Source organism: Lagenorhynchus albirostris, chromosome 21 (assembly GCF_949774975.1).
Source record: "Lagenorhynchus albirostris chromosome 21, mLagAlb1.1, whole genome shotgun sequence".
NCBI lineage: Eukaryota > Metazoa > Chordata > Mammalia > Artiodactyla > Delphinidae > Lagenorhynchus > Lagenorhynchus albirostris.
In genome coordinates, this window is record NC_083115.1 from 22063457 (window position 1) to 22351466 (window position 288010).

The 288010-nt window shown below is 42.4% G+C and overlaps 4 protein-coding genes across 21 annotated transcripts; 3 read left to right on the plus strand and 1 right to left on the minus strand.

The window, feature by feature from the left end:
- Positions 1 to 30598: 30598 nt before the first annotated feature.
- ACSL1 (acyl-CoA synthetase long chain family member 1) lies at positions 30599 to 102841 on the plus strand. 6 transcript variants are annotated; one of them, XM_060136665.1, is made up of 22 exons: positions 30599 to 30747; positions 36833 to 36965; positions 51122 to 51348; positions 71366 to 71480; positions 72204 to 72268; positions 74817 to 74918; positions 77470 to 77569; positions 77780 to 77958; positions 81143 to 81175; positions 81333 to 81384; positions 81906 to 81979; positions 83373 to 83450; positions 85195 to 85329; positions 87027 to 87161; positions 88000 to 88095; positions 88976 to 89048; positions 90885 to 90973; positions 91840 to 91956; positions 99130 to 99273; positions 100352 to 100453; positions 100562 to 100633; positions 101010 to 102841. In XM_060136665.1, exons 2-22 carry the CDS (start codon positions 36908 to 36910, stop codon positions 101148 to 101150), a joined length of 2187 nt encoding a protein of 728 aa, XP_059992648.1. In that variant the 5' UTR covers positions 30599 to 30747; positions 36833 to 36907; the 3' UTR covers positions 101151 to 102841. The 6 variants fall into 6 exon arrangements, with proteins under 6 accessions (XP_059992648.1, XP_059992650.1, XP_059992649.1 ...); XM_060136666.1 differs by having other exon boundaries at positions 30602 to 30747; positions 36830 to 36965; XM_060136667.1 differs by lacking the exon at positions 36833 to 36965.
- A 12755-nt stretch (positions 102842 to 115596) lies between these two features.
- CENPU (centromere protein U) lies at positions 115597 to 148259 on the plus strand. Of its 2 annotated transcripts, none has more exons than XM_060136694.1 (13): positions 115597 to 115654; positions 118479 to 118527; positions 120355 to 120472; positions 124851 to 124956; positions 128947 to 129007; positions 129464 to 129697; positions 133164 to 133230; positions 134380 to 134488; positions 136788 to 136866; positions 137092 to 137139; positions 138165 to 138226; positions 140261 to 140417; positions 145121 to 148259. In XM_060136694.1, the coding sequence occupies exons 1-13, from the start codon at positions 115623 to 115625 to the stop codon at positions 145232 to 145234; spliced, it is 1236 nt and encodes a 411-aa protein (XP_059992677.1). In that variant the 5' UTR covers positions 115597 to 115622; the 3' UTR covers positions 145235 to 148259. The 2 variants fall into 2 exon arrangements, with proteins under 2 accessions (XP_059992677.1, XP_059992678.1); XM_060136695.1 differs by having other exon boundaries at positions 129464 to 129634.
- PRIMPOL (primase and DNA directed polymerase) lies at positions 127941 to 181541 on the minus strand. 6 transcript variants are annotated; one of them, XM_060136689.1, is made up of 15 exons: positions 181437 to 181541; positions 180069 to 180307; positions 178060 to 178157; positions 177040 to 177166; positions 170818 to 170965; positions 166220 to 166507; positions 157856 to 158018; positions 155991 to 156076; positions 154527 to 154601; positions 153913 to 154002; positions 153729 to 153837; positions 148756 to 148838; positions 148630 to 148676; positions 146027 to 146108; positions 127941 to 128310 (listed from the first exon to the last, which is right to left on the minus strand). In XM_060136689.1, exons 2-15 carry the CDS (start codon positions 180246 to 180248, stop codon positions 127946 to 127948), a joined length of 1941 nt encoding a protein of 646 aa, XP_059992672.1. In that variant the 5' UTR covers positions 180249 to 180307; positions 181437 to 181541; the 3' UTR covers positions 127941 to 127945. The 6 variants fall into 6 exon arrangements, with proteins under 6 accessions (XP_059992672.1, XP_059992671.1, XP_059992670.1 ...); XM_060136688.1 differs by having other exon boundaries at positions 153913 to 153999; positions 177040 to 177169; XM_060136687.1 differs by having other exon boundaries at positions 177040 to 177169.
- Positions 181542 to 186090: 4549 nt separating this feature from the next.
- Positions 186091 to 223020, plus strand: CASP3 (caspase 3). Of its 7 annotated transcripts, none has more exons than XM_060136696.1 (7): positions 186091 to 186212; positions 201318 to 201385; positions 203151 to 203275; positions 206716 to 206844; positions 207260 to 207435; positions 207772 to 207892; positions 220776 to 223020. In XM_060136696.1, exons 2-7 carry the CDS (start codon positions 201333 to 201335, stop codon positions 221009 to 221011), a joined length of 840 nt encoding a protein of 279 aa, XP_059992679.1. In that variant the 5' UTR covers positions 186091 to 186212; positions 201318 to 201332; the 3' UTR covers positions 221012 to 223020. The 7 variants fall into 7 exon arrangements, with proteins under 7 accessions (XP_059992679.1, XP_059992681.1, XP_059992683.1 ...); XM_060136698.1 differs by lacking the exon at positions 220776 to 223020 and adding an exon at positions 212373 to 212528; XM_060136700.1 differs by lacking the exon at positions 220776 to 223020 and adding an exon at positions 212281 to 212379.
- The last annotated feature ends 64990 nt before the right edge of the window (positions 223021 to 288010 follow it).

Below are 288010 nucleotides of genomic sequence, written 5' to 3' on the forward strand. Positions count from 1 at the left end.
GGAAAATCCAGAAGAATGGGTTTTGGCCCCAGGGGAGAGGTGACTGAGAAGGGTGACAGCTGCCACTTGTCCAGTGCCTTCCAGCTCTGGGAGCACTTCTGTGTGCCTCAGACCCCTTGATGCTCCAGCATCCCCGCCATTGGCACAAGCTCTCCGAGATTCGGTGACCCTCCTCGTCAGCTGTATGGTTCCTCCCTTAAAAGGAAGAAGCCACAACCTAGAGATACAAACCGTTTGCCTGGGGCACACAACCAATGAGTGGCAAAGCTGAGCTGAAGTTGCCGGTCTTCAGAGGACCAACCTAGGACCTTTTGGAGACAGCAGAGCTGCTGGGTCTGTTCTTAATGTCCACTTGATCCACCACATTTCCACGTAATCGACCCTGCTCTGGGGGCCTTGCCTTCCTAATCAACCCGCAGTTACATCCTTCCATCCCCCGCAGCCCTGGAGTCAGTCCTGGATGCCACAGATGCAAACCATGAGTGTCTCCACCCCTCCTCACATACCTAGGGGGCTTGAGGATGAGCCACCAGCCCAGACTGGGTCCTGTGGCCTGGCCGCAATTGCTGGGCTTAGGTGACTCTTGGAGGGACCTTGTGTGAGACCTGGCAGCTTCCAGAAGCATCCAGGGGGCTCACCTAGTCCCCAGCCCTCTCTCTCCCTGCGCCCATCTCTAGCTAAGCACTGCTTCCTTAAGTCTGGTCTGTTGCCCTAGCTAGTCTGTAGGCCATGGGGAGGCCAGCCTTATTCTGAATCCCGGTTCAGCTGTCAATGGACTTGGCACCCAGCGTGGCCCCGTCTCTGGGACTTGAACTGACCTATAGTGTCACTTCCTGCCATAAACAGATGTCTGGGAACCGTGCTTCATCCTCTCGGCTCCCGAGCACTAGAAGGCTGCCTGTGTCCCCCAGTCCCAGGCCTTGCCCACCTGCTTATAGACACTTTCTTTACCTACTGCTTCAGAAACGGGCCTCCCATCCCTCTGTTCCTCCCTCCTACCACCCATTTTGTCAAAGGACCCATGATATTTTGCATCCAAGTAACCTCAATTTCAACACAACCATAGGATTGCTAATACCTCTTTATGGAGTAGAATTAGACTATTCACTCCAACTGTGACATTGGGCAAGTTATTTTACTGCTTCAAGACTTTACTTCCTTTTAGTTTTATAGTGGACATTAAATTAGGTGACATCTTTCTGCTATAAAACTCTGTATTTAGAGCTGAAACATCTTTTCTGTTACCCGAGACCTCTAAGAGAGAAAACACGGTTATTGGTCTAATGACTTTAAGTAAGTCTGTCTGTCTTCCAGGGGGAGATTCTGCACATTTTCTCTGCCATAGACAAAGAACTCTAGTCTTTATTCCCAACTCATATCTCTCATGCTATTGTTTGAGAATGATCTTTTCTGTCTGTATAACCTCTATCATACTGGTCATTTTTTTAAATTTTCAAATCTACCTTTGACACTTCTATAAAATACCCTCAACTTGCTACATTAAGGTACTTGCATGAAAAGCATGATAATTTCCTTCAATCTGAAAGAGGTTTGGAGACCTCAAATAACCTTGGGAACGAAATAGCACCCTGATGCAAAACTGAAACATTGAAGTTCCTAGAGCTCAGCTATTTCAAAACTCTGTACTTTTGTCTCTTAATAAATGCTGTAATTCTTGGCTGAATGATTAATTTTCATAATTCTCATTTCTGTTTCTTAGACTTTTTTTTTTATTTCTATGTTTCTTGGTGGGGAAAAATTAGCTCCCACTATATCCCTATAGAAGCTTCATTAATTTAGTAACTCATTGATTCAACAAATAAACTTTTGCAATCTCCATTTACTCACATTCTTTTACCAAAAAGCACATGAGACCCATAGGCTTTTTGGGTCTTCACAACCCAAAACATCTGTTTGAAATGAAAAATTAAATCATTCCATGCTTATAGGCATGTTGATTGGTAGAAAAATTTGAATCATTATTTGGATTTTTAAAAATCCAACCCAATATTTTCCTCCATAGGGATTAACTCACCCCTCCTATTCCATAATCCTAGGAAAACAGTCAAATTAATTTCCCAGTCACCAGTGCATCTAGGTAGGGCCTTACAACTTGTTCTCATCAATGGAATGTAGAGGAAGTGATCCTGCCACTTAGGGACTAAGGAAGTTCTCTTCCCGCTTCCCCCATTCGCTGATGGATGATTCCAGGATGATCTTGGGTTGAAGACAGCAGAACTTCACTGAAGGAGCTGCTTCCCTGAATTACTATGTGGAAGGCCACCTGCCTAACACCTGATTGGACATTAGAGTTCTGGGATTGTCTGATATAGCAGTTTGCACACCTGGTGAACACATCCCTCTTATCCTTTAAGTCGAACAACTAGTGACTGCAGAGTCTTTGGAGTAAGTAGCCTTGCCTACTTGCCTTGGCCTGAGGCCAACAAGGCTGCTCTGCAGGTGATTTACAGCAAGCTGGCTACTTACTCTGCCTTCACGTCATATAATATAACCTACATCCCCTCTGCAGAATAATACAGGGCTTCAAAGCCATGAATACATGCTGTCCTTTCAATTCTCCTTGGCTGCTCGTCCATGGTGACCAGTCCCACCAGTCAGAGTTCATCAGCTTGTCAAGATCTCTCCCAATTTTGGCATCTTATGAATATAGCAGATGGGCTCCCTGGCATGACTCGATCTCAGAAACCAAAACAAAGCACCTGTATCTAGCCTTTTTCACTTCTTCCGGTTCACTCAATAAACATAATCTGGTTTCTTTCAAAATAATACGGTTATCTGATTTCCTTCCTTAGTGGCTAGTTAAGCAATGAATCTGTCTTTCCACGAATTTACTGGGTCCTTGAGTTCATTTAAGGCTTTTCCTCTTACTCTTTCATCAGTCACAATCTCACTTCTTTAATATTGCCTGGGTTTTTCTGTGTAAATGTGCTTCCTGGTTTTTTCTGTGTGGTTTACAAACGTGAATGTCTTGGACCCTCTCTTCAGTATTTCCAGCTCAGTGCATCTTCACACCATTCTGTCTCTTTCACTGCCTGAAGATGTGTCTCACAGCATTTCCTCCTGGGTTTATCTCTTCTTTAGGAGAAAGAATTTAAAAGTAAGAGATGAATAATACAGAGATCTACCATTTCTCTGTCCCTATACTACAGTTGATATCAACTCTTTTTCTGTATCTCCCCTACTGGTTCAGGCTTCTTACAGGATAATCTAAACACCATCATTGATTGCTAAATCAAATCAAACAAGAGAATATCCAATTTGCTCCTTTTTCCTCTCACATTTCTCCTAATGTTTAAATTTCCCCATCAATCAATTAACAAATCACTTTGGTACACTTTGCCAAGAGCTTTGAGATGAGAACAGAAGAAACACAAACAAGTTCACAAGTAACTTGTGAGGCTGATTTATGCAAAACCATTCAAGAATAAGACAGTATATGATACTAGTTGTCTAGTTATATAAAAAGTGCATTCAGAATTGTAGACGGGAGAGACCAATGTGTGTTGGAGTAAAGGAAAACTTTAATAAAGATGGGATTGGGGATTAAGACATACAAACTACCAGTTATAAAATAAATAATCCACAGGGATGTAATGTACAGCACAGAGAATATAGTCAATATTTTATAATAACATTGTAATCTATAAAAATATCAAATCTAACCTAATATCTACTGTCTAATATAATATCTGCTATAATATCATAAGTCAACTATACTCAATTTTAAAAATAAATAAATAATAAAAAATAAAAATGATTAAAAAATAAAAATGGGATTTGGCCTTCAGGAACTGTTAGGCTAGAGCAATATGAAGGACAAGCATTTCCTACGTGGGGAATATCATGAACATAGGCACAGAGGCAGGAATAATAGTAACAGCCACAGTGGGTCCTGTTTATTATGCACCTATTATGTTCCTTGTACCATGCCAGGCCCTTTACATTCATTGTATCGAGTCCTCACAGCCATCCTGGGATTATGAGGTAGGTATTTCACAAATAAGAGAACTCAGATGTAGGGAAGCGGTAGATGTCAGATTCATGATCCAATGTCTGTGCTCCACCCATTACATAGGAAGGTGGGGCCGTTAAGAAAGGTGCCACTCTGGAGAGCAGAAGGCAGTAAACTAGACAGATTGGTGAGGCTAGATTATGGAGACACTGGATGCTGGATTTGACCTGAAAAGCAACAGGAGACTGTTGTAGATTTTTTAGCACATATGTAGCATGACAAGACAGAAGTTCAAGGCCATATTCATGTTAGCTGTAGACTCTGGGAAACATGGTTAAACTTGCTGAGATTCAGTAAATGTAAAATGTGTTTAACAGTAGTATCAATTCATAGAGTTGAAAGGCTTAAATGTGGTAATGTATTTAAAGCTTCTACTAAAGTACTTGACATACAGTAAGTGTTTAGTTATGATACTACTATGATACTACTACCACTGCTACCGAAGCAGTGTTTAAGGAAGATAATTTAGAGAAAAACAACAAACATTCTACTCCCTGGAGAGATGTAACGAGATGGCTTGGGCTTCTTGGGATAAGGAGAGACAGGTATGAATTTGCCAACATGGCAAAGATGAGTCCACAGGACTTGGTGACTGATGTAAGGGACAAAGGAACACAAAAGCCCAAAGACACAAATTTAGAAGAATTTGGGTGTGAAGTGTGATAACATGGCCAGAAATTAGGAAGTGAGGGGGGGAGTTAGTTTTGGGAGATAGCTGAGGAGGTAAGTTTTGGATGTTTTGAGCTTGAAATGATAATAATACATAAAGGAGTATGTACTACAAGCTTTGACAAAAAGGTGGTCTGTGGAAATGCAGATTTGGAGATTATTATAAATGTATTTATTTGAAAAGTGAAAATGAACAAGAGTCCAGTATAAAGGGAGCAGACCAGAGGACTAGGATTGACACCTGGGGGTGCCCACAGTTGAGGAGCATGATGTGGGAAAGGAGTCACTGAAAGATGAAAGGAAGGGGCAGAGAGAGAGAGAGAGATAAGACACTAATGTAGGTCACGGAAGTCACAAATCAGGGAAGAGAGTTTCCAAAAGGAGAGAGCCCTACTGTGCCCAGGGCTCCTGTGGGGAGAAAAGACTGAGGGGATTAGGAAAAGACTTCTACCATGACAGCATGGAACCCAGATGGGGAGGAACCCAGTTAGCAGGCACTGCCCATTAATGTGAGACATAAATATACAGAGAGAATGAGGCTGTAGCTAGAGGTAGTAGCAAGACAAACAGAGGAGGTTATTTCTTGTTCCTGGAGAGGCCAACACCACCAATAATCCTCAGAGTGAGCTTCCGTTCATCTCCACCCCTTGCCACGGTCATCTCTTCACGGACATGCCGCCTTTTCCCATGGCTACTAAAACCGTCCTAGTCTGACCTCTATTAACTCTCATCTTCTCCTTTAGATCTCACTATTGCTACTGCACTCATCAACTTCATCCATTGGACCCCAAACCCACCATTTCTGATGATGTTGTGGACCCTATGATCTTTAACAAGCACAACTAAGATTGTTTCTCATTCAAAGGCATCATCAGGAAAGAAGATTATTTTACCTAATTTATTTTCTTCTGCTTAGACACAGGTATCTAAAAAACGATAGCAATTGTTATTCAGATCACTCATCTCAAGCATGCTCAAAGTTCCTTTACCTCTTACACTGTAATTGCATCATGAAATGTACCCAACAGTTATTTGGAGCATGCACTGGGAATAACCTCCCTGCCCAGCCAACTTTGTGATTCTTAGAATCCTATTTCCTCCACAAACCCTCTGCAGTTGGATTTCTCTGATTCCTGCCCTGTTTAAGCATAGGACTTCAATGATTATTTCCCATTTTTCTTCCTCCAAAACATGCTACCTGCATTCCATTTCAAGTTAACAAATATTGTGTGCCAATGAACAACGTAGATACAGTTATTGCATCACGTAAGTAGTGTCTTATTTTCCTTCTGTTGTTGGTTTTACCCAATGAGCTAGCCTGAGTTAGCTTCATTTTATGTTACCTTCCATCATACAGGTCAGAAACCATGTCTAATCCAGCATGTGTAATGAAAGGCCATCCTCTACACTCCAGTATCCCTGCACAGTGTAATGTGCGAAATGGTACTTTATTGGTGCTTTTTGTTGATGAGTTGATAATGATTGTGACCCCATTCCTATTCTCTACAAGTTCATCTTTCATGGTAACAGCCAGATAGCCTCATTTTTCTTCCACTTCCTGCAAACCCGCTGCAGGCATCGTAAACTTTCTTGGTTGCCAGCAGCTCTGAGTTCCAGTTCTTCCTTTCAGAGAGTTTCTCTCTTAATATTTGTATCATAATGTTTACCTGCTTTCCTTGCATTGTATTCTGACTTTGGGCAGGTACAACAATTACTTTCTGATTGGAAGAATTCTCCACAGACTAGCTTCCGGTTATATAAGTTTCACACTTTGTTTCTCCTCCACCGCTCATATGTTTTCATTCTAATTCCAGATACCATAGGACACAGTCAGATCACAGTACGAGCTCTGGCCTCGGACTTTAGTATCACATTCCTGGATGAGTGTCAGTAAGCCATAGGAGTGTTTCTGGAAGTCATTTCTGCTTTGGGAAGCCCAGTAATAACAACTATATGTTGAAGTTACTGAAATCCACATCTATAAATCCCACTCCACCAAAACTAAATGTATCCATAATTCACTTTCCCCTTAACAGGATCTCCAAAATGCTCATCATCATTCCAGTGACACCTGACACAAGGAGTAATGTGATGGAGAGGAGGTCAAAGTGGAAAAGTACAACGGATTTAACCAGTTGCAGTTAAGATATCTTACCTCAAAATTTACAAAACATATGACCCTGTGAACACAATTCTGGGATCCTCTTAGGGCCTTGGAAGAAGGTGTCAGTGCTAGTGAGGGGCTCTGAAACTAAAGCTTCATTAAATTCACGGCAAATCCACCTTTCTACTCTTGTCTCTCTCAGTTTTGTTTCCTCATCTGCAAAATAAGAATAATATTAGCTTTGCCTATTTGAAAGTTTGCCATGATATATATAATAAAATTATCTGTGTTTTTTAAAAGTGCTTTATATTACATTTAATGCATCATTAGAGATGGTTCTCACATATATTTTCTAAAATTGGCTATCACTTCTCCCTTCCCACCTTCTCTTCTTACAAAGAACTTTGATGCTCCTCGCATTGGGAGGCAGAGTCCCTGTTCCCTCTCTTTGCATCTGGGCTCCTGCTCACAGCCAAAGTGATACTCTGACTCCCTGAACTAGGTCATAAAGGCGACACGTCTTCCACCTGGCTCTCTGGGAATGCTTACTCTTGCAACCCAGCAGCTGTGGGGAAGCCCAAACTATAGAGGAGCCCACATAAAGAAGAAGAGACAGCCAACCCTCCAGCCGTGGGACGGGGTCCTCATGAAAGTGGATCCCCCAGCCCCAATTAAGCTGATGTTGAGTAGAACAAAGGCAAGCTATAGATTCATGAGCAAAATAAATGGCTGTTGTTGTTTTAAGCCTTTAGGTTTTGGAGTGGTTTGACTTGACGGGAACCAACCATCTTTCCAATGAAACCCCTCTCCACTCACTCCAGACTGAACTTCTCTGCATTCCCTGACCACACCTCACAATTCCCTACCCCTATGCCTTTCTCATACCATTTCCTCTACTGGAATGTCCCCTTCCCATTGAAATCTTACCTATCCTTGATGGGCTCACTCAGTTGCCACGTGTCCTATGAACCTCCCCTCACTGCCTCGGTTGGTTGTGATATCTTCCTCCTCTCAAACCTTGAAGAACTTTGTTTCCACTAGTCATATAGTACTTATTGCCACGATTGATGTTCAGCATATTTCACTACTGGCAAGGCCAAGTACCGACCAGTCAGAAGGGGGCCTCTTGAGTTATCTATCCTGTGATTTGGTGACCCTCCGCCTTGCAGCAAAGTTGGTTCCATGTAGTCTTAGCTCCTCCTGTGGCCTGTATGCACCTTCAGGGCAGGGCGCCTCATATATTTTTGTCAGTATTCCCGTCTCCCATGAAAACATAGGGTCGTGCATGTAATATACTATATACATTATGAATACTTTGTTGAGACTTAAAAAATAGATCCCTGACTGATAAAAGAGAAAGTCCAGAGAGTATATACAGGGAAAAAAGAGCTTAAAACTTTAAAACTGTAAATAACTGAAAAATAAGATAAATTTTCTCAAATCCGGATCATGAAGGTTTTTGATCTGAGAGCTTAGTGATCATCTAATTGCGTCTCACACTCTTGTGTGCAAAAGAATGGCTTGGGGAAAACTAGTGTGTGTTGGTGGGGAGAGAATGCAGATTCTGGATTCCACTCCCAGACATTCTGAATAAGTAGGTCTGGGTGGGGCTGCTGAAATCTCCTCCTTGGTGAGATATGCAGGGGACTCTGATACGGGTGGTCCATGGACCACACTTGCAGAAACCCTGGTTTGGTCAGACCCCCTCCATCGGTGTCTGTGTCCTGTGCCCTTTGAACTGGCTGTGGCTGCGGGCTGCCATGGACCGGAAGAGGTAGTGTGGCCAGAAAGAAAGAGAAGATGGGAAAGCTGTAACTCCAGGGCTGTCTTTGAAGGAGAAATCATTGCCTTTAATCTGTGGGTGGTGCTAAATGAAACAAAACACTTCACGGAGCTCAGCAGGGAAGCAAGTAGCCTGGTTGGGGAGTCTTCCGTCCGGGGGTGTCCTCAGGTGGGTTGACCTGTTTCCTCATAGTTGAGTAAATTGTTGATGGTGTGCATCACCTCGTGCAGTTCAGTCTCCACCCTTGGCTACCCGGTTGCTACCAGTCCAATGCCTAATTTCATTTACTCAGAGCTAACATTAGAAGCCTGGATTCTAACAGATTAGCTTCTTCAATGCCTTTTTTCTGGAATAAAATCTATGTGGTTCTGAGTCCTTCAACTATTTAAAAATAAACTCACAGGGTCTTTCCAGCTTTGTTCTTCCAGTTTCACTCTCACCATCTTCTAGAATCCTTTGCCCAGTGAGCGAGTCTGCCCTGGAATCTGAGTCTCTGGAAGAGGCCTCTGAGTCACTGCTTACTCCTGTGCTGTCACTCTGGGGTCTCTAAGAGGCAGGGCCCCAGCCATTCAAATCTCAATATTGCCCTGGAATAAAAACTGCCAGATGACCTGTAACTCAAACAGCTTTTTGTTCCCAGCATCTTCCTCACCTTAGAAGGCAGAAGAGGAAAGCAGGGAAGCAGTAGGCAGCTACCACTGACTCACCACGAATCATCCTCCACCATAAATTATTCAGGAACTGCAGAATAGCCATCTTCTATAAAATTTTAGGCCTTTCTGAAAACACTCTTCATCTTCCCCAATCTTTGTGCATTTTAAAATTTTCATAAATATCTGCCTGGAACATAGTCTAGCAACTGACATCCACTAAGTGATAGAGACCCTGTGGAACTTGCATACTGGGCTAGCGTGCCGTGTTCCACAAATGTAACCACAAAGATGGGGAAAGTCCCTCTCATTGCCACAGACCTTCCTTAGAGCAAGATTCCAGACTTTCTGTTGTTGGTCTTTAATAATTGTGCTTTGTTGATTTTGTTCAACTCGGGCATTCAGCATTTGTATCAACACTGTACAAAGCACTCTCTCCCACGTGAGCTCATTTCATTTTCCACAACACCGTGAGACAGGTATTGGTTTCAAATCAAGAAACCAAGGCTCTGAGAGGCTCGGTGACTCTTCTAAGGTCACAGAGCTAATAAGTGATGATCAGGAGCTTGACCTAGGACCTCAGTGTCAATTCCAGGGCACAGCCCCCCATGTCATGTGGCACTTGCTCTGTGTATGAACCATGCAGGGCCCACACAGCTTGTTCATGAGAGAAACTGGACATGGGCCTGAAAGCGGCCATGGGGGCGCACCTTCCAGACCTCCAGCTACCAGGGGCATCGCTGGTCCAGGGCACCAGCTGCCGCTCTGAAATCCATCTCTGCCTTGGCCAAGGTCTCGCTCCCCACAGGCAGCTCCCCACCGATGACTGAAGGTGGCAGGGGCGCTAGGAACGGCCCCTTCCTGGGGGACATGGAGCTCTTCTGGCTGGCTGGGGACTTTGTCTCAGGCTCCCTCTGGCTCTGCCCAACTTTACCACGACTGCGAGGAAGAGTCCATCCCAGCTTCCTTCCTCTCCTTCCCTCAAGTCCGCGGGCAGGCTCGCCTTCCTGCAGCTCCCTGATCAGTCCTTGTCTGCTGCTTTTCGAAGGCCCCGGGTTATCACAGCCTGTCTCATTCCTTCATTGCCAACGCCCCCGCAAGGCACATCTCTAGGCTCAGGAAGCCAGGGGAGGACCTAGTGTTCAGACTCTCGTGAAATAGCAGATGAACCAAAAAGGCAAAAGGTAGAAAGGCTGGGCAATTTTCAACATGCATGCCCACGCTGGGCTGAATCTGTCTTTAGACATGGAATCTTCAGGGAAAAAGTTAAGCAGGGAAACTGCCACAGGCATGTCTGCACGGGCAGCCTTCTTGAAGTGGTCGGGAAGAAGTACTTTTCCTAAGCAGCTTGCTCCCAATGAAGCCCCATCTCACTGTTGGAGCTTCTGCACCTCTCTTAGGTTTCAGAAGCCGCTGTCCTCAAGACCTCTTTTTACTGACCTTTGAACTGCACGTGATGGGGAAGAGGCAACCAGCTATGACGCATACTTGTTAAAGAAAGAAATACCCGTGTTGATTCTTCCTGGGAGGAAGATGTCAGAGAAGGCATTAGTCTTTGTCTATATCTGTCATTTGAAGAAGGAACCAAGTTCAGAAACATAATCCTACACACTTTCCTCCCCTGAGTCATGGAACAAGCATACCATTCCCGTGTTCACTTGCTGAGCACACAGTGAGCCCTACCATGGCCAGGTGCTGGGTATCAGAGGAGAAATACCACCAAGTGGAGTCACCAGCACGTGTCAGGGACACATGACAAGGGAGGTTGTCCACAGAGAATGCGGGATTGAGACAGCTTGATTTACAGAAAGCCAACTTTTTTTTTTAACCTTGCCAGTAAACATATTTACCATGGTGGCAATGCTGCCATTTTAAAAGCACACAGCAGTTATCCTCCAGTGGGTCACTAATTAATCTAGGTGTGGCTGGGGACAGCTGGATACTGATCTGTGGAATGATAACACCTGTGTCATCAGGTTGCCATTGCTGGCCCTTCAGGCAGCATGAACTGATGGTTTTGCTCTGGGGCCGTGATCCTCAGAGGTTCCACCTCGCTATTGTACAGCAACCTGGAGCCCCAGATGGTCCCCGATGTCCTGAGATAATCAGTGGGCAGAGGGAGGGGTTTGCATATCAAGGAGCAAAGTTATACAGCACACTCTAGGTCTGAGCTGTCCAATAGCCACGTATGGCTGCTCAGTGCTTGAAACGTGGTTAATCTGAGCTGAGATGTGCTGTACGTGTAAAATACACAATGGATTTTGAACACCTAATTTAAAAAAAGTAAAATATCTCATTAATAATTTTGATATTGATTACATGTTGTAATGATATTATTTGGGGACATATTGGGTTAAATAACATATATTATTAAAATTAATTTCATCTAATTCTTTTTAGCTTTTTAATGTGGCTACTAGAAAATTTAAATTTACATACGAAGCTCAGATTGTGTTGCATAGTGTTGCAACTATGACCTAGGTGTCAAGGTCGATGAGGGCAGTGATTGTATCTATTTTTACTCATCTTATTACCATTGTAACCACAGAATTCAACACACCATCTAGCACTGAAAAGCACTCAATAAATATCTGAGGAACAAATGAAAATATAAATTGACAAATAGACATCAGTTCCTCATTTCTCTGAAGCCGAGAAGGATTTCTTCCCCCTCCTTACCTTAGCCTAACACCTGAGAAGGAGGTTGGAGATTTGCAAACTCTATCTCCCAGATCTGAATCTCCATTGCCGGAGCTCCCCTGAGTGTACATCTGACAGCCTGCTCAGAAACTCTGCTTAGATGGGTAGTAGACCTCTCAAACTTAACATCTCCAAAGCAGAATTATTTATTTTTTTCTCTCAAACTTGTTTCTGCCAAAGTCCTTCTAATCTCAATAAATGGAACCACGATCCACCAGTTTTTCAGGGCAAAAACCTAATCATTTTAAGTACTCTATTTCCCCCATGAATAACACCACCCAACCCCATCCAATCAAGAAACAAGTCTTGTTGGTTCTACTGTAAAATATATTCCAGATATATCCACTTTCTCCACCACTGCTACCACTTTGGTACAAGCCGCCTTGGTCTTTCACTGGCACTACTGTTCCTAATTGGCCCACATGTTGCTGCCACTGCCCCCAGAAACTCTGTGAACCATTATTATCCTTCTGACAAAGACAAAGAAATGGATGCCCAATAAACTTGACCATAAGAACATTTTTATCTGTATTTAACAAACGTGCTTCAATCAGGCACACAAACTGCGGGATGGAAACAGCTGGGGCAGTCATCTAAATATACGCTTGCCTTCAAGCAAGTATTCAGTTAGGCTGGTCCAGACAGAAATTAACTCTATTTATAAAGCTCTCTGCAGATGTAGGATCCAGAGGCAGGCGGGTCGAGGCTTTGCCTATCTGTTTATTAACTGTTTGACCCCGGCCTTCCCCTGGTGGTGGGTACAGTAGCCATAGCAGCATCACTCTCCATCCCGGTGCTTTTGGGCACGTCACCAACGATGCTCCCTAGCTCAGAAGCAAGCAAAGCAGAGCCCTCGCCCCTCCACTTAGAACATACAAAACATACAAATAGCTTTCAACTGCTGGATCACAGATAAAATGAATGCTCACAGATAAAAGAAATCAAACATTCATGGGACTAAATCACAGGCACATTTTGCTGACTGGGTTATTTAATGAGCTTGTACTGCTGCAGAATTGCAAGGAAAATTAGCTTAAGGGAAGAGGGACATGCTGAGCAGGAAGCTTTCCCAGGGACCTCAGCCTGTTCCCTTCCATGACAGGAGAGCAGGCATCTTCCCTGCTCATCTCTGCGATTAGACTAAGGCTCTACATCTCCATGGCCTCCCTCCCCCAGCCCCTAAATTTCACCTTGTCCTGGGACGATCCTCCTTAAACATCCTCTTCCCGTACAAACCACGGCCATCCTCCTAGGCCCCCGATCCCTCATATCCATCGCCAACTCTTATGCAGTGCTTCAGACGTTTCTTAGACCTGTGGGCACTACCTGGAGCATCACGTTCTTCCCCGTGACTACACGTTTCCCAGGGGGTGAGCCGCTCTTCACTTTCCTCCCTACTCAGTCCTACTCATCATGTTCATTTCTACCAGGTTAATCTTCCAGAAGCACCATTTTTTCTAAGTCATTTTCCTGAATATGAATCTACGTAGCCCCCTATGGCCTATTCATTCATTTTAAAAAATCCATTCATCCCACAAATATTTATGTCAGGCCATATGCTAGGTGCTGGGGATGATGATGAGTGAAACAGTCTAGTGCTAACTCCCCGAGTCTGAATGAACTCTGCACTCTTCTGTGTGATTTGTAATACCTCACCATTTCTTAGACAGGCCTTTGCAGTCATTATTTCCCCAAATTGAAGTTCCACCTTTGCTCATTTTCATCCTGTGAATTTTGCTCATCATGAAAGGACTGATTCAAAGCCTCCCCCCACAATACTTCTCTGAATTTATATTATTTACTGATTTGCTTCCGATCCTTCACTGTCTCATTTCTTAAATGCAGTTATCTTTTCGTATGTGTAGGTCTTATCCCCACAGTTAAATATAAATATAAACACCCTGAGGGGGATTCTCCCACAGTGTCTAGTTGGTAGAGTGTTTTGCAATATTTTTTGATTAATTGATTGACTTCTATGGAAATTTATTATTTGAGAGATCTACTCCATTATCAGTGAAAGTCATATATAGATATTTTCATCATCATACTCAATTATCCAATTGAATTTCTATTGTTTGGACTTTATATTAAATCTTTAATAAGCAGATATTTAATATCTATTCTCTACACTGAAAAATTGTTTAAAAATTCTATTCGTAAAGCAGGAGACATGCTTAAAGTCAGGATTTCCTATTTTACTTTTTGTTACTTCTCGTGTTTAATATGGCATTGAGCATACAGCAAGTGCCTGATTAAAAAAACGACTGATGGTAATATTTCCCTGTATTTCAATGATTGATTTCTTGTTGAACTTTGCCGTTACATTCTGATGTTGTCAAAAGTAAGATTGTTTTTTGCCCACTGCTGCATCAGCAGTGCCCAGGACAGGCCTGCTACCTGTTAGAAAGAAAAAGAATCAATGAATGTGATAGATGGATGGATGGAACGGCAGCGATTTCTTCAAGCCTAGGGTATTAGAAATTTCCTGAAGGAACTGGCATTTGAGCTGTGCCATAAAGACTAAGGAAGCTTTACATGTGTGAGATGGTAATGAGGGCAAACCTGGGCAAAGCACACATCTTAAGCAAAAGCTTGATGGACTAGAAGAGTTCGACTGAAGTTGGCAAGATAGGAAGTGATGGAAAATAAGGTTGATGACTGAAAACGTGTTTGACATACTTGGGAGTCCATTGAAGGGACTTAAGCTCCTTGAGGGCAGGGCCAGTTCAGGGCTGTGTTCCCAGAGCTTAGCACAGTGCCTGCCACCCTGATATAAGGGAATAATAAAAAACTTGTGGACGAAGGTTGACCCTTGGCCACTTCTCTGAAGTCATCCCTGTCTGTTTTCCTGGCTCACTCTTATACTCTGTTGATAGCCTTGCCCTCTCTTCTTTTAAACATTTTTATTTTAATAAATTTATTTATTTATTTGTTTATTTATTTATTTTGGTTGTGTTGGGTCTTCATTGCTGCATGTGGGCTTTCTTTAGTTGCATCGAGTGGGAGCTACTCTTCGTTGCGGTGCGGTGGCTTCTCTTGTCGCAGAGCACAGGCTCTAGGTAGTTGTGGCACATGGGCTCAGTAGTTGTGGCTCGTGGGCTCTAGAACACAGGCTCAGTAGTTGTGGCTCACAGGCTCAGTAGTTGTGGCTCGTGGGCTCTAGAACACAGGCTCAGTAGTTGTGGTTCGTGGGCTCTAGAGCACAGGCTCTGTAGTTGTGGCGCATGGACTTAGTTGCTCCGTGGCATGTGGGATCTTCCCTGACCAGGGCTCAAACCCGTGTCCCCTGTGATTGGCAGGCGGATTCTTATCACTGTACCACCAGGGAAGCCCAGCCTTGTCCTTCTTAAACTTGACTCAGAGCTTTTGCACTTGCTGTCCCATTTCCTGAAACATCCCTTATTCCGTTCTGTCCTCTCTGACCTTCCTGCTCTTCCTTAAACACGCCAACCTGAGACCTTTGCACTCGCCCTTTATTTGATCACTCTTCTTGGAAAATTCTCCCCACCTGTTTTCATGGGATTCAATCCCTTCCTTCGTTTAAACCTCTGCTCAAAAAGCTCTTTCACTTCCTCTAGAAGCCTTCCCTCCCAGCCTGTGTAGGGAGTGCCTCTCTCCTTCTGTCACTCTCAATCCCAACTTTTATTTTTCTATCGTTTTAATTTTCTTAATAGCATGTATCGCCACCTTACATTGTTAGAGTTGTTTCTTTACTGTTGACCCCCTCCCTGTTAGAATGTAAGCTCTCATACGGTGGTGAGGACTTTTCTTGTTCACTGCTATTTCCCTGAAGCCTACCTTGAGCAGTGCCTGACACATAGAAAACACTTAATAAATATCTGTTGAATAAATAAATAAGTAGTTTAAGTACCTTTTTCCTAAAACAGAAGGATTTTTTTTTTAACTTTATTTTTTGGCTGCACGGCTCAGCACGTGGGATCTTAGTTCCCAGGACCAGGGATCAAGCCCGTGCCCCCTGCATTGGGAGCGCGGAGTCTTAACCACTGGACCACCAGGGAAGTCCCCTAAGGCCTTTTATGTGCATCCTCCAATGTACCTTTAAACTAAGTCCTAGAACTTTAAAGGTAGAATGGACCACATTAGAATTATGTTACCTGTTCAAAGCATTTTAAGATGACACCAACGAGGCCCAGACAGGTAAAGCCCAGGTTGGAAGCCAAATCACACAGTTAATTGGTGAAAAAGCCAGAACTGGAAACTTGGTCTCCCCAGGCCTACTCCAGGCTTACCTAACCCAGGCCAGTTCCTGCCATCTGCCTTCCTGAGTATAAGAGGAATGGAGATTTGAAATGCTGTTATTATTCATTTAACAGGTGTCTGTAGATAATTCACTGCTACCACCAGACTTGGTGCTATGAGCTCTGTGTCATATAAAGGTGAACAAGGCACAGTCTATATGTGTGCATGTTGCACAAACAAGTGATCACAATTGAATGTGACAAGTCCTATACCAGAAACATTATAAAGAGCTGTGGGAGCACCTCCAGAGGAAGGAAGGATTATACCCAAGGGAATGAGAAGCAGTTCTACCGGAGGTGACCTGTCAGCTCAGTTAAATAAACGCGTATCAAGTGCCAGGCACTGCATTGGCACGGGGCTGGAAGATGTCTAGACGCCGCGTATGCGCTGTCAAGGAGCTCAAAGCCAGGCCACAACAAAGGCCCTGCGTCTGAAGTGCAGGGTAGCACAGCTCTGGGAACAAGAAACGTGTGTGTGTGCACGTGTGCACGTGTCCTGGAGAAAGTGGTGCCTCAGTTAGGTTTTGGAGGATAAATAAAAATTTAAGGGGTTGTAGGTAGAAAGAGGAATAGATACAAAGGCTTTCCAAAGAGAAGCAAAAATACTAGTAATTATAGAGTATTCACTTGGTGCCAAGCACTCTGTGACATATGTCATGAGAGACACCCCTTTTTTAACGTAATGGTCCTTTCTTGGATAGAAGGTGACACACAGCCCCAAAAGAGCCTACCATACTCCAGACACATCTATCCACCCATCCATCCATCCATCTGTATCTATTTATCTATCAGCATCATCTACCTATCTATCCATATCTCTCCCAGTGTTTATTCAGGAATCAGATATAGGATTTTCTTTCCTTCAGAAATTATAGTTTTCTTCTAATAAGCAGAAAACACATTTTCAAAAATATTGGCTTAAGTATTCCTCTATTAGGTTGGCTGAGTGATTATTGAGCGAAAAGAGAGTACCATGTATGGAAGACAGGACTGTGATTCATACTTAAATACCTTGAAAGGAGCTCTCTTGGTGATATATTTCATCTCGTCACCCTAAACTGTTTAAAGTGACATTCCAGGAATTTGTGGTTTGTCAGAGCAGTAGTGGCTATGAATTGGGAGCTTTAATTCTATAAACTGTGCAGACTCAGTGAAGTTTATGTACAGCTGGAGGGCTCAAATGGTGGACCTGCCTTAGGGGAAGCTGTGTGTACCATTGTCTTCCGTTGAACTGGGCAGTCCTACATGCTTTCAGGTTGATCAAGGAACTATTTCCTTGGCAAAAACCCACAGAAGCATTATTTTTCCTGCAAGAGCATTATTTCTTCTGTGAAAACAAAAGGACTGCAGGATTGTAATCTCTGAAGGAAATGGGGGCTGAGGGGGAAGGCTTTGTAAGTATCTACTGTTTAGAATGGAGAATATTTGACTTACTTTAGTCATAAGAGTAAAGGGTGGGATTCCTTTCTCCTTCAACTCTAATATCTTCCAACTTTATCTGTATCCTCTTGTACTTCTTTCCCTCCAGTCCCAGAAAAAGGTCTTTTCCTCTGCTAGCAGCTTTACCTGTTTTCAAAAACATTTCCCTCCCATCTCTTCCAACATTGAGGTTGGACTCCACCAGTAATCCCTGTTCCCATTTTATTTTCAATCTCTTCCATTTTGCTGGCTTCTGACTCAAAGCTTGTAGGTTTACACATGCTCTAATTTCTCCCACCTTTATAAGTTAAAGCTACAGACAAAATAAATATTCTTAAACTCTATGTTCCCTTTAGCAAATATATTTCTTCTCTCCCTTATGTTCTTAAATTGAGACATAATTGACATATAACATTATATTGGTTTCAGATGTACAAGATAATTATTTGATATGTATATATTGCAAAATGATCACCATAATAAGTCTAGTTATCACCATAACAAGTCTAGTCCATCACTATTACTATATTTTGTGTATTCTTAGCTGCATAATTTTCCAGATTTTATTTTTTAATTTTTACATCTCTAGAATCAGGATGTGAGGTACATAGTTTGCAAAATGGCCACCACGGTTCCCCTCCTTGTATCCATGTCCTTGGGTAGTTCCTTCCCACATGGATTCTTGACGTGGTCATGTGGCTTGCTTTGGCCAATGGAAGAGCAGCAAACATGATGCAAGCAGCGGTTTGAAAAGCAATTGTACATTGGGGCTTGTCCCCTTTGCTGAGTTACAGCCTTGAGACCACCGATTGAACATGCTTGAACTAGCTAACTGAAGTGGCCGTGTGGAAGAAAACTAAAGGACCCCAGCAAATAGCCTGACAACCATCAAACATGTGAGCGAGGCCATCCCTGGACCATCTGGCCCCAGTTTATCCACCAGCTGACCAGCTGCAAGAGAGAGCCCAAGAGAGACTAACAGAGGAACTGACTAGCTGAACCTGGCCCAAGTGCCAGCCCACAGAATCATAAGCTAATAAACGATCATTGTTTTAAGCCACTTAGTTTTAAGGTGATTTGCTATAAAAGCTAATCAATATAGGATGCATCACCCAACAGATGATGTCTTGCAGTTATAATGCGCAACATTTTTTTTTCTTTTTCAGGGGTACATAAAGTAATGGTGCATCTTACAATTGATTTTGATTTAGATTGGACAAAATACAGTACTATACTCATTTGGCAGATGAGAAAGCTAGGGTCCAGAGGGGTTTTTGCCCTAGGTCTGCAACCGGCAAATTGTGGAATTTGAATTCAAATGGTCTGACTCCAAAACTTTAGCTCTTAACCTGCAAGTAGTTCCACGCAGCTGGAGAGGGGAGTGGCCAGAGAGCTGGCTGGTGAGAAAAGCAACCAGCATCTTATGAAGGGCGTCTCACAAGTTCTGATAAAGAGTTTGAATTTCATTGGTTGACAATGAGAAGCCAGTTGAATTGGAAGATTGGGGTTCTTACAATTTCTATTTGATGGACTAAAAAACAATCTTCATCCCACCTCAAGAAACAGAAAGTCTAGTGTTGTGGGAGTGCAGGATAGAGTCTGGAAGTCCTGTCCTCATCCAACAGCTCTGTGTTGGGGCAGCCCTGAAAAGCCAGGAGAGGGCCTGGAGAGCGCCTCTAGGAGAGCTGGTGGACCCTCACCCAGGAGGAAGAGGGGCAAACCCAGAGAAGTCACTGCCTGCGCAGCTGTGGTCTAGCTCTCCCTCATAAAGTTAACAGAGTCGGTGGTCCAAGTGCATTTAAAAAATAAAAGGGATGTGGGAGACGGGAGGACTATGGCTTCATTAGGGCAACTGAAGACCATGTGATAATCATCAGTAGCTCCAGAACAGTGTCAGTTTGGAGAAATATCCTCCCTCCCTATTGCTGGAAGCACAAGAGAGCTGCACTAGCAAATCTGACCAGTAGCACAGTAGCTCTGCAAAAAGTCCTGCCAACTGTGAAGCTAACGTAGCTTAATTTTCAGGTCCCTTCCTTACAGGAGCCCCTTGTAAGACCTGGAAAGGGCTCTAGCAACATGTTCACATAGTTCAATGTTTCTGCAAAATTTGCAAAAGTAAGATAATTTAACTGCAATCAGTTAACACTGTTGCCATTCTCTACTCCAAGTCCCCTCTGTCACCACCCCTCCCTTGGCAGTGCTGAAGTGGTCAGGTCGTTTTTGGCACCCAGCTAAGGGGAACTGGAGTTGGGCATATATTACTGTGGGTTTGGGGAGATATATATGGGATGTTCAGTCACTTGCACGCATATTCATAACCTCAAAGTGTAAGAAAGCCTTCAGGACTATTCTCTCTGCCAACTCACGCAGTATCCTGGCAGAAAATCTCAGGGCCAGTGCTCATATTTCCTTATCAACCTGTCCTAAGGCATCTGGAAGTATTTGGGCAATGAAAGAGAAACACAGGGTGAAAGGTACATAGCCAGAAGCTATACTACTGAAAATTCTTCTGATCAGCGTTTCTTTAAAATGGAAAGCACTGGATCTGGTTCTCATCAACAGCTAATCAAAGCTATCATTAAAAAAAAATTCCATCAACCATGCTGAAGGAAAAGAATGAACTTTCCTTCTATTCTCTCTGTAGAAAATTATATAATAAAAATATCATATGTGGTCTTCCTTCCCCAAAATCCATACTTATTGTGAGAAAAACCCCGGACAAATCCCAATAGAAGGACATTTTACAAAATAAAATAACCAGTATTTCTCAAAACTGTCAAGGTCAAAAACAAGGATCGTCTGAGAAACTGTCACAGCCAAGAGGAGTCTAAGGAGATACAACCACAAAATGTAGTATAGTGTCTGGTCAGGAACAGGAAAAGGACATTAGGTAAAAAATAAGGGAATCTGAATGAAGTATAAACTTTAGTTATAAAAAAGTATCAATGGTGGCTCATTAATGTTAACAAATGTACCATACTGGGGACTTCCCTAGTGGTCCAGTGGTTAAGACTCCACGCTCCCAATGCAGGGGGCCCAGGTTTGATCCTTGGTTGGGGAGCTAGATCTCACATGCTGCAAATAAAAGATCCCATGCGCCACAACTAAAGATCCTGCACCCCGCAACAAAGATCCTACGTGCTACAACTAAGACCTGGCATGGCCAAAAAAAAATTCATTAAAACAAACATCTTGTTTTAATTCATTAAAACAAGATGGCAGAGCAGAAGGACATGTGCTCACTCCCTCTTGCGAGAGCACCAGAATCACAACAAACTGCTGAACAATCATCAACAGGAAGACACTGGAACTCACCAAAAAAGATACCCCACATCCAAAGACAAAGGAGACGCCCCAATGAGAGGGTAGGAGGGGCACAATCACAATAAAATCAAATTCCATAACTGCTGGGTGGGTCACTCACAAACTGCAGAACACTTATACCACAGAAGTCCACCCAGTGGAGTGAAGGTTCTGAGCCCCACGTCAGGCATCCCAACCTGGGGGCCTGGCAACAGGAGGAGGAATTCCCAGAGAATCAGACATGGAAGGCTAGTGGGATTTGATTGCAGGACTTCGACAGGACTTGGGGAAACAGGGACTCTACTCTTGAAGGGCACACACAAAGTAGTGTGTGGATCGGGACCAAGGGGAAGGAGCAGTGACCCCAGGGGAGACTTAACCAGACCTACCTGCTAGTGTTGGAGGGTCTCCCAGAGAGGCAGGGGCCAGCTGTGGCTTACCATGAGGACAAGGACACTGGCAGCAGAAGTTCTGGGAAGTACTCCTTGGCATGAGCCTTCCCAGAGTCTGCCATTAGCTCCACAAAAGGGCCTGCAGGCTACAGTGCTGGGTCACCTCAGGCCAAACAACAAACAGGGAGGGAACTCAGCCCTACCCATCACTAGACAAGTGAATTAAAGTTTTACTAAGCTCTGCCCATCAGAGCTCTACCTACCAACAGTCCCTCCCATCAGGAAACTTACACAAGCCTCTTAGATAGCCTAATCCACCAGAGGGCAGACAGCAGAAGCAAGAAGAACTACAATCGGGCAGCCTGTGGAACAAAAACCACATTCACAGAAACATAGACAAAATGAAAAGGCAGAGGACGATGTACCAAATGAAGGAACAAGATAAAATCCCAGAAAAACAACTAAATGAAGTGGAGATAGGCAACCTTCCAGAAACAGAATTCAGAATAATGATAGTGAAGATGATCCAGGACCTCAGAAAAAGAATGGAGGCAAAGATCGAGAAGATGCAAGAATGTTTAACAAAGACCTAGAAGAATTAAAGAACAAACAAACAGAGATGAACAATACAATAACTGAAATGAAAACTACACTAGAAGGAATCAATAGCAGAATAACTGAGGCAGAAGAACAGATAAGTGACCTGGAAGACAGAATGGTGGAAATCACTGCCAAGGAATAGAATAAATAAAAGAGAATGAAAAGAAATGAAGGCAGCCTAAGAGACCTCTGGGACAACATTAAATGCACTAACATTCGCATTATAGGGGTCCCAGAAGGAAAAGAAAAAGAGAAAGAACCCGAGAAAATATTTGAAGAGATTATGGTCAAAAAATTCCCTAACATGGGAAAGGAAATAGCCACCCAAGTCCGGGAAGCGCAGAGGGTCCCAGGCAGGATAAACCCAAGGAGAAACACGCCAAGACACATAGTAATCAAACTGACAAAAATTAAAGACAAAGAAAAATTATTAAAAGCAACAAGGGAAAAATGACAAATAACATACAAGGGAACTCCCATAAGGTTAACAGCTGCTTTCTCAGCAGAAACTCTACAAGCCAGAAGGGAGTGGCACAATATATTTAAAGTGATGAAAGGGAAGAACCTATAACCAAGATTACCCAGCAAGGGTCTCATTCAGATTTGATGGAGAAATCAAAAGCTTTCCAAACAAGCAAAAGCTAAGAGAATTCAGCACCACCAAACTAGCTCTACAACAAATGCTAAAGGAACTTCTCTAAGTGGGAAACACAAGAGAAGAAAAGGACCTACAAAAACAAACCCAGAACAATTCAGAAAATGGTAATTCAGAACACACATATCAATAATTACCTAAATGTCAATGGATTAAATGCTTCAACCAAAAGACACAGGCTCACTGAATGGGTACAACAATAAGACCCATATATATGCTGTCTACAAGAGACCCACTTCAGACCTAGGGACACATACAGACTGAAAGTGGGGGATGCAAAAAGATATTCCATGCAAATGGAAGTCAAAAGAAAGCTGGAGTAGCAATACTCGTATCAGATAGAATAGACTTTAAAATAAAGGGTGTTACAAGAGACAAGGAAGGACACTACATAATGATCAAGGGATCAATCCAAGAAGAAGATATAACAATTGTAAATATATATGCACCCAACATAGGAGCACCTCAACACATAAGGCAAATGCTAACAGCTATAAAAGAGGAAATCGACAGTATCACAATAATTGTGGGGGATTTTAACACCTCGCTTACACCAATGGACAGATCATCCATACAGAAAATTAATAAGGAAACAAAAGCTTTAAATGACACAATAGACCAGATAGATTTAATTGATATTTATGCAACATTCCATCCCCAAACAGCAGATTACACTTTCTTCCCAAGTGCACATGGAACATTCTCCAGGATAGATCACATCTTGGGTCACAAATCAAGCCTTGGTAAATTTAAGAAAATTGAAATCATTTCAAGTATCTTTTCCAACCACAACGCTATGAGATTAGAAATAAATTACAGGGAAAAAAACGTAAAAAACACAAACACATGGAGGCTAAACAATACATTACTAAATAACCAAGAGATCACTAAAGAAATCAAAGAGGAAATCAAAAACTACCTAGAGACAAATGACAATGAAAACACGACCATCCAAAACCTATGAGATGCAGCAAAAGCAGTTCTAAGAGGGAAGTTTATAGCAATACAATCCTACCTCAAGAAACAAGAAAAACCTCAAGTAAACTATCTAATCTAACACCTAAAGGAACTAGAGAAAGAAGAACAAACAAAACCCAAAGTTAATAGAAGGAAAGAAATCACAAATATCGGAGCAGAAATAAATGAAATAGAAACAAAGAAAACAATAGCAAAGATCAATTAAACTAAAAGCTGGTTCTTTGAGAAGATAAAGTTGATAAAGCTTTAGCCAGACTCATCAGGAAGAGAGGGAGAGAACTCAAGTCAATAAATTTAGAAATGAAAAAGGAGAAGTTACAACGGACACCACAGAAATACAAAGCATCATAAGAGACTACTACAAGCAACACTATGCCAATAAAACTGACAGCCTGGAAGAAATTGACAAATTCTTAGAAAGGTAAAATCTTCCAAGACTGAAGTAGGAAGAAATAGAAAATATGAACAGACCACTCACAAGTGATGAAATTGAAACTGTGATTAAAAATCTTCCAACAAACAAAAATCCAGGACCAGATGGCTTCACAGGTGTATTCTGTCAAACATTTAGAGAAGAGCTGACACCCATCCTTCTCAAACTCTTCCAAAAAATTGAGGAGGAAGGAATACTCCCAAACTCATTCTATGAGGCCACCATCACCCTGATACCAAAACCAGACAAAGATACTACAAAAAAAGAAAATTACAGTCCAATGTCACTGATGAATATAGATGCAAAAATCCTCAACAAAATACTAGCAAACAGAATCCAACAACACATTAAAAGGATCATACACCTTGATCAAGTGGGATTTATCCAAGGGATGCAAGGGTTCTTCAATATACGCACCTATGGTCAACTAATCTATGACAAAGGAGCTAAGGGTATACAATGGAGAAAAGACAGTCTCTTCAATAAGTGGTGCCAGGAAAACTGGACAGCTACCTGTAAAAGAATGAAATTAGAACACTCCCTAACACCATACACAGAAATAAACTCAAAATGGATTCAAGACCTAAATGTAAGACCGGACAGTATAAAACTCTTAGAGGAAAACAGGAAGAACACTCTTTGACATAAATCACAGCAAGATCTTTTTTGACCCATCTCCTAGAGTAATGGAAGTAAAAACAAAAATAAACAAATGGGACCTAATGATACCTAAAAGCTTTTGCAAAGCAAAGGAAACTATAAGTAAGTCAAAAAGACAACCCTTAGAATGGGTGAAAATATTTGTAAATGAATCAACAAAGGATTAATCTCCAAAATATGTAAACAGCTCATACAGCTCAATATTAAAAAAACAAAAATCCCAATCAAAAAATGGGCAGAAGACCTAAATAGACATTTCTCCAAAGACATACAGATGGCCAAGAGGCACATGAAAAGCTGCTGAATATCACTAATTATTAGAGAAATGCAAATCAAAACTACAATTAGGTATCACCTCATGCCAGTTAGAATGGGCATCATCAGAAAATCTACAAACAACAAGTGCTGGAGAGGGTGTGGAGAAAAGGGAATCTTCCTGCACTGTTGGTGGGAACGTAAATTGATACAGCCACTGTGGAGAACAGCATGGAGGTTCCTTATAAAACTAAAAATAGAATTACCATATGACCCAGCAATCCCACTACTGGGCATATACCCAGAGAAAACGATAATTCAAAAAGACACATGCACCCCAGTGGTCATTGCAGCACTATTTACAATAGCCAGGTCATGGAAGCAACCTAAATGCCCATCGACAGATGAATGGATAAAGAAGATGTGGTGCATATATACAATGGAATATTACTCAGCCGTAAAAAGGAACGAAATTCGGTCATTTGTCGAGACGTGGATGGATCTAGAGACTGTCATACAGAGTGAAGTAAGTCAGAAAGAGAATAACAAATATCGTATATTAACACATATATGTGGAATCTAGAAAAATGGTACAGATGAACCAGTTCGCAGGGCAGAAACAGAGACACATGTAGAGAACAAATATATGGACACCAAGGGGGGAAACTGGCGGGGTGTGTGTGTGTGTGATGAATTGGGAGATTGGAATTGACATATTTACTCTAATATGTATAAAATGGATAACTAATGAGAACCTGCTGTATAAAAAGATAAATAAAATTCTAAAATTCAATAAATAAATAAATAAATAAATATTTTTTTTAAAAAATGAAGATAAAAACAGTAAAAAAGAAAAGAGAGATAACTAATAAGAACCTGCTGTATAAAAAAATAAATTAAATTAAATTTAAAAAAAAGAGACACATGCACCCCAATGTTCATTGCAGCAGTATTCACAATAGCCAGGTCATGGCAGCAACCTAAATGCCCATCAACAGACGAATGGATAAAGAAGATGTGGTACATATATACAATGGAATATTACTCAGCCATAAAAAGAACAAAACTGGGTCATTTGTAGAGAAGTGTATGGACCTAGAGACTGTCATACAGAGTAAAGTAAGTCAGAAGGAGAAAAACAAATATCGTATATTAACACATATATGTGGAATCTAGAAAAATGATACAGATGAACCGATTTGCAAGGCAGAAACAGAGGCACAGATGTAGAGAACAAACGTATGGACACCAAGGAGGAGAGCGGGGGGCGGGGTGGGATGAACTGGGAGATTGGGATGGACATATATACACTAATATGTATGAAATAGATAACTAATAAGAACCTGCTGCATAAAAAATAAAATTCAAGAATAAAAAAATTAAAGAAAAGAAAGCAAAAACTAAAAGCAAATATACCATACTAATGTTAGATATTAATAATAGCAGAAATTGGGTGTGGGGTTTATGGAAATTCTGCAATTTTTCTGTAAATCTAAAACTGTTCTAAAAAATAAATTTTAGGACTTCCCTGGTGGTGCAGTGGTTAAGAATCTGCCTGCCAATGCAGGGGACACAGATTTGAGCCCTGGTCCAGGAAGATCCCACATGCCACGGAGCAACTAAGCCCATGCGCCACAACTATTGAGCCTGTGCTCTAGAGTCCGCGAGCCACAACTACTGAGCCCATGTGCCACAACTACTGAAGTCTGTGTGCCTAGAGCCTGTGCTCTGCAACAAGAGAAGCCACCGCAATGAGAAGCCCACGCACCGCAATGAAGAGTAGCCCCCGCTCACCACAACTAGAAAAAGCCCGCGTGCAGCAACGAAGACCCAACGCAGACATAAATAAATAAGTATTTTTAAAAATAGAGATTATTTTAAATAAATAAATAAACTTTTAAAAAATCTCATATAAAGAAGCAATTAATGAGTATGCAGCCAAAATGGTAGGGGTAAAAACTTATTATAGAGGTCAGAAAAAATTGATAAAATGTTTAGATTTCTCCTAGTTTTTGTGAAGTGTATGGTGTTATAAAGTTTTAAAATTTGAAATTTATTTTTATTTCTTGTTTCAATCTATTGAAACTTTCTCTTTTGTATTCAACTTTGTAGTTTTCTTAATGAGGCCCCCTAAATTACATAAACTTCCAGTTCCACAAAACCTGGATCCATGCTTGTTTGATCATGTGTGAATAGTTAGAAAAGTATGTCCAGTTCAACAACTGAGTACGTACTGTGTGTAAATAGCATGCTAGGACTTGCATAGGCGTGTGGGGTGGTGGTGGTTTATGAAAATAGGATACAGTGCCTGCTCTCCAGACACTTACAGTTTCATGGGGGAGACGGTTATATGTCTAACGTAGATGTCTACTGATGCCAACCCTTTCTTTAACCATCCACCTCCCAAGGTCTGGAAGTAAAAGCACATTGGCCATTATTACTTACTTTATTTATTTTAGCTGTGCCGGGTCTTAGTTGCATCACGCAGGATCTTCATTGCGGCATGCGGGATTTTTTAGTTGCGGCATACAAACTCTTAGTTGTGGCATGCATGCGAGATGTAGTTCCCCGACCAGGGATCAATCCTGGGCCCCCTGCATTGGGAGCGCATAGTCTTACCCACTGGACCACCAGGGAAGTCCCAGCCATTTTTTTTTAATTGTTCATACATTTAAAAAAAATTTTTATTGGAATATAGTTGCTTTACAATCCAGCCATTATTAACTGATGTGGCTTAGTTCAGAGGACCATGCTCAAAAGCAACAGATGTAGACGATTAATAATCATCACAACTTCACAGGGGGCAACTGCAAGTGAGGGCTTTGGAGACAAGGCCATTGTCAACCTGCCCCTCAGCTTGTCTCCAAAGGATGACTTTGACTCACTTTAGCTTCTCTAGAAGATTGATGTAGATTTAGATCTAGCTGGAATTAGCCACAAAATTCTAATCAAGTCAAAATGTAATGGGGGTGAGAACAACTGAGAAGACTCAAGCTTCTGTTAGGAAATTCGTTGCACTGAAACATCCAGTTGGCTCTTGGTCGCTCAGGTAGAAAGTCTTTTGGAAGAAATAAAGTAGAAAAGAGGTTTGAGACTGGATTCCTACTTCTACGCGAGTCACAAAATGGAACCCCCAGCTGTGGAGTCTGGAACTTTCATTTAATGAGAAGACTGAGGCCAGAGGATGGCAGTCCTTGTGACACCCTTCTAAGGTCCGTACTCTTAATCTCGTTTTACAGAGGATGGAATGGGGCTTTATGCAGGTTGGCCCAATCCCAAAGCCTGTGTTCTCAACTTCTGTGCAATACTGCCACCCATCTTGTCTATATCTGATGGTCACAGGACAACCCCATAAACTGTGAAAGTTTTTGAAATGATTACAGAGCAAAGGCTTTTTAAAAAGTCTTTGTGACCACCTAGAAGAGTGGGATAGGGAGGGTGGGAGGGAGATGCAAGAGGGAGGGGATATGGGGATATATGTATATGTATAGCTGATTCACTTTGTTATACAGCAGAAACTAATACAACATTGTAAAGCAATTATACTCCAATCAAGATGTTAAAAAGAAGTGTTAGTGCCGAAAAGGACCTGAGAAATTATTTCTTCTAGCCCCCTTAATTCCTGAGGGGAAACCTGGACTTCTGGGGAGTGAAGTTGCTTCCCAGCGTCACAGAGTAGCTTCTGCCAGCGGGCTAGGAATCGAGATGCAATCCCCGGTTGTGTGCCGGTCCCGGTCTAGAGCCTGAATTAAGGGCTAGAACCCAGGGACAGGCATGCTCATTAGGAGAAAAGTGTCCCTGGAGAGGGAAGGGATAAGAGGAGGCAGCCAATGACAACTGTGACATGTTATGGGTGGAATTGAGGGGCCCCCCCATTTATACGTTGAAGTATTAACCCCTAGGACCTCAGAATGTGACCTTATCTGGAGATAGAGTCTTTACAGAGGTAATCATGTTAAAGTGGGGTCATTATTGTGGACCCTAATCCAGTTGGACTGGTGTCCTTATATGGAGAAATCTGGACACAGGCACATATGGAGGGAGAGCCACACAAAGAGACATAGGGAGAGGACGGCTCTAGAGAGAGGCCTGGAACAGAGTCTCCCCACACAGCCTTCAGAGGGAACCAACTCTGCTCTCACCTTGATTTTGAACATCTAGCCTCCAGAACTGTAAGACGATACTTTTCTGTTGCTTAAGACACCCAGTTTGTGGCACTTGGTTATGGTTGCCCCAGCAAAGTAATGCACCACAGACCTTGGGAAGCATCTGAGGAGGCACCGGGGCTGAAGGACCGGCAGGAGAAGTCAGGGGGCAAAGGAGGGGCTGAAATGATGAAATTATGGGTGCGGAGAAGGAGACACAGGCAGAGATCTAAATCCAGGATTAGCAAGTGGAAACCCATACAAACGAAAGTGGAGTCCATTTTTTTCTTTTAAGTGGAGAGTCAAGATCTAGCAGATCTAGATGAGAAGGGAGCCTAGGAGAAGTGAGCTGTTATAGAGGCCACCGGGGTGTGGGCTGCCTCACCATCAGCTTCTGGAGCAGTGAGAGAAGCCCAGGGGGAAGTCCTTAGGAGATTATCGTGGAGTCAGCTGCAGTCCGCTTTGAGGTCTCCGTGAGCACAAGTTCACCAGAATGTTAAGTACAAGTACACTTGCACGGCCTGACTATTATGGACGTGCTCTGGAGGCCGACTGCCTGAGTTCCCAGTGACTTTTGCCCTCACTAGCATTCAACCTCTCTGGGCCTCAGTTTCTGAATCTGAAAAGGGAATAATGACTGCACCCACCTCATAGGGTTATGATGAAGATTCAATAAAATAATGTGTGTGAAATGTTTCAGTAAAAGTTATCTGTCATTATTAGAGGTGTTTATTACAACAATAATTCTTCTCCTGCCTCCAATTCCAAGCAGTACTAGATAAGTGCCCTCCACGCACTGCGGGGCACAAGCGCCACTGTAACTGGGACCACTGGTATTAGAGGTTAAGGATACTGGCAGGCCACAGGTGCTAAGAGGAAACATAACATTTGGGCTCCGAGCCTGAAAAAAATTGCGTTGGCTTCTGAAAGCCCCAAATCGGCATCGCATGCTCGCAGACAGAAGTCCTCAAAATAGCACAGCCAGGACTGAGCAGTGGACAGGCCACAAGAATTGTCAGGCGAACACCGCCCTTGAGCGATGTCGAGCATGCGCTCTGCTCCACCTATACCTGGGCTCATCTGTCCGGGTTGCTTCATGTCCAGGGCTCTGCAGAAATCCAGACGAGAGCCTTCCCAGCCAGGGAGTGTGGCGAAACTCTATGTGGGGGCTGTAGTGAAATCAGGTTAAAAGGGGTTACGCACGTCGCTGCCAACGAAAATAGGAAAGGAAAGTTCTCGGGCCCCCAGGGCCCCTCCCTGCAAAAGCCCCCTCCCGCCAAGGAGTCAGCGGGGCACGCGGTTGCGGGTGGAAAACGCAAAACGGCGTTTCCCGGCCGCCGCAGCACCGCAGCCTTCCGGGCTGAGCCACCACAATTTACCCGTTGCCCTTCCTCGGACTCATTACGAAATCCACGGCAGTTCGGACGACTAGAGATACGTGTGCCCCGGGACACTCCGTGCCCTCCCGGCATGCGCGCGACCAGACGGGAAGGCGAGCACGCGGCGGGCGGGGCGGGGCGGGGCGGGGCCTGAGGGCGGGGCGGGCGCGGCACGAGCACCCGCCGCAGCCTGGCTCCAAGGCGGCGGGGCGTGGGGCGTAGCCAGCCACGCAGTGGCGGCGGCCCCCTTAAATAGGATCCGAAGTCGGCTCGCGGTCAGCAGTGGGCTGCGGTGACAGCCGGCGGTGCACGGCCGAGCCTGTGGAGGAGGTGAGTGCTCCTGCCGCGGGGAGCCGCATCCGTGCCCGCTGCGGCGCCGGCGTCTCGGCGGGGCGCGGGGCTGAGGCTGCCCTGCCGGCCCGAGCCCAGGAGGTTGCGGCCGCAGCGGAGGCACGCGAACAGGGCCTCGGCTCGCAGGGACGTTCCGCTTTTCCGGCCTCTGCCGCGCAGCTCCTCGGGTTCCCGCCGCAGCGGAGGCCTCCGGGCCGCCCTAGCCGCCGCCGCTTCCCGTGCCGGAGCCGGGGATGCCGGCCCGCAGCTCCCCTCGGGCGGCGCGGGTTTGGGGCTGGTGCACGGCGTGGTGCGTGTGACGCGCGCCGCCGGACCGGGTCCTTGTTGGTGTGGCGGCGGGGACCGGCCCGGCGGGAAGCCGGACCCGGAGCTGCAGATACCAGGCGATGATCCGGCGGGGCCGTGACGGTGCTCTCTGGGCCGCGGCCTCCTTCCTGCCCCCGTGGCGGGGTTTCAGGCGCTCTCGGACCGCGCGTGGAAGCATCGGAGCAGGCGGTCTCCCAGCCTCGGCGTGACGGTGGCCCCTGCGCGCAGCGCCCGCGGGAGGGTCAAAGGCAGCATCAAAAGTCTGTTGCCACCATGTGGAAATTCTCGCGGTGCTTGCAGAGGAGTGCCCATATCCGCTGCACATGGCCGTGATGGAGTCATTTAAAGAGCCTGGCATGTTTTGAAATTAGGAAGCAAAAATCATGTTATCTATTACCTTGTAGCCTAGACGGTGACTTGAATGAACACGTGCACGAGAACCGAGAGACCAGACTCCTTCCCCACCCCACTCACTTTCAAGGTTATGGAGCTTAACTAAGACCGTTATAAAAGTGCCCTTGCCTTTGAAAGTTCAGACTTTTAAGCTTCTTGTTGATGCAGGAATATACAGAGTGCCCTAACTGTTAATATTCTTACTTTTATTTTTGACCTTTGCTTAGCATAAGAGAAACTGGTTAAATTTCAGTTTCTGACACAGATTTCACCTGTGATTATCTCAATGTAAACAATTATTTGCTTAACACTTAACAAACAAAAAGCCAGTCAAAACCTCTGGTTTGATGCAGTTTTCAGATGGAGGTGGCAGGTTAGATTGGCTTAAAACTTAAAGTCTGAGTTGACAGTCTGGTTGGGTGGGCTTGAGAAGGTGGGACTTTCACCTTCGCTTGCCATCAGGGTAGAGCCAGTCCTGGGAGACTTTTTTTCTTATTCTGACTCAACTGGGAGAATCCCTTCCTAGTATGAAACTTGACTCCTCATTTGGAAAAGACTGCATTAGACCAAAGTCTTTCACAGCTAAAATTCTGTGACTAGAAAAAGCAAACCCTGAAGAGTAGCACACTTCATACCTCCCTCCCCCACTTAAAATAAGATAGACGCATCATAGACCATGTGTTACAGATTTTTGTTTTCTGCATTTGCTGTAGAATGAAAAGGCTTTTATTAAATCGCCCTTCTCTCACAATTATAAGCATGTTGACCTATTTCCTTCCCGTCTCTGTTATGCATAGTTTGGCAGTATTTTTATTATCGTTGTGAGCAGCCTGACTAAAAAGAATCTCTGGGCTTTTAAATTTGGGGCATTTAAGAGATAGATACTTGTGACAAAGGCAGGTAGAGACAGGTGTCTGTTTATATCACAAAGGTCAAGTGTTCATAACTGTCTCTGCTTCTGGTTGAGCTTTGGAATAGCTGACAGTGTACCGCATGCCACAGTGTCCTGCTTGATATCCAGGGCTGGTTACATCTTTGGTTTTTGATGTAGCTGTCTTGTGGAAGTTTGGAGGAGGGCCTGGGGAAAGATCATGTTTTGTCATTACAGCTGGGGATTTCTCCTCTCTCCCTTCAAGTTTCACTTTTCTGGAAAGAGGGAGACTGTAGGAATAGTAGTAATTTCTAGATGTGATACTCAGTAACCTTGGGGGAATAGATAATTTTTTAAGGTCGGTTGCTGAATTTATTGTGCAAATTTGCCACCTATGTCCATTATTCTTTTGCATTTACTATCTGTTATAACCAAATTCTGTCAGTGTTGACAGAATTAATCACGTTTTGTGAACAGTATTGTTTGGATGATGCAATGTGTTAGACTCCCTGTCTTAGAAAATACAAAAGAACATCCTTTAAGGCAGCTCAGAGCTGTAGTTATCCTAAGTCCTCTTCAAGCTCTGCTGTCTGACAGGCCGTGGCCAGTCAGGAGGGAGATCAAAGATGCCAGAGTTTTTATTGAAGGTTATCGGTCCAACTTGATGTGCAGACAAACACATTAGAGTCACTTTGCTTTGACACTCCTGCCTGGAGGCCAAGTCTCAGGGAACAGAGAAGGTGCCAGGGGTTGAGTTTGAGTTTCAACGTTCTAGTACTTAAAGGAGCTTTGGAGAGCTTTTAAACAAGCACAAGCCCCGAAGTCATAGCTGTACGTGATGAACTAGAAGGTAGAGGCAAACTTACCAGTGCTTGTGTCCACAACTCCATGCCATTTCCTCACCCTTTCCTCATCTAAAATGCTGAATGCCAGCTCTTAAGAAATCCTAGTTTGTGTAAGCTCGAGGTGATACATAATTTGTACCACAGTGACAAGAGAAAAGGGTCACATAATTTGAGTTCGGTTCATTTTTCTGCTTTCTCACATCCTAACATTTAGGATTTCTTAACTGTGTTGGAGGCAACACAGTTATTAGTCATAACTTTTGTGGAATCAAGAGGGAAGGAGAAATATGACAGAGCCTTCTCTGAAATTTGGCCGGCTTGGAGGGGTGGCACTTTCTTTGGCCAAAAACTTAGCTGGGGGTGAGGACTCTGTTTCCCTGCTGCAGAAGAATACATGTGGCTGGAGGCCAGCGTCTTGTCTCTAGAATCTAAGATTTCAGGCCTGGTGCCTCCATGTAGTTTTCAAGTTCTAAATAAAATTTGAAAGCTGTCTAATATCTAAGTCAAAACTATTTGCCTCAGAAAATCTGTATGTATAAATAAAATTATATGTTTATATAAATACAGTATACAATAAGACATCATTTTTATAATATATACATTTAATGTTGTAATAGGAATCTATGCTTGTTATAGAAAATTTGTGAACTATAAAAAATAAATCTGGGAGTTCCCTGGTGGCCTACTGGTTAGGATTCTGGGCTTTCACTGCTGTGGCCCGGGTTCAGTCCGTGGTGGGGGAACTGAGATCCTGCAAGCTGCATGGTATGGCCAAAAAAAACCCCCAAAAACAAAAACCTCTCTTCAAGAGATTGAATATTAGTAACATTTTCATGTATTTCCTTTTGGTATTTTTCCAGATTTTTTTAAGCTTAAGTGTATATTTTTAATAGAAGATAAAACTTTTGATCAATTTTAATCACCTAAGTTATATCGTGAACAATTTTTTTCATGTTACATACTATTGAAAAAAATGAGTTTTGAAGGTGACTGCCTTCTATGGTTTACGGGATGCGCCATAATTTATTCACCTTTCCCCTATCGTTGGATATTTAGGAACAGCTGTCTATTTCAGAGCAGTTCACCAAGCTTCTTATGTATTTCAGTATATCTTTTTTTTAAGTTTGGGCAAGTTCTGCTTTAAAATTGTTGAAATTGACAATGATTTGGAAATTATTTTTATTAGTGTATGGTTTTAATGGACTTTTGGGTTCATGTGTTCTAGTCAAAAGCTGTTCAAATAAGGATTTCATGCTTTGGAAAGGTAAGTGAAAAGAAGTTAGGGCATCACAGGAGGAAATGTGGGCTGCCTTTTGCACCATTTCCTCATTCTAGAGGGACTTCTGATAAATGTATTATCTGTCCATTTGCACACTTATTTGGCCGCTGTAGAAGTTGGCACTTTCCCCACAGGTTTGTTGTGGGAAAAATATCCATATACGTAAGGCCAAAATGCCCTGAGTACCATTTATTCTTTTGTTAACCAGAGTAAAGAGAAAGTTCCTGCAGGAGCTCGTTTCTCCCTCCAGGCTCAGCTGTCAACTGCAGAGCAAGGCAGTGTCAGCTGAGTGGACAGGATGGGGGGTGATGACAGCTCATAGAGCCAGGCACTGTTCTTGGTGCTTCAGATCTGTTAACACATTAATCCTCCCACCTACCCTGTAAGGTAGGTCCTACTTTTATCCATATTTTACGGAAGGTAAAGGAGCAGGTGCAGGGATTAAGTCTCCCAAACCAGGGTTTGAACCTCGGCAGTTTGGCTTCAGGGCCGGAGCGCCTAATGGCTTGGTTCTGCTTCTTGAACTTGAAGGGTTCTTAGTCCGGGGGGGCCTGGAAAGTTCTAGGTTATCCAGCAAGACTGAGGACAGAGCTGGTTCTTCTTCCGTATCATTGCTCCTTGGTCATCCCCTATCTCATTCACACGCTGTCTTTACTACCAGCGGGCTGAAACGACAACAGATTTTGATTCAGCTCCATTCGGCGAGTGATGAGATCACTTGTTACACAGCTGTGACGTTCTAGAAAATTAAAGAGTAAAAGGCTTTGCCTGCCCTGGAAGTTAGTCTTGTTCTAGATCGCGCTGGAAACTTTTAATAGACAAGAGAATAGAATTGTGGATTTGCAGGGTTTGAAGGCACAGAGGTATAGTCCAGTGGTTATGGCCTCCTTTCCCCAGGACAATTTTAGGCAGAACCCCAATATATGAAATAAATAAAAGCAGGGCTGCCATGGTTTAAGGAGGGAGGGGTGGGAATCCCAGATCACAGAGACTCGAGACGCGGCTGCTTCCTCACCTCTGAGACACTCCAGCGCACCCCAGGTTCCCTGGGTCCCTGAGCCTAACTCACTCATCGCCCGATGCAGTACCTGGTGCAGGAGAGGAGGTGACTTACCAAGGTTACACACACTGTGTTCCCCTCGGGCCGTGACACACATGGCGTTTGTCCCTGGGCCCTATGCCTGTTCGAGGAACGGCTGGACCTCGGGGTCATCCTTGACTTGTGCCCCAAGATCCTGCCAGTCAGCAGGTCCTGCTTATTCTGTACCGTGCTGCCCAGCACACACACATTTCTTCCTTTCATTGTCCATGTCACTGCCCTGATCCAGAGTCTGTCACCTCCAGTTTAGACAGCAAAAGTCCTTAGTTAAAAAAAGAAGGGGAGGATGATGACTCTTCCTAACACAGAGTTCGGATCGAATCCCTCCTCCGCCCGGAAGCCTTCCAGGGCCCCTCTGGAAGGCCCCAAGTCTTCACGTAGCTTGGCTCTCGGGGGCTTCTGGGGTCTGGTTCCAACCTGCTGTTTCCCATGAGTCTCCCAAACCACCACGAGCTGGGACTTTTTTTTGTTTGTTTTGTTTTGTTTTTTTTGCGGTACGCGGGCCTCTCACTGCTGTGGCCTCTCCCGTTGGCGGAGCACAGGCTCCGGACGCGCAGGCTCAGCAGCCACGGCTCATGGGCCCAGCCGCTCCGCGGCATGTGGGATCCTCCCGGACCGGGGCACGAACCCGTGTCCCCTGCATCGGCAGGCGGACTCCCAACCACTGCGCCACCAGGGAAGCCCAAGCTGGGACTTTTGGAAAGAGACTCTGGTGGCACAGGGTTGAACCAAGGCCTCTGCACCCATTACTCTGTCTTCCACCCAACTCACCGTCCCGTGCCCCGGACGAGCCTCCCGGGCCTGTGTGCCCACCGTCCCCCGTCTGCAGTGACGTTCTTCATCCCACCCTCGTTGCCCATCGCTCCACTCTTCAGAGGCACTTTCCCCAGAGGGACCGTCGCCGTCCTCAGACTCCACATCACTCACTGAAACCCTCGGCTGACAGCAACTTGTGGTTAAAATGATGAAACACTCCCATTCCGGTTAGAAGACAGCTGCTACCCCAAGAGCCCTCACCCCTAATTCAGAAACTGTAGAGTTAGCGCCTGGCCGGGGAGGCTCTCCTGAACCCTGTTCTGGTGGTTGGCCTCCTTCTTTTCCAGTTGCTTGGTGCCAGGCTGTACTGGTTACCCCGCGTTTTGAGCGCCCCCCACCGCCCTTCCTTTGCCTCTTTGTACGCGCATAGCTCACTTCCGCACTAGGTCCCCCAGCCACGCACTGAGCTCTGTGCATTTAGGAGACCTAGTCACTGTTGTTTCTGTTTTCAGCAGCGTTTAACACAGGGCCTCGCTGCTAGTAAGTGCTTAGTGTTATCTGATGATTGATTGAGACCAGGAGACATTCAGATGGACAGATGTCTCATAGACGGTGTCACTGACAAGAATGTACATTTCATCGTTCCAGGTTTGTATGTTATGATCCTGTGCAAGGCTTAGATCTTGTAGCTGAGATCAAGGCGTTGAAAATCTCCGGAGGCGCCCCAGACTGAGTAGCTGGCAGGGACCTTGCTGTCACACCATCCAACCAACCAGCTCACCGGGGAGGGACCCGCAATGCAGAGGGTATGCCCAGCAGCCCAAGCAGGGTAGATGCCGGAGGCGGTGCCGGGCTGTGTTTCCCCTCCTGGCATGAGTCAGAGAGCAGCACGTCAGACTCCAGGGCCTCTCTGCAGGGCACGCAGGGACTCTAGCTGAGGTCCCGGGACAGACCGCCTCCGATGAGCCAGGCCCTTAGCCTGCCGGGGCCCTTGCCTAGAGTCTCCTCCCTCCAGAGCAGCCCGCTCAGTCCGCTTGGCCTCGGCACTAGCCCGGGTGCCTGTGACGTGTGCTGTACTGCCCTCCCCGGCACGCTTCTTTCCATCACAGGGCAACGCGGAGTATTTTTGTCTCCCCCTCGATAGAAAGTCCGTGTGCAGCTTGGGCCGGCACTGTTACCCTGCGTCCTGGGCGCCGCGGGCTTTTGCAGGCGCTCCGGTTAGCAGTTGTATTTACCGCTGCCCGTAGTCGGGAACTGACAGAGACTCTAGCCAGGCAGGTGACAGAGAGGAGGTGGGGCGCTGGTCTCCAAGATGGGGTGCATGTGCCCCAGGTTGGGGAGACCATCTATAAGGGTGCAGGTGGATGTATTAGAACTTCTGTAGATATTTATTTTTTAGCTTTCTTTTTAAATTCATAATTGTATGTTTCATAATGTTCAGAAAATATTTGTACATGTATACAGTTTATAAATAAGTGCATCTACATATCAGGGATACATTTACTTATGATTTTTGATGCATTGTCAGAAGTTTAGAGAGCCAGAAAATTAACTCCTTCTCTGCCACCAGTAGGGCAAGACCCCTCCAAATGCCATTGTTAAAAGAAAGGAATTTGTTAGTTAAGGGAGGATAGACACTGCTTTGTGACACTGGGTTGTGATTCGTGTCAAATTAGCCTCTGACTTTAGGAGAGCCAGGTTAAATCTGGAAGATGTTTTGCCTTTGGCCAAAACTTGACAATGTAGAAAGAAGCATCTTTAGGACAAGGATTTCATTTTTTTCTGTTTTATTCATTCACTCCTGTGCGTCAGGCAGTGCTTGATGTAGAGTGGGTGCTGCCTAAATATTCTCAGTGTGTACATATGTACCTTTTTCTTGCAGGACAATTAAATATCATGCTGGGTTGGCCACTTCAAGTCAATATTTGAGTTGGCTGTCTTTGTTTAAACCTTTGGTCAGTGGCAGGTTACAGCATCTGTGCCCGTTTTACTCCTCTTAACTAAGTTCTCAAAGCTGTAGGATCGTAGAGCTAAAAGGATCGTAGAGCTAAAACGGGCCTCAGAAGTGTCACTTGAATGATAAGAAGTTTGGGATTTCCTTTTAAATTGTTTTTTAAGAATGAAACAATGCTGACAAGATGTTGATCATTATTGAAACTGAAGCTGGGGTTATTATGGGTACATGGTGGCTTCTTATACTACCCTGTATACTTTTGAATAGATTTGGAAATTTTCATAATAAAAATTTAAACAAAACATAAAGGGAAAATAAAGACCCCCAACTAGCGTCACCTGTTCCGAGGAGGTACGGCCAGATGGGACAATCTCTTTTTTTTCCCTTCCTTCTTTTAAACACTGGGTCATTATTCTATAATCCTCTGTAACTGGTTAGATTCGTTTTGTCTTTAGCTTCCCCAGGGCTAATCACCTCTTATAGTTACCTGAACTCTGGGTGTAACCCTCGCTCACCGAGGCCTCCCTCATCCCTTCTCACACAGTGAGCCAAATCCTGCTTGAACCTTTTCTCTGTTTCTCCTGTCGCTTTCCTGCCGCACCACTGACGGTGTCCCCAGAGCTGAGATCTGTCAACGCTCAAAAGTGGATTTCTTCCAAGTTTGGGAGTAGCTGGCCTTGCTCTCTCTCTGGGTAGAAATCTGCCTTTTATTCTGTGTTCCACTCACCCCTGCTTTGTTAGCCATTTCTCTGGTTTATCTGTCCCTTTGGAACCTTGGTCTGTTTTCAGAGGTGTAAGTATCTCTACCCAACCTTGTGTCCCCTCGGCCTGCTTATCCAGGTCACTGACATTTGCAACCTCTGGGAGCTGCAAGGGCTGGTCCTGCTTCCCTCTGGCTCCTGCACCAGCTTTGCTCAGACTGCCGCCAGGCTGCTCTCCTGGGAGAGAGGCGTGTCGGGGCCTCTGGTCTATGTCACTGTTGTCCTTAACCTACCCGCCACCCCGAGTGCTGCCAGCACAGGCCGGGCCTTGACGTTTCCCCACCCCCAGCTGCCTCTGCCTGTTCCTGTCTGGCTCTCGGCTCGCTGGACCGCCCTCCCTCTGTGCTCCAGCCCATACACAGTGCTTTCTCCCCTCTGGCTCCTGGAGCCCAGGGCCCTGCATAGTTTGGTTAACTCCTGCAGGTGCGTTAACTCCTGCAGGTGCATTAACTCCTGCAGGTGCGTTAACTCCTGCAGGTGCGTTAACTCCTGCAGGTGAGTTAACTCCTGCAGGTGTGTTAACTCTTACAGGTTAGGGCAGACGGTGAGAGCTTAGATATATATTTTCTGGGAGGGGCTTTCACCCCATCTGTCACTTTGCTGGAAGGACAGGTTACCACCCAGGGCCCTTTCTGGAGCAGGTGGGAAATACATAAATACAGGAGGAAATGAACTGACCTGACCTAGTTATAGCTTGTTTATCTTGAGAAACTAAAAAAAAAAAAAAAAAATACAGCAAAGTACAAAGAGTAATAAAACCATAAAACAAATACCCATAGAATTGATGGGGGCTTTTTTTCTTTTCTTTTCTTTTTTTTTTTTTTTGCGGTACGCGGGCCTCTCACTGTTGTGGCCTCTCCCGTTGCGGAGCACAGGCTCCGGACGCGCAGGCTCAGCGGCCATGGCTCACGGGCCCAGCCGCTCCGCGGCATGTGGGATCTTCCCGGACCGGGGCACGAATCCGTGTCCACTGCATCGGCAGGCGGACTCTCAACCACTGCGCCACCAGGGAAGCCCTGATGGTTTTTTTTTAACAATGGGCTGTTTTCTTTTTATGTCCTTCCATCACCCGGAGTTTCTGGGTGGGTGGGATCCTGTTATTTAGTCCCAAGTGCCAGGACTGCCTGGCCAGCTTTTGCCTCCTTGAGCATCACCTTGGAGATGCTCTGTGGTGTTGGAGACAGAAGGGGCGGAGCTTCCCTCTGTTCCCCCTCCCTTCCTTGTCCCCCGGGGGCCTGCGCAGGCAGCAGGGGGCTGGCTCAGGTTTTGCAGCTCACGGGGCACAGCCAGTACCTGGACAGAGAGCTCCGTGCCTGTGGGTCTAGCGTTCTTTCATGATTCTGTTCTGCCCCCTCCCATAGCCACTACCGGAAGTTGCTAGCTTTGGACAGAGCATCTGAAGGGACCCCAGGACTTCGGTGCCTTCTCTGTGTGCAGCTGCTCAAACAAATGGACCTCCTCCTGGTCCTGAGGCCCTTAGAGGAGGGCCCCTGCCAGCTGGGTCCAGCCCTGGTCATTGTGAAAGATGTGGGTCCTGTTTCCTGTTCGATTGTTGTCCCCTCCTCTCGGGGAGCCTTCTGCTTCGGGGTTTACTTTGTGGTTCATTACATGCCAGGAAGGTAGAGAATCTTTTCTTCTGGATTGTTTAGTGGCCACAGGAATTTTATTTCTTCTCCAGCTATTATCATAACAGGCTCTCCTTGTGTTGCCTGACTGCCCCATACCACGGTGTCATTCTCTGTGACATGCAGGCCCCCAGACGTAATCAGGACCCTCCGTGTGCCCAGATCAGCTGAAACAACATGCCTGTCAGACCCACTGATGAGCGGGAAGCCTCGCCTGCAGGAGCCTCTTCTGTCTTGGTTCTCGCAGAAGCCTGGGCCCAGCCTAACAAACAGCCACCCGGTCTCCAGCCGCTGAAGCAGAGCCGGCGGACTGTGGGTCTGCTCTGTCCAGGGCCGTTCCCTTCTCTGGCTCTTCCTGGGAAACGGCCCTGCCCCGTCGTGACTCGTATCTAGATACCACTTAACAGTAGTGAATCTCTGTTTGAAGACCAGTGGAAACATCTTGCTTCTCTTCGGAATGTTTTTTTTGAATGGAAACATTTCCTCTTAAATCCATGCCACTAAAATTTCACCCTGACAGAGAGGCTTTTATGTGACCTGCATATCTTCACCAGGCAGGGCCTGCCTATAATTATCGTTTTCCCAAGTGGATGTGCCTGACAGGTCTCTGTATCTGTGTTGAAGAGAGAAGGGAGGAGAGCTGTGCTTGGTGGTTTTTTTTCTCTCTGGGGAATGCTGGACAGGTCCTGCTTCGAGCATTCCTTGCATCCCAGATGGCCACCCACCCATCCACGCCCTGGGCCTTTCTAAGGGCTCCTCACGCCAGCCCGCCATTGTGTTCCAGCCCCTGGGCAGTTTCTGTGGTTGGGAGGATTTGCTTTCCTTTCAGAGATAAAACTCTCTTACAGAAGTTGGTGGCCAGCCCTGGGGTCAGGCTCTGGACTCAGCCCTTCCGCTGGCATTGGTTGTTCTATTTAAGAAAGGGGTTTGCTGTCTTGTCTTCCTCATGGGCAGCCTTGATTTGTTGTAAACTAACCTGCAATCACATGTCTGAATGGATTTCTACAAAGGAGAAGTGAGGACCCTTGCCCTTAGATGACCTTGGGGGTGACATCATACATAAGTGAAAGAGTTTGAGAAATAGGCAATGGGAAGATGGGAAAATGGACATTCTGAGGTAGCCTCTCAGTCAGTGGCTTACCATCCTGTCTGCTGGTTTCTTTCCCCTTCAGGTCCCCTGGAAGGTGCTGCTTCCTCCCAGCTCACTGCCTCATAGCAGCAGCGAGGGTGCCAAGGGAAGATGCTGAAGTTTGGAAATGGCCTGAATACCCGCTTTCTCTTTGGAGAATCACAGCTCTGTGTACACATCTTCCAGAGGCTTGCAGTAGAGAACTGGGCAGAATCACAGAGGGTCGTTCATGACTCAGGAGATGTTTAGGAAGCACCTGTTCTGGGCAGGGCACCATGTTAAGCACTGAGGGCATCTTGAGACGGTTGGGCCAGGGCTCTGGTCCATGAGGAGGGGTAGCCTCTCCCCAAGGGAAGCATACACTCGCCATAAGCGCAAAACAGGAGACGCTAAGGACCACACGAGGGCTACAACTAAAGCATTCCTGGAATTCAGAGGAAGGACTCCCGGCTTCTGACTGAGTGGGTCCTGTAAGAATTTATTCGGGAAGGCAGCCTCTGGCCTATTTGGGTAGGATTTGGACATCTTTTTTTTTTTTTTTCTGGCTGCGTTGGGTCTTCGCTGCTGTGCGCAGGGTCCCTCTAGCTGCGGCGAGCAGGGGACACTCTCCGCTGCAGTGCGCAGGCCTCTCATTGTGGTGGCCTCTCCTGCTGCAGAGCACGGGCTCTAGGCGCGTGGGCCCCAGTGGTTGTGGCTCGCAGGCTCAGTAGTTCTGGCTCGCAGGCTCTAGAGCGCAGGCTCAGTAGTTGTGGTGCACGGGCCCAGCTGCTCCGTGGCATGTGAGATCTTCCCGGACCAGGGCTCGAACCCACATCCCCTTCACTGGCAGGCGGACTCTCAGCCCGGAGGACAGGGGGAGAGGGGGGATCGCCCTTCCACTTGCGCCAGGACGAGGGCCTAGAGATGCCTCACGGCCACCTCCGCACTTCATGGCTCCACCACCATTCTCCAGACTCCAAAACTCACCTTCCAATTCCTTCTCTTTTTTCCATTTATATCCACTTAGTTACTGAATCCTGGTACATATTTTTTTTTCAGTGATTACATTTTTTTAAATTCTGGTAAAATATGAGTAATATAAAATTTACCATTTTAACCATTGCTAAGTGTGCAATTCCGTGACGCTAAGTGTGCAATTCCGTGGCGTTAAGTGTGCAATTCTGTGGCGTTAAGTGTGCCATTCCGTGGCGTTACGTACATTTCCAGCGTTGTATAACCATCACCACACTCTAGTCCAGAATTTCTCATCTTCCGAAGCAGAAACTGTACTGTGAAGCAGTAAACCTCCCACCCCCGTGTGTCTTTTTCTGTCTCCATGATTCACCTATTTTAGGCCCCTGGTATAAGCAGAATCGTATGGTATGCGTCCTTTTGTGTCTGGCTTCTCTCACTTGGCATAACGTTTTCAAGGTTCACCCACGTCATGGCGTGTATCAGAATTGCCGTCTTTTGTAAAGGCTGAAGAATATTCCATCGTGTGCATGCACCGCATTCTGTTTATCTCTTCACCTGTGGGTGGACATTGGGGGTCACATCCCAGCTTTTTAAAGCCCCATGTGTCCTCGCTTTTTGTCATCCTCTGCATTGTGTCCCACCTTTGTGTAGATGTGAATCACCGTGTGCCTGGGTGCCAGCACTTGCCTCTTAAGGTCCAGTGGCCTTGCCCTCAGCCCAGCCTCTAGTCCTGTTCTTGTGTGGCGCTGGGGAGGGACTTGACCTTCCCCGCACGGTTTCCTGGTCTTTGCATTGACAGTAACAACTCGGTGCAGTGAGGACTGTTAGTACACGTGCTCTCATGGGTGACTGCTTCGCACCGGCCTGACACGTGCTACGTGCTTCACTCACAGTGGCCTCACAGACATCGTAACCTCACGCTGATTTCCCCAAACATCTTCCTTCCCATCTCCCATGCAGCTTACCCTGTCATGCGTTCCAGATTAACTTGCTCCAGATCCTTGAGCTGAGGTGGGGAGCTGCTTCTCATCCCCGGAGCCTGAAGTTACGCTCGTTTTCTTAGGCCACACTCACCTCCTGCGTCCACACACAGCTCCCCCGAGACGGTGTGATGGTGTCCACGGTTTCTTTTGCACCTACTGGCACCTTGTTATTCTCTATTTTCTGTCTGTATTGTTGTTATGCAGTTTACTTCCAAGCCTCATGAATGGCGTCTGCAAGTTTTCGAAGTTTGTACCCCCAAGTGGATATTAAATCATGTACGTGTCCAATAGAAGGTGAGGTTTTCCCAAACCCTCTTTCAGTCCTCACGTTAAAGTCTTACCAAGCCTTTCACGCTACGGAGTGCTCTCTCGGGCACTTTATTTTGAACAACATCAGTAGAGGGGCACCCAGTCTTTTTTTTCATTTATTTATTTTATTTATTTATTTTTGTTTGCGTTGGGTCTTCGTTGCTGCACACGGGCTTTCTCTAGTTGCGGCGAGAGGGGGCTGCTGTTCGTTGTGGTGCGTGGGCTTCTCATTGCGGTGGCTTCTCTTGTTGTGGAGCACGGGCTCTAGGCACGCAGGCTTCAGTAGTTGTGGCTTTCGGGCTCTAGAGTGCAGGCTCAGTAGTTGTGGCGCACGGGCATAGTTGCTCCGTGGCATGTGGGATCTTCCCGGACCAGGGCTCGAACCCGTATTCCCTGCATTGGCAGGCAGATTCTCAACCACTGCGCCACCAGGGAAGCCTGGGCACCCTGTCTTGAAGCCACACCTGCCAATCCAAATCTTGGGTTCTTGTAAAAGTCTAAGGCAAAGAAATTGAATGCTGGCTGGGTAATTACTTCTGGGGGTTGGACTTTACAAAGGCAAGCGTTGGATATTATTATAAAAACCTTTTAAACATCAGTTTAAAAAGCAGTGAAGTATGTGGTTTAGTTATATGAATATGGACCCATAGGACAGATTTTTTTTTTTAACTGTCCTAACATTATACAGATGTGGTCCTGTGACCTGGGAGAATTTTTGCAGTGGTAACTGCAGATGGGAGTTCAAAAAATGCTTCCACTTAACCAGCTTAAATGGAAGAGAAAAATGTGAAGATAGGCCACAGAAAACTGTTAATCCTCAAAATGTGGCTTTGGAGATTCTGAAGACCCTGTTGGAAGAAGCATGTTCAAAGACTTTGAATAAAATATTAATGAAATGTGAATAGAAAACCAGTAAATATTTCTAAAGTAATGTATATTGTTGTGTGACTTAAATATATGTATAGCTTGGTGAATACAGAGACTGTAATAAGCAGGCATTTGACCAGTTTCATCTGATCCCTAAAAGTTGATCTGTTTCAGTTGGGCACGTTATATTTAGAATCTCTTTATTTTGGGATGTATGTGATAGTGGTGGCCGGTGGCCAGTGTGAACGGGTGAGGCCTGGCCCTAATCTTACTGGTAGAAAGTCAGTCTAGCCCTATACTTGCCTGTGAAAGCTTTGTGTCCCGCACTGGGACAGCTTTAAGGAGATGGGCAGGGAGTGCTTGAGTGTAGAATTACTCAGCTTGCCTCAACTATTTCAATAGAACAGTTTTCTAAAAACAAAGCATCTCCGCTCCCTTTGTCCTTTTAAAATCTTCTTGGAAATGGAACTGGGGATCCACACACAGAATCACTTAAATGAAAATTAGGCGGCTTTAAGGTTTACTATGCTTCCTTGGGGAGGAAAGCCCCAAGGCGGTGGACGGGGATAATTCCCTGTGGAACTACTTGCTCCTTGTGCCTGGGATCCCTGAGTGACCCAAGTGGTCCTTGTCCTTCTTGTGCTGAGGATGAGGAGATGGTCCAGGGGCAGCGACCGCCGTCAGGAATTCCCCCGTGGGATGGGGTTGGAACAGCAGGCCTGGGCACCTCTGTGGAGCTTCTGTAGCTCCCACTCTCTGCAGGGAGCCTGACTGCTCTTTCGGTTCCAGAGGGGATGGTTCAAGCAAATCTAGCTTTAGGTACTTTGCCAGCCAGGGTTAAGGAGCAAGAATCCAGCGGGTCTGGAGAGGCCCCGTTGAAAGAACAGCACACGGTCTGGCTGCTGCTCTCTTGTTGCTCTCGAGGCTGAGCTGTGCCCAGCTAGTGCCGGACACAGAGGGCACTTTCAGGCCTCTGTAAATAGCCTGTTGTGCAGGGGAGGAGGTGGATAAAGAATGGCAGCATCTCGCCAGCTTGGCTTTTTGCTACTTGAAGGCGAGACGTCAGGACTTCTTCATTTGCTGCTGCCGGGGCAAGGGTACTATTTGTGTGGGTTTGTTTGAGGGCTGCATTCCTGGTGAAATAGTCCATCAGACCGCTATTATTTAGCTGGATGAAAGCTCGAGGAACTTTAGAAGGAGAGAAACATCCAGCTCACCCATTTGGGGGATTTATAAATGACACGAAGAAAATAAAATGCTAATGTAAGTATCTGTTTGCAGAATCGCAGGAGCTGTGTGCGTGTGTGTGTGTGTGTGTGTGTGTGTGTGTGTGTCCATAGAGAATGATGCCCTTGTGAGTCACCTCTGGCCCTGAGCCACTTTTTTCCTGGTGCAAACGGAATGGTAAGAGGTGACCCTTTGTGTACAGTGGGCCTTGAACCCACATGCTCCCAGGCCAAGGTAAAGGGGTGAATGCTAGCGGTTCTGTAGGACATGGAGAGTAAGATGGATTTCAGATGGCGAGCTCTCCTAATACTGTGGCGTGTGAGTGCTGGAGGGACCTGTAGAGGCTGCTTGCTCTCATGGTTCCTAACCTGGGGTGTGGGCTGTGGGGGGCTTGTGAGCCCCAGGTGCAAACAAGCAAGTGCATGTTCTCAGTGGAGCGAGTCAGCGGCCCAGCACAGGGTAAGAATTGTTCCTGTAGAGGAAAAAGCATGAGTTTAGTTGGGTTGGTGTCCCGGTCTTGGGAGATACCTTCCGGAAGCCTTGTTAAGTGTCCAGCCTCTGTTTCCTCATCAGATTTTATATTTTGATGTTTAAGTGAGACACACGATGTGAAAGCCTTTCCAAAACACCACATTGATGCTAATTGTATCATTTAGCTCCTCTTCCCAAAGTTCGGGCAGATGGGTGCCAGGATTTCTGTTTTCTGACAGTCATGCAGTCCAGTTTCTATTCCCCTGCTCGTACATCTATTTCTACCCAGGTCTATTTAAAGGCGTCCTCTGCTCTGGTTCTTTGCAGTGAGCTTGTGTCAGGTTTCCCCCACCATTGGTACACTCCCCGTCATCCTGTGGTTTTAGACTCCAGCTTTATAGGAATTTCAAAAGACTCAACTGAGCGAGCTCACTTTCTGTCGGTGTGAGAGTAGCTATAGGGGAGGAGGAGCTGGCTGCCAGTAGCCTTGTGTGTGCAACAAATACTGGCCGCTTAAGCCGGCTTAAAAGCCGACTGAATCATGTTCTTAGCAAACAGCACCATGATTATATGCCTGGGCTATAAAAAACTGCCTGAGATGGTGATGTGGAAATTTAAGAATTAGGAAAAAGATTCCAACTAGAGCACCGTTGGAACAAGCATAAAATCTGGGTTTTAACCGCTTGTTGGCAAGTACGTGAGTCTTGATACTTCTTAGAGACCTGCTGGGACTGTCTTAAGACGTGGTGTTTGTGTTCAGCTGGAGCATTGAAAGGCTATTATTTATTGTGGCTAATTTTCTTTGAATGTAGGTCTGCCTCCATTTCTAAATAGCCCAAGTGCCGTTTCCTTAAGAGCAGTTAAATGGCAGGGAAAAGATTTATAACGCTCCCCGTTCACATCGAAGAGTTCTCCCTTACGTGGATCTGCGTGAGGCATTGCCTGCGTTCTTCCCTGTGTGGACTGTAGTTCTCCCATGGACAGCATTAGCCCATTTGTTCAGCAAAGTGGACTGGCAGCTCGCTACCTGGCTGCCAGCTAAAAGGCATGAATTAAACTGCGATAGCTTGTCATCATCACCCACGAAAGATAAGAATTTAGCTGGATTGAAATCCTTAGTGTTACGGATTAGTACCTAATAAAATGTTCTTGCATGGGTGCTACTGAATCAGCACTTTTCTGTTTTGTTTTGTTTTTTTTTAAGTTTTCTTTCCTAAACTTATTTCTAGAAACAGACTTATTTCTTTCTTAGTATAATGCTACCGAATCAGCAATTTTCTGGGTTTTGTTTTGTTTTTTTTTTAAGTTTTCTTTCCTAGACTTACTTCTAGAAGTAGACATTTCTTTCTTAGTACAATGCTGCCGAATCAGCCATTTTCTGGGTTTTGTTTTGTTTTAAGTTTCCTTTCCTAGACTTATTTCTAGAAATAGACATTTCTTTCTTAGTACAATGCTACTGAATCAGCAATTTTCTGGGTTTTGTTTTTTCTTTTTTTTAAGTTTTCTCTCCTAGACTTACTTCTAGAAATAGACTTATTTCTTTCTTAGTATAATGCTACCGAATCAGCAATTTTCTGGGTTTTGTTTTAAGTTTTCTTTCCTTATTTCTAGAAATAGACTTATTTCTTTCTTAGTATAATGCTACCGAATCAGCAATTTTCTGGGTTCTGTTTTGTTTTAAGTTTTCTTTCCTAGACCTATTTCTAGAAGTAGACGTTTCTTCCTTAGTACAACGCCGTCTACTTGTAGCTTGCCTATTGCTGATGCTGAATATAATAGAATATAAAAAATTAATCACTTGTTTATGACTGTGTTTGTTTCTGGGGGGATGATTTAATATTCTCACACAGGGATGTGAGTCTGTTGAACAACTCCTGTAAATTCGCACGATCTAGGTTTCATGGAAATGACTTCAGGGACTTTGGGGAGAGAGGAGGGAAGGGCAGGCTTGTGTGTAATAAATAGGGTGGGTACCTCCCATCCAGACTCGAAGTGCTGTGGGGTGATACAGACAGCCAGATGATTGGAGGGAAAGGCAGGTGTGCACACTGTATGCATAAGGTTTCTGCGCAACCGTGGGGTTGCAATACTGTTTGTGAAATCTGACCACTCGGGGCCAGTAAGACCTGGACTTGATTTGTCTGCTTATCCTCGAGGTCTCGGTGTAAACATCCCCTCCTCAGAGAGGTCTTCCCTGATCACTGGATCTTAACGGTGCTAACACTTACTCCACCTTGCAGACAGATACTGCTTGTTTATCTCCCCCACTAGCTGGTTAGCCCGTTGAGAGCCCAGACCAGCTCATCTGGCACTTTCTTCCCAGCTCCTAGCCCACACAAGATGCCCAGATTTGTTGAATGGCTGGGGTAGTTCAGTTCGAGTTGTGAATTCATCTAGAAGAAACCTGCTGTCAGTGTACCGATAATCAGTTACTTTCTTGATCTGTCTTATGTCCGTTTGACATGACCACCCAACATCTGATCGTTCATTTCAGTGGTTTTAAAAAAATATGCCCATTGTCTCTCCTTCTTGGGATGCTGAGCAGAAAGAAAACAGTGTCTGTCTTCGGAACTGGCACTGGCATTGACACTCACTGGTCCTGTCCCTGCCCAGTGGGGTGACTGCGCCCAGCTTCTCATTGGCCTATCCTCCACTGTCTGTTCTCTTGGGAAGTCAAGTACGGATTTTGTCTGCTAGTTACCTTTAGCCCAGTGGGCAGCAGCACAGGACTGCGCATGTGACAGATGCCCTGAGAGACCTTGGCAGGCTGGCTAAGCACCGGGTGAGCACGTCCACCCCCTACTCCGCCCCTACCCCGCGGCCTAGTCTGTTTCTGCAGTGGTGTGTCACCCAGCAGCCAGCTGTTGGTGGCACAGATGGTCAGTGGTTTTATAAGTGCTGGTGCTTTCTCTGCACAGTTATGACCTGCAGAAATGCACTTACCTGCTCCTTCTCCGTTGTCATGTTAAAGCTCAAAATTGTCTGTGTGTCTGTGTGTGTGTATGTATGCCTACACAGGGCTGTTGTAGCACAAGATTGCATTACATTGCCTCCTAGAGAACTGACGGCCAGTGAAAGCCCCTGATATTCTGCAGCTCTGTAAAAAGATATATACGGTGATGAAGATTTAAATTTGAAGAGGATTTCTATATTTGGAAAAAAAAAAACGATTTTCAGTCTTGGGACCTAGCTGTTTAAAAAACATAAAATAAGGAGCTCAAAAATACCGTCTGAATTAATGATAAAGGTTAACATGTCGCATTGCCAGGCAGTTTCTGAGAAAAGTCTTTCAGATCGTTTCCTAGGATTTCCTTCCCTGTACTGCCAAACATACTTTAGAGCAGTTATTCATCAATAATTTTCTAATTAGAATTATTCTTATTTGTTCTCTGTACTGCACATTAATTTTTACATTGATATATATATATATAAATTGTTTATAATATTCAATTTGAGGCTTTAATATATATATGGGGCTGTTCATCTGATTTTCTTCTGTGTGTTTTGGCTTCTTAATTTTGTATGTAAACTCCTCGTAGTTGTGTCATCTTTTGTTACCTCTGTCTCTTACTGTTCTCCATGCAGGACTAATCACAGAATGTCGATAGAGGAAATAATAATAATGCCCAACGTGGATTGAACACATTGTGGTGCCTCACACCATTCTAAGCTCTTTATGTGAACCATTTAGTCCTTATAAAAGCCCTATGAGATAGGTGCTGTTTTTATGGTTGAGGAAACTGAGGCACAGAAAGGGCAAGTGATTTGTCCCCAGTCATACAGCTGATGAGCTGGGGGGGTGGGATTTGGCTGTAGAATCTAGGATCTTAAATACTATTTTGTACTTTCTCTCAAATACTATGCTATAATCTCTCTAGATATTTGCTAGATAAATATCTCTAGATATTTATGCACACCCTTTTATTATTTATTTTAGCTATAATAGCTTGAGGAATATAAGTGACACTGTTTTGTTAGCATAGCCAACGCCAGTTTCCCCTGCGCTTATACGGCTGCTTTTGTGGGGAAGGTGAGGGGCCCACTCAAAACCCGGCTTGGTCTCTTTCACCAGCTGGGGAGCTTGTGCTGAGCTTTGTCAGAAGAAATGGAAACTGATGGCCTTCGGGTGGTTCGGGCTACTTTCTGCTCTCTGTTCTCCTCCCCATCAGCTGTGATAATGAGAGTTGAGTGTGTTTGATTAGGTGGAAGAGAACAAGAGAGAGAATATAAGGCAAGAAAATAGTAACTTATGCCCCTTGGAACATTATATGGCAGGAATTCTGAGTGACTAAATCTTTTTAATATGGTCAACGAAAACTTTACACAAGGTGATAGAAGTAAAACGAATTCCTAAAATGTTTTTAGAAAAATGAGATTTGACAGCCAGGAAAAGACCTGGACCATCAGCCTGTGGCTTTAATGCCCCCGATTGGTCAGCCAGCGTCGAGCTGATGATCGGCCCCGGGGAGTCTGGAGCAGCATCGCGCCACCCTGGAATGAACGTGACGTTTTTCTCTCTGGCAGATATCGGTGTAGGGTGCTACCAACCCAGGACGATGCAAGCCCACGAGCTGTCCCAGTTCTTTCGGATGCCAGAGATGGTTGACTTCCGGCAGTACGTGCGCACCCTTCCAACCAACACGCTCATGGGCTTCGGTGCGTTCGCGGCGCTCACCACCTTCTGGTATGCCACACGGCCGCGGGCCCTGAAGCCACCGTGCGACCTGGCCATGCAGTCGGTGCAGGTGGCGGTAAGTGGAGCCTGGCCGCCCCCGGGCCTCTGCCTCTCTCTCCACAGGTTCCAAGCCCCATCGAAGGCGGCGTCGGGCAAGATCCTAATCACAAGCAGATATTGGTGGGGCACTTTGTAAACTGAATGTGCTCCCCAAACAGAATTTCAGCAGTGATGAGAAGAGGAGGGCAAAAAAATAGGGCAGAGGGACACAGGCAGTGATGCTGCTTGGGTGTCTGGCCACATCACACGGAGCAGAGGCTCGTCCCGTAATCTCATGGGGCTTCTGCCCTGCGCTGGGCTCTGAGCTGTGCCCGGAGGATCCTGAGAGGGGAAAGGACAGGCACAGGGTCCCTGCCCTCAGCGGAGAAGACGGTAGTCAATTGTTAGAGAAAGAAGGATTTCACCTGTGGTTGTCTGATACCTGGAACACATTGCACAGGGGTTAAAAAGGACTCAGGTATTTGTTTCTTTTTTTGTTTTGGCTGCATACTCATTAATTGCTTCTTTATATCAAATTTTTTTTTAGTTGAGATTTTAGAACAGTTTTAGATTTACAGAAAAATTACAGAATTTCCTAAATCCCACATCTATTTCTGCTATTATTAACATCTAACATTAGTATGGTACATCTGTTTTTTGTTTTTTTAAGCTTTTTTTTAATTCTTGAATTTTATTTTATTTTTTTATACAGCAGCTTATTAGTTATCTATTTTATACATATTAGTGTATACATGTCAATCCCAGTCTCCCAATTCATACCACCACCACCACCCCACCCCCGCCGCTTTCCCTCCTTGGTATCCATACGTTTGTTCTCTACATCTGTGTCTCTGTTTCTGCCTTGCAAACAGGTCCATCTGTACTATTTTTCTAGATTCCACATATATGCATTAATATATGATACTTGTTTTTCTCTTTCTGACTTACTTCACTCTATATGACAGTCTCTAGATCCATCCACATCTCTACAAGTGACCCAATTTCATTCCTTTTTATAGCTGAGTAATATTCCATTGTATATATGTATCACATCTTCTTTATCCATTCATCTGTCGATGGGCATTTAGGTTGCTTCCATGACCTGGCTATTGTAAATAGTGCTGCAGTGAACATTAGGGTGCATGTGTCTTTTTGAATTATGGTTTCCTCTGGGTATATGCCCAGTAGTGGGATTGCTGGGTCATATGGTAATTCTATTTTTAGTTTTATAAGGAACCTCCAGTGGCTATATCAATTTACATTCCCACCAACAGTGCAAGAGGGTTCCCTTTTCTCCACACCCTCTCCAGCATTTGTTTGTAGATTTTCTGATGATGCCCATTCTAACCAGCATGAGGTGATACCTCATTGTAGTTTTGATTTGCATTTCTCTAATAATTAGTGATGTTGAGCAGCTTTTCATGTGCCTCTTGGCCATCTGCATGTCTTCTTTGGAGAAATGCCTATTTAGGTGTTCTGCCCATTTTTGGATTGGGTTGTTTGTTTTTTTGATATTGAGCTGAATGAGCTGCTTGTATATTTTGGAGATTAATCCGTCGTCCGTTGATTCATTTGCAGATATTTCTCCCATTCTGAGGGTTGTCTTTTCGACTTGTTTATAGTTTCCTTTGCTGTGCAAAAGCTTTTAAATTTCATTAGGTCCTATTTGTTTATATTTGTTTTTACTTCCATTACTCTAGGAGGTGGATCAAAAAAGATCTTGCTGTGATTTATGTCAAAGAGTGTTCTTCCTGTTTACATCTAAGAGTTTTATACTGTCCGGTCTTACATTTAGGTCTTGAATCCATTTTGAATTTTTTTCTGTATGGTGTTAGGGAGTGTTCTAATTTCATTCTTTTACATGTAGCTGTCCAGTTTTCCCAGCACCACTTATTGAAGAGACTGTCTTTTCTTCATTGTATATCCTTGGCTCCTTTGTCGTAGATTAGTTTGACCATAGGTGCTTGGGTTTATCTCTGGGTTTTCTATCCTGCTCCATTGATCTGTATTTCTGTTTTTATGCCATTACCATATTGTCTTGATTACTGTAGCTTTGTAGTGTAGTCTGAAGTCAGGGAGTCTGATTCCTCTAGCTCTGTTTTTTTCCCTCAAGATTGCTTTGGCTATTCAGGGTCTTTTTGCCTCCTTACACGTTTTAAGATTTTTTGTTCTAGTTCTGTAAAAAGTGCCATTGTTAATTTGATAGGGACTGCATTGAATCTGTAGATTGCTTTATGCAAAGCATTTGCATAGCATTGCTAAATTGCTAAAGCATTGCTAAATTTGCTAAAGCATTGCTAAATTTGCAAAGCATTGCAAATGCTTTGTATAGTCATTTTCACAATATTGATTCTTCCAGTCTAAGAACATGGTATATCTCTCCATCTGTTTGAGTCATCTTTAATTTCTTTCATCAGTGTCTTATAGTTTTCTGAGTACAGGACTTTTACCTCCTTAGGTAAACCTTAGATTTATTCCTAGGTATTTTATTCTTTTTGTTGCAGTGGTGAATGGGATTGTTTCCTTAATTTCTCTTTCTGATCTTTTGTTGTTAGTGTATAGGAATGCAAGAAGTTTCTGTGCATTAATTTTGTATCCTGCAACTTTACCAGATTCATTGATTAGCTCTAGTAGTTTTCTGGTGGCATCTTTAGGATTCTCTATGTATAGTATCATGTCATCTGCAAACAGTGACAGTTTTACTTCTTCTTTTCCAATTTGTATACCTTTTATTTCTTTTTCTTCTCTGATTGCTGTGGCTAGGACTTACAAAACTATATTGAATAATAGTTGTGAGAGTGGACATCCTTGTCTTGTTCCTGATCTCAGAGGAAATGCTTTCAGGTTTTCACCATTGAGAATGATGTTTGCTGTGGGTTTGTCATCTATGGCCTTTATTATGTTGAGGTAGGTTCCCTCTATGCCCACTTTCTGGAGACTTTTTATCATAAATGGGTGTTGAGTTTTGTCAAAAGCCTTTTCTGCATCTATTGAGATGATCATATGGTTTTAATTCTTCAATTTGTTAATATCACATTGATTGATTTGTGTATATTGAAGAATCCTTGCATCCCTGGGATAAATCTCACTTGATCATGGTGTATGATCTTTTTAACATGTTGTTGGATTCTGTTTGCTTGTATTTTGTTGTAGGTTTTTGCATCTATATTCATTAGTGATATTGGTCTGTAATTTTCTTTTTTTGTAGTATCTTTCTCTGATTTTGGTGTCAGGGTGATGGTGGCCTCATAGAATGAGTTTGGGAGTGTTCCTTCCTCTGCAATTTTTTGGAAGAGTTTGAGAAGGATAGGTGTTAACTCTTCTTTAAATGTTTGATAGAATTCACCTGTGAGGCCATCTGGTCCTGGGCTTTTGTTTGTTGGACAATTTTTAATCACAGTTTCAATTTCATTACTTGTGATTGGTCTGTTTTTATTTTCTATTTCTTCCTGGTTCAGTCTCGGAAGGTTGTGCTTTTCTAAGAATTTGTCCATTTCTTCCAGGTTGTCCATTTTATTGGCATAGAGTTGCTTGTAGTAGGATGCTTTGTAATTTCTGCAGTGTCTGTTGCAACTTCTCCTTTTTCATTTCCAATTTTATTAATTTGAGTCCTCTCCCTCTTTTTCTTGATGAGTCTGGCTAATGGTTTATCAATTTTGTTTATCTTCTCAAAGAACCAACTTTTAGTTTTATTGATCTTTGCTATTGTTTTCTTTGTTTCTATTTCATTTATTTCTGCTCTGATCTTTATGATTTCTTTCCATGTACTAACTTTGGGTTTTGTTTGTTCTTCTTTCTCTGGTTCCTTTAGGTGTAAGGTTAGATTGTTTATTTGAGGTTTTTCTTGTTTCTTGAGGTAGGATTGTATTGCTATAAACTTCCCTCTTAGAACTGCTTTTGCTGCATCCCATAGGTTTTGGATGGTCGTGTTTTCATTGTCTCTAGGTAGTTTTTGATTTCCTCTTTGATTTCTTCAGTGATCTCTTGGTTATTTAGTAATTATTGTTTAGCCTCCATGTGTTCGTGCTTTTTACGTTTTTCTCCTTGTAATTTACTTCTAATCTCAGTGTTGCGGTCGGAAAAAATGCTTGATATGATTTCAGTTTTCTTAAATTTACCGAGGCTTGACTTGTGACCCAAGATGTGATCTATCCTGGAGAGTGTTCTGTGTACACTTGGGAAGAAAGTGTAATCTGCTGTTTTCAGATGGAATGTTGCATAAATATCAATTAAATCTATCTGGTCTGTAGTGTCATTTAAAGCTTTTGTTTCCTTATTAATTTTCTGTATGGGTGATCTGTCCATTGGTGTAAGTGAGGTTTTAAAATCCCCCACTGTTGTTGTGTTACTGTCAATTTCCTCTTTTATAGCTGTTAGCATTTGCCTTATGTATTGAGGTGCTCCTATGTTGGGTGCATATATATTTATAATTGTTATTATATCTTCTTCTTGGATTGATCCCTTAATCATTATGTAGTGTCCTTCCTTGTCTCTTGTAACATCCTTTAGAGTCTATTCTATCTGATATGAGTATTGCTACTTCAGCTTTCTTTTGATTTCCATTTGCATGGAATATCTCTTTGCATCCCCTCACTTTCAATCTGTATGTGTCCCTAGGTCTGAAGAGCATCTCTGTAGACAGCATATATACGGGTCTTGTTTTTGTGTCCATTCAACGAGCCTGTGTCTTTTGGTTGGAGCATTTAATCCATTGACATTTAAGGTAATTATCGATATGTATGTTCTGAATTATCATTTTCTGAATGTTTTGGGTTTGTTTTTGCAGGTCCTTTTCTTCTCTTGTGTTTCCCACTTAGAGAAGTTCCTTTAGCATTTGTTGTAGAGCTGGTTTGGTGGTGCTGAATTCTCTTAGCTTTTGCTTGTCTGGAAAGCTTTTGATTTCTCCGTCAAATCTGAATGAGACCCTTGCTGGGTAATCTTGGTTATAGGTTCTTCCCTTTCATCACTTTAAATATATCATGCCACTCCCTTCTGGCTTGTGGAGTTTCTGCTGAGAAAGCAGCTGTTAACCTTATGGGAGTTCCCTTGTATGTTATTTGTCATTTTTCCCGTGTTGCTTTTAATAATTTTTTTTGTCTTTAATTTTTGCCAGTTTGATTACTATGTGTCTCGGCATGTTTCTCCTTGGTTTTATCCTGCCTGGGACCCTCTGCGCTTCCTGGACTTGGGTGGCTATTTCCTTTCCCATGTTAGGGAATTTTTTGACCGTAATCTCTGCAAATATTTTCTCAGGTTCTTTCTCTTTTTCTTCTCCTTCTGGGACCCCTATAATGCGAATGTTGTTGCGTTTAATGTCCAGAGGTCTCTTAGGCTGTCTTCATTTCTTTTCATTCTTTTTTCTTTATTCTGTTCCTCAGCAGTGAATTCCACCATTCTGTCTTCCAGGTCACTTATCCGTTCTTCTGCCTCAGTTATTCTGGTATTGATTCCTTCTAGTGTACTTTTCATTTTAGTTATTGTATCGTTCGCCTCTGTTTGTTTGTTCTTTAATTCTTCTACATCTTTGTGAAACATTTCTTGCATCTTCTCGATCTTTGCCTCCATTCTTTTTCTGAGGTCCTGGATCATCTCACTATCATTATTCTGAATTCTTTTTCTGGAAGATTGCCTATCTCCACTTCATTTAGTTGGTTTTCTGGGGTTTTATCTTGTTCCTTCATCTGATACATAGTCCTCTGCCTTTTCATTTTGTCTATCTTTCTATGAATGTGGTTTTTGTTCCACAGGCTGCCCGATTGTAGTTCTTGCTTCTGCTGTCTGCCCTCTGGTGGATGAGGCTATCTAAGAGGCTTGTGCAAGCTTCATGGTTGGTGGGACTGGTGGTGGGTAGAGGTGGGTGCTGCTCTGGTGGACAGAGCTCAGTAAAACTTTAATCTGCTTGTCTAGTGATGGGTGGGGCTGAGATCCCTCCCTGTTAGTTGTTTGGCCTGAGGCAACCCAGCACTGGAGCCTGCAGTGTCCTTGTCCCTGAGGTGAGCCACAGCCACCACCACCACCACCACCACCACCACCACCACCACCACCCCGCCTCTGCAGGAGACCCTCCAACACTAGCAGGTAGGTCTGTTTCAGTTTCCCCTGGGGTCACTGCTTCTTCCCCGGGTCCCAATGCGCACACTACTTTGTGTGTGCCCTTCAAGAGCGGAGTCTCTGTTTCCCCCAGTCCTTTCAAAGTCCTGCAATCAAATCCCACTAGCCTTCAAAGTCTGATTCTCTGGGAATTCCTCCTCCCATTGCCGGATCCCCAGGTGGGGAAGCCTGACGTGGGGCTCAGAGCCTTCACTGCAGTGGGTGGACTTCTGTGGTATAAGTGTTCTGCAGTTTGTGAGTCACCCACCCAGCGGTTATGGGATTGGATTTGATTGTGATTGCGCCCCTCCTACCGTCTCCCTGGGGCTTCTCGTTTGTCTTTGGATGTGGGGTGTCTTTTCTGGTGAGTTCCGGTGTCTTCCTGTTGACGATTGTTCAGCAGTTAGTTGTGATTCTGGTGCCTCTCGCGTGAGGGAGTTGGGGCTTGGGGAGTTCTAACAGGATGAGGCCGGACTGGGAGCCTGCAGGGTTCATGTGGCCACAGAATTTAGGATGGGTGTGAAGAATCAAGGACATTCAGGAGGTGTGTAAGGGGGGATAGGGAGGGTGGGAGGGAGGGAGGCGCAAGAGGGAGGAGGTATGGGAACATATGTATATGTATAACTGATTCACTTTGTTATACAGCAGAAACTAACACACCATTGTAAAGCAATTATACTCTAATAAAGATGTAAAAAAAAAAATCAGGAAAAAAAAAAAGAGATGTGTAAGGTAGAGTTGGGTGCCATGGTTGTGTTTAACTTGGCCAAACAAAAGGTCAGGCTCTCATCGCTCTAAGAACCAAGCAGAGAGTGATGTTCCGTAATTCGGGCTTACTGCGGGGGGAGGTGATCGGGAAGTCCAAAGGGAGGGTCTCAGCGCTCCTGCTCTACCTTCCTTACCTCGAGAATCTCTTTTTAAGGTTAATAGAAAAGATGAAGCAGCCAGGTGTTCACTGGTGCTTTGACTCTTTTTTTTTTAATTTTTTTTTTTTGCGGTACGTGGGCCTCTCACTGTTGTGGCCTCTCCCGTTGCGGAGCACAGGCTCCGGATGCGCAGGCTCAGCGGCCATGGCTCACGGGCCCAGCCACTCCGCGGCATGTGGGATCCTCCCGGACTGGGGCACGAACCCGTGTCCCCTGCATCAGCAGGCAGACTCCCAACCACTGCGCCACCAGGGAAGCCCTGGTGGTTTGACTCTTCACCTACTCTCTGTAGTTTCCTGCTTTCCCCTACCCAGGTCAGAATTCATTTTCAGGATTTATGACTTGCAAAAGAAAAGCATTGGGAAACAGAGAATCACCTCATGTACTTTTAGATGTAGCAGTGAATGGTCGCCCCCCACCCCCTCCCTGCCCTCCTCTGACCTGGACTGATGGTCACGAGCAGGAGAGTGTGTCCTTCCAAATGAAGCCCTGGCCTAATTAATACCTTTTTGTTATTTATAGGGTTTCAGTTCTTTGTTTCATTTCAGACAATTTCTTGGATTCATTAATGTGAAACTCTTAAAATATATAAAATGATATGTCAGTGTAATTCATGCCAAAATGTAAAAATAGAATGAACTACTGCTGAGGAAAGCTGGCTTTGTATTTTATTTCTAGTTAGAAGGTAAACTTAGTATTTCACAACAGCTAGTCATATACCAAACGTAAATAGAAGTTAATTTTTTCTAATATGTGTGAAGTTTTTGGCATCCCTTCTCTTCTGGCAGAGGACCTGGTGTCTCACCGTAGCATTGCCATCACTCTGAAAAGAGTACTTGGCCAGTATAGATTTAAGATATTTTTAATTAAGCAGTAACTGTAAAAATTTAAAAAGCCAAATTCTTATCGTATGAGAAATTGGAGAGGCACTTACAATGTGGTTTTTAAGTTCCAGTTTAGCATAAAGTCATTGAGCCTTATTAAAATAATCATACATGTTCTCTGTAGAACAATTTAAAACTGCAGGTAAGCAGAAAGAAAATTAAAATCTCTAATTCCATTACCTGGGGTATGGCTTCCTGATTTTTCTCCTTGCTTATAGGAATAGATTTAGCTCTGATTTTCAGAATTTGTAGGTCTTAGGAAGAGACACAAAATTTGCTTTGCATATCTAAAAAAGAACTTAAAATATTGAATTTGGGATTATGATACTTAGTAACATAGATACTTTTGTCTAGCTAGCATCGTCATATGGACTTGCATGGCAGAAACAGTAACTTAATTCATTAAGTGTTAATCAGGAGCCTGTCTGGCTGGCACTGTTGAAGGGGCTGATCGGCGGAATAAAGCATTGTTGCTTTGTTCCCACTTTGAAGCCAAGTAAGCACCATTTGCCCATCCCCACCTTCACACACCCCTCCCATTTTGCACAGGCAGTTTTTTCACCCTCCTCTTCCCGTAAACTCTTCATGGCTGTGAGAATGAGAGGAATCTGCCCTTTGGGTTTGGCTGCATCTCATCACTACCCACACGGGCTGCTTCCCAGTCACACTTTTCTTTTAAAGCAGCAGCACAGTGGGGACTTCCCTGGCAGTCCAGTGGTTAGGACTCCACGATTCCACTGCAGGGAGCGTGGGTTCCATCCCAGGTCACGGCAGTAAGATCCTGCATGACACACAGTGTGGCCAAAAAAAAAAAAAAAAAAAAAAAAGCAAGAAAATAAATAAATAAAGCAGCAGCACAGAGGTTCTGGATAAGTTAAAGCTTCTAAAATTTCCTTTTACAAATCAGGGTAATAAGGTGGATGTTAGCACCCGTGCTGTAGACCTGTGCAGGAAAGGTGATACAGACACACGCTGTAGAATAGGGCAGCAAAACTGGAGTTGGCAACGGAATCCCAAAAGTCTCTCATAAATTTTTGAGCCTGGTTTGATCAAGACCCTATTTAGAGAGCCGTTGCCCTCTGTCTGCAGGTACAGCTCCCAACCTGCAACAGTGCGTGTCCGGGAAGAATTCTGTCTTCCACAGCGTTTCTCTACTGTAGCTCCGTAACTTTGAGCAGGGGATGAAAGCAAGTTTTTGTGTGTATATCTGGGTTTTTTTGGTTTTTGTTTTTTAAATCACATTCACAAGTGATGTGCAAGTTTTCCAGTTTTAGCTGGTCTCAACCTGTTCTCTGGAATTGAGATCTCATGTCCCACTCATGAAGGTGATCTTTGCTGGAGTGACCAGAAACCCCTTGGGATTGGTCAGGGCCCAGGCCGTGGTAGTTGCAGTTACGGGGTGTAGGAGAGCATTTTGGAGCCGGAAGGGACTAGAGGGACAGGGGCAGCTGTGGCCGAGGCTGGACCTGACTGCTCTGCTTGAACCAGGCGGCCTTGGGCAGCTCACCCAGCCTGACCTTCAGATTCCTCATCTGGAGAACGGAAGTGATGGGACCTTCCCTCCCGCAGTGTTCAGAGACTGCACAGATGCAAGCAGCATCCACTCGGCTCAAGAGAAGTGTTCAGTAAATGTTGGTTTCTTCTTCCGTGAAGGTCTTTTCTTTGAACCCTCACATTTTATACATGAGAAAATAACTGAGCCCACAGAGGTGAAATTATACCATAAGGTTAGTAGAAGTTCTGGAACTCTGTTATGCTGCCTCATTACGGTAGTTGAAAGTTATGTACTATAACTAGGACTCTGGTCGGGGGAAAAGGATAAAGCAGGATAATAAGGAAACTTTGGATCCGTGTAGGTAGGTAAATTTGACGAGTCAGTGGCTAGAGTTTCTAAACCCAGGGGCAGACTCTTCTGAAAATGGAGTTACAGGCAGATGAGTCCAAAGGTAGTAATGGAAGGAGGAGAAGGTACAGGTAGGGTAAGAAACAGAGTCTGGGGTCCCCCACACAGGTTGGATGTATCGATAGGATCAGAAACTGTCAAGAATGAGGTGGAGGTGGGGGCCGGGGGAGGGGCAGAGCACTGTCAGAACCTGGACAGCAGCCCGCGCGAGTTGTGGTGAGCTTCTGCCTTCCCTGGACCGGGTTGGGCATAGGTGGGGTTAGAGCAGAACTCGGTGCTCATGGGGTCGTGGGCCTGGGTTTAAGGGGTTTAGGCAACAAACCATTACAAAGTATAGACGAGAACCATTGCCATTGCGGGAAGGAGGTGGCAGGAAGAGTATGTGAATTCCTCCAATTGATGAAAGATGTCTTACACGCATTGAGATGGCTATCTTCTCAAATTACGTTGGAAAGATTTTTGAGACCTACCACGAGATTATAATGCACTGAAACGAAAACTCAAGTTAACTGTTTTGTTTTGTTCTTAAAAATTAGAGAAGGGAATACATCGTAGCGAGTAAAAACGTTTTTATACCTTCCAGTCCTTAGCGTCTTGGTTTTTTTGTTTTTTGTTTTTTTTTTTTTTGCGGTACGCGGGCCTCTCACTGTTGTGGCCTCTCCCATTGCAGAGCACAGGCTCCGGACACGCAGGCTCAGCGGCCATGGCTCATGGGCCCAGCCACTCCGCGGCATGTGGGATCTTCCCGGACCGGGGCATGAACCTGTGTCCCTTGCATCGGCAGGCGGACTCTCAACCACTGTGCCACCAGGGAAGCCCCTTAGCGTTTTAAAGGCTTCATTTGAAGACTGTCACAACTTAGTTGAAAATGTACCTCTGGTAACTCGACCAGTCAGTCTTTAACAGAGTCACTGTTTAGACTTGTTACCAGGGCTTGGCTTAGTGTGGGTTCATACCTTTTAATATGTAGAACCAGTTCTCTGGGTATAACTCATCCTGTCTCCGTGATGGATGACTTACTTCCACCCCAGATAACCTCATGACATCCAGGTCACATGCTGGCTGGGTGACCCTTTTGCATGAAAGGTTGAGATTTAAACATTCATATGTTGGGATATATATACGGTGAGGAATTTGCCTTAGCATTTTAATCCCTTGCTGCTGAAAGTCAAATATAGAGGCTGTGACACTCTGGATTCGATCCTCCCTGAGTCACAGAGTAGGTATGAGATGGGCATTCATTCAGCAAATACATGGTGTGCCCAGATCAGGCAGGAAGAGGCTGCTGCCCTTGTGGAGTGTACAGTCCAGCAGGAAGGACCACCAAGGACTCCTTCCAGCCCTGGCAGAGGACAAGGGCCATCCTCAAACTAAGAGTCACATGAGTGACTTGTCTTCATGCCATAAAACTAGAACCACAGTTCTTTATCAGGAAGAACTTGAAAGAAGCAAACTAAGGGTAGCACATCCAGCCTGTGGAAGACGTGCTCAGTCTTTCGAATTCAAAAGTCCCCTCCTCCAGGGAGGCCTTCTTGATGCCTTTGCTCATCTGGACAAACCTCTGGCCTCCCAGCTCACGTGCCCACTGTGACACGGACTGGCATTCTTAGTCCATGTGTGCAGGTGCCTATGGAGTCTGTCACTGAGTAGGATTTCCCCCGTGGCTGGCAGAGTCACGCTCAACACAGGGTGTGGGTGTAAAGACTTCCTTGCAAACTGGCAAAGCAGTTTCCACACGAGAAGAGAGCAGGTCGTTGTTTGAAAGCTTTTATGAAGTTCTTACCATGGACTTGTGGAGGCAAAGGGGTGATGATGGTGCCCCCCCAAAAAAAGAGTTGAACTCCTAGAAACAGTGAGTAGAATCGTGGTTGCCAGGGGCTGGGTGGGTGGAGGAAACAGGGAGAGGTTGGTAAAGGGTCCAGACTTTCAGCTGTCAGAGGAATAAGGTCTGAGGGTCTGATGTCTGACATGGTGACTGTAGTTGATAATGTTGTATCGTATAATTGAAATTTGCTGAGAGAGTAGAACTTAAGTGTCCAAAAAAGATTTAAAAGGGTAAATATGTGAGGTGATGGATGTGTTAATTCACTCCATGGGGGGATCCTTTCACGACGCGTGTGTGTATCACGTCACATTGTCCTCTGTAGATATGTTACAGTGTTGTCAATTACACCTCAGCAAAGCTGGAAAAACACAGCGAGGATGGCGATGCCCTTCTGGACCTGAGTGGAGGGGCTTAAGCAGCTGTTGAATTGGGCAGGATGAGGGGCAGCAGCGTCGGGATGAGCCCGAGGGGAAGTTGCAGGGGCAGAGCAAGAGGAAGGCTGTCCAGGAAGGGCAGGTGTGGCCAGATGGCGGGATCACTCACTCCTCTGATACAGCCCTGTGGGCGTGCGGAAGACTGGCAGGGCATCTGCGGAAGACTGGCAGGGCATCTGCGAGGGGCGTTAGCCTCCTCAGGCCTTGGTCTGAGCCAGGTCCACATTAGGAGGAAAGGAGGGGGCAGCCTTGTTCCTGCAGTCATGTGTAAATATGAACGTAAACGTGAACCTCATTCTCATCTCTGGGAAGCCTGGGAACAGTCGACTAGGAGAGCGTGTGAGACTTTGGAAGAATCCTTGGTATGAGGCTCTGGCTTCATATCTGTCTGGGATCCTTGTGTAGATCTGTGATTAGGCATTAACGCACACTTACTTACCATTTGTAATTGCAAGCTTCTGTCACTGTTCCCCACGGCCTGTTCTCCCCTGTGATATGATTATGCATGTGGTCAGGTAAAGAGGTGGGCAGAGATGTGCCCTTCTAGCCCCACCACTGGCGACCTTGTTGCTGTGAAATTCAGAGAATTTTCACACAGGTTTTCCAGAAACATCACAACTTCAGAGGGCATTTTCAGCCAGTTGTCCTAGCAGTTGGGGCACAGAGGATGGGATGGAGGGGACACGGGTTCAAGCCCTGGTCCGGGAAGATGCCACATGCTGCAGAGCAGCTAAGCCCGTGCGCGACAGCTACTGAGCCTGAGCTCTAGAGCCCACGAGCCACAACTACTGAGCCCATGTGCTGCAACTACTGAAGCCCACGTGCCTAGAGCCCGTGCTCTGCCACAAGAGAAGCCACCGCAATGAGAAGGCCATGCACCACAACGAAGAGTAGCCCCCGCTCGCTGCAACTAGAGAAAGCCCGTGTGCGGCAACGAAGACCCAATGCGGCCCAATAAATAATTAAATAAGTAAATTAATTAATTAGCCTCGCCCCAAGCAAGGTCCACTCCTGTCGAATGAAACATGGCAGATGTAGGCCTTCTGAGCCTCTGGGCAAAAACCCCGCCTTCACAGCAGCCTCTAAAGGGCCGAGCAAGGGTAAGGAACAGACGCGTTTCCTTCCGCCTGTGAGCTACTGCCTCGCACGTTCTCAGTGGCCAGCACTCAGAGACGCTACAGGCAGGCTTGTTTTGCTGGACCAGTGTGTGTTTGTGGGAATTTGGATTTTGTGCCTCTGAACTCTCCCCTTCCACGGAGGTGGGAGGGAGCTTTTTCCCTCGTGCAGTTGGCTAGTTTTCTCTGGTGACGAGATTGACCTGTGTTTGGCGGCACAGAACTGGTTTGCTAAGTACTGAGTCGGCCTCCCCCACTCCTTAGGCAGGTCCTCCCGTCGGTACAGGGGGCGCTCAGGAAGCTGAAAACTGGAGAGGAAACTGGGGTGGGGGGACAGGAAAGCCTCCTGAGGATTAGAGGAGAGTGATAGAGAACCAGACCCCCACAGGTGGCCACCAGGATCTGGGCTTGTCTCCTGCAAGGTGGAGATGAACCGTGTGTGGGCGAGTTTGAACCTGGATGTCCTACAGGCTGGTCTGAAGCTCGCTCTGCCGCATTTTAGACGTGGGACTGAGACGGGAAGGTCTCCCCACCGTCTGTTTGTCCATTTTCTCATCTTCGAAGTGAATACTTCCTTCCAAACCTCCTGCACTCAGATGAGAACACCCAGCACCGGTTGTAACGGATGCTTCTGCCCCTTCTTCACTCACTGTGTATAAAGGATCTCAGGAAGTTGGCTGGTTAAATGGTGAGCGCAAGTAGTAAACCTGAGGGTTCATGGTTGCATGGTTACATTTATGTCAACATAATGGAGGAGTCTAGGTATTTTTAAAATACCCTGTTCATTATCCTAAAACATCTGGTTGGGAACATCACCTATTGGCTGGTCTTGAATAAAGGCCCTAGTTTGCTCTGTCAAAGATCTCGTGTTGCTGGATAGAACTGATGGCCAGAGAGCGTCTAGGTCCCCGGATGGAAAAGTCTCTGTGTGCCTGTTTATAAAAGGCTGCAGGTGATGGTGGCCTGAACAGGTGAGATGCATGTGAAATCTGTGTGCTGGGAGGAGTGTATTTTACATGGATGATATTGGAAAGAGCAAAAAAAAGTCATTTTTACCCCCAAAAACTGTGGTTTCCACCTGCTGCTTTTCTCCCTAGAGGTGGATTAGATAAAATCCAGCCCAGTCTTCAGCAGCCTCTTTAGATGTTACTGGGTTCTCCCCACTCCCTCTCTGCTGTCCCTTCCTTCCCCTCCTCCCTCCTTCCCTCCCTCCCTCCTACTTCCTGCCCTCCCCCAATCCATCTCCTTAGAGGAAATAAATGGTAGTAACATAATAGGTGGTTGACTGTTGGGGCCATTTTCTAGATGGAGATAAATGGGACCACAATTTGTAAAGCTCAGGCCTTTCTATCCCTGAGAAATCCTCAAGGATGTAATAATTTGCTTTTGCATTTATTCATTCATTCATTCATTTATATTTATTTTTGGCTGCATTGGGTCTTCATTGCTGCGTGCGGGCTTTCTCTAGTTGCGGCGAGCAGGGGCTACTCTTCGTTGCAGTGCGTGGGCTTCTCATTGTGGTGGCTTCTCTTGTTGCGGACCACGGGCTCTAGGCGTGCAGGCTTCAGTAGTTGTGGCTCATGGGTTCTAAAGCACAGGCTCAGTAGTTCCTCGGCATGTGGGATCTTCCCGGACCAGGGCTCGAACCCTTGTCCCCTGCATTGGCAGGCAGATTCTTAACCACTGTGCCACCAGGGAAGTCCCTGCTTTTGCATTTAAATATGGGAGTGATGCAAAATGAGTCTCACCATCAAATGTTCCTTTTTCTCAAATATTGGCAAGAGCTCTAGTGCTGGGAACCATCGATTCACAGATGTTCACTGTCTTCCTGTCCTTACTGCCCCTGAGGGGAACTTGAACTTTTATTTCCTAACTCAGCCCACGTGGGGAGACTGACCTCTAGAGGAACCTTTGCTTGTGTAGCCATTGCCAAATATCCTCGTGACCGCGATTTGACGGTAGGATGGTCACTACCCACTGACTCACAATCTTTTCTTTTTTTAAAAGTGGGAAAACTGTATAAACCACATTAAAGAGGAAAGAAAAAACCCTTGATCCTCCCTGACTCAATCTTATTGGCCAATTTCCTGCACATTCCACTGGGGTTGTCTGCATAGCTCTCCCTGTTTTTTGTTCACCCCCCATCTGTAGGTTATGTCAGAAGTCCAGAGAGGCCAGATTTAAAATATTTCTTCATTTAAGTAGGTGTTCCTAGCAATAGCTGCATGTACTTGGATAACCCGATAGTTAAATGCCCTGCCTTTGAAATGGCTCAATTCTGTAGCACATATGGACATTTGAGCTTCTGTTGCACTCAGCATGTAAGCCCTCACCTTGCAGGTGTAACTAAGGTTGCTAACACCCAGGGTTTTTGGGTAGCACTTTCGTTCAAGATGAACGGTAACTCGTATGCACATCAAAAATGATGAGTCCTGGGGCTTCCCTGGTGGCGCAGTGGTTGAGAATCTGCCTGCTAATGCAGGGGACACAGGTTCGAGCCCTGGTCTGGGAGGATCCCACATGCCGCGGAGCAACTAGGCCCGTGAGCCACAACTACTGAGCCTGCGCATCTGGAGCCTGTGCTCCTCCACAAGAGAGGCCGTGATAGTGAGAGGCCCGCGCACCGCGATGAAGAGTGGCCCCCGCTTGCCACAACTAGAGAAAGCCCTCGCACAGAAACGAAGACCCAACACAGCAAAAATAAATAAATGAAATTTAAAAAAAAATAGTTCAACCCAATTTAAAAAAAAAAAAAGATGTTTAAAAAAAAAAAATGATGAGTCCTGGGCTTCCCTGGTGGCGCATTGGTTGAGAATCTGCCTGCCAATGCAGGGGACATGGGTTCGAGCCCTGGTCTGGGAAGATCCCACATGCCGTGGAACAACTAGGCCCGTGAGCCACAACTACTGAGCCTGCGCGTCTGGAGCCTGTGCTCCGCAACAAGAGAGGCCGCGATAGTGAGAGGCCCACGTACCCTGATGAAGAGTGGCCCCCACTTGCCGCAACTAGAGAAAGCCCTCACACAGAAACGAAGACCCAGCACAGCCAAAAGTAAATATATTAATTTAAAAATTTTTTAAAATATTACTTCTAATTGTGATAAAATGCACATAATGTTTACCATCTTAACCATTAAAAAAAAAAAATGATGAGGCCTTATGGGCATACTGTGATCATCATGGAGCAACAAAACACAGACCTTGTTGCTCGGTCTTCCCTACCCTCATTTCACTCAGCTCCTCTCCTGAAATTACAGAGTACGCCTTACAGTTAAGTGACAATGTGACCTGTCACCCAGTGTTTCACCTATACCTTAAATTGTACAGTTCTGGCATAGAATTCATTTACTGCTTTATCGTCAAACTTTTGCTACTTTGCTAATTAGAGTAATAATAAATGTCTTGTCCTCGGGTTCCTTTGCCAAGATGATGGCCTTATTTGGGATGTGGTTAGCTTCTTTAACTTTGATTTGGCTGTTTTACCAGCATGCCTCTCAAAGTCCTGAAGATCATATACCACCAAAACGGTAGTGTAACCAAAGAATTACTTAGGCAAAAGTTTGTTATAAAACGATACTCCAGAGCAGTGATTCTCAAAGTTGGAACTGGGGAGTTGACCTGTTGTCTTGAAGAGATAGGGTCTCCATATATCCAGAGCTAAACTTCATCTCTTTTTTCAAACCTACCCCCAATCCCTAGTTTCCTATTTTGGATAAATCGGAACTGCTGTTGTCTCAGGCCTCCGACTCTCCTTTCCTGTTTTCCTGCATCCAGTTACCTACCAGTCCCATTCATTCGTGCTTAGCGCCTCCAGTCTCACGTCCCTGCCCTAGTCCAGGCCCACGTCAGCTGGTCTCTGTCCATCCTGTTCCGTACACTGCTTACCCTCCTTGTAGATTTTAAAGCATTACCCGTATATTCACCACTCCCCTGCTGGGGACCTTAATGCCTCCAGGCTGGCGCACCAGAGTCCCCGGAAGGGCCAGCTGAAACGCGGCTGCTGGATCACACCCCCAGAGTTTCCGACTTGGTAGATCTGGCAGAGGGCTCACTAAATGCTTTCCCTACAAGGGCCAGGTGTTACCTTGACCATCCTCTGAGGACCTCAGCTCTGGGGTGAGCCTGTGCTCTGTAGATTCTAGGCTTCTCCTCTCTATTCGTTCCAGCTCCCTCCACACTCCTCTGCTCAGCCAGTACTCTTGGAGTCCCTCTGGTCATGTAGGGATAAGGTTTAGCTGCCTTCAGAACAAACCCTGTATCTATCTTATTTGCCTGGTTCCCACCAGCTCTGTTGGCAGCCGTGGGCACCGCTCAGCAGAACGCACTGGGAAGGCATTATTGCTTTTGCAGAGAGACAACTGAGTAGTGCCACGGATGAGCGACCGTCCTGAGGAGAGGTGTAGGTGGCACCACGCTAGGCTGAGGTCATGAGGGCCTCTCCGCGGGCCGCCGGGCTGCCTGGGCCTTCAGGCCATGTGGTGACACGCAGAGCAGGTCGCAGGTCGGCGGGTGGCCAGGAGACAGCTATTTAATGGCGGCTGGCTCCCCTTTAGCAGGCGCACCTTTTACTTTTCTCAGCGTTTTCTCTCCTTCCCATTTTGTATCTTTCAGTCTCCTGTCTCTCTCTTTCTGTCTTAGCCTCGATGCCCTGGGTCTTTGGGGTAGCTTCCTGGGTTGAAGAGGCTTCTGATGTTTACTATAAAGCCACGAATTGCTTCTGAATTTTAATCTGAATATTTGTTGGTGAAATGATATAGGCTAAGAAGGACTGGCCTTGTAGTTAGGACACGTTATCAGGTGTCTGAGTAACATTCTACACATTAGTGTTTTACAGGAAAGTTCTTGTTTAACTAAAACTAACCCTGGACATGGGCACGTGATATCCCCATTTTACAGAAAAGAAAACAGACTCCGAGATTAAGCAATAATAATGCAGGATTCTCAAGGGAAGAGATTTTTCCATCTTTATGTGCACGAAGAATAACTTCTTTGCTTTTATAAAGTAGCATGTTGTAGTTAATAATTGTATTTTGGAATCATGGCTACAGGTCTTAGAAAGTTTCTGCCAAGATAAGACTGTGTGACGATGAGAAAATACGATTGGGTGATGTTTACCCCAGAAGACTATTAGCAGTTGTAGAGCAAGAGTTAAACACACATATGTAGCACATAGTAGATACTAAAAGAATGTATATAAACATATAAGAAAAAAAAAATGTCTAGAAGGAGCTCACCAAACTGATAACAGGGGCTAGTCATTTTTTTCCTCGACATACTTCTATACTATTAAACATTTTAATAAGTATATAAATGATAACTTTTTTTTTTTTTTTTTTTGCGGTATGCGGTCCTCTCACTGTTGTGGCCTCTCCCGCTGCGGAGCACAGGCTCCGGACGCGCAGGCTCAGCGGCCATGGCTCACGGGCCCAGCCGCTCCGCGGCATGTGGGATCCTCCCGGACCAGGGCATGAACCCTTGTCCCCTGCATCGGCAGGCGGGCTCTCAACCACCGCACCACCAGGGAAGCCCTAAATGATAACTTTTAAAAAAATATTTATTTATTTATTTGGCTGTGTTGGGTCTTAGTTGCAGCACGCGGGCTTCTCTCTAGTTGCAGAGCGCAGGCTCCCAAGCTCACGGGCTTAGTTGCCCCACAGCGTGTGGGATCTTAGTTCCCCGAGCAGGGATCGAACCCATGTCCCCTGCACTGGAAGGCAGATTCTTAACCACTGGACCACCAGGGAAATCCCCTATAAACGATAACTTAATAGGGGAAGGAAAGAGCTAATGGGAGGAGGAGTGAAGAATCCTATTTTTTAAAAAACAACAACAACAAGGAAAAGAATCCACCAGCACCTGTCTGGCTGTCTCTTTGCCTTATAAAGGGTCTCCACATTGGTCTGTCCCCTGGAGTGCATCCTGTTTCCCCATCAGCTCTGCCTCTTCAGACTGTTTCCTCTTTGAGACCTCGCCTTTTGCCCCTTCCTGAAGCCTTTCCTAGTTTCTTCCTTCAAACCTCATGCTAGAAACAATGTCTCCCACTTTTGAACCGTGCTTTCTTGTGGTACCAGAAGTCCTTGTATCATAATCTAATCTCCCCCAAGAAATTTTAAACAAAAATACATCTCTACCCCTTGCAGTATCTCTGGGGCCCCAGCATGCTGAGCTGCTCACTGGTTGAGAACTCCTGCCTCTTGAGATGACTTGCCAGTTAGGGGTTCTTGTCCATAACGGGTGTACTTTCTGAGCCAACAGATGGCAACTTAGAGGAGGGGGCACAACGGTAGCAACTCTGCCTCCTTACAAGTGCTGCAGGTCAGTGTGTCCATGCACATCCTACATTTTATAGCTGATGATGGTAACTAATAGATGCTACCTGAGAAACTGAAGTTGGCAAAGAGAAAAAGCAGTACACATGATCTCCAAAAGAATATAGCTAACATGATGGAAGTAAAACTGAACAGTGTGTTCTTTCCTCAAGACCTGACAAAAATCGGTCTTCTGTGCTGCTGGGCACAGTTTGAGAATCAGCACAGTGCATTTAGGGGGTTGGTGTCCAGTCCTCAGACTCCTCAGCCTTGTCTGGCAGGACCAGTGCTTAGAGGTCTGTGAGCCTCTTTTCTTTTTCCCTCAGTTGCTTCCTTTTCCCAGGGGTCCTGGATGGACATGGTCCCAGCCTTGCTTCTCTGAAGCCTGCACTTGTCTCCAGGTGGATGATTTATATCAGACGCCAGCACGTCCCGCCCTGGAGTTCATCCAGCAAATGCTCACCGAGCAGCTGCTCCCAGGCCCTGGAGAGGATTGAAGGTGCACACGGTAGACTTTTATTTTTGATGCTTCCTGCTGACGTGCTTTCTGTCTGTCTGTCTTTTCCCCAGGGCAGCGATGGTGCCCGGAGATCCGTGCTCCTGGACAGTGACGAGCCCTTGGTGTATTTCTATGATGACGTCAGAACGCTATATGAAGGTTTCCAGAGGGGCGTACAGATCTCAAGTGAGCATTTGACTGAATCCGTGTGACTAATGCTTCATGTTTCTCCTTCAGAAAGAGGGGTCTTTCGTCAGAAAGCCATATTTGCTCCCAACTTTCTCCCACTCAGTCTGGCTCCCAGCTCCCTGTCTCCTCCCATAACTTCCGCAGAGTGAGTCTCACTGCACACGGGTCCCGCTGGGTGTGCCCCGCGGCCAAGGGGCTTCCGTGGTCACACGTCTTTTAGCTCAGAATAGGCTCTGGCGTTTCTTGCAGTAAAGAGACCTGTTTAATTGCGCCTGATCCAACATTTCTCAAACTTGCTTGACCAGGAGACCCGTATTTTGAGAAATAAACACTGACATCCAAGGAAGCGGGGTTCCGTCAGAGACACTTGTGGGGTGTCAGCTCATGGGACTGCCCTTCATCCCTGAGGATGGCACGGAAGACCCCGGGTACCCAGAAGCTGCCCGGCCTTGCAGCCCCTCTCCCTCCTGCCCCATGTAAGAAACAAAATAGAAATAAAGAAACAAACAAAGACTCAGACCAAAACCCAGGGAGAAAACATTTCCAATCTGAATTCATTGTTTCACATCTGAGGACCACAGTAGAATCTACCTGATACTTTGTGGAATGAAAGATACAAACGAGAATCCAGGAATATTTATGTGTGTTAAAACGAGAATCTAGGAATATTTATGCATGTTAAGTCCATCCTTTTTTTTTTTAATTTTTTTCTCCTTTCAGATAATGGCCCATGTTTAGGTTCTAGGAAACCAGACCAACCCTATGAATGGCTTTCATACAAACAGGTGAGTTTTCTGGCTGTGTGGCCGCCTCACACGAGCCATAGTGCTGGAACGTGGCAGTTCTTGGAGTCGTTGAACATTGGGCAGGAAGGAGTAATGAGCTGTAGGTCCGGTGGGCAGAGGGATTTCTCACTGTTTATTCTGCCCTACCAGAGCCAAATAGTAGTTTTCAGATCCCTCATTTTCACAAGTGGTGTAAAAACAGTTCATGTGTGTTGGAAATTTCACATTGCACGATGGTCTTCAGGCCTCACAGAATCTTCACGTGCTTCTGGATTACATCATCTTCTTGTCATGTTACTGTTTTGTTCAGGTCTCAGCCTGTCAATAACCAGTATTGTGGCTGGACCGGCCCTCGTGGTTCATATTATGATTGCAAGACGCCTTTCAGCAATAACCATAAGGAAACTTGGAAAAAATAAAGCTTTCTTACTACAGGACATGGAAATGACGCAACACACCTGGGCCACACAAGCGAGGCCTCGGGTAGGGGGAGAGAGAGCGTAGAGCACCTGGGGTTCTGCTTTATTGGGGTCAAAGATGGGGGCCTAGGGTTTCGAGGGCTCACTCTTATTAATGAATTTGAAACAGAAGAGCAGGAACTTAAAGCACAGGAAGAGAGAAAACAAGTGGCTCAGACTGTCAGTTATCAACATCAACGGAGATCTGTAAAACAAAGGAGCCTCATGCGGGGAGGGGGCCTGGCTCCTTATCTAGCCTATGGCTGGTGATGCGTCAGCCTTGGCTTGGAAGTGTATGGTCAGCGATCAAAGCTTAAGGCAGGCACTTGCATTACAAAACAAGAGAAAGCCCAGCCTTGGGGTTTACACTACAGTTACCTACAGTGATCTGTTCCTCTGTTGCTTCTGATATATTGGCTGGAGGAGAGAAAACAGGTCCATTGCAGGTGGGATGTTTGAAGGCAGATTGGGAATCACTGGGGTTTCAGAAGTACATTTGTACATTTCAGACAGAGGCTGGTGAAGAGTAAAAAAATAGACTTAAGCTAACTTTGAATTTGTATATTTTTACTTTTTTTTTTTTTTTTTGCGGTACTTGGGCCTCTCACTGTTGTAGCCTCTCCCATTGCGGAGCACAGGCTCTGGACACGCAGGCTCAGCGGCCATGGCTCACGGGCCCAGCCGCTCCGCGGCATGTGGGATCTTCCCAGACCGGGGCATGAACCCGTGTCCCCTGCATCGGCAGGCAGACTCTCAACCACTGCGCCACCAGGGAAGCCCTGAATTTGTATATTTAAATCACTTTTTCCCCCTAGCCCAGTGATTCTTAGCTTTTGGGGCTAGGAACCCCTGTAAGGTTTTTTGAAGAAAGGTCTGGACCCTCGTTCTAGAGATACAAGTGCATGCATAGAATCCCAATAAGCTCTGAAAACCATCTAGGTACTCGCGGGTTCCCAGCCCTTACACACAAGCAGGATTTGTGAAACAGTGCATGGGGTATGGAAGTAATAAGCATGTTAATGTCATTCTTGCTGTCGCCTGGCCAGTGTTGCTTTCACCACCATTGCTGCGTACGGGGGGGCACTGTGTTCCAGAACCCACAGGCTTCTGGGGCAGGAATAGGTGTGGTTCTGTTTTCTGCGGGCTTGAGTGTGGATTTAAAGTGCTCTTGAGAATTTACCAACTGAGAATAAAGAAAAGAATTCCAAATTAAGATTCAAAAAAAAATTTTTTAGTTCATTTGGGGTAAGAATGAGGAGAGGATGAGGGATGGGGGCAGGGATATAGCCCTGCCTAATTTTTATGAATCTACCTATTTTTACATAGTTGTAATTAATAGTATGCGTTTTTGTATTCATTTATCTTACTTAAAATTGTTACAAATACTCTGTTTGATATGGTTTTCATAACTGTAGTATTTACTAGCTGTAGAACATTTTCTTAGAGATTTACCATCATTTACTTAACCATCCAGCCATTGGTCTTTTTTCCCCTAGACTTTTGTGACTTTAGATAATTTTGAAATACATATCTTTGTACCTAAAGTTTTTTCAAACCTCTGGTTAGGATTGGGTTATTTCCAAAGAATAAATTCTCAAGAATACAATTGTGGAGCCTAATGATAAGAGCTTGTTCTTATTTTTTTTTTAAAGATCTCCCCCAAACTTGTTGTTTGTGTGTTTATATCAAAGGACAAGTTTTGGCTGCTTGGTTGCTCTTTATAAACACAGACACAAAGTTCTGTGTCCCTGGATTGCTTTTATAATTTTATAAAACTGAAGTATAAAAGTATAGAAACGAAACTAAAGTATAGAAACTCTGACATGTATCATCTGTGACCTGCAGCTGTTGGGGTGAAGTTCATTTGCTTTGCAGAAGGAACTGTATGATCAGTTTTCTTACAGTGAGTTCTGGTGATTCAAACCTTGAACTTTACAAAAATGTGTAACTAAAGGAATACCTGTTTGCCCCTGTTCTTCCCCGCAGGCAGTGCTGCTTCTTGGCTAAGGTATTAGGCTTGGCCATCACAGGAAGCTGTGTTCCTTGAGTTGGGCCTGATGCTCTTCCTCATTTTTTCTCCCCCGTTTTAGGTTGCAGAAATGTCAGAGTGTGTGGGCTCGGCGCTGCTCCACAAGGGCTTCAAGGCGGCCCCAGATCAGTTCATCGGCATCTTTTCTCAGAACAGACCTGAGGTATTAACCATTAGGCACTGACCGTACATGGTTTGGAGAGGTCTCGGATGGAAGAACCAGTTAGGGTTCACACCTGTCTCTGCTTCAGACCAGATTCTTTGGTCTGATTACCTCTAAGAACATGACTTTGTGTTATGCCTTAGAGAGTTACATGTATGAAAACCCAAACCAGGCCCTTCTTAGCCTTTAGGTAGGAAAAAAAAAAATCACTTTTAAAGAAAATCATGGTTTTTGTTTTTTTAAAATCAGGTCCCCAAACAAAAACGAGTGAAGAAAGTCTTAGAACAAATAACTAACAAAGAAGTCTTCCCACTTTAAGGGCTTCCTCTGTGATTAGAAAAATGGCATTAATAAATGACAGAGAAACTTGGATACATTTTTGTCAGTAGCAAACTCTCATCCTTTCTCTCTAAAAGGTCTGGGCTCTCTCTGCCCAGATTATAAAGTTTAAAATCCCAGGGGCCATGGGGAAGGGGCCTCACTGGGAGCTGGCCTTAATTTGGGCAAGCAGACTGTTGTTTAGCCATCCAGGCCCATGCCTGGTGCTTCTGTAAACCACTGTATTAAATTACATTTAAATGAGAAGCCCTCTGGAGCTATTGCCTGTAGTGTGAGTAAACAAATAGTGGCATAGCTGGTGCAGAAAAATTCAAGCACTGGGCTTGAAGAAATTGAATTGATTCTTAGACCTACTTGGGTCCAAAAGACATGTTGGTTCAATCCCTGTGCTACTATTTTATAAATTAGAGTGGTTTCTCAGCGGGTTGTTTTTAATAAATTTATTTATTTATTATTTTTGGCTGCCTTGGGTCTTCGTTGCTGGGCACAGGCTTTCTCTAGTTGCGGCGAGCTGGGGCTACTCTTCGTGCAGTGCACGAGCTTCTCATTGCTGTGGCTTCTCTTGTTGGGGAGCACAGGCTCTAGGCGTGTGGGCTTCAGTAGTTGCAGCACATGGGCTCAGTAGTTGTGGCACGCAGGCTCTAGAGCGCAGGCCCAGTAGTTGTGGTGCGCGAGCTTAGTTGCCCCGTGGCATGTGGGATCTTCCCAGACCAGGGCTTGAACCCATGTCCCGTGCGTTGGCAGGTGGATTCTTAACCACTGCGCTACCAGCAAAGTCCAAGGTGGAGTCTTGATGCATACGAGGGTGGGGAGGCCAAGGGAATGTCAGGAACAATGGCACGCTTGCGTGGAGCAGCATGTCTGTGATGGGGGATGAAGCATTTCACTGTGGTGGAGGGTGGAGTGGCAGGATGAGAGAGAGAGACAGCTCCAGGCCAAGTGAATGTGAGTGGATTGTGCTTGCTCGCCATGGCCGTTGTGCCCTTATCTGTGCCGTGTGTTCTGCGGACGATGGGCACCACTGAGGATTATAAGCGAAAGAGGGACTCTGCTGCATCTGCCTTGTAGGCGGGTCAGTTGCTGTGTGGCTGATGTGTTTAGAGGAAGATGACCAGTGACTGTGTCACTTCTTTCCTTCCTCACTTTCCTAGGGAACCTTCCAGGACAGTTTTCCCGGTAGACACTGTGTCCCTCTTCCCCTAGTCCCAGGCCCTACGGCACACTGTGGCCAGATTGCTGTCCCTTAGAGCCCCAGTTGCTGTTTGGCCGAGAAACCCCAGAGGCTGCACCTTGCCAGGGACATAGAGCCAGGCTCCCCCATGGCCTCAGGCCGGCTCCAGCCCTCGCTCCAGCCTAGCCAGTCCCCACAGCCCTGCTGGGCCGTCCCTGCCAGCCTGGTGGCTCACTGATGCCCCCTCTCGCTGCCTTTTTTTTTAAAATATTTATTTGGCTGCGTTGGGTCTTAGTTGCTGCGCGTGGGATCTTCCTTGCGGCATGCAGGATCTTTCATTGCGGCACGCAGGCTTCTCTCTAGTTGTGGCACACGGGCTCAGTAGTTGTGGCACGTGGGCTTAGTTGCTCCGTGGCATGTGGGATCTTAGTTCCCTGACCAGAGATCGAACCTGCGACCGCTGCATTGGAAGGCAGATTCTTACCCACTGGACCACCCTCCCTGCTTTTTTTTAACATCTTTATTGGAGTATAATTGCTTTACAATGGTGTGTTAGTTTCTGCTTTATAACAAAGTGAATCAGTTATACATATACATATGTTCCCATATCTCTTCCCTCTTGGGTCTCCCTTTACCCTCCCTGCTTTGATCTCACAGTCCCGGCTCCCAGAGTCCCCTTACCTTTCTCTCCACCTGTCCAAATCGTGCTGCTCTTGCAAAGGGCAAGTTCGGTTACTTCCCCGACCAAGGAGGCCCACTGCAGGCTGTCTTGCCTCTGAGCCCGTCACTCTCATGCTGTTCATTCTCTTTTCACATATTTGCCTCAAATTTTCAGGCAAATTGTACTTTCCTTTTAAGAAGTGAGCAAGTGTTTTGCTCTCATTAGGAATCCCTTTGGTGCCTGGCACATAGTAGTAGATACACAGATGTTAGTTTTGCTACATCTGGTGTTTCCATGTTGAATCTCTATAGAGTATTGTTTTCCCTGGAGTGGTTCCACAATATCTTATTTTCTCACCCTGATCTTTACGTTTTCTTTAGTGGGTGATCATTGAACAGGGATGCTTTGCTTATTCGATGGTGATCGTTCCCCTCTATGACACCCTCGGGGCAGAAGCAATCACCTACATCATCAACAAAGGTATGTTTTCGGCCTTCAGGGGCACTTGGCATAGTTATTGGTTAGATACAGAGGCTACATTTGCTGATACATTATATGATAGGGATTTTTCCATTTAAATGTACATCTACCCTCCTATTCAAAAATGTAGTACTTAACCTGGTGTCAGATGTTACAGTCAAGCTTTTAGTATCCCAGAGCTGGTTCCTCACTGTGTCTCTTCACTTCCAGCTGAACTCTCTCTGGTTTTTGTGGACAAGCCAGGGAAGGCCATCCTCTTATTAGAAGGTGTAGAAAATAAATTAACACCATCCCTTAAAACTATCGTTCTCATGGACTCCTATGGCAGTAATTTGTCCGACCGAGGCAAGAAGTGCGGGGTGGAGCTCATCAGCTTGAAGGCGATGGAGGTGAGTCACCCTGCCCTGCCCACCTCGCTGCAGGGTTTCCCTGAGGTCATTTTGGCTCAAATGTGGTGTCCAGTGCGGCCACAAAGTCCCAACTCTGGCTGGTCCTGTAAAAGATGGAGAGCAGAGATCTCTGTCTCATTACTGGAAAGAAGAATTCTACCCGCCTGCCCAGTGGTAATCCATCACATTTTACAGGAAGTGTTCTCGTCAGGCGAGCTGCAGTGCTCACATACTCGCTCCAGAGCACTGACAAGCCATGCCAATAAATGCTGGAAATGGGAATTCAGATTCAGGCAGAGATTTAAGTTTGTATGTCCTCTTTAGGCTTTAACACCTTTTACTTACTGATTTATCTCTTAAACGGAGCCAGACATAGAAATCTGCCTCGTTATTCCTTTCCCCAGGTTGCTTTTATAGGGTCCTGGTGAATGTCTAGCATAGAGGCTTGATTTGATTTATTCTTGTATTATATTTAAGATTCACATTAATCACAACTTTAAAGGTAACCATTCTAGGAAAATGAGTGTGGTCCATACCTTAATTGATTGTTTGACTTCGGATCCTACAAGAAGCTAGTCTCCCCAGTTTTTGGATTAAACTTCAATCCAAAACTGGGCAAGAGGAGGCCCTTGTTATTATGTGCACATCACGGGAAGTAATAGGTTCAGTAGAATAAGTCATACTCTTTCTGAAAATATTATAAATATTTTCCTGGAACTGTTATAAAAATAGGGTTTTGAATTTTATTTACAGTTCTCCTTCTATCAAGAATTTGAGCTACGAGGAAGGATCTATAAAACTTTTCCTGGGGAACTTAGTTGTCACAGAGAATCTGTCATTTGTTCTGTCAGAGCTTCTGCCTCTCTCTCTCTCTCACACACACACACACACACACACACACACACACACACGATAGCATACAACAGGAGTCCATAAGAGCTAATGGATGTGCTGAATTGTTAAATTGGGTTTTTAACTAGATTTTCACCTAGCATTTCCCTATTTTTGTATTTTTTACTTGTAACCCCATTTCATAATTATATCTTTTCCCCCATTTTTCCTCTTCCTGCTGCCCCCACCACACACAGACACATACACAAGCTTCTTTTTGTCTTTTTTGACTGCTCTGTATGATAAAGAAGTAATCTTAAGATTAAAATTTAGATAAGTAAGTGACCAAAGATTATAATGTAAAGTTTATATTAAAATATTTATAAAAGACATTGTTTTACACTTACCTGTATAATATGATCCATATTGGGTTTTTTAAATTTTTATAAGCAAAATATTAAATTTTTAAGCAATGAATTTAAAACTAACTTTTTGGTTGATCATGTGATCTAATTTTTATTAATGTCTATTTTTATAGCATCAAAAATAGAAACATTGGTATTTTTGCATTTTTTCCAATATTTTGTTATGAAAATTTTCAAATATGCAAATAAGTTGAAAGAATTGAGCAGTAGACCACTATATCCCACCAAGAGTCTACAATTAACATTTTAATATATCTGCTTTATCACAGATTAATCATTCTATCTCTTTATTCACTTCACTGATTTGTCTTTTTTTTTTTTTTTTTTTTGCGGTACGCGGGCCTCTCACTGCTGTGGCCTCTCCCGTTGCGGAGCACAGGCTCCGGACGCGCAGGCTCAGCGGCCATGGCTCACAGGCCCAGCCGCTCCGCGGCATGTGGGATCTTCCCGGACCGGGGCACGAACCCGTGTTCCCTGCATCGTCAGGCGGACTCTCAACCACTGCGCCACCAGGGAAGCCCTGATTTGTCTTTCTTTATTCATTTTCAGTAGGGTACAAATTTTATCACCCCCAAATACTTCATTAAGTAGAATTCAGTTTTCCTTCTGTTTATGGTTCTTTTTTATTTTGGCATTTGGAACCTAAAGATGACAACTTTAATTTTTATAATAGCTGTATTTTTTCCTAAATAATGACATAAGTCAGGCTTCAGGCTATGAAACTCTCTTGGAAAATAATGGACTAATTTGGATAATTTTTTTCTAATAAATTAAAAGTCTAATTGCATATAACTTGCTTTATTTTACTTAACATCAATTTTTGAAGAATTAGAGATCTTAAGAAGTTAATGTAAGAATTTTAAAAAGATGAGTGGAAATTTGGATCTGATAAAGATTATTTTAGAAAAAAGATTGGTGGAATTATCATTACTTTAACTCTTAGTTGACTTCTATTTGGATGTCAATGTTCCTATTTTTAATTAGTGGTCTGTTATATATATAATTTAAAGTGTGATTAGGATTAAAAACTGTTTAAAACTGTATGCTGGGTAGAAACTCACTGAGCCCTGAGCCCACCCATCTAATTTCCATTTATTTCTAGGCATGCTCATTCCACATGCTCACTCAAGCTGTTCGATTTTCATAGGAAAAGAATATTAATAGTTCATTAAAAAAATTAATAGATATTAAAATGGTCATGGAGACACCTTCATGAAGTAACACCATCAGAATTAGCCCTTGGTAGTAACTGGGAGTCCGCCTTTGGGAAATGCCGTACCTCAGAAATGAATCTGTCGTTCTTAACCTTCATAGCCATTCGCGAGTGGTCTTAAAGCTTCTGTCGTGGCCTGTTTTATAATTGGAGATGCCCCAATCCTTCCTCTGATCCATGTGGGGAGTACAGATAGTTGAGCCTCTCCAGAATGGCCACCAGTTAAGTCTGGCAGAGACTGATTTTCTCTCTCCAGATTGAAGATGTCAGTTCTGCAGAATGGGGTGATCACATATCTGTGCTGAGCTCTGGTTTTGGAAGGATACAGAGCAGCTGTGGTTCTCTGATTACGGTGCAGAGCCGGACTTTGTTAAAGGCTGTGATAGGGGAGTGGAAACCAGAAGAACGTGTAAAAGACTTGGATTCCTGTCTTCTGAATAAATCCTGTTTCAAAGGCCAGTCCTAATACCATCGATATAGTTTTATATAAGAGAGAAAACAACCAGAAAATGGCTTCTTAGAACGATGGGTAAGTATTTGGGTTCAGGTTAATGAAAATTGCTGTAGTTTATTTAATTTGAAATCTGTGCTGTCTTTGAGTCAGCTGGGAGCGAATCCCACAGAAAAGTCAGCTTGAACTGACTTGATGTGACTTTTGTTCTTTACATTTAGAAAATGTTTCCATTTAAGATTTTTTTTTTCTCTTCTCTTTAAGGACCTGGGAAGAGCCAACAGACGGAAGCCCAAGGTGAGTGCACCATGTGCGACCCTGCCCCAGCCTCTGTGTAGCTTCCGTGTCTAATCAGCTCAGAGTCTAGTAGAAATCTTGAGTGATTATCTTATGACTTAAAGTTTTCTATTCTATTCTGATTTATACTGGCTTTTTTTTTTTTAATATGCTGCAGCCTCCAGCACCTGAAGATGTTGCAATAATTTGCTTCACAAGTGGCACTACAGGTCAGTTTTGAAAAGGAATTGTTTCCGAGTGGTATCTGGAAGTGTATATTCCCTGCCTCTTCTTGTGGATGACTTATTCGAGCTATAGATGGACTAGAACTAGAAGAGACAGAAGTGTTCAAGCCTGTCTTACGGTAGCTCTATAAGACGTTCCCAGAATCTGAGCACGTCCTCAAACATTTATGAAAGGTCACAGTAGGTAGGATCACCCATCTTCCTGGGACAAATTGTATCCATGGTTTCCAGAAATAAAATTGCTGGATTTTCTTCTCTTACTGCTACACACACCCTCTAAAACTTGCCCATATTAGTAAAGATGGTTTAAGATAATAAGTTTCATTTTAAAGGATTGCAGATGGCTCAGAAATTTAATGTGACTAACTTTTGGCTTTCATGGGTGTACCTCACACTACAGGCATCAGAGGCTCTAATGATATGGGGTTTCTGGGCTTCTGTCATGTCCATCATTCTTGGATGGAGTTTCTGTCCTCTAACTCTGTTCTGTTCATATGTGTTCACAGGCAACCCCAAAGGAGCACTGATCACCCATCGAAATGTAGTGAGCGATTGTTCAGCATTTATTAAAATGACAGAGGTAAACTTTGGGGATATTGTCATCTTTCTTCATATCCATTGGTTGGCATCAGGCCTCAAGAAGGAAGGTGGTAAAAGCCCCCCTATCATGTTAGGCATGGGCTGTATTTGAAACACTGTCTGAAATACAGATAAGGTCTGAGCTTTCGTACATTCACCTTCTCCCAAATAGTTTTCACTGTGGACCTAATCCCCAACTCCTGCTGTGACCGTTAGGATGAATTGACAGATAGGATTTATTCCATCTATTATATGGTAAAACTTTATTTGGATACTGCTCTATAAATGTTTCCAGGAAAGGACAGAGAAGAACTGACTCTCTTGTTTTTATTTCCTATTTTAGTATGGAAAAGAATTAATTTCTTTAAGTTGACAAAGAAATGTTAAATGCTGCTGAAGATTTTTTGGATTATTATCGTTTTTATTATTTATTATGCTTGATTGGATTTGGCTTCCACTTTATAAGAAGGATTAAAGCCTCAAACTTTAGTTACTTCCTATAATCTTAAAGTTTGCTTTGTAAGTATCTTAGTCTGCCTGGGCTGCCGCAACAAAATAATGCAGACTGGATGGCTTAAACAACAGACATGTATTTTCGCACAGTTTTGGAGGGTAGAAGTCCATGACTGAGGTGCCAGCAGGTTTGGTTCTGGTGAAGGCTCCCTTCTTGGCTTGTAGACCGCAGGCCCCTCACCACCCCTCCCCCGACCTCTCCTCTGTTTGCATACGGAGAACAAGAGAGAGGTTTCTGGTGTTTCTTCCTGTTCTTACAAGGACACCAGCCTTATTGGATCAGGGCCCCACCCTCATGACCTCATTTAACCTTAATGACCTTCCCTGTCTCCAAATACAGTCACTTTGGGGGCTAGGGCTTTAACATATGACTTTGAGGGGGATGGTCACAATTCAGTCTGTAACACCAAAGGTCTATTTCAAACTTGCCGTTTAAAAAAGTACTTATTGAATAATATAATGAATGCCTTTCCCTCGTATCCTTTGCACACTTTTACATAATTTGCTTTTGCAAATTACATGTCTCTGGGAGGGCTCCATACGGTCTGCTTTTTGTGGTAGGAGCCTGTGCTTAATGGTTTCGGGGAATGGGCACCTTTGGCGACTGCAGAAGCTCAATCTCACTTTCACTTATACTTACACTTTCTTAATCCTTTCCGTATATACTTTCTAAACAGAGTTCAACATTTAGTACCTTACCAAGTGAAATTTTAATTTCCTTATTGACCTTCGAAGAAAACTTATAATTCATGAATGATTGAAGTAAATGTTTACAGTTAATGTTAATATTAAGATTAATAATTTGTAATTTATAATAATAAAATGGAAAATTCCTGGAAATGCTAATGCTTTTCTGCCTGTCTGGTGTCTTTGCTTTCCAGGGTGCATTCGTTGCTTCCTCAGATGATACTTTGATCTCTTTCTTGCCTCTCGCCCACATGTTTGAGAAAGTTGTAGAGGTAGGCACTGAGTTTTATTTTGTTTGTGCATATGTGTTTGGTTGTGTTCTGCTAAGTTGTTGTGTTTTACAGAAAGCACTTGTCTTGAATGCTAGTGACACAGACATTTCATTTTTACCATTGCACACATGCATGAGTGGTTCACACAGATAAGTTTGAGTGTGCAGACTGTCCTCTACGTAGAGAGTTCTTTGCTCAGGCCCATTTTAGAAATTGAGCTAATTATTTAAGAGTATAATTTTTTTTCTGGGTCCAGATACTTGAACTTTAATACTCATTTTAAAATTGGAAGCTCAGACTTTTGAAGGACACGAATATGGACGTGAATTCAGAAAGATGAGCTGTGAATGTAGAATTTTTATGAATACCATCCCACAAAGGCTGGTGAGGCTTCAGTTCTGTAAGAAGTCTCTTTTTTTTTTTTTTTTTGGCCACGCCATACGGCTTCTGGGATCTTAGTACCCCGACCAGCGATCGAACCCGTGCTCTCTGCAGTGGAAGGTACCGAGTCCTAACCACTGGACTGCCAGGGAAGTCTCTATTTTTGACTGTGCTTGTTCATAAGGCACAAGTTGATTCCAGATTCATTTTTTCAGCAATATTCCAAGTGCCTTTGGCAAAGCGGGATGACCTTTAGCTGACCTCTGCCTGAGCTCCTCATACACGAGTGTGTGACTAATTTAAAAACTGACCAAGAACCATCTTTTTTCCTTCTTGGACAGTTTTGGATTGTATGCTTATAGGAGAAGCAGTGAGCACTGCTCACTCATTTAATGAATGTTCACGGGGCACCAGCTGTGTTGCAGGTACTGGGCAGGTGTTAGAGAGAGCGGGGCAGCTGATAAAATCCCGGCCCTTTGACTAGCTGCTGCCCTGTAGGATTCACTTCCCCCAAAGGATCAAGGATCTTCCATCAGATACTTGTGTCTCCTGCACGCCTCAGGAGACCTTGTGAGTTTACAGAGTGATTGCAGACGTGTTGACAGTGGAACTAGTTTTCAAAGTGTGCCCAGGAGGCAGGCCACACTGAACAGAAACCTCCGAGCTTTAATTTTTAAACAATGAACCTTTCTAGTTGTTTCTGCTTTCAAGCCTGAGACCGTTTGTACTTCCGTTGCATCATCTCTTGAATCTCTCTTTCTTTTTAAAATTTAAAACAGGCAGACTCTTTGTCAAGTGCCTGTGGCTTGCCAGTGCAGCTTGCATCAGACAGGAAAAAATTCAGGCACTAGGTTACAGCTGAATGCAAACTGCTGCGGTACAGATGGCCTAGTGCCTCAGCCGCAGCGTATTCTGACTACTCAGAATTTTTTAGTTAGATTCAGATAGAAGAGATGAGACTTTAAAAAGCTAAGGCAAGTAGCTAAGTTTTTCTGATGAGAATAAGTTAGACCTAAAGTTTCTAGAAGGCTAAAAATACTTGGATTATCGCATACCATGTCATTCATTCAGCAGATATTTATTATTGAAGCTAAAATAGCAGAAGCTCTCTGATAATCACTGAAAACCACGTTCCCTGGTTTCTTATTAGTCCTTTTATCTTCAGGATAATCGAGAGCGATGCCACATGCCTGTGTTGTACAAGGACGCAAGCACGTTGTTTTAAAAGCTCCCTACATTTAGGAAATTTATGATTTCTGGAAGCTGGTCTGAAATGCTAACACTGGAGCCTTGTGTGTCTGTGTGTGTTCTGTGATGCCTGCTGCAATGATGACATGTTGGATGTTTCCATTTACCTCTCTAGTTTTTGATGCTGAGTCACGGAGCTAAAATAGGATTTTTCCAAGGAGACATCAGGCTGCTTATGGATGATCTCAAGACCCTTCAACCCACCGTCTTCCCTGTGGTCCCCAGACTGCTGAACCGGATGTTTGACCGAGTAAGTGCCAAGCGAAGAGAAGGGGCAGAGGTCCAGACCTTGAGTCCAAGACCATGTGTGACCATGGCCGCTGCCCTTACTCTCTCGAGGGACTGCAGTTTACCCCTCTGCTAATAAAGCTGAGTGCTTTTACCTCCCAGAGCTGTGAGTGACGGTTATAAGAGAAAGTGCCTGTGGACACACCTTGTCAACTGGAAGGCACAATACAGGTGTGAGGTGGAGCTTGTTTTATTTTCATGATAAACTCTTTGAGCCTCTGTTTTCTCATCTTTACAGTGGACTGTTACCTCCTCCATCTCATAAAGATGCTAATTACATCATATGAAAAGGCTTTATAAATTGTAAAGCCCCACTGCATGAAAAATATTACTTACTTAGCCACCCTGAGAGACGTGACTAAACCAAGCCAGGGACCGAGAGGAGATGGTGAGCCTTTAGAGCACAGACCCCACAGCTGGGGCAGGACCCGTGTGGTGTGAGCAGTCTCCAGAATGAATTTGGACTGGGCAATTCTAATACTCTTTATTTTGAGACATGGCTTTCATCATCTATGAGAACCTTCTCATTTTTTTAAAAAATTTATTTATTTTTGGCTGCGTTGGATCTTCGTTGCTGCCCACGGGCTTTCTGTAGTTGCGATGAGCGGGGGCTACTCTTTGCTGTGGTGCGCGGGCTTCTCATTGCAGTGGCTTCTCTTGTTGTGGAGCACGGCCTCTAGGCACGCGGGCTTCAGTAGCTGTGGCGTGCAGGCTCAGTAGTTGTGGCACATGGGTTCAGTAGTTGTGGCACGCGAGCTCTAGAGCGCAGACTCAGTAGTTGTGGCGCATGGGCTTAGTTGCTCTGCGGCATGTGGAATCTTCTGGACCAGGGATCGAACCTGTGTCCCCTGCATTGTCAGGCAGATTCTTAACCACTGCGCCACCAGGGAAGTGCCAACCTTCTCATTTTCTTAATAGTTCTTTTTTAAAAAACTGTAAAACAGCTTTATTGAGATATAATTCACATTACATGCAATTCACCCATTAAGTGTACAATTCAAAGGTTTTGAGTTCATTCACAGAGTTCTGCAACCATCATTACAGTCCATTTTAGAACATTTTTATCACCTCAAAAAGGATGTGGTATCATCCTCCACCCTGCTACCTCCCTCCACCACCCAAAAAACTCATCTACTTTCTGAATCTATAGACTCCCCTATTCTGGATTTTCATGGGAATGGAATCATGCAATATTCTTTTGTTGCTGGCTTCTTTTGCTTAGTATGCTTTCAAGGTCCATCCATGTCATAGCATGCATCCATACTTCATTCCTTTTAATGGCCAAATAATATTCCACTGCATGGATACAACACGTTTTATTTATCCATCCATCCATTGATGGGCATTTGGGTTGTTTCTGCTTTTTGGCTATTATGAATAATGCTGCTGTGAACATTCACGGGCAAGAGGCTGTGTGGACATGTGTTTTCATTCTCTCAGGTATGTGCCTAGGAGCGGAATTGCTAGTCGTACAGTAACTCTGTGTTTAGCTGAGGAACCGCCGGTCTGTTTTCTAAAGCAGCTGCACCATTTTACATTCCCACCAGCAGTGTATGAGGGTTCCAATTTCTCTACATTTTTACCGACACTTGTTATTATCTGACTTCTTAGTATCTCGCCATCCTACTTATTGTGAAACCTTCTTGCTTCTTGACTTAGATTTTTGCTCAGGCAAACACCACGCTGAAGCGATGGCTGTTGGACTTTGCCTCCAGGAGGAAAGAAGCCGAGCTTCGCAGTGGCATCATTAGAAACAACAGCCTGTGGGATAAGTTGATCTTCCACAAAATACAGGTAGCACATTGACTCACAACGGTTATTTGTCATGTAAACGCCTTTGCGTTTCAAACTTTCTGTGAGGGCTCTTTTTTTTTTTTTCAATTGAAGTATAGTTGATGTACAATATTATATAAGTTACAGGTGTACAATATAGTAATTCACAATTTCTAAAGATTATACTCCATTTATAGTTATTATAAAATATTGGCTGTATTCCCCATGTTGTGCAATATATCCTTGTAGCTTATTTTATACCCAATAGTTTGTACCTCTTAATCCCCTACCCCTATATTGTGTGAGGACTGTTTTTAAAAGAGAAGGTGAGAGGGAGAATGTCTGGCACATTTCTAAAAACTAAGGACAAAGCCATTAGCAAAACCTCAGTGTCCAAGATAAATCTGAACAGTGTTTAGCTATCCAGGGCAGAACAGGAATCAGGTAGCATAGCCTTTCTGATTCTCCATTTTGTTTTACCGTTCTGGAACTCTTGAGGTATTTTTTTAGGCATGAGTGATAAAGAATACGGAATAATATTATGTCCCCCAGTAGGTGGTGGTTGCTATAAGCCCATGACACTCTTGTTCTAATTCCTTAAAACACCTGCAGGTATAGAGGTGTTGCTTTATTTTCCACACCTGTCGAGAGTGAATGGAGTGGTTTCGGGTGGAACCAAACTCCAGTCAGGTGTCCCCCTTGGGGTGCCTGTGCGTCGTTGGGCGCAGTGAGTTCTGTGCAGCCTGCAGACAAGGAGCTGGTGGGTTAGAGTATCGGGGTTCCAAGAAGGAATCTTTGAGAAGCCCGCCACCTTCCAGTCACTTGCCCCTCACCCTCTCCCCTCTCCCTGCCTTGCAAGTCGAGCCTGGGAGGAAAAGTACGGCTGATGATCACAGGAGCAGCGCCCGTGTCCGCCACCGTGCTGACCTTCCTGAGAGCCGCGCTGGGCTGCCAGGTGAGGCGCCTCCCTCCGCACCCACCCCTGGTCTCGGACCGAGTCCTGCCCAGGAGTCTGCTTTCCAAAAGGCACTCTTCTTCTCCTCCGTGTGCCGTATTGTTGTTTGGAAGATCATGTTATTCCTAGGTTGCTTGGAGAAAGGGGTATAGGCACACCTCGGAGATACAGCAGGTTCAGTTCCAGACCACTGCAGTAAAACCAATGTTGCAACAAAGCCAATATCGCAGTAAAGCCAGTCACGTGAACTTTTTGGGTTCCTGGTGCAGATAAAAGTAATGTTTACACTAGTCTGTAGTCTGTTAAGTGTGCAATAGTATTATGTCTAAAAAGCAATGTGTATATCTTAATTTAAAAATACTTTATTGCTAACCGTCATCTGACAACGCAGCGTTGCCACAAACCTTCAATTTGTAAGAAATGCAGTATCTGCAAAGCGAATAAAATGAAGTGTGCCTGTATATATCTTTTACCCCAGGCAGAATATGCATTTGTGTCTACCGCTGGGTGATTTTCTCTAGGGTGAGGCACAGAAGATGCCTTTAGATCAGGTGTGAGGGCATGGGGATCGGCAGTAAGTGATAAGGCGACCTGCAAAGCATGCAGAGACCCTTTCTTAAGGGGGAGGGGGAGCCAGCAGAGACTGGGTGATAAGTAGGCGAGCCGACGGAGCGAGTGAGTCCCTGGGCAGGTGGTGCACGGCGTGACCTGTGAATGGCATTGTCTCCTACATGGGTGAATACGTTGGGTGCTGTAATAAAGCGTGTTGTAGTGTATGGGCTGAGGTTACCAAACGAGCTAGAGGAACTCAGTTACTGAGCACTTCCAGCAGAGGTGTGACTGTCCCCCTCTCTTCCTGTCCCACCTCTTGGTGACCCAGTTCTACGAAGGCTATGGACAGACCGAGTGCACTGCCGGGTGCTGCCTGACTGTGCCTGGGGACTGGACCGCAGGTATGATGGCAGGACTTTCCTTATTGGGATCTTACTTTTGGCATTGGAATGACTGGAATTGGGTTAATAAACCAACTTAAACAAGTGCTGTGTCTCTGATGATTAGGCCTTGGGGTCAACAATCTTGGAAACCAGGGGGCCCTGTGGCAGAGTGGGATGCGACTTTGAGGCTCTGACTGTCAACCTGGGTGGGTGGCAACAGAGACTTACGTAGATCCTGAAGGTCACATCTAGAGATGGTGTTCTTTATACCAGGTTCAGAATGTTTGGCCCAACAGAGCTTTCCAGGAATTGATTGGGGCCTAATTATTTGCTGGTAAATTTTAATTAAATTTCCAGAGACTCCAGACAGAAATAAACACAAGTCCTTTGTCCCCAAAGGAAAAAACAGGGGAGGACAAACTGTCCTGCCTGAGGTTCTGCCTCAGGAGTTTATGATGCATATTATATGTGCTTCATCCCAGCGCCCCTGTGAGAGAAGCCCTGTTACCTCTGCGAGGACATGACTGATTCTTGGCTAAAAAGCATGTCAGTAATGTATAAGAATTTACACAGCTTTATGTTTTGGAGCCAGGATTCCAACCCAGGTCTGACCACAAAACTCCTGTGCTTTCCCCTGTCCCACACCGGCAGTGTATTCTACGCTGTGATAAATAAATTCTGTGATTTGTTTGCTGTTTTACACGTATGAGCATCTAATGACATAGATCCTAGTATCAAGCACTTTCTAGTAGCATAATTCCGCTGCGATTGGCACTAACAGTCTGTGAACCTTTTTCATGGTGTTTGTTTAATATTTTTTTTAATAAATTTATGTATTTATTTATTTTTGGCTGTGTTGGGTCTTCGTTGCTGCGTGTGGGCTTTCTCTAGTTGTGGCGAGCAGGGGCTACTCTTCGTTGCTGTGCGTGGGCTTCTCATTGCGGTGGCTTCTCTTGTTGTGGAGCACGGGCTCTAGGCACATGAGCTTCAGTAGTGGTGGCACATGGGCTCAGTAGTTGTGGCTCACATGCTGTAGAGCGCAGGCTCAGTAGTTGTGGCACACGGGCTTAGTTGCTCCGTGGCATGTGGAATCTTCCCGGACCAAGGATCGAACCCGTGTCCTCTGCATTGGCAGGTGAATTCTTAACCACTGCGCCACCAGGGAAGTCCCTGTTTGTTTAATTTTTAACTCCTGGTGCCTTACCGGCTAGAGAATTTGAATAGTGATTTCTTTAAGCTAAAATTATCAAAACATAGGAAGAATGACTTGTGATGCTCTTAAAACTTACTCTAATATCTGTTACTTTTGTTTTGGAAAAAGAACCCAGTCCTAGCACTGTCTGGCAAGAGAGTTAAGTGAGTTGTGAAAAGAATCCCTGTCCTGTCTTCATAAACTTACATGTAAAACATGTTCGTTTATAATCAAGGGAATAAGGCCGTATTAGTCAGAACCATCTGACCCGTCAAGGTCTGTTCTTATAGAGAACGGGGACGTGACCTCTGTATGAGGGAGAGCAGGGCCCTCAGATCATGGGAACCAGGTGAAAGTTTCAGGAAACCTGCTTCCAGGTGTTCAAAGAAACCCTGAAAATGAGCAGCCAGGTCATTTATACTTTGAAAAATAATTTGGAGCGTCAGACTTGGGAAAGCTCCCTAGGAGACATTGGACTGTTTTTGTCTCTTTTCTAGGAATAACCTCTGTAATTTACCAGGGGGAGACAGGCTGTGATTGCCGAAACCAGAGGTTTATACCCTCTGTTCTCATCGTGAGTGGGCTTGTTTGTGATAAAAGTGATCTGTCCTAAGGATATCGGTAGTCACGGTAGGAGTGATCATCTTTTATTTGATATACAGGCCATGTTGGTGCCCCAATGCCTTGCAACATTATAAAGCTTGTCGATGTGGAAGAAATGAATTACATGGCTGCCAAGGGCGAGGGCGAGGTGAGTGAAATCCCGCAGTCACCCCCTCACTGCGGGCTCCTCCAGTAACCAGCCACCTCTCAGCACCACAGCACGTAAAGCCACTGAGCTTGGTGTTGCTGGTGACCCTGAGTCACACAGGCTTCTTTTTGACGGTACATTTATGCCTAACTCGCAGGGCGGGTAGGGAGGTGGGAGGCTCTAATGCCTGCCTTCTGCCGCCAGCCACGATGGGGCCGAGGGCCCAGGAGGGTACAGAGGCTCCAGGGCCTGAAGTCCTGGGCCACGGCTTCCTGTCTGCTAATTGCCCTCCATGCCTGTTAGTGAGCTACTGGCTAGAGGAAGGAAGGCCAAATTGCTTTGGGATTTCACCCCCTTTGGGATTTTCCAGAAGCTCTGATCCAGAGCCTAGGGTGAGCGTGAGGCCTGGAACTTGACTACAGCCAAGGCCAACACACACACACACACACACACACACACAGTTTTCTCTGGAGAAGCCCCAGTCAGTGCTCTTAACAGATCATCTTTTTCCCCCTCCAGTTTTGTTGAGATATAATTGACATCTAGCACGGTGTGAGTTTAAGGTGTACAGCATCATGATTTGACTCGCATATATTGTGAAATGATCACCGCAGCAACTTTAGTAAATATCCATCCTCTCATATAGATACAAAAAAAAGAAGAAATGTGTTTTTTTCCCTTGTGATGAGAACTCTTTAATATCTGCTCTCTTAACAACTTTAAAATCTTCCATATGGCTGTGCTAACTATAGTTGCCATGCTGTACATGACACCCCTGGTCCTTATTTATCTTATAACTGGATGTTTGTACCTTTCATCCACCTTCTTCCAACTCCCACGCCTCCCTCCCGATCTTTTCCCCTCAGGTGTGTGTGAAAGGGGCTAATGTATTTCAAGGCTACTTAAAGGACCCAACAAACACAGCAGAAGCTCTGGATAAAGACGGCTGGTTGCACACAGGGGACATTGGAAAGTGGTTACCAGTAAGTGGTCCCCTCCCTTGTTCACAGACCCTTTCGTTCCACCGTAGGGAAGAAAAAGCCCCACGTCGCAGTGGCACCCTAACTTTCCCTCCCCTTTCTCCTCACCGAGTGGTGGAGCATAGACCCTTCCATCTTCTGCAGGAAACAGGCTTATACTTAGCATCCTCGTGTAGCATTTTCACTTTAACGGCAGCAAATATGTTTTGTTTTGATGCTTGACATCCTTTCCGGTTGCTGCTTCCGGCTTGAAATCCAGAGACACTGTGTCTGGCTTTTCACATTTCACTGCTGTGCCTTGATGTTGAGGCCTTAGTTAAGGTCTGGGGGCACTGCATAGGCTGCCAGGCATGTACGACAGGCGAAAATTTGTGAACACACATGTTTCTTAGCATTGTCATCTCAGTAAAAACAGGATAAGTACTTAGAGGATCAGGCCATCCCTTTGAACTTAGCCTCAGAACCGTTTATTGTAGAGAAATACAGAGTCCGTCTTGGGAGTGAGATGCTTGTGCAAAAAGCCGACCTGTAGGTTTCACCACTTTTGCTTGTTGTGGTGACACCACTGGTTTTTAAAGTTGTTACTGTGCTTAATTGCAAGCACTCAAATGGCTAGTGTAATTTTTATTATTGTGTATTGTTCTAGTCTTACAGGTGCTTTATTTATTTATTTACTTATTTATCACCCATGAGGAATGATTACATAGAAATTCCCCTTTATTTCTGCTGTTCTTGGACAGTTTGAAAAAAGGAGAAAAACATGATGACCATTGGTTTAGGGAACATTACTTTAGAACTTTTTTTTTTTAATTTTATTTTTTTATAGAGCAGGTTCTTATTAGTTATCAATTGTATACACATCAGTGTATACATGTCAATCCCAATCTCCCAATGCATCACACCACCATCCCCCCACCATCACTTTCCCCCCTTGGTGTCCCTATGTTTGTTCTCTACATCTGTGTCTCAATTTCTGCCCTGCAAACCGGTTCATCTGTACCATTTTTCTAGGTTCCACATATATGCATTAATATACGATATTTGTTTTTCTCTTTCTGACTTACTTCACTCTGTATGACAGTCTCTAGGTCCATCCACATCTCAACAAATGACCCAATTTCGTTCCTTTTTATGGCTGAGTAATATTCTATTGTATATATGTGCCACATCTTTATCCATTCATCTGTCGATGGGCATTTAGATTGCTTCCATGACCTGGCTATTGTAAATAGTGCTGCAATGAACATTGGGGTGCATGTGCCTTTTTGAATTACGGTTTTCTCAGGGTATATGCCCAGTAGTGGGATTGCTGGATCATATGGTAATTCTATTTTTAGTTTTTTAAGGAAGCTCCATACTGTTCTCCATAGTGGCTGTGTCAGTTTACATTCCCACCAACAGTGCAAGAGGCTTCCCTTTTCTCCACACCCTCTCCAGCATTTGTTGTTTGTAGATTTTCTGATGATGCCCATTCTAACTGGTGTGAGGTGATACCTCATTGTAGTTTTGATTTGCATTTCTGTAATAATTAGTGATGTTGAGCAGCTTTTCACGTGCTTCTTGGCCATCTGTATGTCTTCTTTGGAGAAATGTCTATTTAGGTCTTCTGCCCATTTTTGGATTGGGTTGTTTGTTTTTTTAACATTGAGCTGCATGAGCTATTTATATATTTTGGAGATTAATCCTTTGTCCGTTGATTCGTTTGCAAATATTTTCTCCCATTCTGAGGGTTGTCTTTTCGTCTTGTTTATGGTTTCCTTTGCTGTGCAAAAGCTTTTAAGTTTAATTAGGTCCCATTTGTTTATTTTTGTTTTTATTTCCATTACTCTAGGAGGTGGATCAAAAAAGATCTTGCTGAGGTTTATGTCAAAGAGTGTTCTTCCTATGTTTTCCTCTAAGAGTTTTATAGTGTCCAGGCTTACATTTAGGTCTCTAATCCATTTTGAGTTTATTTTTGTGTATGGTGTTAGGGAGTGTTCTAATTTCATTCTTTTACAGGTAGCTGTCCTGTTTTCCTGGCACCACTTATTGAAGAGACTGTCTTTTCTCCATTGTATATCCATGCCTCCTTTGTCATAGATTAGTTGACCATAGGTGCATGGGTTTACCTCTGGGCTTTCTATCTTGTTCCATTGATCTGTGTTTCTGTTTTTGTGCCATTACCATATTGTCTTGATTACTGTAGCTTTGTAGTGTAGTCTGAAGTCAGGGAGTCTGATTCCTCCAGCTCCGTTTTTTTCCCTCAAGACTGCTTTGGCTATTCGGGGTCTTTTGTGTCTCCATACAAATTTTAAGATTTTTGTTTTAGTTCCGTAAAAAATGCCATTGGTAATTTGACAGGGATTGCATTGAATCTGTAGATTGCTTTGGGTAGTATAGTCATTTTCACAGTATTGATTCTTCCAGTCCCAGAACATGGTATATCTCTCCATCTGTTGGTACCATTTTTAATTTCTTTCATCAGTGTCTTATAGTTTTCTGCATACAGGTCTTTTGTCTCCCTAAGTAGGTTTATTCCTAGGTATTTTATTCTCTTTGTTGCAGTGGTAAATGGGAGTGTTTCCTTAATTTCTCTTTCAGATTTTTCATCATTAGTGTATAGGAATGCAAGAGATTTCTGTGCATTAATTTTGTATCCTGCAACTTTACCAAACTCATTGATTGGCTCTAGTAGTTTTCTGGTGGCATCTTTAGGATTCTCTATGTATAGTATCATGTCATCTGCAAACAGTCACAGTTTTACTTCTCCTTTTCCAATTTGTATTCCTTTTATTTCTTTTTCTTCTCTGATTGCCGTGGCTAGGACTTCCAAAACCATGTTGAATAGTAGTGGTGAGAGTGGACATCCTTGCCTTGTTCCTGATCTTAGAGGAAATTATTTCAGTTTTTCACCATTGAGAATGATGTTGCTGTGGGTTTGTCATATATGGCCTTTATTATGTTGAGGTAGGTTCCCTCTATGCCCACTTCCTGGAGAGTTTTTATCATAAATGGGTGTTGAATTTTGTCAAAAGCTTTTTCTGTGTCAATTGAGATGATAATATGGTTTTTCTTCTTCATCTTGTTCATATGGTTTATCACATTGATTGATTTGCGTATATTGAAGAATCCTTGCATCCCTGGGATAAATCTCACTTGATCATGGTGTATGATCCTTTTAATGTGTTGTTGGATTCTGTTTGCTAGTATTTTGTTGACGATTTTTGCATCTATATTCATCAGTGATATTGGTCTGTAATTTTCTTTTTTTGTACTATCTTTGTCTGGTTTTGGTATCAGGGTGATGGTGGCCCCATAGAATGAGTTTGGGAGTGTTCCTTCCTCTGCAATTTTTTGGAAGAGTTTGAGAAGGATGGGTGTTAGCTCTTCTCTAAATGTTTGGTAGAATTCACCTGTGAAGCCATCTGGTCCTGGACTTTTGTTTGGAAAATTTTTAATCACAGTTTCAATTTCATTACTTGTGATTGGACTGTTTTTATTTTCTTTTTCTTCCTGGTTCAGTCTTAGAAGCTTATACCTTTCTAAGAATTTGTCCATTTTCTTCCAGGTTGTCTATTTTATTGGCATAGAGTTGCTTGTAGTAGTCTCTTAGGATGCTTTGTATTTCTGTGGTGTCTGTTGTAACTTCTCCTTTTTCATTTCTAATTTTATTTATTTGAGTCCTCTCCCTCTTTTTCCTGATGAGTCTGGCTAATGGTTTATCAATTCTGTTTATCTTCTCAAAGAACCAGCTTTTAGTTTTATTGATCTTTGCTATTGTTTTCTTTGTTTCTATTTCATTTATTTCTGCTCTGATCTTTATGATTTCTGCTAACTTTGGGTTTTGTTCGTTCTTCTTTCTCTGGTTCCTTTAGGTGTAAGGTTAGATTGTTTATTTGAGATTTTTCTTGTTTCTTGAGGTAGGCTAGTATAGCTGTAAACTTCCCTCTTAGAACTGCTTTTGCTGCATCCCACAGGTTTTGGATGGTCGTGTTTTCATTGTCATTTGTGTCTAGGTATTTTTTGATTTCCTCTTTGATTTCTTCAGTGATCTCTTTGTTATTTAGTAACGGAGTGTTTAGCCTCCATATGTTTGTGTATTTTACGTTTTTTTCCCTGTAATTCATTTCTAATCTCATAGCATTGTGGTCTGAAAAGGTGCTTAATATAATTTCAGTTTTCTTAAATTTACTGAGGCTTGATTTGTCACCCAAGATGTGATCTATCCTGGAGAATGTTCCGTGCGCACTTGAGAAGAAAGTGTAATCTGCTGTTTTTGGATGGAATGTCCTATAAATATCAATTAAATCTATCTAGTCTACTGTGTCATTTAAAGCTTTTGTTTTCTTATTAATTTTCATTTTTAATGATCTGTCCATTGGTGTAAGTAAGGTGTTAAAGTCCCCCACTATTATTGTGTTACTGTCGATTTCCTCTTTTTCAGCTGTTAGCAGTTGCCTTATGTATTGAGGTGCTCCTATGTTGGGTGCATATATATTTATAATTGCTATATCTTCTTCTTGGATTGATCCCTTGATCATTATGTAGTGTCCTTCCTTGTCTCTTGTAACATTCTTTATTTTAAAGTCTATTTTATCTGATATGAGTATTGCTATTCCAGCTTTCTTTTTTGTTGTTGTTGTTGTTGTACGTGGGCCTCTCACTGTTGTGGCCTCTCCCGTTGCAGAGCACAGGCTCCGGACGCACAGGCTCAGTGGCCATGACTCACGGGCCTAGCCGCTCTGTGGCATGTGGGATCTTCCCGGACCGGGGCATGAACCCGTGTCCCCTGCATCAGCAGGCCGACTCTCAACCACTTCACCACCAGGGAAGCCCTCCAGCTTTCTTTTGATTTCCATTTGCATGGAATATCTTTTTCCATCCCCTCACTTTCAGTCTGTATGTGTCCCTAGGTCTGAAGTGGGTCTCTTGTACACAACATATATACTGGTCTTGTTTTTGTATCCATTCAGCGAGGCTGAGTCTTTTGGTTGGAGCATTTAATCCATTCATGTTTAAGGTAATTATCGATATGTATGTTCCTATGACTATTTTCTTAATTGTTTTGGGTTTGTTTTTGTAGGTCCTTTTCTTCTCTTGTGTTTCCCACTTAGAGAAGTTTCTTTAGCATTTGTTGTAGAGCTGGTTTGGTGGTGCTGAATTCTCTTAGCTTTTGCTTGTCTGTAAAGCTTTTGATTTCTCCATCAAATCGCAATGAGATCCTTGCCAGGTAGAGTAATCTTGGTTGTAGGTTCTTCCCTTTCATCACTTTAAGTATATCATGCCACTCCCTTCTGGCTTATAGAATTTCTGCTGAGAAAACATCTGTTAACCTTATGGGAGTTCCCTTGTATGTTATTTGTCGTTTTTCCTTTGCTGCTTTCAAAAATTTTTCTTTGTCTTTAATTTTTGCCAATTTGATTACTATGTGTCTCGGCGTGTTTCTCCTGGGTTTATCCCGTATGGGACTCGCTGCCCTTCCTGGACTTGGGTGGCTATTTCCTTTCCCATGTTAGGGAAGTTTTCGACTATAATCTCTGCAAATATTTTCTCTGGTCCTTTCTCTCTCTCTTCTCCTTCTGGGACCCCTGTAATGCAAATGTTGTTGCGTTTAATGTTGTCCCAGAGGTCTCTTAGGCTGTCTTCATTTCTTTTCATTCTTTTTTCTTTATTCTGTTCCGCAGCAGTGAATTCCACCATTCTGTCTTCCAGGTCACTTATCTTCTGCCTCAGTTATTCTGCTGTTGATTCCTTCTAGTGTATTTTTCATTTCAGTTATTGTATTGTTCATCTTTGTTTGTTCTTTAATTCTTCTAGGTGTTTGTTCTTTAATTCTTCTAGGTCTTTGTTAAACATTTCTTGCATCTTCTCAGTCTTTGCCTCCGTTCTTTTCCCAAGGTCCTGGATCATCTTCACTATCATTATTCTGAATTCTTTTTCTGGAAGGTTGCCTGTCTCCACTTCATTTAGTTGTTTTTCTGGGGTTTTATCTTGTTCCTTCATCTGATACATAGCCCTCTGCCTTTTCATCTTGTCTGTCTTTCTGTGAATGTGGTGTTTGTTCCACCAGTTGCAGGACTGTAGTTCTTCTTGCTTCTGCTGTCTGCCCTCTTTTATGGTGCTCTATACTCCGAAATTTTTATTGTTTTGAAGAATACCCCCCCAATTAATTTCAGAGTACCCAAGCTATTTAGTTTTTTCATAGTCATTATGGTACTTCATCGTGGTTCTTTTTTCTCTTTTTCTTAATATTTATTTATTTATTTATTATTGATTTATTTTGGCTACGCTGGGTCTTAGTTGCAGCATGTGGGATCTTTAGTTGCAGCATGTGGACTCTCAGTTGTGGCATGCATACAGGATTTAGTTCCCCCACCAGGGATTGAACCCAGACCCCCTACATTGGGAGCTTGGAATCTTACCCACTGGACCAGCAGGCAAGTCCACCCAGGCTATTTAGAAATAAATTAAGTCCCTCTTTCCAGACTCAGGAGGGATGAAGTATCCGTTCTAATTCTGACTATGGCTCTAAGGAGCACATCTCATAATCTCCCTGGACCTCAGTCGGCTCCCTTTGGAAATGGAGGAAAACTGATGTGGGCTGAGAGAACTTTCCAGTGGATGACCCTCCGAAGCGAGAGAGTGGCCTCGGGTGGGGATGGGGTTTTGTTTACGGGAGATGGGGAGGTGGGAGCTACTGGCATTTGGCGAGTCTGGTCTGGAGATTCTCGCATCCCCACAGTCATCATGGGGGCAGCTGACAGCCCCCTCCTGCCCCCGCCCTGGAACAGGGACAGAGGGAAGTGAGCTGCTGCCTCTGCAGCCCCTGCTCTGCGCAGAGCCCTGTGGGAGGATGAGCGCGTCTCAGCTCTCGAGGACCTTTACCCCATCGAGCGGCCGATTCAGATATGAGACAAAGTGAAACTTGCTGAGCTGAAGGGAGCAAGTGGGGTGCTCTGGTTGGCTGGGAGTGAGGGGGGCTCGCAAGTCCCTTCTCTGTCTCTCTACTCTGCTCAGTGGCCTGGGGGAGGTTACATAATCTCTCTGAGCCTCAGTTTGCCTCTCTGCAAAATGGGTTAACAGCTGACCCCTGCCAGAGGCTATTAGGATTAAATGATAGTGTACAGGAAATGCCTGCTGCTGGGGGGAATGCAGCTGCCAGACCTGCTCACAGGCCGCTCCCCGCCCTCCAAACAGAATGGCACCTTGAAGATCATCGACAGGAAAAAGCACATCTTTAAACTGGCGCAAGGAGAGTACATAGCTCCGGAGAAGATTGAAAACATCTACCAGCGAAGTGAACCTGTCGCTCAGGTGTTTGTCCACGGAGAGAGCTTGCAGGTACGCACTGCCCCAGCCGTGAATTCTGTGGCCGGCGTGGCCCGGGCCTAGAAGTCCAGGGCCTTTCGGTGTGATGGGAAGTTTGCGATGGGTGTGAGTTGACTTTCATGTCCGATGTGCTGGAATGTTATCAACACGTTACTGGTTTTTACTGCTTGGCGTTTCTTTCTTTTCTCATCTATTTTGTAACTGGAAATTTGTACCTCTTATTCTTGGCAATTCTTATCCAGAAAAGTTTTTTTCTCTTTAATTTCATATTACCAAGGGAAGTTGGATAAGGATACCAAGGGAGTGGGTAAAATAAGCTTCTAATTTAATTATGAGGGGAAATATTGATACACAGGTTATAGGAAAGTTTAGAATTTTCAAACATATTAAACCCAACTTGTTATGATATGTCTCCTACGTCATTTTTGAGCAAATGGTGGTTGTGAGCCAACGTATCTTAAAGTCGAAAACCAACATCAGTATTGCAATGAGACATCATTTGCTAAAATTTTGGACAGATGATGGGAAGGAAGAGAAGGATGTCTGGTTTCCTGAGGGTTAATATTTCTACAAATCTTGAAATTTTCAAATAATTTTGGAAGAATATTTTCTTACAAGAAAGTGAACCTATTTTTCTTCGACCTGGAATCATACCCATGCCTCTAATTTTTATTCAGTTTCATTGTCTCTAAATTGTAAAGAATGAGGGATTAGAGTTTTTTCTAAATGAATCTGCATACATTTTCTCTTTTTATAAAGCAGTTATCTGATATCTATCCCCTTGTTTGCTTATTTGACCCTGTTTTATTTTTTAAAATATATATGAGTAAGTAAAAATTAGGGTTTTATTAGGTTTTGATTTCCAGTGGTTGTTTTAAAACATTTATTGCAAAATCCCCAACGCTGTCTATATTTCAGAGGCAGGAGTTAACCTGGGCCCCACAGACTCTGGGGCTGGTAACATGCTCTGAAAAGAGGATCTGTAACTCCCATCAGATTCTCCCAGGGGCCCAGGCTGCAGATAATAAAGAACCACAATTTTAGAGCATCTGGATCAAGCCCGTTAATAACTTACTTGTCTCTGTTAAAGGCATTTCTCATAGCAATTGTGGTACCAGATATTGAGACGCTAGGTCCCTGGGCCCGGAAGCGAGGCTTTGAAGGCTCCTTTGAAGAGCTGTGCAGAAGCAAGGTAGGTTCTGAAGTGTGCAGCCTACTTCTGACCCGCCCTTTGCATTAAGTGCAAAGTTCAGGGACTCCCGCCACGGGAGTAAGGATCTTACTTTTCTTGCCTTATTAGGGTGTCCAAAAAGCTGTTCTGGAAGACATGGTGAGACTTGGGAAGGATGCTGGCCTAAAACCATTTGAACAGGTAAGACTTGCATCCAAGTGTATGAATTCCTGCAAAACGGAGTTTTGACTGGAGGATGCTTTTTGTGAATATATTATAGAAGAGGATGAGATGACGTAAAGACATCTGTGCGGAAGGGATAGTGGAGTGGTTTGGTAGGGGAGGGGATTTTTGTAACCAAGGGTGTGAATTCTCTTCCTGGAGGTCAGGCTACAGTCCTGATTCTGTACTGACAACAGGCCACTGCCCTTTGTTGAGACAGTGCAGCGGGACCTGGCCTGAGAGGCTGGCTTGAGTCGCCCAGAAGGGTCTTTATCCCTTGGGAAGCTTAAGTGCTTTTTAGACTCAGGTGGCCTCCGTGCCCCTTTCCTCCTTTGACTGCCTGGTTTCTTTGTAGGTCAAAGGTATTAGTCTCCACCCTGAATTATTCTCTGTTGACAACGGCCTTCTGACCCCAACGATGAAGGCTAAAAGGCCAGAGCTTCGGAAGTATTTCAGGTCACAGATCGATGAACTTTATTCCACCATCAAAATCTAATGCGAGGAAGGAAGTTGGGAAGAGGCCGCATGCCTCCGCGGTCTTCTCCTGCCCGTGGCCTCAGTGGGTAGTTTTGACAACAGCAAGTAGGGAAGGAGCGTCTTTGTCTGCCTCGTGCGTTCAGATTCTCATCACAGGAAGCTTAGAGGGAATGGAACACTGCCTTATGGTCACGTCGCATTGCAGACCATGTTCACGGTGATACATAATTTCCAAAATGAGCCTTAAAAAAATTGTAAAGGGGAAACTATAAATGTGCTAAGTTATTTACGACTTCCTCAGTTTAAAAAGAGGGTGAAAACTTGTCTCCCTTTTTTGCTAACCAAGTGGTTAGGACTTTGCTAGTTCTGAGATGTCTGCTACTTGCTGCAAATTCTGCAGGTGTCTGCTGCTCTGAAGAGTACCGTGCACTGGAGGGAACCGTCCCTTATAAACAAGAACTGTCCCAGCTGCAGGAGGTTGCAAATGGACCAGAGGGTTTTTTTTAATCCCTGCCACCGTCCCCTCCCCATCTCATGTGACCCTTCTGATTAACCCCTATCACTCCTGTTGGAGCAGAGGATGGACCTAACTCAGAACAACGCAGGTATGGATGGATGGCCGCTCACCAGAGCGGGTGGATTCTGGCGTCCACAGAGCAGAATATTCGCCGACCCTCTTCTCAAGACCCGATTCCCTCCCTCCATCCCTTCCCAGGGGTTATTAAAAAAATCTGCCTTAGACTCTGCAGTGAAGGCAAGCATTTCAACAAGGAAACAATGACCTGGATCAGCCATGTTCAACTGTGACGCCTGAAGAACTGTCCACTTTATCTTCACTGAACCCGTCGCTCTGTCTGTGATGGTTTTTAATGTGGTTTTCATATCAGAAGAGTACGTTGTGATTAAGTGGCTTTTTTTCCCCAGAATAAACTCTCAGGCAAGGCATGTCTTTAAAAATATTAAGGGGGCTTCCCTGGTGGCGCAGTGGTTGAGAGTCCGCCTGCCGATGCAGGGGACACGGGTTCGTATCCCGGTCCGGGAGGATCCCACATGCCGCGGAGCGGCTGGGCCCGTGAGCCATGGCCCCTGAGCCTGTGCGTCCGGAACCTGTGCTCTGCAACGGGAGAAGCCACAGCAGTGAGAGGCCTGCGTACCGCAAAAAAAAAAAAAAAAAAAAAAAAAAAAAAAAAAATTAAGGGAGTAGATACACTTGGGTACTTATTGAAATGGATGGTAATTAATAAATGCTCTTCTATCATAATGCTACCTGATTTCTATGAAATGTATTTGACAAGCCAAAATTCTAAGACATAGGAATCTGGAAAACTCATTTCCTGGGATTAACTTCTCAAGGGATTTTTTTTTTAAGTTAATTTGGGTAATTAACAGCATTTCACTTTACTGCAAGTCTTTGCCACATGTGACTGAATTTAGTTGTCATTTATATGTTGAAAGCAGTTGTTTGTGGATATGTGACTACCTGTATTATACAAGCACAACAGGGTTTGCCCTAAAGAGTTGTCGTTGTAATAACGCTATTTGGTAGCCTAGCTTCAGATGTGCATTCTTAATTGCACAAGAAGTCAATAATTTGTCACAATGGGGTTTTGAATGTTTGCTTTAAGTGTTGGCTATTTCTATGTTTTATAAACCAAAACAGAATTTCCAAAAACAATGAAGGAAACCAAAATAAATATTTCTGCATTTCAAGTGAGTGAAGCCTCCCTTTTTGCATCAGGTGTCGTGTTCGGCGTGGCCTCTGATGTGCACAAGCGAAGAGCAAGAATGACCTCAGCCTCCCAGTTCTTTCCTCCCTCCCAGGTCTGCTTCCTAGGACGCAGTCATCCCGACACTTCCAGTTGCTGACGCCGGGGCCCTGGCCAGCTCCCAGCAACGGCCCTGCTATGTTGCAGAGAAGAAAGTCTTGGTGTGAATAACATGGATATTCTTGAAAGTGCAAATTCTCGGGGGGAAAGCGACAGTGCAGGAGGCATCACTGCAGTTGGTGGTCCTGGGGTGGATTTCATTCGGCCTCGCTGGAGTCATTCTCTCCCTGTGGAACTGTCGGAGAAGGTGCCCCATTGACAGCAGCCAACTGTTTCTTTTCTTCTATCACTACCCTACGCTGTCATTTTAAAGATTTTCTTTTCCAGAGGTCTTGGTTAATCACCCCCTAAGTTTTTCTGTAGCCTGTTTTCAGTCCTCTTTCCCTGCAGTCTTGGGTTTGGGGTGCTGATGTCTGCTTTCTTCCTCTAAAGCTCAAGCCCTGTGCACCCCTCTCTGGTAAGATTCCTCATACACGGGACTTCCCTGGCGGTCCACCTTCCAGTGCAGGGGGTTTGGGTTCAAGCCCCGGTCGGGGAGCTGAGATCCTACATGCCTCAGGGCCAAAAAACCAAAACATAAAACAGAAGCAGGGCTTCTCTGGTGGCGCAGTGGTTAAGAATCTGCCTGCCAACGCAGGGGACAGGGGTTCGAGCCCTGGTCCGGGAAGATCCCACATGCCGCGGAGCAACTAAGCCTGTGTGCCACAACTACTGAGCCTGCACTCTAGAGCCCGTGCTCCGCAACAAGAGAAGCCACCGCAGTGAGAAGCCCACACACCACAACAAAGAGTAGCCCCCACTCGCCGCAACTAGAGAAAGCCTGCGTGCAGCAACGAAGACCCAACACAGCCAAAAATAAATAAATTTTTTAAAAAATGGAAGCAATATTGTAACAAATTCAATAAAGACTTCAAAAAAAAATGGTCCACATCAAAAAAATCTTAAAAAAAAAAAAAAAGCCTCCTCATCCAGTCTGCCTCTTTAGTTAGGTTATCAAGTTCCTCGTGTCTTTTTCTGCCCTGCCGCCCTCTTGCTCTCATTCCCTCACGGGACCTTTCTGTCTCCTCCCTGGGCTCCCAGCACAGGACTTAGCAACTGGTGGGTGTTTGTTAAATTACTCTCATTTGAACAAATATTTGAAATTTTGAACCAAGCTTCTGTAATGAGGTTGATAGAAACACTGTTTTGTTTTCTTTTTAAAAACAATTCTGGTAAAATACACATAAGATTTATCATCTTCATCATTATTAAGCATACAGTTCAGCGGCATTAAGTGCATTCACACTGTTGTGCAACCGTCACCACCATCCATCTCCAGAACTTTTCATGTTGCAAAACTGAAACTCTGCCCATTTAAGTAATAACTCCCATTCCCTCCTCGCCCCAGCCCCTGGCCACCGCCATTCTGCTGTCTCTGAATTTGACTACTTTAGGTGCCGCATATGTGTGAATCATACAGTGTTTGTCCTTCTGTGTCTGGCTTATTTCACTTAGCATAATGCCCTCGAGGTCCATCGAGTTGTCTCTCACTTTTTATAGCTGAATAATATTTATACAATTACACCACATTGGGCTTCCCTGGTGGCGCAGTGGTTGAGAGTCCACCTGCCGATGCAGGGGACACGGGTTCGTGCCCTGGTCCGGGAAGATCCCACATGCCACGGAGCGGCTGGGCCCGTATGTCCGGAGCCTGTGCTCTTCAACGGGAGAGGCCACAGCAGTGAGAGGCCCGCGTACCGGAAAAAAAAAAAAAAAAACAATTACACCACATTTTGTTTATTCATTTGTTTTGTTTTTTGGGTTTTTTAAATAAATTTGTTTATCTTTTTATTTTTGGCTGCATTGGGTCTTTGGTGCTGCGCGTGGTCTTTCTCTAGTTGCGGCGAGCGGGTGCTACTCTTTGTTGCGGTGCGCGGGATTCTCATTGCGGTGGCTTCTCTTGTTGCAGTGCACGGGCTCTAGGCGTGTGGGCTTCAGTAGTTGTGGTTCGCAGGCTCTAGAGCGCAGGCTCAGTAGTTGTGGCGCACGGGCTTAGTTGCTCCACGGCATGTGGGATCTTCCCGGACCAGGGCTTGAACCTGTGTCCCCTGCATTGGCAGGTGGATTCTTAACCACTGCGTCACCAGGGAAGACCCTGTTTCGTTTTTTTTAGATTTTTTTTTTTTTGATGTGGACCATTTTTAAAGTCTTTATTGAATTTGTTACAATAGTGCTTCTGTTTTTATGTTTTGGTTTTGGCCACAAGGCATGTGGGATCTTAGCTCCCCAACCAGGGATCGAACCCGCACCCCCTGCATTGGAAGGTGAAGTCATTTTTTTAAAATTAATTAATTAGTTTTGGCTGCATTGGATCTTCGTTGCCCCACATCCTCACTTTACTTTCTGTTTTCTTTTTTTTTTTGATAACGCCCATCCTAATGGGCGTGAAGTGGTATCCCATTGTGGTTTAGATTTGCATTTCCCTAATGCTGATGAGATCGAGCATCCTTTCGTGTGCTTATTGGTCACTTGTGTATCTTCCTTGGAGATGTGTCCTTTGCCCATTTTAAAAATTGGTTTTTGCTATCGAGCAGTAGTAGTTCTTTATATATTCTGGATATTAACCCCTAAACACTGCTTCCAATTCTTAACTTTCATGGTGCACTATATACAGTGGCACTCCATCCCCCAAATCAAAACCACACCTCAAGCCCAGGGGTCTCTGTCTCAATCCGGCAGCAGTGACCCTGCTGCCCTGAGAGTTCACCTTGCCCTCCCAGCAGGTCCAGCTCTGACACACCCTCACTCTGTGTCTAGACTCAGAAAAACAGTTTGTTTTTAAGTATATTTGGCATTTGGTAGTTAAAGTATTTTTGCCTCACTTCTGCTTTTTAGATTACTTGGAGTAAGAAGAAAACGAAGAAGAACCAAAATGTGTTGAGTGTTGCCACGTACCAGGCACTCTTCTGAGCATCTTACACAGGTGACCTTTTCATGTTCGCAACCCTCTGAGCCAAATGCCCCTGGTGTCCCCATCATACAGTGAGGAAACTGAAGCACACGACTTGGGTCAGGGTCATTCACTGAACAGAGTTGGAGCTGGGCAGTCTGCCTCTGGACACTGAGCTTTCAACTTCACACCATGGAGGTTTCCTTTCTGCCTGCGCCAGTAACCTCCTGACAAAACGTGTCATTGGATTGTTTCTTGGTGCCAGCAGTTATGCCTCTAAGCTTTGGTCCAAACGGTTTTGATTCCTACCTAATGATTGTTCTTTGTCATAGCAGAGGCGAGTACCACTTCCCAGTTTTATACTGGTTCATGGGTCATCAAAAATTAAATATGGTGGCTCTCTGTGATGTTGGAAACCCCAAATCCATCAAGGACCAAAAGTTAGGTAGAACCTGCCGCTCTATTTCAGGAGGAAAGTAAGTGTAGAGCTGGGTCACAGACCTGTGGCATGTTCATGAGGTCCCTTGGACGTCCTAGGAATCATCAGCTGCGGAGGTAGTAACAGCTCTAAGGGGCTGTGGGCTCGCTCTGGGTGGTGAGCTATGCTGTGCTCTTAAATTCTCAGAGGGGTTACATGGTGTGATGGTTAGCATTCTGGACTCTGACTTATGTTCTCATTTAAGGCTCACAAAACCGCTGTGAGGCGGGTGATCCACCCAGAGTTCTGTGTCTAACATCAGCTAAGTGCCAGACACAGTTCTGTGCTATGGGGACGCAGCAATGAGCACAGCAGACAAGATCCTTGCCCTGGGGCAGCTGACTCTCTAGCCGAGAGAGATGGACAGTAAACAGGAAAGCAAATGAACAACTTCAGATTGCAATGGGTGCCTTGAAAACAACGCGTAGAGTCTTGGCGAGGGGCCACAAGGGCCTATTTTAAGTGTTGGGGTCAGAGAAGGTCTCTTTGAGGAGGTGACACTTGAGGTGATAACCTGAAGAATGAGGAGGAACCAGCCTTGCAAAGCTTTGGAGAAAGAGGTTTCAAATAGCAGAAGCAGTGAGTGCAAAGGCCCTGAGGCGAGAAAGAGCTCACTCTAGTCCAGGCCCTGAAAGGAAGCCAGTGCGGCTGCGGCATCCTAAGCACTGGAAAGAGTGGAACCGAAAGCAGTTAGAGAAGAAGGAGGGCCGGTTACCAGGCCTTGCAGCCCAGAATGGAACCTGGATTTTTCTCGGGAGGAAACCAGTGAAGGGTTTTGAGACAAGGAGTTCGCTCCCTGAATGAACCCCTCCTGGTGGCTGCAGAGGGATCAGAGGAGAAGCACGGAAACCCAGTCAGGACAGGCTTAGTGTAAGGCAGCCTGAACCAGGTTGGTAGCAGTGGAGATAGAAGACAATCGAAAGCAGCTGGAGGTGGTACCCGTCACGTGGGGAATCAGGAAAAGGGAGGGTTCGGGGGTGAGCACCGTTGGGTGGATGGTGGAGCCCTACCTACCGAGACGGGAAGACCCCGGGGCGTTGGTTTTGGGAAGGGAATCAAGAGGTTGGGTTTGGGCAATTTCCATCTGAGGTTCCTGCTGGACAACCACGTAAAGATAGATATGAGTCTGCACCTCGGAATAGGGGTCCCCAAGCCCCGGCACTAGTCCGCAGCCTGTTAGGGGCGGGGCCGCACAGCAGGAGGTGAGCGGCGGGTGGGGGGAGGGCGGAGCTCCATCTGCCACGCCCCATCGCTCGCGTTACAGCCTGAACCATCCCCCTCCCCTCCCCCGTCCATGGAAAAATCGACTTCCAGGACACCGGTCCCTGGTGCCAAAAAGGTTGGGGGCCACTGCCTCAGAAGACGAGTCAGGAGACAACACATTGCAAAGTCCGCAGCACAGGAAAGGTATTTCAGGCTGCGGGGCTTTATCAGGCAACCTGGGGACCGGGAAACCTGGATAGGAAATCGAGGCGGCCCCACACGGAGCCCTGGCGACCTCCACAGTGGGGCGTTGATGAAGGAGCCAGCAGCGGGGGTTGAGAGTCACCTGCCATGAGGAAGGCAGGAACCAAGCGCGTGGCATCCCTGAAGCCCAGAGGGAGAAGTGTTTCAGAAAGGGAGGGAGGGGCGGGCCAGTTATGTGGTGTGCTGCTGTAGCAGGGAATGGCGTCCACCTTGGCAATGAGTGTCCAGCGGAGTGGGGAAGCCAGCAGCCTGCTGGAGTGGGCTGAGGCCTGAACTCCTAGGGAGCCAGGAAGAAGGATGGACAGCTCTGCCTTGAAGTTTTGCCGTGAAGGAAGTCAGATGAGTGGATGGATGGTAACTGGAGAAGAAGGGGAGGTGGAGAGGTTGGCTCTTCTTTGCTGGTGGTGGTGGTTTTGAAGATGAGAGATACAGAGCGTAATGATGTGATGTGATGATGATGACCTATCATCACAGAAAATGATGATGCAGAAACTAGGGGAGAACAAGGCTGTCCCGAGAGCGGGAGGGGTTAGAGCCCACAGTCAAGTGCAGAGATCGGTGGGATATTTCAATAGGATGATTCTTGCATTGCGACAGGAAGGGGGCTAGGGAATGCGGGGGTAGATACAGGTAGATCCAAGGTGATTGACGCAGAACAATTAGGGAGCTCGTATCTGAATATTTCCTCTTCTTTTTTTTTTTTTTTCATTGAAGTATCACCTCCTTGTTATGCGTGAGAAAACTGAGGCTTGGAGAGATGGCTGACTTGTCCTAGTAAGTGGCTGAACTGGATTTTCTGACTCCAGGGCCTCTGTGTCTGGGCCACCTCCCTCCTGACCCTCCCCCTGCATGGCGTGATGCCCACTGCCCTGAGCGTCTCAGGGGCCCAGTCGTCATGTTGGATGAGTTTTCTTAATTAGCGCCTCGGGTGCAGTTACAGTCTCCAGTGCACTTTGAGTCCGGCTATGAGGAGGGGCAGGGTGAATGCCAGGGACTCTGGACCTTCCTTTTTGTGTTTCATCCATATTCCCAGTGATAGTTGCTTTTCACGGCAGCAGAAGAGAAGCTGCCCGTCTGTCCCCAACTGCTGGGCAGAGCAGGTGGACAGAGGGCAGAAGGCTCTGGCAGCACCGTGACAGGTGAGGGATGGATCTGTTAGCCAGTCAGGCCCCGAGCATCCCTCCCGTCCTCCAGCCTCCACCCCCTCCGCGGTTATTTCGGACGGTGGCCACGGCTGTGCGTGTGACTGAAGGGGACTCTCCTGTGGCTCACAGCACTGAGGATGAGCTTCTGTGTCCTCTCTGAGCAGAGCGAGCCCGCCTCCACCCACCCCCTTGCCCAGCCGCCTTTCACTCCTGTATCCCACAGTGGGTGCTCAGACCTGTGTTCATCTTGATCTCACCCCTTCACCCAGCAAGAGGAATTGGAAGACTGACCCACCTTCCTTATTATCCATACATTTGGCGTAAAAAGAAATCTAGAATTTTCCTTTTGACTTTTAACTCCTTTGCTGTTGATTTGCTCGAATGGTGGCAGTCTTGCTGGGTGAATTCTGCTTCTTGGCACCATTCTTCCGGTACAGAGAGATTCTGCTCTTCCCTGGAAGCAGGTTTTTTTTCCACAAATGTATTTTGCATGTAAGTTCTTAGCCACTTTCTTTTGCTGAGATTTTTAGGGAGGGGACCGTTTGGGCTGTCACATTTCTCTAACACAAATCGTCCTTGCTAAATAAGAAGGCTGCTGGATTTTCCCCCAAGAACCCTGAGCAGGCTTCCTGCTTTGCACGGGGCTTGCTGAGCTGGAGGGTGAATCACGGGCGCGACAGCAGTGCTGCCCAGGGGCGCTGGAGTCCCTGCTCAGCTGCGACACTCCTGGCACGGGTGCGGAACCAGTTGGCTCACGTGCTGCGTCGGGCCACGTGCGCAGACACAGAGGGACTCTTGTTTTCGAGTCTATTGCTTCCCCGCACCCACGACACTGCTGCTCCTACCCCGTGGGCTCCTGCCGGCTGCCCGGCCCTGCCTGGGCGGAGCTGTCACCAGGCCCTGCGTTTGGGAGAAACTCCAGGGCAGCCCCAGGCAGCTCGGCCACTGCCCCTGCTGCTGCGTCCCCAGCTGTGCATCAGATCCACCCAGTTCCCTGCATCCCTTAGTCCTCCCACCCAAGCAGGGCAGCCGCCTATCCTGCCAGGACAACCGCGCCAGCCTCTTACTCCGCCTCCTTGCCTTCGATTTTGGTCTCTACTAACTCACCCACTTTCCCTCCACTTTGCAGCAAGAATGATTTCTCTAAGTCATGTGTCTTAATCATGTGATTCACCTGCTTAATCATGTCGATGTTGCCTATTGCTCTCAAGCCTGAACTGCTGAATGTACTTAGAGGAAGGCTTGGCAAATGTGATTGCGCATCAGATCCCCTGGGGGAGAGTAAATCTGGAATCAGGCCTGAACTTCTGCATTTCTAATAAGCTCCCGGCTGAAGCCAGCGCTGCTGGCCTGTGCATTGCACTTTGGGGGGCAAGGAACTGGAGGGCCCCTGCCTCATCTCTGGCCACCTCCCCGACTCGTTCAACCATATGGGGCTCATTCTAGCTCCCAGAATGCATGATGCTCTCACTCGCCCCTGGGCCTTTGCACATGTACCCTGCCTCGAGCACTCTCTTACTCCCCACCATGGCTGGCTCCTGTCCTTTATTTCAGTGAGATTATAGGTGTCACTTCCTCTAGGAAGCCTTCTCCGATTCTCCAAGCCCATGAAACAAGTTGTCGAGCATGTTTGTGGCTGGCAGTGGTGTGAGGTGGAGGGGTAGGGTGATAACGATCTTTTTATGCCAGGGCACAAGGTCAACGGGGTGAGTGAGCTAGATCATGAGGTACAGGGTGGCAGCCAGAGGGCAGGGGGAGCCGTTTCCTCCTACAGAAGGCTCTAGGAAGAAGATTTTTGTGTCACCTGGGGTTAGAGGGAAGCCTGTCTGACCTGAGCTTGTCTGAAGTGTCCCTGGCTCTTCCACTGCCCCCTCCTCCCTGCTCGCTGAGCAGAAAGGATCCCTGAGGAAAGGACCCTGCTTGCCGGGAACGTTCTGAACAAGGTCAGCCTCACAACTGTGTGTGTCCTCAGGCCACCCGAAAGTCATGTCCGAGTGAGCAAGGTCATCACAAGGATGAAAACTTTTTCCAGAAAGTTCTTTTTTGACTAGAGCTTGAAAGTGAATCATGGAGACAAGTTTCTACTGTAGAAATTTTATGTCCCTTTTTTCCTTAAGAAAATCTTTTTCTTTGAGGTGTTCTTCCATTTTCTTTTCTCTTTCTCCGCTTATGTGCTCCTTTGATCCTTGTACAAGGTATAAAGTTATTCCCTTCACAGATTGGAAGTTGGGTTTTTTTGGCTAGTGAAATCCTGGATTTTGCTAGAATGTTCCTGCCAGGGTTCCTGCACCAGACCCTCTGAGTCCTGCAAGGAGCTGGGAACAGAATCTGAAACATGAGACACAGCATCGTCAGGATGTAGTGATCCGACCTACTTAGCCATGTGATCTCAACTTGGGTAGGAGAAGTGCCAATTAGGTCTGGAAAAAGTAGAACATTAGTTACAGAGCAAACAAGTTTAGTAGCCGGGTATCAGAGCCAGGGCAGTGTTGGAAGGCACATGACCTGGGGAGGGAGCTAATGTCATTGCAGTTTGCTCCGATGGAAAAATCTTTCTGCCCTCCAACTTAAAGGACACCGAATAGTACTTCCTTTCTGAATTTTTATTTCCCCTTTTTCTTAAAGGGGGGCATCCAAGGGAAGGTCTCTTTCCTCCTGGCCGCCCCCCCCCCGGCTCACCCTCCTGGGATGTTTCAAGTTTGTTTTGCAGTGTTGTAGCTGTAGATGTCAAGCCGTTGGTCTGTTTGAAACAGATAATGACTTTAGTTTCTTCCCAATGAGAACTGCCAAGTTTACTGGGTTATAACTGTGTACCCAGTAATTCGCAGGTGCTGTAAGAAGTTACAAAAGAAAGTCGGAAAATTGAAGAAATAAATGATTTTCTTTCCCACGATAGAAAATTACACTCTTTGCCTTAAGGGAAACTTACAGGAATGGATTTGATAAATTATGGAAGAGGATTCTGCACATGAAGGGGAAAATGAGTTGAGCAAAGGCAGTTAAGATGGCTAGTCCTATTAATCTTGAACCCACTTTGAACTGACGGTAAACATTATTGACAATGTCTGAACATGGGTAAGTATCTCTGGTCTCTGGTTACGTTTTCCAATCTCCAGCCCATTCTTCCTCTGCCCCCTAGTGGACACAGCGCTGAACAGAACATGTAACAGAAGGAGCTCGCTAGAAAAAAAAGCAAAGAGGCACAGAAAGAAATGATAAGCCCTTCTATCTGTCTAGGAACCTCCAGATTCTTTATCTCTCTTTTTTTTTTTTTTTTGCGGTACGCGGGCCTCTCACTGTTGTGGCCTCTCCCGTTGCGGAGCACAGGCTCCAGACGCGCAGGCCCACTGGACATGGCTCACGGGCCCAGCCGCTCCGCGGCATGTGGCATCTTCTTGGACAGGGGCACGAACCCGTGTCCCCTGCATCGGCAGGCGGACTCTCAACCACTGTGCCACCAGGGAAGCCCCAGATTCTTTATCTCTTATCTTCATGGTAATCCTATAAGATAAATAATAATATTCTCATTTATATTTTCATTAAACATCAAGCTAATAATTCCAAAATATAGAACTAATATATAGATCAACCTACTCCACAGGGAAGATATATTTCCGCAGGGAAGTGTCCATACCTAACCATTCAGTTTACCCCAAGGATCCAGGATGTCTTGTAGTTCTTTATTTTCTGTATTTGTATTATAAAAGCAGTAGCTTTTTTTTTTTTCATTTCCCAAACATGAAAGTATATTCCATAACTTAACGACCCGCCTCGTAGGTCCTGCAGTCCCTCTGAGCTTCCCCACGCCGCTCCGGGTTCCCCCGAGGCTCCAGACCCGCTGGCTCCACTCCTGTGTTTTCTGCCCCCATCCGCCCTGTCCTGAGCACTGTCCCTACTTCTTCACAACCCCAGTGGCACGTCCTATTAGTTCTAGCTCTCTGGGACCCTGACTAATACAGGTAGGCATGTCACGAAAGCTTCCAGTTAGAGTAAATCTCAGGCCTTTTTCTGGAGAAGGAGTGCTGGGACATAGCTGCTCTCTTTCTCTGAAGGGTGGAATGCCGACGGGAGACTTGGAAGAGCGCCAGGTGCAGGCTCTGGGCCAGAATCCTCAGATCTTGTGTAGCCGCAGTCACTTACCTCCTGTGGGGCTGCTCCTTAGTTTCCCCATATGCGCAGTGGGATTCTGGCGCCTACCACAGAGGGTTATTGAGAGGGTTAAATGGCTTCATTATACTAAACACTTGGAACGATGCCTGGATCACGGTAAATGCTCAGTAAGTCCAGGCAATGATGATGGGGATGGGGATGATGATGGCAGGACCCAGGCTGAGGAAAAAGCTGAGGCCCAAGAGGAGCAGGGAAATGGATTCAGAGCCCTGATGGCTTCTCCAGCCTCTAGATCCAATTGACAGCCATCCTACCGCTGGACTTTTCAGGGACACGAGCTCATAAATTCCTTTATCATTTAAACCTACTTGGGCTGAGATTTTACTTCCATCCAGGGTGCTGAACCTCTTCTTGTCTTAACAGAAAGACAAGAAGTACAAGCACAAAAGGTTTGACTGTAACCCCTTTCCTGGGAAATGGAGCTATATTTCCACACTCTTACCAGTGACAACTTTCAGTGATTCCAGGAACCCTATTTCTATGCATCAGAGGGGAACTACCTTCAAATCCTCACAGGTGATTTACTCTTCCGTGGCAATTGCCCAAATGATTCCTGGATGGGGTGAACAGGTATTTCACTGAAGAGGAATCAGGAAGGACCTATAAACAAGGAAGAGATGATCAACTTAAGGGAAATGCAAATCAAAAACACAATAGGATACCATTTCAACTTGCTAGTCAGGGAAAAATATTTAAGTCTTGAAAATTCTAAGTATTGACAAGTATGTGGAGCCAATAGGGCTTTTATACACTGCTGATGGGGCTGTAAATTGTACCGTCTGTAAAACGGTGCGTAGAACTTGGCATTCTCATATAAAGCGGAAAATGTCTTTATCCCATGAGGCAGGAACAGTACTACTAAGTCTATCCTTGTCTCTTAGATATGTGCCCTGCAAGACACTTACAGGAATGTTTAGCATGGCATTGCTGGTAACAAACAGCAAAATGACTGAAAACAACTGATGTTTCCATACACGGGAGAATGGATTAATAAAATGTGGTGTATTTACTTAATGCCTTCCAAAGACAGTGAAAATGAATAAATGACAGCTACATGCATCAATGTGGATAAAACCTAAAAATCATGAGGAAGAAACAGCACTTCCAAAATACTTACCAAATATCATTTATATAAAGTTTAAAAACATACAATAAGGCTTCCCTGGTGGCGCAGTGGTTGAGAGTCCGCCTGCCGATGCAGGGGACACGGGTTCGTGCCCTGGTGCGGGAAGATCCCACATGCCGCGGGGCGGCTGGGCCTGTGAGCCATGGCCGCTGAGCCTGGGCGTCCGGAGCCTGTGCTCTGCCACGGGAGAGGCCACAACAGTGAGAGGCCCATGTACCGCAAAAAAACAAAACAAAACAAAACATACAATAATTAATACATCATTTAGGGATATATCAAGGTAGAAAAACATGGGAATGAGAAACACAAAATCAGAAGAGTGGTTATCCGTGGAAGGAATGACCATTATTACTTTCCTAACCCAGTGGTGAGCTCATAGGTGCTCCTTTTTATCTTTACGTTATATATGTTATATTCTTTAGTACGCATGAAATATAATGATTTTTATTGTGGTAACTGTACATGACATAAAGTTCAGCATTTTAACCATTTTTAACTGTACAACTTAGTGTAGTTACTTATGTAATTCACACTGCTGTGCAACCATCCACCATTAACCACCTAGAACTTTTTCATCATCCCAAACTGTGCTTTTGGCTGTCATATCCAAGAAATCATTGCCAAGTCCAATGTCGTGAAGCTTTTGCCCTATGTTTTCTTCTAAGAGTTTTAGCTCTTACAATTAGGTCTTTGATCCATCTTAAGTTCATTTTTATTTATGGTGTGATAAAGGTCCAACATCATTCTTTTGCAGGATGGTACATTTTTAAACACAAAGCAAAGAATCAGAGAATATTAAAAGGGGCCCTCCCCATTTACGAATGAAGAAACTGGGGTAGAAATAATAAGCCAAGCTCACACCACTGCTTAAGGGCAGCAGCAGGGTAAAAGTCAAAGCCTATTTCCAATGCATTACACTAGACAACTGCGCAGGCGCCTAAGCACCCAGCGCGCCCCGCCCTGGGTTTGGATCCGCCCCTCGCGGGAGAGCGCCCTCCGACTTTCCGGCACTCGCTCCTCCCCTTCCTCGCCCCCTGGGGCGGGCCCTGGCGGCTCAGGAGCGCGGAAAACGTGCGCGGCGGACGTGGGGTGAGGGAAAACCCGGGAAACCTTTGGCGTCTCGTGGACCCGTCAGGAACTGCTTGTAAGGCGTAAACTCCAGCTCCGCTTTCGCGCTGTGCCAGGCCGAGTTTTCTCTCGCGCTCTAGGACGGGGAGGAGCCCTGGCCCTGTAGGAAGCAAGCTCGGGAGGGGGCGTGCCCGCGTGCTCGGCCCGGATTGGCCGCTGGAAGCAGCGCGGGGTTTGGCGGGAACTTCGGAGCTGCGCCGGCGCAGTGAGCGGTAGGCTGAGATGGCCTCGCTGCGGCAAGTGCGGCGCTCGGGGTAAGTGCTGTGGCGTCTCGGGGCGCCGGGCTGGGGGTTAGGCCTCTCGGAGCTGTTCGTGCTCCCTGGCTCTGCCACTGTGCAACTTGTCCTAGTGACTAACCTCTCAGGGCCTTGGTTTCCCCGTCGGTAAAATGGGAATAATAATATTCCCACCTTGGAAGGATTACGGTGAGGTTTAAAGGAGTCAGTTTAAAACCGTGGCCGGCGGGGAGGAGAGAACGTTGACTAGTGTCAGCATTACTTTGTGTGGGTGAGTGTAGCCTAAAGTAGACTCCAAATATTTTGAAACTAACAAATAATGAGTGCCTACTACTTGCCAGACATTACGTTCTAGTGACGCTTACACTCTGGCTGGTAGTCAATATTCTTATTTTCAAGACCCTGCTTGTTTTTGTAACACAAACCACAGACTGTAAAGCTGAACTAAATCTCCCGCCGCGGGGGCCCCAGCTGCCGCTTGTTTTTCTTAAAGAGGGCCTCCAGCCGGGATGAGTCAAGCATTTTTTTTTTTTAATCAAAAAGGGCTTGCATTTTAAAATAGGTTACAAAACTGCTCTCTAAAATGTTATTCTTCATGGACTCATGGGCACGTGTCTCGCTGGCGGCGTCTGGAGTGCATCCAAGGCCCTGTGTTGTCCTGGCTGGAGGGGCCTCGGCGTGCTTCGCGCTCCGGCTGGTACTCAAGGCCTTAGGAGTTCCACCTGGGCCGTGGGAAGGCGGTCTGGAGAAGGTGCATTTGTAGATGCGGGTGAGGGTGCAGGCAGCCAAACAGCGTAGGGGCCAGGCTGGAGCAGGACGAAGCAGGGCAGTTAAGTAAACGAGACTAGGCTCCCGTGGCCAGTGGGGAGGAGGGTTGGGAAAGAATAAGGGGCCTGAAACTTAGCAGACAAGAGTGAAACTTTATCTGATAGGCCAGTGGGGTTTTTTCTCTTTCTCTCTCCCTCCCTCCCTCCGCCCCCCACACACGTATACACGTACATATTAACATTTTTGCCTTTGAGACTCCTGAAATCTGTTTATCCCTCCCCCTAAAACGCACTAATGCGCATACATCAAAATATTTTACGTATGTTATCACCGAGGTTTCCATCTTTTGGGAGCCTCACCTTGCTCCTAGCCTAAGGTGAGGAGGGAACTTGACCACTTTTTTGAGCACAGACAAGACAAGAAAGGGTGGAAAGAGTGGGTTAAGAAGTTGTATGATCTGGTTTCTCGCCCTGTCACTTGGCTGTGTGACCACTGATGTCACTTAACTTTTCTGCACCCCAGAATCGTAAAGGCAGTAAAACTAGTATCTGCTCTACCTTCTTTTTTGGGTCTGAGAATCAAATAGAGCAGTGGTTTTCAAATGTGGTTCCACCGGGAACTTGTTGGACATGCAGACTCCCAGTGGCCACCCCAGGTTTCCTGAATCAGCAGCTCTGGAGTTGGGGCCAAGCAGTCTTGTTTTTACCAGCCCTCCAGGTGATTCTATACCTGAGGATTGAGAACCACTGCTCTAACAGTTTTCCAACTTTTTTTTTTTTTTTACTGTAATTCACAGTAATGATGTTTTACATCACAATGGGTACACAAACGTGCATGTACGCACACACATAATAAAACCGAAGGTTTAAGAAATCTTATGTTTTATATTCTCTTGTATGTATTTTTTTTAAATGCTGGGGGAAAACCTTAAAGGACATGATGGGGCAGTTGATGAAACTTGGATATGGACTGTAGATTAGATAATGACGTCAGTGTTAAATTTCCTGATTCGGAAGTTGTACTGTGACTACACAAGGTAACACCCTCTTAGGAAAGACACACTGTAGTGTCCCCAGTTTACCATACACAGACACACAGGAAGCAGGTGAGACAAAATGTAAACAGTTGGTGAAGCAGGTAAAGGGTATACAGAAGTTTCTTAGAGTATTCTAAGTTTTTCTCTAAGTTTGGAATTATATCAAATAAATACTTGTTCCACAAAGAAATACTCGTTCAGACACTAAACGGACTTTGCTCTCCGCTAACGGGTGCCTGCAGGGCACTTTTGAAAGTCAGGGCCTGTGCGTGGTGGTGTAGGGCATCCCCCCAGCCCTGGCACCATGCCTGGACCACAGAGGATACTCAAAGCATAGTTCCTGGCGGGATTATTTCCTGCCTTACATATTTCCACTTTTTCTTCTGGTCACTATTGTCACATCTTGTTTACTTTAAGCTCCGTTGAAGGTACGCAACTTTATCCTTTTATCCTAATGCCCACTGGAGGGAGCCTGAAGGGCGGAAAGAGGGCAGCTCTGGGTTTGAACTGATGCAGATGCTAACGCAGGCTTCCCTCCTTCCTGGCCGCGTGTGCCTTTGGGCAAATACACATCTGGAACGTGGGATTCACTTCTACCTTGAGGACTGTTTCAGAGCTAAAGGAGAAAATATGTGTAAGAGAGCCAGGCACGGATGGAACGGGGGTCCAGTGCCTGAGAAAGAGAGATAGCTCTCTTGCTCGTTGCTGCAGAACGCCAGCCATTGCTGTTGATTGCGACTTGAGGGACAAGGATGACGACAGCGTTAGTTTTCTGTGTCCCTGAGGGCAGAGCTATGCTATTTATACGTAGGTGTTATGAGTTGCCCTATAAAAAATTTAACTCAGTGTGTGAGATATGGGTTCTACTTTCTAAAAGGATTTTGCCATTACCTGAATTCATCATGTGCACATTGTTAGTGCAGCTAACAAGGAATGTAGTTTGGAAAGAAAATGCTTGGATGAGGTGTAATTCTGGTGTTTCCCCAAGTTATTTTTAAGTATTTCCTAACTCTTGTGTGTGTTTTTGCTGTTTCCTAGTACGAGATATTCAAAGAACACTGTAGGAAGAACACATTCCACGAAAGATGTAAGTTATCTTTTTTATATTTTAATATAATTTTTCTCCTAATTGACAATACAAAATAACGTTTTATAGGAGACTCAGTTTCGTAGACTTGGTAAGCTCAGTGTTTTCTTGTGAAAAAGCATATTCCTTTTCCTCCTACTCTTTCCAGTATAATGGAGAAAATGGCCATTGCTAACGTTTTGAATCTTTTTCTGGGCCTAGGCTGGTTTCATTTTCATTTGGATAATTTCGACATTTTGACATCGTTGAACAATTGTACGATGTTCTGTGTTTTGCTTTTGTCACTTGTAGCCATTTCTCCATGTTGTTACAGTTTTCCACAGTTTGATTTCATAATATTCCATTTAGTTTCACATTCGCATGGTATTTTTACTTCAGGGTGGAGTCTTAGAGTAAATGTCTGTGGAAGGCAGGTGCATTTGTTTAACCCTCTGGCTAGCTCACTTTAGAGTATTTTCCAGCGGCTTGTCCAACTGGCCTTGGAAATTCACATGAACGACCTCTGATAGTGCCTGCTTGGGGGTGCCCGGGCGTCGGGAGCTCTCCCTGCTCTGTGCCCTTCCCCTGGTTTTCTCTTTTGCACGGTCTCTCCCCTCTGCTCCCCTAACCCCCTCCCCGTTTGGAGGGGGCCCTTTTCCTCTCTGGAAGGGTTTCTTCAGCTTTCCGGTCCTCTTCCCTCCTCGGGAAGGCAGCTGCCTTACACGGGCCCATCTGCTTGGGGAGGATGGAGAGTGTCAGCTCCTCTTTGGCCTTCGTTCTACCCACACACACTCCGTGAAACATTTTTCCCTGAGGGTCTGTGAGTGGTAGTGTCTGTTTTGTCTCTCAGTTTTATTCCATCTCCTGTATATCTTCCAGGATTTCTGTGAGTGTCTGTTTTGTCTCTCAGTTTTATTCCATCTCCTGCATATCTTCCAGGATTTCTCATATTTACCTGTCTGTTAATCGCAGCCCTCCACATTTTCCAGAGCTACTGTGGATGTTTCTCCATTTTCTGTATGTTATCTTTCATTGGGATTTGAGGGGCAGTCTTTCTGGGGCTTATTGGTATATTGCCCTGTAAGCCCTCGTCTCTCTCCTGCAATCAGGAGTTTTTAACCTCTGTGTTTAGGAACTTTCATGGGCATGTGTCTGGGGCGAGGCCCACACGGGCTCAGGAGTTGGCAGGCTGTGGCCTGTGGGCCGGATCTAGCCTGCCTGCTGGTTTTGTAAAGCCCTGCGAGCTAAGGGTGGTTTTTATATTTTTAAATGACTGAAGCAAAGTCAAGAGTGTCTCATGCCATGTGAAAATATGAAAGTCAAATTTCAGTATCCACACAAAGCTGGATTGCAGCCCAGCCGTGCCGCTTCTTTCTGCGTTGCCACTGTCTGCTTTCACACTGCGACGGCTGCGCTGTGTAGTGGCACCAGTCCCCAAGGCCCGCAAAGTCTAATATACAGGTGACCCTTGAACTGGGAGGGTCCACTTCTACCCAGATTATTTTCAGTAGTAGGTTCTACACTATCTGCAGTTGAAACCGCAGATGTGGAACCCCGGATCGGGAGGGCCGACTGCAAAGTCACACGGGGGTTTTCGGCTGCGCAGAGGGTGGGCGCCGCTGAGCCCTGCGTTGTTCAGTGGTCAGCTGTGTTTACCCCCTGTTCCTTCATAGAAAAGCTTCCCAACCCCTGCCTCAGATGATCAGAAGAGCCTCTGCCCCCCAAGAGTGTGAAGGCTCACTTCTTAGGCAGCGGTGATAGCGGGAGGATCCTTGCCACGTAAATCAGCTTTGTAATGTTCATTTTGGGAGGGCCAATTCAATGACTTTGAACTTTATTCACTTTTAGGAAGCTGGCCAAAAGCACAAGCCTACCGATGTATTTGATTTTCCTGATAATTCTGGGATCTCAAGCATTGGCAGGCTGGGTGAAAATGAGAAAGATGAAGAACCCTATGAAACCTTTGGTTAGTATTTTAAATCTTTATCCTAAAATCTTTAAAGTGGTTCAGGCAACAGCGTTTAGGCTAGTTACTAATAAACATATACAAATGCCTTCAAATACAAAAGCGAGGTTGTCTGCACATGAATACAATGTTCTGGGGAGTATTTGGTAATTTGAATTAATTTTTCTCACTTCTAGGTACGTTGGAACTAAGAACTCTGTTAAGTGTTGTCAAAGTGGAGCTCTCCTAGTAGCATTTGTCAACAAGCCAGCCACATTAGGACACCTGTTGTAGACCTTTATAACAAGAGGAATATAAAATATATTTCTCACTTCATACCTCCAGCAGTCATTCGGTAAGGGGCTTTAATTTAGGAAGGAGCAGAGGGATAATTTTTCCTTTTCTTAAACACACTGAGGCAGAGGATGCTTCAGGAGAGCTTCACCTGTGTTCCTTGGAGTGTTAGGAAGACAGGACTGATACCTGCTGACCAGGGGTGAGTTGTCCAGACGGGACAGCTTCTGTCAGTGTGTCACTGGCCACTCTAGAGGCCAGAAATGATACAGAATGTGCCATGTGCGCCCACATCTAGAACAGCAGTAGTCAGACATTTTTTGCCAGAATAAGTTTTAAGGGAATTTTGAAAACATACAACTTCTCACGTATTTTTAACTTGGCATCTAATATTTCTAGTCTAATTTTTGTTAATAAAAGAAAATATTGTACATTTTGTAGGGTGAAAAGTAATCATTACCAGAATACCCCTTTTATTATGACTTGATAAAAATGTTTTAACTACTGATCTAAAAGAAATAATTTTAAAAAATTGAGATGTAATTCACTTGCCATAAAATTCACCCTTTTAAGGTGTACAATTCACTTTTAGTATAGTCACAAAATTGTACAGCCATCACCATTTTCTATTCCAGAACATTTTAATCACCCCAGAAAGAAACTCCATGCCCAGGAGTAGTCACTCCCTATTCTTCTTCTTAGACCTTGGCAACCGTAAATCTACTTCCTGTCTGTATGGATCTGCCTATCCTGGACATTTCATTTAAATAGAATCATACACTATGTATGTGGTCATATGTGACTTGCTGCTTTCATTTAGTGTAGTATTTGCAAGGTTCATCTATGTGGTAGTATCAGTACTTCATTCTTAAAAATTTTTATAGTTCAATAATCCATTGTGTGGATAGACCTCATTTTTTTTATCCATTCATCAGTTGATGTACATTTGCACTGTTTTCACTTTGTGGCCATTATGAGTTATCCTGCTGTGAACATTCATGTTCCAGTTTTTTGTATGGACATGTGTTTCTATGTCTCTTGAGAATGTAGTCGTCCCTCAGTATCCATGTGAGATTGGTTCCAGGACCCCCCGTGGATACCATAGTCCGAGGATGCTAAAGTTCCTTATATAAAATGGCATAGTGGGGACTTGCCTGGTGGTCCAGTGGTTAAGACTCCACACTGCCGATGCAGGAGGTGCGGGTTTAATCCCTGGTCAGGGAACTAAGATCCCACATGGTGCGTGGTGTGGCCAGGAAAAAAAACAAACAAACAGAAGATGGCATAGTGTTTGCATATAACCTATGCACATCCTCCTGTTCACTATCAATCATCTCTGGGTTACTTATAATACCTAATACGATAGAAATGCTATGTAAGTAGTTGCCTGTGTGCAGCAAATTCAAGTTTTGCTTTTTGGAACTCTCTGGAATTTTTTTTTCCCCAAATATTTTCAATCCCTGGTTGGTTGAATCTGTGGATGCAGAACCCATGGATATGGAGGGCCAACTGTACACCTCAGTCATGTGGTGATTCTGCTTCAGCGTTTTGAGGAAGTGTTTACACGGCAGCTGTACCACTTTGGATTCCCACCAGCTATGTATGAGGGTTCCAGTTTCTCCACATCTTCATCAAATCTTGTTATTATCTGACTTTTTGATTCTAGCCATCCTAATGGGTATGAAATGGTATCTCACTGTGTTTGTGTGGTAAAATATACATAACAAAATTAACCATTTTAATCATTTTGGTGTCTGGTTCTGTGGCATTAAGTGTGTACGTCGTCGTGCAGCCATCACCCCATCCGTCCTCAGGACTTTGTCCTTTCCTTCCCCTGAATGAAACTCTCTGCCCAATAGCCGACGGCACCTCGCTCCCCTCTCCCTCTTCTAGCTTTCTGTTTCTGTGAATTTGACCACTCGTGTAAGAGGAATCATACAATATTTGTACTTTTGTATCCTTTTTCTCATGTAGCATTATGTCTTTAAAGTTCATCCATGTTGTAGCATGTGTCAGAAGTTCCTTTTTTTTTTTTTTTTTTTTTTTTTTTGCGGTACGCGGGCCTCTCACTGTTGTGGCCTCTCCCGCTGCGGAGCACAGGCTCCAGACGCGCAGGCTTAGCGGCCATGGCTCACGGGCCCAGCCGCTCCACAGCATGTGGGATTTTCCCGGACTGGGCCACGAACCCGTGTGCCCTGCATTGGCAGGCGGACTCTCAACCACTGCGCCACCAGGGAAGCCCTCTCTGTTTTTTTCAATAATACCTATTCACATGGATGTGCGGTGGTATCTCAGTGTGGTCTTGAGTTGGATTCCCCTAATGACTAACGTTGAGCATCTTTTCAGTGCGCTTATTGGCCATTTGTGTGCAGGCACGCCTTGGGAGATACTGCGGGTTTGGTTCCAGACCACTGCAGTAAAGCAAATATTGCAATACAGTGAGTCACGAATTCTTTGGTTTCCAGTGCGTATAAAAGTTATGTTTACACTACACTGTAATCTATTAAGTGTGCAATAGCATTATGTGTAAAAAAACAATATACATTCCTTAATTAAAAAGTACTTTATTGCTAATCATCATCTGACAATGCAGGGTTGCCACAAGCCTTCAATTTGTAAAAAACACAGTGTCTGCAAAGTGCAATAAAGCAAAGTGCAATAAAACGAGGTACGCCTGTATCTTCTTCGAAGAAGTGTCTGTTCACATCCTTTACTTGGGTTGAAATCAGGTTATTTAACTTTTTATTGTTGAGTAGTAGGAGTACAGCTTGTGTGACTGGTTACATATGGAGATTAAAAATTGGTCTGGTTTTCTTTTTTTCCCTTGTTATTCCCAGTAGTAAAGTAAATAAAGCCCTTTGCCTAGTTGAGGCCAATACAAAGTATATTACTAACTTTAAAATTGTGCAGTTGCTATGTTCATTATATAAGCAGCTGAAACGTTTAAATCTGAGAACGTTTAAATGTGTGCAGCACGCTAAAGCCTGAGAGTGAAGAGATGGGTGCTTGGCCGTTACCAGGCACCCCTGCAGCCATTCACTCCACTCTGGTGGCCTCCTCCTTCCCCCGCCACAAGCCCAGGCCAGGCTGCCGAGGCCTCTCCTGTGACCCCCCTCTTCCTCAGCAGGTAGGAGCATCCTCCCACCAAGGCCATGTGGTCTCCTCTCCTTTATCTCCGTTTCTCCATTATCTCCTTTATCTTCATTCCAGTTAACTTATTTTTTTTTTTTTTTTTTTTTTTTTTAGTTTTGGCTGTGTTGGGTCTTCGTTGCTGCACAGACTTTCTCTAGTTGGGGCTACTCTTTGTTGCGGTGCACGGGCTTCTCGTTGCGGTGCACGGGCTTCTCACTGCGGTGGCTTCTCTTGTTGCGGAACACGGGCTCTAGGTGTGCGGGCTTCAGTAGTTGTGGCTCGCAGGCTCAGTAGTTGTGGCTCGTGGGCTCTGGAGTGCAGCCTCAGTGGTTGTGGCGCACGGGCTTAGTTGCTCCACGGCATGTGGGATCTTCCAGGACCAGGGCTCGAACCCGTGTCCCCTGCATCAGCAGGCGGATTCTTAACCACTGTGCCACCAGGCAAGTCCCCATTCCAGTTAACTTTTTATGCTTAGCTCAAGGCTCTAGAGTAAAGGAGAGAGGAGGGGAAGTGCGGAAGGACTGGTGTCCCTCCCCAAAGGGCTAGTCGTCCACAGATGTCGAGTGCCCACCCTGCGCCAGGCACTCGGTGGGGTAATGGAGTTGCAGGAGTGGGGCAAGCACTCCAGACCTGAGTTTATTGTTCATGCTGTGTCTCCCAGGTAGATGTGTGATGCTCCATCAGGTGAGGAAAGAATGTCAGACCTCCTGTTTATCTTTTAGCTCATTTAAAAGTTTCCATATAATATATAAGGACAGTAAGGTTATAGCTTAACTATCCATGTATTTATTGGTGAAGTGGTTTACATTTTTTCTTGTTGAGGTGTGAGATCATAAGTAGCATATGTAATTGGTTTTGATTTTGTTAGCCATTTAAACACAGGTTGCTTTATACTCCAGTGTGAAGGAACAAACTTGAATACTGCTCAGACAGCCAGACTTCTGAATGCCCTTTTTAAAAAAATCTTTTGTAGACCCTCCTTTACACAGCACTGCTATATATGCTGATGAGGAAGAATTCTCCAAGCACTGCGGGTCATCTCTCCCCTCAACTCCTCAAGGAAAAGAAGCAAAAAGAAGGTACGGGTGGATCTCAAGCAACTGTTTACTCATGGTTAATGGGATTTCTGAGGCGTTCTTTAAGATACAAGCTTATAAAACCAAAACTCTTTAAAGATCTTTTGAGCCAACTTAAGTTTTCCCTCAAGAAGACTGGGACGTGAAAAGGCAGTTTTTCAGTAATTGACATTACTTATAATAACTGTAACTGACACCTGATTATCCTAGAAAACATACCAGTGAAGGTGGTTTAGCTTTGAGGTAAAACAAAGAAGGAGGGGAAAGGTTTCATGAGCATAGAATTTTAAGATGATTTTGAGAGGTCCCTTTAATTTACAAATATGCTTAATTGTCACAAAAGATATGTTTTCTAGTTCAGGGTGGGAATAGGGAAGAGAAGCTGATAATCCCAAAGGAAACGCAGTCTGTTGTAAATTTCAGCTGCATGGTCCCTAAGCTGCATTGATTTGAGTTTTCAGATTTATGTGGAGGCCTGAGTCAGGAAAATCTGTAAAAATGACACCAGAGGCAACTCGAGAGCACATACAATGAAGAAGTCTTCAGTAGCTGCAGTACTAACTAAAAATTATTAGCTAGAGCAAATCCTTGACTTAAGGACCTCTGTTAGGTAATAGGTCAGTTCTAGTTACTATATTTTGAAAGTAACAAAACTGTATTTTTAAAACAAATATCCCACTTGGGCAGAAATCTAGATGAGGACATCTTTCTGAGGTTCTCTGCACTGAGGAAACCTTATGGTACTTGGTTTTTTCGGAGACTCCAGTTTTTCTATGAGCTGTTATTGGAAATTGGTAACAAAAGCCAAATATTTGGAAAACCGCACAGTTCATTTTAAATGGTGGTGAATGTAATTTTTCAAGAAGAATTTTTGAATAGGTGACACATTCACATGGTTTAAAAATATTAAAAGGTTAATAATAGTCTTTACGTCCTCTCCACCATCACCCAGCTCCTGCATCCACTTCTTCCTTCTCCCCCACTATTAATTTCTTATATGTCTTTTCACAGTTTCTTTGTGCACATCAAAGTAAGAATACAGGGTTTTAACCTTTTTCGAAAAGGCAAGATACCTTGCTACCTGGCTTTTTCCGCTCTCTGTATCTTGGAGATCTTTCCATGTCAGTGCATATGGAGTTTCCTCGTTCTTCTGTTCACAGTCGCAGGTTTTCCACAGTTTGGATCTTGCATAGTTTGTTTCCCCAGTCCTGGATCGACAGGCAGTTGGGTTGTTTCCAGTCTGCTGTCACCAGCAGTGCTGTAGTCAGTAACCTGGCACATATGCCGTTTCACACACGTGCCTGTATTTTTCACATATGTGCCTATATTTCTGTGGAATGTGTTCATAAGGGAAATCCTCAGTCAAATGAAATATGTTAGCAGTTTTCATAGTTACTGCCACGTTCCCACCAGCGTGGTATCAGACTTGGAGTTTTGCCAGTGTGATATGCTGTCTCAGTCTAGTTCTAGTTTGTGTTTTTCTCATGACTGAGTTAAATAGCATCTCTTATATGTTTCACAGGTCCTTGAATTTCTTCACCCTCTTTATATCCTTTTTCCATTTTCCTAGTGTTGGTCATTTTCTTCTTGACTTCTGTGACTTCATCTGAACATGGGTGAAATTAATCCTATTTGTCATGGACAACTCCTGGCTTTCTGTTGTGTAAGTGGATTGAGATTGTGCCATTGAGTAGGACAGGGCTACCTAGGAGATTGAGTACTCCTGTCATCGTGAGGCGGTCATGAACTTGGTGTGGAGATGTCAGAGAGACTGCTATGTACTTGGGTCTGGTGTTCCCAGGAGGGGCTGAACTGGAGTTCAGACTGAAGTGGTTTGGTACAGGAGGTGTAGGCACGGGTGAGCGCTCCCAGGGAGAGACGGTGGGCCGAGAGGAGGCGGGGACCTGGGACCACCCTGCAAGAAAGCCTGGCATCTGTCCAGGTGGAGAAGGAGCTTGCAAAGCAGAGAGAGGACCAGTGGCCAGAGGGGGAAGGAGGAAGCCAGGAGAGGGTTTGTGCTCGGGAGAGGCGGGGTGGGTGGTGAGTAAGTGTGTGTCCTCAGGAGGACCAAACGCCAGTTGGGGAAGGTCTGAACACATGGGTCGGTTTAACAGTGTGGATGTCCTTGGTAATCTTGGTTTTGGTGGTGTGATACGTCCAGACAAAAAACTTTATTTGGGTAGGTTAGACCGGGCTTATATATGGATACAGAAGGAAGTCCGGGCAGAAGGGATGCACGGGGAGGAGCGCGGGTGGGGAGAGAGGGAGCGCACGGCAGCGTTCCCCAGGACTCAGGCGGCATCAGCAGCCAGGCCCCCGGGCCTGTCCAGGGCTGTTGGGTTCTTTGTTCCCAGATCTCCTCTCTTTCTGTGTCCGCGAGTCTGCTCTCACCCTCTCCTCTCCACCCTCCCCCGTCTTCCTCTCGTGGCTTTAACGACCCATAAGCTGCTGACCCCAAGTCTCCCTCTTGCCCAGCCTCTCCCGAGGCCCCAGCTGTCCTGCACCTTGGCCACGTTTCCCTAGATGCCTATAGGCACCTCGGGCTCAACAAAGCCGAAACCAAGCTCCATCGTTCCTCCTTCGTCTGGTGTCAACAAGCTCCTTTGGTGTTCTCTAGCTTGATGGCCCTGCTGTCACCCAGTCACCCCACAGAGCTGTCTGGGAACCGTTCCCGGTACCTTCTGTTCTCTGACCGGCCTCCTTTGTTCTGGCCTGTGACTCCCTGAGAATCTGCTTTTCTTCTCTCCGACACCCTCCGCCTCCCTGTGGCCACGGCTCAGGCACCTGCTGCTGGTCCCTTCGTCTGTGCGACCACCACCACCACCCCCCGCCCCCGCTTCCAGTGCGTGTGTCTAGCATGGGGGCCTTAGCTCCCTCACCCCCAACTTGTAGGCGTGGTATGGGGGCCCCCTGTGTCTGTCTGGCTCCTCGGGTAAGTAGACCCTGAGGCAGAGTGAGAATTGAAGAGATTTATTAGCAACATCAGGGAAAGTTACAGGTGGAAGAATCCGGATTGAGCAGAGATGGCCCCAGACTGCAGCGCAGCTCTCACAGCTCTGGCCGACCCCAGGTGGTGGGCAGCTCTGAAGGGAAGGCCGGGCAGCAGTGGCTGCCACGCGAGGGTCGCCCTGGTGCGGCAGCCGAGCACAGGCAAGTCTGAGCAGGACGCTTCTGGCCGCCTCGGAGCCTCCCCAGCCCTGGCCTTGGGCTTCTTCCATAGTGTTAGCTTCTCTTTAGCAAGACACTCGCTCTGTACTCTGCTTCCCGTACGTCGAACGGGCCGGGCTGTTTTACACCCCTGTGCTTTTATGTTTACTTTTCCTTCTTCCTTAAATCCCCTTCCCTTTGTTTCTTGGCCTGGAAAAGTGTTCTCAAAAGTCATCTCAAGTCTCATAACCGTGATGTGTTTCCTGATTCCCCAGCCATTTCTCCACATCTCCTCTGCACTCACTGTCTTTGGCCTTCCTACTAGTCAGTGAACCCATTAAAGGAAGGCTCCTCATTTTTCAAGTAATTTTATTCCTTGTACTTGCATTTTGAGGTTGGTGTTAAATAAATGTTTGTTGAATTGAATGAAAAAAATGAACTCTCACCAGAAGTTTAGGGTTATTTTTTCCTTTTCAAAGGATGAAAGAAGGTATTCCCTTTTCTATCCCCTGAGCATGGGCCTAGTGTCTGTGGATTAGTACAGATGATGGCCCGTACACCTGGGAGTGGTGATGGGGAGAAAAGAGCGGTTCTCAGACAGGACCATGAGGTACTGCAGTTACGGGACACTTACTTGCCTGCCAGCACTAAACTGATGTGGCCTGGGTGTGGGAAGGTGTGGGAGATGACCAGTAAATCTGGGAAGGTGGCAGGCCCACCCGTGACAGGTGGGAAATCTCCTTATAAATCGAGCTTGTTTTTGTGTTGGAGGAGCAGCATTTAGAAGACATACGTCAATAAAAATGAAATGTGTGCAAGATATTGATGGTTTGTTCTTTGGTACAGTTCGGACACTTCTGACGTTGAAGCAAGTGAAAATGAGTCTGTAAAAATTAGTGCAAAAAAGGTATGTAGGCGTGTTCTCCTATCTTAAATTGTAAGATATTTCATATCCAGTTAAGTTGGATGCAAATAGAGAAAATGTTCTGTAGCAACATTTTTCATAAAGAGTATATAATGTTTTAGAAGATTTTTTAATAAAAATGAAATATTTTTATATCTGAAGTGTTTTTCATTACAGAGATCTCAAATCCCTGTGTACCTTGTACCTTGTCAGTTTTCATAGTGTTCGTGTAAGGTGTTTAGATGGTGGTTTACAAAGGCAGAGTGATTTGTTGGGAGCGTCTGCTTGGAGCCCTTTAGTCAAGGTTTCTTGTCCTATCCGCTCATCATGTTGCCATCTTCCTATTGCGTTCAGTCTTGAAGTTTAGAGATAAGAAATGTGGACTTTATGGTTATCTAATACAATAGGAATGATAAGCATCTGTACTTTCAAAACAGTAATGCTGTTTTCTTGACATAGCCAAGAAGAAAACTCAAGCCCATTAGCGATGAATCTGAAAGCACTGAAGAAAGTGATGTAAGAAGAAAAGTTAAACCAGCAGAGAACTTAAGTACACAACGTGAAGCTGTTTCAGCTACAGCATCTTCAGAACCTTCAGAGAAACCAGCTGAATCGGTCACGCTTAAAAAGGTGGGACCCCTTGGTGCCAAGCCCTCTGTTGAAAAAGAGACCCTGGAAACAGAAAGTCAACTGGTAGGAGAGTGTCTGCTATCCCCTTGGAAAGAAAAAAAGTTGATAGAAAATGTCTAGGAGGAAAACAAAGCATTTTCTCTTTTTCCTTCACTTCTTTTAAAAGATAAGTTTTACACTTTTCTTATTATAAAAATAAGTTTATTTTAGAAAATTTGGAAGGTATGGACGGGCAGATAAAATCACCTATAATTCCATCACCCCAAAAATAAAATAACCACAACATTTTTTGGTCTATACTCTTCAATTCTTTATTGAGCTTTTCTCACCCTAAGTGGAACCATATCCTTGTCATTAAGTATTCTACATACCATTTTAATAAATGCATGACATTTCATTCATGAACGTGCCATAGTTTAATCTCTTACTAATGAGCAATTGTAATTTTTAAAATGTAAGTGCTTTGATGATTTTCTTTTCTAGCTAAATCTTCATGCACATCCTTGATCATTTCCTTAGAAGAAATTGCTATGATAAGATTTCTGGGTCATATGTATTCTACTTTAAGATTCTTTTTTTTTTAATTTTATTTATTTATTTACTGGCTGCATTGGGTCTTCGTTGCTGCGCGCGGGCTTTCTCCAGTTGTGGTGAGCGGGGGCTACTCTTCATTGCAGTACTCGGGCTTCTCACTGTGGCGGCCTCTCCCGTTGCAGAGCACAGGCTCCAGGCACGCGGGCCTCAATAGTTATGGAGCGCAGGCCCAGCAGTTGTGGCTCGTGGGCTCCAGAGCGCAGGCCCAGCAGTCGTGGTGCACGGGCTCAGCTGCTCCGCGGCACGTGGGACCCTCCCAGACCAGGGCTCGAATCTGTGTCCCCTGCACTGGCAGGCAGACCCTCAACCGCTGCGCCACCAGGGAAGCCCCTATTTTAAGATTCGTGACATATCAATATATAATATCTTTTAATCAAGCTTTTAATATGTCATAATATGCTGGCACCTTCATTTTGGCCCATTGAAATGGATTTCAGGCTTCTGAACTCCAGAACTGTGGGAGAAGAAATTTCTGTTGTTTTAAGCCACGAAGCTGTGGTCGTTTATTATAGCAGCCACAGGAAATAAAACATCACCCAGTGACTTTCCCTTTTCAGTAGCATGCTTTTGGGTTCTAGAATTTCCAGAATTTCCTTTTTTTTCCCCATAGTTTCTACTTCTTGGCTGAGATTCCCTATCTGCATAATCATTAAGACCATCATTTCCTTCTTTGGACATATTTATAACAGCTGCTTTAAGGTCTTTGTTTCTAAGTCAGGTAGAGTCAGTCCTCTGTATCTGCAGGTTCCACATCCATAGATTCAACCAACCGCTGATTGGAAATATTTGACAAAAAATTCCATAAAGTTCCAGAAAAGCAAAAGTTGGATTCGCCAGGCACCAGCAACTCTTTTCATAGTATTTCCATCATATTAGGTATTCTAAGTGATCTAGAGATGATGTAAAGTTTATAGGAGGATGTATATAGGTTACATGCAAATACTACACCATTTTAGAAAAGAGACTTTGAACATCAGTGGATCCCCATGGGGGATCCGGGAACCATCTTCCTTGGATATTGAGGGATGACTGTATCTGGGCTGTCTCAGGGTCAGCTTCTTTTGAGTACTTTTTCTGTCTGGACTATAGGTTACATCTTTTGTGTAACATTTTTAATCTGACACTCTTTGTGTATTGCACATTGTTGGTAGGTTGTTGAGGTTTTGAGCTGTGTCTTCTTCTGAATGCTGACTTTCATTCTAATAGGTATCTTAATTATTGGCTGATCATCTTGAACTGCTGTAGTGTGGTTTATCCTTCGTTAGGGCCAATCTGTGGAAAGCCTAAGGTGTCTTCCAAGCCTCTCTAACTCAGTGGGACTCAACCTCTGTAATAGTTCTCAGTAGCTGCATAACAAAATACCACAAATTTTGTGACTTCAAACAACATACATTTATACCTCACAGTTTCTATAGGTCAGAAGTCCAGGCTCACCTTAGCTGGATTCCCTGCTCGGGGTCTCAGAGGCTGGAGTCAAGGTGCCAGCCAGGACTGAAATCTCACCTGAGGCCCAGGGTCCCCATCTAAGATCATGCAGCTATTGGTAGAATTCTGATCCTTGCCGTTGTAGGCCTGAGGTTCTTGTTTTCTCTCTGGTTAAAGCAGGGTCACTCTCTGCCCTTAGGTCCTGGTCACGTGGCCCTCTCACAACATGGCAGCTGACATCTTCCGAGCTAGCCAGAGAATCTTTCCAGTCTGCTGCAGTGGCCTTTTATGAAACGTAACCTAATCGAGGGAGTGACCATCCCATCATATTCACAGGAGCCACCCACACTCAAGGGGAGGGACGTGTCCAAGTCATTGGGGATCTTGCTTACCACACCTCCCGTCTGTCTCCCTGGTGAACCTGGCCAGAGATTGGTTTTAGGCTTTGTTAGGGTGAGTCTAGGGTAGGCCTTACTCTAGAGCAGTGCTTCTCAACGCTCTTCCATTGTTGTCCTCCCTAAGAAGCCTTTTTAGACATTTTTCCTAACCATCCCCCGCAGTTAAATTTTAATATCATAAATATACTGTGTATCTGTGTATATACTAGGTACTTCGGAGGGTCACAAACCATTGTACTATCTGAGAGTTTCTGGCCTGCCCCCTTGGGAACAGTTTCACCCTGTTTGATATTGCATGATCTAGGGTACCGTTCTTACCCCTAAGTTGTGGTCTCTCCCCAAGCTCAGCTGGATAGACAGCTGTTAACTAGTTGTTAACTAGTTGTTAATGAGGTCTCTGCATTTTCTCCATCTGATCTCCCCCAGAATTTCTTGTTTGTTACTACCTGTTATGTTCTTAATCCCACGATAGCCACGTTCCAGTATACTCTCTGTAGCCTCACGCGCATGTGGAGTAGGCGGTCAGGGGCTGTCGGGGACCCGCACCCAGACCTGTGCCCTTCTCCCTGAGCAGCTTACTGCAGGTCTCTGCCTCCTGCGGACGAGGGTTACCACTCTCTGCTGGGACTGGGCCTGCTGTGCTGCTGTCTCAGCTGTCCCCAGGCGTGCGGGAAGGCCGGCAGCCAGAGTCCACCTTCTGAGTCTCTCAGGCTTGTTTTGCCTGTTGTCCAATGCCTGAATGAAGGTGCCACCCCTCTCCCCACTTTATGGCTGTTTATGGCAAGAGGGCTAGTTCAGAAGCTGTTACTTCCTCTTAGCTTGGAGTAGAAATTGAGCTGATTCCACACATTATCTTAAATAATAAAAGTTCAGTTTCCTCCAAGGCACCCACTGAAAGTTTTAATTACTTTTTATCTTGAGGTGGTTTAATTTTTTTCAGCATTTCCTTATATTAATTTAGATAATTTATATAATTAACTATTAACTTAGAACAAAATGAGAATTGTAGCTAAAATACTGACAATGTCTGATAATACTGTCTTAATTCTGGTTTTAAGAGAAACTCCTCTTAAATAAAAATCTTTGCTGTGGTTTTTTTTTGTTTTTTTAAGAAAACTCAGAAAAAGAAGATGTTTCGTGGCAAAAGGAAGAAACCAAGAAGTGAAGCCACAGACCTGGGTATACAATAGTGTTTTATACATAGTCAATCATTCAAGAATTTTTTAAAAATATATTTCTTAATTTGATAAAGTAGTAAATTTAAGTATATAAAATTGTTACTTTAAAAAGTTAAAAATATGTGACTTTGGAGTAACTGATTTTCCCAACATCATGAAAACTTTCAACATACAACAAAGGACAAAGAATTTTACAATATATATTCATAAACCCACTACCTAGATTTTACTGTCAAAATTTATTATACTTGCTTTAGCGCCTATTCATTAATCTATTTTAATTTTTCATAACATAGTATATACTCTTTTCATACAACATAGTATGTACTCTTTATAGAAGGCTTCTCTCACTCAGCATAACTTTGAGATTCATCCATGTTATTTTACATCATTTTTTATTGACACAGTTTATTGAAAAATGGGAGGAAAATAAAGCATTTTCTCTCTTCAGTTCTTTTAAAAGATAAGTTTTATATTTTTCTTATTATAAAAATATTTTAGAAAATTTCAAAGGTATGGAAAGGAAGATAAAATCGCCTATAATTCCATCACCACAAAATAACTACCATGTGTTTTTGGTCTTTACTCTTCAATTCTTTTACTGAGCTTTTCTCACACTAAGTGGGCTCAAGTCCTTGTCATTAAATAGTCTACAATACCATTTTAATGAATGTATAATATTTTGTTCACAAATGTACCATAGTTTAGTTAATCTCTTATTATATTCCTACAGCTATCTGAATCAATACACTCAGTAACCTTTATGTGTCCTAGAAGTGGCCTATCGGGTAGATTAAAACTATGAAAATACAGTTAACAAAGATCTCAATCACCAGTAGTGTTAGATAAGAGCAGACTGTTAAGTAAAGACGCAGCAAGGTAATTAAAAGGCAGCAGTGCTTTAGGCTGCTTCAGCAGAAATGGGAGAACCAAGCAGACGGCAGTTAGAGGGTGAGGTACAGACGGGGGTTTGTGAGACTGACCGGGAGAGGAAGAAGTGAGCATGTCTCCTCCCATGTGCTTCTTCAAAAGTTCTCGCTATTTTTAGCAATTTGGTGGAACTACTTTCATTGTAGGCTTTTAGAACCCTGGACCTAGAGCTAAACTGTTGATAATTAGTATATTAAATTGACTTATCCTAATGTTGTAGATACTTCCGACTGTGTACCTATTTGGTGTTTAAAAGAAAAGAAAACCAGTGATATCATGGAGTTAGATGTCGTTTTGTCTGCATTTGAGAACATCCTCCCAGAGTATAAGTAAGTCTTTTGATATTGTGATATATGTACCTAATAAATTTCCCTGGAAATAGCACTTTTACTCACTCCACAGCTTCTGGTATGTAGAATTTTCATTATCACTGTTTTGCATATTTTTAAACTTCCATTATGATTTTTTTCTTTAAGCCTGTGAATTATTAAGTAGTACGTTTTTGTATGTCCAAATATGTGACTTTTTAATTTATATTTTTGTATTAACCTTCCATCTTAAATAGTTACAGTCAAATTTCATGGACTCTGGTGATACCTATTTTTGAAATATTGAGGCTTCCTTTATGGCCTGGCACATAATCTGTGGGAAAGCTGTAATTAGTGGTTCTATGTAGAATCTCTAATTATTTTATCTATGTAGAATCAGTATTACTCAGTTTTTCCTGGTACTTCTATCAATTTATGCTATTTATATAGAGAGATTATTTTATTAAGACATCATGTTTAAAATTGCTCTTTTATTTATTACTTTATTTTTGGCTGTATTGGGTCTTTGTTGCTGCATGTGGGCTTCCTCTGGTTGCAGCAGGTGGGGGCTACTCTTCGTTGTGGTGCGTGGGCTCTAGGCACGCGGGCTTCAGTAGTTGTGGCACGTGGGCTCAGTAGTTGTGGCTCGTGGGCTATAGAGCGCAGGCTCAGTAGTTGTGGTGCACGGGCTTAGTTGCTCCGTGGCATGTGGGATCTTCCTGGACCAGGGCTCAAACCAGGCGGATTCTTAACCACTGCGCCACCAGGGAAGCCTTAAAAATGCTCTTTTAGATTGAACATTTTATCCTTATGTAGTGACCCCTTCCATTCCTAAAAATGCTTTTTGTCTTAAAATCTATTTTATCTGATACTAATATGTCACTAGATTTCTTTTGCTAATATTTGCCAGATTTTATATTCTTTTATTTCCAACTTTTGTCTCACCTTAAACTTTATTATTTCTTATAAAATCTTTTTAAAATCCAAAGTGTCCATCTTTGAATTCCACCTGTTGACTTTAGCCCATTTACATTTATTTTAATTATCCATATATTTAGAAGAATATACTGATCCACTGTTTTTACTTAAAAAAATTTTTTTTTACTTTTTGATGTTTTAAAATCCTGTATAACTTTTTTTTTAAAAAAAATAGAATTTACAACTCCCCACCAATAAGGTTAGAATTTTGGCAAGCTCTCATGTCTTAGTCTTCTCACCCTTACCCCACCCCAAAACCCATCACGTTTATAATACTTAGAGACTTTAATTCTGGGAGAAGGGCTATCACAGTTGATGTGAAATGGCTTCTCTTACCTGTTTCAACGTGGGTTCTTGACTTTGAACTTGCCAGGGTACTGCAACTTCTCAACTGGTTTCTGGAGTTTTCATAAAGGCTTTTCGGGCTGTAGGTAGTTGTTAAGTTGGTTTCCCTGTGGGGTTTCCTATTCCACCGTCTTCTGATATCACTAGAAATACTCCATTTTTTTTTTTATGAAAACTTCAAAAATCTGTATTCAGATGTGTAGGCCTTCTCTAATGTTATGCTTCGCTTCTGAAGAATTAGGCCATGGGTTTAGTCCCCTTATGCTGGGTGACATTTCCTCATGGATTTGCCCCAAGAAAAAAATAACTATAAGATAAACTGTCACACGAGATTTATTTTTGATTAAAAGCACAGTACAGTTCATAGTGGCACACTGTGCCGAGGCAGAGTAGGGCTGGCTGCCGCCCTGGCAGTGTGTGCACTGCTCCTGCACAGTCACTGTGGGTCTGTGTCCAGCCAGAGTGAGCCAGACGGGAGACTGGGCTCTTTTGTCCCTGATGACAGGGACCTGAGCCAGTTTTGGGTCAGCTTTATAGTTTTTGCAGAACTGAATGGCTGGCTTCTGGCTACTTACTCATTGGTTAGTCCAGATGTGTTATACAATTATTTCTCCAGTTATAGCAGGAAGGGAGGAAGGAAGGGGCTAAAGTCTGCTGGTCACTGGATCAGGCAGCAGAAAAAGAGAGGGATTGGCTGTAAACATTGCTTTCTACATGGCTTAGTGTCACCTGTGGATGTGGCCGGTGTCAGGGAGTGCTGACTACATACATGAGGGTTCGGGGGAAATATTTCCTGTTCTTTTTCTTTTGTTTGTTGAGATGTTTCCAGTATTTTTTTAAATCTGAGAAAGGGCTGCAAGCTGACCATGCCATCTTAGATATTCAAAAGGGCACATACCAAACTGTGTGTGTGTCTATGGGTGTGCTAAACAAATGCAACACACCTTTCAAAATCCTTTATGTAAACCTAAGTTTAACTTTCTTTATTCTGCTATAGACAAAAAACGGACTCTAGAATTTGTAAGGAAGCCATCAACAAATTTCATTCTAATTTGAAAGAAGAACTCATCAAAATGGTAAGTTCATTGACATAAATTTGTTGGTCTAGATATTTTTTACTAATCCTGAGCAGCATACTGTTATCTTAGAAAAGCTTGCATTTGCTGGCAATGTGGTAAAGAACTCATTAGAACTATACACATTTCACATGCTGTTTTTAAACTAGATGTGGTTATATTGTAAACTGATAAACAGTTAACTGTGGAAAATGCAGGCGAATATTTATTTTTTGTTTTGTGTAGCTTAAAGAAGTCCAGATGTTGAAAACTCTGAAAAGGAAGAACACTAAGGTAACTCACTTATGTGATTAGAAACACAGTCCTGTAGAACGTGCACATATGTAGAGTTAAGTAAAGACCTGACTCTGGGTTTTACGACCTTGAGAGTTTGTATAAGATCTTTTATCTTTTTAGTCAGGCTTTTCTTCGATTGATCAGATAAGTATCCTGCAAGCTGAATGGCTCTCAAGCCCAAAATGGCCACTTATGTGGATAAGTATTACGTAATGTATATTTATCACTGCTGTGTATGTCAAAAACCTTTTAGACTAAAGAATTGTCTTATGTCTCAGGTAAAAGGGCAGCCTGGGAAGAATCCTGGGTTAAGGGTCAGGAGACCTCCTTTCTTGTCCTGGTTCTGCCCCTTCAATGCACTGTGTGCCACTAGGTTTGCAAGGAAACACGAGGCCCTCCTTGCCCATCTGTTTGTAGTTGGACCACTTGACATCCGATGTTCTAGCTCCTAACTTGCATGAACCTACGTGTAGAAGCACAGCTCCCCCTCTACACTTATAACAGAAGTGGATTTGAAATGTATACGTTTTCCTTCTGGTGATTATAAGCCTTTGTTGTTTTTCAGTTTTAGTCTCCTGTTGGTCAATTCTGCATTTCTTATAAGCAAGCAGGAGTAGTCTGAATGTCCAGCAGTGGAATATGAGGTAGTCACTAAAAGTGATAGTTGAGATAATACAGCATATTATATTGAAATGTCCTTTTTAAAATACAAACTGTGTCATGACACTCCCCTGCTTCAATATTTTTCTAGTGTCCTAGATAAAATGGAGACTGCTTCCTTTATAGCTCACAGGGTGGTAAAGATCTGACCCCAGTTCCTCTTTAAAGTTGTCCTCAAGTGGATACCCCTGTTCTTTCCCTTCACAGCATGTATCACAAGTTGTAATATCTAGCTTCCCTATTAGACCAAAGTTCCATGATGGTAAGAATGGGGTTTGTCTTGTTTCCCTCTATATTTCCAATACAGTGTACAAGACAGTGCTCAATATTTACAAAATTAATTTAACTGTTGTGTTACTTAGATGATCTCAGATATCGAAAAGAAAAGGCAACGTTTGATTGAAGTCCAGGATGAACTGCTTCGGTAAGATAATATCAAAATCCTCTTTGAGAACCTACAAGAAGGATTTAATCACGATATGCCATGCGAGGCTTTGTTGTAAAACTTGCTGCTGTGCTGCGTTTAAACCCCAGGCTTCTCTGAGCTTGGAAGCTCAGTGAAGGCAGGCTTTGCTGCCAAGTGGAGAAGCTGTGAGCAGAGGGGGGTTCAGCAGTGGCCCGTCCCCCCATGAGAGCTCTCAGTTCTGGCCCGAGGCAGCCGAATTAGAGAGTTAGTGCATGCACAGACTCTATCTAGAACCAGACTGCCTGGCTTTGAATCTAGGCTCTGCCACTTACTGGCTGTGCAACCTTGGGCAGGTTACTTAACCTCTCAATGCCTCAGTTCCCTCATTTGTAGATGAGCACAATGATAACTATACCTCACAGGGTGTTGTGAGGTTTAAATGAATAAATATACAGAAAGTGCCTCACGGAGACTGGGATACAGTAAGTTTTGTATTAAGTGTTAACAGTTTTTGTCAATCTTGTTGAAAGGTATAGCTTGGCATGGCACTCGTGTGAGTCCATTCCCAAGTGTTGGGCCAGGACAGTTTCCACCAGGGCTGTCTCCATGGTCTGGTTAGGAAGACTGGAGCACAATCCATCAGCTGGTCAACCAACTAGTATTTTTTGGTGGTCTTCCATACAGACAGGGCTGCTGTGTGAGCTGAAGGGTTGGTAGTAAAGCAGTAGAAGAATAAGCATATCAGATATGCTCTCTGCTCTTAAGGAGTTTAAAATAGCTTGAAAAAGTGGTCTTATCAGAAAAGACAACCTATAATTAAGTACTAAGTTTTAAAGATGAGATGGCCACAGAAGTTTAGAAGTGGGAAAAATTGGTTGTCTAGGCCTTTGGTTTCCAAATCTAGTGTATGGACAGGTGCTGCTGGCCCATGCTAAAGCTTTCATTGGCCCAGGCCAAAATAAGAAAGATAATGAGGGGAAGCTTTTTAAGGTGTTAGCTGTGTGTGTTGGGCACTGTCCTTTAAATGCTTTACATACTAACTCATCGCTGTAACCCTGTGAGGTAGGTTATTTGGCCATATAAGACAACTACAGAAGACTCATCTGTCTTTGAGATCTACTGTTCCTTTTCTAGATAGAATTTTAAAAGTTGAGAAGTATAGTATTTTGAAAAGGCGCAGAAAGAGAAAAATGTATGTCATTATTGTAACTTTACATGTGAAAGACCTAAGGCACAAAGCAGTAACTGACCCTCAGCCACCCGCCTAGGAAGTGAGGGAGCCACGGTCTGGTGTCTGCTGACTGGCTCCAAATCGAGCACTCCTGCCCACAACCCAGATGGCACAGTGAGTTTTCCAGAATGCAGCACTTGTTCAGTGTACGGAACTGTTATGAGGACTTTTCTTTTGTAAAATGGTATCAGAGCATATTTTTTTTATATCTTCATTTGTGAGAATAAAAGATGGTAGCCTCTCCCCATCCTTTTATAAATTGGTCCACGAAATCCAAGTTATACCTTTTTATTTTATAGGTTAAGAAACTAATAATCTACTGAGAGAGAGAAAGCAGGTTGCCCAAGGTCACACATTTCATCCAGGCACTGAGAGTTTTTCCACTGGTTTTATTAGACCTTGGAAATGGACAAAATTTCAGCAAGAGGAAGGGGCAGAGGGAAGGCTTTTTGTCCATACTTTTACTGTTAAACTGCAATGTCTGTCTACTTCCGCCTGGGGCGCTAAAATCTTTACCCAAGTGTATGTTTTAATTCAGTAGTTCCCAAGACTTTAAAAATGACTCGATGAATTTTAGGACATAACAGGCATACTCGTCTGTGGGCTTCAATGCTGAGCACTCAGAGTCTTTTCTGTGTGTTGAGTCCAGAGTTGTTCACGTTTGTAATTTCAGAGCCAAAGATACCTCGGACCACCTAGGCCACCTTCCCTGCTTAAAAAGCTTCACTCAGCACCCTGACATACTCCATCTCATCTACCTTATTAGGCTGTTGTTACACTTTATGTCATTTATTTTCGGGAAAATTTTTTTTTTGTTTTAGGTTAGAACCAGAGCTGAAACAACTACAAATAAAGTATAATGAACTTACGGAGAGAAAAGCTTCCCTTAGGAATGCAGCATATTTCTTGTCTAATTTAAAACAGCTTCATCAAGATTATTCAGATATTCAAGAGGAAGAACCAAATGTAAAGGAAACGGTAACTTCAGTTTTCACTTTTCACTATGCTTCAGAAGATACGGGGCATTTGCATGCTACAGTACAAGAGCTATGGAGAGGCAGCGTGGGTGTTGGTGTCTACCCAAAAAGCATCACTATAAATTGGTGAAAATTTGTTATCACCACTTCTTTAGCTAATTAATTAAGGCCAGAGGAGTAAAGAAAAATCCAGAAACATTGATTTTACTAAGATGTTATACTTAAGCTTCAGAGAACTGAATTTCTTTAAGGGAAGTGTATCCTCTGCGTACAAATCTCAAGTGAACAGCTATGCTTTATTACTGTAATTGTCGTCAACGTAAGACCACTCATACATGTTATAAAGACCAATCTCTTGTTCCTTGTTCACCCCATACTTCAGTATCTTTTGTATCTGAAAAACTAGCCATTATCCCATTATAAATGGTAGGTGTAATTTTAGAAGTTGAGAAATATTAAAAAGGCATGTAGTAGGGAAAAATGTAAATTTTTTTTATTGAAGTATAGTTGATTTACAATGATTCAGGTGTTCAGCAAAGTGATTCAGTTATATACATATATGTATATAAGAATCTTTTTCATATTCTTTTCTATTATGTGTTATTACAAAATATTGAATATAGTTCCCTGTGCTATATAGTAGGTCCTTGTTGTTTATTTTATATATAGTAGTATGTATATGTTAATCCCAAACTCCTAATTTATCCCTTCCCACCGCATCTTTCCCCTTTCGTACCGTAAGTTTGAATCTGTTTTGTTAATAAGTTCATTTGTATAACTTTTCTAGATTCCACATGTAAGTGATATATTTATATGACATTTGTCTTTCTCTGTCTGACTTACTTCGCTTAGTATGATAATCTCTGGGTCCATCCACGTTGCTGCAAATGGCATTATTTCATTCTTTTTTATGGCTGAGTAATATTCCTTTGTATATATATATACCACATCTTTATCCATTCCTCTGTGGATGGACATTTAGGTTGCTTCCATGTCTTGGCTATTGTAAATAGTGCTGCAGTGAACACTGGGGTATCTTTTCAAATTAATGGTGTTTTTTAAAAATTAATTAATTTTTGGCTGCACTGGGTCTTCACTGCTGCATGCGGGCTTTCTCTAGTTGCAGTGAGCGGGCTTCTCATTGCTGTGGCTTCTCTTGTTGCGGAGCACGGGCTCTAGGCGTGCGGGCTTCAGTAGTTGTGGCACGCAGGCTCAGTAGTTGTGGCTCATGGGCTGTAGAGCACAGCCTCAGTAGTTGTGGCACACAGGCTTAGTTGCTCTGCAGCATGTGGGATCTTCCCAGATCAGGCCTTGAACCTGTGTCCCCTGCATTGGCAGGCGATTCTTAACCACTGTGCCACCAGGGAAGCCCTATGGTTTTCTTCAGATACATGCCCAGGAGTGAAATTGCTGGATAACTTGGTAGTTCTATTTTTAGTTTTTGAAGGAACCTCCGTACTGTTCTCCATAGTGGCTGTACCAATTTACATTCCCACCAAACATGTAGGAAGGTTCCCTTTTGTCCACACTCTCTGCAGCATTTGTTGTTTGTAGACTATTTGATGATGCATTCTGACTGGTGTGAGGGGACACCTCATTGTAGTTTTAATTTGCATTTCTATAATTAGCAATGTTGAGTATCTTTGCATGTGCTTTTTGACCATATCTGTATGTCTTCTTTGGAGAAATGTCTATTTAGATCTTCTGCCCATTTTTTGATTGGGTTTTTTTTTTGATATTGAGCTGCATGAGCTGTTTGTATATTTTGGAAATTAATACCTTGTTGGTTGCTTTGTTTGCAAATATTTTCTCCCATTCTGTGGGTTGTCTTTTCGTTTTGTTCATGATTTCCTTTGTTGTGCAAAACCTTTTCAGTTTAATTACATCCCATTTATTTTTAAAATTTTCATTACTCTAGGAGGTGGATTCAAAAAGATGTCACTGCAATTTATGTCAGTGTTCTGCCTACATTTTCCTCTATAAATACTACACTAATAAAGAGTTTTATAGTATCCGGTATAGAACCGGGTATATCTTTCCATCTGTGTCCTCTTCAGTTTCTTTTATCAGCATCTTAATTTTCAGAGTACAGGTCTTTTGTCTCCTTAGGTAAGTTTATTCCTAGGTATTTTATTCTTCTTGATGTGATGATAAATGGGATTTTTTCCTTAATTTCTCTTTATATTTCATAGTGTATAGAAATGCAACAGATTTCTGTATATTAATTTTGTATCCTGCAACTTTACCAAATTCATTGATGAGCTCTAGTAGTTTCCTGGTAGCATCTTTAGGATTTTCTATGTATAGTATGTCATTTGCAAACAGTGACAGTTTTACTTCTGTTCCAGTTTGGATTCCTTTTCTTTTTTCTTCTCTGATTGCTGTAACTAGGACTTCTGAATAGAAGTGGCAAGAGTGGGCATCCTTGTCTTGTTCTTCACCTTAGAGGGAATGCTTTCAGCTTTTCACCATTGAGTATGGCATTAGATTTGGGTTTGTCATATATGGCCTCTATTATGTTGAGGGAAGTTCCCTCTATGTCCACTTTCTGGAGTTTTTATCATAAATGGATGTTGAATTTTATCAAAAGCTCTTTTGCATCTACTGAGGTGATATTATTTTTATTCTTCAGTTTGTTAGTGAGGTATATCACATTAATTTGTAGATATTGAAAAATCCTTATATCTGTGAAATGAGTCCCACTTGATCATGGTGTGTGATTCTTTGAATAATGTATTGTTGGATTTGGTTTGCTAGATTTTATTGAGGATTTTTGCATCTGTGTTCATCAGTGATACTGGTGTGTACTTTTTTGAGATATCTTTGGTTTTGGTATCAGGGTGATGGTGGCCTCACAGAATGATGAGTTCGGAAGTATTCCTTCCTCTGTAAATAGTTTAACTCATCTCTAAATGTTTGGTAAAATTCACCTGTGAAGCCGTCTGGTCCTGGACTTTTGGTTGTTGGGGGATTTTAAATTACTGATTCAATTTCGGTAACTAGTAATTGGTCTGTTCATGTTTCCTGTTTCTTGCTTGGTTCAGTTTTAGTAAACTTTGTAGTTGGTTCTGATTTTTGCTGCAGACTTTGCTACTGTTATGATAACCAACTCAGATTAATAGAAATATTTAAATTATAGGAAAAATTTGTATATTTTATATAAAATTATGATATACAAATATAACATATACATACATCTTATTCTTCACTTCCAAATTCAACTTCAAAGTTTTGATACTGATCTAAAAGTTAGGTTCAGGAGAATAAAGATTTGTTTATATTCAGGATATTAGAGATCTGGAAACAGAATGTTTTTAATTTTTTTTGACAGTACCCAACTGGTCTAAAGCTTATTTGGAGTTGGGGATTTTGGTTAGTAGAAGAAATTAACAATGACATTGGTTGAATTTGAACATCATAACTTGGATGAGAACTGAGACTTAGTGACTGCCTTGTTTGGAATACATCTTACTAACATCTTGTTCTGTGCAAGCCTTCAGGCGTTCTGGACTTCTGTTGTAGCAGCTGTGCGTTATGCTTTCAGAGTGTAGATACTGGGGTATATTGTCTTACCTCTTCTCCTAAACTAAGAATCTAGCACCAAATGTTAGTTCTTCCCCTTGCCCACCCTCCCTGAGAGGAGGTGCCTCATGGTAGCTTGAACACATTAGGCTCTCAAATACTTGTTAAAACTGAATTGCCTAGTAATAAGGTAAGTGATATTCTAGAAAAAATTCCATTATTATTGGGTGGTAGTCAGTCTGACAGCTTTTCTGCTTAATTTCACTTCCAAGAAAATCACCTTGAAAACATAAGCAACAAACTATCATAAGTATGATACAGCTGTTGGGTGATTTTAGTCACTCACCTTTAGATACAAATTGCACCGTGATATTTGGCTTTGTTAATTATTTCAAAATCATGAGTTGAGCTTTGTTTTCTATTTTACATTGGGTTTGTATTTAATTTTGTCTTTAATCATTAAGGACAGTTTGGATTGGCAACTTTTAAGACACTTTACTGATCTTCCCAGTAAGTAATTTTTCCAGATGATGAATTTTAGGGACCTGCTGTTCTCGTTCCATCAGTTCTTATAGTAAAAGTAAATCTTCCATATGGTTTCCTGTGTTTAAAATAGCATGAGATCAAGCCGACCCCACAGAGCTCTAGCTGACTTGCCCAAACCAGGTCATACCCTGTCCCAGGGATGATTCTGTTTTAAATAATTCAGATGCCACAGTTCTTTGAGCCAATTTATCTCCCGGGATGATTAGCTCAAGCTTTGCAGAGCAGTTCCCTTGCAACCTTATCAAATTGTCCTAAGGCAATGAATTAAAACCAATTTTATCAAAAAAATGAGAGGAAAAGTGATCAGAGAAACCTCTATTAATATTGGTATTTGGGGGCTTCCCTGGTGGCGCAGTGGTTGAGAGTCTGCCTGCCGATGCAGGGGACCACGGGTTCGTGCCCCGGTCCGGGAAGATCCCACATGCCGCGGAGTGGCTGGGCCCGTGAGCCATGGCCGCTGAGCCTGTGCGTCCGGAGCCTGTGCTCCGCAACAGAAGAGGCCGCAGCAGTGAGAGGCCCGCATACCGCAAAAAAAAAAAAAAAATTGGCATTTGGTCATAACATTGAGCTATGTAAAATGGATAGGGTTCTAAAAGTTTTTGATATTTGTTATTCTGAATATTTTTCCCTCAACAGTATGATTCATCCAGCCTTCCAGCTCTGCTATTCAAAGCAAGACCCCTTTTGGGAGCTGAAAACCATCTGCAAAATATCAACTATCAATTAGAGAAGCTCCTTGACCAGAAATGAGACCAGTCTACTAAAGTGTGCACATATAAAGATTGTCTCATGCTACTGCCTGTTACCTTCTGAAACTGTATTTTTCCATAAAGGAGATGGGGGGAAAAAAACCCAAACTTTATTACTATTAATTTGAATTGAATATTTCTTTTGTTATGTTATAGCAACATTCCCAGGTACATTTTAAAAAAGTAAACTTGTCTAATTGTTCAGGCTGGTTGTATGGTCTTGTCACCAGAATTTAATATTACTTTGTCATTAAAATTAAATGGCTAGATATAGTAGTTTTAGAGGCCATAGTTAATTTTTCTGGTTAATGTCAAGTGATGAGTTTCAAAATGTTTTAAAACGTTGACACCTAGCCCTAGACATACAAAAGTTTTACTGTAAAAATAAACATGCAAAATTAAGCTGATATGAACAAAGACTAATAACTTTGGTTAATCAAATAAGGAGACTTATACTGAATTTAAGCACACTGGAGCTAATTTTCAATAAAACTGGTTTACTTCAATAAATAAGATTTGGAAGCAAAGTAATAAAACTTAGCTGATACAACAGGCTTTATAAGTTACTAGTTTGTTATTAAATGTTTTCAAGCAGATTACAGCCTAGTTATGTAAGTGTCCATAATTAGCTACTCTTGTAATACTTCTATAATTAGTTCATCAGGAATTTCATCAATTCCATTATAACCGAGAAGACTGTTCTCTGCAGCTTCTGCCAATTCAGCATCTTCTGTAGCCTCCAAAATATAAGCATCATCAATGCCATTATCCCAGTCAGCATCAGAAAATGTACCTTTTGACGATGCACTAGATGACGGTTCATGAGGATTCTTGGTTTCACTGTCCCTTGTTTCATCTGTTGTAAACTCCTCTTCCTTTAGTTCCAAAGGGGAGGGAGAGTAGAGTAGGAAGAAAATACTGCTTATTCAGACAGAATGTATGATTTCACCATACAGTCGATCTCTACTGAATTAAAGTATTCAGTTCAACAGATATTAAATTGAAAACACTGGATGATATTGTCTCCAATACAGTCACCATGGGGATGGGCTCACTGTTGCTGCCTTTGTGGCACACTCTTGAAACTCCAAATTTAGAAATGCCTGCAGTTCCTGTGGTACATTCTTTTCAGTGTACACAGATGGGGCTACAGCAAAGGTAAGACTGATTTTTTTAAAAAGTGGATAGTCTATCTGAAGGCAAACTGGTTTTTAAAATGTATCTGCTATCTTAACATATTTCTCTATCTTTAAAGTATTTTAAAAATTAACATGGATTGAAAAAAGTTATGAAGAACAGTTTTGAGACAACTGTCAAAGTACGAGTGTGGATTTGTATATTAAATAATATTGTATCAACATGAAATTTCCAGAATTTAATAATTTCACTATAAGTATATAAGAATGTTCTTTATCTCTTAAGTATGTAGCTGGAGAATAAGAAGGATTTTGATGTCTGCAACTTATTCTGAAGAGATTTGTTATGAACTGAATGTTTATGTACCCCCATCCTCATGAGGTTGAAATCCTAATCCTCAATGTGATGGTATTAGGAGGGTGAGGTCTTTGGCAGGTAATTAGATCATGAGGGCAGAACCCTCATGAATGGGATTAGTGCCCCCTTATAAAAGACCACAGAGTGCTCTGTGATCCCTTCTACCAGGGAGGGACACAGTGAGAAGACAGCTCTCAATGACCCAGGAAGCTGACTTGAGTCCGCCAGCACCTTGATCTGGGACTGACTGAGAAATTTGTTGTTTCTAAGTCACTCAGTCTAAGGTACTCTGTTATCGCAGCCTGAAATGCCTAGACAAAATTCATCAAAAATGATGATGTGTAATGTGTACAGTAGAGGGAGAAAACAAGTGTGGCCAAATGTTTAACAAGTCTAGAGGAAGGGCATACAGGAGGGTTCCTTGTTCTGCTGCAACATTTTTGTAGGTTGGAACTTCTTTTAAAACCAGATGAAGCAAGAAATGACAAGCAGAAATGACAAAATATTAACTGTTAAAACTAAGTGATAGGTTTCTTATTTTAAATAAAAAGATAAATCCAAGCAGTGGTAATACTGTACACCAAAAATACTTTCAACTTGGCATTTCTGAGGTATTACTGGATAGGCAGGAAAAAAAAATCAGAAACCACAAACATGCATCAAAATAACACTCAAAATGAACAAGGATAAAATATCCTTAGAGGCACAATTTTAAAAATCTTTTTTTGGTTATCTCTTTAGTTCACCAGAGAATCTGGCTATCAGCTATTTTATATCCAGCTCCTACAGATCAAGAATGAGATTTCTACCATTTCAGTATGAATTTTTTCAGGAGACTTTTTAAAATCAAATTTAATAGGTACCAGTCAATTATCTAGACTGTAAACTCAAGCACTAATTCAGCTTGTAGCAGGTAACTTTCATTCTAACCGTAACACTATAAACAAAAAGGCTGATTGATGTGGGGAAAAAAACACTAAAAAAGTCTAGAAAATAACATGACAAAAGAATACTTAATGAAAAGTTCTTGTAAAATATTAATAAGACCCCATATAAAAGTAGAGGGCAGTTACAGGCAATCCATAATAGAAACACATAGTAAATCTGATGAAAGTTAATCTGCATTAATAAGTGTAAATTAAAACACCTGAAATACCACTTTATGCCTACCAGGTTGGTAAAGATCAAAAGGCAAAAACAAGCAATGTTGGCAAGTGTAGGGTAATAGGTACTCCCATAAACTGAAATCTAATTTCCTGTCGTTTTTGGAGAGCAATTGGTGATATGTATGGAAAATATCTGTGATAGTTTAAGTAGGAAAAAAAGCCTACAATATAGTACGTATACTATGACTAAAAAACATGAGGGTACACAGGTAACAAATTCTGGAAGATACAGACCACAACATTTACATCAGTTATCTGCATGGTCAAATTATAAGTGACGATGCTTTTTTCCTTTTGTGCTTTATGTATTTTCTAATGTTTGTGTACAATGAATGTGAATTACTTGGGTAAATAAAAGTTTTAAAAAGAAAAATATTGGTTTGGCAATCTATACCCTTTGACACAGTTCTACTTCTAGAAATTCTTATAGTTTAAAGAAACAATATATTTTGTTATACTTTATAAAGCAAAAAATGAGAAATTTATTAAATGTCTGAAACTGGTTAAATAGCTAGCTAGCTCCATTAATTTCTTATGTAGCAGTGGGAAAAAATGAGGTTCATATTATGAGATTCGTGCTGAGATGAGACAATCACTACAACATATTCCTAAGTGAAAACAAGGTACAGAACAGGGTGTTTAAACAGTATCTGGACACACCTGGACACCATTAGCTCATTTGCCATTATACCAAGAACTAGTTAGTAATGAGAAGGAAACTAAAAACTGCACTTACCTCTTTGAGAAGAAACAGGAGACGCACTTCAGCAGGTAATGGGAAACCTGAATCAGAAAAACAGTAGAACTATTATATAAATATCTAATTTTTACTTTGTGGTAAATGTAAAAATTAGTAACTCACAGTCAGATTTGAAGTTTTCTGCTTTACATATAGGGTCATGACATTTTTGATACCAAACTTCATTTTTCAGGTCAACCAAAATCCTTTACATTAAAAAAAGAAGAAAAAATTATTTACTATCTAGACTTGATAGAAAACAAAATTCAGCTACATGCCATTTACAAGAGATATGCCTAAGACTTAGAGATGGAGAAAAGTTAAAAAGTAAAAGGATGAAAATAGACATTAACTTGGCAAACCATGGTTGCCAAAAGTATCACACAAAATGAACTTCAGGGCAAAAATTACATACTGACAAAAGTTCCTCCGAGGAATATACAATTCCCAACTTCTATCCACCAAATAAGAGAATCTCTAAATATGTGAGCAAAACTGACAATTTCAAGGGTAAACAAATCTTCAACCATAAATAAAGATTTTTAAAAACTATTCTTTTGATAATTGATTCCAAACAACTCCCCCAAACTCAGGATATCAAAAATTTGAGAATTTAAAACAATTATAAAAATTGACTATGCTAGGTACAACATGAATCATCAAGTTTAAAAGTATTCATTCACATAACACATTCTCTGACCACAAAGAAAATTATTTAGAAATAAGCAACAAAAAGATAGCTAACTAAAACTCAGAAATTTAAAGGGTTTTTTTGTTTTTGTTTTTTTTGCAGTATGCGGGCCTCTCACTGTTGTGGCCTCTCCCGTTGTGGAGCACAGGCTCCGGACGCGCAGGCTCAGCGGCCATGGCTCACGGGCCTAGCCGCTCCGCAGCATGTGGGATCCTCCCGGACCCGGTCACGAACCCGTGTCCCCTGCATCGGCAGGCAGACTCTCAACCACTGCGCCACGAGGGAAGCCCTAAAACAGTTTTCTTAATAACCAAATGACTCAAGGAAAAACCATGATGGAAATAAGAATATGCTTAGAACTGAATGGAACTGAAATTACATATTAAAATATGTGAGGGGAATTCCCTGGCAGTCCAGTGGTTAGGATTCCACGCTGTCACTGCCGAGGGCCCAGGTTCAATCCCTGGTCAGGGAACTACGATCCCACAAGACGCGTGGTGGGCACCCCCCCCCAAAATCAATAAAAAATAAAATATGTGAAACAGAGCCAAAGTGATCTTTAGAAAGAAATTTAGAATCCTAAAAGCTTATTTACAAAAAAAATGGCTAAACACAACTTACAGAAGTAACAGAATAAACCTTAATAAATTAAAAGTCAGGAAGTAATAAAGAGCAAAAATTTAGAAAAATCAAGGACAAAATGTGAAGACTAAAGAATAAAATTCTTTCAAGATTAAACAAAAAGAGGTAAAGACATGAATATTATTAGAAACTGAGATATAACTACAAATGCAAAATATACTAAAAATGTACTATTGTGAACTTTTTCCAGTAATGCTGAAAATTTTGGTAGAAGAGACAAAGTACTAGATAAGAATAAACCAAAGCAAGCAAACTTAAAGAAAACGCGAACAATCCTATAACCACTAAGAATTTTTTTTTTTATTTAACTAGTAAGGAAACAATTGTTAACAGTCTGTGTGGTATTGGGACATTTACCAAGGAGAGAAAAATGCTGGCAACCCAGTCTAATGGCCCCATAAACATTCCAATAGACTTCCTAATAAACAGACTAATGCTACAGTTCCCAAACTGTACACCAAAGTGCCCCAGAGTGACGTAGGATATTTATCTTTCTAGGGAAACGGTGATACCACATCTGTCAAGCACCCCGCAAACTACTTGCTTGTAATTCATAGCTTCAATATATCACCTTTCTTCATTCCTTTCAGTGATGTCCTATCTTTGTAGAGCTGGGTTTTTTGGTGGTGGCTGTGATGAAAAGTACCATAAATGTGGAATGAGACGTGACAGTGCAGGTGGCAGTGTCCAGCCTAATTCCAAGGTTTAAGAGTTTATGCAGTGCTCAAAAGGACACACATCCCATTAATAATTACATTTAAGGAGGTTCAAAAGGTCCAACTTCCAGGTATAAATCAGTCAGTCATTGGGATATAATGTACACATGGTGACTATAGTTAATACTACTGTATTACATATTTGGAAATTGTTAAGAGTAAATCTTAAAGTTCTCATCACAAAAAAAACAAAATTGTAAGTGCATCTATCCATGGTGATGGATGTTAACTATTTAACTAGACTTATTGTGGAGATCATTTTGCAATCATGTTGTACACCTGAAGCTAATGTCAATTATACCTCAATTTAAAAAAATGAAATACAAATATTTTCTTTCAATTGATAAACTTTTTTTTTCAAAGAGCTACTAAATTATTAGGACAAATACTAAGTTGCTTGAAACTGATTAATAAACAAACTGTTAGGTATTTCTTTTGTCCTTGGAGCAATGTGAAAAAATTATTACAATACTAAGGGCAACATAACTGAGAAAGTCTGGGGACCAATGGCAATTTGCTAAGTTGAGAGTCCTTATCTACGTAGAATGTTCTTCACAGGATGTTTCTGCATATGGTAAACAAACCTAGAGTCTGGATTTATAAGGCATGGCTCCCTGGACATGTCACACATGCTATGTAACTATGAATATAAAACACAGATGTTTCATAACTTCAAAGCTGCCTGCTGTGTACTGTGACTGCTCACTTCTGCCTCAGCTTTCAACCTGAGTTAGAGAAAAGCATCCAGTGCAGGAAGGAGCTGGGTCACCGTGCCAGATGTCCCAGGCCTCACTCTGCTTCACCTGTGCCTTTGCTTCCTTATATCTTTAAAGCTACCAGTAAAGCTTATCATTGGGTAAGATCTCTGATTCGTATGAGTGAGGTTTGACAATCCAATCCTCAAATTTGTTAGTAATCAGGGAAATTCAGATGAAAACTACAATATCATTTTAAACTCACCAGATTAGCAAAACAAATTTTTTAAATCTAACAATAATAAGGTTTTGGTAAGAATATGGACCAGTACAAAATCTGAAAACACTGCTGGTGGGAGTGTAAAGTAGTGTGACCATGTGGAAAAATAATTTATTATCTAATAAAATTAAATATGTGCATATCTATGACACAGCAGTTCTAGTTTTAGAAATATTTTGAAAAACTTGCATATGTGCACTAAGTGATATATACAAGACTATTTGTAGCTTCACTGTTTATAGCAGCAAGCCAAATAGTAGGACAATAGATGACCTGGTATATTTATATTTGTATAATGACATCATATACAATGATGAAAACAAGAATAAGCAACAGCTACATGCTGCAGTATAGTATGGATGAACTTCACAAATACAATGTTGACCAAAAAAGCAAGTCAAAGGATGCAATTTACCTAAGATTCAAAAAAATGTAAAATGAAATAATACACTGTTTGGAGATACAAATATATATGGAAAAACCATAAAGAGCAGCAAGGGAAAGATTAACACAAAATCCAGGATAATAGCTATAATCTCTAAACAAACTGGGGCTGGGCCCACAAGGTACTTCTGAGGTTTGGATAAATTTTGTTTCTTATGGTGAGTGACAGATATGGCAAGTTATCATTTTAGTATTAGTTCTTAAAATGTACATATATCAATACATTATATACACACTTTTACATATATGATGTATCTCACAGTTAAGAGAAAGAATATACTGTGGATACATAATACAACCTGGTAATTCTTCAGAAAGAAACATACAGCAACCTAAGTATCTCAAGAAGTTAAAAGATGATCATTGTATGATAATGATTTTCTGGAAAACTTTCATGCATAGAAAAAAGACTAGAAAGATACACCAAAATCTTAACCATAGATATTACTGGTTCTGGGACTATGGGTGGTCTTGTCTTTTGTGTTTTTCTGTTACAGCTTTCTGCACTGAGCATATAGTTTTTAAAGTTTTTTTTTCTTTACTGAATTAATCTACATATATAATATAGCACTGAATAATAATATCGAAGATGTTTTCCGGCTTTCTAACAAAAGCTTCATGATCATTTTCTCATATCTGGCTCATGTGCTATAAAAGCTTGATATATCAAAGTCTGAGCTTCGACATTATGTATTAAAACATAGCAAAATTTCTCACATCATAAATGATAACTACTGGGTTTCTATTTTATCCCTATTCTAAATATTTCCTCATATGATTTAAAATTCTTATGGTTTTACTTCTTCCTTTACTTCCTCTCCTTTTGCCAGGGGCATTTAAAAGAAAACTCTAAAAACAGGGCGTGGCATATACAGCAAGCACCCAATAAATACTGGTTCCCTTCTATACCATTCTTTGTCTTGAACATGTTAACATAACCTTAACTCCAATTCTTAAACACTGACGGAGTAGTTTCCTTCTGGTCCAAATTTGCTCACTTTTGATTTAGACTCCATAGGTGTCAAGGGCCAATGGCTACTACCTCTCATTTCTTTCTAGCCCCACTTAATTCTACTTTAGTTTCCTCAAAATTTTACTATTTAAGGGATTATTTTACCAAATAAAGTACAAATAAAGATATGTGCTAGAGGCAAGGTAATAAGAAACTCAAATATTAAAAAACACAAACCAGGGCTTCCCTGGTGGCGCAGTGGTTGGGAATCTGCCTGCTAATGCAGGGGACACGGGTTCGAGCCATGGTCTGGGAGGATCCCATATGCCGCAGAGCAACTAGGCCCATGAGCCACAACTATTGAGCCTGCGCGTCTGGAGCCTGTGCTCCGCAGCAAGAGAGGCCACGATAGTGAGAGGCCCGCGCACCGCGATGAAGAGTGGCCCCTGCTTGCCACAACTAGAGAAAGCCCTCGCACAGAAACGAAGACCCAACACAGCCAAAAGTAAATTAATAAACTCCTAAAAAAAAATAAATACAAACCAAATAAAATATAAATTGAATTACAACTAAATCTATTATAACAAAATCACTTTTATATTCTCATCTTTAAAAATTATAAACATTTAAAATATAATACTGGTTAAACACACAGAACTCAAACAATATTACTTACATGATATTATTACTCTTGTGGGCTCTTCCAATGTTTTCACACCAGCGGTATTTACAAATATCATAAACCAATAATTCTTCTGGGAAAAAGTAGTTCCAGCGCCGAATTCCTGAACCACAAATAATGTTTCTAAAGATATTATTATTGTATCATATAACAGTTAATTAAGAATAAGACTGTTTACCTCCTTTAATGCCATTTTTATTCACCAACAAGAGAACAAATTGATCAATTTCAGGGTAAGGTGAACACTGAAAACCTTCAATGGTTTCTACTGCAACAAAAAGAAAAATTAATTATAAATCATAACGGCTAAAACATGAGGAGTTACATTTTAAGTTGTTTAGGGGTTTTGCAACCTGCCCCTGCCAGTTCGTTTTGGTTTTTTTTGGCCTTCTCTGCAATTTGTCTTTTAGTCAGTCATGGATTCTTACAAGGAAGCAGGTAAAATTCAGACCTCTCAATTAAATCAAATTTTAGCTAATTTGCATAAAAAGCATTTAGTATCACTTCAGTTGCTTGCTTCATTCTGATAAAGAGAAAAGCAGTCCCTTGCATCCAGGAGCTGTCCTAGTATTATCATTGAGGCCTTGGTGTTGCTACAAGCTGGCTGGGGACTCACAGCTCAGCCCTGGTGTTCTCCTATTAATCATAAACTATTTCACAGAACTTCAACATCAGATAAGGTCACTCTGTGGCCATGATGATTCAAGACATAAGAACACCACTCTGTACTCATGTATGAACACAGACAAAATATGAACATTTTCCAAACCACAAAAATGACCAAGTGCCCACCTATCTTGTCTAATGTAAGTAGCTGCTCCTTCTTTGCCAATTGTAGCTTTAGTCTCTCTGTAGTTGGCCTTCCTTCTAGATAAGATTTATCAAGATATTTAATCATAAAATTGTCACTGACAGCACCCAATTCAAAACAAACACACTTCCTTGGAGACTTCAAAAGCATCTAACTCAAGCCTGAATCCTATAAGTCCTTTCTAACACCCTTTTACTGAGATGCCCTCAGTTTCCTATGGTGTGCATTCTCCACCGTGGTGACCAGTAATAAACTCAGCTTACCACAGGTGTGTTCTCCAGTGCTCTTTAGCTGTAGAGCACTGACATTCATTATATTTTCTAAGACTCTAATGGAATAATTAAAAATAATTTATTTAAAATCTTACTTAAATTTAAAGACAGAATACTCTTCTTAAAATAAAGCCCGATTTCACTTACAAAAATAGTACACATAATTTAAGAAATTTTGGAAAATATATTACAGCAGAAATGAGAGGAATGTCTAGAAATAACTGTTAAACAACCAGAGGAAAATAAACATAAGAAAATGTTATCCATATTTTTAAAATAAACCTGTGATCATACCTCACATATAATTTTGAGTCTTAACGTCATAAATGGGCATTTTTCGTATTATATAGGCTTTATAAATTTAAATCAAATGGCTATAGAGTATTTTACAGTATGTAACCAATTTTACAGTATGTAACCATTTTGTTGTACATTTAAATTTTCAGTTCCACTACTATAAATGATAGCCCAAAATATGTGTATAAAAATATTTACTGGAGAGTTTATATATATCTTAGAAAAAGATCTATATTTTCTTCAGTATAGGAATGAAGAACACATAGATTTTGTGAAAAATTATATGGCCATTAAAAGAACGCAGGGCTTCCCTGGTGGCGCAGTGGTTGAGAGTCCGCCTGCCGATGCAGGGGACACGGGTTCGTGCCCTGGTCCGGGAAGATCCCACATGCCACGGAGCGGCTGGGCCCGTGAGCCATGGCCGCTGAGCCTGCGCGTCGGGGGCCTGTGCTCCGCAATGGGAGAGGCCACAACAGTGAGAGGCCCGCATACCGCAGAAAAAAAAAAAAAAGAATGCAGAAGCTCTCCATATACAGGAAATATAGGAAAAGCTCTGCTGGGTTAAACAGGCAGTTATTAACAGTGGTTACCCATCTTTGATTGTGGACAGAGGGGTGAAGAGAACTTTGTTTTTTCATTTTAATATGTGTTTTTTATATAAACAATCTACATTTTCATATTTTCCCCCAAAATACCATAAAATGAAAATTAGTAAAGAAGCTTAAAATACATCAATTTTTATACTTTTTCCATTTTGGACAGAAACCCAGTTGTTCTGAAGGATCAGTACATATGAATACTTAAGATTTAAGATTTATAAGCAAAATAAATTTTGCATCCTTAAATTTTCATAGGAAATTGTTTTCTTAAAATTACCTGAAGTACTGGTATGGTTAAAATTCTCAACTCGTTGTTTATTTTGAGACATGTCATATGTCAGAATTCGTAAAGTATCTGAGAATCTGAAGAAGAAAATAGGTACAACAAAAAGTAACAATATATATTAGAATTAAAGAGACGTGACTACCGAAAGGACACAATTTCAAATAATTTCATAATAAAATCCTTTGTTCAACAGATAACTGTTCTAGGATATTTATGCCACATTTGCCTACAAAAGCACCAATCCAACCCTTACAAAAAAAGAGTAGTTTGGTGATCATTTGAAACTGATGCTTTCCTCTACTACAGAGTAAATCAGAAGACACTAGGACTGCTGAAGCTGCAGAATGAACTATTCCCCAAACATACAGAGCCTTTGAAATTTATGTTAACAAAGTCTGGATAATAGGAAGAAAAAGAGAGGGATGAAATCAAAGGGAAAATAGATTAAAATTAACTGAAAGCGAAAATACATTCATAACCATAAAGAATTTAGCCTTTATTTCAGGAAGAAAAATACCTGATATTTAGTTGGATACACAAATGACAATTAAGATAACTCTACTCAGAAGAACTCTCCACTTATGTAAAATTAACATTGAAACTACAAAAGAAATGAGATTTGGTAATCAGGAGATTACCTGTACTTCAGGCTGTTATTAGAGACCAACTGTGTTGCTTTTCCCATACATGACAGAATGTGACCTTATTCTGGTGCCAGCAACAGTGGGGAGCAAGAATCATGTAATTTTTAGGACGATGCTACCTCTAGAATCTCAGATATGACGAATAATTAACATTTATTGAGCAGAGACCATGTGCCAGGCACTGTTGTAAGCACATACATACAGCTCTTATTTAATCCTCACAACTCCATGAAATAGATGTTAATATTATTTCCATTTTAAAGGTAAGGAAACTAAGACTTTGATGTTACTTCTAAGATTTGTTATGAAAACTCAAATAGTCCATAAATATATAGAGAAAAACAATGTATCTTCCCACCCTCCTGAGTAACTGCTATCAAATCAACATTTGGACACAACTTGCCTTATGGCAGTGTATTTTAAGTATTTTTATTAAGATTTATCTCTATGGAATTTCTCTTTAAACTTATATGTAGGAAAGGCAAAAAGGAGAAGAATCAGAACAAGTTAATTCAGCGAGGCAATTCAGCCTGATCTTTAACCACATGTCCTACACTAACAAAAATGGCCAGCCCAGAGTGAAGGGGAATAAAGGCATATATTTCTGTTGAAAGATGTCTTTCACACTTTTTAAAAATGACCAAAACATGGGAATTTAAATGTTCAGTAACAGAACTGACAATAGAGTATATCAGTATAATGGAAAATTATATACACATCAACAATTTTATTTACAATTTACTGTTGGTAATTATTAACTTGACAAATATTCATGACATAATGTTGAGTGGATAAAACAGGTGACAAAACAATATAAATAATGATCTCAAGAAATATGTTTTAAATGAAGGAGCTATGTAAATTATATTTCTGTATGTGCATATATAGAAAGAAAATTAAATGTTAACAGTAATTACATTTCCAAATGCAATACAAGTCATTTTTCATTTTTATAGAATCACTTTTAAAAACTGGAAAATATATCAAATATAATCATAAAAGGATATAAAGAGAAAAATGGTTAAAAAATAACTTTTACTATTATTATTTACTGGACAAAAAAGAACAGTTAACGTAGAATTTTAAGAAATGACTTTCTTTTACTCAAGATATAAAAAATTTATACAATTCACATTTTAGTAATATACAGTGCCATTCACTGCTTAATAAATATTCATGAACACACAATGATTTAATTCTGGTCCTGTATACCTGACATTGCTGACCAAAGCAGAGAGGAAATATTGATTTTCTTTGGAAATATTCTCCGATTGTACAGGATAAAATTTGTTATCTTCAGCAACCTCCAAAGGCACATACTTTCCTATTTTTGATGATTTATACAGTCGAAAGTTTCTATTTCTTGTATAAACTCCTATATCAAAAATTAATAAAACAATATGAATGCATGTTTTCAGTGATTTGTTTTTATAGTCAGCAAATATTAAGTTAATTCTGTATAGTATTATTAGAAAAAACACCTGGTTGTGGTTCAAGATAGTGACGTAGGAAGATCCTGAACTCACCTTCTCCCAGGGACACACTGAATCTACAGCTATACATAGAACAATTTCCTGTGGAAAAAAATCTGAAAACCGGAATGGCCCCTTCACATCAGACAAACGACAGAGAACTCAGACGGAAGCAGATAGGAAAGGCTGAGAGGCACTCTCACCATAAACCCCACCCCAGGCACGGCAGCACACAGTCAGAAGGGAACGCAAACCCGGAACTTCTCCCCAAGGCGTACAGGGTTCATACCCCACATCAGGCACCCCAACTTTTAAGACCAGCACCTGAGAGATGAGCCCTCCAAACACCTGAATTTGAAGACCAACTTGGCTCACACCCACGAGACCCACAGGGCCATGAAAACTGAAAACGGCTCTTAAAGGGCTCACGTGCAGACTCACCTGCCCCAGGGTCAAGTGCAGAAGCAGCCCATTGAAAAGCGCCCATTCGTTATGTGAAAGAGACTCATTTACTAATTTTAAAGCACTGGTCTGAGGGGCAAGTCCTGTTGGGATATTCTCTAAGGATAGAGGCTGCTGGGTACCTCCTTCCTGCTCTCCTTCTGCCTTGCTAAAGCTGGAGGGAGCCATCTTTCTTTTTTACTTTATCAGCAGGTGCCGTCTTCATACCACCCCTCTGCCTTGCTCCAGCAGTGGGTACCATCTTTGTGCTCTCCCTCTGCCATGATCCAGAGTGCCAGTAGCTCCCAGAGGGGAGCTTCTACACACATCTGCTGCCCTGGTTTTCACAGCTGGTGACACACTTTCTGTGGCTACCATCCAGACACCCCTTGATCTCCTGGCTCTAGAGGTTAGGGAAGCTTGTGATCCTGGGTCCCATGGAGCTGTAACAATCAGAGAGACAGCTCTTGGTAGACTACCACTCCCAGCGTACTGCACAGACAGCAGACTTAAACACACCCCCAGTCTTTCTAACAAAGAGGCCTATTTGCTTGTCCTGGAGCTTAGGGGCTCTTAGGGAATGGAGGCCAGTGGACACCATCTTGGCACTCTCCCTCCACCTCACTACAGCTCACCAGTATCTCTCAGAAAGGAGCTTATACACTCATCTGGAGCCCCAAATTTTGTGACTCCTGCCCAGCCAGACTGCCTGGCTCTGGTGACTAGCAAGGGCTTAGGCTTGTGGTCCCACAGGAGTGTATATATTTGCATTTTTTAAAAGCTGCTGCCTGAAGGTCTGGCTTCCAATCAGCTTGAATCTAGGTGCTGACTGAGATCCTCCCCTTTGGGGCACTGACTGCTCTTGGCACACACTCAGTTACTAGGAGCTATTAAAAATATAATAGGGGGCTTCCCTGGTGGCGCAGTGGTTGACAGTCCACCTGCTGATGCAGGGGACATGGGTTCATGCCCCAGTCCGGGAAGATCCCACATGCCGTGGAGCGGCTAGGCCCATGAGCCATGGCCACTGGGCCTGTGCGTCTGGAGCCTGTGCTTCACAATGGGAGAGGCCACAACAGTGAGAGGTCCGCATACCACAAAAAAAAAAAAAGTGTGTATATATATATATATATATAGGCTGCTTGGACAAGCACAGAGGTTTGTGACAACATGAGCTAAGACACGACTGAATAATAAAGTTCATCTTCTACACAAGGCCAACCCTTCAAGACTGGGAGAAGTGGTTGTTGCATCTAATGGGTAGAAACCAACACAGAGAGTCAAGCAAAATGAAGAAACAGAGGAATATATTCCAAATGAAAGAACAAGATAAAACCTCAGGGGAAAAAATCTTAATGAAACAGAGAAAAGTAACTCACCTGATAAAAGAGTTCAAAATAATGGTCATAAAGATGCTTGCTGAACTCAGGAAAGAATGGAGGAACACGATGAGAACTTCAACAAAGAGAAAATATAAGAAAGTACCAAACATAAATCAAAGAACTGAAGAATACCGTAAGTGAACTGAAAAATACACTAGAGGGGTTCTATGGCAGACTAGATGAAGGAAAAGAGAGGATCAGTGAACTCGAACACAGGGCAGAGGAACTCATCCAATCAGAGCAGCAAAAAAAGAAAAGAATGGAAAAAAAAGTGAAGACTGCTTAAGGGATTTATGGGACAACATCAAGCAGACTAACATTCACATTAAAGGAGTCCTAGAGGAAAAAAGAGACAGAGACAGAAAGGAACAGAAGACTTATTTGAAGAAATAATGGCTGAAAACACCCCTAACCTGGGGAAGGAAACGGACATACAGATACAGGAAGCCCAGAGAGTTCCAAATAAGATCAATCCAAAGAGACCCATACCAAGACACATTATAATTAAAATGCCAAAAGTTAAAGGGAGAGAATCTTAAAGTAGCAAGAGAAAAAACTTGTTACATACAAGGGAACCCCCATAAGACTATTACTCCAGAAGGGAGTGGTATGATATATTCAATCTGGCTGACATAAAAAAAAATTTCCAACCAAGAATACTCTACCTGAAGTTATCATTTATAATTGAAGGAGAGAGAAAGTTTCCCAGATAAATAAAGGCTAAAGGAGTTCACCACCACACCACTAAACCAGCCTTGTAAAAATATTAAAGGGACTTCCTTAAACTGAAAAAATAAAAGGGGTGTTAATTAGTAACAAGAAAACATATGGGGACTTCCCTGGTAGTCCAGTGGTAAAGAATTCACCTTCCAATGCCGGGGATGCAGGTTCTCTGGTCAAGGAACTAAGACCCACGTGCCGCAGGGCAACTAAGCCCACGTGCGCCACAACTTCTGAGCTCACGCACCTCAAACAGAGAGCCTGCGTACTGCAAACTATAGAGCCTATACGCTCTGGAACCCGAGCGCCAGAACTACAGAGCCCACGTGCCCTGGAGCCTGAACGCCACAACTAGAGAGAGAAAACCCACACACCACAACTAGAGAGAAGCCCGCACACCACAATCAAAGATCCCACATGCCTCAACAAAGATCCTGCATGCCATAACTAAGACCTGACATGCCAAAAATAAATAAATAAATAAGTCTTTTTTTTTTTAAGAAAGAAAGTATAAATCTCACTGGTAAAGGTAAATATATAGTAAAGGTAGTGGATTAAGACTTATAAAACTAGGGACTTCCCTGGTGGCACAGTGGTTAAGAATCCCCCTGCCAATGCAGGGACATGGGTTCAAGCCCTGGTCTGGGAAGATCCCACATGCCACAGAGCAACTAAGCCCATGCGTCACAACTACTGAGCCTGCACTCTAGAGCCTATCAGCCACAACTACTGAGCCCACATGCCACAGCTACTGAAGCCCACACGCCTAGAGCCCATGCTCCACAACAAGAGAAGCCACCGCAATGAGAAGCCCATGCACCACAACAAAGAGTAGCCCCCACTCACCGCAACTAGAGGAAGCCCGTGCGCAGCAACGAAGACCCAATGCAGCCAAAAAAATTAAATGATTGTTATCAACTTAAAATAAACTGTTATAAGTTATATGCAAGCCTCATGGTAACCAAAAAGTAAAAACCTATAGTAGATAATACAAAAAATGACAAAAGGAAACTAAGTATACCACTAGAAAAGTCATCAAACCACAAAGGGAGAGAGCAAGAAAAGTAGAAGGGAACAGAGGAACTACAAAACAGCAGAAAACTATTAACAATATGGCAATAAGTACATACCTATCAATAATTAAGTGTAAATGGACTAAATTCTCCAATCAAAAGATACAGAGTGGCTAAATGAATAAAAAAACAAGACCGGGCTTCCCTGGTGGCACAGTGGTTGAGAATCTGCCTGCCAATGCAGGCAACACGGGTTCAAGCCCTGGTCTGGGAAGATCCCACATGCCACGGAGCAACCAAGCCCATGAGCCATAACTACTGAGCCTGTGCGTCTGGAGCCTGTGCTCCGCAACGAGAGGCCGTGATAGTGAGAGGCCCGTGCACCGTGATGAAGAGTGGCCCCCGCCTGCCGCAACTAGAGAAAGCCCTCGCACAGAAACGAAGACCCAACACAACCAAAAATAAAAATAAATTAAAAAAAAAAGAGATTCCACATCTTCGCCCAACGTTGGCTTTCCTTTAAAAAACAAAAACAAACAAAAAAGCAAAACAAGACCTATCTATATGCTGCCTACAAGAGATGCACTTCAGACATAAGGATACACACAGGCTGAAAGTGAAGGGGTAAAAAAAGATATTCCAAACAAAGAGAAGCAAAAAGAAAGCTGGAATAGCTATACTTGTATCAGACAAAACAGACTTAAAACAAAGACTGTAATAAGAGACAAAGAAGAGCATTACATAATGATAACTGATTAAGGGATCAATACAAGAAAAGGACATTTGTAAATACTTATATACACCCAACATAGGAGCATCTAAATATATAAAGCAAATATTAACAAACCTAAAGGGAGAAATAGACAGCAATATAATAATAGTAGAAAAATTTAATACCCCACTTACTTCAATGGATAGAGCATCCAGAAAGAAAATCAGTAAGGAAATATTAGCCTTAAACGACACATTAGATCAGATGGACTTTACAGAACATTCCATTCAAAAGCAACAGAATATACATTCTTCTGAAATGCACATGGAACCGTCTCCAGGACAGATCATATGTTAGGCCACAGCAAGTCTTAACAAATTTAAGAAGACTGAAATCACATCAAGCATCTTTTCTGACCACAGTGGTGTGAAACTAAAAATTAATTACAAGAAGAAAACTGGAAAATTCACTTGTATGTGGAGATTAAATAACATGCTAATGAGTAAACAATGGGTCAACAAAAATTAAAGGAGAAATAAAAAAATACCTTGAGATAAAAGAAAATGGAAACACAACATACCAAAATGTACAGGATGCAACAAAAGCAGTTCTAAGAGGGAAGTTAACAGTGATATAGGCCTACTTCAAGAAACAAGAAAAATCTCAAATAAACAATCTAAAATTATACATCAAGGAACTACAAAAATAAAACCAAATGAAGCCCAAAGTTAGTAGACAGAAAGAAATAAAAGATCAGAGCAGAAACAAATAGAGACTAAAAAAAAAAAAAAACAAAAAGATGAAACCAAGAGCTGGTTCTTTGAAAAGATAAACAAAATTGATAAACCTTAGGTAGATTCACCAAGAAAACGAGAGGACTCATATAAATAAAATCAGAAATGAAAGAGGAGATGTTACAACTGACACAAAGGACCATAAGAGACTACCATGAATAATTATATGCCAACAAATAGGACAACCTAGAGTAAATGAATAAATTCCTAGAAGCATACAACCTGCCAAGACTGAATCATGGAGAAATCGAAAATCTGAATGGACCAAGTACTAGTAAGGACACTGAATCAGTTAACAAAAACCTCCCAACAAAGCAAAGTCTAGGATCAGATGGCTTCAAATGTGAATTCTATCAAAGATTCAAAGAATACCAATCCTTCTCAAACTCTTACAAAAAACAGAAGAGGGAACATGTCCAAACTTACAAGACCAAAATTCCCCGAGAGCAAAACTAGACAAGGATACCATAAGAAAAGAAAACTACAGGCCAATATCACTGATGAACATAGATCAAAAAATCCTCAACAACATATTAGCAAACCAACTTGAACACTACATTAAAAGGATCATACACCATGATCAAGTGGGATTTATTCCAGGGATGCAAGGACAGTCCAACATCCACAAATCAATCAATGTGAGGTAACAACACATTAACAAATGAAGGATAAAAATCATATGATCATCTCAACAGATGCAGAAAAAGCATTTGACAAAATTCGACATCCGCTTATGATAAAAACTTTCAATAAAGCAGATACAGAGGAAACATACCCAACATAAAGGCCACATATGACAAGTCCACAATTAGAAATACTCAGCAGTGAAAAACTGAAAGTTTTCCCTCTAAGATCAGGAACAAGACAAGGATGCACACTCTCGCCATTTTTATTCAATGTAGTATTGGAACTCCTAGCCACAGCACTTGGGCAAGAAAAGAAAGAAAAAAAGCATCCAAATTGTAAAGGAAGAAGTAAAACCATCATTGTTTGCAGATATATTGTATACTTGATATTATACAGGTCTGCCTCAACTAACAACTGGTTACATCCCAACAAATAAGTTGAAAACACATTTAATACACCTAACCTACTGAATATCATAGCTTAGCCTAGCCTACATTAAATGTGCTCAGAACACTTACATTAGCCTACAGTTGGGCAAAATCATCTAACACAAAGCCTATTCTGTAATAAAGCACTGAATACCTCATGTAATTTATTGAATAGTATATTGAAAGTAAAAAGAACAGAATGGTCGTCTGGATACAAAATGATTGTGACTGATCTTATCACCTGACTGCATGGCTGACCGTGAGCTGCAGCTAACTGTCACTGCCCAGCATCACAAGAGGGCACATATCACTAGACCAGGAAGACATCGAAACTGAAAATTCGAAGTACGGTTTCCACTGAATACATTACTTTTACACCACTGTAAAGTCAAAAAATTTTAAGTGGGGAAAAAAAAGTGGTAGGTCAAACCATCATTAAGTCAGGGATCATCTATATGTAGAAAACCCTAAAGACTCTACCAAAAAAATGTTTGAATAAATGAATTCAGTAAAGCTGCAGGATACAAAATCAATATACAGAAATCTGTGGTGTTTCTATACACTAATAACAAACTATCGAAAGAGAAAATAAGAAAACAATCCCACTTACAATTGCATCAAAAAGAATAAAGTATCTAGGAATAAATTTAACCAAAGAGGTGAAAGACCTGTACACTGAAAGCTACAGGCATACTTCAGAGCTACTGTGGGTTCAGTTCCAGAACGCCACAATAAAAGCAAATATCAGAATAAAGTCACACGAATTTTTTCGCTTCCCAGTGCTTATAAAAGTTATGTTTATATTACATTATAGTCTATTAAGGGTATAATAGCAGTCTTTAAAAATATACATACCTTAAGAAATACTTTGTAACTAAAAAAGTGCTAACCACCATCTGAGGCTTCAGCGAGTCATCGTAGTAACATCAAAGATCACTAATCATAGATCATCAAAACAAATAATAATGAAAAAGTATAAAATATTGCAAGAATTACCAAATGTGAAACAGAGACACAAAGTGAGTAAATGCTGTTGGAAAAATTGCGATATCAGTGGTTGACTCAGGGCTGTCACAAACCTTTAATTTGTAAAAAACACAGTATCTGTGAAGTGTCATAAAACAAGGAATGCCTGTTTTATTTCCAAATTCTTATACTTGGTTGTCAGGGGTGCTAGAAAGATATGCAATACAGCAGGAACACTTCCTATTCTCAGCCTGATTGGCCTGGTAATCTTGATTATAGCTTAAATCTCCTTTTCTTCAACTTGTAGACACTGAAGCTCTCTGAGTTGCTCTAACTATCAATGGCAAAAATGCTGCTCTTATGGTTTTTCAAATCACAAGCTAGAACTCAACATAAAAATGAGGTTTAGTTCACCAAATTGGAGCTCAGCTGAATTAGGGGTCCTGATTGGCCTGTGTGTTACCTAAACAGGCTGAGGTCCTGTGCCAGTGCTTCATACATCCTCAGATTCAGAGACCAGAAGCAAGCAGGGCAGACGAGAGCACAGCTGAAGAAGCCACCAGTTTTATCATAGGAGCAAGTTGATGAAATAACCCTGCAAAGCTCTTCAGTGCAGAAAACGCCAGGCTTACTTTGCCACCTAATAGCTCCATTTTTACATTGTACCTATTTTTACAATTTATTTCATCTAATTAAACCTGTCAGCAGCACTGGAGACTGCTATCCAACTGTCCCCTGTCATGAATCCTGTGAACATTTCAGAGCAGGAGCCAGCCACAACCATTCTCTTCTGGAGCTCAGGCCAGCCTGCTGCTTAGGTCCCACAGCACCCCTTTAAGATCTCCTAACAGAAACCTACTAGATTTCCTGCACCTGAGCTCACTGATCACATTCTGCTAGTGACCCCAGTCGTTGTGGAGCAGTGGTGGTAGTAAGAATCCTAAGCAAAGTGACAGGTGGACACTGACTGGTCTCTCACAGAAGTACACAAGTCCAACAGACAGCTGTCAATTCTACTTACCTAGATCTACAAAAAGATGCTTTTCTCCTACGTTATTCTTCACAATTAAAAATGAAAGATCAGGACTGCTTTGCTTAGCTGACTCCAGCCTCTCCAGTTTCTTTGAATTCGTTGTCCAGCTCTCTCCCATATCCTTATCTGTGGACTTTTTGCTAAAGGAAATTCCTTGTTTAACTGGTGTTTCAGAAAAATGGGAAAATTCATGGCCCATTGTCTCTGGAGTCATATCATCATCTTCACTAGCAATTAAGTGAAAAGCAGGCTCTAACATTTTTCTCACAAAATTACCTAAAGGAAAAATAAAAAGGTTAATCTAATTCTTTTCTGCAAACTATAACAAGATCTAGGCACAAATCTACACAGGACAATTTTACACAGTAAGGCTTCTACTTTCAATTTCTGGTTTTAAAACTGAGTTGTTGGTCTTCCATGGTGGCGCAGTGGTTGAGAGTCCACCTGCCGATGCAGGGGACACAGGTTCGTGCCCCGATCCAGGAAGATCCCACATGCTGCGGAGCGGCTGGGCCCGGGAGCCATGGCCCCTGAGCCTGCAGGTCTGGAGCCTGTGCTCCGCAACAGGAGAGGCCACAACAGTGAGAGGCCCGCGTAACGCAAAAACAAACAAACAAAAAAAAACAACTGAGTTGTTATTATAAACTGTAACGCACCTTTCCTATACTTACTTCCTCTTGTGTAATCATTTACTTTTTAAATTCCCTTTGACAGGGGAGTTTGGTGTAACTTGTAAACAAATCATCTTAGAAGGGAAGGTTAATGTGAGACAATTTGTCAATGTTGCTAGTATGGGCCTAGGCCAAATGCTCTGTCACCAAAAAAGCACCATTTTAATGAATACAAATTGAGTAGAATTTACAATCACAATCAATGATTAAAGAATGCAAGGTTCCGACTGGAGGGGTGGGATAGGGAGGGTGGGAGGGAGGGAGACGCAAGAGGGAAGAGATATGGGAACATATGTATATGTATAACTGATTCACTTTGTTATAAAGCAGAAACTAACACACCATTGTAAAGCAATTATACCCCAATAAAGATGTTAAAAAAAAAAAAACTTTGATTAGGATTTAAAAGGATTTTGAATTGGATACCAGCTGAATATTTTCTTTATTACTGAATAACGTCTTCTATTAAAGCTTCAGTGTGTTTAATGTTAAAAAAAAAAAAAAAAAGAATGCAAGGTTTACACAAGTAAACAGTGCTGCCACACTCTCCCCATGTCAGGACGTCAGCAAATTTCTCAGGACTTATATCTTCTCTCCTTCACTCGCATGACGCACCCCAAGAACCTGGACATTCACAGCCATCAGTTTAAGGTTCTTGCTCCTCCTGCCTCTCCCGATAACTGGTCATGAGCAAGTTGTGGCCCAATAACTAAAGTCCAGAACTAAAGCAAGTAAATACATCTATTGTATTTCAACATTTATTCTAAGAGCTCTAAATATGAGTGGCGCTATCTTTACATAGAAAAGATGGTATGACAATCCAGAGCTTCTTTCAACTCTCATAATTTGTATCATAAAATCAAATAACCATCTGGTTAAGTTGCTTCACGCATAACAATACTGGAGAAATACACTACCATAAGAAAAACTTAACTTTAGTCTTTAAAATTGGTATAGTCTGGGCTTGTCACTTTATTTACCAGACAGATTGAACCCTTAAATCATAAGATACACATGCTCTAAGTTCAAAATTCTTTCTCCAAATTAGACTTAATTACTTCCCTCCTCAAAGAAACAAATCCACTATCTTCTAAAACTAAAAATCAAAATGAAAGCAAAAGAATTTGATCCTTGCAATCATACACAGACATGATTATCTCTGGAATGAGGGAAATAAGGTAAACACTGAGTAAAAAGAAATCATGATACATCAAAGGACAATAAAGCAGTCCAAACATAAATTGATAAAGTAAATTTTCCTGGAAATGTAAAATTACACCTACTTGACACCAAGAAGGCGTGGCTGCAGAACCAGTTGCCAAGACTGTGCTTAGGAGGCCGGGCTAGGACAATGGACGGTGTAACCACCTTAATACTAACACCGGCTCCAGCAAACTACTCTGCTTTCTGCTGCCCTTCCCAATAGTATCACCCTCACCTCATCATTAATACAGGGACAATTTTATTGGCTGGGAATAACTCAAAAGAACGTATCGATCACAGAAATTTCAGGTTCTATGGCAGGCTGGTAGGAAAGTATTTCAAGGAGATCAAATTTGTACATCTTGCTAACATTCTATGATCTTACAGTTCCTAATTCCTCTTTCTGAAAGGTTGACAAAAGGAAGTGGAAATGTCACCAAGAGATACATTGAGGGAGGGGAACCAAAGTGGTGAATCTGGACTATTTCATAACCTCTGCATCTCTGGTTCTGACAGTTCGTAATTCTGGAGGACCGAAGCCGCAGATGGCATCCCGTTTACCAGGTCTGACCATGTCTCCCACTCCAGCCACACTAGCTGCTCCCCAAATTAGTCACGAACTCTTACCTCTACACTTTTGCTTACGCTGTTCTGACAGTAAAGCCTTCCTTATCTTTGCCTGATGGAATCTGATTTAAAGCCCAGCTTCAACATCAGTAGGAGACACTGCTCATTACTGGTCAAATTTCCACTCTCCTCTTCCGCCTAGCAGCAAATCTCCGTGCTTAGCCTCGTGGCTAGGAGCCAGAGCAGACCACAAGGAGTAAATAGGAATCAAAGAAATACCTGCTTAGGACTCTACCCCCGCACCAGACAGCAGAGCCACCTAACATTCAGTCATTCATTCAGCAAATATTAAATGACTTCTTGTATTTATGGTAGCTGCTGCTGCTGCTGCTACTGTTATATTATTATTACTGATAAAGACATTACTGTCTGATAAGCTCTGGAAATACAATAGTGAATAAGAAACAATTCATGCCCTAAAGAAACATTAAGTAGACTAGAGAAGACAAAACAAGAAATTACCCCAGGAAGTGGTGAACCCTTTGGCATGATAGGCACTGGGCATGCTCTGCAGCCCAGAGGGAACATGAACCTAAGTCTTAGGGTTTTGGGATGTGACAGAAAAGGCTTCTCAGATGACAATACCTACACTGAGTCTTAACAGACCAGGTGAACTTGTCAGACAGCAGTGTCAAAAAGTGCAGAGGCCTAAGGACTAGAGAAAATGTGGCCCCCGTGGGAGCTAAGTGAAGGACAGTTAGAAGTGCCAAGTGGTGAGAGATGAGGCCAGTGCACAACGGGCCTCATCATGCAAACTAAGACACCTGGACTTTTCCCTGAAGGCAAGGAATAATCCTGGAAGGGTTTGAGGCACACAGTAGTATGATCAGATCACTCTAGCTAGCTGACTAAAGAAGTAAGCAAGACACAGCATTTCCACTTGGGTAACTGGGTGAATGGTCGTACCACTCAGATATACACCTCACAGGAGAAGGAGCAAGTTTGGGAGAAAAGATGAGGAGACTGGTCTAGGATACACTGAGTTTCAAGTGTCTGTGTGGGGATGTTTAATGGGAGAACTGTCTTGGCTGCACATAAAGACTTGAGCCATCAACACACAGATGGGAACTGAAGCCATGACGGTGGATGATCATTAAGGTTACAGATGGAGTGAACAAAGGGACAAGGACAGATTCAACAATTATTAATATCCAAGGGATGAAAGAAAGAGACAGAGAAGAAATGTCCAACTAAGCTAACAGAAAATGGGGAGATAATAAGGAGTCCTAGGTATACAGCACACTAGGCCACTGTGACCTAGTGTTACCCTAATCTAGCAATTGACGTTGACTTTTATGCCAGTCTTTTAGTGACTATGTTCATGCCTTTTGCCTTTGGTACTCTGGAAACTGTCAGACACTTGTTCTGAAATGGATTACCTGTTACCTGAACTTCAGTCAATCATCTGCTTGCCCTACCCCTGCTCTGATACACACTCAGGATTTTTGCTTTTATTCAGACCTTGGTTTTCAGTGTTCCCTTTCTGCCTATCTGTTCCCCTTTGGACTGACTTCATTTTATACCTGGGCCTATATCTCTAAATGTCCAGTCCTGGAATTAATCCTCTGGTTACACTTTCAGGCTTACACATCTACACTTCTCTCCAACCCTAAGATTTGGCCTGGAACAATAAATAAGGCTTCATTAGTGTGGCCTGGAACCCAAGCCCAGTTCTCATGTACTAAAAGCTAAGGCGAGGCTAAAGCGAAGGTCAGAAATCCAGATCTGAGTCAGCATCACAGATAAGACTTGAATTAGGCCTCTCCTGCATTACCCAGAAAACTTCTGAAAGGACTCCTGTTGGAACAGAAACCAGGACCAGGGCATGCATGGCCATCCCAGTATCTACAGCAAGAGGCACTAATGCCAAGGATATCCTGAGTACATTAATGTGTCTAAAATGTATCTAGAATAGGAAGATAGATCTAGAACTAAAGGCCAATCCTGAAAACATGAAAAATCATGATTCATTTTTTTAGGACAGGTTAATGACCATAAAACCTGACAAATAAAAAACTTTAAGAGGAAAGGGAAGCATACGTTTTTAATATAACTGTGACTTTTTAAAAAAAACAGTACACTTACCAACATGAATATTATCTTTAAATGCCACATCATGGAGTTGAAATATTAAATGGCGGCTAAATTTTTCATTGGTGCTAGAATCCAAGTTGAGAACATCTTCAGCTGAACAACTAACCCTGTAAAACTGTTGAAGTGCTCTACAAACATGCTGAAAACACAAGTAAAACATCAATAATTAGTGTTTTTTGTTTCAAAATTTTTCCATGAGCAAAATTCAAATATCTTGGTACAAGTCTAATCTGTTTTTTATTTTGATATCAGATTATTACATAACAATTTTACTGAATTACTTATGTACTGAAATATACATATTTAAATTATTATACATGTTTATGTTAAAAATGCATAGGCTTGGGCTTCCCTGGTGGCGCAGTGGTTGAGAGTCCGCCTGCCGATGCAGGGGACACGGGTTCGTGCCCCGGTCCAGGAAGATCCCACATGCCACGGAGCGGCTGGGCCTGTGAGCCATGGCCGCTGAGCCTGTGCGTCCGGAGCCTGTGCTCCACAACGGGAGAGGCCACAACATTGAGAGGCCCGCGTACCGCCAAAAAAAAAAAAAAAAAAAAAAATGCATAGGCTCTCAGGGTTAAAGGCCTCTCAGAATTCAATTTATCTTATACATTAATCTCTAAAATCAAAATCAAAATATTTCTTTTTAAGCACCTCTTTTTATAAATTTTATTTATGTATTTATTTATTTGTTGTTTGGTTGCACCAGGTCTTAGTTGCGGCAGGTGGGCTCCTTAGCTGTGGCATGCATGTGGCATCTAGTTCCCTGACCAGGGATCGAATCCAGGCCCCCTGCATTGGGAGCAACAGAGTCTTTATCCACTGTGCCACCAGGGAAGTCCTAAGCATCTCTTTAAATATTATCTATGAGTTAAAAAGTCACAATTCCATTGTTTCTAGTTTTAGTTTTCAGAAAGTTGCTCATGCACACTGACCCCAAATCTGCGTCCGAGAATGTGGCCTCCAGGGCTAGGTGATGCTAATGAAAGCAGTTACGCATCATAGGAAGGTAGCGAGCACAGGGTTAGGAGCACACGATTAGGAGTCAGAAAGGTTTGAGTTCTGGCTTTGCCGCTTACCAGCTCTGTCGCTTTAGTCAAGTCCAAACCTAATATTCCTCAACTGCAAAATGGGATAATAATAGAACCTAACATTTCAGGTTATTGTAGGGAGCAAAGAGAAAATGGGAGTAAAGAGTTGGCCCAATGCTGGCACACGTAACTGCTTAAAAGCATCAGCTGTGCAGCCACAGAACATGTCACTTCTGAAGCCTCAGTCTTCTCTTTTGCAAAACGAAGGTACTAAGAAACACCACACAGGTATGGCACTGGCACAAAAACAGAAATACAGATCAATGGAACAGGACAGAAAGCCCAGAGATAGACCCACGCACATATGGTCACCTTATCTTTGATAAAGGAGGCAAGAGTATACAGTGGAGAAAAGACAGCCTCTTCACTAAGTGGTGCTGGGAAAACTGCACAGGTACATGTAAAAGAATGAAACTAGAACACTCCCTAACACCATACACAAAAATAAACTCAAAATGGATTCAAGACCTAAATGTAAGGCCAGCCACTATCGAACTCTTAGAAGAAAACATAGGCAGAACACTCTATGACATAAATCACAGCAAGATCCCTTTTGACCCACCTCCTAGAGAAATGGAGATAAAAACAAAAATAAACAAATGGGACCTAATGAAACTTAAAAGCTTTTGCACAGCAAAGGAAACCATAAACAAGACGAAAAAACAACCCTCAGAATGGGAGAAAATATTTGCAAATGAAGCAACTGACAAAGGATTAATCTCCAAAATTTACAAGCAGCTCATGCAGCTCAATATCAAAAAAACAAACAACCCAATCCAAAAGCGGGCAGAAGACCTAAATAGACATTTCTCCAAAGAAGATATACAGAGTGCCAACAAACACATGAAAGGATGCTCAACATCACTAATCATTAGAGAAATGCAAATCAAAACTACAATGAGATATCATCTCACACGAGTCAGAATGGCCATCATCAAAAAATCTACAAACAATAAATGCTGGAGAGGGTGTGGAGAAAAGGAAACCCTCTTACACTGTTGGTGGGAATGTAAATTGATACAGCCACTATGGAGAACAGTATGGAGGTTCCTTAAAAAACTACAAATAGAACTACCATACGACCCAGCAATCCCACTACTGGGCATATACCCTGAGAAAACCATAATTCAAAGAGTCATGTACCAAAATGTTCACTGCAGCTCTATTTACAATAGCCAGGACATGGAAGCAACCCAAGTGTCCATCGACAGATGAATGGATAAAGAAGATGTGGCACATATATACAATGAAATATTACTCAGCCATAAAAACAAATGAAATCATTTGTAGTGAGGTAGATGGACCTAGAGTCTGTCATACAGAGTGAAGTAAGTCAGAAAGAGAAAAACAAATACAGTATGCTAACACATATATATGGAATATTAAAAAAAAAAAAGGTCATGAAGAACCTAGGGGCAAGACAGGAATAAAGATGCAAACGTACTAGAGAATGGACTTGAGGATACAGGGAGGGGGATACGTAAGCCGGGACGAAGTGAGAGAGTGGCATGGACATATATACACTACCAAATGTAAAACAGGTAACTAGTGGGAAGCAGCCGCATAGCACCGGGAGATCAGCTCGGTGCTTTGTGACCACCTAGAGGGGTGGGATAGGGAGGGTGGGAGGGAGGGAGATGCAAGAGGGGAAACATGGGGACATATGTATATGTATAACTGATTCACTCTGTTATAAGGCAGAAACTAACGCACCATTGTAAAGCAATTATACTCCAAAAAGATGTTTGAAAAAAAAAAAAGAAACACCACACAGGGTTATCTTGGAATTAGCAAAAATGTCTGTACACTGCCAAACACTTAGATACCGAATAGTTATGCAGTAAATTGTGTTTATTAACGTTATTTTGGTATTATAGCATACCACCTCCCATCATGCTCTCTGATCCTACTCTTCTTCAGTAAATTCTTTCTCAGAGAAATCTTCCTCAATTTCCTTATCTACATCAAATTGCCCCATATATATTCTACCTCTAGTTGTAGTACTTACACAGCTGCAATTTTCGTGATTATTTTGATAGGTTTCCTCTATATCATAGAGAATATCCCTCAGGATCTGTTCTCTCCTGCTTCTGTAAATAGAACCCTGATTATTAGCTAGATATGAGATCATCGAGAATAAAGACCATGTTCCCCAGACTCCCTTGCAGTAAGGTGTGGCCATGTGATTAAGTTCTGGCCAACAGGATGTGAGCAGAAGGAAAATATTCCACTTCTACATTATAATCTTAAAGGAAAGGGGCATGCTCACCCCTTCCCCATTTTCTACTGTCTAAAATGTAGACACAGCAATGCTGAGCCATCTTGGACAATGTAAATAATGGCATCTTAGGAAGAGCAAAGCAATAGGCCTAGTCCCCTAATACAATGGAGTCACATCCAGGTGTTACATGAGAGAGAAATAACTTTCTATCTTGTTTATGCCCCTTTAATTTTAGGTCTTTATTATGGCAGCTAAATCTATCCTAACTTATTATCCTCCATTACATGATAAATTCTGTGAAGGCAGAAATCATGTCTTTTTGGGCTAGCCATTGTATTGTTAATGCCTAGGCACACTGACACTAAGAGGCTGAAAAAATTTTGATAAATGAATAAAGTCTAGTTATGTACTTTGGAGCTATACAGAATAAATGTAATAACTGTAGATAATAAAAGTAATTGTAGTCCCATTAAGTTCTTTTTTCCAAGTTAAATTTTAAATAAAATTTTAAGTTACAGGGAATATAGCCAATATTTTATAATAACTATAAATGGAGTATAGTCTGTAAAAATTTTGAATCACTATTGTACACCTGAAACTAATATATTATTGTAAATCAATTATACCTCAACTTTAAAAGTTTTTAATTTATTTAAATATTTAAGTTGTAAAATCCAGAAGTTAAAAATATATGATTATTTGAGCAATGTTACCTGTCAACATAGTTTTATAAAATGCTTTAGCACCAGAAGTCATTCCATCTGGCAGAAGTGGCTTACTGGAATTGTCAGTTAAAAAGTGTCAGTATCAAAGGGCATTACATATTATCACTAGTTATTATTAGCCAGTTATTTATTAACCATCTGTTGTGATAACAGCTAACCTATGCCTCCTCACACAGAGACGCTAAAGGAAAAGTACTCTTTGTATTATACACTTGTTACATACACAGTAACCAGTAAATGAAATTAATTTCAATATAATCATTTGTAAAGGTTATATTAAGTAAAATAATCCTAATAACTTTTCTACCAACATGAGTGTGTTAAATTAAAATGCTGTGTAATTTTAAACTCAGATTTCTACAACTTTTTCCAACTTTTGTTGATGTTAAAGATGAGTTGTTCAAGACTAATTTGGATAAGATTGTATAAAGAATTAGGAGGAAAAAAATTTAAACAGCTACATGATCTTTGCCGTACCAGTGTTTATTCTTGTTACAAATGGGATTTGTACTAGTGTTGATTCCATTAGGGATAAGTTTCTAGTTTCTAATACAATGAAATACTAATACTTCTTTTTTTAACAGTATCACCATATTAAAGTGCCAGTGAAAATCTCTGAACCTTAATTCCTTGGTGGCCACACAGAGCCCACTTAACAAATCCTACCTTAGACTGTAGAAGTGTATCATACACTAGAAAAGAGTCAATATCTATGGATTATTAAAAACGTAATTAAGGTTAAAAATTAAATACAACTTACCAACTATAATGAAATAAAACATTTAAATTTATTTTTAAGGGTCCAATGGCTATCTTAAGAAAAACATAACTTTTCTGTTGTTTTTTGGGAGGGCTGGGGGGAACTTATGTATATTTCTTTTGCTTCAAAGTCAGGAGAAAGCTGACATTATGATTTTTTTAAAAACCAGTATTTGCATACATTTTTCAAATAAATTTAAAATAAAACATGTAGAGATCCGACAAAATCAGCAGATATTTTTAATCAAAAACATTCTAATTTGGATGTATTTTTAACACTATAAAATGAGTCATCTACAGCTAACATCTAAAACAAAAAATAGTTAATGTTAATACCTACTTTGAGTCCAAATAATAGTCAATATAATTTTAGTACATCCTAATACAATCTTAAAAGATTTTATAAACGAACCTAATAGAGCTTAGTTGCACAAGCCCATATTCCTTTTATTACTAAATAATAAAAGGAATATGGGTTGACACTGCTAAATCAAAAATATATACTAGAACTACACTTTTTCTCTTTGTGAAAAACAAAGAGAAATGATAATTGTAGTTCTAGACCAGGTTTTGCCAGTAACTAGTTGTTGGACCTGGAGTTGGAATTAAGTCTCTCTAGGCTTTAGCTCCTCATTTATGATAATGTAAGACAGAAGAGTTTCCAAAATTTCTGCCAGCTCGAAACTTCTGATACTATTTTTATCAAAATTTTCTTGAAGTTTATCTTAGTACTCAATTTTTCAGTAAAAATTACTTCACCTAATCTTCACCAGAGTCCACTATTTGTAATGCAAAAGAATATATAATTAAGAAACAGAAAATTCCCAAACTGCCACCTTTCTCAGTTTTTTGGGTTTTTTTTAATGTATTTATTTTTGGCTGCATTGGGTCTACGTTGCTGTGCGCGGGCTTTCTCTAGTTGTGGCGAGCAGGGCTATTCTTTGTTGCGGTGCACGGGCTTCTCATTGCAGTGGCTTCTCTTTGCGGAGCACGGGCTCTAGGCACACGGGCTTCAGTATTTGCAGCGCATGGGCTCTAGAGCGCAGGCTCAGTAGCTGTGGCGCACAGGCTTAGTTGCTCCGCGGCATGTGGGATCTTCCCGGACCAGGGATTGAACCCATGTCCCCTGCATTAGCAGGCGGATTCTTAACCACTTCGCCACCAGGAAGTCCTCTCAGTTTTTTTTGATACAGCAATATTACAAAATATATGGACATAAACTGAACCTTCCTCCTTTCCAGAAGTTTACTCAGAGAAGTGGCATTAAGAAACGAAGTCAAAAGGAAGAGTAACAAGAAAAATGAGGAGAAACACAGAACCTATATATTACATAGGTTGGATTCATTTAATGACTGAATGAGTGAATGAAAAGACATACAGGTAGATATAAGGAGAAAAACCTGAGTCTGTAATTTACCTCAATGAGTAATGCAACCATCTTTTTCCCATCAGCTCCTGGATTGGCAAGTCTGTTAAATTCCAAATCAAAATAAAGCTTGCACACAGCATTTTCAGGAATGACTTCACAGCAGTGTAAGAGATTTCTTCTGAATTGAATAATTCAAGATTGTTAGGTTTATATCTCATACCTTTTAAATCACAGAAGTTGCTCTTGTATCTCAAGATAGTATATTAACTGTGATGTAATGACAGATAACTATGACATAATGAAGACAAGATAAAGTGAACAACTGCTTACCACAGGTTTACAGAACACAGTATCAAGAGTTTCCATCAAACAAGATCTAACAATCATTTTCTGTAACATTATTTAACTGGAAAATATAGCCAACTTCATACTGCTATTTATTCACAGATAATTTTGATATCAGGTAACACTGCTACATTTGTTTTTGGTATCACCATGAAGCAAATTTTGTTTAAGAACTTTCTCAAACTGTGATCCCACAATCACATATTCTTGGGATTCCATGAATTTTTTAATGAGAATTTTTAAGTTCCATATTTTCATTAGGAATGTTTTAAAAACTGGTTACATACACTCTGAATCACCTGACTTCAATGAGCTTTCAGTGCTCACATGTGCAGTTTCATTCTCACTGGTATCAAGAGGTATGACTTTAAGATGGGTTATTAAGAAGAAATGCTGACTTGATTAGTAAATGATAAACTGCTTAGTGCCATCATATACAAATAAAAGGTTTACAGTAATTTGAACAAGGAAAAGTGATGGTGGGAATTGTGTCATCACGTGGTACAGGAATTCAAAACACACACAATTTCTCTCTCCTAGCACCTGGTGAGATAATTCAGTGTTTCTATCACAAGGAAACTCCAGAATTCAATTCTAATAGTAAAGTAGTAACTAACTGCGTGACTGAGAACTATGAAAGCCAAGGCAGCCTGATTTAATTTCACAAGCATTTCCAGATGAAGGAAATGTAATTTAATGTGTTGTGCTTTAAAAGCTACTTACCGGGATTTATAGTAAAACCAAAGTTGAGTATACGTTGTTACGAGGTAAATACGTTGTCCATCGCCCACTTTGTATTCCAAAGCAAATACATGAACGTCCTTTACAAAACCAAAAATAATATTCAAAAAATTAGTAAAATGCAAATTTAAAATCAACTGTAGCTATTAAATGTTCATAAAGATTTTATTCAAATTTTCAAAAACTGGAACATTTGTATTATTGAAAACAAGAAAATTAATCACTAAATCTATGCCAATCAAAATCTAGTTATTTGTATTTATTTATATTTAGTCACTCAGGTAATAAATGTTCAAGGCAGAAACAATTAGAACATCCAGACTAAAATAAAGAAAGAAAAATCATTTTTCAGTCACTCGTTTTACTTCCTATTATAGTTTTATCTGCCAGTTTATGAAAAAGAACTTATTTTTTTAAAACTACCTGAACATTATTGTAAATAATTTGGACTAAAGTTAATAAATTTCCTAGAGTATATAAAAATACATGAGAACCATTTTTAAAAATATATTTGTATGTAAATCTTAAAAGCTTAAGGAAAGTTTTAAAATGCAGAACAAGTAACTATAAATTATTGTTTCTCATAGAAAAGGAATACACAAGTTCTTTTGTTTCCACTTAGCTAAAGGTAGCTGTTGAACCTATAAAGGAACTAAACTTCCATTTTCATGAGAGAAATCATAAAAAGACTAAGTTATCCGATCCTATTAAAAATCTTCTCAAGATAAATTTTATAAACTGATGATTGGTAAATCCAGCAATCATACAGCTATATTTTTTTAAAGTCAAGATTAAGCCAATCTGTATTTTAATTTCTGATACCTGAATTAGGGTTACACAAAATGCACACAAAAGGCTTTTCTTCTATTTCCTAAGCTATTCTGATGAGATATGAGTGAGCTTCTGTTTACCAGGGAGAGAAGGTCCTCGTCCCTAAAATCTTATAGCATTTTGAGTTTTTATATATAATCAATTTTCAGAATCACAATATATTTATGCTGGATTTATGTTGGATAGATGCATCTTTTCGTTATATTTCTCTATATTCCCCACAGTGCCCAACAAAAAAAGATGTGCAATACACACCTGCTTGTTTATTTTTGAGAACCATTCCCTTTGTGAGGCTAGCATGTAGCAAGCACTTCTTCCTCCCACTTTCCTAATGTGTTGGAAATTATGATAAATCCACTCTACTACTCCAAAGCACAAAAGGGACAGTAGAAAGATAAAAACATGTGTGCTTTGGTACTATGATTTAAGTTTTAGGGCTTATTAACTCAAATGACATTTGAGACATTTTCATTTGCGATTGTTCAAATTCAAATTTCCAATCCCTAATTTCATCCTTAAAATCTCACACTCCGGGCTTCCCTGGTGGCGCAGTGGTTAGGAATCTGCCTGCCAACGCAGGGGACACTGGTTCAAGCCCTGGTCCAGGAAGATCCCACATGCCGCGGAGCAACTAAGCCCGTGCACCACAACTACTGAGCCTGTGCTCTAGAGCCCGAAAGCCACAACTACTGAAGCCCGCACGCCTAGAGCCTGTGCTCCACAATGAAGAGGAGCCCCCACTCACCACAACTAGAGAAAGCCCGCGCGCAGCAACAAAGACCCAACGCAGACCAAAAAAAAAAAATCTCACACTCTACTTACTCATTTCCTGATATTTCTGTGGGTATTATTTTAGTTTAACTTTTACACTCATTCTATTATTTTTCAGTCCATGAATACAGTCACTTCTCCTCTAAGCATAGCTTCATTTCTATGTCATTACAAATTTTTTAAACTATTTGGCACTAGATATGTCATTTTTTTCATTATTAATATAAAGTAAATGGTTAATGATTCATGGATATCTTTCCTAAACAGTACAAAAAGATCGCAATTAAATTCTTCTGGTAAAATACGTGGACTGAAATGAAGACAAACAACAGATTTTTTTTGGAAATCTTAAGGTATAGTAGCCCTAAAAAAAAGATGAGAAAAATTACCTCTTTACAACTTTTAACAAAATTAAAAGCTTCAGTTTGCCGATGAAATAGTTTCCAAATGGATGGTGGTTCTTCTGGCTTAGACAATCTTGGTCTGTATACCAAGGACAATGGTTCCCTCTCATAATGGGATGCTCGTTCTTCAATTTGCTTCAGCCTTGCTTCCCATTTTCTCTTCATTGGTTCAGAAGTATGGGGAGACTAAATCCTATCCCAGGTAGGATCTCTGTGAATTACTACTAAAACAAACAAACATGGATGCCAGTTTCTTTGTTTAAAATATACTTTGTTTGGTAAAACTTCAAAGCTCATTTCTGCTTATTGCTTTGCTTTATAGTTTATGTTTTGCATGAAGTTTTGTTGTGAAACAAGGACAGGGCTGGTTATCAGAAATCTTTAGATCCTGGCTCTTCCATCTAATAGTGCTACAGTTTTGAACAGATTAATGAAGCTCCCTAAATTGTAATCAGCTGCAAAATGGGAATCAACATTTTAATGTAGTTATCTTGAGGATACATGTCATAAGACATGAAAATGTTTTGCAAATTCCAATGCCTCATGTAAATATAAGAGTTTTTTGCATCACTATGGTTTTTATTATATCATTTTGTTGCATCAAGTGCCATGTACCTCACCCAGATGGTGGGCATCATTCCAGTGCTATTATTTCTTAGTGTAGAATTCATTTCTAGGCACCACTGTCTAGTTCTTAGCTCCCTTTTCCTCTTTTTCCTGCCCACTGCTCTTCTTTTCTACTCAAACAACTATTAGTTGGGAGGATAACCAGTGTATGAGTGGGAATTACAATATTGGCTAGTTTTGGTTTGGGATGTATGGTAATCATAAGCATGACTTAAAAAAAAAAGAATAAATGTTAATCTGTTAACTTAATGACTACTTTTGTGATTAGTCAATTGAAATGTTTACATTTTAACCCTTGTTTCCTAATGATACATGTTTTTGTTTGCAAACAATGCTTCCATGTTAGCCATGCCAAAGTAAGGGGACCAGGCAATACCTTTCCAATTTGGGATTACGGTTTACTTACAAAGGAAAAAGGATAGGTTTTTAGAAGAGGGGGGAAAAGCTTCCAGTATGGAGAAAAAATGGGGACAAATTCTCTGGCATTCCTGCCATCAAGAGATGCCATCTAAGCCCACTCCCATACAGACTCTTGGCCATGTGACTTGCCAATGTCATATCGACAAATGTGAAGCAAGCAGAGGTTTAATAAGTGCTTTTGCATTAGATTTGGCTATCATGGAGTCCTGCTCTGAGATCATCATGCTATAACTCTAGCCTCACAGAGGATAAAAGGTCATCTGGAGAAGAACCAAGGTACCCCAGCTGATAGCAATCACCAATTACCAGATACGTGAGTTAAGCCACTTTGGATCATCCAGCCATCATCCGAATTCAATGCTTGAGTAAGCCTGAGTGAGTTCAGGTGAGAGATCCAGCAAACTGCCCAGGCAACCCACAGAACTCTAAGAAAAAATTAATTTGTTGTTTTTAAAGCCAGCAAGTTTTGGCCTGGGTTTTACACAGAAATAGAAATAACTAATAGTTTCCTTCTTCACTAAAATCATCTATGTTGTAATTTATGTATGCAGAAAACAGATATATTAGGTTTTAAGTGACATAATATCATACACTAAAGCATTTGAAGGTAAAATCCCTATTTACCTTTGTCAATGCCTATCTAGTACTTGCACTGATAAATATGCTCTTGAATTTTAGCAGAAAACTTTGCAACATAAACTCACTGGCAAATGAAATATTCCCTGGAAAGAAAAATAGAATCACCCAAAAAGATTAAGAGAGGGTAGGAATATCCTAATGCATTGTTAGAAAAAAAGGCATATTATCCACAGATTTCAAATCTGACTTCAACCATAACAGACTTAAGATTATACTCTCAGAATTACATTTAGTCCACATGGATATTATAAATTATAAGCCAAGAAACAGAAATAAAATTCTAAAGCTATCAACATAAATTTCATAACAGATTTGCCTAGGAAAGGAATACAATTTCTTTGGATTGAAGAGATGGGGCAATTTTTAATACAACTGTGTTAATTTTTCAATATATGTGACAGGGCTCCTTATTGCTAAATAGATTCTGAGTATTAGTTTATTTAATCTGCTTCGCACACAGATAAAAATCCCCTCCATTTAGACAACCTAACTGAGAAACCTTCTTCTAAGAAACTGACTTTTAATAAAGCCCACCAATTACTTAACAAAGAAAATAAACACATAATGCGATCACAGGTGAATTATGACTCTAGTATCTAGCAAATAACTGACTAGAAGTAACCATGTGGATGTTCACACTTAGTTACAATGACATCGGGAAAATTTTTTCTGGTTTTGTAAAAATATTGGTATGACCATGGGAGTATATCATATATGAAAGTCAGTCACAATGGAAAACCAGTTTAACACTTACTGGACTGAGGAAACCACGCATGTCAACAGAAAAAAAGAGAGAAGCTCAAAATATGTTATGCCCCCTTGTTATTTACACAGTTTTAAAATTTTAACAGCTGGGCTGAAAGACAACTGGGGCTTAGACTCTTCAAGCAGCAGGGTTGAATATTAAAAGCAAAGGAAATGGAGAACAGGAAGGCATCTGGCATTCTCGTTTTGGACTATCATATTCCTCATGCCTACCCCCCGGGAGAACATATCACCATTTCAGAAATGCTGGTGGGGAAACAGTGCTGTCTTTTTTTATATACATATAATTACACATGAAAACCCCTTTTCACACAGGGACCATAACTACTTTTGTAACAGTTTCCAAGACCTAAAGAAAAATATTTGTTGTATTTTAAAATAGCAGGCTTAAGAGCTCTATTATTTATTTCTTAGCATCGCACGGGAATGACTGTTTAACCATTTTTGACACCAGTTTCAAAACTAAAGGTGGTCAGGCTAGAAAAAAGGTTGGCTTAGTCTTTTTAGAGTAACTATAGTGGGAGAAGGGACAGTGAGAGTGAGGGTGAAGAGATGACTCAGCCGACCTAAGCAGTCCTGGTTTCCAGAGGTTTATGCCTACACTTGTTCATCGGTGACACTTGACGGCCTGGTCCCCAGGAGCAGCTGGACCATGAGGCCCATGGTTCACGAGTACTGGCTTCTAGGGTCAGATGAAGCCTGCCTCGCATGGCTCTCTCTAGCCCAGTTCTCCTAGTTTCTTTTCTTGTCTAATCACAAGTCAATTCCTATTCCCCAACTCGAACTTCTCCCTCTGCCCTGAGAATAGATTCAACAATATCTTGTGTTTTCTGCATATATGTTCCAGTTCTAATATTTAGTAATGTTCTGGTATTTGGCAATGTTTTCTTAATATAATTCCCTTTATGGCCTCTTGTAATACATTTATACTATTTCTCCTACTGCTAAAGTATTCATAATAAAGTATGTGATTAAACTTCATTTACAGTAATAATAGTTTACTTCCCAGATGAATAACACCTTACAAAATTATTAAATATACTAACTTTTTCTTTTCTTCTTTTCCTACTTCAGTCACCTTGCCTATGCTTGAACAGAGTAACTCATATTTAAATTTCCCAAAAGTCTCCTATAAGGAAGAAAACATCCAGTGAAACGCTGTTTTTTCCAGTTCCACCTTTCTACCATCCCCACAGGATCTCCCATCCAAAGAGCCTAATTCTGCCAGACTAATCACCCTTAAGACCATTTTCAACAGCCAAGACATGGAAGCAACCTAAATGTCCATCGACAGAGGAACGGATGAAGACATGTGGTACACATATACAATGGCATATTACTCAGCCATAAAAAAGAACAAAATAATGCCATTTGCAGCAACATGGATGGACCTAGAGATTATCATACTACGTGAAGTCAGACAGAGAAAAACATATCATATGATATTATTCATATATGGAATCTAATTTTTTTAAAAAATGATACAAATGAACTTATTTACAAAACAAAAACAGACTTCCAGATATTGAAAACAAACTGATGGTTACCAAAGAGGAAACGGGGGGGGGCGGGGGGGCCTGTAAATCAGGAGCTTGGGATGAACACACACACACTACTATCTATGAGACGGATAACCAACAAGGGCCTACTGCACAGCACAGGGACCTCTACTCAATACTCTGTGATAACCTATATGAGAATCTGAAAAAGGATGAATATATGCGTAACTGAATCACTCTGCTCTACACCTGAAACGAACTCATTAGCATTGTAAATCAATTATACGCCAATAAATTTTCAAAAAGACCATTTTCATACTTTTCCTAGGGACACTCATTAATGATTCAGAGCATCACTTCATGCACGCTAAAGTTTACCTCAAGAAGTCCAAACTTTCCAGAATCTGGCCCTCAACCACTTACCCATTCGACGACTTCTTGTTCAGCCTTCTCACCAAATGAATGATGATGACCACTGCCTGCACCTGGCCCACTCCAGGAGCCCTCCTGCATGTTTCCCTCCCCTGGACTGCCCCACTCACCCTTCCTGAAGTCTTCCCCTCCCAGGCCCAGATCAGGTTCTGCCACCTGAGACACCTCTGTAGAAAGAAACTTCCAACATTGCTTCTAGCCAGCTATTTTACTATAATTAAAGTTTCTCCAAACTAATAAGGGTCATTTACACAAAAAACCAGAAAACCACTGCTGCTGCCGCTGCTTTAACTAGAGCATAATTTTGGTAAGAAAGTTTAGCACAGGAAGGGGTTTGTGCATCACTACGGGGTAATAGGACTGGTTAAAAAAAACTAGTACACTAGTGCCTGCCTTACAAATAACTGCATGCCGACCACCGTGCAGGTTGGGAGTGGGTCCTATTCTTCAGTTTTACTGCAGCAGAAAAAGGACTACCAAACACTGGTCCTCTCTCAACTTGGCAGGAATAAAGGCCTAGGTTTTATTCCTAGGATCTGAGTTTAACTCGTGTAGCCCTTAACAAGAGCAAACTACTTAGCCTTTTTAATTACTCCCAGGTGGAAACTGGAATTCCTACCTGAGGGGGCTGCTGAAAGAAAAAGAAAATGCATTGCCACAATGTGAGAACACAGTTAAGCACTCAAGGAACGGTAGCCATACTCAGAACGACGTATATCTGTGAACAAAACGGCGCCCTCATTTATACCCAAGTAAACAAAAGTGCTGGAAGTGGGCGAGTTCTTCACCTGGGGCCCCTGACTTGTCAGCATGTCCTGAACCTCTTGAAATTTGATGGAGAATTTCGTGCTCAATTGGGTTGGTACATTCTTCTGCGAAAATGCCTCAGAGTCTGAAAAGAGTTCGTGACCCAAGACAGGCGGAGGCCCAGCTGGGCGGTTAAAGCTTTTGGTTTCGGGACAGGGAATTCAGGGTGACCTAGGGGAAGGCCTCCGGTCGCCCGAGGGGAAGCGGGGACTACCGGCAGGCCGCGACCCGCTCTCCGTCCTCCCGCAGGGCCTGCCCGTGACTCCCTTCTCCCTGCCCCCGGGGCCCGGCGAGGCCTTCGGGTTTCCCTCCATTTACCTCCAGACACTCGCCGTGGGCGGGAAGCCGTGAGTCCTCTGCGGCTGGCAGGACACGCAACCCGCCCACTGTGGCGGGACCGAGTCTTCAAACCTGGCGCGGAGGCGGGGCCGGGGCGGGAAGTGGGGAGAGCGCGGGCCAGTGAGACGACAGCGTTCTGGGGTAGGACGGGGACTGAAAGGGAGCGGAGGCCGGGAAGGGCCTAGAATGGCCCGGAAGCGTGCCTGGAAGCCAGGAGCTCCCGGGACCCGTGACTGGGCGGTGCTCTCGGGCTGAGCGGCGTTCTCAGGCGCGGCGGGACCCGTGAAGGGGCGGTGCTCTCGGGCTGAGCGGCGTTCTCAGGCGCGGCGGGACCCGTGAAGGGGCGGTGCTCTCGGGCGGGGCGGTGTTCTCGGGCGGGACGGGGCCTGTGAGGGGGCGGTGTTCTCGGGCAGTGGGAGCCGCGGCCTGACTGACGCGTCGGCGCGGCGCGGAGCTCGCAGAGCTGAGGGGAGGGGCCGGGGTGGGGCCAGAGGGGGCGGGGCCTGCTCGGGCGCCTACCTCTGAGCGCGGCTGCGGCGGAAGCAGAGCAGGAACCGATCCCAGCAGAGCGAGTCGGTGGCAGCGCCGTGGGGGCTGAGAGGTGAGATATGCCCTCGACGCTTCTCGCTTTGGCGCCATAGGTCCTGGGCTGGTTCCCTCCACTCTCCCAAGCTCAGCGCCTGCCCCGGGGAGACGGAGGAGACTGACCTGGTCAGGGCGGCGGATCCTTTGTTTTGGCGCGACAACGGGGGCGGGGACGAGCCCTGAAGCCCGCAGATCGAGAGACCCGGCCCAGGGACGGGAGGCCGGGCCGCGGAGCACAGATCCGGCTGGAGACGCCGAGCCTGGGGGACGGGAGGCCGGACCGAGGATCGAGAGGCTGGGCCGGGGGTGGTGGGAGACCCGCGTGGGATGTGGAGGGCGGACAGCGGGAGGCTGGGGAGCGGAGACCCAGCCGGAGACGCCGAGCCCGGGGGACAGGTGGCCGGGCCGAGAATGGGGGGTGTCGGGAGACCCGGGTCGGGTCGCTGAAGCGTGGTAGCAGGAGGCTTGACACGGGTCTCTGAGCCGGGGGAGGAGAGGCGCGGGAGGCCCAGGCGGAGGCGCTGAGGCCGGGGGGTAGGAGGTCGGACCCGGGAGCGGGAGGCAGCGGGGATCGAAGGCTGAAATTTTAATCGGGAAGGTGGTGAGGAGGCTGGGCGCGGAGAAAAGATGACCTGAGGTCAGGAGGCGGGCCGGTGCTGTCCTAAGGGCTCTGGCCCTCAGGGCTTATCCTCCCATTGCTGATGAGGATTTGGTCTCTGCTGCCTTCTTTGTCTAGATATTATCAGGTTGACGGGTGACTCCGCTTTCCAAAGAGGTAGTTTCAAGTATTAAACTCCAATTCACTTTCAGACCTGAAGGCCTCCATGCATCCTTCTAGCTCCTGTGGGTGACTATGTATCCATAGCCCAAATCCCTTAGGCTTTAAAATCCCCTCAGCCCACGTTGAATAAGAGTGCCTTAGTCACTTGTTTTCAGTGGGTGTGCTCTCAAGCCTTACTTCCCAAGGCAGCTGTCTCTTTCCCAGTTCTCAGTAAGTGGCTCCCAAGCCAAGAAACTGGGAACCAACCTTATCAGCTTCCTCTCCCGGCTCCTCCAGTTAGCCGCCAAGCCTCCTGGCCCTCCTAAATATCCACTGGATCTGGCCCCTTCTCTCCATCTCAGATTTAAGCCACCCTAAGCTCTCACCTGGCTGCAGGAGGCCCCTCTGGCCCCTCTCCAGTCCATTCTTTATAGCACAGGCTGAGGGATCTTTACAGAATAAAAATCCAGAAAGCTGTTCCTTTGGTCATAGGATAACCCAGTCCCTTAACACGGTTAACAAAGCCAAGCATAGGTTGGCTCCTTGGTCCCCTTCCCCTGCCTAATCTTTCATTATGGCACCGTTTCACTTTCTGCAGAGCCATTGCTGACCTTAACACTAACTGTTCTCTGCCTGGGACACTCTTGCATTCCCTCTCTCTTCCCATCACCACACACTTGCTTGAGGAACTCCTATTTATGTTTCTGTTCTCATTAAACATTTCAAGGTTAAGTCTAGCTATTATGTGTTCCTTTGGCATACGTCTCATCCTAAGAGGAAAGTGTCATATCCTTTGCAGTTGCTTATTTTTACACTCTCCCCTATTAGCTCCTAAGCAAATTCCACAAGGAACTGTGTTTTTCTCGTTATCTTGTTCCGTATTGTCTTTCCCCATATTTGGGGCCTGGCACAAATGAATGCCAATACTACAGTATTATGCTTTTTAATAATTATGCCCTATGTAGAAAAAAAATCCTATTTTAAGGTTGCTTAGCAAATTATAATTAAATGATGCGGACTAGAAAGGAATGGTAGAGTTGAAATGCAGAGTTGCTGCAACAATGTGTTTATGCAGGATCGTATTAGGAGGTGCTAAGCAAGCTGCATAGACCAGCCTGTGGCAAAATGCGCTCAGCCACTTTGAATGTATTGTAGTTACGTGATGTCTAAGAAGGAAATACAAAGCTTAAATCATCCCTATCCCAACCTGATGGTTTTGCTTTGCTCTTTTGCAATGAAGGCTTTTGAAAGTTAGAATGTGTTTTAATGAATGAAGGAATGAACAGTTTATTGGAGTGTAGCAATAAAACCTGTTCCCAGTAAGAAAGAAGTGAAACATTGTATCCAATTACATCAGATTTGATTTGCTATCCTGAAAAAGAAGTCTTACCTCCTGCGGTTTTTTTAATTATTATTTCTTTTATTTTTTATTTATTTATTTTTTTTGCGGTACGCAGACCTCTCACTGTTGTGGCCTCTCCCGTTGCGGAGCACGGGCTCCGGACACGCAGGTTAAGTGGCCATGGCTCACGGGCCCAGCCGCTCCGAGGCATGTGGGATCTTCCCGGACCGGGGCACGAACCCATATCCCCTGCATCGGCAGGCGGACTCCCAACCACTGCGCCACCGGGGAAGCCCCCTCCTGTGATTTTAAGAGACTGACATCTGATAGAGGCAATTATAATGCTTCTTTTCTGTTTTGCTTTCAAATCCAATTTAACACAATCTCCTATTGGTTCATCCCCCTTCTGATGCTGGAAAGCAGTCTTTAGTTTCATGAATGGCATTAGGTCAGTTCTGGTGCCCAGTATCAGATAGTTCTTTAGGCTCTGCCTCAAAGATGGAAAGCACTGGTGTTGGATCTAAAAAAAGATGTGGAATTCTTAGACTGTTAGATACTGGTGTACACATTTAACAAATACAAATGTAATGGAGGGGGATAGGTACTCTGCTGTCATAGGACCCGAGGCCACATCCCAAGGGCAACACTTCCTATTTCATCCATAAATTAGGCAGGAGTAATATACATACCTTGCAGGGTTATTATAGGGATAAAATGAGATAATGTCTGTGACAGTGCCTTGTAAATCTCTTAAGTAATGTTGTTAATTCTCTGCCTATTTTGATCTTCAAGTTGCTTATAGAGTTTCTGCATTAGGGTAGAGTAAAATAAAGTTATCTATTTTGTACTGAACACTGGCCATCTGTCTTGTTGAGCCACTTTTGAATACAGTGAGCTCTGATGCGAGTCACACATAGGGGTAGGATCTTGCTCTCCACTACTTCAAACACTCAGGGTTTATGACTCTGCACACAGTTGGTGTTCAGTCAATTGTTATGGTACAAATGACAAATAAATAAATACCACTGACCCTGGCTTTTCGCAGTTTCAGACCTTCTCTGGCAGGTGGTTGTAAAACTGAATCACTTCTAGAGGAGTGATTCTCAGTGAGAAGGAGGAGGCCTTACAGGTTATCTATAGTTTTTATAAAAGGCATCCAAGATCCTTCATTCTACATTTATTTCATAACACAATATTTAGGTCTGCAAGGACTTTTGCATTTCTCCTTCTGCCCCTCCAGAGATACCATCTTAGGACAAGACTTCAGGTAGGTGAGGGAAACAGACCCCTTGCACTTAGTAAGCATTGTGTCCTTTCTGGCTTGTGGCTTTTGAGTAGTGGGGAAGCCCTCCTGTCTGTGTCTTCCTGGTGGTGTGGTCCTTGCCAGAGAAAAAGAAAGAATGGTTTTGTTTGTGTGGCACAACTGAACTTACTTAAGTTTCTTCTGTATTTAATTTTACTTGCCATGTGTGAGATTCCTCCTTTATTACAAAATAAATATTAAAAGTCTGACTTTTACCAGGCCCAATGACAATATCCAGTTTGGTGACTCTTCCCAAAGCAATTGCAGGGACCAGATGGGAAATGATTTCAATAAAACCTCTAGTACGTCACAGCAGAAATCTTTTGTCCAAACTGTTGTGAAAAAAGTATTTTCTTCTTTCTGTTTCACTTACCAAATCTGGAAACATGACTGCTTTTGAGACTTTGTCCTCTCTAATTGGTAATAAATATAATCCCGATGTTTTTCAAGTTCTTTGGCCAAAGTATGGGCCACCCTCCTTGTCTGTAGGTTCTTGACCAGATATGGAGGGCCGATTCTCCTACACCGTTGTACATAAAGGACTTGAGCGTCTGCAGATTTTGGTATCCCTGGAAGGAGGAGGAAGGGGGGTGTCCTAGAACCAATCTTCCATGGATACTGAGGGAGGACTGAATAATCTCCCCACAAGTCATAGTGAAAAGGCTTCACCTCTCCTTTAGAGGCAAATAGAGCAGACGCATAGAAAAAAAGTGTCTGAATGACATCCTAAATGCTTAATATGAAAGTTATTCATATTTTGTGAGTAATTTTACTTTTAGAAGTAAATTACCCAGTGGCATCCAAAACACCATAAACATCATTCCTGGTTTCTTCGTGAGTTGGAATGAGTGCACTTCATACTATTTCACTGTCCTTGCAGTCAGTTTCTATCATGTTTATGTATGCTTCCTCTCTCATCTTAGTGTTTCTAAGTTGTGGATTTTTGTTTCCTTTCTTGAAATTATTGATAGCATTACCCCTCCTATGTAGAACTAAGCCATGTAGAAGTGTGGGAAGCTGACAGATCTGAGTTTGAATCCAGGCTCTGCCATTTAAAAGTTACTTAACTGCTTTCAGCCTCAGTCAACTGAACTATAAAATGGAAATCTCATTATGCCTCGAAACATCGTTGGAAGGACTAACTAGAAACACGTAAATAATGAATACATGCATAGATAAATGTACCTTTTAGCTCAGAGTCTAGCCCCTATTAGCCAACAGTAAGAGGACCTGTTATTACACAACGCTCAAATCACATATTGTGTTATGATTCTTTGGGCTTTTCTTTGGCTACCTGTTTTGGTAAATTTTTACTTATAATTTTTTTGAAGATACTCGTATTTGTGGAGATGATTCAGAAGTGAGTGATGTTGGTTCTTATGTCTCATTTTGAGATTTAAAACCCGTTTGGTAGGGCAAAGACCAGGTTTTAGACCTTACCTCAGTTTCCTTATAGGACAGGCGCCAAGAACAACCCACTGATGGGTGACAGGTTAACTTAGTAGGAATAACTTAAACTGGTTATCCTAATTTAATATCTCATTTTGAAATTTCTACCATAGGCACAACTTTCAAGCCATTTTTTTAAAAAAATAAATTTATGCATTATTTGTGGCTGCGTTGGGTCTTTGTTGCTGCGCGCAAGCTTTCCCTAGTTGCGGCGAGTGGGGCTACTCTTCGTTGCGGTGCGCGGGCTTCTCATTGCGGTGGCTTCTCTTGTTGCAGAGCACAGGCTCTAGGTGTGTGGGCTTCAGTAGGGGCTCGTGGGCTTAGTTGCTCCTCGGCGCGTGGGATCTTCCCAGACCAGGGCTCAAACCTCTCTCTGTCCCCTGCACTGGCAGGCAGATTCTTAACCACCGCACCACCAGGGAAGTCCTCAAGCCATTTTTTTTTTTTTAACATCTTTATTGGAGTATAATTGCTTTACAATGGTGTGTTAGTTTCTGCTTTATAACAAAGTGAATCAGCTATACGTATACATATGTTCCCATATCTCTTCCCTCTTGCGTCTCCCTCCGTCCCTCAAGCCATTTTTAATAACAGGTTGTTGTTGGTTATTTTTCCTAAAATGTTGATACTTTGTAACTTCATGTAGAAATATCAATTTTAGAAATTAATTTTTATTCCTCTCTTTGAACTCTGTAGATAATTTATTCTGTTTAACTTCATTGTGGCATTACGCAACAGTCCCTTTAGTTGGCTAACCACAATAAAAAATTGGGAAATCATTGCAACTTTTCACTTTAGGAAAACACAGCCTGAAATGCTTATGTATTTTAGAGTGACAGTAAATTTCTACTGACAACATTTTTTAACTTTTGAGAAATCTGACTGTTGTAGCTTCAGTGGCAAGTATTAAAGGGATCTAGGAACTCAGAGACCTGATTCTAAGACCCAGGTTCCAGGTTGCCATCTAATGTCAATTGATCTACTTAGAACTTCTCTGGGACCCAATATATGTCTAGAAATTTATTATCATCAGCATCCTGAATTGATGGAAAGAATTACATACTCAGTACAGTAAGAAACAATTAGCGTTAAGTCCATTGCGGTGCTACAATATATTTGTTATTTTTATTATTATTTTTTTTTTACTTTTTAAATAGCTTTATTAAGACATAGTTCACATACTATACAGTTTATCAATTTAAACTATAGAATTCAGTGGTTTTTAGTATATTCACAGAGTAATGTATCCATCACCACAATCAATTTTAGAACATTTTTATCACCCCAAAAGGAAACTCATAACCATCAGCAGTCATCCCCAATTTCTATCCAAACCCCTAAACTTAGGCAACCACTAATTTACTTTCTGTTTCTATGGATTTATTCAAAATTTCATTCTTTTTTCTGGCTGAGTAGTAATTCATCATATATACACACACACACACACACACACACAAAATATATTTTTTAAGCCCTATTGTATATTTTCCTATTTGTGTGTTGTCAAATGAAAATGTTCTAAGAACTTAAACTCTCGTCATCATATAGGGCATTTTTTCCCCTTGAGGGACAATTTTTTTTATCCTTCTGAGATGAGATCACCATGTCCAGAATAACATATTCAGCCAGGCATTAGCTAATGGAGGTGAGGTAATGCTGAGTGTCACTCTTAAGTAAGTTCTGCAGGAACAAAAGCTCTGCTCCCAAGCGTGTGGATTTGGTGCTTTCACATGGGAAAAGCAGATGGTGACGAGCAGAAAGCAAATGTGCGCAAGTCTGATGCAGTGAGGATTTTATTTATCATTATATAAATTTTCCGTAGTATATGAAGGTCAACTGACAGGACTGGGTGAAACAGAGACTCCGCTCTTGAAGGGCACACACAAAGTAGTGTGCGCATCAGGACCCAGGGGAAGGAGCAGTGACCCCATAGGAGACTGAGCCAGACCTACCTGCTAGTGGTGGAGGGTCTCCTGCAGAGGCGGGGGGGGGGGGGGGGGGGGGGGGGCTGGCTGGCTGTGTCTCACCATGAGGACAGGGACACTGGCAGCAGACAACCTTTTCTTTCAACTAAAGTCAAATGTGTTTGGCTTTCAAACCATTGTCTCAGTTTGGAATTTAAATCTCTCTTTTGAAACCCAAAACTGAGCAATGACTTTTTTGTTCTAGTCATTATCTGCCTTCTCGCTGATTTCCAGTGTTTCTAGTTTATAAATTACACACAGTAGGTTCAGAAAAACTCATAATTATTTCTTTTTCTGTTTGTTTTAATATTTTTGTTGAGTTTGGTGTCTCTTTCATGGTGTCAGTTTTGCTTGAACAGTCAATGATTTCTTGGTTATTCCCTTTTTCTGTCTGCCTGTGTTGCTTGTGATGGGACACTGGGATGGCTGGACTTATCTTCGGAGTTTAGGTGCCAAATCAGTTGGGTTTGGCAAACAAGTTGGATGCCAAACTCCAGTTTGTGTTATTTGCTAATGTGGGTACTCTGTTTACCAGGTTTTAATGTACACTTTTATTCCTTAAAACCTGCGGGGAAATACTCTGACTACTCACTATTCAGCCAACCATAAGAAAAGAAAGGGACAATCCTTCAACTGCTCCAAATGCAGCTCACCAAGAGATGACCCTAAAATTCTCCTTCCTTCTACTTCTACCCACTTCTATTCCACTTCTAATGTTCTCTCAGCTCAATTTCCCAAAATCATTACCCTCACCTCAGGAATCTTTCCCTGATATTTCCTACTTTCTGTCTCAGCAATTCCTCAAGATTTCTGCTCCAGGATCCTTGTTGATTGCATATCAGCAGAGTAAAGAAAGTGAAATAGGATGAGGGAAGACATCTGGGAGAGGTGACCTTTCAATAGAGACCCGAGTGAAATAAATCATATTATCTTATATAATATTATATAACATAATATATCGGTGAGGCTAGTATTCCAGGTAGTGGGAATAGCAAGTGTGAAGACCCTGAGAGAAAATTATTTTTAAGCCGTTCAAAGAATCCAGTGGGACCAGAATATAACATGCTACTTGCTTATTGGTGGAATTGAGAGAGGAAAAACCATCACTATGTCATGGTGTTATGAGAGTAACAAATACACACACATAAAAAGCAATCCAGGACTTCCCTGGTGGCACAGTAGTTAAGAATCCGTCTGCCAGTGCAAGGGACACGGGTTTGAGCCCTGGTCCGGGAAGATCCCACATGTCACGGAGCAACTAGGCCCGTGCACCACAACTACTGAAGTCCCGTGCACCACAACTACTGAAGTCTAAGGGCCTAGAGCCCGTGCTCCGCAAGAAGAGAAGCCACCGCAATGAGAAGCCCATGCACTGCAATGAAGAGTAGCCCCTGCTCACTGCAACTAGAGAAAACCCATGCACAGCAACAAAGACCCAGTGCAGCCAAAAATAAATTAATTAATTAATTTTAAAAAATCCAAAACAGAATAAAATGAAAATACAAGAAGGGTTCTAATTACATGCTAAGTAAATATATAGGTGGAAGACATTAATTCTGGCATGGTGGATCAGGTACGATTCTGTGAAAGACTTTAAAGGAAGGGGTTTATTTCTTGTTTATGTAAAAGTGTGAGTTTGTTTGTTGACCCTGCCACATGACTTCATAAAGTCATCATCATTGGTTAAAAAAATTTAAAAAAAAGGGAACAAAATACGTCATAGTATTTGTTCCTGAGAAATCCTTATCAGATAGAAACTGTTTTAAATACTAGTCTTAAAAAATTCAGATTTTTTTTTCTTTCAGCCATCAACTACCTTACTGAAACAAAATTGTCTATTTGATGTCTAATATTGGAAATTATTAATTACAATTACTTGTATTAAGGCTAATAAAGCTGAATCGTTTTTAACTTTTAAGAATGATTTGCTTAGGGCCTCCCTGGTGGCGCAGTGGTTGAGAGTCCGCCTGCCGATGTAGGGGACACGGGTTTGTGCCCCGGTCTGGGAAGATCCCACATGCCGCGGAGCGGCTGGACCCGTGAGCCATGGCTGCTGAGCCTGTGCGTCCGGAGCCTGTGCTCCGCAATGGGAGAGGCCACACCAGTGAGAGGCCCATGTACCGCAAAAAAAAAAAAAAAAAAAAAAAAAGAATGATTTGGTTAAAGAAAGTTGATTAAATGTATGAGAAGGAAATGACTGCTTGAAAGTCACCTTATATTTAGGTTACATCTTTTTTTTTTTTTTTTTTTGTCTGTGTTGGGTCTTTATTGCTGCGCGCGGGCTTTCTCTAGTTGCGGCGAGCAGGGGCTACTCTTCATTGCGGTGCGCGGGCTTCTCATTGCGGTGGCTTCTCTTCTTGCAGAGCACGGGCTCTAGGCACGCAGGCTTCAGTAGTTGTGGCACACGGGCTCCGTAGTTGTGGCTCGCGGGCTCTAGAGCGCCGGCTCAGTAGTTGTGGCGCACGGGCTTCGTTGCTCGGCGGCATGTGGGATCTTCCCGGACCAGGGCGCGAACCCGTGTCCCCTGCCTTGGCAGGCGGATTCTTAACCACTGTGCCACCAGGGAAGCCCTAGGTTACATCTTAACCTTGGTATGAACCAAGAAGCCAAATGCAACTGACTCTTGAGCAAGGAGGGGTTAGGGGACCCTCCCTATAGTCGAAAATCCGAGTGTATAATTTTTAGTTGGCACTCCATAGCCATGGTTCTGTATCCATGGATTCAGCTATCCTCAGATGGTGTAATGATATAGTATTTGCTACTTTTAAAAATCCACATGTTTGAAAAAAAAAATCCATGTGTAAGTGGACCTGTACAGTTCAAACCTGAGTTGTTCAAGAGTGAACTGTATTTTAAAATTCTGGAAAGCTTGCCACTATTTAAATCTAAACTTTCTATTACCAGTCATAAGGATAGAATCGCTTTGTCCCACAGCTTTATTGTTGGCAAGAAATAAAAGATTGTTAGAAGTTAATATTTCAGTCCAAGAATCACTGCGCTGTTGCAGAAGTGTTTGGTAAGACGTCTTATGCCCTTGATCATTGGTGGGAACATAGCAGCCTTTCGGGGTTCCTGAACAGCTACTGTGCACCCTGCATTTGGCAGACTCATTCAAAGCGCCAATTTGAGGCAAAACCCTGGGACCAGAAAGACACTGGCAGGAGCTCTGGGTTCACCTTCAGAAATTTTATTGTCTTTTTTCCCATCCCACTGTGTTTTCACTCCAGATTTTCCACAGGCTGGCCAGAAAGTCTTGAAACATAAATAACACTATTTTCTCATGGATTATAATATAATGCCAATAAACCATTTATTATGTATCTGCCTGCATTTCCAGAATTGTTAGCCAACCTGTATTGTTCTCTCAATTAGTCAAATTAACAACTTTGTTTTTCAACCATGGATGGATAATTATTTTGACTTGTGTTGGGGCAAGCTGGCCTCCGTATTTATGGTTGAAGGAAGTTTGAGATTTCTATGTGCCTATTATGTGTTTATTATACATACGAAAGAAGAAGAGAAAGAGAGATAGACTGGGACGTGGTACACAGCAGTCAAGGAAGGGTTGCTGCTTTCATAGTAGTAAAGTACCACTATTTTTATCGCTCTTGAAACAGGGCTGAGACTTGAAACTGGCTAACACAATACTGGTTGGTATAGTCTACCATTGCTGGAGGATATTATTTTATAAAATAATGTTTACTACCGTTTCCTAACTTAAAAAAAGTAGACATTATAGAAAAAATAGAAAATATAGAAAAATATTAAGGAGTAATTAAGTTGCCAGTGATCCCATCACGCAGAGATAGCCACTGTTAATAAACAGGTTGAAAAGTAAAGATACTGTAGAAACAGTGTTTTGGATACACCATGACTTCACTATTTCTCTGCACAGATTTTCAATATTTTGATGAGTAATACATATCCTTCCCCTTCCCTCCTCTCCCTTATCCCTAGAGTTATTTCCTTAGGCTGCATTCTTAGAAGTGTAAGTTTCCTAGAGCAGATGTCAAGCCTTTTATTGAGGGGTGTGGGAGGGACATGTTTCGGGAGGTGATACCAATTTATGTCCCTTCTGTTCATGTCTGGAAATGCCTGTCTCACACAGCTTTGCTAGACGTATGCATGATGAGTTTTTGTATTACTTGGTAAAATGCACGCATAAGTACTCATGAAGGTATAGATAGGACATTTGGGGATTTTTGTCTCAAAGTTGTGTCTTCTAAACAGAGAGAAGATGGGTGCCATCACGTGAGAAGTGCCTCATCCTCCTTGCGTCCAGTTCAGCAGCCTTCATACGTTGTGCCCAAATAATTTGTCTTCCTTGCGTTATTATAGTGGATGAGCCCTCACTTGTTCTTATCTGAGGCTAATACCTCCCCATATGTGAGCTAGATTCACAGACCCCCCCCTCATCCCTCCAAGAACTTCGCTCTTTTTCTCCTCTTGCCTTATTAATTTCTCACTTTCTATGGATCATTCTCATCAGCATAAAATCATGCATTAAATGGCTCATCTTTAAAACCAAGCCCAACAAGAAATGTCCTCTACCCCGGTCCCCTTTCAGCTACCATCCCCTCTCCTTGCCCCTTCACAGTAAAACTATGTTGACTCACTTTTGTTGTCTTTACTCATTTTTCTTTTCCCATTTTCTCCTCAACCCATTGCAGCAACATTGATCCTTTTAAAGTATACTTTTCAAAAAGTATGAAACTTGACTGTTGTGTAAATATAAAATATGTCAAACATTTATTCAATTAATTGATAATAGAACCAGTCTGTTGTTAAGACCAGTTCAAAGGAGACTTTGAACAATAAACATAGATGTAAATGGTTGGGTATAATGAAATGAATTTGCTAATAGAAGCAAAACTACTTAATACCCTATAAGGCAATAAAGTGTAATTTGGGAGGGTCATCTTTTCTACAAGTTGCAAATCCGTTACATCATTACAAGACAAAACTTGTTTTCATTGCTATCAATAAGAATCATCTGCATGGCTTCCTTTTTTTTCTGGCTTAACTTCCTACAAAGTTGTAAAATAGTCTAGTCAGGAGAAGGTCAGTGAAAAGAGGACACCCTATACAAATGAACTTATCTACAAATCAGAAATAGAGTCACAGGTATAGAAATCAAACTTATGGTTATGGGTTAGGGGAGGGATAAATAAGAGATTGGGATTGACATATATATACTACTATATAGAGACAACTAGTAAGGACCTACTGTATAGCACAGGGAACTCTACTCAATACTCTGTAATGGCCTATATGGGAAAAGAATCTAAAAAAGAATGGATATATGTATACGTATAACTGATTCACTTTGCTGTACACTTGAAACTAACATAATATTGTAAATCAACTATACTCCAAAAATTTTTTTAAAATAATAAAGTCTTAAAATGGAAAAAAAAGACACCCTGTAAAATCGGATAATCCCCAAGCTTTCTCTAGCCAATGCCTAGTACCACCCTGAAATAACATCCGGTAATTTCTTTCACCCATTTCCAAGTCTGGGACAATTTTTCCTGACAATCCCCACTATGCCCATTACTTTCTTGCCAAAGCTAATGGTCTCTGTCCTCATCTGAAATGACCTCTTAGCAAGATCTGAAATGATCAAACACTCTTTGGAAGGCTTCTGCATATTTTGGTGCACCCCAGCTACCTGATTTCCCCCTGTTTCACTCACTTCTCTTTAGTCTCCTGCTGGCTCCACTTCCTCCAGTAACCCTCTAATCATCAGAGTGCCCCAGTATATCTCCAGCCCTGCTCTCTCCCCAAGTTGCAGACTCTTAATTGCCTATATCCACTATTTAACTATAGTCCAAACTTTATCATCTCTTTCCGGGACTATTCCAGAGGGCTTCTCACTGGCCTCTGTGCTTCCTCAGTGGATTCTCCACTCAGCAGCCAGAGTGATCTTTTTTTTTTTTTTTTTTTTTTGCGGTACGCGGGCCTCTCACTGCTGTGGCCTCTCCCGTTGTGGAGCACAGGCTCCGGACGCGTAGGCCCAGCGGCCATGGCTCACGGGCCCAGCCGCTCCGCGGCACGTGGAATCTTCCCGGACCAGGGCACAAACCCATGTCCCCTGCATCGGCAGGCGGTCTCTCAACCACTGCGCCACCAGGGAAGCCCCAGAGTGATCTTTTTAAAGCATGCTGTCCCTCCTCTGCTTCAAGCACTCCAATGGTTTCTCCTTCTTGCAACAAGGATAGAATCAAAGCTCCCCTTGGCTCCTGAGGTCCTATATGATCTTGCCTTTCCCACTTCAATTCCCTTCACTCCTTCCCTTCCTTTTCCATGCACTAGTCGAACTGGTTTTCTTTTCTGCACCTTGAATACACGAAACTCTTTCAGGGTCTTTGTACTTGCCGATGTTTCCCCAGCAAGGCAGCCTCTCGAGGTGGCCTCTATGTCATTTAGCTCTTTCTGTCAATGTCACCTCAGAGATGGCTTTCCCAGCCTCCTCAGCTTAAGTAGCTCACACTACCAGTCTCTCTATTACTCTACCCTATTTTGTTTTCTTCATAGCCCCTATCAGTATCTGAAATCTTATTATATGTAATTATTCTTCCTTTCTAGAATGAAAGTTTCTTGAAGGAAGGAATTTTGTTTTGTCTTCCACTCTGTCCTAGAGCCTAGAATGGCACCTGGCACAAAGCACGTGCTCACGAAGTATTTGCTTATTGACTACAAGATGGTTCATCCCAGTTGTACACAGCATCCTCCCTTAGTTTTCTAGAAAAACTGCAGGAAGTAAGATGATAGAAAAGCAAAGAGCTTTTGTAGAAATGCACAGCAAAGACTGACTTTGAGAGAAGGTGAAACGCTACCCCCTTCGGTGGTTCCAAAATGGTGACACTTCCTCTCCATATTTTTTTCTCCATCTTCCCCCACGATAGGTGCACACAGTACTTAGGGACAGAGGAGGAAGGAACTGAGCTTTGGAGAAGAGAAGAGATGTCTCCTTAATTTTTAAGAGACCTTGAAAGGGGGGACTTTGGTAACGGGGAGGTGTGGGAAGATAAAAAAGTTCTGGAAATGGATGGTGGTGATGTTTATACAACACTGTGACTGTCCTTAATGTCACTGAACTGTACACTTAAAAATGGTTAAAATGATAGATTTTATGTGTATTTTATCACAGTTTTAAAAATTTAAATTTAAAAAGGGGGAGGGAGCCTAGGACTTTCTGTAAAGGCTTTTGTGGTTGAGTGAGTCCTGTTGACGGGGTGTGTATTCTTTTAAGATTTCTGATTTTAGCGTGGGAGTTAGGTTAAAAGTTCTATTTTGATTGGAATTTTTGAGATAGGCAGGACTTCTAGAGGCTGGAGAAAAATTTTTTGTCATTGTTTTTCTGTATTCTTTATTTAGGGAGGCAGATTGCCATAGAAGTACCTTTGCTTTGGGGAAGCTAGAGAAGACATGGTAGAACTCCAGACAGGTAGTAAGGAACTGGCTTCTTCAGAGGCAGTAGGGAAGAGTGGGAAGAAGGGGGCCTCCATTACTAAGCTTTGCATCTGTGGACAAAGCCACTTAATCACTAGGAGTTGGGTTTCCTGACTTTTCAGATTGTTGGGAAAATAAAAGATAAGATGCCTAGCACAGTACCTGCTGTATAATAAATGCTCCGTAAGTGAGAGCTGCCTTGATTAGAAGGACTCACTCACTGTGGGAGGTAAACAGAATTGTCTGACAGAAGAATGAAAGCAGGAACTTTAGTTTTTACTTCCAGGTTTCCTAAAGCCGGTCCACCACCTTAAATGAGAAAGTGGGATTTTCATGTCTAGTTTAAGAGTAAAGATTATGTGGAGGTTTGGAACTTCCTGGTGCTGAATCTCTTGGGAATCTAAGCATCGTAGAATAGTGTTATGTGAGGTATACCGTTTTTGGTTTTTGTTTTAACTGCATTGAGTTGGAAGGCAGAGTTCTTACCAATGACCAGATCTGTTGTAATAGAAACAAGTTGCAGTGTGTATCTTGATCTGGTGGGGTATCCAAATGTAAAAATGTATCAGGCTGCACACTTCCTATCTGTGCACTATGTGTGCTTCATAGCTCAATTAAAAACGAAAGAGAGAAATGGGCGACCTTATGCATACCTTTACAAAGGATTGTTCTCAGGTTTGACTCACAGAAGCCTTGAACAGTAGAGGTGAAGCTGGGAGAGTGATGGTACTGCTAATATGAAAATATTCGTATAGTGTGTTTATTTAGAGAAATAATCATTGGAATAATTAATGCAGTGATCTTATAATGACTGATTTTGATTAACATCTGTTTTCTTTATATTCTAGTTAATAAAAGTATCCATGGAGAACAATGAAAATTCAGTGGATTCAAAATCCATTAAAACTTCAGAGACGTGAGTATTTAAATGGAATCTCATACAAGCAGAGAAAGATGGGTGTATGTAGTACAGCAAACTTTGAGGAAGCAGAAAGAATATGGGCTTTCAAGCCAGAGAGGCCCAGATGACTTCCTACCTCCTGTGACAGCTGCATGGCTATACACATGTTAAATTATCCTCTCTGAATCTCCTCCTTAAAATAAAACTTTCACGGAACTGCGGGGAGGTGGGAGGGTGCCTGACGTGTAGTCAGAAACCCTGCCTTAGTAGCAGAAGGATGACCCAGGAGAGGCAGAGGCACCCTCCGAATCTCTGTGCAGGATGAGAGGTTTGTGTTTGGGGGAGATTTTTTGGCCTCCTGTCTATTTGTGAGTTTTAAGGCTAAAATAAAATGCCAGTTCTCAGTCTGGGGAAGAATTGCCTGGTTATAGATTATCTTTTACCCTTTGTCTCAGTCTTCCTTTTTGGAATATTCTGCTCATTAATGCTTCCAATAACCAGCAGGTGGAGAAAGGGAAAAGATAGAACTCAAACACTCTTAATTCATGTCTGTTATTATCCATTTGGGATCTCTTATGGTATATTTAATGCTAAAAGTTTATTTCTGGGGTCCAGTATTATTATTCTGGACCACCCAGGGAATTATAAACTAATTTTAGTACTAAACAATACTGTTACAGCAGAGCTATTAACAGGTTACCAATAAAGATTTTTGCAATATTTGTTTAGCAAAGGAATTTGCCTAGAAATTAACCTTTTGAAAGGCAGTCTCATTTTAGAGGTTTCTTGCCTTTTTTTAAACCCTTTTAAACTGATTTACACATTTTCCTACCTTTTCCTATCATATAGAACATAATTTACTATTTTAAAAGGTAGTAATTTACTATCCTTTTCCAACACTATTTTTAGAATTGCATATAATGTGAAATACTCCCAGGTTGAGTGTGTGGGTACATGGACGTTAGGTATCAGTTTTTTGCTGTTGTTTCCTGATTCCTGGTCCAGGTCAAGGATCAGGTTTGCAGACTGTTTTGGTCAAGTTTTATTGAAGCATAGCCACACCCATTCGTTTACATATTGTCTTGGGCGACTTCCACCAGCTGGATGGAGTGGGCTGCAACAGAGTCTGTACAGGCAGCCAGCCAGCCTAAAATACTTAATATTTGGTGCTTTGAGAAAAAGTTTTTTGACCCTGGTCTAGATAACAGAGGTTTTTGGATAAGTGACCTTTAGACAAGTATTTTCAATTATTTACAACAGTGATTCTATGTAGCAATAAATTATTAGTTTGTTCAGTGCACAGGGTTTAAGGAACAATTTAGGAATTGTGATAAGTATTGTGTTTTGGGTCATAGTTGCCTTTTGTTGGTTTCCCTATCATTTCAGGGTAATTTTTATGATTTCACTCTTACCTTGAAGGATAAAATATTTTAGAAAGTTTAAAAAAATTTAAGTATAAAATGAATTTGATGAAATTTTAATAAAATTTAGAGGAAAGCAAAATATAGAGATTAAAAGTCTGAACTCTGAAGTTCAACAGATGCTTTCAGCCTTGGGTCTGACACTGTATCTGCATAACCATCATCCTCATAGTGGTCACTTCCTCATCTGTGAAATGGGTTTTTGTGAAACTTTAGTGAGGGAAAGCCTGTTGCACACAATTTGACATATTATATTCAACAAATGTTAACTGTTCCTATGTGTTAGAGAAGTTGTGTCAATGTGAACAGCAGCCTTGGTCATTTCTCTCTTTGTAAACTGTTGTTTGATTTCCAAACAGAAAGATCTTACATGGAAGCAAATCAATGGACTCTGGAATATCCTTGGACTATAGTTACAAAATGGATTATCCTGAAATGGGTTTATGTATAATAATTAATAATAAGAACTTTCATGAAAGTACTGGTATGTATCCTAAGATAGTTTTTAATCCTTTACAAGTATTTGTACCATTTATATTTGGTATAGTATAAAAAACAGAATTGATGTTATTATTTAGTAAACTAATGACACAGAATAGCCATGAAGTAGAGATAGAGCAGGACCCCATGGGTCCTACAATTCAACATGAACTCTTAATCTTCTACCCATCATCAAAATCTCTCCCTCTTCTATCTGTATGTTTATCTCTTCTGCCCTGACTTCTGTGTAACCCTTGCTTCTTTATCTTCCTGCTCCCTCTTTCATGTTAATGGAAGGATCTCAACAAATAGTAAGTAGAAGTATTTTTCCATTGCAGGAACTGTGCAAGGCACCTCACAGAAATTGTCTTGTTTAATTCTTAGAGCACCCCTGAAAACTAACACCGTTAGATGCCGAAAGGTTAAAAATCCTTGCAGAGAGTCCCACAGATGATTTAGTAGCAGAACTGGGACTCAGCGTTGGTGCTCTGAATCCACTTTCTCTGCCACTTCATCTGTGCCTTCATTCATTCTGTTGACTTTCTCTTCTTCCCCTGAAAATAAGACAGACTCCCCAACCTTAAAGAGACCTTTCTTTTACCCTGCTGCCTCTTAAGCTTTGATCTGATTTTTGTCTTCTTCCCTAAATCTTAAAAACACGTACTTTAAACTTGCCATTTTCACTTCTTTCCATCCCTTTGATTCTGTTTTCTCTGTTTCTACCTCAACCGCTCTGTAGAAGCTGCTGTTAGGTTCACCATAGCCTGATCACCAGATCCCGTTCTCAGTCTCTATACTATGTATGGCTTGAATCTAATAATACTTTCAGAGGTTTTTTTTAAGAGAATGTAAAAAATAAAATCCCTCACGATCCTAAAAAGCTATTTAACATCTGTATTACTTGATATTTTTTCCTTGACAGTTTCTTTCAAAGTTTAATTTTATCCATAATAGTAAGCAATATTGTATTTTGCTTGTTCCATTTAATGTAACATAAGCATTTTTTGTGTTGCTGTATAATTTTCATATCTGTTATTTTAATGATTATATAATATCCCATTCCCTAAATATAATGTTCACTTGACTTGCATAATTTACCATATGAATGAACACTTTGGCTGTTTCTTCATTTTTCATTTTTAAATTGGTGCTGTGATAATTCTTTGAATTTGCATATTAATTGTATTAGAATTAATTTTAGTTAAGGAAACTAGAATCTGCTGATTCAGTTTAGGAGGCTGTCTACCAGAGTGCTGGTGAAAAGGGAAAGAAGCCAGATTACACTGGAAAGATAAGCTGGATTTGATGTTAGATTCATTATAAGGAGTGAGGAAAAAGTAGTTGAAAATGAGTGAATGGCACCATTTGTATTGCTTTCGGCTCCAAGTTGAGATACAACCTTCAACCGTTAGGTATTCTGCCTCATGTTGCTAGTTATAATGCCCTTGTCCCATAGAATTTTACATTGTTGAACTTATTGGAGGTTTTTTTTCCATCCAGTTTTATTGAGATATAATTTACACACAGCACTTATAAGTTTAAGGTGTACAGCATAATGATTCGATTTCCATAGATCATGAAATGATTATCACAATAAGTTTAGTGAACGTCCATCAACTCCAATAGATACAACATTAAAGAACTAGAAAAAAGCTTTTCTCCTTGCGATGAGAACTCTTAGGATTTCCTCTCTTAACAACTTTCATATATAACATACAACAGTGTTAATTATGTTTATCACATTGTATGTTGTATTTCTAGTACATCCCGAGTACTTACTTATCTTTAAAGGGGGAGGGGGAAAATTGTTCTACTCTCCCCCCAAAAATACTTAGGCCTGTAGTCTGGCTTTAGCCTTAGAGTGAGCCCCTTTTCTGCTTTGAAATTTGAAGATCAGGTTCTCACAGCCACCTCTGACAGCCTGGTATTTTTTGTTCAACTACTAAGTGGCTCACAAACCAGGACCAGAATTCAGTCACCTTGTCACACAGCTGCATGGTGTCCTCAGCCTTTCCAATGTCAAAACCTTGATGAGCTTACTTTAATTTTATAAAAATAACATATGGCCATAATATACATTTCAGAAATTACAGATTAGCAAAAGAAAAATTGAAATCACTCCTAATCACACTACTCAGATAATCAACAATAATTTGGAGCTAGAAACATCTAGTCTTTTTTCTATGCATATGTGTTAAGTTTACTCAATGTGTGCCCTCCCCCTGCAGCACTTTAGGATTTTAAAATCTGAATTCACTGTTCAGTCAATCCGTATGTGTATGTGGAAGGCCCTGTAAAGGCAGGAGGAAAGCCCAGGACTCCTGGGTACAGTCCGCTCACCAGCTTCAGTACTCTGTTCAAGTTCCTGGACTCCTCTGTGCTCCCACATCTGTGCAAATGAAGCCAGTCATGATAACGGTCTCATGGTGGTTAGAAGGCTTAATGGAGACCACGCAGAGCAGAATGGCTGATGAACAGTGCTAAAGTGGCTAGTGGTTTGTGGGTTTTTTCCTGAAAAGGTGTTATGAAAGTACTAATGTATCTTAGAATTGTTGGGAACTTGAAATCAAAGAAATAGTTCCTCTGGGTTTGTGAGGTGTGTATTGATACATATGTGTGTGTGGTGGTATATGTGTGTTTGTGTATGTACAATATGTATGTGTGTGTGTATATATATATATATATATATATATATATATATACTTATTTTTTCTTTAAAGTAGGATCCTATGCTTTTTTTTTTAAATGACCATTTTCCCATGGCAAAATTTTGTCTACAAAATTTCAGTGGCAGTATAGTCTCCCATTATATAAATGACTTTTAATTTATTTAACCAAACCTCTCTTGTTAGGCATTTAAGTTTGTTTTTCACTATCTAAGCAGCTGTGAAATACGTCTTTGTGACTGTAACACTATAACAGTTTATGTTATGAAGTGTCTTATATGCTAAGAAATGAAAGAGACTTTGTGTCACCATGATCAGAATATTGAATTTTCTTAGCATTTGCAAGGAAGAGTTTACTGTAGATTGTGTGAATCACTGAATAGTTCATTTCAAAGCAGGTCTTTTTTAAATTTATTTTTATATATTTTTTACTTTTGGCTGCGCTGGGTCTTCGTTGCTGCACACGAGCTTACTCTAGTTGTGGTGCGCGGGCTTCTCATTGTTGTGGCTTCTCATGTTGAGGAGCACAGGCTCTAGGCACGCGGGCTTCAGTAGTTGCAGCATGTGGGCTCAGCAGTTGCGGCTCGCGCGCTCTAGAGCGCAGGCTCAGTAGTTGTGGTGCACAGACTTAGTTGCTCCGTGACATGTGGGATCTTCCCAGACCAGGGCTCAAACCCGTATCCCCTGCATTGGCAGGCGGGTTCTTAACCACTGCGCCACCAGGTTAAGTGAAATTCTTTTTTTTTAATGCAACTAAAAGTAACTTTTTCTGTTCAAGGGATGGCATGTCGGTCTGGTACAGACGTAGATGCAGCAAACCTCTGGGAAACCTTCACGAACTTGAAATATGAAGTTAGGAATAAAAATGATCTTACATGTGAAGAAATTTTGGAATTAATGTACAGTGGTAAGAAATAATGAAAAGAATGATCTTTGTTGTCCAATTTATGTTACAATCTAGCTGTAATTATACACATATAAAAGTAAAGCATGAGAACTGTGGAACTAAACTGTACACAATCCTACTCTCTCTCTCTCTCTTTCTCTCTCTCTCTCTCTCTCTCTCTCTATATATATATATATATTTTTTTTTTTTATTTTTTTTTTTTACTCTATATATTTTATGTAAGTAAAACAAGTTATTCATACCAACTCACTAGAGTGGTTTGAGGTGTGTTGCTCTGCCCTAAGTTGGGTTTACATGATCTCTTAGTTCTGTTCTCAGGTTTCTTCATCTTATTCCCATACAGTGCATATGAAATGGTTGAATAAAATTGCATTGGTTTTCTGGTGGTTTTTCTTGTTTGTGAACGTTTTCCCAGTTTCTAAAGAAGATCACAGCAAAAGGAGCAGTTTTATTTGCGTGCTTCTAAGCCATGGCGAGGAAGGAAAAATTTTTGGAACAAATGGACCTGTCGATCTGAAAAAATTAGCAAGTTTCTTCAGAGGGGATTGTTGTATAAGCCTAACTGGCAAACCTAAACTTTTCGTTATTCAGGTAAATATATAACTGAGCAACCTGGTTATTGAGGATTCATTAGGGATTAATTTACTCAATTGTGGATTATCAAAAAAATTTATTTTTTTCCCTGAAGCTACTGAACTATTGTTAGTTTTTTGTTTATTTAAACTACCACTTAGAAGATAGAGAATAAATTTTAATTTTAGACTTCTAGCAAAAGGATTCTGCATAATTAACATCAATTTTTACAGAGCCTTCGCATTTCTTAGAAATAACAGTTGTACATGTACACACATATTTTTTAAAATAAATGTTTAGTTTCCTTTTCTTTTTTTAAACTTTTTAAATAAATGTTTATTTTCAAACCTCTAGGCTTGCCGAGGCACAGAACTGGACTGTGGTATTGAGACAGACAGTGGTGTTGAGGATGACATGGCCTGTCAGAAAATACCAGTTGAGGCAGACTTCTTGTATGCATATTCTACAGCACCTGGTAAGAAAGTTACTAATACTGAATGTTATATGTAGATTTTAAACAATGAAGAGTGTGTTCCAAAGGCTGTCATGATTTTGATATCCATAAAAAGCCAACCTGGGGCTCCCCTGGTGGCGCAGTGGTTGGGAGTCCGCCTGCCAATGCAGGGGACATGGGTTCGAGCCCTGGTCCGGGAAGATCCCACATGCCGCGGAGCAGCTAGGTTCGTGCGCGACAACTGCTGAGCCTGCGCTCTAGAGCCCGTGAGCCATAACTATTGAGCCCATGTGCCACAACTATTGAAGCCCGCATGCCTAGAACCCGTGCTCCGCGGCAGGAGAGGCCACCGCAGTGAGAAGCCTGCGCACCGCGGCAAAGAGTGGCCCCCGCTCACTGCAACTAGAGAAAGCCTGCACGTAGCAACGAAGACCCAACTCAGCCAAAATAAGTAAATAAATTTTTTTTTAAAAAGCCAATTTGTCTGTAGTTTAGGGTACCTTAACCACAGACAAGTCTCAAAAAGTTGTCTTTAGCAAAGTTGGGCTAGAAAATATGCATCTATAGGAAAGCATACTTACATAGTGTCATTCATGAACTTGATACCACATGGAAACTGTATTAAAACATAGGACAAGTCAGAGCTTTGCCCACTTCCTGGAATAGGAGAGAACTGTGTTTTCCAGGAATTCTTTGGAAGATAGGAAATTGAAAGGATAAGCCTGAATAGCATATGCGCAGGTAGAAATGGAATGAGGGAAAATAGAGTTAAAAATGATTTATGAATAGGTTATCAACCTCCACTTTTTTGTGGTTGTATTATACGTGTCATCATATAAATAAATATTTATTGATCATACAACTGTTTACTTATACAACTAAGGGTGTCACAAAGTTTGGAAATATAGGGCAAATGTATTTTTAAACAGTATTACATTTTTAAATACAGTCAATGTGACTTCTTTTAACCTCCAGGCATCTTTCCAGATAAAGTACTTTCAAATTAAAAGCAATGGATCCAGGGAATTCCCCAGCAGTCCAGTGGTTAGGACTCAGTGCTTTCACTGCCACGGGCCTGGGTTCGATCCCTGGTCGGGGAACTAAGGTCTCACAAGCCGTGCGGCACAGCTGAAAAAAAGGAATGGATCCAATAGTTAATCTGGGAAAAGAACAATAAATACACTATTTCCCCTTTTTGGACTTTTGAATATACTATAATGTGTTTATTATACTCTATTCAGATGCCCTGTAGACAAATTTAGGACACTCAAATATGTGTGCATATGTAAGCAGGTTATTTCTTGGATAAGCCAATAATCTGATTGCAACACGATGCTACTTATAATGATACTTTTCATTTCTTTGCTTTTGCATCTTCTGCACGTTACCCTTTTCTTCCCTATTGGAAGGGAAGCCCAGGAACTAAAATTCTCAGTAACTCAGTGGTGAAGTTAGTCCACAACTCTTTTCCTTGTCGAAGCAGAGGTATACATACATAAAGCACCCATTTGGTTTTTGTTTTGTTTTCCCCTGGAATCAAAGGTGTCATTTATTTATTTATTTATTTATATGGCTAATAATACCTATGGATGTTTATGCTTGTTTTTACCTTCATGATTATGTCGTAATTTATTAAATCAGCTAACATTGGATATCCATGATATTTTGGTTACATTTTGCCTTGTAGGTTACTATTCCTGGCGAAATTCAAAGGACGGATCCTGGTTCATCCAGTCACTTTGTGCAATGCTGAAACAGTATGCTCACAAGCTTGAGCTTATGCATATTCTCACTCGGGTTAACCGAAAGGTAGCAATAGAATTCGAGTCCTTTTCCAATGATTCTACTTTTCATGCAAAGAAACAGATTCCTTGTATTGTGTCTATGCTCACAAAAGAACTGTATTTTTAATCACTGGAGAAATGGATGATTTTTTTTTTAATCTGTATGCCAAGTGAGGAAACGGTGTGACTGATAAACTATATTTTCCTCTCTCATTTAAATCTAATCTAATCCCCCAGGTGATACATGGAAATGTGTCACTTTCATAGCAATAAAACTACTATGAAGCTACCTCAAACACAATCAGGTAGTTGAAATTGAATTTAATTAAGAATAAATAAAAATGGATAATGGTACAGTCATTATGAGAGGAAATGATTGTAAATTAACAGCTCTCATAATTAGCAAGTTTTAGTGATTATGCTATGCTACAAATTTTCAAGGAATTATGGAAGAATTTAAACATTGCTGTAATGTGTTTCAGTGATATTGACAATGCTCTTGTTTCAGAGAACATGTTCTGGTTTTTGTCAAACTATAGACATGATGATGTGGAATAATGTATCCTCGAACTTGGTGGTCCATGTGCATGGTCAAATGCTTGAAGACCTTGATCTTAGAATTAGTATTTGGAGACAAGACAATAGTATTTTTACATCACCCATCTGAGCATATGGTGTTGTGATGTCTGTCCCGAGCATGTCCTTGTTGTTTAAAAAAAAAAAGAAAAAATCATGTTTAGTATTGAAAAAGGAACTAAATGTTTTACTTGAGAATATGCAGGAAAACTAAGTTGACTCTCTCAGGTTAAATGCAACATTAATAGAGGGAGACAGAGTTAGGACTATAAGGTGCTGAAATGCAACTCTTCCCACCAGCTGCTGGGCCTTGCATTCCCACAGAGTATCTGAAGGGCTCTTATGCAAAACCTCAAACTTTGATCACACTGATAGCAGCATGAATTGAAGAAATTCTATAGGAACATACTAAAATACAACTTACAGAATACACAGTGAGGAAGAAACAGTAAATCAATCAGCTGGGCACTTTTAATTAGAAGATGGCTTCAGCCTGAACAGGGACACAGCGCAGCCTATGTCATGAAGGCAGAGCCATAGACTACGGCTTCAGGAAAAGGAATGCTGGCTAGTTTCTTCATGTACATGGAGGTGTACATGGAGGATGCTCCCAAGGCAAGAAGCTCCAAGAAAGTGAACCAAATCAAACTTCTGAAATGGAAATTTTCAAAAGATGGTGAGAGTCATAATAAAAGTTGTAGCACTTTTTTTTTCAATTTTTTCAATGACAGCTTTTAATTGGATGTTAAATTCTTATCTGCCTTTCTGCAGATAGCACATTATATAAAATACAGCTAGCACCACTGTACTGGATACACTGAATAACAATTCACTTCTCACTTTACACCGAGGGGGAGAAGGGCTGCAGTTGTCAGCCTGTCAGAAATTAAGTATGTAAATTAATGCTTAAGTGTATGAATATGAATATGATTTACAAGACGCTCGGAGTGTTGTTGGGGGAAAATCCTGAGGTCTCTCATTCCCCTTCAACGATAACAAGTGCTCAGTGACAATGACAGACGGCACACAGACTTGGGTGTGGCCACTTGTGCACTTGGCCACCAAGCTTTGGGAGCTGAAGTACTCCCGAAGAGCAAATCCTGGACTCCTTCTGGAATGTCCCTTTCTGCCATCCATGAATGTCAGCCCATAAAAGCAATTTCATTAGCATTTCCTCATTTTCCAATATAAGCGGTGAGTGTGGCCCAATAATATGGGCCCTCAACCATCCTTTGCCAAGGATGGGAAAAATCATAGCACTCTTTGTAGTAAAATTTTTGAGCATGTTAAGTTGTATTTTGTTGACATTTATAATCGAAGGAGAATGATACTGTTGTGATCATATACGGTTCTCTGAAATGAAAGGACCATGGCATGCAGGACGTTAGCAGTCATTCAGTCTTCCCTCCTTTGGTGCCCAGGGAAACTGAAGGCCAGAGAGGAGAAGCAGCACGGCCCGAGCCGGGGACAGCAGGCTAGGAGCCTCCTAGCTCAGGAGATGTTGAGCCGTCCCTGCATCGCTGTATCCCGCTGCTTTTCCGTCTGACATTTCCTGTGAGCCTTCTTTTGCTGAAAGAAAGGAACTCACGTTTATAAATGAAAGCTATTTGTTTTGGCTATATCTGTAATTTTTTCGAAGTCAATGAAGTATCTTAAAGTGTGTTCCTGTGTGACAATTTTTTTTTTTTTTTTTTTTTTGGCGGTACGCGGGCCTCTCAGTGTTGTGGCCTCTCCCGTTGCGGGGCACAGGCTCCGGACACGCAGGCTCAGCAGCCATGGCTCACGGGCCCAGCCGCTCCGCGGCATGTGGGATCCTCCCGGACCGGGGCACGAACCTGCGTCCCCTGCATCGGCAGGCGGACTCTCAACCACTGCGCCACCAGGGAAACCCCTATGTGACAATTTTATTAAAAATTTGTTATTATGAATTTTTATTTCCAAATATAAATTTTAACTTAAAATTACCATCACATTCAAGTGTTTGTTGTTGTTTCTGAGGTGCTACTCACTGAAATTAAAATATTTTTAACCAAGTGCTTGATTTGGAAGGGCCAGAGAAGATGCATCAGGACCCTTTAATCAAATACTTTGAGATGGTGGCAAATTACCGAATAGGATAAGCAGCCTTCCTTTTCTCCCAGGTCCCTCTCAGAAGACCATTTCTAAAGTTACCATGATGCCAGGAAGGATACGAAGTTTGCAGAGATCACAGCCCCTAAATATGACCATATTTTTGTTTGTTTCCTTGCTTGGAGGAATGGGGAGTAGCAGAGTATAAAGGATATTGCTGAAATGAATCACTTCAACCCATAAATTTTTAGTAGGGTGAATAGAGGGTGGGGGGAAGAACTGGGGGCGGGGGAGGGTTGGAAAAAAACCTGTGATGTCCCCAGATGGTCAGCTCTGGGAGAGGAGCTGTGACAGGGGAAGAAGTCCCCTTTGTGTTTTATGTACCTAGAAAAGAAATATGAGAAAGTGCAAACATGAGTGGTTTACATTTCTTCCAGTATTTCTATAGTGAATGTACATTACTTTTAAGTCAGAAAACTAATAAAATTCTCTAATTGGGACTAGGGGATTCCTGTTTCCAAGGAGTAGAGGGTGACATGAATAACTCCCTTAAGACTCTTTTAAAGCTATAGTTCTGTAGTACGTTGATAGTAGAGCCCATTCTAATCTCTGCTAAATAAAGAAGTCTTCAATATTAAAAAGAAAAATACCAAGGCCAAGAACCCAATAGAAAAATGGACTAAGGGCCCTGAACAGACAGGTCATAGAAAAACACCAAATGTCCCTTACACCTCAGATGAAAATCTTAATCATCACAAGAGAAATTCAGATTAAACTAAGGTATCATCTGTCATCTAGCAGACGGACAAAAGACCTCATTTGACAACATTCTGTTGGCTGAGCTGTGGGGAAATATATCCCCCGTTGGTGGGACCGCACAACCGCGTGTGGAGGAGAATCCGGCAATACCTATCCAATTAGTTACTCTTGAAGTAGCAATCTCAGGTCTTGGAGCTCAAACTGCCCATACACCCGTACATGTACAAAAGTATATACGCAATGATTCACCTCAGCATTGTTTTAATACAGCAACCCAGCTGTAAAAACGATAGGTTAGATACACTGATGCATCCACACAGTGGAACACGACTTGCTGTAAAACAGAACGAGGAGGACCCTCTTGAACTGATAAAGGTCTCCAGCATGTATGATCAGGTGGGAAAGGACGAAACACAGAACGCCATAGACAGTATGCTGTAATTTGTGTAAAAAAGGTCTAGGGGGCGGGGAGAGCATAAGAATATGCGTAAAGCAACACCAGGAGGATAAAGGGCACTAATACAAATGTAAATGGTGGATGGGAACAGGGATGGAAGTGAAATTTCTTTTGTGTTGACTTTTCTATATCGTTTTGACTTTTTGGAACCGTGTCAATGTATTATTACCTGGCTTCAAAAATGGAATCAAATCAAGGGGGGATGGGGATGGCACAAAACTTTCAGGAATGAGAACATGGTTCCATACGGGGGTAGGGCTGGGAGGGATGCCATGGCTGTCCATAGCCATGTTGCAGGATTTTGTTTAGCTTGTTTATTTTCTTCTTTGCTTCAACCTCTGTAGGTATTAGCTGAGAAATCGTAACACGCTTGATATTAGAACTTGAGCCTAAAGTAATACTCAGCATCAGCTTTTTATAGCTCAAGGAGCAAACTAGACTATTCATTTCTTAATTCACTCTCTAGTTGTTCCATCCTTATCCTTTGCAATATGATTGTAATAAATTATCACATGATGAGGCAGACCAGGAAATATCCATCAAAGAATTTTTGTGCACAGAATCTCTACCGTCTGCTACGCTGATAACTGAAAGAACTGAGGAACTGAAATGCTTAGGGATGTTCAGAAAAAGCAAGCATCTCCCTTTCAAGAAAATGTTTTTCCAGATTTAAAGTTGGTGCAAAAGCTATTAAGTAGCATGTTTGAGCTAAGAGGCCAATGTCTGATCTACACCTTATGCTTTGGTTTTAGGTGACTTAAATGTCAGCTCAGGGACCTAACAGCCTCATATACAGTTTCCCAAGAGGGAAGCATGTTTGGCCAATGTATTGAAAGCTAACTCACTGATTTTACTGAAATATTTCCAAAGACTCATTTCTGCCTGGCAGGTTTAAGGAGCATTGAGGAGGCTACTGTGGGTGGAGGGGAGTCAGCAGAAGGAAAGCAGGTGAGGCTAACAGGGAGATGCTGCAGAGTGGGGCCTTGAGGATGCTATACCTACAGATCCCACCTAGGGCCAGAGTACTAGTGCAGCGGGAAGAGGCTCCAACATCTAGGGACCCAGGAAAGGAGACCGAAAAGGATGGCCAGGGCTGAAGGTGGGGAAACAGGAGAGTATAGGGTGAGAAAGCCAAGGGAAGAAACTGCTTCCCAAGGATGTGGCCTGCTGGGGCAAACTACTGAAAATTCAGAGAAAATGAACATTTGAAATATGCATTGGATTTGTGACAGGAGGTTATAGGTGATCTTGACAAAGGGGATTCTGTGCAAATATTGAGGCAGAAGCCAGCTTAGAGAGGACTGCTATATGAGTGCCAAGTGAGGAAACGGAAATTAAAAGTACAGAAAACTTGAGAAATTGCCTTCGAAGGAAGGGCGGGGTTGGCGGGAAGAAGTAGCTAGAGGGAGAAATGAGTTGAAATGTTGTGTTGTGTGAGAGATTTGAGCATGTTTAAATGCTGATGGCGAGAATCCAGTCAGGAAAAAGACTGAAAATACTGGAGGGAAAAGTAACTGACAGTGTAGGGTTCCTAAGCAATGAGAGAGGGTTAAATCTGAGCTAATTGTGGGGATGCAGAGAGGAGGTGGGGTTTTTTTTTTTTGGTTTGTTTTTAACGGGAGGAAATATGAGAAGCTGGATGTGAATAAAGCTAGGCTTGTAAGTTTTGTAGCAGGAGGTTATAACACTATTTTTTAAGAAGTAGAAGACAATGACTGTGCTCAAAGTTAACTGTTCAAAGGGTTAGAAGAATAAGGAAGCTTTGAAACCATTGTCAAGAGCTGGAGAGTGAGTTGACGGGAGAAGTTTAGTGAGATCGCTGGGCAGCGTTTAGGACCCAGTTGAAACCAGCGATGGTGAATCACAGTGGTACCAGCCTGCCCTGTTGTGGGGTTTTATCTAGGATAATTCAGCTGCTTCGTATGTGTTGGCTTCATCCAACTTTGGGTATTTTCCCACATTTATAAAAAAAAAGAGGAGCCACGGACTTCAGGAGACTGCAAAATGAGTTACTACTCAACTGATGGACCATGGAAGCTAAGCTGGAGAGACGGGGCACTGAACACAGAAGGGGGCTAATTTTAGGGAATAAGAAGAGTGGTCTGTGGCCTGATGGTCCTGATGAATTTGAAGAACCCTCATCGTACAAGCAGTGGAACAATAAGACTAAAAGGATTGCAGATTGTAGTCAGAGAATGGATGGGAGGTGGGGCAAATTCAATCATGAAAAAGATGTGACTGATTAAGTTGAAGAGTGAAGTAGTATATGAAAGACCATTTTGGAACTGAGGTCATGGAACTAAGGGGTGAGAATGCTGGATGTGTCCTCCTCCCTATGGGCACTGATTTGCTGAAATGAGCTTCCATGTGCAGGAGTATAGTATAAGATAATGTGATAAAATGTAGTTTTGTTTATAAACCTTTGCTTTTAGGGAACCTTTAAAAATCCACCTTCTGTTTCTGCCAATTAACACTGTTTAAAACTACCACCTGTTATCACCATTCATAAAAGAAAGGGCATTTTAACTCCCACCTCCTTCATTTCCTCCTCACTCCCAAAATAAGTAGGGACATAATCTCACATTTTCCAAGGTCCCTGCTCATTTTTAAAGCTTAGAAAACATAACCGATAATTCTGCTCAAAACTTTAAAATATATATATTTTTGTTTCCAATTTGTAACTGGAACATAAAATAGACAAAAGCACCAGGTAGAAATCGTAGTTGCCTGTTTCCAGCCAATGCTGCTGGGTCTCTGTTTTGAACGTTTGCTTCCAGAGCTACTGTTGCTGATGCAAATTCAGACGTAAGAGACTGAGCAATAAAATGTGCAAGTGGTGTCTGTTGAGAGTTTCAATTATTTGTAAATCTGTGAGAACGGGTTGAACTCCTGCGGGGGTAAGTGATGGGGGCAGTCTGGGTACCAAAATCTTGTCCTGCACCCACGCCTCACCCTGCTCTCCCCATCTCCTGCTCGCCCTCCTCGTGGCTCTCTGTCCCCAGCTGTGAGCTTAGGACCTTGCACTGCGAACAAATCAGATTTGTCTTGTGTGTATCAGCTCTGGTCTGATTTATCATCACACCCTTGACCCAACCCAGGCTGATACAAAATTAAATGATCTAAATATTAAAAGTCTGTCCATTAAGGACAGATTCCATTTGCCTATTTTCGTTTCAGTTAATCCCTGTTGAAGGTACCCTTGGTACCTTCTAAACAAATTTTTTTCAAAAAACCTTTACTGTGAGAAATTTAATATGAACTTTTTGGGTATATCTCTCTGATATTCAAAGCAATCAAATATCCTTTATATTTCATTTGAATTTCTCATGTAAGTACAAAATGGGACAAAATTAGAACCTGATTTACCCCCCTAGGTTCTCTCATCTCCTCACATGCCCTCAAGCATAGAGCAGAATTAATAGGTTGAAATAGTTGAACCAAAACAGTGGTTTGGTTTACCCAAGGAAAACATAAAAAAGATAGGCTAGACTCAGAGCCACTATAATACATTCACATCCTTAAAGTTAACCACTAGAAGTGTTAGGGATTCTCTTTCCAGTTTTCTTCTTGAAAGCCATCAAGTCACGATGGAAGCTTATTGGGAAAGTTTATCTATGAGCCTTAAGGGCATCTACTCTGTGTTCAAGCCCTGATGTAAAAGTCCCTTCAAACCACTGCACTGATATCAACTTGCTTAGTTGGATGGGAGCATAATTTTGAATCACATCAAGTAAATTCTGGGAAATTCCTAGTTGACACCTGCACTGTCTTTGAAGGTCTTGAGCAACCCATTTGTTTCAGCATGTGAAGCTTACAGGTAAACTATGACTAAGAAATGTTTTTCACTAAATACAGTCACAGTTCATTTCAGCTCAGAATTCCCCCCTGCCCTGCTTCACCTCCCACGTGCCCACTTCCTCCACTGGGTTGGTTTCGTGTAGTTTGGGTAGTACCAGCTCTGGAATCCGCTCGCTAGCTGCCTCTTCCCCAGTCGGAACTCCAGTTTCTCTTTCTCTAAAATGGGGGCAATAATATCTTCCTTCCAGTAGTAGTGACATGAGAATTTTTAAAAAGATAACGATGGAAAAGTTGTCTTGACAGATTAAAGCTCTAGAGAACCATGGCAGGTTATTTTACGTATCCATCAGTTTGCTGTTGTTGGAAATGCCAGTAGAACTAGGGAAACTACTTTCTTGACTTATCTGTACTTAGAGCTCTCAACTTTGTGCCCCTTCTATTCTAAGTGAGGCTTACATACCATCCTTCTTGAGCCAAGAAGAAGGGGGTAGGGGTCTGGGCTTCAAAGGGCAGGAAGACAAATCACAGGAAGAGGAGAAGAAAAAAACGGCTGGTAAACAAATGTTTGCCTTGTCTTGCAGATAAGTCTTTCTGATATAAAAGTTCTCTCTAGTAATAGCTCTTTTGCCCTTAGATAAAGGGCAACAAGCCCTTTATCTAAATTCCTTTATCTAAATTCCTTTAGGCAGTTAAGGGAGAGGCAAAAAGCTTTTCCAGAGACTGCTGGGTCTTCATTGCCTTCAGGCCAAAACATCCACATGTCCAAGTGGCTACTTTGGGGTGGCATATTCTGTTTCCCCTCACAACTTTCTCATTTAATGACAAAACGAAAACGAGTTAGTAATGAGTTTGAAGTCCCTTATTCAAGGATTTGGGGAGCACAGCGTCTCACAAGCAGTGGAACCCACTTCCGGAGGGATTTTGGGCAAGAAGGAGGTTTACAGAGAGAAGAGGCCACGTGGAAACAGCACGACTGGGTAGGAGGGTGGGGATTTCCTTATAAAACTAGCAGGTCCTGTTTTCTAGGGTAAAGTAAACTAGCTAAAGCTGAGTTGGAGGATTGTGAGTGGTGTATGTCAGGCTTCCTTGGCAGGAGTTTCTGGTAAAAGCAGGCTGATTTAGGCTTAGATCTGTGACATGGGTGGGGTCACTGGATACGCGCGAACTGTCTTTATCACTCTGTTAATATGTCAAGTTACTTGAACCTCAGTTCTGCTTGGTAGTGGAGAACTCATCGGTTTAGGGCAAACCCAATCCACTCAGAGTTAAACCATCCAACTTGGGGCTCACTCCCTGCCTGGGAGTTTGTGAAGCATCATGACACGCAGGGAGGAGGAGGTTGGAGGTATCTGGTCTTCCAGTGTCACAGGTGCCCCGTGGGTCCTGCTGAGATGAACGTCATTCTGTTTGACTGTCCTCCTCCCCTCCCCCCCCTCTGGCATCCATCAGGACACCTGCATTCCCGTGGGGTTTCTGCTCTCACGGTGTACTCTGCGGCCACTCTGCGTCCTCTCATCCCCAGTCACGAGGCCCTTGTTGGGGAGGAAAAATAATTTTCCCTCTACCCTTCTGAGTTCTTGGCTGAGGTCCCTGTAATAAAAGACAGATTCACAAGACAATAAACGAACAGAAGTTTATGAACCTGTGTGTACATGGGAGACACCCAGCAAAACCGAGTAACTCCCCAACATGACCTAAACCACTGGCTTGAATAACCTCTTCACTAAAGACAAAAGAAAGAAAAGAGAGGGGAGCTCAGTTATGGGGACGGTTGCCAGGAAGGGCAAGGTAAACAAGGGTAAGGTTTGTCACACAGATTTCAGTCTGTACCTCCTCCGTTGATAGGTCCCTTGTGATTAAGGGTTTTCCTTCCCTTCCTGGTATGGAGAGGGAGAGAACCCTACAAGTGGAAATTTCCTTTGTAAATGCACATTTCTCTTGCAAAAGTGTAACTTCTCCTTTGTTTTCAGAGCTTCTCCTGTGTCTGTAGTTTCTCAAACGAATCCTATGCCAAAGAGGTATTTTCAGGGCGGCATATTCTTCTGCTGCCCTTCACCCATCAAAGTCAGCTGCATCTCAGAGCACAGAGGAAGGTTATTGAGCTGTTTCCTGAGCCCTGGTGGGACAAGCAGGGTGTCTGGGAGGCTGCCCCCAGCCCACCTACTTAAGCCCTTTCTACCGCTTATGCCTTATTCTACAGCTACCATGATGGGGCGGGCGCGGCAGGAGCTTCCCCTTCAGGGATCCAAGCAGGAAATGGGGTGCCAGTCTGTTCTAAGTTGCAGAACCCCAAATCTAAGGGGCTGCACAGCAGGGCTCCTTCTGTGAGGCCCTCAGCATGGACTCACCCCGGCTCTCTCCTCACCAGGTCTCCTCCCTTCCCCAGCTCGGAGGATTTTCACCTGGTGGCGGGGAGGACGGAGAGGGAAGAGGCAGATCAGCCTTCTCTGTCTGTCACACCTGGCCTTCAGCTGGTAAACATCAAAACACAAGAACTTAATGCGACACGTCTCCTTGGGGCCATGAAGGCCTTGCGTCTCACAGCCAAATCGACAGTGCGGGAACAGGAAGTTGTGACAGGGTGAAAGGAAGGGAGGATGCAGATTTTGCCACATGTGCTTATGATAGTAGCTACCCTTATGCAATTTCTCTATGCCAAGCTCTTCACAAACAGTATCTCCCTTAATTCTCACAATAATCTTAGGAAGTAGCATTATCATCTCAATTTGCTAACTGAAGTTGAAATTTTGTAATTGAAAGCTCAGAGGTTAAACAACTGGCCTAAGGTCACACAGCCTGTGGTTGGTAGTGCCTGAACATGAATCCAGGCATTTCTGCTTCCCAAGTCGTTGCTCTTTCTACAATCCCCTGATTACTCACTTCTTTAAAGGACGCCGGATGAAAACACAAGCCAAAGCATGCACCTGGAATCTAGAAGGGAGCGTGTGTCTGTAAAACAGATTGGGAAAACACCTTACACCTGATCCTCAGAGCTTTGTCCTTGTGAGATACTGCATCAGCATGTATATGGAGAGTTGGTCAAAGTGATAGACGATCAGCAAGGATCTTTTCTTGGTGGGGGTGGGGGGAGTAGCTGGAGGAGAGAGCAGAAGAATGCAAGATCTCAGATCATTATGAACAATGTGAACAAATGGCAGAGACTCACTTTTCCAGAACCTGCCCTCAAGATGACCCACAACTATACTTTAGTGCATCACTTAAAGAAGCCACCTTAAAGGAGGTAAACGAGCCTCAGGATAGAGCTGACACACTACAGAGTTGGAGTCGAATTTGGTTGAAATGGGCAGACCCCTATCCTGTGATGTATACACTGGTTTTCTTAACTAAAACATTTCAAAGTCTCTTGGCAATCCATTTAACACACCATAATTTTCTTTTTTGCTTTCCTTTTCGATTTTCTATCCAACTCCATTCTTCTTTCACCCATCTGTCACCTTAGGATCCAGAAAGCAAAGCAGCAGCAGCTCCTATAGCTGGCGGAATGAAGTCAGGAGCACCTGTCCATGGTGTTGTGTGTGGGTAGCAGCAAACATACATGAGCAAGAAGACCAACAAGGAGAGTCTGGGCTCCAGGCATCGCTCCAAGCAAGGAGTGACTGCGTGAGCATGCCACAGAGTTGGGCAACTGGGAAGCCGAATGATGATGTGGCTTTTAGGAACTCAAAAACAAAGTAGAGGTCAGAAACAGGAAGGAGCCATTGTGAAATTGAAAGCTCCCTGGCTTTGGGATCAGCAAGGTCCAGTCACAAAGCCTGATGTCTCTGCTCGTTTACTATATGACCTTGGGCATTTTCGTTCACCTCCGTGAACCTCAGTTTTCTTATTCATAAAATAATTATAACTATAACATCATCCTTGCAGTGTGGTTGGGAAGATTAGAGAGGATGCATATATAGCACATGGCTTAGGACTTCACAAGCAATCAGTTCTGTCCTACATCAAGGCCCATGTATTTCCTAAGGGATCGTCCATGGCTTCCCTCAGATTCCTAGAGCTCATAATAGGTTGGATTCACTGCACGTATGTACATGCGAGGCGGCTGTGCTAGTGCTGTGAATTCAAGCTGCAAGCACCTTCTGCAGAAAGCTGCAAGAATGTGAATATGGATTGGTCCCTACTGCTTTCATTTTCTACTGATGCAAAACCATTTACCACAAACTCAGCATCTTAAAACAACACGTTTATTCTCGCACAGGTTTTGTGGTCTGGAGTCCAGGCACAGTGGAGCTAGGTCCTCAGGTCAGGGGCCAACCAAACTGAAATCAAGGTGCCCATGGGCTGTGTTCTCATCTGGAGGTTTGACTCAGGAAGAAACCATTTCCAGGCTCATTAAAGTTATTGGCAGAACTCAGTTCCTTATGGCTGTTTTCTGGCTGACTGTCAGCCGGACATCACCCTCAGCAACTACGAGCCACCCTCGGGTCCTCGCCTCGAGGGCCCCTTTACAGGCGGTTCATGACATGCTGTTTGCTTTTAGGCCAGCAGGAGGATTTCTCACTTCAAATATCTCCTCCCTCCAGAGAAGGCCCAGGCCCCCTTTTGAGGTGTTCACTTGCTCAGGTCAGGCTCAGCCAGGATCATCTCCCTTTTGATTATTCACAGGCAACCAGTTGGAGACAGTTACATCTGCAAAATCCCTTCACTTCTGCCACATAACCTAACCTATGACAGGAGTGAAATCCCACCATATTCCCAGGTCTCGCCTGCACTCAAGGGGTGAGAATCATACAGGGCATGGACACCAGCGGGCAGGAATTGGGGGGGCATGTGAGAATTCCACCCACTGTGCCTGCCTGGTCATGCCCACCTCCAAGTGAGGGCTGAGGGCTGAGCACGGAGGTGAGTAACACTTGGTAGACACTTTATGAATCAGCTTTGATTCAGCTGGAAGTTCACCAGGTGATTTTTCTTCTTGCTAGATTAACGTATTCTACAGAATTACAGCAAAAAAATTCCAGATACCACACCCTGAAAGAAAATTGTCCTTTTAGGAAATGTTTTGCCCCGGAGGAAGCATCTCTTACCATCTCAGACACCTTCCATCCTGTTCTGCAGACTTCTTGAGGCTGTAATGTACATTCACAAGAATTCAGGTCACGTGGCCTGAGATCTACTTTTTAAAACTAAGGGGAAACTAAGGCCCATACAGGACTAAATTCACCTGGCCCCCTTCTCTGGGCCTCTTGCAGTGATGTCATGACCAAAATGTCCCTGCTGTTTAAGGAGGGACGTATCATTGAGTAGGATTCCTAGTAGGTGGTCTAATGAGAAGGTGACCACCAGAAAATGGAAAAAATACTAGCCAGTGTGGGGTGGGTTGAGGGATTTTCCAAATAAAATTTAATGTCCTGATGACTACCACTATAAAGAGAAAGAGATGGTAAAAGTTATTTTCAAATTAATTGAAACTGAATTATTGGAATTAATTGAGGAATATTTCTTTTGCATAAAGTCTTTTTTCCCTCATTTTCAATGAAAAAAATTTTGTATTAATATTAATAGGCTCCAGGTCTATTGGGATTCAAACAGCTACAAAGTTATCTTGTTCATTACCTCCTATCCAGATCACTGAAACCTGATTGGTTTACCAGTCTCTAGTACCCCTCCAAAAGATTTTTACATCTCTTTCAGGCTGAGCTTCTTAACAACAACTGGCAGTATTAGTTTTCCCTTAAAGAAGGATTCCCTGGGTGGGATAGGGAGGGTGGGAGGGAGACGCAAGAGGGAGGAGATAATGGGGACATATGTATACGTATAGCTGATTCACTTTGTTATAAAGCAGAAACTAACACACCACTGTAAAGCAATTCTACTCCAATAAAGATGTTTAAAAAAAAAAAAGAAAGCATTCCCCTGTGCTGAAAAAAATGTGGGGTTAGATCTGAGGAAGACCTGTCAGGGTCAAAAGTCAAATGGGAAGAGTGGTTCTGGGTCTGTGCAAGAGAAGATCCCAGAGTCTGTCCTAACCCAGCACTCCAGTGCAGGGAATTTAAAGAGCTAAGATGGGGGGCCGTGGGGAGTGGGCACGGACTAGCTTTACCAAGAAGTGCCATCGGCTGAGCGTTGCACCGAAACCACACTGGCCTGGAGGGATCCTCATCGGTGTTGGAGGCAGGGACCCCGGCCAGAGCAAGGATGTGATGTGAAGTAATGAGATTCTCATACCCAGCCGCTGGTAATGCTAACTTGGACAGCCACTTGTGAAATCAGCTTGGCACTTTCTTAAAAGTTAAATATCCACTTATTATATGAGCCGCTCGTTCCACTTCTAGCTGTTTATTCAAGAGAAAGAGAGATGCATGTCCACCAAAAGACTTGTACGTGAATGTTCATAGCACCTTTATTCATAAGGGCCCCAAATGGAAACAACACAAATGTCCGTCAAGAGGTGAATGGATACACAAACTGAGGTATAGTTGTACCATGGAATAGTCATCACCAGTAAAAAGTAACAAACTACCAATATACACAACATGGTTGAATCTCAGAGGCATCTTGCTGAGTGAAAGAAGCCAGACAAGAGTACATACTATAAGATTCCACTTAAATAAGGGATGAGAACAGGCAAAAAACCAAGCTCTCAGTGAGAAAAATCATATTAGTACTTGCCTGGGGAAGAGATTAGGACTCTAGAAACTGCAAAGGGGCAGAAGGAAGATTTTAGGAGGCAACGAGAATATTCGATATCTTGATGGTGGTGATGCCTACATGGATGTATATATTTGTCAAAACACATCAAAGTGCAGTCTTAAGTGCATTCAATTGTATATAAAATATTCATTATTAAATATTAAATATTAAACCAACCAAAAGTTGATTTTTTTTTTTTGGCTGCGCCATGCGGCTCGTGGGATCTTAGTTCCCCGACCAGGGATCAAACCTGCTCCTTCAGCAGTGAAAGCGAGGAGTCCTAACCACTGGACCACCAGAGAATTCCCAAAAGTTGATTTTTAAAAAATGACCCAGGTGCAGGGTTTCTACTGGAGAAAACTCTGATGAAGCGCACTCTGTGCATCCCTAGAGACCTCTGAAATTCATGCTGTGTGTCTCAATTCCAATGGAATTCCTATTTAACTGATATAAAGATACTGGAGAGACCAAGATGGAGTCAATTCACTCTTCTTATTCCTTCTGCTAGAAAGCCTGGATGTTATAAGGCAAATATAGAAAACTCTGAAAGGGGAGAGGAGGAGGGAGATGGGGAAGTGACCTCAGAACCCAGGGAGTGATGTGGCAGTGAGTTCCCTGAGTTTTCTTATTGTCTCATGCATCCTGGATTGAATAACAGAGAAGCTGGCAACACAGAAAGGGCAGTGGGTGCAAACCAAAAAAAAAAAAAAAACGCTTCCAAAGAAAGGGGCAGCCTAGGAAGACAGAAAACTTTTAGACAATAACCAGCCCATTCAAGCCAACACGACAGGAAACAACCTCGCTCCACACCCAGCTGAACACCAAGGGCACCCAGGCAGCAGAACCTCTTCTTCCTCAAGTGAGTACTGTTTCCTCTTAAAAAAAAAAAAGTGTTAACATTTTCAATGGCACTGGCTATGCTTTGAGGTAATGATGGTTATAAAACCATAAGGGTGTCTCACTTGCGCAGGAGGTGAGATGTCCAAATGGCCCTTCTATGACCACCTCTGTGACGATTAAATTGCTAGGTCGCTAACACAAGTCATTGCTATTCCTTGTCCCCAGATTGGACCCTGGATTTAAAAAAATGACCAGTCTTCTCTGACAACACTAAATTCAGTGGGGGAAAATACTTAGGAATCTGTTAGGGTGACTTTGTACCCAAATTATCTTTGGCACTCCCTCGATGGCCACTTGGTACTGCCAAAAAATTACTTCCATCTCCCACTAATTTAACTCACAGCTTGGCACACAGGAACAAAGAAGGGGTTCTGTGAATAATTAGATGTGAGTAACATGCTCTACAGTTTTGCCAGTGGAGCTCACCAGGACTGTCAGAACTGCCCTATTTTTCAAGCTTACAGTAAGAGAAAAACCTTAAAGACAAAGAAGGTAGCTCATCCTTCTCCTGGAAGGATATTTGTAATTATTCAGACGATCTATTCAAATAAAATGTTATCCTTATAGATATATGCTCCAGTAAATAAAATGTTATCCTTATAGATATATGCTCCAGTAAATAAAATGTTATCCTTATAGATATATGCTCTAGTATCTTTTCAGGATGGGTAGAAGCAGCTCACATTCAAATACTTATTCAGCAAGTTTTAAAAGACTGTATTCCAACATTTGAAACACCTTGTCCATTAAGAGCGAGTGGGCTTTTTATGGGATGGTGTAAACATTTTGTAAAGCCCTATATATCAACAATGCCTCCACTACCCAACAGGAATAGTAAAATATCAAAATTGCATTTTGAAAAATAAACTTGCTATGATCTGTGTTAAAACTGGCCCTGGGGCTTCCCTGGTGGCGCAGTGGTTGAGAGTCCGCCTGCCGATGCAGAGAACACGGGTTCGTGCCCCGGTCCAGGAAGATGCCACATGCCGCGGAGCGGCTGGGCCCGTGACCCATGGCCGCTGAGCCTGCGCGTCCGGAGCCTGTGCTCCGCAACGGGAGAGGCCACAGCAGTGAGAGGCCCGCGTACCGCCAAAAAAACCACAAAAAACAAAAAAACTGGCCCTGGACTTCCCTGGTGGCGCAGTGGTTAAGAATCTGCCTGCCAAGGCAGAGGACACGGGTTCGAGCCCTGGTCCGGGAAGATCCCACATGCCACGGAGCAACTAAGCCTGTGCGCCGCAACTACTGAGGCTGCACTCTAGAGCCCGTGAGCCACAACTACTGAGCCCGCGTGTCACAACTAATGAAGCCCGTGCACCTAGAGCCCGGGCTCCGAAACAAGAGAAGCCACCGCAATGAGAAGCCCGCACACCACAACGAAAAGTAGCCCATGCACCGCAACGAAGAGTAGCCCCCGCTCGTCGCAACTAGAGAAAGCCCCCGTGCAACAATGAAGACCCAACACAACCAAAAGTAAATAAATTTTAAAAAACCCCCAAAACTGGCCCTGCCCGTAGCTCTTATAAACATGAAATCTATAGCTTAAAAAAGACAGGCACTCTCGCCATATGAAATGTTAATTTGTAGGATTTTGGGTATTTCAGGCACTTCTGGAAGAATAGACGTGAGCTGAATGGTGCTGTGTTGGATTATAACAATACCTCTGAGGTGTGATATTTCATTCACAAGTAAGAGAGCTCTACCAATTGTTCTGGATGATCGTGAGATAACACTGGTTTCACATTTGGGTTAATCAGTTTTCACATTGCCTAAAGGTCACGGGACAGGGTTTTATCAAGCCCCACGAACGAATATGGCTGTCAAATCCTAAGTTCTTATATCTTAAACCCCTACCTCCCATAATAAGCAGATGTCAGTCCCACTCATTTCATAACTCGTGGCATTAATGTCTCTTTTTCTCCCTAGACACAGGGGTTAGCAACCCACTCTCCATCAAGTTCAAAATCAGTAGTGGCATCATGGTGTTTTCCCAAGGGTGACCTGAGGCTACAAGGACAAAGGACAGGCCCGTTACTCTAACCTAGATCTGCCAAAGACTAAAATTCAACCTGTGTTCCAAGCTTCCTGAACTCTAAGTAAGTTCATTCTGATACAATTTAAAGACTCAAGAAAATCCCCAAGGAGACATTTTCTTCAACCTACCTGTTGTCAACAGGAAGACAGGTCTAGTGACCATCACATGTATTAGCAGCCCACGATAGTGATTACACACCAGGATATTTGTTATTTGCTGCATTGCTCCATCTAAAATTTCTGGTCAATGAATCATGGCAGAGAGGTAAAGGGAATTCACTCTTAAAGACCAAGTCTCACCCTCTCTGGATACCATGTCTTGACCTCATTACTGTCACTGTGGTCTTATCTTCAGGAACTAAACATACAATAAAAATTTGTTCCTTTAATTGTCACACTGATATACAAAATACTTAAATGCTTCTAAAGGCAGGGTCTGAGCTCATGCATCACAAGGCACTATGGGAAAATCCCCATACAAGAGAACCTTTTCACCTAAGATGCTGCGTGTGACAGTTGAACAGCAAAAGGCTGAAAGAACAAAGCCTTCCAAATGTTATGGGTAACACAACTAGTCTAACTTCACAGAGTTTGTACTTTCCCTTTTCAACTCAGTGGAAAAAAACAGAGATAATTAGCAACTGAAGATTGGTGTGCTAGGCCATTGATGAATCTGTATTGTTAGAAACTAGCATTTAATCCTACCTTAGGCTACTTTAAAAATCCACCCAAACACTTGTAGAGTAAGTATAGTGCCACTGTGTTCTAGATGACAGTTACAATTGGAAAGGAAATAATAGTTTACATGAAACATGAATACTTAGAACATGTTGCAGGAACTGAACCTTTAAAAGCACATATTCTGGAGACTTCCCTGGTGGCCCAGTGGCTAAGACTTTGCACTCCCAATGCAGCGGGTTTGATCCCTGGTCAGGGAACTAGATCCCACAAGCTGCAGCTTAGAGTTCACATGCTGCAGCTAAAGATCCCGCATGCCGCAACTAAAAGATCCCGCATGCTGCAACTAAGACCCAGCACAGCCAAATAAATAAATAAATAATTTTAAAAATAAAAGTACATATTCTGAATTTTCTCACCTGGATACTAACAAATAGTGAACACTATATATTTAAGAATAGAGTTGGAAAAGAAATCTGAAGAACCAAAGGTAAGAAATCTTACAAGGAATCAAATTTAAAATAAAACATTGCTAAAGAGGTAATGAAGAATTGTAGAATAAGAAAATGACAAGAAGCCCAATATTCCATTTGTTAAATATTCTTTTCTGTTGGTTTACTTTTCTCTGTTTTTAAAATGGCTTAAAGTACACAAAATGGATTCATCATAATCCTTGGTTCATGGCACATCTTGGTTCATAGGTCATCCTTGACTGTTCCTGGGCCTCTATGTAAATATATTTGAGTGCATTTGAATAAACCAGTGATCACCTGTGAACCCACCACACAACCCAAGAACAAGAACTCTGGCCTAACATCTACTAACATCTGCTCTACCCCTGTTCTTCTCCTTGCTTCATACCCTCCAGCCCAGGGGTAACCACTGCCCTGAATTTATGCTTATGATTCCTGGGCTTTCAAAAAAATGTTTTATCGCATATATATGATTGCTTAAGCAACATATTGCTTGGTTGTTTTTCTTTTTTAAATGTATAACTTATATCCATTCCCCTGTTAATTTACCCATTCTCTTATGAATGAACATTTGGTTTATTTCCAGATTTTTGCTATTATGAATGGCACTATTTGAGGGTTTTTTTTTTTTTTTTTTTGTCTTCCAGTACACATGGGCAAATTTCCCTACAGCTTATACTTAGAGGAATTTTTCTGTCATAAAGTATGAGAATGCTCAACTTCATGAGATAATCCAAATTGTTTTCCAAAGTGGTGGTTCTAATTTAAACTCTGACCAAATAATAAATAGCTTTCTCTTCATATTTGATCCACAATCTCTCCATATTTGGTATTGTCAAACTTCTTAATATTTGCCAATAGAATAGACGCAAAACGTCTCATTGTTCATTTTCCTAATTACTGAGATTGAGCAATTTTTTATGTGTTTATTGGCTGGATGTTTCCTCTCTGTGAAACTATTAATGTCTTTTGCCAATTTTCTATTGTTGTTTTTCATTAATTTGTAAGAGCTCCTTAAACTGTGCTGACATGTTAATGCTTTGTAGGTTTTATGTGCTGCAAATATCTTTTTCCATTTTATAGTTTCTCTTTTCACCGTTTGATGAAAGAATTTCTTAATTTTGCTATAGTCCAAAATTTTAATCTCCTTTAATAGTTAAATGCATTTTTGCATCTCACTTGCTTCTACTTTCTACTAAACATTTTAACATTTTGCTTCTGACATTTAAGAATGATCCTCTGTGGATGGACCTAGAGACTGTCACACAGAGTGAAGTAAGTCAGAAAGAGAAAAACGAATACCGTATGCTAACACATATATATGGAATCTAAAAAAAAACAAAAAAAAGGTTCTGAAGAAGCTAGAGGCAGGACAGGAATAAAGACACAGACGTAGAGAATGGACTTGAGGACACGGGGAGGGGGAAGGGCAAGGTGGGATGAAGTGAAAGAGTGGCATGGACATATATACACTATCAAATGTAAAATAGATAGCTAGTGGGAAGCAGCCGCATAGCACAGGGAGTCAGCTCAGTGCTTTGTGTCCACCTAAAGGGGTAGGATTGGGAGGGAGACACAAGAGGGAGGAGATATGGGAATATATGTATACATATGGCTGATTCACTTTGTTATACAGCAGCAACTAACACAACATTGTAAGCAGTTATACTCCAATGAAGATGTTTAAAAAAAAAAAAAGAATGATCTTCTGGAATTAATTTTTGTATATGGAGGGAGTTAGGACTATAATTTCATTTTTTCCCTATACCAGTAACAATTTTTTTCTAGTTGTGCTCATTGAAAAATCCCTCCTTTCCTTGCTGATCTGCCATGCCATCTACATCTTATATCAAAGATTAAATATGTGAGGACTGTTTGGGAGTTCTGTATTCTCCTTCATGGGCCAGTTTCATTGGTCAGTTTGTTTATCTTTGTAGAAATACCACACTGTCTTAATTGCTGTAGCTTCATACAAGTTCGGATGTTGGGCAGGGTAAATTTCTTCTCTTTCCTCTTTAATAATGTCTTGGATGTTCTTGGCTCTTGTCTTAATGATAGACTTAGATTATTGCTATGATCTGTGAAATGTAACCTACAACCTTACAATTCTGCAATTCAAATGAGTTGTTTTACTTAATAATCAGTTGCTCTGTTTAATTATATTTAAATTGGCATAAATATTAGTGAGGTTTCTTGTTAATTCAGAAGAAGCTTCACCTTCATTGACCAACATGACTTATGCATTAGGGTGTGATAAATCGCCCAGCTCCTTTTTTTTAAATCATAGCACGCACAGAAAATAACATTTCTATAGCAGATAGGGGTTAACGGACAACAATGCTTGTGGCCTAAGATAAATGCCCAGGGCCCCAGGCCAAACTGAGGCCTCCCTGATGGCTGAGAGCATCAGTAATCTCCACACACATATAACACACGGTCCCCCAGAACACAGATCAAGATGCTCTGCGTTATTCAAATGAGTACTTGACACTATCTCATTTTAATTAAATAAATAAGCATTTACATATATTTAAAATAGGTTGGATCTGTGTCCCTTTACAAAAGCAAATTGCTTAAATTAAACCACAGGCAAAGGCAGAGTTAACATAAGTTGAGCACATCTGCCTTCTGTGAGATACTATTCCAAAATTTAATTTGAATCTAACAGAGTGCCAATAAAAAGTTTAAACACTGAACAAATTAATTTATATATTATTTTACTTTAATTTAGTTGCTTATTTCTATGACTTTACTTTTCTAAAAAGTGCTCATCTAATAAAAAATCAACGATCATAGCAAGGATGAAGAAGATGGTAAAGAGCCATTCCCAACCCCACAGCCTACAAACCACCATCGTTAATAGAGGAAAATACATGCCGTTCACCCTCTGGGCTCATAGACGGATAAACAGGAAGACTGAAAGATAGATGATGGAAGGGTGGATAGACTAAAGTAATTCTGAATAAATGGTAACACTATAATGCTAATTTTGATTAAAAGTTTTACACTTAATTGAATTTTAAAGCTCTATTGTTTGGTACATACACATTTAGTGTCTCTATGTCTTCTTGGTGGATTTTTAAAAATCATTATATAATAACCCTCTTTAAATTTTTTTTTTAATAAATTTATTTTATTTATTTATTTTTGGCTGCGTTGGGTCCTCATTGCTGTGCGTGGGCTTTTCTCTCGTTGCGGCAAGTGGGGGCTAGTCTTCGTTGCGGTGCGCAGGCTTCTCATTGTGGTGGCTTCTCTTGTTGCGGAGCACGGGCTCTAGGCACGCGGGCTTCAGTAGTTGTGGCTCGTGGGCTCAGTAGTTGTGGCCTGCGGGCTCTAGAGCACAGGCTCAGTGGTTGTGGTGCACAGGCTTAGTTGCTCCGTGGCATGTGGGATCTTCCCAGACCAGGGCTCGAACCCGTGTCCCCTGCAGGTGGGTTCTTAACCACTGCACCACCAGGGAAGTCCATTTAATTTTTTTCTGTTATCAATATACCACTACTCTTGCTTTCACTATTTTTCATGTTAGCTTGACAAATCTGTTTTTATCCTTTTACTTTCAAATTACCTATGTCATTGTGTTTGAAGTGAGTTTCTTGTAGACAGCACATAGTTGGATTACACTTTCTTTTCTTTTTAAAAATCTATTCTGGGGCTTCCCTGGTGGCGCAGTGGTTGGGAATCTGCCTGCCAATGCGGGGGACACGGATTCGTGCCCTGGTCTGGGAGGATCCCACATGCCGTGGAGCAACTGGGCCTGTGAGCCACAACTACTGAGCCTGCGTGTCCGGAGCCTGTGCTCCGCAACGGGAGAGGCCGCGACAGTGAGAGGCCCGCGCACCGTGATGAGGAACGGCCCCCGCTCACCGCAACTGGAGAAAGCCCTCGCGCATCGACGAAGACCCAGCGCAGCCAAAACTAAATAAATAAATTAATTAATTTAAAAAAAATCTATTCTACTAATCTCTGCCCTTTAATTAGTATGTGTAGACCGTTTCCCTTTAAAGCAATTATTGAAATGTTGGAGCTGAAGTCTGCTACTTTATTATTTGTTTTCTGTTTGTTTCCTATTTCTCTTTTCTTGTTTTTTTGTGGGGTGCCTGGCCTCTTTTTTTAGGATTCCATCTTGTTTGATTTGCACTTTTTTTGAGCATATTGCGTTGTATACCTTTCTGTGTGGTTGCTCTAGGTATTACAAGATACATACATGACATCACAATCTATTGATTTTGATGTTTAACTGCAAGTGAAGTATTGAAAACTTACTTCCATTTAGGTCCTTTTAACCCCCTACTTTTAGAACATAATTCTTTTAAGTGTTTCTTTTACATATATTGAGCACCAAATAGACGCTGTTTTAATTTTTGCTTCAACCATCAAATATGATTTCAGAAACTCATGAGAAGGATAGCTTACTATATTTACCCATATTTTTACCCATTCCCTTGCTGTTTTTTTTTTCTTTCTTTCTTTCTTTTTTTTAAATAAATTTTAATTAATTAATTTATTTATGGCTGTGTTGGGTCTTTGTTGCTGTGCACGGGCTTTCTTTAGTTGCGGTGAGCGGGGGCTACTCTTCATTGCAGTGTGCCGGCTTCTCACTGCGGTGGCTTCTCTTGTTGCGGAGCACAGGCTCTAGGAGTGTGGGCTTCAGTAGCTGTGGCACACAGGCTCAGTAGTTGTGGCGCACGGGCTTAGTTGCTCCGTGGCATGTGGGATCTTCCCGGACCAGGGCTCGAACCTGCGTCCCCTGCATTGGCAGGCGTATTCTTAACCACTGCACCACCAGGGAAGCCCCTTTTCTTTCTTTCTGAAATCCCAGGCCTTCTGTTATCATTTTCTATCTGGAGAACTGCCTTTCACCATTCTTTAAGGGTACGTCTGCTGGTGACACATTGTCTTAGTTTTCTTTCATCTGAGGATGTCTATTTCTTTTTCCTTCCTGAGGACGGTTTCTCTGGACACAGAATTCACATCACCTATTCCTTTCTTTTATTACTTGAAAAATGTTGTGCCACTTCCTGCCAACCTCCATGGTTCATGGTTTCAGATGAGTAATCTGCTGTTATTTGAATTGCCGTTCCCCTATAGGAAATGTGTCATTTTTCTCTGATTGCATTTAGATTTTTTTCTTTGTCTTTGGTTTTCAGATGTTTGATTACAATGTGTCTTGGCATGGATTTCTTTGATTTGGATTTCATTCAGTTCTGTGAATCAACAGGTTTACATCTTTCAGTCATTATTTCTTCAAATGTTTTTTTCAGTTCCCCATTCTTTCTCTCTCCTTCTGGGACTCCAATGACACAAGTAGTATAACTTTTGCTATTGTTCCACAGGTCCCTGAGGCTCTGTTCATTTTTTTTTCCCCAAAAATATTTTCTCTCTGTTTTTCAGGTTGAGTAATTTCTAGTCACTGTTCTTAAGTTTTTAATTTTCTGTCATTTACACTCTCCTGTGGAGTCTATCCAGCAAGATTTAAAAAAAATTTTTTGAGTTGTCATATTTTGTTTGAATTTAACAGAAAAAAATAACTGAAGCAAAAGTGAAGTCAATGCTGACCTTTAGAACAATTTTTTTTCACTCCATGACTAGAAAAAGCTATTCCCTCAGTTCCCTTCTTCTCAATACAGAAAATAGTAGCAGGGCCTCTTAGAAATTATGGCAGGTCTTTGATTTTGGAGACACTCTTGTTCTTTACTGTATCAAACATGTTAAAGGGATCACATATTTCACATTACATATAATTTTCCTATAAAAATATCTGAAGGGATTTTAATAATACAGCAATGAAATTTTTATTAATTTTCATTTCTTTTTTTTTTTTTCATTTTGAGACAACAGTGAACATTCTTGGAAGTCCTTATGGTTTTGTGGTCCTAGACTCTGCACCTGTGCTGTCCAATGGCTCTGGACTCATTTTGTTGATGAGAGTAGGTTTGATACCTGGCAGAGCCTTGTCAAAAATTTTTTTCTCTATCATTAACCAACATCTCCTTCTGAAGTTTATAGCCTGGCATTATACCCTTTTCCATGTTGGTTACTCCAAGGCAATTATGCTGTTTCTTTTGGGGTGATTTATATCATTAGGTATTGAGGGAGGTAGATTCTGTGATCCAACTTCATTCAACCTTCTTTAAAAGTGAAAACTATCATTTTTAGTCCTTTCTCAGAGACACCGACATGAAGACATTGTTAGCTTTTGATATTTTAGAATGTGTCTGTCATTCCTTGGTTATCACTTGTTTAGGTAACATTTCCCCCTAAATTACTAATTAAATCCCAATTAAATTAATCCTAAATTTTGGCCTGATTCTTTCTTTTTAAATGGTTCAAAATTGCTTCCATCTTTTTAACCAAATTTGCCCAAATCTAAAGCATTATTCCTTTTGTTTACCTACTGAGGATGAATATATTTACTTTTTTTTTTTTACTTAAAAAAAATTATTTATTTATTTATTTATGTCTGCATTGGGTCTTTGTTGCTGCACGTGGGCTTTCTCTAGTTGCGGCGAGTGGGGCTACTCTTCGTTGAGGTGCGCGGGCTTCTCATTGCGGTGGCTTCTCCTGGTGCAGAGCTTGGGCTCTAGGCACATGGGCTCTAGATGCAGGCTCAGTAGTTGTGGCACACAGGCTTATTTGTTCCTGGGCATGTGGGATCCTCCCAGACCAGGGCTCGAACCCATGTCCCCTGAATTGGCTGGCCGTTTCTTAACAGCTGCGCCACCAGGGAAGTCCCTCAATTTGCTTTTTACTGAAATTTGTTAACACAGTTGGATCAATGCATATTGCCTCTTTTCCATCTTCCATTTTGATGACAAAGACACCCAGAGCTCTGGACACTATTTTCTTTTCCCAATACTGCTTGCTAAGTTTTTTCTGTTTGCTTCATTACCACACTTCCAACTATTTTCTATTTAATTTGTAATTTGGCCTGTTTTAAAAGTTTTCCCTTTCCATTGTTTTGTTCTGGCAATCCTATATCTAGCAAGTTAGTTTTTCTTCTCTGATATCTCTCGTGTTTGATGCTGTTAATAATATTATTGTAAAAAGACAATTTGTTGCTTCTACACTGATATTGGAAAAATAATAAAGTGGTAAAGTTAATAGGTGTTTTTTAAAATGTGACTAGTAGGCAAGTGGGTTTTTTTTTTTTTGGTGGTGGTGGTTTTTTGTTTTGTTTTGTCTTTAAAGACTACATTTAAAACTTTATGGAAGATGGGGAAAATTATCTGTTGAAAGTTGCATCTTGTGACCTCAGGCTGACTTCAGGCTTTGACAGGACATCAGCCTTCTTGGGTGTTTGCATCTTAAAAGAGGAGCCTGGAGCGGCAGATATGGAAGGTTTGTTTCAGATATTAGGAGAGGGAAGAGAGTATCCCTGTACTCCTCCATTTTCATTTTGTTGAATTGCTATTGTTTAGATGGAAAATATGAAAAATATCATTATACCGTCTATTATCGTGCACATCACACTGTGTAATGATTTGTTGATTGTTCATTCCGGGGCAAGAACTGTGAGTTCTTTTAGTCAAAGGTTCTGTATTATTCACCTTTTTATCCCAAGAGCCTAGAACAGTGCCAGGCTCATGGCTCATTTCAATAAATGTTTGCTGAATAATACTTGGAATATTTAAAACATCTTTCCATGGTCTTGTGTTGAAGGTTAAAATGTGATTTTCCAGTGCTTGTACATAAAAGGTGTTTATTCATAATCATATGGATGCTATTCTAATTTCTGAAGAGGAGGACAAAACCTAGGTTATTGTGGCATTGTTTCTAATGATGGGTAATTGTCTATTCTCATGTCTGTAAATGTCTGTTTCCTGGAGGCCCTAATGCCTGTGTCCTGTCCTGCGTGTGCCTTTTTAACTCCACCACTAGGGGGCAGCACAGGTAATGAAATCAATTCCCTCCGGTTACACCTTGCAGGATCCCTCCACACCAGTCTGTACAAAATAGCCCCTTGCTTGTAGAAAACGTTATTAAATAGCAATGTGCAACCATTTCAGGTTTTAGGATTCTTTTTTCCAAATCTATAGAAAACTCCAATACATTACCTTACACTATAATCCGATGACAGAATCTCATGTTTTAAGTGAGGGATTAGTCCAAGGTTGCTTCCAGCTCTAAGACGACTGGATTCCCAGGTTGATCTTCTCTCTGCCACCCACCCCATTTTTGGTTTTGAAATGTGGATGGAAATAGGAGGTGATCAGGTTCACCTTCAGGTCAGGAGTGGCTGAAGGCCTCAGGGCACAATCAGGTTGTGAGGAAGAAGAGCCCCATGACCCTAACTAGGCCTCCTATTGCATGGTGACCCTATTTTCTTTTGCTTTTTCTTTTTTTTAATTTGCTTTTCTCTTTTAATCCTCTGCCTGCTCCAACTCAAAAAATTGCCGGAAATTAAACAGAAGTAAGCTGTCAAAGAGCCAAGGCAAGCCAGCCCCAGGTAGCAGGCTCCCTCCCACGGGGGCCAAAGTCTGGGCAAAGGGGTCTCCACTCAGAGCCATTAATAAAAGCTGGTGCAGAATAAGGTGGCTCTAGAGGCTGGTAATAACCCGGCCCAGAGGGGCTTTCTGCAGTGGCGCACACCTAACAGGGCCAGGCTGTGCAAGAAGAGGTGTTGACTGGCCTTGTCAAAGAGCCCCTTCTCATGGGCACCCAGGACCTGGATGCTACGTGCCCCATAGGAGGCCCCGGATTCACACAAGGTACCCAGCCGACAGCAAGTAGCCCCTCGCCTGGCCACGGCCGTGGATGGTCTGGGACCCTATTTTCTGAAGCTTAAATCTCGACAATGGTCTGACAAGAGGAATATGTTTCCAAATCTCATGTCAAAAATTTGAACTGGGACTGTCCAGGAAAATCTGGAGTCCACAGTCTTCAGCATGATGGTCAGCTGTAAAAAGTGCTGTTTGCACTTTGTCATGTTCATTGGCATCTTTTTTCTTTCTTTCTTTCTTTTTTTTGTGCGGTACACGGGCCTCTCACTGTTGTGGCCTCTCCCATTGCGGAGCCTAGGCTCCGGACGCGCAGGCTCAGCGGCCATGGCTCACGGGCCAAGCCGCTCCGCGGCATGTGGGATCCTCCCGGACCGGGGCACGAAACCGCATCCCCTGCATCGGCAGGCGGACTCTCAACCACTGTGCCACCAGGGAAGCCCCTCATTGGCATCTTTGATGTCAAAATTAGTCGCAGCTTTTCGCCTTTGGTCTGCTCCCCCTTCTTGTTCATTTTCCATAAGCAGCTCCTTCCATCCTGTCTCCCAACAGGCCACAGTCAATTCGGGGAAATTTTAACCAGGAAAGTGAGGCATCACATGAGGAATTTAGACACTGAGGTAGAGGAAAGAGCAAAGGGACCACCCTCTCCAAGAAAAATAAAACCAAACAAAAGACCTCTTTAGTAAGAGTTTAGGTTGTAACATAAATGTCGAGGACACTTTCCCCTTAGGAAACGTGCTTACATGATCGTTGGTAAAGGTCACCAGTGAGATTGTGTCGATGATGTGATTGTTCTTGGAAGGGGCTGGTCCTTCTGTTTTCTGGATTTGTCCCTTTATTCCTCTGAGTACCCCCAAAGCAGAGCCTGAGGGGTGTGGGTGGTTTATTTGGGTGGTGATACCAGGAAGCAAGAGAGTGAGACAGGGAAGGAGGAAAAGGTGAGACCAGGGTGGGCTGCTGAGGTTGCTGCTGTGAGCGGTGGGCTTGTTTCCACCGGGATCTCAAAAGAAGCCCAGGGAAAGCTGTTCAGAATTGTCCACCTGAAAAAAATGGAAAGCTTTGCCCACCTGCTTCTGACCTGGACTAGTTGAGGTTTCCTCCTAGGCTGTGAACTTCCTGGTATTTCCGGGCTGCATTTGTGTGTGTTGGAGATGACCTTGGGGCAGAAAGTCTGGCTTGAGCTTGAGCTTGAGGTAAGATGCTGACAGCACAAGGAAAGTCTGTGCTTCCACAGAACGGTTCACTGTGGCTGAGACTGAAATGAAAGGGCTGAGAGCCCATGATGTACCACTGTTGGCTGAGCAGTTGATTTGGGCAAGAAGGCCCCTGCCTAGACCTTGTGCTTTAGAACGTGCCTCTCCGGCCTTCCCCGCACTGCACTGCTTCCCACCCAGAGCTTGTGCCCTCTCTTCTGGAACAGACTGCATACTGAGGACCCTCCTCAAATGGCTGTGAGCCTGCATGGTTTCTTCTATCTTCAAAGGCAGGCTGCTTAGCCAAACGGTACCCAAAGTGCTGCTGTCTGAATGGGGTGAGGATGTGTGGATGGAGCTTGAATGGGGCTTAGGAAGTCCACACAGGGGATGCAAGGCCCCTCATGTGAGAACAGGGCTCGGGTGAAGGGGAAGGCGATTGGCCCAGGGTTGGGGCCAGCTTTCCCTCTGCTACCACATTCCTCTACAGACCACCAAGGAGTCTGAGAATTCTAACTTCAACCTTGGCCTTCATAGGTCATTACTGTGGTATATTTGTCAAGGTAGGAGAACAGAGCATGTTTTATTTAACACTTTGCTGGCTTCATTTATACCTCATATTATTTAGACATATGGCAAATGTAGGAGTCAAGTTCTATCACGTTCCAATTTTTGTGGCCTTGAACTGAGAAAAAGGAACCTTGGAAAATAGGCTTTATATGCTTGGATGATTTTATCTAGAATTCCCAAGTTCATTAGCTTCTGTGATGACTCATGGTTGTTACTAAAATAAACTTTATATTATCTTCAAAAATCTAGGGATATTATTTAGGTCAGCCATTTCAAGGCACTAGACTCAACGTCTCTGAGAACCAAAGGATATGAAGGACTAAATGCAGGAGAATTATTACCTGAGGGTTGAATCTCAGAATATTACATGTGAGATTTTGCTTGTTGACTCAGTGCTGGCTGCAGGCGGGGCAGGAGGGCATCGGGAGCGGTGCAGATCTGGGTCAGTAAGCAATGCGGGAAGCAAAGCAGAGGGAACTGGGCCTTGTCCAGGCAAAGATGAACCTTACAAGAAGAGAAGAAATTTTAGAAGACAAAAAAAAGGTGGACTGTGAGGTTGAAGTGGGGACTGCAGAAACTGAATGGCAAAGTAAAGCACCAATTTATCAATGTAAAATACATATCAGAAGCTGGACCCATGTGTTACACGATATTCAAAAATCAACTCAAAGTAGATAAAAGACTTAAATGTAAGACCTGAAACTGTAAAACTCCTAGAAGGAGACATAGGGGACCATCTTCAGGACACTGGTCTTGGCAGTGATTTCTTGGATATCACACCAAAAGCACAGGCAACAGAAGCAAAAATAAATAAATGGGACTACGTCAGGCTAAAAGGTTCTGCCAAGCACAGAAAATAAAAACTGAGTGAGAAGGCACCCTACAACATAGAGAAAATATCTGCAATCCATATATCAGAGAGTGGTTAATTTCCAAAATATATAAGGAACACATACAATGCAATAGCAAAAAAACAAATAATCTGGTCAAAAATGGGCAAAGACCAGAATAGACATTTCTCCAAAAAGGACATACACATGGCCAACAGGTATAGGAAAAGATGTTTAACACACTCATCATCAGGGAAATGCAAGTCAAAACCACAATGAGACATCACCTCACGCCTGTTAAGATGGCTACTATTAAAAAAGGAAAAGATAGCAAGTGTTGGTGAGGGTGTGGAGAAACTGGAACCCTTGTACAAAGTTGGAGGGAATGCAAAATGGTGCAGCCACTATGGAAAACAGTATGGAAGTTCCTCAAAAAATTAAAAACAGAGCTCCCATGTGATTCAGCAACCCCACTTCTGAGTATTTATCCAAAAGAATTGAAATCAGGATCTTGACAACATATTGACCCTACCATGTTCCTTACAGCACTATCCACAATGGTCAAGATTTGGAAACAACCTAAATACCTGTTATACCTATCAACAGATGAATGGATAAAGAAAAATATGCTATATCCATATAATGGATATACCTCTAGCCTTTAAAAACAGGGAAAGCCTGTAATATGTGACAACATGGATGAACCTTGAAGACATTATGCTAAGGGAAATAAGCCAGTTACAGAAGGACAAATACTACATGATCCACTTATTTGAGGTATTTTAAACAGTTAGACTCACACAAGCAGAGAGCAGAATGGTAGTTGCCAGGGGCTGCAGGGACGGGGAAATGAGCAACAGCTAATCAACAGACACAGTTTCAGTTATGCAAAATTATGTAAGTTCTAGAAATCTGCTGTATATCATTGTGCTATAGATGACAATACTATACTGTGAACTTAAAAATCTGTTAAGAGGGTACATCTCATGTTAAGTGTTCTTACCACAATAGAATTTTTAAAAATCATATCAATATCATTTCCTCTCACATCACCAATATCTGGTATTCTTTTGAGAAGCTGAATATAAAGTAGGAATCTTTCTCTGAGTCAATGATGGTGATGATGACGATGATGGTGATGATTAAATAGTAGATGACAATGACTGAGCGCTCACTATGTGACAAGCTCTCCTCAAAGACCTCTGCCTATACTGTCGCCAACCATAAGTGTTAGGTATTATCATCATCCCCATTTTACAGATGAAGGAACTGAGGCACAGAGAGGCTACATAACTTGACCATGATCCAGCAGCAAATAAATGATGGAGCCCAGATGCAAATCCAGGTAGTATCCTTCTATTACATGAAGTTCAGTATTTTCCTATATTCATCTTGTTATGAATATACGTATTTCCAAAAGGTTCTGAAGCTACTTTAAAACTTTGTTTTTTAACTTTAGGATTTCAGAGGCTAGCTGCTGAATAAGGGGTGAATTCGACATGCATTTGGTGAGGACTCTGAGGCATTTGAGGATGATGCAATAATGGATAGTCAGGAGTTAATAATAATTTATACCTAAGTCACTGAACAGATTATAACACGAGGCATAATGTGGCAGGTGTTCAAAAAGAAGAGGTATGAAGCGCTATGAGAATGCAAAAGTGAGGAATATTACCTCTCGGTGTTGTGGAAGGATTAGGGAAGAGTCTGGGAAGAAGTTCCTTTGCTTCTGGGCTGGGCCTTGAAAGATGGGGAAGATTTTGACAGCTGGAAATTGAATTTTGTGGGCCTGGCCATGTCAATAGATAGTACTCATGTATTTTTATGTCTACCAAGATTTATTCTTAGTACATTTTTAAAAGTGTTTATTGAGCACCTACTGTGTACTCTGTGCTTAGCAAGGCACCATGACACTTATGACACACTTATGACATGCACTTATGACACAGCCTCTGCCCTCAAGGAACTTACACACTAAAATAGGAAACAGGGGACTTCCCTGGTGGTCCTGTGGCTAAGACCCCGCGCTCCCAATGTAGGGGGTCCGGGTTCGATACCTGGTCAGGGAACTAGATCCCACATACTGCAACTGAGAACCTGCATGCCGCAACTAAAAGATCCCACGTGCCGCAACGAAGATGCCACAATGAAGATTCTGCACAAGGCAACGAAGATCCCGCATGCCACAACTAAGACCCAGTGCACCCAAATAAATAAATATTTTAAAATAAATAAATAAAATAGGAAACAAATATGTATATAAATATAATATAGTATGATAGACATATGCAACAAGTAATCATCATTTTTTATTTTATAAAATTTTAAACTTAAAGTATTTCCTCCCTTTCCCCCCAAAATTCATTGCATAATCTTAGAGGAAGTTTCAGTTTGTAACCTTTATATAAACTGTAGTAGCCTCTGCTGGTGAAATACTGTTTTGTAACTATTAGAATAGTCCAGACAATAGGGAAAGAATTGCATTATTTTAGAGCTGTACAAGGTACTGTCCACAAATCTCAGAAAAGGAAAGGAAGTTCTATGGTAGAGGAAGAAGATGGCATCCAGACTGTTCTCTTAAAGCTATAAAAGCTCTACAAGTATCTTGCAGGCATAAAGCTCCAAGTATATGCTCACAAATCCTCATGCCTCAGAATTGACACCCTTGCAATCCTGTTTTTCATAACACAAGTTTCCAATTCAGTCTCTTCCAAGACAACTTTTTATAGCTGTATATTTCCAATGTTGTAGTGCAAGCAAAGAAACGGTGGGAAGGGGACTAATCTTTGTTGAATGCCACCTGCTCTAAGGACCAGGCCCATGGCATTTGTGTTAGTTTTCTTTTATGCCACATCAATCATAATGTGTAGATGTTTATCTCCATTTTGCAGGTGAGGAAATTCAAATTCTGGGGGAGTTCATAATCTACCCAAAGTCATGCAGTTTCTATGTGTAAGGGCTGGAATTATAATCCAGTCTGTGTGGTTCCCAAGTCCCTCTCCACCATATAGTTTCCATTTTACTTTGCAATCAGCGTAACTGGGATATTTCTGCCATAAAATAATAAGCAGGAATACTGGTCTCTCTACCTCAACTTAATATCCATGGGTCTGCTTTTAGCATTTGGAGGTGTCATTATATTACAATAACTTGCTTTTATTTGAATAGTGGGCATTATACTACTCAGTCTAGAGATTTGTGATATTCTGGTCTAAATTGAATGAAAGCTATTAGGGGTCTTTAAGATTAGCGTAGTATGATATAATAAAACAGAAACAAGTTGAATTGCGATGAAATTGCTGCTCCTGAATTTAAAACTAGTCAAGATAAAACAGATGTTCAAAAAGATCGCTATAATCTTCACCTGAATACTAATACATTTTTTTGCTCAAACGATATATATATTTACATATGGAGAAATAAAACCCACCTTAAACTGCCACTGTCATTTTCTCTGCTATTTCTTGAAGCAAAACAAAAAAAAAATGATGCTGAACTGTTGACTATTAGGCAGCAACACGATGTTTCAGAGAAACTAATTGACTTGAAAAAGTAAATAAGATTTTCAAAGATGAATGAATCATACACCTGCATACAGCATGGTACAGCAATTAGTGTGTGCAAACTCCAGGTGCATCAAGATTGTGACATGAAGATGAGGCATATATAAGAGTAAGAGTATTTTTAGCTGAATCTGATTTGGAAGTCAGGAGACTTAACTTCCATGAACAATTTCTTTCTTTGCTGGTTTGTTCATTCTCCACGTTCTTCCAAAAAATATCTAATATCAAACTGCTTAATTTGTTTTTGACAGTGTGACTTTGGCAAAAATCACTTAAATATCTGAGGTTTTCTAGCACCATATTTATTTCTTTTTTCCTCCTAAAAATACTGTAAGTAGCAGCAAAAGTTCCTGGTGAACTCCCTTGCATGTAATGTTATTATTTTTTATCTTTTGTTGTTTGTTTGCTTTTCATTACAACAACAGGCTAACCTCATACTATTCCCCACTTCTAATAGCTGCTCAGTTATTGCCTTCCCTCCAGAGGGTTTGACTCTGATTAAAATAGAAATGGGACACGAATTGAGTTTTTCTGGGCAAACTATCAGAGAGACACAGGCAGGAGAGACATGGTATCAGGACATTGGGGTCAGGAGAAGACAGGAGGTCAGAGATTTCGCTTTGAACACTTTCTAAAAGATGTGCATGGATAATTTATGGAAATTTGGTGGCAACTTCCAACCAGAAATCTGGATGTTTCACTAGGCTGGCACCAAGTCCTCCAAGAGAAATCACAGTCACAGATGCTCTACAATAAATTGATTTTAGTAGTTTCCCATTACAAGTTTTCCCTGATATCACTTAAACACCCTGATAAATGCTTTTCATACCAAGGCCCTCCCCCCCATCCCCAAAGTGTCCCCATTGCCACTACTTCAGCCCATGTGGCAGGATCACTGCTACCTGCTGATCACACGGAGTGTGGTGTCCTCTGATCGTGAAGTCATCTTTCTCCTGGTTCCAGGCTTTCTCGAGTGGACACAGGTCTGTGCTCTAAATAATGAGCAGGAGGTGTCTGAGCAGAAGGCCCTTTGATCAGGTTGGAGACTTAACTAGTAAGTAGGTCACGCCAGGCTGATTACCCTGTCCTCAGGGGAAATATTTCTGATTGGCCCAGGAGACTGCAAGGTAATAAAGTCCTGGAAGGCAATGATCAAACTGTCTAGAGACCCTAAGAGGCAAGCAATGACCACCGTTAACTTTCCTGCTGCATCCTGTCCCAGGTGAGGCTGTGTGTTTGTGAAGTAGCAAGAAGTCTATGTACCATGGGAGTAGCTTTCAATTCTCCAGAGTCAGCAGAGGGATGCGGTAGTCTGGTCTCAGCAGAAGTGACCGGAGGATAAGCAGTGAAGGGGCCAGACAGACCCTGAGGGGAGATCTATCTTTGAGTGTCTATTCGGAGTCAATGTCTTGAGGAAGAGAAAGGATATATCCAGGAGGATATTCAGCTGATTCAGCCCAAGGACTAGGCCTTGCTCTGGACTGGGCCCCTCAGAGGGCAAGACTTCTGTCGGATCTCCTGAGTTGGTAGGAAGGTATGAACTTTTGCCTTGAACTTTCACACCCAGAGCAACTTCTTCTAGAAAGCAAAGGGTAAACCAAGTTGAATGTAAGTTTGAATTTCTTAGGAGAGCAGGTTGAAATGAGTAATGGCAATCCATTGTCCTATGGTCTAAAATGAGCCTACAATATCACTGAGGGTTCACACCTTAATAAAACTGAATTTCGGGAAGAGGTCAAACCCTTCTCTCTGTGTTAGAATAAGCAGGGGTCTTCCACCAGAGTGTGATTAACACCTTGTATCCCTCAGCAAAGTGAAGCTGCCCCCTTCCCAATCTTCTAAACAAAGGGCTTCTTCATATTCTTATTTCATTCTATCTTATCTCCATCTCATCTCCACGCCTTGTCTGCTTGGTCCCCAAAGGCCTTGTGTCCTAAACTCCACCCCTGCACTATTTAGGCAATTCTGACAAAAGACTTCCAGGATGGATTGGTGAACCCTCTCTGTTTGCATCTGGAACATAATTACCTTAGTTTTCCATTCCAAGTGTGCAATTATCCATGTTCTCTACTTCAAAATGCATTTACCTCTGACAGATCCTAACAAAAAAAGACCTGGTCCAGTGGTAACTATGAGGCAGGAGACATGATGTTTTAAATTAAAAACTAAAAATTTTCTGACACCAAAAGCACAGGTAACAAAACAAAAATAGGTAAATTGGATTTCATCAAAATCAAAAACTTTTGTGCATCAAAGGACACTATCAACAGTGAAAAGGGAACCCATGGAATGGGAGAAATTATTTGTGCATCATATATCTGATAAGAGATTAATATCCAGAATACTTAAAGAACTCCTACAACTCAATGACTGTAACAACAACAAAAACAATTTAAAAATGGGTAAAGGGGCTTCCCTGGTGGTGCAGTAGTTGGGAATCCGACTGCCAATGCAGGGGACACAGGTTCGAGCCCTGGTCCAGAAAGATCCCACATGCCGCAGAGCAACTAAGCCCGTGAGCCACAGCTACTGAGCCTACGTGCCACAACTACTGAAGCCCACGTGCTTACAGCCTGTGCTCTGCAGCGGGAGAGGCCACCACGAGAAGCCCACGCACCAAAATGAAGAGCAGCCCCTGCTCTCCACAAGTAGAGAAGTCCCGTGCATAGCAATGAAGACCCAATGCAGCCAAACATAAATAAATAAATAAATAAAATAGGTAAAGAACTTGAATAGCTATTTCTCCAAAGAAGGTATGCAACTGGCCAAGAAACACATGAAAAGATGCTTAGCATCAGTAGCTCTTAGGGAAACGCAAATCAAAATCATAATGAGACAACACTTTATACCCATTGGGATAGCTATTATTAAAATAAACAAAACCCAGAAAATAACAAGTGTTGGCAAGGATGTGGTGAAATTAGAACACATGCATTGCTGTTACAGATGTAAAATGGTGCAGCTATTGTGGAAAATGATACAGCAGTTCCTGAAAAAAAAAAAAAAGAAAAAAGAAAAGACAAAGAAAAAAGAAACGTAGAATTACCGTATGAGCCAACAATTCCACTTCTGGATATTTACCCAAAGGAACTGAAAGCAGGGACTTAAACAGATACTTGTAAATCCATGTTCATAGTGGCATTATTCCCAATAACCTAAAGGTGGAAGCACCCAAGTGTCCAGTGACAGATGAATGGACAAATAAAATGTGATATATGCATGCAGTGGAGTATTATTTAGTCTTAGAAAGTAAGGAAATTCTGACATGTCTATAATATGGGTGGACCTCGACATTATGCTAAATGAAGAAGTCTGACACAAAAGGACAAATGTTATACAATTACACTTACATGAGGTACTTAGAATAGTCAAATTCACAGAGGCAGACAGTACAGTGGTGGTTGCAAGGGGCTGGGGTGGGAGTGGAGAGGGTAACAGAGGGTTGTTTAATGGGTGCAGAGTTTCAGTTTGGGAAGATGAAAACACTCTGGAGATGGATGATGGTAATGAGTGTACAACAATGTGAATGTACTTAATGCCACTGAATTCTACACTTAAGAGTGGTTAAAATGGTATATTTTGTTATATATATACATATATATCTCCACAATAAGAAACTAAAAGCTTTTTTTTAAAATTAAAGCTTTTAAAAATTAATTAAAGTAAAATCAAAATTCATTAAAACTATTTAAAAATTAAAGCTAGGGCTTCCCTGGTGGCGCAGTGGTTGAGAGCCCGCCTGCCAATGCAGGGTACACAGGTTCGTTCCCCGGTCCGGGAAGATCCCACATGCCGTGGAGCGGCTACCGTGAGCCATGGCCGCTGAGCCTGCGCGTCCGGAGCCTGTGCTCCGCAACGGGAGAGGCCACAACAGTGAGAGGCCCGCGTACCGCAAAAAAAAAAAACCTTGGATGAGCATAATTTCTTCTAATTCTCTTCCTCTAGCCCACCAGCCACATCCTACATCCTGCAAACCACACCTGACAGCTATTAATTATTGTCCTGCCCCTCCCCCAGTTTCCTGGAGTACCTGTATTTTTATGTACCACCTCCTGCTGCTCTAGGCTCCATCTCTGTGCAGTTGGGTACCTTGTATTGGTGGTAACTGTTTACCCGGATAAGCAAGAATTACAATTAAATTGCTGTTTTCTCCTTGCAGATGATGCAGGAATAGGAGAATCTTTGGGTGGCCCATCTCTGTCCACTCCTCCTTATTAGCAATGTAACACATGTTTTGTGGCTTAGGATTTCAAAGCAGGGGGATTTTCTTAATTTATCAGCTAAACCAGTATTACAACAGCTTATGAAGAGTTTGCAATTCTTTGGGTGTAAAGCAGGGACAACATGAAACACTTAATGAAAAACTTTCACAAAACTTGGACTCTTTCCAGCAACTTAGCTATGTGAGAATAATTTCTACACCATGACAACTCTAAAAATAAAACATTTTTAACTTAAAGCTGTTCTTCCAGTTGCTGTTTAAAACTTTATTCCAAAAACTGAGATGCTATTCAGCAAAATGCAACTACAGGCTTCTCAACAATAAGGTTCAATAATCGTTATATGTTTCCTGGTGATGGATTTATTTTTTATCTTTGAAGTTTATAATGATAGCTGTAAAAGTGAATGTCAATAGTATTACTATCATTTAATTTCTAATAGAATGATTTTTATTTTTATGTGTTAGTCAGAGCTATAATAATTCTAATATTACCAGAATTTATTTTGTGCTTTATGATGATGATATCAGTAAACCATATTCCCAGCAACATTTTGCTATGTTTCAGCTTATTAACAGAATTATCTGTGTTTTAAAACTTTGGCGTTAAAATATACCTTCAATAATGCCATTATAATGATCATGTGTTTAAAACTTGTGTAAATAACTACGATGTAAGCATTTTTCTCTAAAAAAGAGACTTTTTATTTCTATCAGAGTAGAGCTGAGTTTCTTTGATTAAAACTGTGATTCTTTTTTTTTTTTTTAATTTTTTTATTTTTGGCTGTGTTGGGTCTTCGTTTCTGTGCGAGGGCTTTCTCTAGTTGCGGCGAGCGGGGGCCACTCTTCATCGCGGTGCACGGGCCTCTCACTGTCGCGGCCTTCTGTTGCAGAGCACAGGCTCCAGTCGTGCAGGCTCAGTAGCTGTGGCGCACGGGCTTAGTTGCTCCGCGGCATGTGAGATCTTCCCAGACCAGGGCTCGAACCCGTGTCCCCTGCATTGGCAGGCAGATTCTCAACCACTGCGCCACCAGGGAAGCCCAAAAAACTGTGATTCTTAAATTGTGTGCTGAACCACCCTAGTGTGACAAGCAAACTTACAGAGGCACTGTGGGTTATTTTAAGTTTTTGAGGGGCACAGACAACGGTTGGATACCACGCCAACTACTACTAAGTTGTTTAGACCACACTACTTAATAAAGAGAATTGTTCAGGTATTTCTTTTGGCCCGGGGACACCAGGAACCGGGAAAGTTTGGGAATCTCTGGATTAGAAAGATTAGTGGACATGAAATATAAGATAATTGAGAATTACTTATATAGTACAATCCTGTCATTTTATAGAGGAGAAAACTGAGGTCCAGCATGGTTAAAATCTTAAAACTAGTGAGTCTTAAATACCCAGCCTCCTAGCTCCCTTGTCAGACTGTTCAGTAAAAAAGATCTGATGAACTTGATAGTCTGCTGAGGTGTCTATTCTTCCTGTACCTGTCTCTCTGCTTTCTGGTCAGTAGATTCAAGCTTTGTAGCCCAGCCTGACCATATAACAGCTGAATATCTTAAGCCAAGTTCCTTACCCTCTGTGAACCTTAGCGTCCTCATTTGCAAAATAATTGGGCTGATGATAATCGCTAATAACAGGTAAAAATGGAGTCAATTCTAGAATAGTAATAGAAATAATGCACTTGAAAAACATTTTGTAAATAGCCAAGCACTTTATAAATTACTGGTTTTCATTCAGTAGTATTTAAACATCTACTATGTGCCAAGCCCTGGGGAGACAAAGAGAAAAACAAAATTGTCTCTGCGTTTAAGAGGCTTATCTCTCCTGGAAGGGAGAAATATAAATGATTATAATCAAAATTGATAAATGGTATAGTAGAAGTAATGACCAAGTATAATGTGATAGAGAAGGACTGAGGGGCAGGGGAAGTCCTGGCAGAAAAGGCAAGAGTTCCGGCCTGACTTGGAGGGTGGGTAGGTAATGAGTGGGGTGGGGAGAGCAGTCCAAGGAGGGGGAGTGCTCTGGACCAAGAAGACAGGTGCAGGAGCAGAGCGCCTTCAAGAAGCAGCATAGTGGGACTTCCCTGGTGATCCAGCAGTTAAGAATCCGCCTTCCAATGCAGGGGACACGGGTTCGATCCTTGATCCGGAACTAAGATCCCACATGCCGCGGGGAAGCTAAGCCTGTGCGCTGTAGAGCCCGCATGCCACAACCAGAGAGACTGCGTGCCGCAGCGAAGATCCCATGTGCTGCAACTAAGACTCGACACAGCCAAATAAACAAATAAATATTAAAAAAAGAAAGAAAGAAAGAAACAGCATAGCATCCCATACGGCTGGAGGGAGGAGGATGGGAAACAGGAAGCGGAAGATTACAGATGGGAGAGTAAGTGTGTGTGCTGGACGCTGCTCCCAAAGGCTCTGGGATTCCTCTTGAAGGAGTGGACATTACCCTGAAAAACTGTTTAAGGGTTTAAAGCGAGAAGGGAAGCAGCCCAATGGGTAAATGTGATGAGCTCTCCTTATCCTTTCCTAAGAAGGAAACTTGAGTTTGTTAGCTTCAAGAACTGTGGCGCTGTGTTTGTATAATTCCTTTAGTCTGGCAACTTATTCTGAAGAGAAACACAGCACTTAATAAAGGTTTTAATGATTATGTGTATGGCAAGGTGGTAGTGAGATTCTTTTTTTTTTTCTTTTGCCAAAATAAGATTTTATTTTGAAAGTTATTTGAAAGACACTGGTAAGGAAGAAGAACTAACACTCAACGGATGTAGATTCCAAATTTATATTCTTTCCAACTGCCACCAATGGTCTTTGTCATGCCAAAAAGTTGCTTTTTTTGGTAATTCCTATTTTAAGCTCTCTGGAGGAGAGATCTTATTCTATAAGCCAAGCCATTTTTTTTTCCTTCCTCCCTCATTTCTTCCCTTTCCTCTTTCCTTTTTTTCTTTCTTCCTTTCTTTCTTTTTCTCTCTCTTTCTTTTCTTCTCTTTTTTCTTCATTTCTTTCCAGGAAACAGTTAGTTGGGGATGGGTATTTTTTTAAAAACATCAAGGTAGATCTAATATGTTCCACAAAGAGGAGGGGCTTAGCCAAATGTGAAGTCGAAAGGTTCTCTACTATTTGCTTATCATCTTTTTTTTTTTTTTTAATTTATTTTTGGCTGTGTTGGGTCTTCGTTGCTGTGCACAGGCTTTCTTCATTGTGGTGCGCAGGCTCCTTGTTGTGGTGGCTTCTCTTGTTGCAGAGCACAGGCTCCAGGCACACGGGCTTCAGTAGTTGCAGCACGCAGGCCCAGTAGCTGTGTCTCATGGGCTCTAGAGCGCAGGCTCCGTAGTTGTGGCACGCGGGCCCAGCTGCTCCACAGCATGTGGGATCCTCCTGGACCAGGGCTCGAACCCGTGTCCCCTGCAATGGCAGGCGGATTCTTAACCACTGCACCACCAGGGAAGTCCTGCTTATCATCTTGTTGGAACCAGGAAGCTACATGAGGAAATGGCATCCAGGAATGCGGTCTATACGAAGCCATTCTGTCTTTGCATCTGAAGTGCTCATCATTGGTCCAGTTCCAGCTCCCACAGCCCGCAGCTCCTCCTCTGGACCTTGACCTTGGAAGGGGGTTCCGTAAATCTCAGCAGTTTTAATCTTGACAGCAAAGCCAGAAATGACTGTAAGGTGATTCTCATTTTCTTCTTAATCTTTTAATTCTGTCACACATAGTATCACTGAGTGAACGTCAATCTCCTCTGTCAAATTCACTGAGAAGTTGATGAGTACATTTTGGTGACAACTGCCTGACACTCCTCTATGTGTCCATTATCAATCACTCTGTGTGCGTGTGTGTGTGTGTGTGTGTGTCTTGATCCGGGATATATCAGCGCTAAGCAGTTTTAAAACTCCTAACTGAAACAGTCAGAATAACATAGGAAAGAAACAAAAATTAAAAACAACCCCCCCAAAGAAACCCAAAAAGAGAATTACACAGGAACTAGTCTCAAGTGGGTAACTTGACCTATATATCCTCATGTTGTCATTGCTACCTGAATGGTTAACAGGTAGTTTCACATTCATGTTCTTACTTGCTTCTCCAGAATTGAAATAGGTTAATGTACCTCTTGAACCCAACATGGAGATTTTAAAAGTGCATACCACATAAGACAATGTCCACTGATGATACTTCTATACTGAAAGTTCTTGGTTAAACCTATGTCAAATTCTTCTCTGAACACACTTGGAACTCTCTATGGCTTAGATGAGCCCGAAATCAGCTGTTCAGTGGTACAGCTTATACTGGCTCATGAGAATTGTTTGTGGACAGCCCTTTTAACTCTGCATCCAGTGAAGTCATGTCAGTTGGCCATGATAGAAGTATTTATAGCAGGTGTATTCGTTTCCTAGGGCTGCCTTAAAAATTAACACAAAGTACCGTAACTGAGAGTTAACTATTATTATGTGTTTATTAGTTATTTAGTATGCAGTATAAATTATTTTCTTAACCAATATAATAATGCAACTAATTGATATTATAAAGGATAATATAGTGATTTAAATGTCCTGTATTCCCTTATAGTTCTAGAGGCCAGAAGTCTGAAATCAAGGTGTCACCCGGGCTCTGTGCCCTCTGAGATGCTCGGTGGAATTCTTCTCTGCTTCTTCACTGCTTCCAGTGGTGGCTGTCAACCTTTGGTGTTCTTTGGCTTGTAGATGCATCTCTCCAATTTGCACCTCTGTGGTCGCTGGCACTCTCCCTGTGTGTCTTTGTCTCTGTGCCTCTTCTTATAAGGACACCAGTAATATTGGATTAAGTGCCCTCCCCATATGACCTCATCTTAACTAATTACATCTACAATGACCCTATTTCCAAACAAGGTCACATTCTGAAGTACTGTACTGAGGGTTAGGACTTCAACATATATTTTGGGGGTGTCACAATTCAAAGCATAAATAACACTGCGGAAATCAGCAAATGCCACAAGTCAGGGCTTTTTTGAAGGGGGGAGTTGGTTTCCAGCATATCAGTGTGTTGGTCTGTCACATGACACCAGGAGAGGGCCACTCACCTCAAATATCACTTTTCCATGGGAGTTTTTCATCAGAAACTTCCTCATATGCCAAATGGCACCTGGCAGAGTGAGAATTAAAGGTGGATGTAGTTAGGATTTTCCAGCCATTTCTTAGCCCTTTAAAAATATCTATGTATTTCCATTATTTAAAAAGATTGAAAAATATAGCTGGGTAGAAAGAGTAGAAAGCCAAAAATGAATTATTCATAGCTTCATCATCCAAACAGAGCTATCACTGATTCTTGATAAATTTTCTTCAAAACATTTTTGGAACTTTTTTTTTTGCTATTTACATTTCTCCTTTTGTGCCAAACCTGTCTGAATGCTTTGCCCTCTTTTCTTCATGCTTTTTTACGTTATAAATTTAAAAAAAATGTGAGTAATAATACATTAAGACAACACGCCAGTTAGAAAAATCACACAACAAGACTAAGCAAAATCTGTTTTGATCACTACCCCAATCGCAATCCTCTCTCTGGAGGTAAATACTGTCATTGGTCTTAAATGATTCTTCTAGACCTTTTAAAATGCCATAAACCATATCATACCATGTATTTTATCCCACAGCTTACTTCTCTCCTCCCTCCCACTAAATTGTATACCCTTGAGAGCTTTTTATGTCAGATTTAACATGTTATCTTTAATTACTGCAACACATTTCATTCTATAGATGCACCATAGTTTAATTATTCTCCTACTGCCAATTTTTAGGTTGTTTTCAATCTTCCACAATTACAACTAAGAAGCAATGAAAATCCTTGTACATGCCCCTTTATGCATAAGTACAAGTGTTTCTCTAGGATAAATAACAAGAAGCTGAATATTTGAGTTGAAGACTATAATTTTAATATGACAATTTTCCTTGAAGATAGCCCCAATACACCCTTCCAATGAGAGTGCAGAAGAGTATCCATATATTAAATAATTAAAGAAATAAAAATCACAAGCCAGAGGCTCTAACTGGACTCCTTACTTGTTTTAAATTTCAAAAATTTCCAAATTTCTCTTCTCTGAATTTACTAGGTTTCATCCAAATTCTCTGATTTATAACCTTATCCCTTAGCCAGCATGTACAATGACATGGAATATGTCATATGATGAACAACATAATTTTTCCAAAGAACTTCTAATAGTTTAGTGCAACTGGGACATAGGGAATGAGGTAGGCATAAGTGGAAGAGGTAGCTGGAGATGCAGGCAGGTTAGAGACACACTTGGGCAAGGATTTGTTTAGCATTTGAGGTTGTATAAAGCAGAGAAGTCAGTAAATGGGCTAGTGCGGTAATATAGGCAAGGTTCTGAGCTGAGGCAATAATGGTGGGAAAATGAAAAGGAAGGGAGAGTATCAAGACCTATTTAAGCAGTGGAAATTTATAGAACTTAGTGAATGTCAATTGTGAAAGAGAGAAGCTCAGAACATTTCCTGGATTATTGGCTTCGATGACTGGTTTTCATGACTGAGGTCAGCCACAGAGGAGAACACAGCGGTGATGGTCACAGTGTTAGCCAGCTCATTTGGACAAACTGGTCAAGGCTGTAGAAATGTGGAGATAGGTATTCTGAAGGTAGGTGGATATACAAGCAAGAAAATCAGGGTTGGAGCTATTGAGTAAGGTTCATCCATGGTTAGCACAATCCAAGGGAGTGGTTGAGACTGTCCAAGGGGAGAGCAAAGAGTAGCAAGAGAAGAAATCCAAGGAGGAAATACTAGGAAGCACAAACATTTACAGGACAGGCAAAAGAAGGAAAAATCTGACTGATCCATCTTAATAGTTTGGCAATTTCTTATCAAGTTAAACATACACTTTTTTTTTTTTTGCGGTACACGGGCCTCTCACTGTTGCGGCCCCTCCCGCTGCGGAGCACAGGCTCCGGACGCGCAGGCTCAGCGGCCATGGCTCACGGGCCCAGCCGCTCCACGGCATGTGGGATCTTCCCAGACCAGGGCACGAACCCGTGTCCCCTGCATCGGCAGGCGGGCTCCCAACCACTGCGCCACCAGGGACGTCCTAAACATACACTTTATGACATGGCTTTGCTTTATTAAGCAAAAATAAGCAAATATGAATATATGTTCTTACTTTTACTTTCTATCATGGAAAAGGTAGCATACACAATTGGACATTGCCTTTTCTTTTTAAATTTCAAATGGTATACTGAAGAGCTTTCCAATATAGGTATACAGAGAGCTCCCTCATTGAATTGCTGAAAAGTACTCCATTGTATGATTGTACCACAGTTTATTTAGTTATTCCCTATGGATGAACACTTGGATTGTTTCTTATTTTCCGCATTGTGAATAATGCGGCAGTGAATAAATTTACATTTTTCTGAAAATAAAATAAAATACGACATGACAAACCCACTCTTGTGTAACTACCAAAGAGAAATAAAAGCTAATCTTCACCCAAAAACCTCTATGCAAATGGTTATAGCAGCTTGATGTGTATTTGCCCCAAACTGTAAACAACCCCAAATTTCCTTCAACTTATGAGTATATGAACAAATTACAGAACATCTATGTATTGGGGATGCTACTCGGCAATAAAAAATCTATTGACACAACAACATCATTGAATCTCAAATGCATTTTGCCAACACCCAAAAGGCTATGTAATGTATAATTCCACTCGTATCACTGTTGTGAGCTGAAGGTTCATATCCCCCATCCCCAAATTGATTATGTTGAAACCTGAACCCCAAATTCGATGGCATTTGGAGGTGGGGCCTTTGAGAGGAAATTAGGTTTAGATGAGGTCATGAAGGTGGAACCTCCATGATGGGATTAGTGTCCTTATAAGAAGAGGAAGAGAGACCAGAACTCTCATAGTGAGAAGGCAGATGTCTGTAAGTGAGGAAGCAGGCTCGTACCAGGAACCAGATCTGCTGGCACCTTGATCTTGGACTTCCCAGGCTCCAGCATGGTGAGAAATAAATGTCTGTTAGGACTTCCCTGGTGGCACAGTGGTTGAGAATCCGCCTGCCAATGCAGGGGACACGGGTTCCATCCCTGGCCTGGGAAGATCCCACACGCCACGGAGCAACTAAGCCCATGTGCCACAACTACTGAGCCTGCGCCCTAGAGCCTGTGAGCCACAACTGCTGAGCCCACGTGCTGCAACTACTGAAGCCCACGCACCTAGAGCCTGTGCTCTGCCACAAGAGAAGCCACTGCAATGAGAAGCCCGCGCACCGCAACAACGAGTTGCCCCCGCTCACCGCAACTAGAGAAAGCCCGCGTGCAGCAACGAAGACTCAATGCAGCCAAAAATAAATAAATAAATAAAATTAATTTAAAATAATAATAATAATAAATGTCTGTTATTTAAGCTACCAGGTCTGTGATATTTTGTTATAGCAAACAGAGCAGGCAAACACAATCACAGACTCAAAGAAAGGCAAAACTACAGGGACAGAAAGCCTTTAAGTGGTTGCCAGGGCTTCAGGTTGGAGCAGTTGTCTAGAAAGAGGCACGAAGGAATATTTTGGGGGTGATGGATCTGTCTTCATTGTGGTGGTGGATACACCACTATATGTGTTTGTCAAAACTTATAGAACTGTATGCTAAAAAGGGTGAATTTGACTATGTGTAAATTATATCTCAATAAACCTGACCCCTAAAAATGTTATGTATGACAGCAAGATACAAAGTCAATGCCTGGGAAAAAAATGAGTAGAACAATGAACTGGCTTAGATGTAAATGGGCAAAGAAAAAGACAACAAAATAATAAATAATTAGGAATATTGAAAGTAATCAAAAATAGGAAAAGCTAGTTTCTGGTGAGAAGCCATTCAGGAGAAAACAATCAGGAGCTTTCTGTGGGCTACAGGTTTAATACATACACATACTCTGACTAAAGTGTTTGTTGCTATAACAGCTAAAAACTTAAGACAGCCTTAAGCAGAACTCATTAGAAATATGGTGCCCTCTACACTATCAGGGAAATGTTGCTCAGTCCTTGGCATGCATAAAGAAAGATATTGAGAAGTACTGTAATAAAATTTAAAATAATTAAAATATAGAAATAATATAAAGTATTATGGAAAACTTAGAATAAAGAGAAAGACACCATTATCTAAACACAATGTAAATCTAAAATAGATTACTTTACTACATAAATAATATGTTGCTTGTAGAAAATTACCATACCTAGATGAACCAAAGGAGAAAATGAATAAGAGCCCCATTTTCAAAATTTTAAAATTCTGACAAAATCAAGTAAATTTTAATTAAAATAATAACCAGATACTACTGTAAGTCTATCAGGCTAACAAAGAAGACGTTATGACAACACTCAGTTATGGCAAGAATGTGGATCAGAGGAGATTCACAGTCTATTCTGGTGGAGTGAAAAGAGGTTCAAATACTTTGCAGAGTATTTTGGCAGCATCGGGTGAAGCTAAAAGCAGGTATACTCCCAAGACCTGGCAATTTCACAGGTAAATGCCCTAGAGAAATTTTTGCACATTTGCTTAAGAATCTGTATAACAGTATTGTTTATAAGAGCAAAATATTTGGGACAGAGTAAATATCCCTTATCAGATTAGATAAAATGTGTCATTGTCACACAATGCAATAGCCTATAGAAGTTAAAATAAATGAATTAGAATTATATGTATTCTGTTTTTTGATAAACCTAAAAAAAAGAAAAACAGGATGCAGCATAGTGAGAAAAGCAAATTACATAATGATTCGTATAGTATGTATGATACCATTATCTGAAAAACATACAATATACACACACTTGTATGTTGATATATACACATATACATAAAAACTCTTCAGAATGTGTGTGTGTGTGTGTGTGTGTGTGTGTGTGTGTGTTTTTCTCCGCAGAAGAGAAAGGACTACATAAGGGACATCTCTATTTGTAGCGTTCCTCCCTCCTGACCCCCCCGTAATTTTTTTCTTTCAGAATTTAGGAAAGTAAGAGGGAGGGCAGGAGTAAAAGAGGAAGGAAGGAAGGAAGGAAGGAAGGGAGGGAGGGAGGGAGGGAGGACCTAAAGTAAGACAAAGCTTTGTGGTAGATTCCAGGGGGATTAAAAATTGCTCTATATACTTCTCTTCATATTTGAAGTATTTTATACCAAAAAACGAATACTTAGTCCTTGTAAACAATTCAGAAAATACATAGTGTTAAAAAAAAAAAAAGTAACCCTCATTTTAAAAAATGAATGTTAGGGCTTCCCTGGTGGTGCAGTGGTTAAGAGTCCGCTGCCGATGCAAGGGACACGGGTTCGTGCCCCGGTCCGGGAGGATCCCACATGCCGCGGAGCGGCTGGGCCCATGGGCCATGGCCGCTGAGCCTGCGCGTCCGGAGCCTGCGCCTGCGCGTCCGGAGCCTGTGGTCCCCAACGGGTGAGGCCGCAACCGTGAGAGGCCCGCGTACCGAAAAAAATAAAATAAATAAAAAATGAATGTTTACATTTTGCTGCATATTTTTCCATGTGCCATACTTTCATTAGCCTGCATGTTATATACATAATTTTTTTGGTATCCTTTTCGAAGAGGCCAAAATTTCTCAAAAATGTTCTTCTGATTCATGAGGTGAATGATACTGAAGTCCGTTTTTTCTCTCTTTGGGACGGCTTCTTACCTTAATTCTACACTATTTTCTCGCAGTTCCACAGTCCTGTTTGCAGATTTGGTGGCTTGTCCTTCGCCCCACTCAGTCCACTTGGGGGCTGTCTCAACCCATCTGAGATCTACTGTCGAACGGAAGACGACACGCACAGTTGCCAAACCAAGTCTCCCTGTCCGTCTGGCATTCGCTGAGGGCACCCTCGCTGTCTGAAATGAGAACACTCAGAACGCCACCGTCTGACCTTCTGACACTCTTAGTCTACGTAATGCAGGAGAAACTACAGTTCCCGCGGGGCTCTGCTCCTGGGTGCCCGCCTCCACCCCTGCGCCTGCGCATTCTGAGCATGGACTACAACTCCCAGACTGCATCGTGCTGCCGCCCTCGCCCCTCTACTTCCTGCTGGGGCGTTTCGTGAGTGACAGCGTCTCTGCGAGTCCAAGAAAAGTTAAAGGTGGGCGGAGTTTGTGGGCTGCTTGGGAGGCCGTTAGGAGTCGCTTACTTTCTTTCTGTCACAAGAAAGCAGCAGGTCTGCAGCAGATTTCTGATGTGCAGCTGCCTAGATATCGGGTGTGCACGGGCTTGGCTTTTCTGAACCGGGAGAGGGGTCGTTCAGGCACCTGCACAGGTGGTCACGCCTTGCGCTGGTCCTTGCAGTCAGCTTGTCCTTGGAGTTGTCCAACATCCTTCCCAGGGCGCGGGACAGGCTGACAGTCCTGGGTTTTATTGGAGTGGTGGGTTTTTTTCCTTCTTTTCTTTATATCTTCGCAGGCATTTCATGGGAAATTAGTAGACTGTAGAGGAGGCTGCAAGTCAGATATTTTACCCTGGAAATCCACGCGCGTTTCTTGAAAGATTGCGCCTAGTTATAGTTTCGTACTTTGTTTCGGTTGGGCCTGGGATCCCTGTTTTCATGATCTTTCAACTAGTAATTGTTAATGTGCTCTGAAGACAGAATCCTGGAGGAATGCCTGTATTTAAAGGTAAATAAGAAGTCTCCTAACGCACCTCTTGACTGACACCCTTGATATATGTAGTTAATATATGTGATATGACATGATTAATAAATGTAATGCGTGGGAAACTACAGTCCCCATCCCATCCCGCTGAAAGCAGAAACGCTCCAGTTCCCGAGTGGGGAATGTCAGAGAGAAATGGGCTGAAGAGCGAATGGCAGGTGGGAGGTGAACAATTATAGGTGACCACAAATTGCTTTTTCAAAAAATGTGTTCTTGTTGAGGAGAAAGCTGGATGGTGGGTTGAGACCCAGCTTTGCCATTTATTAACTCTGTAATTTCGTACACGTTAGTTCACCTCTTTGAATATCAGTTTCCTCATCTGTGAAATAAGGATGATTTTACCTTTCCTCCCCACATGACAGTTTTTGTGAAGGCAAGTTAAAGTATATGTGAACATACTTCTTAAACTCCATAATCACCCAAAAGTGAGCTGGTAATGATAGTAATGTGGCAAGTGTAATGAAAGGCCAGGGCAACTAGGAACACCAGTTAAAAGAAGGGTTGAAACTAATGACCATGGGGTCAAGGCTGAAGAATAAAGCAAGTGAATCTGGGAAGGGCCTGAGATTCTGGGAGAAGACAGATGGGTCAGCTGGCAGTATCTCTCTCTTTCCGTCTTGTTGCTAAGCTTGAGAAAGGTAGGAGCCACATTTGATGTTCACAGTTGTCTGCTTGGTGTCTGACACAGTGTCCAGCACATGGTGCCTTTGCTCTTACCTTCCCTTTGCCTGGAACACTGTTACCCCACATTATCAGTCAGGATTCTCTAGAGAAACACAGCCAGTAGGAAATGTGTGTGTGTGTGTGTGTGTGTGTGTGTGTGTGTATGTATACACACATATATGTATATATTAATGAGTATACATACATATATGTATACTCACTATATATATGCATGTATACTATATGTATACAGTATACACATACATATATGCACATATGGTAGCACATACACACACACATATATAAGCTATACTAAGAGATTTGTTTCAAGGAATTGGCTTCTGTAATTGTGGCAAGTCTGAAATCTGTAGGCAGGTTGGAAACTTAAGTGGGAGCTAATGTTGCAGTCTCAGGGCAAAACTTCTTCTATCTTGGGGAAACCTCAGTTTTGCTTTTAAGGCCTTTCAAGTGATTGGATGAGGCCCACCCACATTATGAAGGGTAGTCTCCCCCTTACAGCTTGTAGGTGTTAACCACAGCTCCAAAATAGCTTCACAGCAACATCTAGGTGAGTGTTTGATTAAATAGCTGGGTACTATATTCCAGCCAAGTTGACACATAAAACTGACCATCATATCCTGGAAAGTCTTTGCTCAATATTATGTTTTCATAACATTTAAAATTGCAGTCCTCCACACACACAGCCTTACATTCCCTACTCTCCTCTTCTTTTTCTAATGTTTCCCTTAGCACCTATTATCTTTGATCCATTGCCCTATTTTTGATTTCTTATGTTTACTGTCTTTCTGCCCCTTGTAGAATATAAGCTCCACAGGGCAGGGATTTGTGTGTGTGTTGTTTACTGATGTATCCTCAGCACGTTGAATGGTACCTAATGCACAGTAGGCCCTCAATACATCTTTGTGAATGACTGAAGGAATTTTGAAGGTGGCTACTCAGTAAATACTTGTGGAATACATGGAGGGTTTCATCCTGAAGTATTCCTGAACAGACTCTCTTGAAGGGTGGAAGGATAGTAGATTGCAGGAAAAAAAGGAATAATTTCAGAGTTCATATCTAGGAGGTGGAAGAAGTGAAGAAGCAGCAGATCAGGGTGTGCGTTCCCTTTGCCCTGTTACTTAGCTGTGTGACTTTGGGCAGGTTATCTAATGTCTCTGGGTCTCAGTTTCTTCATTGGTAAACTGAGAATAATAATACTTAGTACACAGGGTTCCAATAATGAAGAATTAATGTAATAATAGGTTTAGCCTAGGACCTGCCACATAGTGAGCAGTAAGAGGTAGCTGTTGTCAATATCATCATTATTATTCAATATCAAAGTGGAGACATTAATAAGAATCATTGAAGTAGACTAAAAGTAAAATTATTGGAATTTAAAAGACGAAGGGCCTGTGAGGTTGGGATGCTAAAGTCTGAAGTGATGTTAATACACACGTTTGGGTCCGGCAGAGAGTTAGGGGCATAGTTCACTTTAGGTCAGGGTCCTTTAATTTTGTTTCAAAACAGAATGAACGTCTTTCAGTGTATGCAGCCCAGAAAACAGATTAATTGACACCAAACCCTTCAGTTTGCCCCAGGCTGCCATTTTAACTGCAGGGCTAATTGGTTCCAGGTCAGAGGTCCCATTCATTTGCTTCCTGCCGACACTTGAGAGAAAAATGTACATTTTTGCTGCTGAGGTTTTTTGCTCACCAGGATTCTTTTGTTTTCTCCTGAGGTTCTTGCTTTGGGCAACAAGAGAGATGGTAGATTCCAAAACAGCTTTCTATCTACCCTGACCCAACTCCACCATAATTATTACCATATACAGCTAACAGGCGTTTTTAAAAAGATCCAAAGGAATACATACTCACATTGAACCCAGTGCATGTCTTGTGGCTTACCTATTGATACAAACAGAATTTCTAGTTTTGGTCCCCTCTGATAAAACATAATAGTTTTTCCGATATGTGGGTTGTGTGTTTGTCAGAAAAATACTAATTTTGAAAAACATAGTGTGGACCTGGTCATTCTGTGACATCATGTCTGATTTTAGCTTCTTGGGAGGAAATATTTATAGTCACGAAGACAAGTAGATTTCATGTAGAAGAAAGATGAAGGCCGGATGTTTGAGGTTTTTCTTCTGGTCTTTCTGCTTCCCATAGTATCTGACTACAGCTAGTTACAACGTTTCATGTTTGTTTAAGGAGTGGGCAGATTGTGAAAAAATAGACAGTTGGCTGCAGCATTCTGAGCTATGTTTTTGCTTCTTGATTTCTGCTTTGCTCCGTTGTTATAAGAAATAAACGGGAGTGAGAGCCACGTTTAAGAATGATAGATTCTTTCAGCAGTTCTTTTTTTGACCCAAGGTCATTTCTTCACATAGAGGACTGTGGAATTTGGAGTAACATTTTTTTTGAGTGTCATCCAATTGTGGATGGCTGGACTTTGGTGGGGAATAGTGGTCACCTCGACCTTCCTTCAAGATTACAAGATAATTTCTTGTAATCTTTTTGTAATTTCTTGTCTAACTGTTTTTTGTAATTTTGTAATCTTTTTGTAATTTCTTGTCTAACTGTTAGGGGTGGGTCAAAAAAGGATCACTGTTCTGTGCTGCTTCCCAAGTGAAAAAAAAACCCACTGATTTAAATGGAGTTCCTCCTTGCTTTCCTGTGTATTTTGTTTGAGACATGCTCATAATAAAGAATCAAAACAGTACTTTCACATTTATTATTTTCAAATTAAGGATAATCAAATGTCAGTTTAATTCAATGTCAAATTAAGACTGATTGATGTCCTGTCCAAAGCATTAGCATATCTTGATAAATCCTTTTCTAATAGGAATAACCTTGGATGAGATTGGGTGGGACTTAACACTTCGTTTTGTTTTCTGTGGTAGGTTGTCCATATCTGTATCCTTTCTGATAACTAAAGCACCTAGCAGGGATGGAAGCCTCACCTCCTGAGTTAACCTTGTTTCAAAGCCTCAGGCCTTTCACTGCATAATCCCAGGAGGTGTCATCCACATCAAACTGTGAGTTTTTTTCAAGGAGGGGACTTTGATGACTTATTTCCATCATTTTCCTAAAAGGTGGATAATTGATGTTCTATTTTTACCTTGTTCTTTTCATTCCTGAGATATGACAGTTGTGGTCACTTTTTGAGTGAAATTGGGATTGAGTTCCCATGGTTCCCTCCACTTTCCAGGGACACTCTGGCTCTGAATGTTTGTTCTTACCTGACTCACTATCTCAGCCTCCATGGAAGGACCCTTTGTTTTATCTTGCCAGATTTTCACCAGACATCTTTTTTTCGAACTCTTGCTTCCTTTCATGTGTGTGGTTCCCCTCACCTTTCCAACTCACATGGAGTCCAAGGTTTTACTTCTTGGGCCTCTTTTCATTTAGGCTCTCCAAGGAAATTAAAATTTTCGTCTTTAGCATACAGGGCAGTTTAGCCTTACATGCCCACCTCAGCTTTGGACTTTATGTTTGTATATCCAAAAATCATATTAATGTGTCCTGCTCGCCAAGGTTCATCTACCCCTCAGTACTGACAAGAGTTTCAAAATTTGGAGTCTTTTCTCCCTTCTCTATCATTTATTTTAAGTGGATACAAGTCTTACTTTCTAGCTGATATGAATTATACTTCCTTAAAAAGAAGACAAGTAATTGTTTAAATTTAAAGTACTTTTTACCCAGCTAGATAGATTATCCTCTTCATTATTTAACTTGATAAATAAATACTGGACCCCTATTAGGTCCCGGGCAAAGATAATAGGTAATATAACAGTGAACAGGACACAAGAAAAGTCCCTTCCCTCATAAAGTTTACATTCTAGGGAGAGACATACAATAAACACATTTACAGATTATATAATGACAGGCAATGGTAAAGGATTAGAAAATGATGGGACTGTTATTTTTGATAGGATGCCTAGGGAAGGTCTTTTAGAGCAAGTGTCGGGTTCCAGAATAAAGTGAGGAAATGAGCCACACAAACATCTTGGAGAAGAACGTTCCAGAGAAGGACATAGCAAATCCAAAGGCCTGAAGCTGGAGGGAGCCGTGCAACAGCAGGGAGGGCGGAGTGACTGGCACCCATGAGAGATGGCAAGAGTGCTGGGTGAAGACACTGCAGAGGAAACCAAGGGCCAGATCATATAGAGTCTTATAGTCTAAGGAAGGACTTTGGATTTTATTTTAAGTGTGATGGGAAGCCATTGGAGAGTTTTGTGCAGGAGAGTAACAAGATGTGGCTTATATTCCGTATTTTACTTTTGTTGAGATGTATTTCATATACTGTAAAACCTACCCTTTTAAAGTGTATGATTCAGTGGTTTTCATACAGTCACGTGATTGTGCAACCTCCGCCACTATATTATTCCAGAACCTTTTGTCATCCCTCAGAGAAACCTCTTAGCAGTGCCGGCGAGCAGTCACTCCCCATTCTCCTCCCCCAGGCCCTCGAAACCCCTAACCTACTTCCTGTCTCTATGGATTTATTGATTCTGGACATTTCACAAAGGAATCGTATAACATGTGGTGTTTGGTGTCTGGCTTCTTTCACTTAGCATGTTTTCAAGGTTCACTCATGTCGTAGCATGTATCAGTATTTCATTCCCTTTTACAGCTGAATAGTATTCTATTATATGGATATACCACATTTCATTTATCCAGTGATGGATATTTGGGTTGTTTCCACTTTTTGGCAATTATGAATAAAGTTGCTATGAGCATTAGGGTATAAGTTTTTGTGTGGCTGTGTGTTTTCACTTCTCCTGGATAATATAACTAGGGGTGGAATTGTTGGATCATGCGGTGACTCCATACTTAACGTCTTAAGGAGCTGCCAGACTGTTTTCCATGGCAGCTGTGTGAGGGTTCTCATCCTCACCAACACTTATTATTTTTTTTCTTTTGATTATAGTCATCTAGTGTGTGTTAAATGGTATCCTATTATGGTTTGCTTTGCATTTCCCTAATAAGTATGAAAAATGAAGTTGCGCTTCTTTTCATATGCTTATTGGCCATTTGTTTATCTTCTTTGGAGAAACGTCTATTCAAATGTTTTGCCCATTTTTTAATTGGATTATGTCTTTTTATTGTTGAGTTTTGTCCTTTATATATTCTCAATAATAGACCCTTGTCAGACATGTGATCTGCAGGTTTTTTCTCCCCATTCTGTAGGTTGTCTTTTCACTGCCTTGGTAGTATATATTGAAGCAAGTTTTTAATTTTGTTAAGTCCAAGTTATTTATTTTTTCTTTGATTGCTTGTGCTTTTGGTTTCCTACCCAAGAAACCATTGTCTAACCCAGGGACATGAAGATTTATATCTACGTTTCTTTCTAAGAGTTTTATAGTTTTAGCTTTCATATTTAGATCTTTGATCCATTTTGAAGTAATTTTTGTAAATAGTGTGAGGTAGGGCCCAAATACATTCTTTTGCACATAGATATCCAGTTGTCCCAGCATCATTTATTTAAAAAACTATTTCTGGGAATTCCCTGGCAGTCCAGTGGGTTGGACTCGGCACTTTCACTGCCGTGGGTCCAGGTTCAATCCCTGATCGGGGAACTAAGACCCCACAAGCCACACGGCATGGCCAAAAAATAAAAATAAAAATAGGGGCTTCCCTGGTGGCACAGTGGTTGAAAGTCCAGCTGCCAATGCTGGGGACATGGGTTCATGCCCCAGTCTGGGAAGATCCCACATGCTGCGGAGCAGCTAGGCCTGTGAGCCATGGCCACTGAGCCTGCGCATCCGGAGCCTGTGCTCCGCAACAGGAGAGGCCACAACAGTGAGAGGCCCACGTACCACAAAAAATAAAAAATAAAAAAAATAAAAAGAATATTTCTCTAATTGAATTATCTTAGCACCCTTGTCAAAAGTCAATTGATCATCGATGTGTGGGTTTATTTCTGGATTCTTATTCTCTTCCATTGAGCTATGTATTTTCCTTATGCCAGTGCCACACAGTCTTGAAAACTGTAGTTTTGTAATATGTTTTGAAATTGGGACATATGAGCCTTCCAACTTTGTTCTTCTTTTTCAATATTTTTTTGGCTATTTTGAGTCCCTTGAAATTCCACATGTACTTTATGATCACCTCATCAATTTCTGTAAAAAAGCCAACTCGGATGACTTATGCTTTAAAAGTAACACTACAGCTGTTTACATGGAGAACATATTGTAGAGAAACCAGTTAAGAGGTTACTTTTAGTAGTCCAGGTGAAGGATGATATTGGCTTGGAGCGGGGTGTTAACTGTAGAATTGATAAGTGGTTAGAGTTTGAAGATATGACTCTCTGGGTTTGTAGATGGATTGTGGTGTGAGAGAAAGAGAGGAACTGGGGGTGATTAAAGGTTTTGATGTAGGCAACTGAGTGGACACTGTAGCCATTTACTGATATGGGGAACCCTCATGAAAGAGAGCAGGTTAGAGGACAAAAAATCAAGACTTCGCTTTTTACATGCAAGTCTGAGATGCCTATTAGAAATCCTTATAGGGCTTCCCTGGGGGCGCAGTGGTTGAGAGTCTGCCTGCCAATGAAGGGGACACGGGTTCATGCCCCGGTCCGGGAAGATCCCACATGCCGCGGAGCGGCTGGGCCCGTGAGCCATGGCCACTGAGCCTGCACGTCCGGAGCCTGTGCTCCACAACGGGAGAGGCCAAAACAGTGAGAGGCCCGCGTACCGCAAAAAGAAAAAAAAGAAATCCTTATAGAACTGTCAAGTAAAAAATTATATGTGTATAATTCTGGAAGAGATCAGAGCGGTAATATAAGTGAGTGTGCAGATAGTATTCGATATCTTGGGACTGAATGAAGTGATTAAAGGAAGGAGTATGAATAAAGAAAAGAAGAGTTCTGAAGATGGATTGCAAGGTACCCCAACTTTGAGAGGTTGGAAAAAGGAAGAGGGTGCAATAAAAGAGATGCAGATAGCTGCAAAACCAGGAGAGTGTGTGTGTGGTATCTTGGATGTGAAGGGGAAAAAGATGGAGGAAGTGATTAATTGTGTCACAAACTGTGAGCGTGAGTAAAATGAGGACTGAGAGTCGTGTGTTGGAGTTCACCGAAGAACTTGATTCAGCAGTGTTGGGGACAAGAGATTGGAGTGAGTTTGAGAAAGAACGGGAAGGAATGAAGTGGAAATGGAAGACTCTTTCAAGGAGTCTCTCTTCCCCCCCTCCTTTTTTTCTTAATTTGTTTTACTTACAGACATTTTCATGAACAAAAGTAGCAGGAAGGGAGACTTTCACTTCTAGCCAAGATGGAATAACAGGGACCATTTTTACTTTCTTGCACGAAACAATTTAAAAATGGACAAAATATATGAAAGAGTGGTTTGAAAGACTTTGGGCAACAGGCAACAAAAGACAATGATGCCTGAGAGGCAAGAAAATAAATGAGTGAGACATATGACTGCTACAGCTTACTACCTTAAGAGAGTTTTCAGGTCTCAGCACAGGGAGGGGGACAGAGCCTGGTGGACTCCATGAGTTGAGGAGATAGAGCTGAGAGTCTAGGGAGACCAAGGTGGCTGGAGGTCACAAGACAGAGTACTGGAGAGAAGAGAGCACTGAGAGAGAATTTCAAAGATCTGCAGAGGGTCCCTCTTGATTTTTTATCCGAATACTCATCCGAATATGGTCCCTCTAAAATGATTAGCAGAAACAGTGTCTGGTGCTCACACAGTATTGGTAACAGTGCCTTTTTCCTCTATCCACAGTGGAAAACAGCAAGATTCACATGGCATTTGGTACTGTACCCAGAAGCTTTTGCCTCAGTGATGAGACTAATTAGCCATAGTTGGAACATTTCTGTGCTCTTGCCTGACAAGAACAAGATCTTAAAGGCAAGATCCAAAAAGATCAAATCATTTCCAAGTATCTTAACATCGCAGGACAAAGCTCAAGAATACTTATAGGAACGCTTTTTGTCATATGCAGCATCGTACTGAAGGTTGTAGAAACAAAACTGTCTTTATTTGCATGTGACATGCTTAACTGTATTATCTCTGTTGCACTACTCACCTTTGCCATTGTAGTGCCAAAGCAGCCGTAGACAATATATATAACCAAACAAGCATGTCTGTATTTCAGTAAAACTTCACTTAAAAAACAAGCATCAGACCACATGTGGCCCATGGGCCATAGTTTGCAACCCTTGGTCTATGTAGAAAATCTCTTGGAATCTACAAAAAAGTTACTAGAACTAGTGAAGTTAGAAAGGTTGCAGGATACAAGACCAATACACAGAAACCAATTTTGTTTACATATATAAACAATGAACAATCAGAAATTGAAATTTAAAAATAACAATTCCATTTATAATAGCATCAAAAATATAAAATATTTTGGGATAAATCTGAAAAAGATGTGGAATATCTGTACACTGAAAACTATAAGACATTGCTGAGAGGAAGACCTAAGTGTGTGGAGGATCCTTATTCAATGGCATACATATATATGACTCAATATCATTAAGATGTTAATCTCCTCAAATTGGTCTATAGATTTAACACAATCCAGATTACAATCTCAACAGGATTTTTTGTAGAAATTGAAAAATTGGTTCTAAAATTCATGTGGAAATGAAAGGACCTAAAACAATCAAAACAACTTTTATAAAGAAGAATGAAGTTGGAGGCCTAACGCTACTTGATTTCAAGGTTTATTATAAAGGTACAGTAATCAGGACAGTGTAATATTGTCATAGACAGAGACAAATAGATCAGTGGAGCAGAATGAAGATACCAGAAGTATTGCCACAGACATATGAACAATTGAATTTTCAACAAAGGTGCAAAGGGAATTCTGTGAAGAAAGGATGGTTTTTCCAGCCAGTGGTGCTGGAACAATTAGATACCAAAAAAAAAAAAGAAAAGAAAAGAGAAAGACTTCAATCCATATACCTCACACAATATACAAAAATTAACTCAAACGGATTATAGACAAATATGAAACCTAAAACTATGAAATTTCTAGATGAAAACATAGGATAAAACATTTATGACATTGAATTTGGCACAGATTTCTTAAATATAACACCTAAAGTACAATGCATAAAAATATTATAAATTGTACTTATCAAAATTTAAATTCTGCTCTTCAAAAGACACTGTCAAGAGAATGAAAAGACTGCGATAAAATATTTGTAAATTATGTCCAAGAAAGGATATATATCCAGGATATTAAAAAAAAAACTCTCAAAACTCAACAAAAAGAAACCAACTCAATAAAAAATGGGCAAAGATTTGAACAGACGCTTCACCAAAAAAAGTTTCTGGATGGCAAACAAGCACGTGAAAAGATGCTCAACTTCATTCATCAGTAGGAACATGCTAATTAAAACCACAATGAGAAACCACAACTATTGGAATTGTAAAAAAAAAAAAATCTGATAACATCCCAAGTGTTGATTAGGATGTGAAGGGTCTGGAACTCTCCTACACTGCTGGTGGGGATGTAAAATTGTACAAACAACCTGGAAACAATTTTGCATTTGTTTTGAAATGATCCAGCCATTCCATCTAGGTATTTACCCAGGACAAATGAAAGCATATCTCTGTACAAAGATTTGTACATGAATGTTTATGGTAGCTTTATTTGTAATAGCCCTAAACTGGAAGTAACCCAAGCGTCCATCAACAGGTAAACGGATAAACTGTGGTATAAATAAATAATACTCAGCAATAAAAAGGAATGAAACATTTGTACATGTTGCAACATGGATGAATCTCACAAGTATTAAGCTATGTGAAAGAAGACAGACCAAAAAAAAGGAGTACATATTGTATGATTTCATTTATAAGAATTCTGGGAAACGCAAATGAATACATAGTGACAGAATGAAATCAGTGGTTGCCGGGAGTAAGGGGTGGGAGGGAAGGGATTTCCAAGGGGTATGAGGCAACTTTCAAGGGTGATATGTTCACTATCTTGAATGTGGTGAGCGTTTCATGGGTATATACGTATGCCCACTGTACATTATTAAATCGTACATATGAAATACATACAGTTTACTGTGTGCCAATTATAGCTTCAGTAATTTTCAGGATTCTGCTATTCTCTTTCAGGGAGTTTGGGGGTAAAGGGGAATCGAGAAATGCGGCATACTTAGAAGGGGATATGGGATCAAGCATGGATTTTGGTTTTTTATTAAGTTGGGCTATGCTATAGCATGTTTATATTCTGATGAGGGGAGAGGACACACAGACGCAAAAGTAAGAGGAACTGACAGAGTCCTTGAGTGGGCAGGAAAGTCTGGGCTGGTATCCTGTGTGCGAAGGAGGCATGGGCCTTGGAGAAGAGGACAGCTCATCCACAAAGGGAGTAAAGACAAAGGCAAGAGTGAGGCTTGCTTGATGCCCACACTGGCTCTTTGTTAGTAATGATAATATCAACAATTACAACAATGAGAACAGTTAGTAGGCACTGTATTCATTAATAAAATGAGTCACACAAATTCCGCAGGAATTGATTTTCTTTGATGATGTTTTCAACCAGGACACAAATGAGCATCTTGCTGGTACAGATTTCTGGGTGTCTCCAGCTGAGAAGGGATAATAATGCCGGCAACTCCAGCTCTCCTTTGAAGCAATGCTCATTTGGTCTGAATTGGAGTAATCCATTGATAGAGAGAATGGAAAGTCCTCTGCCTGTGTATTCAGTGTAAAATTTTACTGCAATTCAAGTTTTTCAGTGTCAGTAATATTTTCATAAACCAAAACCTCTGTTCTCCTGTCCCCTTGTCGGTACCATCACCGTCACTCCCAGAACCATTGCAGCAAAACTAGCAGTAGCTACCAAAGTGGTGCTAGACACGCAACGACTATCTCACTGCATCTTTGCACCAGCCCTATGGGGCAGATGTGCCATGAGCCCCTGTTAATAGTTGTGGAAAATGAGTCTTACAGAGGTTAGATTATTGCCTGAGGTCACATCTCCGAAGTATCAGAGCCAGAATTAAAATCCAAGTCCGTATGACCCCAAAATCTTTGCTCTTAACAAGATTTGTATGCTGTACTTACCTCCCCTTCTGAATGAGAAGTTTCACTGGCAAGAGTAGATTATATGGAATTTCCCTCCAATTCTTATTCATTGCAGGGACCACCTTTTGACAATAATAAAGGAACTCAGATGAATGAAAATAATTCATTTTCAACATCCTGCCTCAGCAACTGTTTTCATCTTTCTCCATTTCCTTTCGATCCTTATCCATGTGTACATATTTCACATAGTTGTAGATGCAATGTTATATTCTGCTTTTATGGTTAATGTTATACCAGGCATTTTTCTTGTTGCTCTTTAGTCTTTAATGGATACATAATATTCCACTTTGTTAATGTGCTGTGATTTAATTAACCAAATCCCCTTGATGAACAAAAGTTGTTCCCAGTTTTTCAGTTTTATAAACTATGCAAACTGATTTTCCCCCCATCTTTTGTAATTTTTTTCAAAAGAATAAATTCCAAAGAATGAGATTACCAAACAAGAATTTGAACATGTTTATGTCTTTGGTACTTTAAAAGAGAGTGAAATTAGGAAAGTTTGTACCTTGGATGATGGTAGATAAATTTCATAACTGGCACAAACAGATGAATAGTTTAATTATTGTTCAGGAAGACCAAAATTGAAGACAAATGGGGAGTGACTGCTCAAGGGTACAGACTTTCTTTTTGAGGTGATGAAATGTTCTGGAATTAGATAGTAGCGATGGTTGCACGGCTTTGGGAATATACTGAAAACTGAATTGTATGTATACTTGAGAGGGGTGAATTTTTATGATATGTGAATTTAACTCAATAAAGCAGATATAAAAAATTAAAGACAGTTTCAGATATTCCAAGTAATGGTTTCAGCCCTTGCTAAATTACTATCAGAGTGTCCTGTATTTGTTTTTATATTTGGAAGCAGCGTTTCACAGAGCTTAAGCTCATCAGACTGCCAAATGGCATCACCACTTAGAAGCTGTGTGACCCCTGGTGAGTGCTGTAGGTTGTGTCCTCCGGAAGCCTATCCCTAGACAGAGTTTGGGGTGCAGGATGTTTATGAAGGATCAGGACTTAGGAAGGCAAGGCAAGAGCAGGACTGGCTGGAGGAAGGGATGGAAGTGAGATGCAGGTCTGACCCAGCCTCAGCCAACCCCGACTGTCAGTATCCTGCACTAAAATCCTGCACTGGGCTGAAATGGCCAGGCCTTTTTTACAGGGAACTTGTGCAGAAGTTTGGTGTGTGCTGCCCCAGAGGGGGAGGACTGCAGGCCAGGGGTGCTCTGCACCTGCGGCCGACTCTGAAGGAGCTGATAGCAGAAGGCTGACCACTCTGCTTCCCACAGGTGGGCAGCAAGACCGGACATCTGGGTGCAACATCTCCATGTCAATCACAAGAAATTGCTTTAACCGCTTTTGCCTCAATTTCTTCACCTGTTAAACTGAGATAATAATACTATCTACCTGTTAGGATTGTTAGAGAACAAAATAAGGCAACACATAGGGGACACTTAGAACAGTGCTTGTTATAAGTGTTCAAAAACTACTAGCGGTTATTATTTTATTATTCTATCATTATTTATAATACTATATATTATTAAATATAATTTATAAATATAATTTTATAATACTAAAATTATTAAATATAATATATAAATACTATCTATAGTATGATATTTGTTACTATCGTTATTAATGAATAATATAGTCAGTTTTGAAGAATTGTAATGTAGCATATATCCTGAGAAGGCTCTGAAGACCTCTTTTATTTTTTTATTTTTTAAAATTTATTTACTTATTTATTTATTTTGGGCTGCATTGGGTCTTCGTTGCTGCGTGTGGGCTTTTTCTAGTTGCGGTGAGTGGGGGCTACTCTTCGTTGCAGTGCGCGGGCTTCTCGTTGCGGTGTCTTCTCTTGTTGCAGAGCACCGGCTCTAGGCGCACGGCTTCAGTAGTTGTGGCACGTGGGCTCAGTAGTTGTGGCTCGCGGGCTCTAGAGAGCAGGCTCAGTAGTTGTGGCGCACGGGCTTAGTTGCTCCGTGCATGTGGGATCTTCCTGGACCAGGAATTGAACCTGTGTCCCCTACACTGGCAGGCGGATTCTTAACCACTGCACCACCAGGGAAGTCCCTGAAGACCTCCTTTTTTTTTTTTTTTTTTGCTGTACGCGGGCCTCTCACTGTTATGGCCTCTCCTCTTGCGGAGCACAGGCTCTGGACGCACAGGCTCAGCGGCCATGGCTCACGGGCCCAGCTGCTCCGCGGCATGTGGGATCTTCCAGGACCGGGGCACGAACCCACATCCCCTGCATCGGCAGGCAGACTCTCAACAACTGCGCCACCAGGGAAGCCCTGAAGCCCTCTTTTAAATAGACTTTATTTTTTAAAGCAGTTTTAGGGTCACAGCAAAATTGGGCAGAAAGTACAGAGAGTCTGCCCCCCAACACACATACAGCCTCTCCTATGATTCTGAAGGCTTCTGAGGAATGACATCTTTCTGAGATGGCTTGTGTATATTTTGAGGCCGGACTGGGCAGGCCTCTCATACTGCAAAGAATGAGTTGAATGATGTTCTGAAAGCTTCTCTGCCCAAGATTTCCCTGTGATCTGTCTCCTCCTGACTGATACTTCTATCCCATTCAGTCATTCTTGGTTGTTGACACCTCCACTGGTGAGATGGGGTTACTGGATCCTTCCTGCTCTGGCAGTTAGCTGACAGCAGAACCTCATGTGAAGGAAATGAGTTCTGATAAACAGTTGTGGAATGGGGGAGCTCCCCAGTACAGGGGCTCAAGGGCAGTGGGCCTGGATGTTGCATACAGCAAAGCCTGTGCATTTGTGGGGAGGGCAGCATGAACCCATGGGTTCCCTGCTTGTGGTTTGGGGGGGTGTGGGGAATCGGGAGAGGAAGACAGATGCTCGGAAAGGGAGGAGGAGGGTAAGAGGAGCCTTTGCTTAGTCACAGCTTTACCAAGGGCTGACCCTTGGGTACAGCTCTGCTAGAGGAAGAACAGAAAGACAGCTTAGATTTTTTTACTTTTTAATTTTGGAATCGATTTCAATTTTATCCACATTGTATAGGAGAAAATTTCTAAGTGTTGAAACAGCTTTGCTTTGAAAAACAATCAACCTCCAGGTAAATGGACTTTGTATGAATGTTAACACATATAAATTCATGTAACCAGCTGCACAGTCAGCATACAGAACAATTCTACGATCACATAAAATTCCCTGTGCTGTATCTCTGTATTCACACTCACCTCTGGCAGCCACTGATCTGTTCTTCAACACTATAGTTTGAGACAGCTCTGCTTTGAATAATTTCATCTTTTATCCTCATGGAGTTTGCGAAAACTGTGGGTTTTTGGGTCAGAGAGAAATGTTACCTCTTCCATTACTAAGTATGTGATTTGGGGAGGTGAACTTAATGAGACATGGAAAGAAGAGGTAACATATTTATAAGGTCCTGCCCGCTGAGGATAAGTCTGTCTTTGCCATCTTGGTATCTTTGCCTTACTCAACAGATCAGAGTGAAGTTAATGGCTGGTGGCGTGGGGATGGGGTGGTCTGGACTAAATGAGATAATATATGTGAAGTACTTACAACACTGGTTGTCATATAAGAAACGTTCAAAAAATACTCGCTGTTATAATTTCATTATTACTCTGATGAAATATATAGTCGGTTTTGTCCAGACTGTGCTGAAGAGTTGTGATGTAGCATATACACCAAGAAGGCTCTGAAGATGTTTTTAAAATATTGAGTTTATTTTTTAGAGCAGTTTTAGGTTCACAGCAAAATTGATTTACAATGAACAGGTAGAAAGTTACTTGAGGAAAGAAGATAAAGGGTTTGGGAGATGAAATGAGATGGGCAAAAAGTAAAAGAGCCAGCATAGGGTGTGTTTGAAGAGAGAGATTTGTTCTGTTTTGGGGGGACGGGGTTGAGACATGGAAAAAAAAAGATTGGGTGTAGTTGAATGCTGTGATCAGTAGGGCTTTTTTGCTGGATGAGGAGGATGTTATAGACATTTTGTTTTGTATTATAAAGGAAAATTTCTATGGCATTTTCAAAAGATGATATAAAGTTTTAAGTTGCTTTTAAATTATTTTTGGATATAATTTACTTATGTGTTCTGTTTTGTTTTGTTTTGTTTTGCGGTGCGCGGGCCTCTCACTGCTGTGGCCTCTCCCGTTGCGGAGCACAGGCTCTGGACGTGCAGGCTCAGCAGCCATGGCTCACGGGCCCAGCCGCTACGCGGCATGTGGGATCCTCCCAGACCGGGGCACGAACCTGCGTCCCCTGCATTGGCAGGCGGACTCTCAACCACTGCGCCACCAGGAAAGCCCTGTCTTCTGTTTCTGAGGCAGACCTTGAAGCAGCACAATAGTCTTTTTTATTTATTATATTATACTTATTGTGATATATATTTTAATAAATGTGATATATATATGCAGATTTAATAAATGCTATGTGCCAGGCACTGTTGAAGTGGCCTTATCAACCTTATCTCATTTAATCCTGAAAACAACACTAAGAGATAGGTATTGTTATCAGTATTCCCTTTTATGGAAGAGGAAACGAAGATTTACAGGGGTTGAATAACCCATTCAGAGCTATTAAATGGATTTGAACGCAGGCTTTCTAACGGCAGAAATCAATCCTTTAGCCATTATGCTATATTGCTGCCACTCAGCTTCAGATTTCTCATCTGTAAGATAGAGAATAATTCCTAACCCATAAAATCATTCTGAGGCTTAAATGAGATCATTATAACCTCCCTGAACGGTTTATTCTCATTCTTCTTTGATTCCAATTGTCCATTACCGTGCCTTGCACATAGAAGAGATTTCAATAAAAGCACTACCATTTTATGACTAAACTTATTCCATACCGACTCTAGGTTTTACGCAAGAAATTATTGAGTTAATAATTACTGTGTTACCACTGGCGATACAAAGGTAAATAAGACAGTCCTTGCCCTGAGAGCTCAAAGTCCTGTGGGTTAAAAACACACAAAGAGATCATTCCCAGATATTGTGGGCAAGTGCAGTTAGAGCAGAAGTACAGGTGTATGGTCTGCCTGAAAGCTGTTTTAAAGGATAATTTGGAGTTCAGAAGGTAGGTGAGTAGAAAAAGGTGGGCTTAGGAACGCAAGACACCGATGGGAGAGTGGAAAACCAGTGGTATTTGGTGTTTGTTGCTGAAGCATAAAATGCTAAGCAAGAGGTGGCAAGAAATGAGGTTGGAGAGGTAAGCACCGTGTGTGCCATGTGGAAAAACTTGAACTCCATCTTGTCAGCCATTGTTTCCAAAACAGCTTTTTTCCCCACTCTCTTTAAATTTTTGCCGTATCCGTGTTGTCTCTATAATATTATTTAATACTAAAATCAGTTCATTTTTACTTAACCTTGGCCTAAGCAGTAATATCCCCGAAATCACAGTTTTGTTATACCAGTTTTATTTTTCTAATACACTTTACAATAAATGCATTACAGTTAAAAACTTAGAAAATATTTATCCTTGGATCACTTAAAATCATCTCAGATACCCCTGAGGGAATGTGTACCATGCTTGTTCAGGTAAGCAGTGGGGAGTCCTTGAAGGGTTTTCAGCAGAGGAATGATTCAGTTAGATTTACTTTCTTTATGAAAAATGGAAATTTAAAAATTTTACATAGGAAAAGAGTGAGCAAATAGGCATTTCTCATTACAGAATGTTCTCTTTAAGATTTAGGGTTTATATTCCCATCTCTAGTCTATGGATCCCAGAGAAAAACTAGTTTGCCAGCTTAAGCCACAGTACTTCTTTTAAGAAGGTCCAAATGAACAAACACTTGTTTATTTTCCTAAGCAAATACAAAGCACTGTATTTGCTTAGAAAGTTTGCTCATCTGTATGATTTTGTGAGCCTATTGTTTTTATTCTAAGAGTTTTGCCTTTTTCTCTTTTATTCAATTTTGTTTTATAATCATGCTTCCAAAGTAAAATCTACAGAACAAAGTTTTTTTCAGAGAAATCTAGTTTCTACCCTTCACCTCTAACTGGTTCCCTCAATCTAGGGAATTATTTTTTCAAATTTATTTGTGGTTTATCCTTCTATTTAAAAACATATATAAATATAGCTCCACCTTGCTTTATTCACACTGTATTCTGGAAACCACTCCATAGCAATACAGAGAGATGTTTTTCATTTAGAGTGTGGTTTTTTGTTTGTTGGTTTGTTTTTAATAAGTTCATCCTGATACTTTTTATTTATTTATTTATTTATTTATTTATTTTTGGCTGTGTTGGGTCTTCGTTTCTGTGCGAGGGCTTTCTCTAGTTGTGGCAAGCGGGGGCCACTCTTCACTGCGGTGAGCAGGCCTCTCACTATCGCGGCCTCTCATGTTGTGGAGCACAGGCTCCAGAAGCGCAGGCTCAGTAGTTGTGGCTCACAGGCCCAGTTGCTCCGCGGCATGTGGGATCTTCCCAGACCAGGGCTCGAACCCGCGTCCCCTGCATTGGCAGGCAGATTCTCAACCACTGTGCCACCAGGGAAGCCCCTGTTGCATTTTTTAATCGCCTTGGCACCTGGAGCCATGGAGGAAAGACCTGAACCTTCTCTGAAAAAAAAAGTGTTTTTTTTTGTTTTTTTTTTTAACTTTTGTGACTTTGGCAACAGGGCCTGAAAGTGTCACAGAGAGAATAACTTTGAGCATTACTACTTTAAGGCAGAAAATCATTTTACCTCTGTTGTTACCAGCTCAATCCTGTTTGGGTACCCAAAGTATTATGTTCGTAATCATGCAGGAGCCTGTGAATTCAATTAAAATCTGGTGTGACTTCCTGAAAATCACCATTTAGGATGACTGAATTCCTTTAACTTGATTGGGCAAGAGGGCACATGTCCTAAAACGTGCTGGAGTCTCTTCCTAGCATCTATTTCTTACCACCCAGAGTCCAAGAAAATAGTCCTCGCCTTATGGTCATTAGTATTTACTGCAGACCCTTGACTTCCCCTGTGTGTTTTCTCAGCATCCTGTGCAAGGAGCAGGTTGGGTTTGAATGTCACGGTTATTGAGCAAATTTGAAAATAGGTGGGTTTGTAGGAGTCAGAGTGAGAAGGGTAGCTGGTCTCGTAAGAGGAGTGAGAAGTTAACGGACTGTGGGAGGGATGAGTCATAGCTGCTCTGAGCTTCAGAAACAGCTCAGCGCGGCCAGCTGTGGGCACTCAGCCTTTTAGCAAGTGACTCTCTCCGTCCTCCCCCAAATGGGCTGGGACACAAATGAGTCGGGAGGTCCTGAAGAGGAAACTCCACATTTGAAAACTGTACCTTAGCCTCTCGGTTCCGCGCAGGGACGGTCTTTGAAAACTGGTCATAAGTCCGAGCTCACAGGAGTGACCTGAAGGAGGTGCTGCCAGGGTGACAGAGGCTGGAATACACAGAATCTCTCTCTCTTTTTTTTTTTTTTTTTTTTTGCATGGGGTTAAGTGGAAGGATCTGCTGCTATTGCATATCCAAACCTAGGCCATCCCTAATGCTTCATCGTCTTTCTCAGTTCCGACAAAAAAAAGTTCGCGTGTACATTTACGCACCGCACCCTAAAAATTGTTGGGAGGAAAAAGTTTGCAATAAAAAGAGGCACAGCAGTGTGGTTAGGTTTCATTTGCACTGCCCTCAAACTAGTGATCTCACTGGAAAGAAGCTCAGAGACGTCAGAGGTGTAGAGGGAAGGAAAGGCAAGTTGCTCCAGGTTGGATCAACAATTCAGCATAACCATTCATCAGGAGTTGTCCCCGGAGACTCCTGGATCCCGCAGCTTTGCTGCCGGAAGCTGTGGCCCGTGACTTTGGTGAGGCTGTGAGGTTAGGTACAATGCAGGGGCGTAAATGAAGGAATGTTCCCTTTCTCCTCTCCATTGCCCTCCTTCTTTCCTGTATCCTCTTAGTGTATCTTACAAGGATCCCAAACTGTCATTCCCTTCGTGGTTGAAGGACTCTATTGTAAAGGGCCCTTCAGTTCTTGGGCAAACACAGTTAAGATGAAGACCCTCTACTGAGGCCCCTGAGTCACAGCTCTGAGTTAAAAGACATTTGCTCTTGGGATCCTGGTGTCCAACTCTGCAGGCTTCAGTACTACTGTGTCCCTATAAGGGAACACAGATGAATACTATCCAGCATTCACATGAGAAACCCCAGCATGGTTGGCTTTCTCAGACCCACAGCTTGTTTCCTGTGGACATTACAATATGACAAATCCCAGAGTCTCTTCCGAGTAAGGTCCTCAGGTTTGGGACAAGGACAGAGAAGGGGTCAGCTTCAGCAACTCTGTGCACCAAACCTATTGTGCAACCTTGTATTCTAGGCCCTAAATGTCCCCTCAGTCAAGGACATCTTGTTTCTGTGGAGAAAAATTAAATGAATACATATGACAATCCAGTGGCAAAAACAAAACCTTGACATTTTGTTTCTATTCTATTTTTATGACGGAAAGAAAAGCAAGACAGAGGGGTTGAATAGATAACAGAAGGAAATGATAATCACACCCATTATTTCTTTTCCTAATTCTAGAATCTATAATCATTACCCAAAATTCCTCCAGAACACAACTAAATACCATTAGGTTTGCACTTATTGTTACAGATACTTGGTGCAAGTATTTGGAATATGACCAACTCTAGTGTGGTCAATCCTGAACAATCTAAAAAGAAAAAAAAGTAATAGCCGAGCAGTAAACCAGCGTCTAATGTCTGCTCCTGAAATGCCCAGATAGAAAAGGACGTGGGATATAAGTGAAATCTGCCAGGATCTCTCTGATCCCGTTAAGTGCCAAGCCAGGTTCGGGTCCACTGATCTGGCTTGCCAGGCGGATATGCACCTTCTCCCTTCACCCATCTGTGGGTGCCCCTCCTGGAGCGGTGCTACAACCTCACAAGCATGTATTTTTAGAATTTTAAGGAAAAAACTCGAACTCAGACTGATGGAGTTTTGCAATGTTAAAATATTATTATAATTATGGTGTTCACTACTTAATTCATTCAACTAACATGTATTGTCTGTACACTATATGCGCTGCTTGTTAGTTAGGCACTCACTTCTTGACCGTTAGATAACAGCACTGAAAAATCCACAGACTTTTCTCTCTCATTTTGCCTGGAGGGAATGAGGGCTTTGCACCCCTGCTGCACGCAGGTGTTTCCTTATTCAGAAAGAGGGCCGAAGGCTGCTCCAAACAGACAACTCTGTCATCTCAAGAACAGTTCTTTTTGGAGCAACTCTGCTGACTTGCTGTCCCTTTCTTCTCACATTCAAAACTGACTCTGTAGGTCTGGAGCTTAATTGGAGAAATATTTTAAATTCCACTGATAGGTGGCCCTTCACTGATTCTTGGAAGTGGAAAATATTTTGCTTTGGTCTGAAGCAGCTCCAGAGACAATGCACAACATTCAGCCTCTTGCACAGAGTGGTCAAACAGCTGCAGGTTATTACAGGAGCTGGAGAACATTCAGTATTTAAAAGGAAATCTCTACACCTGACAGCAGCTGCAAAATCATCTATGCAGAAGGGAGAAATGGTTCCCATGAACAAGGGCCTTTGAAATGTTACACACCAGGACAAAGCCCTCCTGCTGCAGGGCAGGGTAAATTTGCCTGCATCCCACAATCATGCCATGTGCAATCTCTAATTAAATTTACTTATTTGGGTCTCCAAACTTTTTGTGTGTGCAGGCACAAGGGTTGGCTTGCCATCCACCTACTCTTGCTTTTGAAAAAGGCAGTCATGTGATGAACCATAAGTATTAATGAAGATACTCATTAAATAAAGTAATATATATTTAGAATAGTCATCGCTTCTGAACTTTCCTACATTAGCATCAAAGTGCTTAGAAGGATAAAAAGGCATGAGAATTCCGGATAGGGCTTTAATTCTAAAGCATAGAAAAACCAAATTAACTCTATCCCCAAGGCACTCGAGGGCATATTCCTCTTGCCCAGCAAAAACATAATCTTGGTCCCTAAGAATCATACCTGACATTTCTCTTGATTTAATTGATGCAAAAAAGGAGCAAAGCCACATTTAAATGAATGAACATGAATGCCTAATTCTTCTTCTTTTTTTTTGCGGTACGCGGGCCTCTCACTGTTGTGGCCTCTCCCGTTGCGGGGCACAGGCTCCAGATGCGCAGGCTCAGCAGCCATGGCTCATGGGCCCAGCCGCTCCGCGGCATGTGGGATCCTCCCGGACCGGGGCACGAACCCGCGTCCCCTGCATCGGCAGGCGGACTCTCTACCACTGCGCTACCAGGGAAGCCCCCTGCCTAATTATTTTTATTGCAAATTATCTGCATGTTTTCCTTACCTTTGTGTGGCTTGCTGAGCCTTTCACAGTGTTCTTACCTGCATTATCTTATTTGAATTTCTCAGCAACCTTGTGAAGAAAACAGGTGACAGAAGTGACTGTCATCATTTTGCAGGTGAGGAAACTGAGGCTCCAAGGTCTCAGGGCTGAGAATTGGCAGTGGCACTCTGCACCAAAAGTAAGGATTTAATCTTTGCTGCCTTCCAGAAGGAACCGAGGCTGTTTGTCAGTACAGCCGATACGTGTGTGTGTGCCTTGGTATAAGTATGGAGACGAAAGGTAGCTGGAAGATTAAAAAAGAAGAACAAAAAAAGATATGGAAAATGTGCTAAAAGGGGGTGAGAATAACTAGAGAAGTTATGGAAAAGTGTGGTTCAATGCAGCAGAATCAGCCCCATGTGCCATAGGGTGAAAATATGAAATGAACAGCTATAATATGTGCTACGAGAATTCTTTGGTTGACACCCTAGCTAGTTGCTAGGCATTGCTTGTAGCAGATATTGTAGTTAGTACATGGAGTAACAATAAGACACAACTTTGAGATAAAGTTAACCTCAATGAGGAAGTATCAAAAGATAATGAATGTAGTCAGTAAATTATTGCCTAAGGAGATAGAGATGCCCTAAGCTAATCCATGCTTTATATCAGGACATCTGTACGAACTTATCTGAGGCTGAACATAATAGGTGTTATTAACCTGGAGGAATACGAATCAATTGTGTTTGCTTTATCTAGGAAAGAATGACTGTCAATAGGAGGCGGATGGCTGAACACCACCCTCTCAAGCCGGAATTCGGCAGTAAGGGTGGGGGGAAGGTGAGGGGGTGGGAGAAGGAAGTAACTGGCAGTCACTGAAATCCACTGTTATGGCACGGGATGCTTCATCAGGTGTTCCGGGGCCTGGGCATCCCTGTGCTCTGATTTCATGCTCGTCAAGCAGCCTCTAAGGGACCTGGAAAATGAGAAGGGGCTGCTGAGATTGGAGTAAACAGTCTGGAAAGACCTATTCCCCCTTAGCGTACAGTAGTAAACTAGCGTACAGTAGGAAACTAGCATTCTGCTTTAGATTTCAGGTCTTTGGGTATAGCTGGTGTGAGTCTGTCCTCCCATGAGGCAACCAGTTCTGGGGTTTCTGCATCAGCAAAGCAGAACCCTGATCTTTAAGTGTGATGGGCATACCAAGGCTCTTTGCCCGTTTTGACCGTCCCATTCTGGTGGAAGCCAGCATCCTTGGATCACAGCTCTGCTGATCTCCCATAGTGACAGCGCACGTGGTGCTTTTTTCTTTTATTTAAATGACTAATTTGCTTGAGGCATGTAGGGCAGTAGTCTGGTTCAAGGGCAGCTGCAGCCGCATACTGGGACTGGAGAAAATAGGGGTTCTTGCCTTGGTGCTACCACTAGGCACATCTTTGATATTTCTAAGTATTTAACCTAGGTCTAGGTTTCCTCATCTACACGTTGAAGGGATTTCACTATATGATCTTGGTAATTTGCCCAAGGTCACTAAGCTGATCAGTGACAACTGAACATTTACCCAGTTACCCTCCTCCAACTTTACTTCTCTCTTTGTAAATTTGGGAGCAGAGTGTGGGTTAGTGAGGGCAGGGAGAGTCCCAAGGGAATAGTGAGATAGTCTGAAGGGGATTTTCCTTCTCCTTAACTGGTTGGAATCAGGGTAGATTATGCACAGAATTTTGTTACTTCTATGAAGTCCTCATAAATCAAGAACGATTTCAACCGCAACACAGTCTCCCAACCTTCTTCATCCCACTGGACACATATAGAGAGTGATGATGATAGAAAATTGTATTTGTGTAAATGTGTGGAGCTGCACGTGGCCACCCCAAGGGATGAGGGACTCAATGTTTTGGCCCCGCCTGTAACCCATGTGCCCAAATACACTGTCTGGAATGCTGTGTCACGGGCCCTCTCAAACCAGGGTGCTATCAGGAGTAAAACTAGAGATTAAGTCGTCTTCTCTTCTTGGCATCTGTCTCTTATTGGTAGGATAATTTCTCCTCACCCAAAACTGGAGATGCAGGTCACAACCTCCCTTTGTGCTCCACATACAGTGATGGTTTATTGTACAAAGGCTGCATGTAGGAGAGAATATACTTCTTTGGTTTGGTGTCTCTCTGTAAAGGGAGGACTGTTGGCTTCTACACTGTTGCTTATTTTGTTCTTGCTTATTTCTACATTTATCATGACTATTGTCTCCTTTCAGCATGCTTTATTTAATGGTATAGTACGCTTTGTTCCTTAATGATTAACATCCTAACAGCTGGTCAGGAAGCGAAATTCCAGCATTCAATACATCCTCTCAGTCTTTCTGTATGTACCATAAAAAGCAGAGTCATCCTTATAACGTCTTTTCTAATAATATACTCAAATTTCAGGTCCCATCTCCAAATGTCATAATTTTGCATTGTTAATAGATAGCAACTCACTTGAATGCTACCGTTCTAACAGCAGAGATGTAAGATCAGTATGCATCAGTCTAGTTAGTACAATTTTTTCTTGCTGTTTATTTTATTTTTTGGCCACGAGGCATGTGGGATTTTAGTTACCCAACTAGGGATTGAACCCGTGCCCCCTGCACTGGAAGCGTGGAGTCTTAACCACTGGACCACCAGGGAAGTCCCTTGTTTACTTTTTAAATGAAGTATAGATTACATACAGTGAGTGCTAGTACATGTTTTGCACCACCCCTTCAGCAGGTATTTTTGGCATAGCTCTCATGTGTTAGGGCCTCTACTTGACCTGCTTTCTCCTCAGTTTTTGTTTCTCACCTAATCATCTTTATCTCTTCCCTCGGTACTTCTCTGACCCTGTATCTATTTTTCTCTTTTTTTTTGCCCATTTTCTTTTAATTTCCTCTTTTATCTTTTCTTCCTTTTCTCTCTTCCGTCATTATTTATTCTGTATTTCTCTAAAACATTTCTTTAGATTTCCATAATGTGATACTTTGATTATAATAATTACACTCATTACTCTTCCCCACATTCACAAGGGGTTGCTGAGCTTCTGATCTATCGAGGCTTATCGTTCCCACCTCGTGACAGGTGAGGAACTTCCTACTTTGCTGGTTCCACATCTGATGGCTGAGGTTACTGGGGGTGGATCTTGGAGGTATTCCTAGTGTCGGCGTCTGGGGTATGGGGATCCCTAGTCAGTGAGGGATTGACTAGTCAGTGGTTTTCCTAAAGACCAAGATGAGAAGGGCAAACCACACTATGAGAACAACAGGGTGGGGAAACTTTAGCGACTGAGATGTAGGTGGGAGGTAGGATGGTAGATCTGGAGAAAGTCTGAGAGCTCATGAGCAAGACACCAAAACAGCTGTTTTTATGATCCCTGTTCTAGTTCCCTGTTGCTGTGTAACAAACCGCCCCAACTTCAGTGGCATCAAACAACAAAAATCAGTCAGTGCTATTAGCTCTCAAAATTGTGGGGTTGACTGGGTTTTGGCAGGCGGTTCTCAGTTGGGGTCTCTCATGTGGATGCAGTCAGGTGGGGGCTGGTACTGGAATCTGGGGTTAACGCGGGCTGTCAGCTAGGACTTCAGCTGCAGCCGTCAGTCAGAACTACATGTGACTTCTTCGTGTATCTGGGCTTCTGGACGGCATGGCAGCTGGGCTCTAAAAGCAAGTATTCAAAGAGAAATCCAGGAGGAAACTGCACTGCCTTTTATGATCTACTCTTAGAAGTCACAAAGTATCACTTCTGCTATACTCTGTTGGTTGAGATAGTCACAAAGGTCCACCCAGGTTCAAGGGGAAGAGACGCAGGGTCCACCTCTCGATGGGAGATGACAAAATCACATTGTCAAAGGAGCATGTGGGAAGGGAGATACTGTGGTGGCCGTCTTCGGGTGATCCAGTCTGCCACAGGCTGCCCTCTGCCACAGTGACTCACACCCCTTCCCCTCCCCAAGACCCTCAAGGACTGTGACTCTCTCTGTCCTTTCCCTTGATCAGAAAGAGTGAGTTTCTCTTGCACTTTTTCCTGTGTGTGCAACTTAAGCAGTTCTGAGTTCCAGGTTGTCCTGCATCTATGCCAAGAAATGTGGAAGGAAAAAGACCCAGGACACTCACCATCTTACTGGACCTTCTTGGAGTTTTGATTTCCCTCCCCAATCTACCTACTATTATTTCCTTTCAGTCTTCATTAGTTGCTTTATGTGTTCTGTCTAGGGTTTATAGATGGAATCAGTGGAAGAGAGACCGTGGAGTCTGCTTACTCCATCTTGACTGGAACCAGATCCAGAAGCCATTTCTTAATTTTAGATTTGCATGTCATCTGAGAATGAGAAACAATTTTATCTTCAAACTCAGCAAGACCTGTCACCTTTATATTGAAGTGTTTGTTCTTTAGCTTATCTTTATACCCTCTCATTTTAATGTAGGAGTTGGAAGAGGCCAGGTGGCACTGTCAACACTGTGCCTGGACAATTTTGTGGCTAGATCACGTGGTTCATCGGTACAGTTTCTATTTTCCAAGTTACCATGGATGTCAATGTTGCTAAACTTCCCACCGCTGTATAAAAATGTCTCCTTCCTTCCAGATTCCAAGAATATTTTCCTCATGTTTATTTGAGCCTCCACCGACAGACGTTCAAGGCCAGTCCCAAAGCCAGTGCACGTGTTTTAGGTTTTTATTACAGTGTCACTCACTCTGGTTCCAAATTCTGCATCAGTTAAAGTTTGATCAGAGTTGCAAAACCACTTTAAGCAAAGTAAGGAATATATTGTGGGGATTAGAACACACATGATTATGGGAGCTGGTTATGCAGTCTGTGCAATCTGTCCATGCTGAGTCAAGACCTGGGCCTGAGTCAGCGGGATGGACAAGCTTCATGGGGTAGGCGGGGGGGGGGGGGGAGGTGGGGGAAGGATGCTAAGTGGAGAAGTGAAGATGGCAGGGACAAACTGGAACCTGTGTGGATGGATGAATGGGAACCCGTGTGTCCCACCTCGGTCTCTCACGCCTCCAGTCCTCCAAGTTCGGTGATGAAGGCGACCTGCAGAAGAGCTGGTGCGCTTCACTGTGGAGTTACACGCAAACCTAACCAGGATTTGGAGCTGCTGCCCTCCATCGCCAGGTGAGCCAGCGGAGGCACCGCTGTGCTGGGAGCTGCCGCGGCACCTGACCCCACGTGGACCTTCTGACTTCCTGCAAACACTGCTCCCGTCTCACTTCTGCCTTCCAAATGTTGCTCAGGTTTTCTGGGATCCATAGTTCCAGCTTAGCTACACTGACATCGTACAAAACCACCACAGTCTCCAAGCTGCTGGCCAGGGGTTAGGGGTATAGCCCGAGAATGCACAGGAAGCGTTTGTCTCTCTGTAATGGCGGAGATTGGCCACTTGAGGATGTGTGTGAGTCACGTGCAAACAACACACGTAAAGGTAGGAAAGTTAGTATTTATAAAACAGGGATACTACGAAACTAGCAAATAAAAATGAATAAACGTCCAGAATAAATTTTAATAAAGCTATTAAAGTGATGGTTAATGCTGTTCCAGCATATAGCAAACTGATCATTAAGATGCTGATGGGTTTTCTGCATTAGTCTGCTGGGGCAGCCACAGCAAAGTGCCACACACTGGGTGGCTGAAACAACAGAAGTGTATATTCTCACAGTTCCGAGTCTGAGATCCAGGTGTTAGCAGGTTGCTTTCTTCCGAGGCCTCTCTCCTTGGCTTGCAGACGGTGCCTTCTTGCTTTGTGTTCAGATGGCCATCTCTCTGTGGGTGCACCTGTTGGTGTCTCTGTGTCCTAGTCTCTTCTTATAAGGACACCAGTCATTGGATTAGGGCCCACTCTGATGACTCTACTTTAATTCCTTCTTTGAAGGTCCCATCTCCAAATACAGTCACATTCTGAGGTACTGAGGTTTAGGACTTCAACATATGAATTTGGAGTGGGGGACACAATTCAGCCCATAACATTTTCTGTAGTACAGTAACGTTTGAGCAATACTACATGCTCTGTTTTCTTCTTGGAAATCCACAAAGTCTATTTGTATATGAAAGATTATACAAAGTCTTGAAAAATATCTAGTATTCATCTTTAACACACCCCACCATTTTATACATTTGTCGATAGTCCTAAACCATCTTTTGTCTCTTATACATTGGCCAGTAATGTTGAACAATTGCACGGTGATCCTACCTGCCAGCTGGTGGTGGCAGTCAGATAGGGAAATGCACGTGAGGCGGAGGAAAGCAAGTACAAACTAGAACGCAGGTCCAACTCTCATCAGAACCTGTGCTGCTCTTTCGGCCCCTCCAAGCCTCAAACTTTGAAGATGCTTGGTGAGTTTCTGTAGATCTACGTTGAGAGATCGCTTTGTAAGGGGGCAAAAGGGTTGGCCTTTGCCACATGGAATTGCCTCTTCCGACTGTACCAAGGGGATCTTCCAGACTGCTAGGGACCTGGAGTCTCCTTGCTCACCTATAGCTGCTGGCCTTTCACCTGGCCCAGCCTCTGCTCACTTCTTTGTTTTCTTGTTCTTTGCAGGTGAGGAAAGGAACAGAGCTGTGGACACCACTGGGGTGTGACAGGCAGCTGGGCAAGGATCCATCCAGGAAGGTGAGGCCAGGTCTCAATGGGTGGGGATGGGTGACAAAGGTTACTGGCTTGCACGGGCAGCTAGCTGTGCAGTGGCGGTGGAAGAAAGAGCCTCTGGCCACAGCCCAGCTCCAGAGGGCCCAGTCAGCCATCTAGCTGTATATACCACTTGCTCGGGCCTCTCCTGGTCCGTGGCCTACTTTCTGCTTCCTAATCTTACCTTTCCAGCCTAATGCTCATTTCAGCTAGAGTTCTTTCCCTGGGCCCTGTGTCCCATTCTGAGCAATTCCTGTGGCTCTGGCCTTGCAGGAATTATCTGAGTCAGACCCCAGACTCACCCCACACCTCAGCCAGGGGAGGACCCTCCCCGCTACCTTGGCACCTGCGGAAGCAGATGGTTCTTTCTGTTCTCGTCGTGCTCTCATTGTGAATCATCTCCAGGCATTGCAGGTAGAATTTGTCAGCTTCTAATGTCAGCTAAGCTTTCAAACTGGCATCTTCGCAGCCTAGTGAAGATGATATGATTTTAATGAAGTGTGCATCTCAACAGCGACTGACCCGGCAGGTTAGCACAGTAATAACAGCTTTTGTTTGAGCAAGGCACGGTGCAAGTTGCTTTA

Excerpts from the sequence above, each read along its gene's own strand:
- PRIMPOL (XM_060136687.1), bottom strand. The coding sequence starts at position 180,248 with ATGAAGAGAAAATGGGAAGCAAGGCTGAAGCAAATTGAAGAACGAGCA. Across the intron at positions 166,508-170,817 it reads TAAAGATAATATTCATGTTG|GTAATTTTGTGAGAAAAATG; the intron begins GTAAGTGTACTG and ends TTTTTCCTTTAG. Across the intron at positions 154,003-154,526 it reads ACTTACATTAGACAAGATAG|TAGAAACCATTGAAGGTTTT; the intron begins GTGGGCACTTGG and ends TTTTTGTTGCAG.
- CENPU (XM_060136694.1), top strand. The coding sequence starts at position 115,623 with ATGGCCTCGCTGCGGCAAGTGCGGCGCTCGGG. Across the intron at positions 115,655-118,478 it reads CGGCAAGTGCGGCGCTCGGG|TACGAGATATTCAAAGAACA; the intron begins GTAAGTGCTGTG and ends GCTGTTTCCTAG. Across the intron at positions 138,227-140,260 it reads GTCCAGGATGAACTGCTTCG|GTTAGAACCAGAGCTGAAAC; the intron begins GTAAGATAATAT and ends TTTTTGTTTTAG.
- CASP3 (XM_060136696.1), top strand. The coding sequence starts at position 201,333 with ATGGAGAACAATGAAAATTCAGTGGATTCAAAATCCATTAAAACTTCA. Across the intron at positions 203,276-206,715 it reads GAACTTTCATGAAAGTACTG|GGATGGCATGTCGGTCTGGT; the intron begins GTATGTATCCTA and ends TTTCTGTTCAAG. Across the intron at positions 207,893-220,775 it reads TGCATATTCTACAGCACCTG|GATCCAGAAAGCAAAGCAGC; the intron begins GTAAGAAAGTTA and ends CTGTCACCTTAG.
- ACSL1 (XM_060136665.1), top strand. The coding sequence starts at position 36,908 with ATGGACAGATGTCTCATAGACGGTGTCACTGACAAGAATGTACATTTC. Across the intron at positions 71,481-72,203 it reads GAGGGGCGTACAGATCTCAA|ATAATGGCCCATGTTTAGGT; the intron begins GTGAGCATTTGA and ends TTCTCCTTTCAG. Across the intron at positions 100,454-100,561 it reads AAGAGCTGTGCAGAAGCAAG|GGTGTCCAAAAAGCTGTTCT; the intron begins GTAGGTTCTGAA and ends TTGCCTTATTAG.